This window comes from Cetorhinus maximus, chromosome 1 (assembly GCF_964194155.1).
Source record: "Cetorhinus maximus chromosome 1, sCetMax3.hap1.1, whole genome shotgun sequence".
In the NCBI taxonomy this organism is placed as follows: Eukaryota; Metazoa; Chordata; class Chondrichthyes; order Lamniformes; family Cetorhinidae; genus Cetorhinus; species Cetorhinus maximus.
This window is the reverse complement of record NC_135879.1, coordinates 106,004,186-106,292,543: the sequence shown is the minus strand read 5'-3', so window position 1 is coordinate 106,292,543 and position 288,358 is coordinate 106,004,186. Positions and strand designations below refer to the sequence as shown.

General features: G+C 43.3%; 1 protein-coding gene across 2 annotated transcripts; it reads right to left on the bottom strand.

Annotated features, from left to right (window-relative positions):
- Window positions 1-65,489: 65,489 nt before the first annotated feature.
- On the bottom strand, window positions 65,490-199,046 carry cpeb2 (cytoplasmic polyadenylation element binding protein 2). Of its 2 annotated transcripts, XM_078544984.1 has the most exons (11): window positions 198,033-199,046; window positions 195,886-196,164; window positions 152,792-152,882; window positions 137,679-137,729; window positions 107,552-107,575; window positions 100,192-100,368; window positions 100,006-100,095; window positions 93,988-94,106; window positions 84,099-84,213; window positions 81,244-81,425; window positions 65,490-69,397 (listed from the first exon to the last, which is right to left on the bottom strand). In XM_078544984.1, the coding sequence occupies exons 1-11, from the start codon at window positions 198,996-198,998 to the stop codon at window positions 69,170-69,172; spliced, it is 2,322 nt and encodes a 773-aa protein (XP_078401110.1). In that variant the 5' UTR covers window positions 198,999-199,046; the 3' UTR covers window positions 65,490-69,169. The 2 variants fall into 2 exon arrangements, with proteins under 2 accessions (XP_078401110.1, XP_078401118.1); XM_078544992.1 differs by lacking the exon at window positions 107,552-107,575.
- Window positions 199,047-288,358: the final 89,312 nt, after the last annotated feature.

The window sequence follows — 288,358 nt, the reverse complement described above, 5'->3', positions numbered from 1 at the left end:
CGACCAGAACTGCACACAGTACCCCAGCTGTGGCCTCACTAAGGTTCTATACAACTCCAACATGACCTCCCTACTTTTGTAAAGGCAAGTGTCCCATATGCCTTTTTCACCACCCCACTAACATGCCCCTCTGTCTTCAGAGATCTATGGACACACACGCCAAGGTCCCTTTGTTCCTCAGAACTTCCTAGTGTAATGCCGTTCATTGAATACTTCCTTGACAAATTACTCGTTCCAAAGTGTATCACCTCACACTTTTCAGGGTTAAATTCCATCTGCCACTTATCTGTCCATTTGACCATAGCTTCCTGTGGCCCAAGACACTCCACCTCACTGTTAACCACCTGGCCAATCTTTGTGTCATCCGCAAACTTACTAATCCTACCCCCAACATAGTCATCTATGTCGTTTATATAAATGACAAATAATAGGGGACCGAGCACAGATCCCTGTGGTACGCCACTGGACACTGGCTTCCGGTCACTAACGCATCCTTCTGTCATCACCCTCTGCCTCCTACAACTAAGCCAATTTTGAATCCACCTTATCAAATTACCCTGTATTCCATGTGCCTTTGCCTTCTTTAAAAGTCTCCCATGTGGGACCTTGTCAAAGGCTTTACTGAAATCCATATAAACTACATCAACTGCACTACCCTCATCTACACACCTGGTCACCTCCTCAAAAAATTCAATCAAATTTGTTAGGCATGACCTCCCTCTGACAAAGCCACGTTAACTATCCCTGATAGCACGACTTTTTCTAAATTGAGCAAAATGTAAGGGAGACTGTCCTCTAAAAATGAATACATTTTTTCCCGCAAATATTAGAACAGATCAATCACCAGTAAGATACTTTAAAAACATTTTTTGTATTTATTCATTCATAGCATCTATTACCCATCCCTAGTTCAGAGGGCATTTAAGGGTCAGCCACATTGCTGTGAGTCTGGAGTCACATGTAAGTCAGGCCAGGTAAGGACAGCAGATTTCCTTCCCAAAGGGACATTAGTGAACCAGATGGGTTTTTACAACAATCATTTCACAGTCACCATTAGACTTTTAATTCCATATTTTTATTGAACTCAAATTCCACCATCTGTCATGGTGGGATTTGCACCCAAGTCCTCAGAGCATTACCCTGGGTCACTAGTCCAGCGACAATACCACTATGCCTTCATCTCCACAGTAGAGGAAAGGTAGGAAGAGCCAAATTCATACATTTTGCATTAGCATTCCAATTATGTTATTTTTGCATTTGTGGATAATGACGAATACTCATAGCACTTTGCATTTGACATTTCTGCACAGCTGACAGATGATTTAGTCAACATTCATGCAAGCTGCAGAAAGTAGAAGTAATTTTTATTAAACACAACTATCCATCAGAGCAGCAAATTACAGGTTTTGCAGAGGAAGGAAATTTATCCCAATTTAAGTTCTTCTTTTGCTAGTTGTTAAAAACAGCATGTCAAAGAGCTATAAATGCACCAGTTACTGCATACATTTCTGTAATTCCAGCAAATACTCACTATTTCTGATAAGAATTCCCAAAGCATAGAAAATGCAATGATATGTTATAGAATATTAAGATATTCTAAACCTGGTCTAAATGATGCAAACACCAAAAGTTATTATCACAAAACTGATGTTTTTTCCCATTAAATAATTGATTAAACACTTTGATTGTAGTTAATATGTATCATTTACATGGATATGAGATCAGATTTTATCTGTACCATCCTGGCATAATGTATTGCCTGGGCAGAGCGTATGGGGAAAGATTGTGTGAGCAGGAGCACTGATTTTCTTTCCATTAATTACCCCTGCATTAATTTGGCATACCAACTTGGCACATTCCATCAGATCAAGGACATGGAAACTTCTGACTTGGGAATACCAGCAACACAGCCACTTGTGCCAACATTTTTGTTTGGGATAGATGGAAAGTGCTGCGAAATGTCAATACCTGGCATAATTTTCAATCCTTTAAGCCTTTAATTTCTGCCAAACTTATGGAAAGAGTGTTGCAGGTTGTTGGTCTTTGGTTATCTCTGCAGAATAATTCTAGGCTTTAAGTTGCCTTGAGTTGTTCCTCCAACAGCTCAATTATTGAAGGCTCAGCCCAGTGTGGAACTGAGCCATTCGAGCAATCTCAAGTTATGTTCTTCATGTATTACCTGGTCTCAAACCCAGGTGGTGTTAGAGGCATTATAATCAGCCTCAGCTCTCTAGGGCTTGGGAGAGAAAGAAACATCCAGGGTTCTAGGCCATCATCCATCGATTACTGCTGGAAGGTGCAAACGTCTGGGGCAGGAATTTTGTCCCCACATGGGGGTGAGTACTGAGACAGGCGGGCATGAAAATTGGTGCTGCTAGCTGGCGTGCCTGTTTGCCAGCACCATTCCAACTGCGAGCCATTTTTGAAGAGGCAGGATGGGATTGGAAGGGCTACTCGCTCGCAAGCAACAGGCCGTTAATTGAAGTGGTTTAATGGCCTGTTAAGGCAAACTGTCAGAGGCCAACTGGAATTTCCCAGTTAGCCTGCAGCCCCCTCACTCATCCCCCCCACCCCTCACACTACCTGAGGTGTTAGGGACTAGGTTAGCTGTCTGGAGGTGGCCTACCAATGGCAGATCAGGGACCCCACATTCCAGACAGACTTTGAGGCCCTCTCCTGGCTGCAACAGCTGCCACCACAGGCTGCCTTCTACAATGGTGGCCATGTTGCTGAGGCCCTTTTTAGTTTAATACTTTTAAAATGTGCAGAGAGGGTGTCTCAAAATATAGGGCCTTCTCTCTTTTACCTGAAGTGAAGGCTGCTGCTCCGAGTGAGCTGGAGGGCCTCCCATTGGCCCTCCAGCTTCAAGAGCTCACCCACTGTCCTTAATTGAAAAGTGAGCCCAACCCCTGGCCATTAATTGGCCAATTCAGCACAAATCACTGCCAGGTGACAGTTCCCCATATGGTGCAGAGTTGTGACCTCAATGCCAGGGGCCCCGATTGAAAAGCCAAAGGCCTGGATTTTCCATGCCTTTTGGCGTCGGCGTGTTCGGTGGCGTGAATAGACAATATAACAAGAAGATCAAAAATCTGTTTCACAACATCGTGAAACGAGTTTGCAATCATCCGCTCAACCCATCAATGGCGGGCCCCGTTCCCCACCCTCAGACGTCGGGAACCTCATTGTAATACATCAGCATAAGACCATAAGACCATAAGACCTAGGAGCAGAAATTAGGCCCTTCGGCCCATCGATTCTGCTCTGCCATTCAATCATGGCTGATAAGTTTCTCAACCCCATTCTCCCGCCTTCTCCCCGTAATCTTTGATCCCCTTACCAATCAAGAACCTATCTATCTCGGTCTTAAATACACTCAATGACCTGGCCTCCACAGCCATCTGTGGCAATGAATCCCATAGATTCACCACTCTCTGGCTAAAGAAGTTTCTCCTCATCTCTGTTCTAAAAGGTCTTCCCTTTACTCTGAGGCTGTGCCCTTGGGTCCTAGTCTCTCCTACTAATGGAAACATCTTCCCCACGTCCACTCTATCCAGGCCTTTCAGTATTCTGTAAGTTTCAATCAGATCCCCCCTCATCCTTCTAAACTCCGAGTATAGACCCAGAGTCCTCAAACGTTCCTCATATGTTAAGCCTTTCATTCCTGGGATCATTCTCATGAACCTCCTCTGGACCCTCTCCAGGGCCAGCACATCCTTCCTGAGATATGGGGCCCAAAATTGCTCACAATATTCTAAAGGTGGTCTGACCAGAGCCTTATAAAGCCTCAGCAGCACATCCCTGCTTTTATATTCTAGTCCTCTCAAAATAAATGCCAACATTGCATTTGCCTTCCTAACCACTGACTCAACCTGCAAGTTAACCTTAAGAGAATCCTGGACTAGGACTCCCAAGTCCCTTTGCACTCCAGATTTCTGAATTCTCTCCCCATTTAGAAAATAGTCTATGCCTCTATTCTTCCTATCAAAGTGCATGACCTCACACTTCCCCACGTTGTATTCCATCTGCCACTTCTTTGCCCATTCTCCTAGCCTGTCCAAATCCTTCTGCAGCCTCCCCACCTCCTCAATACTACCTGTCCCTCCACCTATCTTTGTATCATCTGCAAATCTGCATATCATTGTAAGATCAGCCCACTGAACTGTTGCACCCCCCCCCCCCACTCCAATGGATCGTCCACCCACAACAGCAGGAAAACATGCTGACACAGAACGCGTCTTGACAACTGTGATGTGCAAAAGTCAGGACTTACCACCAGGACATTGCTCACACCGCAGACACCCGAGGAACAGAAGATGTTGGAGCCCAACAGCAACGGGATCCAGGAGGAATGTTCATGGTATGATGTGTGGATTCTCATGGACATGGCTCTGCTGCAAAGAAGCACATGGAAGTTCGAAATTCATCGTTGATGCTCGCAACGGATGATGGTCGAGGGGGTGGGACAGGAAGGTCTAGGATCGACTGGGAGAGGAAGAGGTGTCAGTGGGTGAGGTTGGGAGGGGTAATGAAGGTATCAGGGAGGGTGAGGTTGGCAGGGGGGAATGAAGGTGTCAGGATGAGGTTGGGGGGGAAATTAAGGTGTCGGGTGACGTTGAGAGGGGGTGGAGGGTGTACGGGGAGGAAGGGGTAACAGGGGAGAAGTTGGCAACTGGGGAGATGGGGGGGGTAGAAGGTGTAAGGGAAGGAGTTCTGAGAGGGTAAGGAGTGCAGAGAGGGGAAGGAGCCCAGGGGGAGGAAGGAGTGGGGAGAGGGGAGGGAGTAAGGGTGGAGGAAGAAGTGAGGCTGGATGAAGAGGTAAAGCTGGAGGAAGGAGCTGGGAGGCGGGGAAGGACTAAGGGTGGCAGAAGAAGTAAAGGGGGTCAGAGGGAGTCAGGAAGAGGGAGGGACTAAGTGGGGGGGAGTCTTCGGGTGGGGTGCAGGGGGTGGGAGGACTAAGGGGGGGCAGGGGTTCCGTGGGGGAAGGGCTCTGGAGGGGGGAATGTCCAGGTGAACGTGCAAGGGAGGGGTCTGATGGGTCCATGACTACCTCCTGGGGAGCGAACAAAGGGTGGGCTTTGTACAAGGCAATAGTGAGGATGACCAAGGGCAGAGTGAGGCAGTGGAGTGGGAGAGTGAGGCTCGACGGTAGCGGTAGAAAGGACAGTGAGGGTGGTTTGTGGGGACTCAGAGGCAGACACGGATCCTGGGGGTGGGAAGGAGGTGGTCAGGGAGCTGGATGGGGGTGGGATTTTCAGGAAGGAAGGGAACTTGTACGTTTACCTGGACATCCCCGAAGGAAAAGGGTTGTGGTTGGTAGGTCGAGGAGGGGAGGTGGAAGGTGATGCCAGGAAGGTCAACTGTGATGGGGGAAAGCAAATGGATGACTGGGGGAGGGGAAAAGATGGGGGAGCACATGAAAAACTGAATCCAGACCATGCTGTCCAAATCGGAAGTGAAAGTGCGCAAGATCAGGTGCTGCATGGGAGTGTGATCAGTGGGTGGGCGGAGATGCAGGTCAGCTCAGATGGACACTTAAAGCGAACCCCAGCAGGCAGCATTCAAAATGCTCAGGACATTGAGGTGAGTATGATACGTGAAGGATCCATGTGCGTAGGAGAGTGTTTGTACGAGGCTCCGAAAAGCCCTGCCACACACACACTTCTCCCTCCAGAATCACTCGTTGGCCAGTTGCTCACTCTGCGGTGACAGAGGGTAAGGTTGAGGGGGTCACAGGCAAAGGGGACACGGAGGTAGAGGACAGCCTCTGAGATTCCTGAGTGGAAGATCCAGGGGTGTCCAGCTGCCTCTCCTCCTCCCTTCGGGTGCCCGAGGGCCCCAGCCTGACTCCTTGAGGGGAAGGAGCACCTGGAGGGACATTGAGTTGCCCCATTTCCCTCTCGTGTTGCCACTGCAGGAACTCACCCATGGCTCTCATGATGGAGTGCAGGTCTGCACACATCTCCACATTCTGCTGGACCAGGGTCTCCATGGCGTCTGCCACCCTTCCCATGGAGACCTCCATACATGCACATGTGGGCATCACTACATCAGAGAGCAGGTGGACTCACTTCTCCAACAGCTCTGCATGATGTTCCCCCGCCTTCTGCTGGCTCTCCAGGATGAGTTGTAAGGCTGAATCCAGAAGCTCGACTTCTGACTCGGGCATCACCGCCTGATCCCTAGCAGCCTTCCGAGTGCCAGGGAACTCGCATGAACCTGCCTCCTGCTGCTGTGGACATGCGTCCGTGTGGTGACCACCAGATTGTGACCCCGGGTCTGCTCTAGATCTAGGTCCCACCGAGGTGTGTGTCTCTGCGCTGGTGGAGGGTGTGGGTAAGCTCTGTGACGGGTCTTCCAGGCTGCTTATTTCCAGCTCTTCAATGGAGGAGGTGTCCTCTTGGCTGGAGGTGAGGAGGTAGTTGGATCTCAGGGAATGGCTGGCTTAGAGTGTCAGGCATTTGGCAGAGCTCCCTGTGAACCAAAGTATGGATAAGTAGTGCATGACAGCTGAGTCAAAAGCAGGAGAGAGAGCACTCACAGTTGCATTGAGAGAGGGATGATGTGGTGTAGGATCCTTACGAGGGTGTTCACCTCTGGCGTCATCGTTACCACCAGTCAGCACAATAGCTCCTCAGAGTGAATGAGGGGCCTAATATGGGCCACTCTACACCTGACCTGGGACCTCTCCCTCCTGATGTGAGCCAGCTTCTCCTGCATGGAAACAGATGGAGAGAGTTTGAGAAGGACACATGGCACTGCATGGAATGTTTGTGTGATGAGCGGAGACATGGACGGGATGAGGATGCGAGCTCAAGAAGGTATGAGCCTGATGGAGATGAGAGTTAGTGGTGTTGTCCCTTGAGGTGTGAGATCCCTCTGGATGTGTGATGGGTTTGTGAGTGTGTGAGTTGAGAGTGAGGAGAAGAGTGAATTACCTTGGCAGAATGGATGAGACCATTCATCCTGTAGTGGCACTGGGTGGCTGTCCTTTCTTGCAGGGCATTGGCGCTGACCACCACTGTCACCATCTCCCAAGCGAGATTAGTGAGGTTGCTTCCCATCCTGGGGCCAGAGTAGAGGACATCACGACAAGCCTTCACTGCTCCCGAAAGGCAATCGAGGGACGCGTCATTGTACCATGGGGCTGCAGTCTTTTTGCCTTTCAGGGACATGTCTCCTTTGCAGCAGGCGTGGGCTGGAATCATTGAGATGTATGCATGCAGCTGGACTTTAAATATGGCTCCCAGCGTGCTGAAGCAGCTAGATGATGGCATGGTGGGCGAATGACAGCCCGCCCGCCATTGAAATGGTGTGTTTCCTGGGAATGTATAATTAATGTGGCAGGTTTGGGACGATATGACATGAAAAGCTGCCACTGCGGCCGGCAGGTAGAACATCGTTTTACCCACCCGCTACTGCACAGTGCAAATCTGGGACGATTCCGCCCAAAATCCTAACTCTTGTTTTGGATCAGGTTTGGCTCTAAAGCCTAGAAAAATCCAGTAACTCCAAACAGTCGCTCTTATCTATGCTCACACAAGAAGAATGGTTAGCTTGATGAGGTGCCAGAGGACATTCAGTGCCTTAGAAACTAACTGCAGAAGAATAGGGAGAAAAATTGGGAAATGATTGGATTGTGCTGTAACCAATAGCCAATATTCAATAATCCCACGCTCAAGATAAACATACAAATTACTGATAATTTCAAGGGCCAAGTTCACACATGCAACAGAAATGTCTTTACACAAAGAACTTTTAATACTCACTGTTGGTGCCCTTAAACATTTTACTAAAAATAAATTAGGATTGAGAAGAAGCATTGAGTCCAAGCATTCATCTATGCTTTAAGCTTTTGATCCAATAGAGTTGTTTGCCTCAAACCCCTTGTTCTCTACTCCCTGTTGAATCATTTCCCTTTAAATGCTTCATCAAACCTGATGTTTTATTTGCTATGTAACAATCTATTTTATAAGTTACCACTCAAAATATGCACAGTTATTCTTCGGGCCCTAGTTTCCTTAGATTACAATCTTGTCTCTAGTTCTTTTTTTTTAGCCTTACACAAAAATTAATCTCTGCATCATCTTATCAGCCTGCACCACGTTTCAAACATGCACATTTTACAAAGCCAGGTACCTCTTTGTTTTTAAAGAAGAATCGAGGTCTTTTTAAACCCTAAATATTGGAACCTCTTTACTGACTGAAAAATTGGGTGCATCCTTTTATTTGAGAAAGTAACCTAAGGCTTCAAGGATGCTCACTATTCTAATGTGCGATGGATCAGAGGAACTGTTGAATTGCTCTTCAGAATATGGGTATGCATGCATGGATCAGCACAGGAGTTGCCAGTTTGCACAGACATCAGCAGCAGCTTTGTGACATAATACAGCTCTGCGTAAAAGACAGTGTGCGCTCCTGTGAAAGCAATGAGCCCATAGCGACTCCAGTAGAAGAGATCTCAGGTACTGGATTGAGGTCTGTTACAGTCAGTTACAGATATGAATAGCAGGGCATTCTGTATCTCCTGCAGCTCTCACTAGGCTATGCAGTCTTCCCACCAGTGCTATTCCCTCAGTAGAAATTAGATCCACAAGGAACGCGAAGTTCACAGTGCATAAGGAGCAAATGAAGCAGCAACATATTAAACAGATATACCACAAGGAAAACCTCTCTCATGTAACTTTGTAGTGTAATTTTCACCATCTGGTATGGGAAAAAACCCAGATTGTTGGAACTGCTTCCAGCTAATGTGAAGGACCATACATTAATCTTCACTCTTTGTAACAAGCATACATTATATTAATACATAAATGATACTACTTGTCACTCCCAGAAATGATCCACCAACACCTTCTCAAGGGCACTTACGGATAGGCACTAAACTCTAGCCTTGCCAACGATGCCCACATCCCACGAGCAAATATGTGAGCACCATGTGCCGTTGTAAATAGTAATGGATGATTAGCCTGATTTTAACACATCTGTCAAGGGCAGGCCTTGTTCCTGTCCAATTTCCACCGCCCCCCACCTTGAATTCAATGGAGCTGAAAATTGGACAGGGAGTAAATGGGGCATGTGGCCTAAATGTGTCCTGTTCTCCTTAGGTGCATAAACACAAAATCTCCTTTCAAGATCAAAACATTCTTCAAAAATTTGTGGTTTCTGCTCCAATCCCATCACTTTTACTTTTTTGTTAGTGGGATGTGGGTAACACTGGGACAACCAGATTTGTTACCCAACCCTAGTTGCCCAGAGATGGTGGGAATGAAACTTTTCTGATGCCGCCCCCTCAAATTATGGAACTTTCAGCCTTCATTTCACTTTTTGCTTTCTCTGGGAGATCACTGATTTTCTGGAGAACTAAATTAACATTTTTGCATAGCAGAGGAAACATATCAGGGAAGTATGGGTATATTGCCTTTAATTTCTGCTATGCAGTTACAGTGGGTGCGTAAAAGTACAAGTTTACACTCAAAAATCTACTATATAAACTGAAAATGACTGGTAATATTTAATGTGACTTCAATTCTTAAGCTTTTATCGTTATATGGCTAATGTATCACTGCAAGCATAAATTTGACCCATCATAAATTGTAAATGAACTTTCAGTAAATATGTTAAATCATTTGTGGTAAATAAAACAAACTAATTCATCAACAAGGGCTAACATAGACTTCAGATTCTTTTCTGATGAAATGGCGATAAGGGCTTTGCTTCACTGAAAAGCAATTAAGCCTGTGAACTACAGTAATTCAATTAGGCTGGCAGAAATATGCCTGTTATGTTTGATTTATAAAATGCAAAATTATGCAACAGAAAAGCAAAATACTTAAATGTTTTGCCCACCAAATCATCATGAATTTATTTTTCAATATAATGTTGCAAAGCTGTTCGCTGCAGGCAATCTAAATATGTGTTTCACCTCAAGCTCACTTCTGTTTTATTTGTTCATTATAGCACATCCCTAGTTGTGTTTGAAAAGTTGCTGGTGAGCCGCCTTCTTGAATAGCTGCAGTTTATCATTGCAGGTACACCTACAGTACTGTTAGGATGGGAGTTACAGGATTTTGACCTAGTACCAATGAAGGAACAGCGATGTATTTCCAAGGGCAGAATTTTACGCCCCGCGGGCTGGCGCGTGCCCAACCTGATCAAGCGTTAAATAGCGCACAATAACATCGGGGTGAGCACCTCGACGTCATTGCACTCTCGTGTGATATTTCGCTCGGTGGCCGTGAGCGGGTGCTGGAGCCGAGCCCGCCATTAATTAAGAGGCCACTTAAGGCCATTAACAATACAATTGATGGCGATTATTCATTGCCCGTGCGATTTCGTGCTCGTCGCAGGGATAAAACGGGCAGGTGGGCAGCTGATATTTTCAAAAACCTCATCTACAGGGGATAAAAGGGGTGAACAGCATTGTCAGTGTCAGTAGTGGGGAGTTTGGTACATAGTTTGTTGCTGGTTATTTATTGGTACTTGGCAGCTCCATCTCTGTTCGGGGCTTCACTTTTAGCATTTCCAGGCTTCATTTCAGGACCCTTTGGTGTCTCCAAGGACCCCGGAGGATTCACACCGCGTGGACCCTTCCAGGTATCAGACAGCCTTCTGTTACCCTGGTAATGGGGATTGTGGTGTCTACTGGTGACACCTCCTCTGAGGAGGAAGAGAGGGACAGAAGGGAGAGGAGGCCACATGTCCCAATGCAGCTTCCAGGGGAGAGACCTGTGGGAGGAAAAGTGCAGGCACAAGGGGCGCAGGACCAGCAGGAAGTCCAAGGCAGAAGACGCCACTATCCTACTGCTAGGGTTTACAGGCGATGACACAGATACCTCAATATGTCTGAGATGCAATGCTGAAGGAGGCTCTGTCTCTCAAGGGAGAGAGTGGCCTCCATTTGTCAGATGATTGGGCCTAAGATTAGCTCCAACTGTGTGGGTGGACACCTCATGCCAGTAGTTCTGAAGGTCACATTAGCCCTCAACTTCTATGCCTCCGGCTCTTTCTGTGGGTCAGTGGGGGATCTGAGTGGAGTCTCCCAATCAGCTGTCCACAGTTGAGTCAAGTTGGTGACAGGAGCTCTGTTCAGGCGGGTACTGACTTTTTTCTTTATCGTACGGATGAGGCCAGCCAGGCACAGCGAGCCAGAGGCTTTGCAGCGATTGCTGGCTTCCCCTGTGTCCAGGGTGCAATAGACTGTACACATGTGGCCATCAAGGCACCAGCAGGTGAGCCCGGTGCCTTCGTCAACAGGAAGGGCTTCCACTCCATGAACATGCAGATAGTGTGTGATCACAGGATGCTGATTCTACAAGTCTGTGCAAGGTACCCAGGCAGCTCCCATGATGCGTACATCCTCAGACACTCCCAGGTGCCGAGGCTCTTCAGTAAATAATTATTTAAAGAATCTTCTTTGCCCAGAGAGTGATTAGACTGTGGAACTTGCAACCACAAGGAGTCGTCGAGGCAAATAGCATGGGCGCATTTAGAGGAAGTTAGGTAAACAACTCAGTTCCAAGGAAGGGCCATATTGGACTTGAAACATTAACTCTGTTTCCATCTTCACTGGTGCTGCCAGGCCTGCTGCATTCTTCCAGCACTTTCTGTTTTTATACTAGCATGAGCTTGTTGAGCTTGTTTCTGTGCTGTAAACACTCTATAATACTTTGTAATAACACAACTTCCTAATTTCCACAGTCAAACCTTACCATGAAAGGCGCTCCAGTTGTATTTGTTCGAGGTTTGAAATCAAGAAAAGAGCTTCGTTCAAAGTCAGTATGAATGACAGAAAACAAAGGACCTGCAATTTGAATTCTCATTTATCAAAGTTAGACTTCTGTCTGGTTATGAACACTTAAGAAAAAAATCTGATTAACATTTGCTTTTGAGAAAATAAATAGTAGCGTCAAAGGATTGGTGGAGTAATGCATTGGTTTGATATGCAAATTAGAAATGTTTGTTTTTCCAGATGGTCTAGTAAATGTTTGAAAGGCTTATGAACAAGTTGGCAACTTTAGAACCAATAAAAATACCCATGTGAGTTCTGCTTCTGAAAATTCCAATGTATCAGCATGAATGTTGTGTCAGGTTACTTAACATATGCTCTAAGTTTATGTCCTCTAAAGTCATTTGACCCAATTTAAAAATCATTACTTGCAAAAATTTTAATAGATCAATGCATAATCTTGGCTGGTTTGCTTAAAATGGTTTCTCTCAAAATGTCCTGTGTACACCTCTAGATTAAAATATAAAGCTCAAGTTGCTCTTCTAGTCACCTTGAACAGCCACCTGTCTCACAGCAAGGTTTCTCTCAACCAACATACTTGCAATTAATTAAGAGGATAAAGCCAGCTTGTTGGCAGTCAAAGCAGTCACCATAGCAACAGTGTCCTGACATCTGTGGAAAATGCTGGGTGCAGGACAAATCCAACCTGGCCAATTACCACCCCATCAATCTGTTCTCAATCATCAGTATAGCGATGGAAGATGTTGCCGACAATGATATCAAGTAGTACTTACTCAGCAATTCCCTGATCACTGACACTCAGTTTGGGTTCCGCCCGGGGCCACTTAGCTCCTGACCTCATTAGAGCCTTGGTTCAAACATGGACAAAAGAGCTGAACTCCCGAGGTGAGGTGAGAGTGACTGCCCTTGACATCAGAGCATCATTTGACTGAGTTGGCATCAAGGAGCCCTCACAAAACTGGAGTCAATGGAAATCAGGGGGAAAACTCTCCACTATAGCAGCCTTACCTAGCACAAATGGAAATGGTTGTGGTTGTTGGATGTCAGTCATCTCAGCTCCAGGGCATCACTGCAGGAGTTCCTCAGGGTAGTGTCCTCAGCCCAACCATCTTCAGCTGCTTCATCAATGACCTTCCTTCCATCATAAAGTCAGAAGTGGGGATGTTCGCTGATGATTGCACAATGTTCAGCACCATTCGCGACTTCTCAGATACTGAAGCAGTCTATGTCCAAATGCAGCAAGATCTGGACAATAGCCAGGTTTGGACTGACAAGTGGCAAGTAACATTCAAGCCACACAAGTGTCAGGCAATCACCATCTCTAACAGGAGTGAATTTAACCATTGTCCCTTGACATTCAATGGTATTATGAACACTGAATCCTCCACTATCAATACTTTGATGGGTTACCATTGACCAGGAACTGAACTGGACCAGTCATATAAATACTGTGGCTACAAGAGCAGGTCAGAGGCTAGGAATTGTGTGACAGGTAACTCACTTCCTGAGTCCCAAAGTCTGTCCACCATCTACAAGGCACAAGTCAGGAGTGTGATGGAATACTCTTCACTTGCCTGGATGAGTGCAGCTCCCACAACACTCAAGAATCTTGATGCCATCCAGGACAAAGCAGCCCACTTGATTGGCACCACATCCACAAACGTTCACTCCCTCCACCACCAACGCACAGTAGCAGCAGCGTGTACCATCTACAAAGTGCACTGCAGAAGCTCACCAAGGCTCCTTAGGCAGCACATTCCAAACCCGCAACTGATACCACCTAGAAGGACATGAGCAGCAGATAGATGGGAACACCACCACCTGGAACTTCCTCTCCAAGTCACTCACCATCCTGACTTGGAAATATATCGCTGTTCCTTCACTGTTGCTAAGTCAAAATCTTGGAACCCCCTCCCTAAAAGCACTGCGGGTGTATCTACACCACAGGGGCTTCAGTGGTTCAAGAAGGCAGCTCGCCACCACCTTCTCAAGGGCAATTAGGGATGGGCAATAAATGCTGGCCTAGCCAGCGATGCCCACATTCCATAAATGAAAAAAAAACCCAGAGGTCGAGCACATGCCACTGCAATCCGGCCCATTGCCTCTTTATCCATGTATTTTTCAGAGGAAGCTGAGGTGCCTGCCACAGGTAGGTAGAGGCTTCATGAATATATTAGCGAAGACTTTGGTGAAGTGAGGGATCTCAAGGTGTGCCCTGCTAGTTAGGTTTCTTCTTGCACGTTTATGTTTTTATGCATTTTTTGCCCACAAAGTTGCTGAAAGTGCAAGTGCAGTGAGAGCAACAGAGCATCAGAGACCATGGTGAACGATGGGACAAACAGTGGACTTTAACTAAGGAGATTGAAGGATTGAAAAATAAACTGAGGAATGACTGAGAAGGAGAGTGGATTAAAGGGCATGAATTAGAATTCAATACGGTTCAGAAAGAGGAAAAGAAAGATTAGATTAAGAGAGAGAAAAAAGAGATAAAAGTAAGAAAACAAAGTGAAAGATTAAAATATGACATTTTTAAACTTCTCTCAAACAATTCACAGTCAGAAGAAATGAGACTCCATACTTTTAATTGTTCACTTTTTGGGTGAGAAAGGTTGATTGACATTGACGGTTATCACATAGTGAAAAGGATGCTTACACTGTTAATTACAAGGCTTATCTTTCTGTGATGATTTTAATGGGCAATTAATTTTAAAATACAGAAAATCACAGAGCAGTTAAGGGAGAGATGTCATTTCTTTCATAGCTAATGATGGAGCAGCATATATCAGCCAGCACGGTTTGACAATTCATAATATATTGGATATTAATGTCCTGGTAGTGTGAAGTTGGATGTTACAATTTTAACATTTTGGGAATATGGTGATATTCTATAAAGAAGTGTGTGTGTGAATCTGGGGGAAGGTTAGTAAAGACAGCTTGTCTGTGGGAACTGAGAGATGAAAGGTAAATTAGCTAGATGCATGCATTTGTAATGAGAGGCTATGGTAATGTTGAATGTATGAGTGAATAGGTTGGGTATTAAAATTTGCATTTCGTGATAGGTAGGGACATGAATTTTCAGCTTATAAGTGACAACGGACTTTTACAATTTACAAAGGTTTTATAAGTAAACAGGGGAAGGTTATTAAATTTTATTTGACCCGAAAGTATAGGTAATAATAAGACATGAAAGGTTTTTACATTTTGGAAAAGTTAAGTTCAAAGAGGTGCTTAGGACAATGGAATCTAAGGTGAAAGGGGAAAAGGATATTTAAGGAAAGATGTTGAGCTGAGTTGTGTGGCTGTGTTTGGGTGATGTCCTGAGACCAGCTCTGAGAGAAGGTGTGAAAGTTGTGAATTTAAAGCAGCCATCGAGCTTTCAAGCCAGAGAAGTCTTTGTTTTCAGAAAGCAGTCTGTCTCTGAAACTTCTTTTCCACATCAGAGTGGAAGAAAGTGAGAGGTCGAGTGGTATACTTTTACTAAAGTAACAGCAGTTTGCCTTGGGGCAATATATTACTTGGTTTTTATGCTTAAAAACCTTTAAGAGAGCTGTTGCCAAGTAGTTTACCTGTGCATTCTGGCCAAACGGGTTTTTGGGGGGAATGTTTTGAAAGACTGTTAACTGTGTAACTTTAATCTTGTGTGCTTAAACTTTTTTTTCTTCTTGTTAAATAAATCTTTTAATTTTAAAATCCGATAAGTGTCACTGGGATTCTATGCTTCTGGGGTCAGTAGTTCTTCTCTCATTTTCAAAATGCAAAAAAAAGGTTATGATCAGTAAGACAAGTTTCCCTCCAGGATTTGGCTTGCTCAGCAAATAACGTCAGCTGTGGTCATAACAATAGAGTCTGATCATAGAAACAGGTGCAAGTTTGTACGCTGTAACCAGGCAGCTGTTATGATATATTTTATCTGCAATTGTTTACGACCTCCCCAAAACTCTATCCTTCCAGGAATTAGGCAGAATGTGCTGGGTAACAAGCTACATAGGTAGCTCGTGGCATCCTAAGAATTCCCACTATTCCTAAACTGCACAACTAGGGTAGAATTTTTCGTCCCGCAGGTGGGCGCTCACCCGACCCAAACGGGAGTGGAATGCACGATGACATCGGGCAAGCTTCCCGACATCATCACACACTCTTGCGATATTTCACTCGGCGAGCATGCTGCCACCTCTCGCATGCGCCCGCTGACAATTAAGAGGCCTATTAAGGCCCTTAATCAATTAATTAAATTGAACTTTTCACTGCCCATCCAACAATTTGGTTGGCGGGTGGGTGAATAGGCTAGGCGGCCTTTAGATTTTTAACGAAACCTCATCCAATGGTGGGATGAGGTTTCGGACTGTAAATAAACAAAGAATAAAAATTTTTTAAACTCATTTTTAAAATGTCCCTGCTCATGTCACATGAGGAGACATGCTTTCCTTATTTTTGAAATCTTTCTTTTTAATGTTAAAAATCTTCAGCTCTCAGGGGCAGCTCTGTCTCTTCAGGGGGCTTTCACTGAGTGCACCCCTGCACATGCGCATACTTCAGCGCTCACGTTCCTCCCGCCCCCACCCAGGCAGCGCTGAGGCTCTGAGTGTGCCTTTCACGCTGGCTGGCAGTTAATTGGTCAGCCAGTCTGCAATCGCAGTCGGGGCCCAATCGCGGCCATCCCAGGGCCTGCCTGCCGCGCATGCCCAACAAGGTAAAAATCCTGCTAAGAGAATCAAAGCTAGGGGTTATTGGAGGAGAGCTTGAAGGTGGTGATGTTGCCATGATGTTGCTGCTCCTGTCCTGGAGTTTGCAGAGTTGAGAAGCGCTGTGGCAGTAAGATTGGCGATTTGCTGCAGTGTATCCTTTAGATCATATATACTGCGCACAGTGTTCAAGTGGCAGAGAAATTGTATCTTTATTTCAGTGGTAGGAGTGCTAATCAAGCAGACTGCTTTTTCAGGATGGTGCTGAGCTTTTTGAGTGTTGCAGCAACCATTTAAGAAATTGGCAAGTATTTTATTATGTTCCAATTTAAGTGTAATCTTAATATGTATGATGCGACAAAATATACCATAAAGGCTGAGTTAGATAGATTTTTGATAGACAGGGGAGTCAAGGGTAATTGGGGGCAGAGAGGAAAGGGCTGCCACAGCGCTTCTCAACTCTGCAAACTCCAGCACAAGAGCTCTTTATTGATAAAAGTTATGCTGCATCTCCACTCCTACCAATGTTATTGTGGACAAAAGTATCTGCAATTGGTAGATAGATGGGGAGAAAGATCAAGTAAGTTATTCTCTCGTATTGGTTCTGACCTAGTCATAGGAACAGGAGTAGGCCATTCGGCCCTCATGCCTGCTCCGCCATTCAATAAAATCATGGCTGATCTGATTGTGGTCTCAAATCCACTTTCCTCTCTGCCCCCAATTACCCTTGACTCCCCTGTCTATCAAAAATCTATCTAACTCAGCCTTTAATAAATTCAATGACTCAGCCTCCACTGCTTTCTGGGAAAGAGAATTCCACAGAATAACGATCCTCTAAGAGAGAAAAAAAAATCTCCTCATCTCTGTCTTAAAAGGGAGAACTCTTTATCTTAAACATGTCCCCTTAGTTCTAGTCTCCCCCATAAGAGGAAATGTCCTCCCAGTATCTACCCTATTAAGTCCCCTCAGGATCTTATATGTTTCAATAAGATCACCTCTCATTTTTTTAAACTCTAATGGATATAGGCCCAACCTGTCTAAACTTTCTTAGTATAAGCCCTTCATCCCAGGAATGAGTCGTGTGAACCTTCTCTGAACTGCTTCTAATGCAATTATATCAAATAAGAGGACAAATCTGTACACAGTGCTCCAGATGTGGTCTCACCAAGGCCCTGTCCAGCTGCAGTAAAACTTCCCTACTTTTATATTCCATTCCCCTGGCAATAAACACCAATATTCCATTTGTGTTCCTAATCACCTTAAGGCCATAAGACATAGGAGCAGAAATTAGGCCATTCAGCCCATCGAGTCTGCTCCGCCATTCAATCATGGCTGTTAAGTTCCTCAACCCCATTCTCCCGCCTTCTCCCTGTAACCTTTGATCTCCTTACCAATCAAGAACCTATCTATCTCGGTCTTAAATACACTCAATGACCTGGCCTCCACAGCCTTCTATGGCAATGAATCCCATAGATTCACCACCCTCTGGCTAAAGAAGTTTCTCCTCATCTCTGTTCTAAAAGGTCTTCCCTTTACTCTGAGGCTGTGCCCTGGGGTCCTAGTCTCTCCTACTAATGGAAACATCTTCCCCACGTCCACTCTATCCAGGCCTTTCAGTATTCTGTAAGTTTCAATCAGATCCCCCCTCATCCTTCCAAACTCCATCGAGTATAGACCCAGAGTCTTCAAACGTTCCTCATATGTTAAGCCTTTCATTCCTGGGATCGTTCTCATGAACCTCCTCTGGACCCTATCCAGGGCCAGCACATCCTCCCTGAGATACGGGGCCCAAAATTGCTCACAATATTCTAAATGTGGTCTGACCAGAGCCTTATAAAGCCTCAGCAGCACATCCCTGCTTTTATATTCTAGTCCTTTTGAAATAAATGCCAACATTGCATTTGCCTTCCTAACTGCCGACTCAACCTGCAAGTTAACCTTAAGAGAATCCTGGACTAGGGCTTCCAAGTCCCTTTGCACTCCAGATTTCTGAATTCTCTCCCCATTTAGAAAATAGTCTATGCCTCTATTCTTCCTACCAAAGTGCATGACCTCACACTTCCCCACGTTGTATTCCATCTGCCACTTCTTTGCCCATTCTCCTAGCCTGTCCAAATCCTTCTGCAGCCTCCCCGCCTCCTCAATACTACCTGTCTCTCCACCTATCTTTGTATCATCTGCAAACTTAGCCAGAATTCCCTCAGTTCCTTCATCTAGATCATTAATGTATAAAGTGAAAAGTTGTGGTCCCAACATTGACCTCTGCAGAACTCCACTAGTCACCGATCGCCATCTTGAGAAGGACCCCCTTATCCCCACTCACTGCCTCCTGCCAGACAACCAATCTTCTATCCATGCTAGTACCTTGCCTCTAACACCATGGGCTCTTATCTTACTGAGCAGCCTCCTGTGCGGCACCTTGTCAAAGGTCTTCTGGAAGTCCAGGTACATAACATCCATTGGCTCTCCTTTGTCTAACCTACTCGTTACCTCCTCAAAGAATTCTAACAGATTTGTCAGGCATGACCTCCCCTTGATGAAACCATGCTGACTTTGCCCTATTTTATCATGCACTTCCAAGTATTCTGAAATCTCATCCTTAATAACGGACTCTAAAATCTTGCCAACGACCGAGGTCAGGCTAATCGGCCTGCAATTTCCCGTCTTTTGCCTCACTCCCCTCTTAAACAGGAGGATTACATTAGCGATTTTCCAGTCCTCTGGGACCCTCCCTAACTCCAGTGATTCCTGAAAGATCACCACTAATGCCTCCACTATCTCTTCAGCTATCCCCTTCAGAACTCTGGGGTGTAATCCATCTGGTCCAGGTGATTTATCCACCTTCAGACTTTTCAGTTTTCCTAGCACCTTCTCCTTGGTAATGGCCACCATACTCACCTCTGCCCCCCGACTCTCTTGAACTTTGGGGATGTTACTCATGTCTTCCACCGTGAAGACTGACGCAAAGTACCGATTCAGTTCCTCTGCCATTTCAGGCAACATACCATGCGGGACTCTCGATCCTGCTTACAAAGGATGCTATCAATTCTCCTAATTATAGAATCCCCTACAACTACCACTTGTCTTTTTGCTCCCCCCTCTTGAATGGCCTCCTGTGCCACGGTGCCATGGTCAGCTGGCTCATCCTCCCTACAGCCCTGTTCCTCATCCACACAGGGAGCAAGTACCTCGTACCTGTTGGACAAGGTCAAGAGCTGAGGCTCCTCTGTTCCTGAACACAGGATCTCTCTACCTGCCTCACTTGCAGTCACACCCTGCTGACCCTGACCACTGACCGAACTTGAGGTACTTAATCTACCGGGTGTGACCGCCTCCTGAAACAAAGCGTCCAAGTAACTCTCCCCCTCCCGGATGTGCCGCAGCGTCCAGAGCTTGGACTCTAGCTCATCAATTCTGAGCCGGAGTTCCTCCAGCAACCAACACTTGCTGCAGATGATGGCACTGCAGCTCGCAATGGGATCTGTCAGCTTCCACATCATACAGCTACAGCAGATCACCTGCTCAGCCATCTCGACTTAGTTAATTAATTTATTAATTAGCTTTGCAGTGTTTTTTTTTCAAATTTGGTGCAGATTTCCTACCAACCAATCAGGTCACAGCTTTCCTGTGATGTCATTTTTTCAGTTTTGGCTTCAGTTACTCTGTGCCCCGAGGTCACCGCTCCGGTGCTCCTCGCTCCGAGTCTGCTCTCTGGAGACAAGGCCACAAATCCCCGAGGTAAGCTAGATTTATACTCACCGCTCCGGTGCTCCTTCCTCTGAGTCTGCTCCAAAGATTTCCTTGCTGTGCCTGCATTCTAACTTTTCGTGATGCATGTACCAGGACATCCAGATCCCTCTGCAAGTTCTGTAGTCTTTATCCATTTAAAAAGCATACTGCTTTTTGACTCTTCCTGCCAAAGTGGACTAGTTCACACTTTCCCACATTTTACTCCATCTGCCAAATTTTTGTCCACTCACTTAACCTACCTACCTCCCTTGTAGACTGTCTACTTGCTCTTGACAACTTATTTTCATCCCTATCTTGATGTCATTGGCAAATTTAGCTACCACACATTTGGTCCCTTCATCAAAGTAATTGATGTAGATTGTAAATAGTTCAGACCCCTGTAGCACTCCGCTAGTTACAGCTTGCCAACCTGAAAAAGACCTATTTATCCCTACTGTCTGCTTCCTGTTAGTTAACCAATCCTCTGTTCATGCTAATATATTACCCTCTATACCATGAGCTCTTATCTTGTGAAGTAGCCTTTGATGTGGTACCTTTCAATTACCTTTTGGAAATCCAAGTACATCTACAGGTTCCCCTTTATCACCATGCTTGTTACTTCCTCAAAAACTCTAACAACTTAGTCAAACATGGTTTCCCTTTCACAAAATCAGGTTGACTCTGCCTAATCACATTATGATTTTCTAAGTATCCTGCTATAATCTCCTTGAAAATGGATTCTAGTAATTTCCCTACGACAGATGTGAGACTAACTGGCCTGTAGCTTCCTGCTTTCTGTCACCCTCCTTCCTTGAATAAAGGTGTTATATTTCCTATTTTCCAATCTGCTGGAATCCTTCCAGGATCTAAGGAATTTGGGAAAATTATAACCAATGCATTTATAATCTCTGTAACTGCTTCCTTTAAAACCTAAGGTGCAGGCCATCTGGTCCTGGGGACTTGTCAGCCTTTCAATCTAATAGTTTTCCCAGAACCTTTTCCCTAATGATGGTGATTGTTTGAAGGTCCTTCCTCCCTTTCACCTTTTGATTTTCAAGTATCATTGGGAAGTTTCCTAAATCTTCTACAGTGAAGACAGACAGAAAATACCCGTCAAACGCCTCTGCCATTTCCTTGTTTTCCATTATCAATTCCCCAGACTCATCCTCTAGAGGGCCAATATTAACTTTAGTTACTCTTCTCCTATTTAAATACTTGTAGAAACTCTTACTATTGGCGGAAATTTCCAGTCCCAAGAACAGTGGGTTTTATGGTGGCTGGTGGTGGGGGTAGGGGCAACAATTCAGCGGGAGCTGAAAAATCAGTTTCCGTTGGCATCAAATGATGGCGGGAATGCGCACTCCCACCCATCATGGTGGGTCACCACGCCTGGCAGAGACCAGCGTAAAACCACTTTGCATCTCCTTAATGGATGCAGATGAATCCTGACTGGAATTGTCCCCCCCAACGTCCAATCATCCGCACTGCCAGCAGGATACCACACTGGTCCGGAACACATCTGGATCAATGTGGCATGGACATGTCAGAACTCACCTGGAAGAAGGCCTGGAGCAGCTTGTGGAAGGTGGAAGATGGATGCCTCCACTGACCGTGGACCCTGGAACACCACGTGCAGTGGGTGGGTGGTGCATTCACCAAGTGAATCTTCTATCAGTAGCAGCTTCCAGGAGGTGGATCTCTTAGTTGCAGGTGGATGGTTGCATAAGGTACTGTTGGGCGGTGATGGTCTGTGCTGGGTGGATTAGATGGGGAGGACAGGAATGAAGAGGTTGGGAGGGTGTGAGGCTTAGAGGGGAGCGGGGGATGTATGGGGGTGGTAGGGGAAAGAGAGAGATGCTGCGGGAGTTGTGGAATGGGTGAAGTGGTTTATGGAGCGAGAGGGTGAGAAGGGTCATGGTGGAGTTAGGGCGGGGGGGGTGGTGTGTGCAGGTTTCAACGGGCACAGGGGGGATAAGGGATAGGGGTTTAGAGGGCGGGGTCCATGGTGTCAACTGATGTATCTTGGGAGGGCATACTGATGGAATTAGGAAGGTATGTTGAGTGTTAAAGGGGGCCGTGGGAGCTGGTAGAGTGGAAGGGCGAGGGTTCGGCAATGACGGATGAAGGGGCGCTGAGGGCTGTCAGAGGGGATACGGAAGTAAATGTAGGTTCTGGGGGTCGGCAGGATGAGGAGGGGCATGTCTATTGTAACAGGAGTGGGCTCCTCAGAATGTAGAGGACGTGGACATTCACCTGCATGGAACAGGGGGTGATGGGGTGGGCTGAAGGGTAATTGTTGGAAGGTCAAATGTTACACCTAGGGGGTCAATGATTACTGGGTCGGGGGGAGGGTGTGGGTCACCGAGGGAGGGATAAAGTTATTGGCCTGTAAGTGAAGGTAACATGAACCATGGCTGCTCACAACAATCCAGAACTTCGTGGTGGAGATCTCGAGATGCTGCATGGGAGTTGGGTCATCAGGGTTGGGCGAAGGTGTAGTTCATCTCAACTGGACAACTGAAGGGGAGCCCCAGCATGTAGTACTTACAATGCTGGGGCCTTGGGACAGATGAGAGTGCGAAAGGCAAAGGCTCAGTGTGCACGGGAAACTCCTTGCACACGGCTCGCAAGGACCCTGGCAAAGACCTTTGCTTCCCTGCACATGCCTGATTCTGGTTCTGGGGGACATAGGCCCAGCCTGGGGTGTCCCCTGAAGATGGTGGTGGTGGGAGGGTAGGCGGGGTTGGGGGGGGAAGCGGGGGGGTGCAGGGGTGCATGAAACACAAATAAACCACATCTGATCTCATTAAAGTGTAAGTATACTCTATTTACAAAAGTGTCATAACATTAACAATCATAGAGCATAGGTGCAATCACATGTGAAATCAAAACTTCTTAATCTTGCATTCCCTACCACCTCTCCTAAGTGCTCCCCCGATTCCGCAGTAGTGGCAGAGGCAGCCTGCTGACCAGTTTGCCCTGTTGTCCTGGGTGACTTTGGTGGCCGTCCTCTGGAAACCCGTGACCCGGAGGGCCCTGGCTTACTTTGGCTCTCCTGATATGGGGCAGTTTCTCCCTCTGCAGTCACAGAGGACAAAGGGGTCACAGGCAAGGGGGGTTACAAAGGGCCAGGCACCCTCAGAGAGTTCTGAGTGGAAGTCCCAGTAGTGTGCAACAGCTGCTCCTCCTCCCTTTGGATGCCCGAGGGCCCCTGCCTGACTTCTTGAGGGGAAGCGGCACCTGGAGGGAGGTCAAGGTGCCTTGTTCCCCTCTTGCATAGCCATTGCAAAGGCTCACCCATGGCTGCAGCGATGGAGTGCAGGCATGTGTGCATCTCTGGCAGAAACTGGGCGTTCTGCTGGATCAGGTTCTCCATGGCGTCCGCCACCCTCCCCATGGAGACCTCAATGCTCGCACATGTTGGCACCACTTCGTCATCCAGCAGGCGGACAGACGGGCTTCTCTGCCTCACGTGCCACTCCATTGAGGGCCTTCGCCACCTCTGCCTGATGTTCTCCTGCCTTTCACTTCATCTCCAGCATCTCATGCATGCCTGATCCCAGAGGCTCATCATTGACTTGGACATCGCAGATGCCTCTTCCCCAGCAGCCCTCCGAGTGCCGGTGTGCTTGGCTGACCCTGCCTCCTCCTGCTGCGGACATGTGTCCATGCAGTGACCACCAGAGTGTGAGACCCTGCCTGAACTAGATCTAGCATCCACTGAGGTGTGTGTCTCTGGGCTGGTGGAGGGTGCAGGTAACTGCTGTGACACCTCTACGGGTGCAGTTTCTTCCTCTGCCCAAATGCCTTCGGTCCCCTGTGGGTTGGAGGTACTGCTGGATAGGGTCTCCTCTTTTTCCCTTGCCCTCTTCCTGCTGGCACCTGTAAGTGAGAGAGGAGACAGCGAGTGGCTGCATGAGCTGCTGGGTTTCTACGTGACTACACTATGCATGGATCCTTACTGGATGGAGGCCGTCTGCTGACCTCTCCATTTGCACAGGCTGTCTGGTTCCTCCCCTGTCAGCTGGGCTGCCCGCTTCTCAAGCTCAATGAGGTTCTTGAGGTCAGGCCGGCCCCCCAGCCCCTGTCTTCTCTCTCTCTCTCCTGTTGTGCCTCAGCTTCTCCTGCGCGGAGAGAGAAGGTGGGGTTGAGAGCTATTGGGTTTCAGGTATCTTTCTCAGTCTTAAAAATAATCAATTGCATGGCATGTGATTGATGCGCCAAAGGTTGTCCACAAGGGTTCTGGGGCAGCGGTCTCCAGAGCAGTGAGCCCATGCAGATAGAAGGATAAGGCTGACATTGGCATGTCATTAGCGGTGCCCTCAATGCCTGACCCCCTTTCTCCATATCCTCCCCCTACCCCCACAGACAGGATCTGAGCTCTCCGTGTGGAAGGGTCAGGGACACACAGTGACCTCTCCACCTGCAGACTAGATAGAATGCAGTGGGGCTATAAGACATCACCTTATCACATTGAGTAGCTCTTTTATGCATGGGCCGCCCGGATGGTGACCTTGCCACTGAAGCCCATGGCCCCTCCACCATTCAGTGTGGTGAGTGTGAGCTGTTGAGGGTTCACTTACCCTGGCAGCATGGATGAGGTCATTCATCCATATGCTGCATTGCAGCATAACCCTTTGGTGGACGCCCTGGGCACTGACTGTCCTGGCGACTTACTCCCATTCAGGATAAAAGCAAAAAACTGTGGATGCTAGAAATCCAAAACAAAAACAAAAATAAAAATACCTGCAAAAACTCAGCAGGTCTGGCAGCATCTGTGGAGAGGAACACAGTTAACGTTTCGAGTCCATATGACTCTTCAACAGAGCTAAGTAAAAATAGAAGAGAGGTGAAATATAAGCTGGTTTAAGGGGGGGGTGGGACAAGCAGGGTTGGTCTGATGGCTCGGCCACCTCCTTCCTTCCTCGGGGTAAAGGACGCCTCTCCTGGCCTCCACTACATTGAGCAGCACTTTGAGGGATGCATCATTAATCTGGGGGCCGGAGTTCCCTGTGATCAGCAGGCCATCTCTTCCTTCAAAGGTGGGTAAGTGTCTATCCAGGCATCTTAAATATGGTGCCCAGATATGACGGCGGGGCGTGCAAAACATCAGGAACCCCCCCGACAGCATAATTGATTAGGCCAGCATTGTGCAATTCGGCACAAATTTCCATCAGCCACCGTGGCGGGAAACATTCCCGGTTCCCACCCCCGCAAGTGACTTAGGCCCAGGATGGAAAATTCCGCCCTATCTGTTTTTATATTACCAGCTAGATTTTTCTCATATTCCACTTTCTTCCTCTTTATTATTTTTAGTATTCTTTGCTGGTTCTTAAAATCTGTCCAACCTTCTAGCCGACCACTTACCTTTGCAGATCTTTACAGTATTTCTTTCAATATGATATTATCCTTAACATCCTTATTTAGCCACAGATATTGCATCCTTCTCAAAGAGTCTTTCTTTCACACTAGGATAAATCTTTGCTGAGAGTTATTAAATATCTCCTTAAAGGTCTTCCATTGTATCCCTACTGTCTTACCTTTTAATCTATTTTCCCAGTTCGCTTTAGCCAACTCTGCCTTCATAATCTTGTGGTTACCTTTATTTATGTTTAAAACAATAGTCTTAGACCTACACTTCTCCCCTTCAAACTGAGCACAAAATTTTATCGTGGTATGACTGTTGTCGCCCAGGGGCTCCTTCATCATGAGGTTATTGATTAATCTTATCTCATTACACATTACCAGGTCCAGAATAGTCTGCTCCCTGGTTGGCTGTAGAACATACTACTCTAAGAAATTGTCCCACATACACTCTATGAATTCATTTTCCAGACTGCCATTGCCAATCTAACTTGTCCAATCTGCATGTGGATGAAAGTCACCCATGATAATTGTAGTACCATTCTTACATGCCCCATTTATTTCTTCCTGTATATTGTCCTACAGTGTAACTACTGTTAGGGGGCCTATAAACTACTCCCACAAGTGACCTCTTACCTTTCCTATTGCTTATCTCTGCCCAAACTGATTCTGCATCTTGGTCTTTTGAGCTAAGTTCATCTCTCACTACTGTACTAATATCATCCTTGATTAACCTCACCAACTTTTCCTAGCTCCCTGTCTCTTTGAAATGTCAAATATCTTTCAATATTCAGGTCCCAGCGTTGGTCTCCTTGCATCCATGTCTCTGTATTGGATATCAGGTCACATATATTTATTTCTATCTGTGCCAACAATTCATCTATTTTGTTATGAATGTTGTGTGCATTCAGATACAGAGTTTTTAACGCCTGTCTTTTTATCATTTTTGCAATCTCTGGCCTTTTCTGCTGGTGCACTCTTAAGTTTGTATGCTCTGTCGCTTCATGCCACACTCTGGTTATTATTACCCAAATCCCTACCCTGCTACATTATCTCATTGTTTCCCTTTGACGCGCCACACCTCCTCTCACATGATCCCTTCCCCCCACTGGTTAATTTAAAGCCCTTTCTAACATCCTAGTTATATGACTTGCCAGAACACTGGTCCCAGCACATTTCAGGTGAAGACCATCCCAATGGTACATCTCCCACTTTCCCCAGTACTGGTGCCAGTGCCCTGTGAATTGAAACCCATTTCTCCCACACCAATCTTTGAGCCACACATTTATCTCTCTAAGCTTATTTACACCACGCTAATATGTTTGTGGCTCAGGTAATAATCCAGAAATTATTACCTTTGTGGTTCTGCTTTTTAATTTAGCCCTTAGTTGCTCATACTCCCTATGCAGAATCTCTTTCCAAGTCTATCCTTGGTATTCAAGTGGACCATGATAACTGGATCCACCCTCTCCCACTGCAAGTTCCTCTCCAGCCCAAAGCAGATGTCCTGAACCCTCGTACCGGGCAGGCAACACAACAGTCTGGATTCTCGCTCTTGGCAGCAGAGAACTGTGTCAATCCTCCTGACTATACTATCTCCTACTACCACTACATCCCTATTTACTCCCCCTACTTGAATGGCTTCCAGTACCACGGCGCTATGGTCAGTTCACTCATCCACCGTGCAGCCTCTGCTCTTGTCTACAGAGGCTGCAAGAGCTATGAACTCATCCGACAATTGCAAGAGCTGAGGCACCTTCACTTCTACCTTCAATGCCCATACCTGCTTCACTCGCAGTCACACCTTCCTGTCCATAATCACTGACCAAATCAGATGATTCTCGCCTTAGTGGTGTGACTGTCTTCCGGAACAAAGTGTCCAGGTAACTTTCCTCTTCCCTGATGTGTTGCAGCGTCTGAGCTTGACCTCCAACTCATTGATTCTGAGCTGAAGCTCTTCGAGCTGCAGACTTGTTTACCTTGGCTCACACTGGCATCCATGAGTATCCACATACTGCAATCGCAACCCATCACCTGTCCTGCCATCTTTATTTTGTGTTAACTTATTTATTTTTCTTCATTTATTTTAATTAATAAACCCTATTACTAATAAGCTTTGTAAAACCTTACAATTACTAACAAATCACCTCAGTATTGAAAGATAAACAAGAAAACTTCTCACTAACCAATCACTTACCTGTTTTCCTGTGTTGTGACACTTTAATTTTTCTCAGAATGTGGCTAGTCCATTCTGGAGGCAGACAGGGTCTCGCCGCCCTCCCACTGTTTCACAGTTTCTCTGGCAGTCCTCCCACTGTTTTACAGTTTCTCTGGCCGTCCTCCCACTGTTTTGCAGCTTCTCTGGCCGCCCTCCCACTGTTTTACAGTTTCTCCCACCGCCCTCCCACTGTTTTACAGTTTCTCTCACCGTCCTCCCACTGTTTTACAGTTTCTCCCACCGCCCTCCCACTGTTTTACAGTTTCTCTCACCGTCCTCCCACTGTTTTACAGTTTCTCTCACCGTCCTCCCACTGTTTTACAGTTTCTCTCACCGCGCTCCCACTATTTTAGTCTCTCTCATCACTCTCCCACTGTTTTATAGTCTCTCTCGCCACTCTCCCACTGTTTTACACCTCTCTCACACTTTTGCCGCCCTCGCACTTTTTTACAGTCTCTCTCGCACTCTCTCTGCTCTCTTGCCCTTTTACAGTCTCTCCTGCTGCTTTACTATCTCTCGCCACTGATTTAGTCTGACAGCTAGGACTCATCCAGCTCAGTCAGCGTTGATACTACCAAGCTATTCATGGTGTGGATATTGCTACAGTGCAATTGAACTCATGACCTCTGGGTTACTAGTACCATAACCACTACCTTATGGACAGAGTTCCAGTGTTCCCGTGTTCAGCACAGTAAAATATAGCTTACAAATATTGTCTAGAAGAGAAAATTTTCCATGAACTCTGCAGAATGTGCGCAATAGTTAAACTCACTATGTTATATGTCTCAGAAGAAGTAGGAACAACAGGGGATCATGCCAAAGTGGCCCGAGGCTATGCATAGTAAACTAGGGTATGCTACTTGCTGACGAAAGAAGAGGGGTAGGGATATGACATATACCCACACCTTAGCAAGGAGCAGTGCTAAGGCAACTTAATCTGGAACCAGTAGCAAACCAATGACCACTCTTAGAATGAGATCTTCAGCAAGAAGCAAATATCCAATCTAAGTGAAAGAGAAAATGATCACTGCAGTAACCTTCCAGGAAGCAGCAGGAGACATCAATCAGACCAGAAAGTAAATAGTGTTGTTGCATCATATAGAAAATTAAGACTCTCTTTCACCGCATCAGGTTCAACAGCGCCATGCAGCAATGGTGAGCAATCCAGTTTCAACAACCATGTGGCAGCCCCAAAGTGCACTTCACCATTTCTCAGAGTCATACCATCAGTCGATTACGGGCAGTCATCTCCCTTTCATCAAGAAAGTGTTCTAGCTCTCTGAAAATTCAGGTGGTATGCAATCCCCAGCAGAAAATTATGCAAGTGATTGTCTGTTTTCTGGGGATTGTTGGAAATGCATACATCTCAGAGAGAGTTCCTCAATTGTTCAAAGAAGAAGACGGAATGTTATGTCCCACATGGGTTGCTCATTACAGAACTGGCTGAGGCTTTGTAGAATCATTGAATTTGTAAAAAGTCAAATACAGCTAGAATTTGGCCTCTTAAAATGTTTCAGATGTTTGTGTTCCTCTGATGAACAGTTGAGCCCTAGTGAGCCAACAGAATGAAGTGTTACGTTGTATATTCTTCAGTATGGCCTCTAGGTTAGTTGAAGAGAACTTGCATTGCTGAAGGCCCCAGAAGGAGGAGGGAAAACCTGTATTCTCTGCAGTACATTAACCAATGCCTACAGTCACAGAGATGCAACGGACATTGATCAAACATTTTTCTTTGCATGATCTACACAAAGCTCTTTTAAGGGGTAACTTTACAAAATTGTTCTTCCATCAAAGAGCTTCAACCATGGGGCAGTATATAGCATCAACATTTTCCCAAAATATTTAACAAAGCATCATCTCATCTTAGTCCTCTTTAATTTGAACCATGATGTAACTATTATTTTATTAATGTATTCATAATTCAATACAAGGGTACACATGATTTGGCACTTTACTGCAATATATGTAATGGAGCAGGAGCAGACTGTAAAAACACAAAATTATCACTGATCACCCTCAAACGATTAACCTTTCTTTCTCTTTCATGCACTACTTGTTATGTGCATTTGCACAATTTCCTTCTTTTATTTCAGATTTCCATTTTTTCTTCATTTGGCCTAATGATTTCAGTCAGATTGCCACTGGACCCAAATGCCGTGTTGTTCCAAATTAGACAGAAGTAAGGATGGCAGCATATATAATTGGTTGCAAGAGAAAAAAGCAAGTGAGGCAATAGTTTAGTTAAAAAAAAAGCCAAAAGACCTCTAGCAAAAATAGTGGTCCTTTTATTAATTCCTCCCATCAAGGTCTTTGATCCTCACAGCAGGAAAGAGCAGATGAAAAAAAATGTTTTGGCTTCACAATTTTTCCCTGCATTAACTGGCTAAAGGCCAACAGATTCTAAGCTGTAGCCCCATACTCCAGAAAACAGTATTGTGCAATGCATTTGAAGGATAGTTGCAAATATATCCTTTCAAATGCTGGAGACTGTAGATTGTCTAAGTTTCATGATGTAGTATTTGTGAATTTAGTCATGAACTACTGATGCTTCCTGTTCAGCTGAAAGGAAATGTGATTTTATTTGGAAGGAAAGATAGGACTAAGAGAGGAAAGGATAAAACAGACAAAGAAAAGGTAAGGAAAAGTATAACTTTTATTTAAATCTCCAGCAATTAAAATCTGAAGGAATTCAACTCTATGCTTGTGAAAGTTCATTTTCAGTGCCAGAGATGTTGCTTGGTGGTAATCAAGACTTATCATATCATTAAAAATGTACTTACTTACATTGGCAAGGACAAACTCTAACTTTTTCTGAGAAGTACAGCCACTTTACACCATCCTGTATATTTTAACACCAAATCCCTGGGTGAGTTATCAGTGTAGCAAAGCTTCTGGAGGAGCAGAACAACTTAGACAGGAACTTCCTAAATGCCATGTTTAACTGCCCATGTGTGGTTGCTTTCACATTTCCACTTAATAAAGGTGTGGGTTGTTAGCCTCATCATTAATTCTACTGTAAAATCCATTAACATTTTTTTTCATATTTCTTGTTTATCAATCCATAATCATAAGCATCTTATTCTGGGAAGTTTGTGAAAGGAGGAGTTGGAATACTAGATGCTTTAACCATCTCTATCAAGTTAGTGGTTTTGGTATATGTGCAGGGCCCGGGCGAGGGGAAGCAAGCGGAGTACGGGGGAGAACATTGCAGTGCTGGAGAAAGGGGATGTCTCAAAGAATAGTGGTAGTGTAAAGGGCAGGATGGGGCAAGAGTTCCTAGAATGTGTTCAGGAGAATTTTTTTTAAACAGAAGTATGTATTCAGTCCAACAAGAATGGATGTACTGCTAAACCTGGTTCTTGGAAAAGAAATGGGCGAAATAGCTCAAGCGTCAGTGGGGGGGGGGACATTTTGGAGACAGCGATTATTGTATCGTAAGGCTTAGGATGATAGTAGAAAAGGACAATGGGCAATCTAGAGTAAGAATATTTAACTAGGGAGAGACGACTTCAATGGGTCAAGAACAGAGCTGGGCCGGATAGGCTGGAACCAAAGGTTGGCAGGATAAACTGTAGCCTCATGATGATGTTGTAACATTCAGTACCACATACTGTGGTTTGGAATGGGCATTAGGGCCACCATGAATTCAGGCTGAGCAATGTCTTCAGCAGAGCCCTGGAAGGATCCAGAGGTGAAAAAGCTGAAAGAGAGTGGTGACTTTGACAGCCACAGTTGCCAACAGGACCTGTTCCCAACAGACTGAACATGTCTACCAACAACTGATGTGACACTGAGCCTCCTTAGACACTCAAGTTCAGACATGAGGAAGCTTATCCTCTGCCTGTAGACCCTGCATGCTGGGATTGGCCTCCTGTGAGCTGCACCTTTCTACTGATCCCCTCTCCTGTGGAGCTGCAGGTCTCTGAGCAGCAGGCTGCTGCTAGTACTGCTGGTGGTCATCTTATTCCTGATCTGAAGTCCAAACTAACGGAGTATAAGTGACACGCAGATCTCCAAAGTGCAGATTAGGCCACAGAATACCCAAAGTGTAGATGACACCTCCAAAGTGTGTAAAAGTACCTCTCAACACTAGTACTGTCTCTTTATTCTTTCATAGGATGTAGGCATCGCTGGCAAGGCCAGCATTTGTTGCTTATCCCTAATTCCCCTTGAATTAAGTGACTTGCCAGGCCACTTTAGAGGGCAGTTAAGAGTCAACCACATTGCTGTGGTTCTGGAGCCACATGTAGGCCAGACCAAGTAAGGATGATAGATTTCTATCTCTCAAGGGCATTAGTGAATCAGATGGGGTTTTACAACAATTGATGATAATTTCATGGTCACCATTACTGAGGCTACCTTTATATTCCAGATTAATGTCACCAGATCATTATTCTGGGTTTCTGGAGCTATGACATTGCCACTACACCACCATCTCCCCAAACAAGGATTTGTGAACAAACCCTTTCTCACAAATAGGTAGGAAAGCAGCTGTGGAAAGCTGTAGGGCATTACTGAATATTTCTTGGCCTATTTCCCTGTCATGACTTCAACCCAATCGATGGCCACTGTGTCCTCACTTTGATTTCACTGGTGAACTCCAGGAGGCCCAGGAAACTAGTTGGGCCAAAGTTAATGTTCAAAACCTACATCAAGATTGCTCTAATTGTGCAATTAACATTTTGAAATTGGCAGCCTGCTTCTCCAAATGGGGGCTCAGTTCATAGCACCCTCGCCTTTGAATCAGAGGGTTGTGGGTTCATATCCCACTCCTGGAAAACCAAGAACTGTGATTGTACTCGAAAGAAGTTGCAATCTGTGACTGTTGGTAACTCAAAAGAGTTTCCCACTCCCAGAAACCAAGAACTGTGATTGTACTCGAAAGAGTTGCAATCTGTGACTGTTGATAATTCGAAAGAGTTTCTCCAAATGGGGTTGTAGCCCACACTGTGTAAGGTGCTGGAGAGAATTGTGGAAGTTATCTGATTGGAGCTGACCTCCTATATACTTGCATTTTTCCTGGATTTCATCTCTGCCTGCACCCAAAACCACACGCTCACCCATGTTAAAATCTCCTCGATGACAATGGCTTCCGATACTCCGGGGCACGCATAGCTCTTTAACTTGAGGTTTCAGATTTGAATTTAGATGACTTGAGTTTCAAACCCTTGAAAATCTGAATGATTCTGAATTTTCATCACAAATGAAAATTTGTAGCCCAGTCAAGAGCAGATAACATATCTGGTTTACCACTTCCTAAGATCTCCTGCTGGGTAAAGGGTAGTTTTTCTGGGGTCTGGTCTGGATCTAAGCCATGCAGAATGCCATTAATGAATTGAAATTCCTTGGTGAACATTGCTTGCTGCAATTTCAGTGTGTGAAATTTCTGTGGGCACAATTTTAACAAAGTCATTAAACTTCAGGTTCTCTTGAAGATTTTCCAATTTTCTCTCCTCTTCTCCTGAAGGTGCCAATATTTGCTGTGATGGAGCTTCAGGGAACTCAGCTACACTTTTCACACAAATGGCAACAGGTCATGTCTTAGCCCAAAGGATAAGTGTTGGCATGTGTATTACCATCAAGGTTCCTAGAAATTTGACCCAATCCTCTAACTAAGTGCTAAAAACATGGTACAGATGAATTTCTACTGCTGGGAAGTCCCACACCTTCTTTCTCATCTGTGGCAAATCCTGACAGCTGACTATAATGTGTCCCAATTTTAATTCTTGCCTGTGGTCAATTCCAATCAACATTAATTACATTATTCAACACACTAAGGAATTCTTTTTGCATGTTAGCATGAAACATCAGTGATTACTTGTTTATGGTCTTCTGTACTGAAGTAAAAAACACAAAGCTATTTTTGCTATTAAAACATAAAATTCACAGTTCTGTTGCAAGGCTGTCATTCTGGGAATTCACGAAGCACACACTGTACCATCTGCAGCGCCTCAGCTTGCTTCAAGGCAATTGAAAGTCTAGTATAATAAATCAATGAAAACCCTGAAGAAGGAGATCGCAAGAAGTATGAGGGCATTGGGCCAATCAGAAAATTATTGTGGTGAGAAGATCCTGCTTGACAAACCTGCAGCAATTCTTTTGATACAATGCTAGCAAGGAGATTGCTCTCAACAGTAACAACCTACGTTTATACAGGATATTTAACAGGGAAAATACCCCAAGGCACCCCACAGAGAAATAAGACAAATGGAAATACTGAAATTGGGGAGAGAGTTTGGAAGGGCAGGTTAAAGGCATAGGGTAAAGAGATATATTTTGAAGAAGCTTATTAAGGGAGGAGAGAGAAGAGGAGAGCTGTAGGGAGGGAGTCCTGGACAGTTGGCTCTAAATGGCTGAAAGCTCTATCGTCATAGTGCACTGAAGAGAGGGGAGATGTATATCTGTAGGAAATTTGAGAGGTAGAGTGAGACCATGGATGAGTGTCCTAATTTTAACTACATGCCAGTTTTTAGCAGGGGAGCAGCGAGGTATTGTATCTCCCGCGCTCATTTATCTAATGCCCCTAATTTCACCTCCATTGAGAGATCTGCCCCACTCCTGCACTCCCAACCCTCCTAAATTCCAGGCCCTAAAAGTGTTTACAAATCAATGAGGGTTGAAATATGTATGAATGTGCAATGACTTGACTGGTTTTAACTTTAGAAAGAGTTGAAAGGAGAGTTGGAAGGAACTGGAAAAAACCAGAAAGGTCTAACTGCAGAATAAAGGAAGGAAGGTGAGAAGGGTTAGAGAAGACACTGGAGCCAGAATTTTACATCTCGTGGGCAGGCGCATCCAAACGTATGTGAAATGGCACAAGATGACGCCAGGCAAGCGTCCCAAAGTTATCCCATACGCGAGCAATCTTCAGGTCGGCGGGCGCACGCAGGCATTGGAGCCGTGCCCGCCAACAATTAAAGGGCCACTTAAGGCCATTAAAAAGGTAATTGATCCCAATTTTACATTGCCCGTGTGATTTTGTGCTCGTCGCACGGGCAAAACGGGCAGGCAGGCAGCCCGCTTTTAATGAAACTTCATCCAAGAGCAGGATTAAAAGGGTCTGCAGCATTGCCATTGTGAGTAGTGAGCAGTTTAGGAGATAGTTTGTTGCTGGTTGCTTATTTGAACTTGACAGTGTTAGGAAATAGACAGTTTAAGTAAGTTATATATGCATTTTGTGGTGTTAGAAATGAGTTTTAGCATTAAAGTTTAAGTTTGATTTGTGTTTCTGTGTGTTAAGAAAGGTTGAACAGAGTTTTAGTTTCACTTTAAAAAGGTGCTTGCATTTCTAATGAGAGTTTTACGACTTAAGCTAAGGTAAACAAATAAGGGTAGAAGAATTGGGCTGTTGCCTAGCAACAGGGGCCCAGAGAGGCAAGTCCCTTCCACAGACACACACACACAGAAACGCTAGAAACAGTAATTCGATTTGGAAGCTGTTTGAGTGCAATTTGAAAGTAGCTGCCAGGAGCAAAGGGGACAGATAGCCAGTCGCATGCTAAAGAAAAGACCCCAAAATCCAGGGGTGTGGAACAGAAGGAAGTCCCAAGCAGACCTTCTAGTCAAAGGAAGGACAGGAACCTGGAAAATATCCTGTTAAGTGAAGTTAAGAGTGAGGGGCAGAGAGAAGGGCTCCAAGGTTCAAGTTTAAAGCTTCAAGCTGCAGAAAACAGATTTAAAGTGAGAATTACTTGCAAGAGGCAAGAAGGTCCAAAGAGACAACTGAAGTTCTGTAACTCTTTGCTATTGGGATGTGAAGCAGTGGTACTGTTGATGGCTGAGTTGATGACATAAAGTGCATGGAAGACAGCTTGAATGCATGTGGTGACCCAGAGGAGAGGAACATCAGAAGGAGAGTTCAAAATCCTGGAGGTGAACCCCTGCAGAAGGTGTCTGAGAGAAAGAGTCAGTTTGGGAGAAGATTCCAAGTGAGGTCTTGGAAAGTGGAGATTGGAAACCCTTGTGTAAAAGACGGAGTTCAGTGAGACTGGTTGACTATGGTATGACAAGCGTCTGGGGGGGCAGTTGATGAGAGATCCATAGCATCTGGTTGAGCTGGAACCTCTCACTTGGCTTCAGAGTGTGGTGTGTCTGACACAGATGCCTAATGGTACATGGACCATATTTACTGTGGACATTAGAGTATAAGATAGCTTTTGCAACTTGTGTTATCCTTATAAATCTGTATATATCTGTAAAGTTATAGTTGTGGGTAATATAGTTCATATTTTCTTGTTGAATACATTTTTTATTCATTTGTTAAAAGTTCATCAGCTGACCCCTGTGCCTCTGTTCAGTAGCTACTCTCCATGTATCTAAACAGACAATTAAAAGTTAGGATCTATCAAGCTGGGTTCTACTCTGGGATCAGGCTTGTCCAGTGGTAACCTCAGCTGGGATCGTAACATCAGCTCCATCTCTGTTCTGAGCTTCAGTCTTAGCATATCTAGGCTCCATTTCAGGACTCATTGGTGTCTGCAAGGCCTCTGGAGGATTCTGACTGTGTGGACCCTTCCAGGTAACAGACAGCCTTCCCTTACCCTGGTAATGGGGATTGTGATCTCGACTGGAGGCACCTCCTTTGAGGAAGAAGAGAGGGGCAGAAGGAAGAGGAGGCCAGGTGTCCCAGGGGAGGGACCTGTGAGAGGAGAGGCGCAGGGACAAGGGCTGCAGGGCCAGCAGGAAGTCCAAGGCAGAAGGGGCTGCAGAAGACGCCACTATCCTGCTGCCAGGGTTTACAGGCAGTGATGCAGCTACCTCAATATGTCCGAGGTACAATGCTGAAGGAGGCTCCGCCTCACCAGGGAGGCCATGACCTCCATTTGTCAGATGATTGGGCCTGAGATCGCCTCCAACTGTGTGGGTGGACACCCCATCCCAGTGGTTCTGAAGGTCACAGTGACCCTCAACTTCTATGCCTCCGGCTCTTTCCAGGGGGATCTATGTGGAGTGTCCCAATCAGCTGTCTACAGTCGCGTAAAGCTGGTGACTGATGCTCTGTTCAAGGGGGCAATGAGATTTATTCATTTCCGTACGGACGAGGCCAGCCAGGCTGAGTGAGCCAGAGGCTTCACAGCGATTGCTGACTTCCCCCGGACCCAGCAATAGGCTGCTCACATGCAGCCATCAAGGTGCCAGCGGGTCAGCCGGGTGCCTTCGTCAACAGGAAGGGCTTCCACTCGATGAGCATCCAGATAGTTTGTGACCACAAGATGCAGATTTTGCAGGTCTGTGCACGGTACCCTGGCAGCTCCCATGGCGATGATATCCTTTAACACTCCCAGGTGCCAAGGCTGTTCACTGCTCCAGCTCGACTGGACGGGTGGCTGCTGGGTGGCAAGGGCTATCTGTTGAAGAGGTGACTCATGACGTCTCTCTGCCACCCAAGAGCAGAGGCAGAGCAGTGTTATAATAGGAATCATGCCTCCACAAGGGTGGTGATAGAGAGGAACCATAGGTCTTTTGAAGATGTGCTTCTGATGCCTGGACCATTTGGGGGAGCACTACAATACCCCCCAGAATGGGTGTCACTGACAGTGGTTACATGCTGCACTCTCCACAATCTGGCACTGGCAAGGGCGGGACCCAGTGGAGGAAGAGGATCTTGATGCAGCTTCACAGGCTACAGAGGATGAATCCAGTGGTGGATCAGAAGAGGAGCCCGATGAGGAGCACGGTGAGGACGTGGAGGCAGATCTTTGGATCCTTCAGGGAGGCAGGGACACCAGGGATGCCATGATCCAAAGCTCTTCAGCTAGGCTGCCAAAGATCATCCACATCATGCCAGGGCTGCCGCCTCCATCCCGGATGTTTGAAATGACCCTTTCCTTTGAACTCAAAGTCCACTCAGTGCCTGTGCAATAAAGTTTAGAGTCACTCATATCCAGCCTGAGATATTGGTGTGCCCTGCACCTACAAAACAAATGAAGCATACTCAGGCCATTAAGACAAAAGCAAAATGTATATCATGTTGGCACTCAAATCAAATGAGCATAATATATGGTGTAAAGATATTAACAAAACATGGCAGAACAGAAGGTCACCCATGAGCAGGCCCTCATGTGCTCATGGTGCCTTAAACTTACACTTTCAAGTGCTACTTCTTGGTTCCCCCCACCCTCGCTGGCACCAGCAGTGGAGGCAGCCTGCTGACTCTGTTGTCTTGTTGGCCTTGATGACCTTGGGCGGTCGTCCACTGGCCAGTGGAGCCTGTGCTGGCCCCACCTGGGAGGGAGTGGCCAGTGGCACGGCTGGCATCTTCCCAGTTGCCGCAGCCTCATCAGATGCCAAGGTCACTGGCAGAGGGGCAGAGGAGCTGCTGCCATCATCCAGAGCGCCCTAAGAGGAGCCCGCAGAGACGACAAGCAGCTCGTGCGCCAACGTGAGGTGGCACTGGGCCTCCCTGCTCGCCATTGATGGATGGACACCTAGCTGGGATACTGGGTGCCTCATCCATCTCCCACACTGGCACTGACCAGCTGAGGTCATTGCCTGTGCGAGGGATTGCAGGTCCGAGCGCAATCCCAGGAACCCCTGATTCAGCTCCTGGAGCAGCCTCTCCATGAGAGTCGCCACTGTCACCATGGATGATGAGGGACCATGCAGTGCTCATGCTCGGCATGGACTCCTGCACAACAGAGACCATGGCATGCAGAACCTCATGGATCTCCGCCCAATCCTCCTGCACACCACGCTGGACAGCCAGCATCTGCTGCCTAATGGACGACTCCAGAGGCTCATCATCTGCCTTCAGATCAGCATCGTCATGGTCCCCAGCAGTCCTCCGACTGCCGGCGCCCTGGGCACTCTCTGCCTCCACCTGCACCTCAACTGAGTGTGAAGTGTCCTCACCGCTGTGCACCGACATTCTAGCCGATGATCTAATGCCCACTGAGGTTCTGGTATCTGTGCTGGTGCTTGGTTCAGAGAGGGGGTGTGATACAGGTGCATCTAAAGCCCAGTGGGCCTCTGGTGTCAAGGGTGGGTCTTTGGGGTCTGGTGTTCATGGGTGAGCTGGCGATTCTAGGGGAGAACAATGACATGTCATTAGTTTAAGTCATCACACTATCACTGTGCATGCGAGGTGCCCTGGTGAGACAATGGATTCTGCATCATGGTGCCACCATCTTTCAATGGTCAATGGGGACTCTAGGTTTGAAGCTACCATTAATGACGAGACTACACAAGAATGTTTGCACAATCCGACACTCTCATCTCTGAGCAATGCACTCTTACCTTCATCAGAGACCCCTGCCTCTCTGCGATTGACTGACTGAGGTGGGTGGTGGCACTCCAACTCCAAGGCATCCATTTCGTACCTTGTCAGAATGAAGAGGTTTAGGGAGCCTCCACCTGTCTTAGTTCTTTCATTGGTGTTATGGCTTCTCTTCTGAAATGACAGAGGAGCATTGATTTGTCCGCTCTCTACCTGCAGCGCCATTGCAGCCTAGAAAACCCCATCCCCCTACCCTCTGGGACACCCTGCAGGGCACATCCGAGTTGTGGCCCTCAACCTGCAAGGCACTCAGGCCAAGCAGTCAGGGCTCACCCCGTTGGCCACGTCCGGTGTCAGTGAAAGTTGGTTCTCAAACTCTAACACCCCCGAGCTTCAAGGGGGATGGCCAGCCCTTAACACTTCTCCACACTGAACCATGCCAACTCGGTACTCACCCTTGCCGAGCGCAGCAGATCGTTGAACAGTTTGTGACACTGCACCCATGTTCACCGCACAACATCATGGCCACTGACCTGGGCTGTCACCTCCTCTCAGGCTTCTTTTGGTTAGGTGCTGGGGCCTCCTCCTGCCATCCCTAGGTACTCGAGGGTCCCACCTGACACCGTACTCCTCCACAAGGACCGCGAGGCACTCGTGCATGAAACGGGGGGTCCGAGTGCCCACCTGATTTGCCCTCCTGCCTGATGTCACCAGTCGCTGGTGGGGCCATAGTTCCAATGAAATGGCTTCCTTTAAAGACTCCAAAGATTCTCCTCTGGCAGCCTTCAGGGAGTTGCCTCTGCCAGTTTTAAAGTGCCCACCAGGTGACCCGGCGCCCATCAGGCTCCTGCCCGGCCCTTCCCGATCATTGAGAAAACGCGTTTCACACTGGGCAGACCTTAATTGACTATTCAGCGTGAAACCACGTTTGCAACGTGACCGTGGCCGGTAGCAGATTCCACATCCGCTTCTGCTCCCACCGACTTGGCACGCTCAGTTTGATATACTATGAAGTTGGTGGGAAATGTTTAAGTAAATAGAATTTGCCTTGTATATCGCATGATCTTGTATTATTTCTACAGCTTTTGAAACTCTGTCAAATGATGAGGTAAAAGTGCCAGTCCTGTGAAATGGTTTGCATCGTTTGATGAGTTTCTATATTTCTCTGTGGGCCTCTGAATGATGCTTTCCCTCTCCAACTCTTCAATGTGCTTTCATTTTGTTGAAAGTAGTGGCGATTGGAGGGAATAATCAAAGAACTAGAGGAAATTGGACAGAGTCGTGATTCTGGGAGGAATAAAGGACCACTGGTTCTGAATAGCTGGAAGGTGGCATAAATATAGAAATGCTGGAAATATATTGGGGGTCAGCCAGCAGCTACAGGAGGAAGACAGGTTAACATTTTGAACATAAACATAAGAAATAGGAACAGGGGTAGACCATTCGGCCCTTCGAACCTGCTCCACCATTCAATAAGATCATGGCTGATCTTATTGTGTTTCGATTTCCACATTTGATTCCCTTGCCTAATAAGAATCTATCTACCTCTGCCTTAAAAATATTCAATGACCCCGCCTCCACCACCTTCTGAGGCAGAGAATTCTAAAATTGTACAGCCGTCAGAGAAACAAATTCTCCTCATCTCTGTCCTAAAAGGGCGACCCCTAATTTTAAAACAGTGCCCCCTGGTTTTGGACTCACCCACAAGAGGAAACATCCTTTCAACATCCACCTTGTCAAGGCCGTTCAGGGTCTTGTATACTTCAATCAAATCACCCCTCACTTTTCTAAACTCCAGTGGAAACAAGCCCAGTCTGTCCAGCCTTTCCTCATAAGACAACCCACTCATTCTAGGTATCAATCTGGTAAACCTCCTTTGAACCGCCTCCAATGCATTTACATCCTTCCTTAAATAAGGAGACCAAAACTGTACACAGTATTCGAGGTGCAGTCTCACCAATGCCCTGCATAACTGAAGCATAACATCCTTACTTTTATGTTCAATCCCTCTTGTAATAAAGGAGAGCACCATTAGCCTTCTTAATTGCTTGTTATCCTTTTCAGTTCTAAAGAAATGACTCACCTGAAACATGAACATGTCTTTCTCCATCTGTGATATTTGGACTTTTTCTTTATTCATTCATGGGATGTGGGCTTCACTGGCTGGGCCAGCATTTATTGCCCATCCCTGATTGCCCTTGAGAAGGTGGTGGTGAGCTGCTTTCTTGAACTGCTGCAGTCCCTGTGGTGTAGGTACACCCAGAGTGCTACTAGGGAGGGAGTTCTAGTATCTTGACCTAGCAACAGTGAAGGAACGGCGATATATTTCCAAGTCAGGATGGTGAGTGGCTTAGAGGGGAACTTCCAGGTGGTGGTGTTCCCATCTATTTGCTGCACTTGTCCTTCTAGATGGCAGTGGTTGTGGATTTGGAAGGTGCTGCCTAAGGAGCCTTGGTGAGTTTCTGCTGTGCATCTTGTAGATGGTACACACTGCTGCTACTGTTCGTCAGTGGTAGATGGAGTGAATGTTTGTGAATGTGGTGCCAATCAAGTGGGCTGCTTTGTCCTGGACAGTGTCAAGCTTCTTGAGTGTTGTGGGAGCTGCGCTCATCCAGGCAAGTGGGGAATATTCCATCACACTCCTGACTTGCGCCTTGTAGTCTGTGGACAGGCTTTGGGGATTCAGGAGGTGAGTTACTCGCAGCAGGATTCCTAGCATCTGACCTGCTCTGGTAGTCACAGAATTTATATGGATATTCCAGTTCAGTTTCTGGTTAATTGTAAACCTCAGGATGTTGATAGCGAGGGATTCAGCAACGGTAATGCCATTGAATGTCAAGGGGCGGTGGTTAGATTCTATCTTGTCAGGGATGGTCATTTCCTGGCACGAATGTTACTTGCCACTTGTCAGCCCAAGCCTGGATATTGTTCAGGTCTTGCTGCATTTGGACATGGACTGCTTCAGTATCTGAGGAATTGCGAATGGTGCTGAACATTGTGCAACCATCAGCGAACATCCCCACTTCTGACCTTATGATGGAAGGAAGGTCATTGATGAAACATTTGAAGATGGTTGGACCTAGAACACTACCCTGATGAACTCCTGCAGTGATGTCCTGGAGCTGAGATGACTGACCTCCAACAACCACAACCATCTTCCTTTTTTCTAGGTATGACTCAACCAGTGGAGTTTTCCCCCTGATTCCCATTGACTCCAGCTTTGCTAGGGCTCCTTGATACCACACTCAGTCAAATGCTGCCTTGATGTCAAGGGCAGTCACTCTCATCTTACCTCTGGACTTCAGCTCTTTATTCCGTGTTTGAACCAAGGCTGGAATGAGGTCATGAGCTGAGTGGTCTGGTGGAACCCAAGCTGAGCATCAGGGAGCAGGTCATTGCTCAGCAAGTACTGCTTGATAGCAGTGTTGATGACCCCATCTATCACTTCACTGATGATGGAAGGTAGACTGATGGGCCAGTAATGGACCAGGTTGGATTTGTCCTACTTTTTATGTACAGGACACACCTTTTCCACATTCCAGGAAGATGCCAATGTTGTAGTTGCACTGGAACAGCTTGGCTAGGGGCGTGGTTAATTCTGGAGCGCAAGCCTTCAGTATTATTGGCAGAATATTGTCAGGGCCCATAGCTTTGCAGTGTCCAGTGCCTTCAGCTGTTTCTTGATATGACGTGGAGTGAATCAAATTGGCTGAAGACTGGCATCTGTGATGCTGGTGACCTCCGGAGGAGGCCGAGATGGATCATCCACTCGGCACTTCTGGCTGAAGATTGTTGCAAATGCTTCAGCCTTATCTTTTGCACTGCTGTGCTGGGCTCCTCCATCATTGATGATGTGGATATTTGTGGAGCCTCCTCCTCCAGTGAGTTGTTTATCTGTTCACCACCATGCACGAATTGATGTGGCAGGGCTTCAGAGCTTAGATCTGATCCGTTGGTGGTGCTTAGCTCTACATATCACTTGCTGCTTATGCTGTTTGGCACGCAAGTAGTCCTGTGTTGTAGCTTCACCAGGTTGACATCTCATTTTTAGGTATGCCTGGTGCCTCCTAGCAGGATGTTTCCTTGTGTATGTTTGACCTGATGCCATGAGACTTCATGGGGTCCGGAGAACTAATGCATATTTTCAGCATTTGTGGTTTTCTTTTCATTTGATTAACTTCTATTCCGTGTTCTGAGACAGAGCCTGAATGACCAGATCAGTTAGATGAGTCAAGTGACTTTTACAAGTGATTATTTTCTTCAAATTCAATTTTTCCCATCCCTTCTAAAGACACTGATTGGATTTTTATGGGCCCTGGCAACCCTGCAATACTTAATTCAAATAGCCATTCCTCACATGGAAATCTAGGCAGTGAGTGTTATCAGCATCTTTTATTCCAGAAGGAACCAGAGCCAAGCCCAAATCTTATCCTTGTCAACCACTGTCTACATGCGGCCGTCACCCAAGTGGGGAGCCCAGCTGAATTCTACCTTCCATAATTTGGCGGGTTGGGTGGAGGGGTTACCACTGCCGGTTTTATTACAGCTAGCTGCAGTCACACTCAAGCAGCCTTTTTCAAATAGTTCTGTACAGATGCAATCAGGAAGAACACCAATGTCATAATGTAACATTATTGCATACCATGTGAACCAGGCCTCTGCTGCTGTGTGTACTGAATAGGGTCGAGAGTACAAATTGACCTCATGTTGTATGATTTCACTTCATTCTTGTAAACACTATTTTTGGATGTATTATTACTTTAGAATCTACTGTGAAAAATGGGTTTGGGACATGAATCCATTCTTTCATTCATTATGCGCGATGTGACTTCAGCTGCAAATCTGATGCAGGCGGATCAATCCCCACCCCGATTACTGAACTTCTTTTGCGGCTAACAACTTTTCAGTGTATTGTCTGTCACAAAATATTCTTAGTTGTAGCTCACTAAGTTCTACTACTGTATTTACAATGTTTTGAGAGATAATGTAATGTGTAGGAAAAAGTAACCAGGATTGTTATCATTTGGAACTGTTGAAGAATTCTGATGCTAATAGGTTATTTTAATATTATGTACAGATGTTATTATAGGTCTGTACATGTTGACACTGTTGAAGCCCCATCAACTTTGTTGCAATCATATAGAGAAAAATCTCTGGAAACATTTAAAGGGTTTTGAATTGAGTTGCTTTTGTGTAACATTCAAATGTGCAGCAAAGCTTAAACCTAAAAAAAAAGCCTAATTTACCTGTTTTATGCTTTCTTAATGGGACACCTACAAATATACTATATTTATGTCTAGATAACAAGTGTTACGATCCGGGGATCTGTAAATCAAAATAACCAAATTTACTAAATGGCACCTAAATAAAGAGATTAGCAACGAGAGTCCACTTTTTGTAACTTTTATTTCAACATGAATTAGAACCAATGCAAATTCACATGAATTAATAGGAAAATGATCTTCAAATAAGAAGGATACAACCAAGATGTATCTTATGTAACCACAAGCACTCACATTATTCTCCACACAATTGTGGCATTACGTAGCAACACATTTCCACAGTATGCTGTTCTCTATTCATGCAGGCTGGGTCAGGAGTCTGTCGGACACAGCTTTCAGCTTTGTGTTTCTTAGGTAGGACTATCATCAGCAACTGCCTTAACCCTCCAGCCCTCTGTTTGTAGCTCTCCTTTGTGCCTGCAGCTCTCCTTTCTGTCTGCCAGGTACACAGCTTCTTTTTTTAACTTCCATCCTGTTGGCACTGCTTCCAGGTCAAAGGTCACCAGATCACATGGAGTAGTATTTTTATTATCCAAGAAAATGATAATTGATCCCTTTACAACTGACAGAAATTCTTAAAGTCCTTTTGAAACATTCTTAAAAACAATTACAGATTCCACAGACATTTCAAAGAAATTACAAAGTTTCCTGATTGTATTGCCTCTGGGCCAAAGGTCGTCACACAATGAACAATAAGTGTAGGACTGATTGCATGAAATGTATGTTACAGGAAATGTCAATTCTTGTCAGGTGGTAATGCATTCTGAGATGGAGCCGTAAAGCAGAATTTAATTTGCATTATGATAGCCACAGAGCACGATAGTGTGATTGAAGGTTCAGTTGGGTGGCAGGTTTTCTTTAAGGGAGCAAGAGGAGAAGGTCATATTTGATGACTGTAATCTTTGACACCACTTTAAAAATATCTAGTCGTCGTGCATAAATGATTCATGAATCCATTCGCTTTATCTCTTATTGTTTATTGTGGTATGTTTCTAACATGCCACGTAGGCGTAAATCTGGCAGTGTGAATCAGCCACTTATTATAGAAACCAACGGACTTTCATTTCAATTGAGTTACTCCCAGGAGGCAAATTGAATCTCTAGCTCATTGTTTATTTTCCTGTCCCAAATTGATGCAGCCTTATCTGAAAATAAAAAGGCCAAGTTTTGCATAAAATTACATAAAATATATAACACAGAAACAGGCCATTTGTCCCAACCCATTTATGCCGGTGCTTAAGCTCAAATCGAGCCTCCTCTCAGCGAGCCTCATTTAATTCTATCACCTTAACCCTCTATTCCCCTCTCCATTAGATGCTATCCAGCCTCCTCTTAAATTTATCTGTGCTATTCACCTCAACTACTACCTGTGGTAGCAAGTTCCACATTCTCACCACTCTCCAAAGAAGTTTCTTCTGAATTCCTGATTGGATACCTCGGTGACTATTTATGGCCTCTAGTTATGCTCTTCCCCACGAGTGGAAACAGACTATCTGGACTGCATTTTACAGGGTGGGGGGGGGGGGTGGACAGCTGTCCCCCTAATACCCCCTACCCTCTCCCTGCGGAAGGAAAGTCAGCCAGAAGCTGATTCGCTCCATGCTAGCCCGCCCTGCAGCCATAACAAGCTGCAAGTGGGCTAAACTGACAAAGTGGAGCTTTCTTCCCTCACTGCAGAAGACGTCCTGCCCTCGGGAGCTGCTGGTCATTCTGATTGGCCAGAAGCTCTAGCATTCCCAGCAGTGCCAAGAGCTCATTAGTGGGCGCTACTGGGAGTGCAACCAATCCGAAGAAGAAGGCCCAGTGGATCCCAGAGTGAGATAGGTCCAGGGTGTTTGGTGGGGAAGGTTTGGCCAGTTTAAGGAGGGGGCTAGGGGGTTTTGGGGTGGTGGGTTTTGGAGAGCTGGCGGGTAGAAAGAAAGGGTGGGGTACTATCAAAGGGAGACTGCCCCCCCCAATGTGCAAAGGGCACCCCCTAAAGATAATACCCTCCTTCCTTCCTGCCCTTTAAAAACTTTATAAAAAACAGCCTGCCCACTCCCACGTGACTGCCCATGCCAACAGTATTATGGCATTGGAAGCACATTATTGGGGTCAATTCGCTTGTTAACAAGCTCACTTGACCCTTAATTATTTATCTATATATGGCAGATAGGCTGTCGATTTCGGCGTCCGCCCACTTACCACGTTATGCGGATGAGCTCGAGGGTGGGTGGGAAGGTGGTGAGCTGGGTACCCGCCCTATTTCAATTGCCCCCTCCCTCACAACCCACTGAAAACACGCCTGGTGGGGCACATAAAAGCCATCCCTCTGTCTCTACTCTATCAAAACAGTTCATAATTTTAAAGACCTCCATTAGGTCACACCACAGTCTTCTTTTCTAAAGAAAAGATACTCTGCCTATTTATCCTTTCCTGTTATGTATAGCCTCATAATTCTAGTATAATTCTTGTAAATCTTCTCTGCACCCACTCCAGTGCCTCAATTCCTTTTTATGATATGGTGATCAGAACCGCACAGTATTTCAAGTGTAGTCTAACCAATGTTTGACATAAGTTTGCATAACTTCTGTACTTTTCAATTTTATCCCTCTAGAAATAAACCCTCATGCTTAGTTTGCTATTTATAAAAATGACTTTGTTAACCTACATCACTACTTTCGATGATTTGTTGTACTGCTACTCACAGATCACTTTGCTCCTTTCCCCCATTTAGATTCTTATTTTCTAAGTCATATATGATCTCCTTATTTTTCTTACCGTAATGTCAAAATTCCATTTGCCATAGTCTGTAACAAAGAAAGGGACCACAACACATAATTGATGCCAGACTAGAGGACAACCCATCCTTTAAACCACAAGCAGCATTAACAGATGATTCAACGTACACCCAGTTATATTGTAAGCTACTGTTCTGTATGGAATTCTGCAATACCGCAAACAGCAGAGTAATCAGCATGAAGGGCAAACTGATTACTCAAGGGCATTATAAACCACAGAAGATGTAAATTATCAGCAAATACCACATTTATGTCCTGCACAGTTGCTTTAAATAGAAGCAGTTGTGTTTGGCTCAGCTGCTGGTGTTGGAATCAAACCTGTTTACATTGCCAAGCACTGATGGCAATACAAAAACAGCTATGCATGATCAGTCATTTAAAAGTCACAAACACTACTTATGTTTTCTCGCCATGGACCTCCCCAGTGGCCAAGAAGATTTATCCAGACCAGCAGTGTGAAAACGACATTGCTCAGCATGCCTATGGACAGAGAACAAAATGCTGGCCTGTGAAATTCAGTACAATCAGCCACATTCTGCATTTACCATCAACGTCACAGAGAAACCATTTGCTGAGGTGATTCTTTGTACTGCCTCATTTAGCTTAACAATATTTAGCTGTAATCATGGCTGGCTATAGTGACAATGCTGTATGACAGAGTAAATGGTACAATGTCAAATTACAGAAACAACTTTCATTATAAAATCACTTCCGATTCAAAAAACAAAATCATAAAATAAAGTAAAAGACAAGGAGATGCTACCCATCTAAATATAAGTCTTGCATCTAGTGTCACTCTTCAGCCATCATATTTCAAAGTGTTGCATGTTGTTACAGATCCTAACAATCTTTTAAAAATGTATAGAAAAGAGATAGTAAGCCAGTCATTTCCTTGTTTTCTTCCTCAAGAGAAACCAGGGATTTTCAAGCAGCTGCCAATAACCTGCAAATTGACCTATAGATGTACCCAACAGGAATTAGCCTCTAACTGGCCACAGGATCAGCCTAAAACAGTGATTAATCTTAAAGGGGCAGACAGGTTATGCACAATTCTTCTTTAGCAGCTAAATAGCAACGTTATTCATTGTAGCACACCTGTTGTTATATTGCGTTTTATCAAAATAAATGCAATGGGAAATCTACTGGTTACTTGCATCTGCCACCACTGCACTAAAGACTGGCAGAGCATGTCTATGCAAAAAGGACGTGACCCAGAACACAGAGCAGATTTCTAGGTAGGTGGTGAAAGTAGTGGAGGCAAAAAACCCTGGAATCATTTAGAATCAGCTGGATGCTGTGGTGGGGAAACTGTAGATTTTTGCTGGGCGAATGAGCTTGTTCTTGGGCCATGAGTGATACTGGAAAGGCAGCATCTATTGCCATTATCCTGAGGACATTAAGAGTCAATTACTTAGTATGGGATTGTAACAGCATGGGAGGCTCCCTTCCTCAAAAGGTATTAGCAAACCATTTGGAATTTTAACAATAATCCAGTAGCTTTCATTGTTATCTTTGTAAGTGGCAGTCCACAAATGATCAGATTTATTGAATTCACAATCACAATTTTCCACGGTGGAATTTCAATTTGTGACCTCTGGATTAATAGTTGTCTTTCATGCTCACTCTTCCACTTGATACTTACACATGGATCTTCCTTCACAATCCCCACATGGATACTGTCCTTCAAGCTCCCATCTCACAAGGCTTAGTAACCTTTCAGCTCTTAGCTCCATGAATTAGTCCCAGTCTATTGATGCAGGGATGCATTGAATATCTTGAACAGCACAGCCCACATCTAATATCTGTACCCTCCCAGCAGAAGGAAATACCACACAATGCTGTGTGAGTCAGGATAATGGGTGGGGACTGGAAGAGTCCCCTGACATCAGGCAGCTGACTCTTTATGAGGGGCTGCTGCAGAGGCATTTTGTGCTGGACTGTTGTATGGCACTACCATGGTGCTAAATGGGATAGATTTCAAACAGATCTAGCAACTCAAGATTGGGCAACCACGAGGCTCTGTGGGCCATCAGCAGCAACAGAATTGTACTTGCATACAATCTGTAACCTCATGGCCATGCATATCCCCCACTCTACCATTACCACCAAGCCAGGGGAACAACCCTGGTTCAATGGAGAGTGCTGGAGGGCATGCCAGGAGCAGCACCAGACATACCTAAAAATGAGATATCAACCTGGTGAAGCTATAACACGACTATTTGCGTGCCAAACAGCATAAGCAGCAAGTGATAGACAGGGCTAAGTGATTCTACAACCAACAGATCATATCTAAGCTCTGTAGTCCTGCCACATCCAGTCGTGAATGGTGTGAACAATCAAACAACTCACTGGGGGAGGAGGCTCCACAAATATCCCCATCCTCAATGAGGGAGGAGCCCAGCACATCAGTGCAAAAGATAAGGCTGAAGCTTTTACAACAACTTTCAGCCAGAAATGACAAGTGGATGATCCATCTCCGCCTCCTCTGGATGTCCCCAGCATCATAGATGCCAGTCTTCAGCCAATTTGATTCACTCCACAAGATACCAACAAAAGGCTGAAGGCACTGGACACTGCAAAGCCTTTGAGCCCTGACATTATCGTGGCAATATGAAGATGTGCTTCAGAACTTACCGTGTCCCTAGCCAAACTGTTCCAGTACAGCTACAACACTGGCATCTACCTGGCTATGTGGAAAATTGCCCAGGTGTGTCTTGTAATCAAAAAGCAGGACAAATCCAACTGGTCAATTATCACCCCATCAGTCTACTCTCCATCATCAGTAAAGTGATGGAAGGGGTCATCAACAATGCTATCAAGCAGCACTTGCTTATCAATAACCTGCTCCCTGACGCTCAGCTTGGGTTCTGCCAGGGCCACTCAGTTCCTGACCTCATTACAGCCTTGGTTCTAACATGAACAAAAGAGCTGAACTCCAGAAGTGAGGTAAGAGTGGCTGCCCTGGACATCAATGCAGCAATTGACTGAGTGTGGCATCAAGGAGCCCTAATAAAACTGCAGTCAATGGAAATCAGGCAGAAAACTGTCTGCTGGTTGGACTCATACCTAGCACAAAGGAAGATGGTTGTGGTTGTTGGAGGTCAATCATCTCAGTTCCAGGACAGCACTGCAGGAGCTCCTCAGGGTAGTGTCCTAGGCCCAAACATCTTCAGCTGCTTCATCAATGACCTTCCTTCCATCATAAGGTCAGAAGTGGGGATGTTTGCTGATGATTGCACAATGTTCAGCACCATTTGCGACTCCTCAGACACTGAAGCAGTCCATGTCCAAATGCAACAAGAACTGGACAATATCCAGGCTTGGGCTGACAAGTGGCAAGAGAAATTCGTGCCGTACAAGTGCCAGGCAGTGACATACCTCCAATAGGAGAGAATCTAACCATCACCCCTTGACATTTAATGGCATTACCATCACTGAATCCCCCCATATCAACATCCTGGGGTTACCATTGTCCAGAAACTGAACTGGACTAGCCATATAAATACTGTGGCTACAAGAGCAGGTCAGAGGCTAGGAATCCTGCAGCGAGTAACTCACCTCCTGAATTCCCAAAGCCTGTCCACCATCTACAAGGCACAAGTCAGGAATGTGGTGGAATACTCTTCACTTGCCTGGATGAGTGCAGCTCCAACAACACTCAAGTAGTTTGACACTATCCAGGACAAAGCAGCCCGCTTGATTGGCACCACACCCACAAACATTCACTCCCTCCACCACCAATGCACAGTAGCAGCAGTGTGTAACATCTACAAGATGCATTGCAGGAATTCACCAAGGCTCTTTCAACAGCACCTTCCAAACCCATGACCACTACTATCTAGAACAGGGTTGGGGAACCTTTTTCCCATCAAGCACCTCTCACACATAGACAAAATCAGTCGTGGGCCACACACACATAAAAACCAACTTAATTTACTTTTTTAGAGAGAATACAGCAATGTTCACTGCTTTAACGCGATGCCTGAGTTTGCTTTTCGTTAATGAGTCTTGTTATGTCTGCTGGCACTGATGATGTTGCTACTCGCAACTGGCTCCCCAGAAGGAAAAACCAATAAAAACTGGGAAATAAGAAAACTGGTCTGAACTGGACTTGTATACCTTAAAATGGAACATCAGTAAAAGCTGGGAATTAAGACTATCGGTCCGAACTGTTTTTTCCTTCCAGGTTTTGTCTCTCTCTGTCTCTCTCTCTTCTTTCCCAATTTGTCTGTGTTTCTCTCTCTCTCTTTCTCTCCTTTTCCAATCTGTCTGTCTGTCCGTCTCTCTCCTTTCTCACTCTGTCTCTCTCTCACTCTGTCTCTATCTCCCTCTTCTTTCCCACTTTGTCTCACCTCAAACCAGCCCAGAGCAGTGACCCAACAACCCAAGGCTCTGGCCAACTCCCAGTCTGAGGCTGCACCTGGGCCTGGAGCTTGGTCCTCTTCCTCAGTCTGCAGGGGCTGAGCTCCTGTCCTGGGACACCAACAGTACTGGGAGGGGGAAGAGGGTGTTTAGCTGTCCCTTTCTCCCCCACTCACACTTCACCGCTCCACTGGCAGTTTCCCATCGCTGCCCTGAGCTCCTGCTCCTGGATCTTGAGCCTCACTCTCTCCCCACAGCCTGGGCCTCTGGTGACTGCAGCCCAGGCTCAGGCATCAGAACATGGTGGCGGCTGGCCCAGAGTGCAGCACAGGAGTGGGGGTGGGGGTTGGTGGGGGGGTGGCGTTGGGGCTGGGGCAGGGCCAGATTTTGAAATCTCACCACGGGCCGGATGAAAAACTGCAGGGGGCCGGATCCAGCCTCCGGACCAGGGGTTCCCCACCCCTAATCTAAAAGGACAAGGGCAGCAGACTCATGTGAACACCATCACCTGAATGTTCCCCTCCAAGTCACTCACCATCCTGACTTGGAAATATATCGCCATTCCTTCACTGTCGCTGGGTCAAAATCCTGGAACCCTCTTTCTAACAGCATTGTGGGTGCTACACCCCATGGACTGCAGCAGTTCAAGAAGGCCACCTTCTCAAGGGCAACTAGGGATGGGCAACAAATGCTGGTCTAGCCAGCGAAGCTCACATGCCGTGAATGAATTTTTAAAAATTTGGAGACAGCGAAGTCAGTGGGCCTGATCAGCATAAGGTGCGACTTCTCGGTGTTTCTCTTTTTCAAATCCAGCTGCAAAAACAGCTGCAGCTCCCTTGCACAACTAATCTTGTTATTCTTCTCCCACCCCACCTTTCCCTGGTTGGTCACCAACCACTCTTCTGCAGGTGAATTGCAGCAAAGGCTGGCTGAAGAGGATGCAATGGAGCAGGACGAAGGAGATGGGCTTGGCCCCACTGCTCCAGGGCATGGGCCAACCTTGTCACCATACAGTTGTGATTTTTATTGCATGCATCAGCTCAGAGACATTCAGGTGAGAGCAGAAGGATCATGGGCATGAACTCTTCATACTGGATGTGTCACAGAGCATGAGGAAAACAGAAACTTGAGGAATAGAAAAGGCCTGCTGGTCTTGATCAGACTGCTTAGCAGACAGCAGCACTTGGCTGAAACACCTGGATATTACTTGGAAAGAAGGATGGTTCATGCAAATTATACCTGTGTTCAAGTCTATCACAAGGGATGCAGCAGATGGCAGGGAAAACCGTGGAGTCTATTAGCCAACATTGGGGAAGTATTTTTATTGTTTCAGATTTCCCTCGAGAGCATGGGAGCTTCGATCACTTCTGCAGCTATCCAGATGTTCCATAGCTCCCTTCAGACACCTTCTATGAACATGGTGCACATAGTGATTCCCTTAGGAAAACCCGTAGTGGCGGCTGTTTAACTGTATTGTGGTGATTCCCTTTCTGAGGCATATTGGAGTCAACATGAACAGCACTCCAGCATAACAAAAAGCCTGTACAGAAATTATGAAGATATGAGCCAAAGTATTTGAAACCATCAATCCTTTTCAAACAGAAACTTTTGCCAGTGTTGATGAATATTTTTCACTGTGCAAAGGAAGCAGAAATGACGAGAATTCAAACGTATTACCTCATCTTGTTTGTACCTTGTGGTTCATTTATACCTGCTAAAAAAGTGTGTGCTCATAATGGAAATTTATGTGACTAAAGAAATGGGATGGAAAATCCAGCTCAAACAGTTCCATCCCAAATTCCACTCCAGGGTGCAGCTGTCTGTTCCTGTAATGCTCCGATTCACTGAAAACCCCAAGGAAGAGCTGATGAAGAAGAGACATTGGCTATGTGGAGTAGGTCACTGTGATTACTAATTTGCTGAGCAGTGATCAGATTAGGAGTAATTTTCCAACGTCACACTCCTGCAGGATAGCCTTTTCTGCTGGGAGCTCAGGTGCACATTGCCTATTATTTTCTAACCATTTTAATGAAAATTGTGTGCAATGGGCCCCAAATCTCTATTATGCACTCTCAATTGACAAGGCTCCCCCTTGGGAGTGCAGAGTCTGAAAACTACTCTTGCAGCATAAGCTGACAACCTAGTGCAGAGTTTTCAGAGAGTGCTGCATTTTCAGTTGTCCCATGCTTCGGCTGAGATGTTGAACTAAGGCCCTGCTGCCTGCTCTTGTGGTTCAGATGGAAATTAAAGAACATGTGGCACTTAAAGAAGATCATGTGACTCTGATCTCTTGAACAACATTCCTCCCTCAACCAACACCACCAAAATCCATTCATCTCATTGCTGTTTGGGGATCTTGCTGTGCCTTTTCCTACAATCACAACATTTCAAAGTAATTAATTGAATGTGAAGTACTTCTAAGCATTTTTGAGAGACCTAGTAAGGCCTTTTTCAACTGGTTGGACTCATTTTCTGGTTGTCTGCTGGAAGCAGGAGTCTTGCCTTTTGGGTATGCTGCCCATGAATGGAGAAGGAAAGAGTTAAAAGAGGAGAACATAAGAAAAGGTTTCTAAAGGTGAAAAAAGGAGGCAAAAAAATGGGCGAAGAACAGGCAGAATATAGAATTTTATGAAAAAGACACACATCAGCAAGTGATAGTGTGAACAGTAGGCACTGGTTAAATATAGAGATCCTACTGTACCAGGTTTTTTGTGTTGCATTTTGCTGTTTGAAACGCAAGAGTCTAAATTATTTTTACAAAGGAAATAGCCCAATGGCTAGTGCAAAGTTGAGGAAAATATACAAACACCTGGATACTGGAGTGCAGAGTAAAATTTCAAAATTTGCCAATGATACTGAACTTGGAAGAGTGGCAGTTGACTGCAATAGGAAATAGGCTAGCAAAATGGGCAGGCAAGTGGCAGATGGAATTTGATTCAAAGAAGTATGAGGTGTTGCCTTTTGGCAGAAGAGATAGGGAGGGACAATAGAAAACTTGATAGCATAGTACTAAAGAGTGTGGAGGCACAGAGGGACCTTGGGGTGCAGGTGCATAGATTTTGAAGATGGCAGGACAAATTCAGAGAGTAATTTAGAAAAGCATCTTGGGCTTCATAAATAGAGATATTAAGTTATGCTGAATATTTATAAAGCTCTGGTTAGGCCACAACTAAAGCATTGCATCAAGTTCTGGCCATCACTTTTTAGGAAGGATGTGAAGGGACTTGAGAGGGTCTTCTTCTTATCATGTCCACGGACAGTCTATACATGGCCCAGCCAGAACTGGACACATTTTTGCGCCTTATTGTTGAATTTGGCAAGATCTGCAACAATGCAGGGTTCCTCTAGCGATAGACATTGCAGGAGATGTTGCATAGTCTGTGGCTCAGTTCCACATTCACAAGTTGTCAGGCAGGTTGTATATCCCCATTTGCTTAGTGACTTGAGAGGATGCAGAGGAGATTTACCAGAATGGTTCCAGGGGTGAGAGAGTTTAGCTACAAGGTTAGGCTGGAGAATCTGGGATTGTTCTCGTTGGAGCAAAGGATTGAGAAGGAGATTTGATAGAAGTCTACAAGATTCTGACAGGTTTAGATAAGGTAGACAAAGAAAAGCTGTTCCCATTGACTGATGATACAAGGACTAGGGCATACAATTTAAGGATTTGGCAAGAGATGCACTGGAGGATGACGAAGAACTTTTTTACATGGTGAGTGGTAATGGCCTGGAACTTGCTGCCTACAAGGATGGTGCAAGTGTAGACAAGCAATAATTTCCAAAGGAAATTGGATGAACACTTGAGAGAAATAAACTTGCGGGAATACAAGGGTAGAGCAGGGGAATGGGACTGACAGGATTGCTCTACAGAGAGTTGGCATGGACGCGATAGGATAAATGGTCTCATTCTGTTCTGTAATTACTCTATGAAATTGTGAGCTACTTTTGGCTTAACTTGTGGTGTAATGCCAGATTTGCTTCCATTTATAGGTTTGCTCCCTGCCTCAGATTCCAAGGACTCCTCAATGGCTTCTATGTAGATAGAATAGAGCAATTGGGCAGAATTTGTCACCACTATTAAAACTATTTTTGCTCCAGAAATGACTGATCCTCAGAATATTGTACAGGATATTGAGGAAAGTTCTGATTCCATTGAATCATGCATTTTGGACATGAAACATATTTAGACATCTTTGAAATTTTGCCTACCTCAGCAATGACTGCTCGTACCAGTATCAAATTGCTGATCTGTCTTTTCAACATCTCGAGGATCAACTTCAATGCTCTGTTCACTGGCATTTCAGGCTTCACCCTCCACAAACACCAACATATTCAGACCCCTGAGCTGGCCTCCTGTCCTGGAAAAATCCTTCCACATCCATTACCTTCACTTCGACAAGGCCCATTGACTCACCATGCAACAACAAATTGACTTCAAGTCCTCATCATTGCTTTTAAATTGCTTCATGGTCTTGCAGCAGCTTATCTTAACACACCCCAACTGCACAACTTGTGTTGCTCTGATTCATCCCCTGCTTCCTCCAGTCTACTATTTGTGGCTATTGTTTCATCTGTTCCATACTGCTTTGAAATTCCCCCAAGATTTCTTTCTCCCTTTAAGCTTTTAAGAGCCTCCCATAAAGTCTTGTTTTTGAATATCTTTTTCAGATTGCAGCCTCTTTTTAATGTTTCTTTTTCACCTGCTGTGTGCTAAAATACTCTCAAGCGTTCTGAGGAGAAGTAGATAAATGTAAGCTGTTGGTTTTGATTAGGCCATACGCCAGATAGACCGCAGCTTTGCATTTGAATGATGACTGCTCCTTTTGTTAATTTATTCAGCAGTGAGTCACAGGTTCTATTATCATCCTGAACATTCAAGGACTCAAATCTTCAATTAAACAATGGAAGATATTTACTTTCCTGGCTAGGAGGGTACAGAATCCATACCTCCAGGAGATATATTTGTCTGTAGTTGAGGATGAAAAGCTTTGTTGCGAATCAGTGAGTACCTCTGCTTCAAATGGCTATCTCGAAAAGAGGAAGAACACCATTGCCAGGATTTCATGGCCCCTCCCTCCTGACGGGATATTACAGTCCTGCTGAACTGAATGGAGATTTAAATGGCTCACCAAATCCGCCAGGGGGAGACGCCGCGGCAGGGCCATAAAATCCTGGCCCATCCTAATTTGTGCGAGTCTCACATTTTCAACTAAACATTTCTTAATAAATGAATAGGGTCATACATTTCAGTTTCGAGACGTATTGCTTTATTATTTGACCAGAAACTGAACTCAACTAGCCATATAAACACTGTGGCTACCAGACCAGGTCAGAGGCTAGGAATCCTGCGACGAGTAACCCAATTCCTGACTCCCCAAAGCCTGTCCACCAATCTACAAGGCACAAGTCAGGAGTGTGATGGAATACTCTTCACTTGCCTGGATGAGTGCAGTTCCAACAACACTCAAGAAGCTTGACACCATCCAGGACAAAGCAGCCCACTTGATTGGGACCCCACCCACAAACATTCACTCCCTCCGCCACCGATGCACAGTAGCAACAGTGTGTACCATCTACAGGATGCGCTGCAGGAATTCACCAAGGCTCCTTAGGCAGCACCTTCCAAACCCACGACCACTGCCATCTAGAAGGACAAGGGCAGCAGATAGATGGGAACACCACCACCTGGAAGTTCCCCTCCAAGACACTCACTATCCTGGCTTGGAAATATATCACCGTTCCTTCATTGTTGCTGGGTCAAAATCCTGGAACTCCCTCCCTAACAGCACTGTGGGTGTACCTACACCACATGTTCTGCAGCAGTTCAAGAAGGCCGCTCACCACCACCTTTTCAAGGGCAACTAGGGATGGGCAATAAATACTGGCCCAGCCAGCGAAGCCCACATCCCTTGAATGAAGCAAAAAAAAAAAATGCTTAATGGCAGTGTGGCTGCCTTGCAATATTTATATTTAGCGATTTTCGTTGTTCTGGCCACATCATGTGGGTCTCTATAATAAAGCATTTCAATTATTTTTATTAGTTTTCAGGTAAATGGTGCTGCCTAGCAATTTGGGTTCTTCCCTTCATAAAACTCTGGGCTTGTGCCATTGAGATGATGTGATTACTTGCTGTTAATGGGTGTGTGCCAAAAGCATAACCCAACAATTTTGGATAGTACATTTTATTCCAAATTCCTCCTAAAGGATCAATTCCCATTTAATTATTAAAGTTTGAGATTAAAAAGTATATATTTGGATTGGCTGGGTTCTCAGATCGTCTTCCACTGATTCAAATCCTGAAGTGCCAGGGCTCCTGAGGAGGCTGATCAGATGGTCCCTCAATGGTTTCCCTCAATTGCTCCTTCAGCGCCAGAAACATTTGGATTTGTTTTAAAACACAATATGGCCAAGGGCATTACAGACTCAGCTTTGAAATATACCCATGGCAGTACTCTGGCTTTATTATCTCTCATGTCTTGAATTTCAAAAAAACTTTCCAGTTTCAACGAGATAAATATCTGAAACAGAGAAGGCGTGGAGCCATGAGGAGTACTGGATCAGCAGAAACTGCCTCCAGCTAAATATTGGTAAAACCGAAGCCATTTGGTGGGATTGTCCTAGGTTTGCACTAAGTACGGTAGTGGGCATGAAAAAAGATGTTTTATGTGTCGGCCGTAGTGGTGGGTTTTCACACCTTATCGTCCCGCCTCATTAATAATGCATTCACGGGAAACACGCCGGATCATTGGCGGGCAGGCTTGGATTTGCCTGCCATGCTGTGATGTCAGCGCATCCTCGCTCTGGGCGCCACATTTAAAACACAGCAGAATGCATCCTACTTCACGCCTATAGACCAGGACTACTCCAGGAAACAGATGGCCCCGAAAGTAAGGAAGAAGGCAGCCCCCAAATTTAGTGACGCCTCTCTGGGGCACCTGTTGGACACAGTGGAAGGCCGCTGCAATGTCCCCTGGCCACAGGAGGTCCACCAGAATCACTGATTCGGCCTGGAAGGCAGCGGCAACAGCGGTCAGGGCCACCGGAGCACAGGGAGGTCAGCCATCCAGTGCAGGAAGAGGATGAATGCTCTCATCCATTCCGCTAGGGTAAGTCACTCTTCTCATCACTCTCAACTCACACACTCACAAACTTTTCACACATCCTCAGGGATCTCACACCTCAAGGGATAACACCACTAACTGTCACACACACCCTCACATCTCCATCAGGTTCATATCCTCTGGAGCTTGTGCCCTCATCCTGTCCATGTCTCCGCTCACCGCACAAACATTCCATGCAGTGCCATGTGTCCTGCTCACTCTCTCCATCTGTTTTCATGCAGGAGAAGCTGGCTCACAACAGCAGGGAGAGGTCCCAGGCTGGGGTGGAGTGGTCCACCTTAGGCCCCTCACTCACTTTGAGGAGCGTGCCATCGCGCTGCCTAGTGAGGATGTGGACCCTGCCTGCGGCAACGGTGAGGTCAGCGGTGAGCACCCACATGAGGATCTTACACATCATCCCTCTCTCAACGCAACTGTGAGTGCTCTCTCTCCTGCTTTTGACTCTGCTGCCATGCACTAATTATCTCAACTTCAGTTCACAGGGAGCTCTGCCAAGCGACCGACACCCTCAGCCAGCCAGTCCCTCAGCTCCATCCACGTCCTCACCTCCAACCAAGTGGATACCTCCTCCATTGAAGAGCTAGAAATAAGTAGCCTGGAAGACCCGTCACAGCGTTTACCCACACCCTGCACCAATGCAGAGACACACACCTCGGTGGGACCTAGATCTAGAGCAGGCTCAGGTTCACAATCTGGTGGTCACCGCACGGACACTTGTCAGCAGGAGGAAGTGGCAGGTTTCATCGAGCTCCCGGCACTCAGAGGACTGCTGGGGAAGAGGCATCTGTGAGGCCTGAGTCAGATGACAAGCGTCTGGATTCGGCCTTCCAACTCATCCTGGAGAGTCAGCAGAAGGCAGAGAAACATCACACAGAACTGTTGAAAGCCCTCACAGATGGGCACGCAAATCGAAGGAGTGTGTCTGCCTGATCTCTGATGAAGTGGTGCCCACATGTGCATCTATGGAGGTCCCAATGGGAAGGATGGCAGACACCATGGAGGCCCTGGCCCAGCAGAATGTGGGGATGCGTGCAGAACTGTACTGCATCGTGGTAGCCATAGGTGAGTTCCTGCAGTGGCACCTCGACGTCCCTCCGGGTGCTCCTTCAACTCAAGAAGTCAGGCTGGAGTATCGAGGACCCGAAGACAGGAGGAGCGGCAGCTGGACAGTCCTGGGTCATCCACTCAGGAATCACAGAGGCCGTCTGCTCCCTCTGAGTCACCTTTGCCTGTAACCCCCTCAACTTCATTCTCTGTCACCGCAGAGTGAGCAGCTGGCCCACAGGAGGACAGCCAAAACAAGCCTTAAGGCCTTGGCTCTCCAGAGGATGCACGCCGATGTCATCAGAGGCAACAGGGCCAACCATTGCACAGGCTGCCTCCACCCCTCCTGTGGATGTCAGGGCAGCACCAAGAAGTGGTAGGCCTAGAAAAATTGAGAAATTCTGATCACAAGTGGTTGCACAGGTGAACATGGTTTGTTGCTTTATAATCTGAAAATATATTCACTTTCACTGAATAATGTGTAATGGTGTCTTTCAGCTTCGTTGACAGGCTTCATGGGTCCTTCCCCTGCACCCCATCCCCCACTAGCAGTTCAGCTGCACACAGCCAGACCATGAGTGATTCTGGAGGGAGATGTATGTGTGTGTGGCAGGGCCTTTATTCTCCCATGCCTGCAAAGCCCTTCTCCACGGCGCTCATCTTGCTGTCCTGAATATTTTCAATGCTGCCTGCTGGGGTTCTCTTTCAGTTGTCAATCTGAGCTGACCTGCATCTCCGCCCACCCACTGATCATACTCCCATGCAGCGCCAGTTCCTGCCCAACATGAGGCTCCGCTCACTTTTAATTTGACAAACATGGTTGTGGCAAGGTTCTTGATTAGCTCCCCAGTCCTTTCCCCTCCCCCAGTCACCCATGTCCTTTCCCCCATCACTATTGAACCCTCCCCCCGCATCACCTTCCACCTCCCACCATCACCTACCAACCCGAACCCTGTCATTCCAGGAGGTCCAGGTGAACGTGCACATTCCCTACCTCCGGGAGAACCCCACCCTCATCTGCATTGACCACCCTAATCTCCTCCTTCCCACCCCCCCAAATATCCGTTTCTGCCTCTGTGTCCTCACCAACCACCCTTGCAGCCCTTTCTACTATTACCAATGCACCCTCACCCAACCAGCTCCCTCTGCCCCCTCTCACATTCACCATTTTCTCCTACCATGCCCACCCTCAGTTCGTTCCCTAGAAGGCAGTCATTAACACCACCGACCCCTCCCTTGCATGTTCATCCGGACAACCCCACCCCCACCCTTACTCCCTCCTCCTCCAGATACCTTCCCCTCTCTGAACTTCCTCAGCCCCGCCCCGGACACTTTCCCCTGTCTCAACTTCTTCCTCTCCCCAGACACCTTCCCCTCTCTGAACTCCCTCCTCCCCCTCAGACCACCTTCTCCTCTCTGAACCCCCTCCTCCCCTCAGATGCCTTACCCTCTCCGAACTCCCTTCTCCCCCCTGACACCTCCATCCCATCCTCCCAACCTCACCCCCGACACCTTTGTTCCCTTACCCCATCAACCTCACCCCCAACAACTTCATTCCCCCCCAACCTCACCCAACACTTTCGTTTCCCCCATCTCACCCCCAACACCTTCATTCTCCACTCCACCTAGCCCCCGACACCTTGATTCTCCCCCCTATGAACCTCACTCCCCGACACCTTGGTTCTCCCCCAATCTCGCCCCCCCAACCTTCATTCCCCTGACCCCTTGGTTCGCCCCTACAACCACGCCCCCCCCGACACCTTCGTTCCCCCCAATCTCACCCGCCGACACCTTCATTCCCCCCCACAACCTCGCCTGCCGACACCTTCGTTCCCTCCACAACCTTGCCCCCCCGACGCCTTCGTTCCCCCCCAAACCTCGCCCGACACCTTCATTCCCCCCGTTTGTTCTGACATCTTCATTCCCCTCCAACCTCGCTGCCCCGACACCTTCGTTCCCCCCCCTAACCTTCATTCCCCCGACACCTTCGTCCACCCCCAACACCTTCATTTCCCACCCTCTCCCAGTGGTACACCTTCCTCTCCCCAGCTTTGCCGATCAGCCGTTGCAGCCCATGGCCAAGACTGCGGTGTTCCAAAGCAAGCCTGAAGCACCAACGGGGACCTCACAGCTTCCGTGAGCTGCTTTGCAGCACTGCTATGTCCATGAGAATCCACCCAACATGTCATGCTCGTGTTCCTCCAGGGTCCAGAAGCTGTCGGGCTGCAGCATCATCTTCTTCTTGGATGTTCGCAATCTGAGCAAGGCCCTAAAGGTAAGTCCTGACTTCTGCGCATCATACCAGTGTAATGATAAATCGGGCGTAGGGGGATGGTTATGGTCAGACTTACTTTGCATCTGATTAGCAGGGTGCAAATCGTGTCCGCACCAGCCTCCAGCGGGATTCGTGCTCTGCCATGGCAGACACCCTTGGATGATCCCGCTGTAATTTTACGCCAGCATGAAACCGGTTTCTGCCATTCATGGCAAATTCACCTCCCCCTCCGCCCGCTGCCAATGGGATCAGACAATTCCGCCCATTGTCTTCAGTCTCTGCCGAAAACTCTGCTCTCCAGCCGCTGCTCCATGCGCATCACTGGCAACTGTCTGAGGCTGAACCAGACTGTTTGTAGTCTTGGTGTCATATCGATGACCTTCCAACTACATATCTGCATCATTTCTATGACCGCCTATTTTCACCTTCATAACTTTGACTGTCCCTGCTCCAGCTCATCTGCTGCTTAAACCCTCATCCATGCCTTTGTTACCTCTATCCTGAATTCCAACACACTCCTTGCTAGCCTCCCACAATCTTCCCTAAATTTATCATCCAAAACCCCTCCCTACCTCATTTAAGGCACTCCTTAAAACCTACCCTTTTCACCAAGTTTTTGGTTATCTGTCCTAATGTGTCACATTTTGTTTTGTAATGCTCCTGTGAAGCACCTTAGAACATTTTATGTTGAGGTATCATTTAAATATAAATTGTTGTTGTAAAGCTTTTTCTCTAGTGGCTTGACATTGCTTGCTTTATTTTGTTGGACAACTTTAGGTTTTTCGTGCAAATTATTCCTGGTGTGAGCGATCAGTGCCACTTATTCTATGCTAACTGTCCTTCTACACCCAGGATGCACAAACATAGAACAAATGTGACAAGGTATTTATTTCAAATGACTCCTAACCATCAGCTAAACTTTTAGGAAATAACTCAGAAGAATCTATTGTTCAGACAAAACGATTGGTACCCACAGATCAGATTTTGCAATGCTGATTGAGCAGGGCAAGATATCCCTCCCAAATCTCTCATATTTTGTAGTGATTCACTGCCTCACTTCTCAACTGGGCTTTTAAAATGAACACCCAGAAGCAGAAACAGAACAGGCAGGTTAACCTCTGTTCTCTGCTAAATCTCTTACCATTTTGAGTGAAGTCATGCAGAAAAATGAGGCACAATCTATCGTTTTCATCGCCATCAAGGTCCAGTCACCTTCTCGAGACATGGTATTTTCCCTCCCCAGTGGATCTTTGTAAAGTAGCACAATTTGTGTCTTTCTTGGTTCCCTTTATGAAGGTTTCACAGTATCTTTACCGTGCAGGAGACCATTTGGCCCATCAAGTCTGCACTGGCTGTGAAAGACCATTCCACCTAGTCCCACTCCCCTGCCTTATCCCTATATCTTTACACATTCTCTCTTTTACATTACTATCAGATCAGCCATGATCTTATTAAATGGCAGAGCAGGCTCAAGGGCTGAATGGCCTACTCCTGCTCCTTGTTTGTATGTTTGTATGCAAGTATGTTTTCAGGTAGCAATTCCTTTTTGAATACCTCGATCAAACCTGCCTCTACTGCCCTTTCAGGAAGTTTGTTCCACACTAACTCTGATCCTTTGCTTTCCTGTATAGAAGGTATTTCAATTAAGGATAGTGACTCTAAGATATTCAGAGACCCACTATTTACTTTCCATACTAGAACTTATGCTTTGGAATTCCAGGCAAATATTGAGGCAAGGAGACACATCCATTTCACAACTCTATTCCATGACAATTCCTAGTTGCATAGTATATTGTTGGGGAGAAGGACTTGCCCCAGTGATCATTTGCCCCTTCCTCCATTATCACATGGACATTTTACTTCAACTTCTGTTCTCCCAGAGATGTGAGGTCCATCTGTTTCATCCCTATGCTCATCAATTTTTTATACTGGTCTGAAAATCATGCCACAGATAGACTAGAAGAATGGGCAGTCAAGTGGCAGACTGAATTTAATATAGAGGTGAGATGATGCATTTTGACAGAGGGAAAGGCAATAGATTTACTGGCACTGTTCTAAGCAGTTTGCAGGGTCAGAGGGTTGTGGTGGTTCACGTGCATAGATTTTTTTCTTTAATTCATTCAAGGGATGTGGGCTTCGCTGGCTAGGCCAGCATTTATTGCTCATCCCTAAATGCCCTTGAGATTGTGGTGGTGAGCTGCCTTCTTGAACTACTGCAGATCATGTGGCATAAGTACACCCACAGGGATGTTAGGGAGGGCAGTCCAGGATTTTGATCCAGAATTTTGAAGGTGGCAGCACATGTTGAGATAGTAATCAGCAAAGCATTTGCGATCTTGGGCTTCATAAATAGAAAAATTGAGTACAAAAGCAGGAAAGTTATGCTAAACTTTTGTAAAGCTCTGGTTAGGCCACAACTAGAGTTGTGTGTCCATTTCTGGTTACCACATTTTAGGGTGTAATGGTGCTCAAGAAAGTGCAGAAGAGATTTACCAGAATGGTTCCAGGGATGAGCGATTTTACCTACAAGGTTAGGTTGGAGAAACTGAGGTTGTCCTCCTTGAAGCAAAGGAGATTGAGTGAAACTTTGAAAGAGATGTACAAGATTATGCCAGGTTTAGACTAGGTAGACAAAGAAACATTAGCTGATGGTACAAGGACTCGGCGCATACATTTAAGGTTTTAGGCAAGAGATCAAGGGATATGTGAGGTACAACTTTTTTTATACAGCAAGTGGTAATGACCTGGAGTTCATTGCCTACAAGGGTGATGAATGCGGAGATGATCAATGATTTCAAAAGGAAATTAGATGGGCGCTTAGGATGGAGTGGAATAGGACTGATGGGATTGCTCTACTGAGAACTGGCATGGATTTGAGGAGCTGAATGGCCTCCCTCTGTGCCATAATGACTATGTCCTGCTCCCAAACACACCTACCAATAGTGAACCTCATAATTTTCCATGGCATAGTCCTTGTTGAGATTCTCACTAAATTATCTTCTATTTAGTTCCTATGAGTGATGTTACTGTTGGCTTGCTTAATCTTGTTTTAGGTATTGACATCACAAACCCATTATTACTATTGCTATATTGCTATCCTGCATGGAGTGTAACATTCATGCTCAAGTGAAAATAAGTTTTTTTTTCCACCAGCATAACTTAAATTGGAACAGGAGGTCAATCAGCCCTTTGAGCTTGTTCTGTCATTCTATTATTGTATATCAGTTAATATTCTACTCTAGAAGAATGTATTCAGAAATACTGGAATTATTGTGCAACTAAACCTAACTCTACGAATGTTCCTGTTGCTTGGTTAGAGCTGGAATTTATTTTGTTTATCAGAGGCAGTTACAAAATTCCAGATAAACAGTTGTATAAGCTACTTTTAAGTCTGATGAATTGTCTATTAAAATACTGGAGTTATTAGAAACGACAGGCAACTATCCACACAGTATGACAGCCTCAGTCTAAATACTGCTACAGCAGGGAAGGAATTGCAATAATATTGGTTAAAAAGAACGCGAAGCTTAGGATAACAGAAACACAAGTTTCAGAAGAACTGAGGCCTATAACACTCCTCACTCAAAGTCAGACACTGGAAAGTTTAGTTAATTTTCTAATTCCAAATAGGACAGCTGACAGGTACATTTTTAGCATAGAGCAAACATGCAAATAGTTTAATGGTTTATTAATTCAGTCAACAGTTAATATTACAAATATTTAAAAATTACTTAATATAAATAGTTGGCAGCAAACCATTCCAGTACAGAATTATCACCAGTACAGACAGACAGACTGGAGGATTAGACATCAACAGAAATATGCAAAAGAAAGAAATATAAAAGTTGAAAATGAAACTAAATCAAGCTTGAGGTGATCTTGTGTCCATAAAAGCATGGGTTCTCCTTTATTTAAAAATCAAACAAAATTACTAATCAACTCTCCCTATAAAGTACAAAAAAGAACAGAATTGGCAGAAATTGATGGCTGTCTAATTTGCATATCAAAGAACCATTAGTTGCTAATTACAACCGAAACACTCCTGTAAACCACTGCTCTGAATCTATACACAAGCATTTAATTAGAATCTAGAGACTTTAACAATATTACAAAGATTTTAGCTCCAAAAATAAATCAACATAAAATAAACTTTAGGAATTAGCATCATAAAATTATATTTTCCACATAAAAATACAAAATAATATTAATGACACTGGCTGAATAAGAAAATTATTCCAAGTATCATGCTACTGTTGAAAAAGTAGTCATATTTAAAGAAAAATAAAATAAAAACAAAATAGGCAAATATGCATGAAAAGTATCTCCTTTTTTTCTTTTTTTTAGCAAAACACTATCCAAAATAACTACAATCATTTACATCAGTACAAAGATCTCTGGATTTAAAAATATTAGCATGACAAAGGGGTAAAATTTCTGACAGTAAAAAAATGACATTGTGGATAACTAGTCTGCAAATATGCAATGAAAAAAATAAATCTGCATTAAAAGGTTTACACTGTTATTCTTTTTCTTTTCTTACAAACATTAGAAACAGTATTGCACATCACAACACAGAGTCGAGGTTAGTCAGCCTTCCAAAATGTGTTATATTCAAGTCTTTCAGCATCTTTGAGGAAAGGCCTCACATGGCCAGATGCAACAGGGGTTAAAATGTCAAGTGTTTCCCATAAAATATATTTGCTTATGTTTTCTTTGCAAAAACACAGCATGGTTTTAAAAAAATTAATTTCTCTGCAGAGCCCTGCACCTGGGCAGAAATACATACATTCGGGGAGCACAGTATGTGAACAAGCTTATTAGAATATAAAAATAATACAATCAAAACAAAATAATTACATTTCTACAAAAATAGTGAAAATAAATATGATTTCTTTAAAAAAGATGCATTACAGTGTTTGCCATTTATTCCATGGCAATATTGAATAATTCAGGTGCTACAGTAATAAAGTTGTCTCGGGAAAGAAATGACAGCAGATGAAACAAAAATCATTCTACCACCACCCCACCCCTAAAAATGGTTCATTTAAGATTTATATAAATCAAATTAATTTAACCAAATACCTTGGTGATTATGCCTTTATTTTTACTTAAGGAGTTGGGATATTTTAAATTACCGCACTTACTTTCTGCACAGTTTTATGTAGAAGAGCCCTCCTAAGGTTACCACGTTAGTTTACAAATGTTTAGACCCTTCCAAATTTAGGAAGCAGAATGTATGGAAAAATAAAATTATCAATTTGTTAAATCATTTATTTGCTGAGTTAAATTATATATGCAGATCTTTCAATAATAAACATAGCAAAACTATCAATTTCTCTTCTAAATTCAGAAAATTGAGGTATTGCAAAGGAGATGCCATCAGTCAAAAAGTGTGCCTTAAAACAGCTGACTGTTGGAAAAAACTCTCACCAAGATACAAAAGTAGTGCATAACAAATGCCAATATGGGTGTCTGAAAATGGAACAAATTTGGCAGAGAACAAATGCTCCAAATAGCCTGGAGAACCATGGTAAGTAACAAATGGGGGCATTAGCCAATAAATAAATTAGTAAAAAAGCTATTCTTCAAAACAGCATTGACTTCAAACATTTTAAAAGTTGCATCACAATCACTATAAACAGCAGAGTTAGACATGGACTACATACACAAAAGCACACCAGGAGACCACCAATGTTCAAGACCAACATCTTGCTTACATAAAAAGATTGTCCCTAAGGATTATATACGGTTGTTCTATACAGTAAATGCTTGTAATGGCATGATCACCTTTTTTGAATAAATAATTGACACCCGCATAACTTTCAGCAGCTTACTAATACATTTTTCATTCTAGTGTGATTAAACTGCAGAGAAATTCAATGCTTTAATGTCAAACCAGGTTAATTTAACACCATAGTCATCTCCATTTTGACTTTAAAATGGCTAATTTAGTAAATCATGTATCTTATATGATGAAATCAGTACCATTTTATAACTTTTTTGGAGGGGCTTGGAGTTTGGTGATTGTTTAGCAGTGTGCTGGCCATCTTTGGTTTGTAGAGGAAGTCTGAGCCATTATACCAAAGAGTTTTATGAAAGGGGCAATGAAATCAAAAGTTTTTTATTCTTTTCCATTTACTAATTTGCTTTAAAACCCTAGCTACTTTTAAATTTCTATTTAGGACAACAACTCACAACACTAAACAAAACGCACATATTAACAAGATTGCACAGGGAATACGAAATTACATCCAGTCTGCAGAAATCAAACTCCACAACCCACCAGGTCACGATAGTGGCTGCACTTCTACTCTAAAAGCTATTTTGCATAATGTACACAAAGTGTAGCAGTAGGACATTCTCGTTACAGGAGTCACATTAATACATGCAAGTTAGGTTTTTTTTCCTGTTTTTGTTTTAAACTATTATTGTACCTTTCATTCATGCTAACTAATTTTTCTGAATGTTTGCCAAAACTGACATCACATCCATTGCTGTGAAGGAACATGTATGAATATACTTTTAGTGCATGCATAAGGTGTACAAGTAAACATGCAATTGTTTAAATTCACATTCTAACCTGTGGCAGTCTAGGCCATTGCCACCTGCATCTAATTCTTCCATAATGCAGCTGCTATAATTATGTTTCTGATCCCATTTTGTTACTGTGTGTTCTGGCATTAAATACGATACCTATATAGCAGCAAAGCTTCTAATGCAGCTCAAGAATAATAAAAATGCTAAAATAGTTAAACCAGATCAGTCTCTTGAGGTATTATTTCTTGCAAGTCAAAATGGAGAGCAAAAACGTAACCCTATTTTTTTTTAAAGTTTGTGTATACATTGCAAATAGCAACATTAAAAAATAAAATTTTGTGTGGCAGAAATCACTCACCTATAGCTAAACTTGCCTCCTACTATTTGCTACCTTTGGTAAAATTACTAGGGACAGGTCTTGGAGATGAAACTGAGCTTCCTGAAATAAGTGCATGCTCCACCCATTAAAGATAGCAGCAAACTGTGCGCCCCTAAGTGGCAACATTCTCACTTCTAATTTTAAGTTTTTTTATATAAAAAAATAACTTGAAAAAACTACAAAAAATTGATTTTTTTCCAAAAACATGAAAGTACCTCAAAAAAGTTAGTAAAGCCTGAGATGCAGGGTTTTGGTGACAAACAGAGGCCTGTAGTGTATTAGCTGCTACATATGATGTATGCATCGAGAGCTGGGGTAGGAGGCAGAAGAATGCACTTATTTCTCCTAACTATTCATGGTTTCTTCAGCCTTTTAAGCCTCATGCACTCTCCTCTCTTCATCCGTCATGATCCTTCAGGCGCCTGAATGTTACGTTCAGCTCCAGCGGAAGTGAACCTGTCGAGGGCGGTCGGCCCCCTCCTTCACCAGTGGCTTGTGGAACTCCCGCCCGGCACGAGAGTGGATGTTTGCCCAACAAAATTCACAGTAATACTGCAGACAAGTGACATTGGCACAGAAAAATGGAGCAAACTTTCCACCACATCGAGCCCCCTGGCATTCATCACACATTTGATCATCTAGCACGTATGGCTTAACTTCCACCTGTTGGAATAAAGTGCGATTTATGGTTAATACATTTTTTCCCATGCAGTCATTGCAAGAAATCCAAGGATCTACAAGACTGATGGGGCACAAAAAACTAGGTTTAGTAAAGTTTTCAGGTTGTTAAAACTACATTCATCACGTTGCAATTACTTTCGTACGTTCAGTCACCGTGCTCCATAATCTGTTTTCAAGGGATTAGACAAAATGAATAAATTTACTCTGAATTCCTGACTCACTATACAAAATGATTGCTTACATGTCTTATTGGCTTTGTTGCAGGAAATTGTTGATTATACCAAAAGGCATGCAGTCAGAAGGACAAAAGTAGTGTAGAATTGATAGCTTTCTTTATTTAAATTAAAAAATCAGATTTTAGCTACTGTCAGTGAAATTTTTAACCAACTAGCAAAGCCTAGGTAACTGAGCAAAAGTTTTAGTTTTTCTAAGAATAATTTTATCATTATTGCGCGAATGAAGGAGAGAGATGTCAGTGCCTGGGAGAGGGACTACTTTTCCCAATTTAGCCATCCAATGTCAGGATGAAACACTGCCAGATAATGTGCACATCCTCATCAGCCAATCTTAATGCCAGAGCAAAATGTCAGAGAAAAATTCCAATTTAGTCACAGATTGTAGGTAATTTTCCCCAACTGCTGTGTGCTTGACCGAGCCATTCCAAGCTCATTTCATAACACAGAACTGTTACAGTGCAAAAGGAGGCCATTCCTCCTATCATGTCTGCACCAGCTCTCCAAATGAGCAATTCACTTAGTGCTATTCTCTCGCTTTCACCACGTAACTCTGCACATTCTTCTTTTTCAGATAACAATCTAATTCCTTTTGAATGTCTTGATTGAACCTGCCTCCAGCACACTCTCAGTCAGACCCCAATCATTTGCTGTGTGAAAAAGTTTTTCCTGATGTCGCTTTTGCTTATTATTTCAACTACTTTAAATCTGTGCCCTCTTGTTCTTGATCCTTTCATGAGTGGGAACAGTTTCTCCCTAACTACTGCCTAGACCCCTCATGATTTTGAATACCTCTATCAAATCTCCTCTCAGCCTTGTCTTCCTCAAGGAAAACAATCCCAACTTCTCTAATCCATCTTCATAACTGAAGTTCCTCTTCCCTGGAACCATTCTCATGAATCTTTTCTGCACTCGCTCAAATGCCTTCACATCCTTCCTTAAGTGTTGCGCCCACAACTGGATATAACACTCCAGCTAAGGTGGAACTAGTATCTCATACAAGTTCAACATAACCTCCTTGCTCTTGTACTCTATGCCCCTATTAATAGGATCTAGGATACTGTATATGCTTTATTAATCATGCTCTTAACCTGTCCTGCCACCCTTAATGACTTATGCACATATACATCCAGGTCTCTCTGCTCCTGCACCCCCTTAGAGTTGTATCCTTTATATTGTCTTGCCAAGTTCTTCCTACCAAAATGAATCACTTCTCATTTCTCTGCATTGAACTTCATCCACCAAATATCCACGTATTCCACCAATTTGTCTATGTCCTTTTGAAGTTCTAACTATCATCTTAACAGTTCACAATGCTTCGAGGTTTTGTATCATCCACAAATTTTGAAATTGTGTCTTCTGCACCAAGTTATTAATATATATCAGGAAGAGCAAGGGTCCCAACACTGGGCCCTGGGGAACTCCACTACAAACGTTCCTCCAACATTCATTAACCACTACACTGTTTCCTGTCACTCAGCCCATTTTGTATTCATGTTGTTATTTCCCCTTTTATGCCATGACCTATAACTTTGCTCACAAGTCTATTGTGCAGGACTGTATCAAATGCCTTTTGGAAGTCCATGATTACCCTCATAAACCCTCTCTATTAGCTCTTCCAAAAAACTCCAGCAAATTAGTTAAATATGATTTTTCCCTTAATAAATCTGTGCAGGATTCTCTTAATTAACCCACTATTCATTTTGTCCTGAATTATTTCTAGAAGTTTCCCCTCCATCAAATTGTCACCCAAGGTTTTGTTAAAACAAAAACACAGAGCAGTATTAAGCTCTTGCAGGATCAGTGAACTTTCCCCACTAAAACAGCAGTATGTCAGAGTAACAGAGCTCCTGCGCTGGTTAGATCAGAATTTCCCGACTCATTACATCTGTTAGTTCAAAATTAAAAGAATGAAAACTAACTCGATTCCACCAAAACAAGTAGTACAACGTAATTTACCCCTACATTAAATTTCATGGCAGGAGAAGGGGAAAGCAGAGAAGGAAGTCTGAATATACTCCATTCCCTATTGAAAAAAATATTTTGCAAACACTAGTTTTATTTCTGTTTTTGAGACCCTCAAATCAAACCTTGATTCTGTCTCTGCTAGGCTATTCTGGTGACATCACTCATAGACAGTGTACTAACTTTAACTAGGGACAAGATGTTATGCCGGCCTGAGTTGATCAGGGGCTACTAGATGCTGGAAAACAATGCCACTGGCTGAGAAAATGCATCCTATTGACCAAACTGATTTAATTGATGATCTCGTCCTCAGGCCAGGCTAACAATAAACACATTGTCTTATATATAAATGGTATAACAGAATGACACATGCTTATGTCAGGTTCAAAAGAGTACCCTGTGCTGTATAAGGACATCAGTGAGTTCTGTGCAGGTACAAGTTAGTCAGCAAGTCAATTTATTTCTATTCATTCTCCAGTTGTGGATGTATTCCCATTAAAGGTGTGAACAGCAAAAAAATGAGCAAAATTAGAAAGGTGTGGTTTTTCAATGTTTTCCGCAATTTAATTCAATAATAGAATTTGAATAAAAATGTTTTTTTCCCCCTTGGGTAAGGCTTTTGTGTGTCAATAAGAGAAATGTGTTTCCACTGGAGGTTGTCTTTTTGATGCCTTTATGCTCAGGCACTGAAGTCAGCATCAGTCAGGTTCAGAGCATGGCAAATTATCACGAGCAAGGTCTCTATATCCTGGACTACCTGTGAGTGTTACCATGGGAGACTGACCATCAATACATTAATAGTTATCCAGAGATTAGGAATAGATTAGTGTAAAATACCACTAAAATAAACAGTTTTAAGTAAAAGTAAAGATCATCAATGTGTCACTTATGTTCACCAAATTTTTCCATTCTCCTGTATTCATCGATAAAAGCCAATGGCGTGTCAGCCAACTCACATTAACGGAAAGGAGGATACTAACAATCCAATCATGTCCCACTGAGATAACCCATACAGTGTAAACAAGCTAAAAAAGTGATTGGCACAAACTAATGTATCTATAGATTCATCTCCCTTGAATGGTGAAGCATTCAAAACACAAATGTTGGTTTCCACTTATATTTGCAAAAGTATTCAAAATTCAACTTAATATTTATTTTGCCCAATTCCACATTTTTGACTAATTGAGCCATCCAATATTAACAATTTAGACTTCAAAGTCAGTATTTAAACTTATTAAAATAATCAAATTAAAATAATTTCTAAATTAGCCAGATTTTGTTACACTGCTCCTTCCACTAAAGAACTGCATATTACCCAGATTTTCTTTGTTGCTCTTACCTTGTCAACTTTAAGTTTTTGATCTAGATTGAACAACAGCTTATACTTAAATAGCCCCTTTGACATAAAAAAAAGTCCCAAGAAGCATTAAAAAACAAGTATGACACCAAGCCACAAAGAGAAGAGAGCTTAGTCAAAGAGGTAGATTTTAAAGAGTGCCTTAAAGGAGGAAAGCGAGGTGGAGGAGTGTAGGGAGTATTCCAGAGCTTGGGGCCTAGGCAACACAAGATCCGACCACCAATTATAGAGCAATTAAAATCAGGGATGCACAAGAGGCCAGAATTAGAGGAGCGCAGATATCGCAAAAGGGTTGTGGTGCTGGAGTAGATTAGAGATAGAGAGAGGCGAGGCCATGAAGGGATTTGAAAACAAGGATGAGAATTTTAAAATCAAGATGTTGCTTGACTGGGAGCCAATGTAGCTCAAAAGCAGAGGAGCAATAGGAGAATGAGACTTGGAGAGAGTTAAAAAAAGGGCAGCAGAGTTTAGGGTTAGCTCAACTTAACGGACGGTAGAATGTGGGAGACCAGGAGTGTGCTGGAATAGTCAAGTCTAGAGGTAATGAAGACATGAATGGGGGTTTCAGAAGCAGGCAAGCTGAGACAGGGACAAAGTCAGACAATGTTAGAGAGGTGGAAATAGGCAGTCTTAGTGATGGCATGAACAAGATTGGAAGTTCACCTTGGGATCGAATGTGACATCAAGGTTGCAAACAGAATAGCTTAAACTCAGACTGTTGCCAGGGAGAGGGATGGAGTTAGTAGCTAGTGAATGGAGCTTGGAATGGGGACCAAAAACGATGGTTTCATTGTTCCCAATACTTAAACAAATATGTTTGCGTTAAGTCATTGTACTGGTACTGAACTCTACCATTTATGTATCCTCTGTCAATATCTTTCACCTATACAAGACACTGAGAAATACGGCAGTTTATATAACATTGTCCAGTTTAAGACAATTCTCCACTTGTAAAAAGACATGAGCTTGAATTTGGCAGTGTAAGATGATCTTAGTCAAAGCTCATTTAGGCTTGATAATGCAGCAGCTAAGTACACAACTATCGTGAAGCAAAATTAATATGCCAGCATGAAGTATGTTGAGGTTAATTTGAACAGTTGAAGAATTTAATGTTAATTTATAGCCTCAGCCTCTTCAGAAGAACAATGACACCATAAATATATGCTTCATTTAATCACATCTGCTGAAATTGCATATTAATAAATTATGCATACACTGTGCTGCTGTTAATTAAGGTTATGTGATGTGCATGTGAGAGCTTAGCTAACAAATTAATAAAAGGAACAAAAATAAGTACGGCAATGAAGCCAAGTCTTGGAAAATGTGTTCATTTTAAAATCAACAAAAATGGCAACTGCAATAAATCATAGGAAGTCATGCTCTTTGGTTAGCTAGGTGCCTGATACACATACAAACCCACCCCCATATTAAAATGTTCAAATCATATAGTTTCTGTTTGCCAGATATGTAGTGCAAACACTCTCCTGGATAGGTCACAACTGCAAGCTCAAAGAATTTAACAAATCTGTAAGAACCAAAGTATAAGGAGTCTCTCAAGTGTGTGCAAGGGCACTGCTTAATTTTAACTAGCTAATATGCAGCTTACTAGTACATGATACATGCCAGTTTCCCACTTACTGTCTAGCTAGAACCACATTAGTTGTTAGAATATTAGTTTGCAGGGGTATTTGGAAGGGAGTCCAGCCCTCAGAGACAGATCTACCCTTCAAGTTGCCCCCTCACTAAGCCCAAACATCAATAGAACCTTTGGGCACTGCAGACCGACCTGGCTCAGACATTAGGGGCTGAATTTTGCCGTCGGCGAGCAGGGGGCAGGGCCCACTCGCCGGCACGCACAATGACGCGGGATGAGGTTGGGGGGGACTCCCGACGTCATCCCGCCCCATTTAAATTTTCAGGAAGGCGGGGACACAGCAAAATCAGCTGCAGGCCTGCCAACCTGCCAATGGCCAATTGAGGCCATTAACAGGATCATTCAAACAATTAAAGGACTTGCCCATCCAACCTTAAAGTTGGTGGGCAGGCCAGGAGCCCCGGCGGGGAATAGAAAAAGCATGAAACCTCATCCACCGGTGGGATGAGGTTTCATGTAGGGATTTAAAAAGTTGAATAAAGTTTTAATTAAATTTATTAACATGTCCCATCTCGTGTGACATTGTCACATGAGGGGGACATGTTAAGGATTTTTTTTTCTTTCTATTTTTCATGTTTATACAACTGTCAGCGATCTCCCTGAGGCAGCACTTAGCCTCAGGGAGATGTGCGCTCTTTTATGCGCATGCGCGAAAGAGCGCATTCTCGCATTTGGGGAATCCCCTCTCCCCTCCCGCCCGCACAGGAAGCGCATAGTGCTTCCCGCCGGGCTTCACGCTGGGCGGGCCTTAATTGGCCCGCCCACTTAAAATGGCAGCGGGGCCCACTTCTCCTGCGGGGATTGGCTCCCCGCCCGCCGGAGATTGGGTTAGGTCGGGCCCGCCCGTTTGGTAGGCAGAAAATTCTGCCCTAGGTTACACAGTATGCCAGAGGATTGATTCAATTTGAAACTTTCAGCACTAGGTGGGCTGTCTTGGTGCCACTTTGTTCCAGAGTCATTAGTCATTGCTTACCTTTTCCATAATCAACTTAAACAAGAATTTCAATGTTATTCAAATCTTCCAGAATTTATAACATATTAATGAATATCGATATTTAAGACAGAACAGTAGATAGGTGAAGCTATTGCTTTAAGTCTTGTGCTGCTGCATAGCAACTTCAGTATGTAATGAAGCTAAAGATAGGGTTCTGAACTGTAGATACTGGAAAAAAATCCGTGTGTTCAAATAAATTTGAACATTACTATTACACATTTTTGAATGACGACTATTGGTAAATGGCTACATTACACACACACACACACACACACACACACACACACACACAGTAAGTTAGTTCTGAATTGCTAAGAAAGCCTCATCAAATATCACAGAAGGTCATAGCTCTCAGGTCCATCGAGACATTTATCATGGGGACGGCAGCTAATTACTGCAGCTGTTCTTAACCACTGAGCTGAAATGACTAATGTTCAGTTCTAATCTCCTCAGACACAGGCATTTTACCTGATCCATCTGTCAATATATCTCTACTCTGATACCAAATATCCTAGAATTAGAAGGAAACTGCTACATTTTCAAAGCTTGTGACAATTTACTATTAAATACAATAGCCCTGTCACTAGTCTTGTTTTCACCACTATCTTTGACAGTGTACATAATATATAATTCATCCTGCTTACAGGGAATCATTATAACATACAATCTCTGCTAAAACTAATTCCATTCCATAATACATTTTTTAAAAGGATCATGGAACAGCATCCCAGAGCACAATGTAGTTCTGAAGCACTGAAGTTGGAATGTGAAGAAGTCAGAACGAATCCCATTGGCACCATTTTTTGGTGGAAAGGAGGATGAAAGAGAAGAAAGACAAGTAATGATTACATAGGCTTTGATAGTGGACAGTAATCTATTCCATATCAATACACAAATATACAAAGATTTCCTTTACGTCGCGCATGTCATAATGAGGAGCAACAATATGATAGGTGTTGGTTTACTCTAAATAAAGTCACTGAAAAACAAAAGCTTTTCAATGAATATTATAAAATGTTGAGGCAGCTGTCAAAAAAATTACAATAGCCTAGATCTCCTAATAACAAAGGTTCATATTTGCTTTTTAAGCCATTTTACTTATTCATTAAAAAAATTAAAACATGGTTAATGGGAAACTAGTAAAACAGCTGAAGGTCTTTTTGCAGCAGTTAATGGAAAAAGTAGTGGGCAATAAACTGATATCACAAAGCTCTATGTGACAATCTGTCATTACTCACTGCACTGTAGGACTATTCTCCAGCTTTGTTCTTCTGAAGGAGAAGCTCGCCTGCTCCAATTACAAATCAAATTCTGCTGTGCGGTGCACATGATTTTCCAACCATTAAGTTGGATGGTTTAAAAAAAAATATATGCAGTAGGTGCCCAACAGTGTGTTTATGGTAGGACACGCAGCCAGTAGTTCAAAATTACACAATTAACACAAATTTAACCCTTAAGGTATGGCCTGTTCAAACTGTATTCATAAAGCCAAGTACAAATGAGAAAATCATTTGACCTATCTAGCTCAGTTTTTTTTTATTCCTTTCATGGAATGCAAATGCCACTGGCAAAGCCAGCATTTGTTGTTCTTCACTAATTGCCCTCAAGAAGATGGTGGTGAGTTGCCTTCATTAACTGCAGTCCATCGGGTACAGGTACACCTACAGTGCTGTTAGGATGGGAGTTCCAGAGTTTTGAGTAAACAACTGTACAGGAACAGTGTTGTGAATATCTAGTTTGTGATTCATATGTTTTGGAACATAACTTTTGGCTTTAGGAATTAAAGTTTTGACTAGAAATTGGAAAGGGAGGCATCTAATTGAGAAATCGATAAGCAACCCTGAAGTAAACATAATTCAAACAAGCTCGGAGTTAATTACAGTTAAAAGCTCACCTATGTTTATTTTACAAGCTAAGAGTTGAAGTGTAAACACTGAACAATAGATTACCCATTTTAAAACCTCTGAGTAGAATCAGGATGTCTATTGTAATACACATAAAAAGCTAAAAGCTAGCAATTCTGGCAAAGAGGGTCATAAAACTTAGAGGTAGAAATTAGTCTTTTGGGTTACAGAATCAAAGAGTTATATTGAAGGTAAAATAGTTTGCATTTCTGTTTGAATTATCCCAAAGCATGCCATGCCATCATGCTGAGATGGGATGAGGGGCAGGAAGATTCCTTTGTTTAACTTATCTGCATGTATTTGTTGACAGAAGCAGGTAGTTTAGTTTGGGAATGGACAAAGGCAGTTGTAGTTTTGCTTCGGTGAAGACGGCATCTCACCAGATTAAGTGAGCCACCAGGAAGCGATGGTTAGTAAGTCCTGCATTTCAAACAAAAGAAAATACTAACTACATCATTCACCATGTGGAATGCAGGTGAGGCTCTATCTCAGCTTGGATTTTGAGGGAAGGGCAGTTGGAAGATTTGTTCAAGCTTGCATCTAGTGGAGGAAATCTGCAGTGGTCCTCACAGAGATGTGTGGCAGAAAGCAGTCAGCAGAGTTAGTTTGGAAAGCTGTGGGAAGTTGAATATCTACCGGAAACTCGAACAAAGAGCTGAGACATCTACAGTTGTGAGGTCAGTAAAGAAAAGATGGAGAGTTGTATAGCCAAAAGCTAATAAAGGACCCCCATAGAATGGTACCTCTGAGGAATAGCTGGAATACTAAGGAGAAGTAAATTCTAGAGAAATGTGGCATATCTTTTGGGTTGGTAACAGAAAAAGTGAATGAACATTCAAGGTTTGGTAAATAAGGCAATTCTTGACAGGGCGTGGCGGCAGGAGCAAAAAGCAGAACTCAGTTTTTGCATGAGTCGTTATAAGCTAGTTACTAGTGCTTACTTTGTTTATTGTAGATCAAAAAGAATTAAACAAAAACAGAATTACCTGGAAAAACTCAGCAGGTCTGGCAGCATCGACGGAGAAGAAATCAGTTAACGTTTCGAGCCTTCATGGCCCTTCGGCAGAACTGAAGCATAGTTAGGAGAAGGGAGAAATATAAACTGGTTTAAGGTGGGGGGGGGGGGGTGGGGGGAAGAGAGATGTTGAGGGTGTGGTGATTGTGGAGATAAGCAGTGATAGGAGCAGATAATCAAAAGATGTCACAGACAAAAGGGTCAAAGAGGTGTTGAAGGTGGTGATATTTGTCTAAGAAAAGTGCTAATTAAGAATGGAAGACAGGATACTCAAAGTACAGCTCTAGTGGGGGTGGGGTGGACAGACTAACAAGGTTTTAGTTTTAGATTTAAAAATAATGGAAATAGGTGGGGAAAGAAGAATCTATATAAATTATTGAAAAAAAAAGGGGGGGGGGAGAAACGGGGTGGGGATGGGGGGAGGGGGGGTTTAAGATCTAAAGTTGTTGAATTCAATATTCAGCCCGGAAGGCTGTAAAGTGCCTAGTCGGAAGATGAGGTGCTGTTCCTCCAGTTTGCGTTGGGCTTCACTGGAACAATGCAGCAAGCCAAGGACAGACATGTGGGCAAGAGAACAGGGTGGAGTGTTAAAATGGCAAGCGACAGGGAGGTTTGGGTCTTTCTTGCGAATTAAAGTTAGTTCTTGTTTAATAATGCAAAATCTTGTGGTGTAGTTCTGTCGGTTAATTGCTGGGTGTTCAGATTTCTACTTTAAATATCAACAGACCCTAACAGGATCATAACAGTGATATAGCTCCAAGTCAGGGTGGTGTACATCTTAAGAGGGAAAATTGCAGGTGGTCATGTTTGCATGCATCTGCTGCCCTTATCCTTCTAGGTGGTAGAGATTGCAGTTTTGGAAAGTGCTGTCAAACAAGCCTTGACTTTTTGCTGCAGTGCCTCTTGTATACAGTACACAGTGCTGCCACTGTGTTCTGGTGGTGGAGGGAGTGAATGTTTATTGTGGCTGATAGAGTATCAATCAAGCAGGCTGCTTTGTCCTGGATGGTGTCAAGCTTCCCGATTGTAGCTGGAAGTTGCAAGTGGAGAATATTCCATCATACTCCTGATTTGTGCCTTGTAGATGGTGGACAGGCTTTGAGGAGTAAGGAGATGAAATACTCACTGCAGAATTTGTAGCCTCTGACCTGCTTTTGTAGATATAGTATTTATACGGCTGGTTCAGTTCAGCTTCTGGTCATTTACGCTCCCAGGATGTTGATGGTGAGGAATTTGGTGATAGCAATGCCGTTGAATGTCAAAGGGTGGGTGGTTACTGATTCTCTCTGGTTAGAGATGGTCATTTGTGTGGTGCAAATGTTACTTGCTATTTATTAGTCCAAGCCTGAATGGTGTCCAGGTCTTGCTGCATAAGAACACAGACTGCTTCGGTTTCTGTAAGTCACGAATGGTATTGAACACAGCGCAATCATCAGCAAACATCCCCACTTCTGACCTTATGATGGAAGAAAGGTCATTGATGAAGCAGCTGAAGATGGTTAGGCCTAGGGCACTACCCTGAGAAACTTCAGCAGTGATGTCCTGGGACTGAGATGATTGGCCTCCGACAACCACAACCATCCTGACTTGGAAGTGCATCACCATTCCTTTAACATTGCTAGGTGAAAACCCTGGAACTCCCTCTCTAACAGCCGTGGGGGTGCATCTACATTAAATGGACTGTAGCGGTTCAAGAAGGCACTCAACACTACCTTTGCCAAGGCAATTTGGGATGACCAATAAATGCTGGCCTTGCCAGTGATACCCATATGCTGTGAACAAGTAAAAAAATCTCAGCTGACAACAGGATTCAGCCTCACTGGCTTTCTCTGCACTGTTTCTAGGGTTTGGACGTTTTCCCATTCTTCTGGTGAACAGATCTGAACAAAACACATAAAATGTAGCCTTACAACAATAACTTATTCTTACATAGTGTTTTTAACATAATAAAACATCCCAGGGCGCGTCACAAGAGCATTATTAAACAAAATATGGCCCTGAGTGACATAGGGTCAGGTGACTAAAACCTTGGTCAAAGAGGTAAATTTTGAGGATTGCCTTAAAGGAGGAAAGTGTAGTGGAGGGGCAGAGAAGTGTGTGTGGTATGTGGTTTTTGGGAGGGGGATGGTGGTGGTGGTGGTTCGAGAGCTTAGAATTTAGGCAACTGAAGCTGAGTCACCAATGGTGGACAAATTAAAATCAGGGATGCTTAAGAGGCTAGAATTAGAGGTGCGCAGATATCTGAGAGTTGTGGGGCTAGAGATTACAGAGATGGGGAGGGGTGAGGCCATGGAGTAATTTTGAAAACATGTCTTACTGGAGCATGATAATCTTAAACAAAGCTTCTAAAATGAAATCATTGTACATAGGATTTCTTGACTTTATATTCACAAAAAATATATTACAGCACTTCAAAAAGCATTTCAACAATGTTGCTTCAAGGATTATTGCTTTCAACTTGGTTCCACTCATATCAAGTGATGAATGTTGCAATAGCTGGAACAAAGAAAACAATCTATTCATGCATGAACTTCTGCATGCATAACCATTTCAACAGTTTCATTAGCCAGGTCATACAATTTAACAGGGTGCGTTTTTGAGCAGGCTCCTGATCTTCTGCCGTTACAGTTTACAGCACATATAGGTCTTCCAAAATCTAAATTAAACAAGTCATCAGTTCTGCTAACTTCACAGAATGCCACTTACCCGTTTATCAATATCTCCATGCTGTAGCTGAACAAATCGAGCACTGATGGCAGCTATATAGCTCTGCTGATTCGAGAAGGCAACACGCCCTGCACCTTTAGGGTACTTTAGCTCTGGGTCAGTGTCAATCCCTGCGTAACATACCCCACCATAAAGCCGATCCATTATCATAGCCAGCTCCACTGTAGAAGAAATACAAAGGCTTTTAAACTCAATGATACAGCATCGTCATCCAACTAATCGTCAGAAATCCACAAAACTGGTGTGAAGCACAATCAAAAGTTAACGTTTATTTGCTCTATGAACAAAATGGGTACTGGCAATGGATTTGTAACATTAGCAGTTCTTATTTCAGTTATAAAAAAGCAATTACATAAGTACTATGGATATAAAAATATTAAATGGCTTCATTTTATGCTCCTTAATTCTGGTTTATAACATGTAGCATTAAAATTCAGACCATCAATTAATCCCAGATTACGTGACAGATTCATCACTTCAATTCAGCATCCAAACGGAAACAAACTAATTTTAGAAATTTACGATTTCACTGATTTACATTGGCAACTAGGCAGATGTTGTCCAATTTCATGCCAAATCTTGCCAATGATGGCAGAAACTTGCATTTAGAAAGCATCTTTAATGCTAAAGTACCCTTCACAGAGCCCTGAGGACAAAATGGATGCAAGCCAAAGGAGGTGTTGTTAGTAGAAATGCCCAAAAAGCTTGGTCAAAGATAGATCCTCCCTTAAAACCCTCCTAAATTCCTAAGTGGAGAGGGGGAGACATTTGGGAGGGAATTCCAGAACATCAGGTTTAGGCAGCTGAAGTCATGGTGGTCAAGTGGGGGGAGGGAGGGTTGTGTGAAAGGGCAGAGTCAGAAGATAGCTCAGTCTGGTTCAGCCTGAGATAACAGCCAGGGAAGAACGAGGAGAATGGAGTCTGTGGTCGGGGCTGAAGACAATGCTAACAGTGGAGAATGTTGAGGTGTCCACCGCTGTTGCGCTTTAGGGCCATTCTGAAGTCTTGACGCACGCACAGGCACTGTAACTGTCCCGGAAGTTTAAACTTCCGATGGGCTGATTTGAGCTGTCTGGGACCTCTGAGAATATCTCTTACACTGATCTCAGTGTCGGGAGACTTGAACTAGATGTGCACTACTTAGCCGGATACTTATCCTAGAATTGTTACACAGTTAAATCTCTGCTGTAACTCAGTGATTGATCACTCACTCACCCACCCCTTACAGGGACAGGAAGGCCCAGCTGAAAGGATGCAAAAAAGGTCAGGGCGCAGCAATCTTCACAGTCGGTAGCAATCACTCCAGCATCGGCACTGACCGGAAGATCTGGACCAATGACTGTGGTCTTCCCAATTAGCCATTTCAACCTGACTGTAAGGTAAACAGTCTAATAACACTGAGGGAGTGGAAGAGTCAAAGGAGTTTGTGAACAGGTGGTACTGGCTGTTATCAGCAGAGACATGAAAGCTAAACCCATGTCAGCAGATTATGTTGTCTACCAAAGCATTTAGATACGGAATTAGAGGGGGCCAAGGATGCATCCTGAGGATAAAAGCAGAAAATGCTGGAAAAACTCAGCAGGTCTGGCCGCATCTGTGGAGAGAGAAATAGAGTTAACGTTTCAAGTCCATATAACTTCTTCAGAGCGCTGCAGTATTTTGTATTTATTTATGCATCCTGAAGAATTCATAAGGTGATCATGTGATGAGCGATAAGTGAAGCCATCACTACAGATGCCCTGATTTATAAGTATGAAACCGTAAGAAGGCAACAGCACCGTGCTGGACAACTAAGGAGAAACATCGAAAGAGGACAGTATGATCAATCATGTTAAAGGTTCCAGACATCAAGGAGGACAAGGAGAGATAATGTACCGTAGTCATGGTGACAGCATAAGTTGTTTATGACTTTGGTTAGAGCTGTTCTGGTAGTGTGGGAGCTGCACAAAACTACAGAACAATTGAAACAAAAATACCTGGAAAAACTCAGCAGGTCTGGCAGCATCTACAGAGAGGAGCATAGTTAACGTTTCGAGTCCGAATGACCCTTCAACAGAACTAAGTAAAAATAGAAGAGAGGTGAAATATAAGCTGGTTTAAGGGGGGGTGGGGGGGACAAGAAGAGCTGGATAGAGGGCCAGTGATAGGTCCCCTCCTTAAACCAGCTTATATTTCACCTCTCTTCTATTTTTACTTAGTTCTGTTGAAGGGTCATTCGGACTCGAAACGTTAACTGTGCTCCTCTCCGTAGATGCTGCCAGACCTGCTGAGTTTTTCCAGGTATTTTTGTTTTTGTTTTGGATTTCCAGCATCTGCAGTTTTTTGCTTTTATTTACAGAACAATTGAGATGGAGTTACAGAAATAACAATTCTGGGAAGCAATAAGACGTTCAAAGACTTGGGAAAGGAAAAGGGTTAGAGATGAGGTTTCAGTTCAGAAGGATAGAGCGGTCAAAAGTGAGTTTTTTTGAAGGCAGGTGATCTGAAAGTGAGGGATCAATGCTTGAAAATAGTAACCATTTACAATGCCATAACCAGAATGGGGGTGCAGGAGGGAAGTCGGGAAGTCAAGAGTTTATTAGGAAATGGGGCAAGTGAACAGAAATCAGGCCTCATGACGGAGATCAAATCAGGCTCTGAAAGCCTCTAGCTGCCTGTTGCACACTCTGTATTGTGTATGGCATTGCTTAGTCAGATTATGAAACATTGAAGGTTAAGGCAAATCTAAGATACTAGAGCATTTAATTGGTACGAGGTAATTAACATTTTTCAACAACACATTCTAAGCCCAAAAGACATTTTTCAATTAGTTTAATGGAATATTTTTCTTTTACCAGCTCTCAGAGGGCGAGGAACCCCTCCTACGAAAATGGTTTTGCGTGGATCAAGTGGCTGTGAACCATCCATTACAAAGTCACTGTCACTTAGATTCCATGGCCGGATCTGGACCTAGTTAAAAATAGTAGACATTTTCATGTTTCCTAGCTATTGTTGAACAAACAAGAAATGTGACAAACATAACACATAAGCAGAATCGTTCTTCAATGCCAATGATTAAATGCTGATCAAATAACATCAAGGCACTTTCTGCAAACCCTGTCTGTCCTTGCAGGTGGACATGAAAGATCTCATGGCACTACTTCAAAGAAGAGCAGAGAAGTTACTCCCAATTTCCTGTCAATGCCCCCATCGAAATCACAAAAATAAATCTGATCATTAGCATATTGGTGCTTCTGCGAGCTTTTTAAGGTGCAAATTGGCTACCGTGTTTCCTATATTACAACAGTGACTGCACTTCAAAAGTACTTCATTGGGTATCCCAAAGCGCTCTGCAACCTATAGTCATGAAAGGCACAAAATAAATGCAAATTTTTCTTTTGACCAAAGTTGCTACCCATATGACTGGACGTATAAGGGAGGTTTGAGGATGGTTATTTCGCTTGTGAGAGAGTTGGGCAAGGTGGAAAAGTTATGCATCCCTACAGAGCATTACAGGGGTCAGGAACATAGGGCTGAATTTTCTGGTTGGAGGTGGGGGGGGGCGCGGAGCGGGAGCGGATGCGATCAGGTCCGTGCTGCCATTTTATGCGGGCAGGCCAATTAAGGCCCGCCAAGTGTAATGCGCGACTCCCGAGGATAGCGAGAATGGGCGGGCGGCGGTGTCTGCCGGATCCAATGGCAAACCGGCAGCCTGTTGATACAAAGCGCTGGCAGCCTTTGCAAGGCTGCTCACAATGGCAAATGGAAGGGCTCACCAGAGGACGTCTGGTGAGCAGGCCAGGCAGGAGGGTAGGGCAGCGGTACAGGCCAGGCTGGAGGGTAGGGCAGCGGGACAGGCCAGGCCGGAGGTTAGGGCAATGGGACAGGCCAGGCTGGAGGGTAGGGCAGGGGGCCAGTGTGCCCCTCGTTTCTTGGATGATTGCCTTGCTCCCCTCCTCGAGGATGTGGCAGCACAGCGGGAGGTGCTGGCTCCCCAGGATGGGAGGAGGTGGTCCCCCAACATACGAAATGTGCCTGGGAGGATGTGGTGGAGGTGGTGAGCTCCCGCAACGTGGTGCGGCGCACCTGGATCCAGTGTCGCAAGCGCTTCAACGACTTGCTGCACTCTGGTAGGATGAGTACCATGTTGGCATTGGTCATTTAACCCAGCAGGTTGGCTTACCCCCCCCTGCCCCCCAAGTCTGAGTGCAGTGACTGTATTGTATCATTGACGGCATCTGTCCTTTGCTGGGTGGGCCAGCAGATGTTTCCTATGCTGAGGTCAGCCTGAGGGGCTGATGAAGAGATGTGTTTTGCCCCCGCAGCATGTGTTATATTGAGTCCCACATGACTGGTTTGGGGGCAACCTGGAGGAGCTGCACCTGGGCGCTGTGCTTGAACTCCAGGGCATGTCCAAGTCAGGGTGATGAGATGCTGGGAGGGAAGCTTCAAGGTGGTGTGGCAACAAACCATCTGCTGCCCTCTGCACTCCATGTGCTTGTGCCTCCTTGCTGTGGAAGGATATACACCGTGTGGTGCCTAATATGATGAAGGCAGCATGTGTCCAAGGAGGGTGGGGAGCAGGCCTAGCATCTTTGAGTGTCCGGCAGCAGCAGGGTGAGGAGGCACTGGAGCCCTGCAATGTCCCACTCTGGCTGGGGTGGGCCATGCTCGAGGAGAGTCCATGTGCAATTTTCACTAATCAATGCTCGTCTCTCAATTTCAAGAGAAGAATGCTCATAACGCAGCAGAGCGTGAGGACTGGCGACGGTCAGGCGCAGATCACCATTCTTAGCCGGTTCGAGCAGGAGGCCCTGGATCTGGAGAGGCACCATGTGCCCAGGTCCACTGGTGTTGGTGAGGCTGGGGTGCCACGGCCAGGTATTTATGGCCAACAGTGAAGTAAGCATTGTTCTCCCAACAGCCATAGCACTGCTGAATATTAATTGATTTAATTTTGCAACATGACTTGACCATTGGCTATGGAAGGATGAGCGCATAATGATCCGGGGGGCAGGGATGCACTTGTCATTGTCTCCGCGTTAACTGATTCACTGTCCTTGTTCTTCCTTTCAGCATCATCGGAGCAGGGCCGGGAGGAGCAGCAGCAGAGAACCCCTCTCACACCTGAGGGGCCTGAAGTCTCAGAAGTCTCACCAGCCTCACACCATTTCTACGAGGAAGGCACCAGCACAGATACTAGCACCTCGGTGGGAATTCGAACATCGGCTAGTGTCCTGGGGCACAGTGGTGAGGCACTTCACAGTCACTGGAGGAGCTGGCAGAGGCAGAGATTGCCCATGGCGCCAGCAGTCGGAGGACTGCAGAGGACCAGGGACATGCACAGTCAGTGCCTGATGAGGAGCCTCTGGAGTCGTCCGCACCGAAGCAGGTGCAAGAAATGTGGCCGGGTGTGCGGAAGCATCTGGGGGAGGTACATGAGGCTATGCTTGGCTTGGTCTCCATGCTGGAGGAGTCTACACGGAGGATCCCCAAAGCAATGAGTCACATGTCTGAGTGTCCTGCGTCCTCCATGGAGAGAGTGGCGAATCTTGTGGAGAGACTACTCCAGGGGACCCAACATGGCTTCCTGGGGATGCGCTCTGACCAGCAAGCCTTCACATCAGTGTTGACCTCAGCTGGTCAGAGCCAGTGTGGGAGATGGTCTGGGCATCAACTTTCCCAGCTTGGTGCCCATCCATCCACAGTGAGCTCTCCACAATCTTGCTCTGGAAAGGGAGGAAGCAGTGGATAATGAAGACGTCAATGCAGTGGCTGCGGCTGCACACAATGAGTCCAGCAGTGAGTCTGAGGATGAGCATGCACAAGAAAATGCTGAGGGGGCAGACGCTGACCTGGGCATACTCCAGGGAGGCAGGGACACCGGGGAGGTTTTATTCCAACGAACCTTCAGCTAGCACACCGCAGATGGATCACCAGGACAAGCCTGAGCTGTAGGCTCAATACTTGACACCTAAGGTCCGAAGCGACCTCACATTGGCGCAGCAGCTGCCTGGCGTCTCTGCGGACACCTCTCAGAGCGCTCCGGATGAGGGCGGCAGCTCCTCCACCCCTCTCCCAATGACCGTAGCATCCGGTGAGGCTGTGACAACTGGGGAGATGCCAGCTGTGGAACTGGCAGCTCCTTCCCATGCACAGCCAGCACAGGCTCCATGGGCCAGAGGATGACTGACACGGTCATTGAGGCCAACAGGACAGCAGAGTCAGCAGGCTGTCTCAATTGTCACTCAGAGCGATGGGGCAGCATCAAGACGTAGCACCCGGAAACGGAAACATAAGGCACCTTAGGCACACCACCGGTTTTTCACTGGTGCTTTTGTGTTGGCCCGAGAGGAGGTCCTTATGACTTGTTTTGATTTGTAACACTATTGTCTTTATTTTGGAATAAGTTGATTTGCTTGACATATTAAAATTCAGATATGTCACCATGGCTGAGGGTGCCTCTTTTCTTTAGCAGGTGTTTGGTTTCCAAAACTGTAATGAGTGCTTTGTTGGACATTCAGCTTTATTAACAAGGCCCTTAGTGACTGTTCCTAACCTGGCAGATTTTGCACTTAGGTGTCGAGTATCGAGCCTACAGCCCAGGCTTGTCCTGGTGATCCATCTGTGGTGTGCTAGCTGAAGGTTCGCTGGAATAAAGTCTCCCCGGTGTCCCTCCTCCCTGGAGTATGCCCAGGCCAGCGTCTACCCCCTCAGCATTTCCTTGTGCATGCTCATCCTCGGACTCACTGCTGGACTCATCGTGTGCAGCCGCAGCCACTGCATCAACTTGTTCGTCGTCCACTATGTCCTCCCTTTCCAGCGCAAGATTGTGGAAAGCGCAGCATGCAACCACTCCGAGACACGATCTGGGGGCTACTGGAGTGCGCCCAGTGAGTGGTCCAGGCACCGGAAGCACATCTTGAGAAGACCGATGGTTCTCTCCACCACAGCCCTTGTGGAGACGTGGCTCCTATTGTACTGCTGCTCAGCTTCTGTTCTTGGATGGCGGAGAGGCGTCATGAGCCACCTTCTGAGGGGTTAGCCCTTGTCACCCAGCAGCCATCCATCAAGCCAGGCGGGAGTGCTGAAGAGCCCCAGAACCTGGGAGTGTCTGAGGATGTAGGCGTCAGGGGGGCTGCCTGGGTACCTTGCACAGACTTGTAAAATCAGCATCCTGTGATCACACACTATCTGCACGTTCATGGAGTGGAAGCCCTTCCTGTTGACGAAGGCACCAGGCTCACCTGCTGGCGCCTTGATGGCCACGTATGTACAGTCTATAGCACCCTGGACGTGGGGGAAGCCAGCAATGGCCGCTAAGCCTCTGGCTCGCTGTGCCTGACTTGCCTGGTCGAAGCGGAAGTGGATGAAGGTCAATGCTAGCCTAAACAGAGCGTCTGTAACCTGCTTGACACAAGTGTGGACAGCTGATCGGGAGACACCGCAAAGATCTCCCACCGACCCCTGGAAGGAACCAGCGGCATAGAAGTTGAGGGCAGCTGTGACCTTCAGAGCCACTGGCACTGGGTTTCCACCCACACAGTTAGCGGAGATCTCTGACAGATATAGTTGACTGTCTCCCTTGAGAGAGGGAGCCTCCTTTGGCACTGTACCTCAGACATATTGAGGTAGCTGCTTTGCCACCTGTATACCCTGGCAGCAGGATAGTGGTGTCTTCTGCAGCCCCTTCCACCTTGGACTACCTCTTGGCCCTACGCCCCTTGTGCCTGTACTCCCAAAGGTGGCTCCCCTGGAGGCTGAATGTGCACTCCTGGCCCCCTCCCTTCCTCTTCAGAGGAGCTGTCTCCAGTGGACAGTCCAGCTCCCATTCCCAGGCTAAGGGAACGCTTCCTGAAACCTGCAGGCCCAGAAAAGATAACTCACAGCAGAGTGCTGACCTGAAGGTTAAGAGTCCAGAAAAAGCAACTGGTATGCGTTTTGAAGTACTGCAGGTCACACAGGCAAGTTTCAAAAACCTTCAAAAATAAATACTTGACTGTGTACACTCGCGTCCCCAGTGAGCCCTCTTATCCCGTGGATGAGGTTAATACAAATGTGTCCTACCTGCCTGCCTGTGCACCAACCCGAAGTTTGCACGGACGCCGAAAAATCGGCTCAATTGGTGAGTCAAGAGCCTTAAGTGGCCCGTTAATTAATGGTGGGCGTGTGTCGGACATCATTGTGCGCCCATCCAGCGAAACATTGCGATGGCGTGCAGTGACGTACAGACGTTCGCCCGACGTCACCGCATGTTATTTTACACGCGGACGTGCGGTACCCACCCCCACACGCCAATGGGAAACTTCTGCCCTTAGTGTGTGTGGTTTGTGGGTAAACATCAGTCTTAACCAATGTACTCTTTTAAGCTGTGTGGCCACACAGCAATCTATCATGCACAAGTTGGCCCCATCAAGTTACTGCATGTGTGAGCGATGAAAAAAAAATTTAAAGGGGTTGCACACGTGAACAAATCACCCGTGCCCAAAAAGGTATGAGAGAATATATTGGTCTTAACCCTGTGTGACAACATCATGTTGGTATTTATACTGCAAACCTCTATGATTATAATATATATTATATTATATAATATATAATATATAAAATTATATTATAATATATAAAATTATAAATTAGATTTTATTCAGAGAGCACTTTGACACTTGATAATAGAAACAATTGGAGGTAAATAATTGTGGGTAGTGCATTATTGCAAACTGATCAAGAAACAAGTGGAGAGGGCACTCAGTAGAGTGCGTACCTCTGCCACACTGTGTTAATTCAATGTTGTGGCAATTATGCAGCTCTTCCTTGAGGCTTTCCCTGCTTGGCTGATGCTCTGTAACTACAAAGCTGAAAAAATAAATCATTTTATTAAGAGTTTCCATCTCAGTGAGGATGCTTCAGGCTAATCAACATTCAACAACCCGTTCTGAAAATTCTGCTCACGCTTTGATGGCTGTGATAAATTCCACCACACTAGCTGAGACATTCCACAACATTCTAAAACTAACAACAATATTCAAAAAACAACCCACAGCATTCTAAAAAGAAAAGTCAATTCTCCCAAGGTTAACGGATCCTTGTAAAAATTCAAGGATTCGAATTCGCATCTTTGTCAAAAACTAATTAGCTCTTCCTTGTGCCAATCCCTGCGTACCAAGTTTCACTGTATCTAAAAAACTAATGGACAGATTTCATTGTTTACAGGCAAACAGACCAACAAATAGAGGCAAAAACATGATCTCCGCCCACTTTCAGTGGCAGAGGTAATAAGCTGCTTTTAGTTGCCAGCAAGTATTGGCCCAAATCTTCCGCTCAGGGTTGGAACACCTGTTTCTGATCCTGATCAGACAAAAAAATACATTTACTTTCATCCGATTTTTCTGCTCAATCTGGAGGATCTTGTAGAATTCAGTTTATGCAGGAAACCTCAGAGATATCAGTGAAGGGAATCTGCGCAGAAGAGTCTTGCACTCTTCAGGACACCGCAGGAATACCAATATAAGGGGAAAACAACAATTTATACATTATGAGAACAGAGTGCTGATTGATTGACAAGTGGACTCTGATTGGTCGAGGCATTGCCATGGATTATGTACCAGTGATTGTGACTGACAGTTAACTGCCAAGCATTATTTGAAATTTAAACCAGGCAGCTTAACCCTGATTGGTCAAGGCATTGTCCTAAGGAATGAGTCAGCAAATAGCTGTCACTTATCTTCTTTAGCTGAAACAGGCGCAATGTGTGTACATGTTCTTTCTGTCTACAAAGAGCAGGGCCCTGTGTGTTAATATATGTAGCTTCCAGTACATGCATACATGCCACACTGTGAGCCTGACTGACAATTTTAAATTGGTTGTCAGCGTAATTCTTAGTATAAGAGAGGATTATTTAGCAAATATTGTCCAACTGTGGAATCACATCTAATGTTGGACACTGTTTTGAGTTTTGCAAGCACGGGCTCGTTGGGTACGGTCTGTACCTTGCCTGTTGCGAACAGCAACTGAGACATGTTGCTTGACACGATCCACCAGTCTTTGGGACGTACGTCCTACATTCCTAGAATCACACTTGCATTGAAATTCATATACCACATTACTCATTTGTGAGATAGGTAGACCGTCCTTTTGGCTTGATGGCAGCATCCTGTTAGTGGCGAATATCACTCATGTTGCTACTGCATAGTAGTGACGTGAAACAGCTAGCTTCATCTGTTGCTCAAATTTTTCAGATACCTTGTCCTTCCATGGTAATCTGAGGTAGACTGGACATTTTCAGGGCCGAAAGTGACGGTCTTATGTCTGTTCATGAGTGTCCAACATTAAATGTGATTCCACAATTGGACATTTGCTAAATAATCCTCAGTGTGCTAAAAGTTATGCTGACAACCGATTGTCAGTCGAGCTCGCAGTGTGGCGAATTTGCATGTACTGGAAGCTACATATATTAATACATAGGGCTCTGTTCTTTGCAGACAGAAAGAACATGTACAAACATTTTGCCTATTTCAGCTAAACAAAATAAGTAACAGCCATTTTCTGGCTCATTCCTCAGGGCAATGCCTTCAAGTTGCCTGGTTTAAATTTCAAACAATGTTTGGCAGTTAACTGTCAGTCACCATCACTGGTACATTCTCCATGGCTACGCCTCTACCAGGGTCCACTTGCCAATCAATTAGCACTCTTTTCCCATACAGTATAAATTGCTGTGTTCCCCTTATATTGGAATTCTGGCAAAGTGCCCTGACGAGTGCAAGGCACGAAGCTTCGACAAATCTTTGTTCAACAATTGTTACTATACATGGCTGCTCAGAATTTTGACATTTCACCATACTAAATTGTACTGGTAGAACCTTCATACTTTCATCCAGTTAATAGTCAGAGTAGTCAAAGGTAGATGGTGGCATAGTGGTAATGTCACTGGACTAGTAATCCAGAGGCCCAGGCTAATGCTCTGAGGGGTTCAAATCCAGCTGCTGGAATTTGAATTCAGTTAATAAACCTGGAATTGAAGATTAGTCTCAGTGATGGTGCCATGAAACTACCTTCAATTGTTGTAAAAACCCAAAGAACCATGGAAAAGTTAAGGCACAGAGGAGGCCATTCAGCCCATTGTATCTGCACAGGCCGAAAAATAATAAAAAACTAGTTGCCCATTCTAATCCCACCTTCCAACACCTGGTCCGTAGTTTTGCAAGTTACAGCACTTTAGGTGCAGATCCAGGTAACTTTTAAATGAGTTGAGGAACCCATCTGGTTCACAAATGCCGTTCAGGGAAGGAAATCTGCCATCCTTACCTGGTCTGGCCTCCATGTGACTCCAGACCTGCAGCAATGTAGTTGACTCTTAACTGCCCTCTGAAATGGCTTTGCAAGCTATCAGGTCAAGAGTAATTAGGGTTGGGCAACAAATGCTAGCTTTGCCAGCGATGCCTAAATCCCACGAAAAAATTTTTAAAAATTGAAAATACAACCACTTTTGGCGAAGTTGTTTGGTCATTGCAGCAAGTGACCAAGCCATGCCTCACGTTTTTTACATTTACCAATCTAAGCAGATTTAAGTTAGCCAGGGGCTTGATCCTGAAATGCATTTGTAACCAAATTTTCCACTGTAATTGTTCATTCCTGTGACCTTGTTCTAAAGAAAGAAACTTTTCAGGATTAATCATTTTTTTGTACAGCACTGCTGACAAACAATGAAGATATCAAATTATCCCTAATCATTAATGTATAAATAATTCAAATCCGAAAGATTTATACGTAAAATAGATTGCAAGTTAACGGCACAAGATAACAGTGGCCATTTCTAGAGGGGTTTGAGAGACAGTCACCCGCTGTGCATCTCTATCAAGTAACCATTTATCATACTTCGAATTAAAGCCAAACCTGCACTGACGGATTGCATTTGTCATGTTAATTCTACATTGTTTATCTTCTTCCTTTCCCTAGTTCATGCAAATTAAAATGAAGTAACACAAACTGATGGCTATCTACTGGAACTTTATTTACAGCTAACTAACAGTTTGCTCACACAAATCATGTGTTCAGGGTAATTGAACCAATACAACCCACTGACAGGGGTATTAATGTTAAAAAGTAAAAATCTATAACTACTGGTGATAATTAGTTTTGGTACAAATAAAGTACAACAGAATTACTTTAAGAGAATTAACTTTCTAAATGCTTCTAACATTAGAACAATTGCCACGGAGTTATTTCCTTCAGAAAAAGATACATGTATAGCCTCCAATCATGCTTGCCAGGTTCTCAGCATTTCTGAGAATAAATGCTAAAATATGTCCTCTTATGCTGAGCCTCTGTTATTAACACTCCCCACTGCTAAATGCTTTCAATCAGTCAACATAGGGTGGTGGAACCTGAGGCTAGTGAGTGTAAATTCTAAACCCTGTCTCAAATATGCGAAGGCGGCAATTCTAATTCAAAGGGAACATTCGCCTTGTTTTTTTTAAAATTTAAGAATAAGGATCTTATTCAGGAATATTCCTTTCATTGGTAACATAAATTTGTCTATTGTCATCCAGATTTCAGAAATAAATGCCTAGATCACCCTATAAAAATATGCAGTAGCCAGTGTGATGATAGTGTTCCAACTGCTTAATCTTGAGCACACACATCTTTTTAATTATACCCCTCTTTTTCATGTGCTTCAAGAACTACAGCTGGCATGATGAATAATTGTTATTGCCTACAAGCATTTTGAGATGCATTCTATAAACTTACCGGCTTGTCCTTGATAGTGGGGCTTGAAACACAAAGGTAGAGTTTACCATCCTCTTCAATACATGCATCAATCAGAGCCTGGACAGAGCTCTCCTCCTGAAATAGAAGAAATGCATAACCTGCAATAAAAAAAGAAAGCATTAATCAGTGAAAAGAGCTTCACTTATTTAAGCTTCAACTGCATCTTAAAACTCATAGCAATATTTAAAAGAAAATAAATATTTGCTTGCAATTGGTCTAACATACTATTTTTATTTGAAACTTGTAATGTACAACTGTGAACAAGGTGTAAAAAAGCATATTTTAAGAAAGTCACCCCTAAGCTGCCAATGTGCACCTGTTAGGGGCTGCTGCAGAAAGGAAGAGTAGGCCAATACCTGCTCTCAATCATTTGGCATTAGGAAGACCAGGGGGGATTCTTGGTATGTGTGTTTAAGTACGAGGGAAGAAAGAACATATTCAACATATCTTGATTAGAAAATACATAGCTGATTAGACAAGTAATAACTCTATGGAGTCATTTTTCATAATTGTTAGGTATGATAGCAAAAATATATCAGCAATTAAGAAAACTACCAGGTACTGTTATTAAAATACATAAATGCAGATGTGCAGGCAAGCATGAAAAACACTGATCTTACCTATTTTATAAACTTCATTGAAATTTTTTTTTGTAATTAAGCTGAATTTTGCATTACTTTAATAAAATGTTACTAAGTTATGATGTATGGTTGCTATATGGGACCCAGCAGTAGCTACACCCAAACATTAGCATAAGCATTTCTCAAATGAGGCAAGCAGCTCTCATGAGCTTTTATTCTCTTTTGTACCATGCAGCACTGGGGATGCAGGGAACCAAGTATAACTGAGCTGTGCAGCTGAGCTCATCCCAAGAGCAAAACAGACCATGATGAAACAGATAATAATCTTCCAATTACATTCTGGATTCTGAAATTTACAGTCACCACTGCCAGAGTGAACTTAGTCAAGAAGGCATTCAAAATGATTTAGAAGAATGCAGTAACTATGATTGCAATTTATTTCCTCTCTGTTAAAATTTATATTAATTTGCCTTGAAAGGGTAAATAATAAAAAATTGAGCTGTTCCTCGTGTTTCACATGTGCAGCAAGTGGCCATATCTTCCCTGGCCTGCCCTAGAGCAGTTAAGGACTGTCCAGATTTTCCATGGAAGGTTGAAACCTAGAACTTAACCACTTGGGTCAGTTATGAGGTTATGGTTTGTGATGTTTTCAGTTAACCAGGAGGTGCACCATCAAGAGGTGGGCCTGTTGCCAGTTTTTAGGGTGTGGAGTGTATGTCAGTAGGAACTATGGGATTTCAGATGAGTGTGTGGCCTTTTTTTTGAATTGCTGTGTCAATGCTTCATTAGCTGTCAGCCGTGGTGTTCTTTGAGGAAGATGTTTTCCCTGCAGATATCAGGAGGGTTAATGTGTGCTAGCATTGGGAAGGAGACAACAACCATCATTTATTCCTCCTGTTAAAATGAGCTTTCCAACTTGAAACTAATGCCGTTAAGAGGACAACTGAACACTGGCCACTGGGCTCCCAGTCCAAGCAGTAATGCTTGCATGTGAGCTGTAACTTTCCAGCCTTGTTTCTTCATCAATTATATTTAGAAGTGGTTTAACAAAATCATATCCAATGGGGATTAGAGCAAATCTCACGATGGCACACAGTTTTACTTTGGAACCTTGAAGAATTTAGTTTTAGCATTGTACAATTAGCACATATCTATATTAGGTTTAAATCTACATCAAGTTCTATTCAACTTACTGAAATTGAACCTGTGGAACCATTTTCAGTCAGAGATCAACTCTTTTAATGTGGGTCCTATGTTCCAAATTGATGGATGTAAAATTGGGCGAAGTGTTTTAGGTCAAAATAAATAGAATAGTTTAAATAGAGCATATTAATTAATTAGACAAAAACAAACAAGTGCAAGATAATAAGCAAAATTTGAAAACTGGAGACACTACTTCTTGATTTACTTTCATAGTTTAGGGCTAATATTAAGTAAAAGTGCTTGCACCATCCATAACAGCAATATTAATGTAAAAATATTTGTTTTCACTATTCTTTTATTCATTCACCCACAGGATGTGGGCTTCACTGCCAAGGCCATATTCTTAATTCCCAATAACACTCCAGAAGGTGGTGGTGATCTGCTGTCTTGAATCACAGCAATCTGTATGACGGCAATCCCATGTTAGGTCGGGACTTACAGGATTTTGACCCAGGGACAATGAAAAGAGTGATGATATATTTCCAAGTCAGGGTGGTGTGACGCTCTTGTCCCTTTTAGAAGTAGAGGTCTTGGGTTTGGGAGGCGCTGTCAAAGAAGCCTTTGAGAGTTGCTGGGGTGCATCTTGTTGATGGTACACTCTGCAACTGTTTTGTGAAGGTTATGGAGATAGTGTATCTTTAGGGTGGTGGACGGGTGCCCATCAAATGGGCTGCACTGTTCTGGATGGTGTGTTGAGCTTTCTGAGTGTTGTAGTTGCAGGCAAGGGTAGAGTATGGCACCACAGTCTTGACCTGTGCTTTGTAGGTGTTGGAAAGACTTGGGAGTCAGGAGAAGAGTCGCTCGCCACAGAACTTTGGTCCAAATTAAGTTTCTGGTCAACGGTCACCCAGAGGATATTTGTGGAGGGAGACTTGATGGTAATGCTGTTGAATGTCAAGGGGAGTTGTTTAGGCTCTCTCTGTTGGAGATGGTCATTGTCTTGCACTTGTGTGAATGTTACTTGTCACTTATTAGCCCAAGTGTGAATGCTGTCCATGTCTTGTTTGCATGTGGGTATGAGTTGCTTGGGTATGAAATGCTTCATTATCTGAGGAGTTCCAAACAGAGCTGTACACTTCATAATCATCAGTAAAAACTCCCACTTCTAAATTTATGATGGAGGGAAGGGCATTGAAAAAGCAGCTAAATATGATTGCAACTAGGGCCTTTAGTAAAATTATGTGGGTCCTGGATAGTGTCGATTGGAAGGACCTATTTTCCCTGGCAATAATTCAGAGACATAGTCAAAGTAATTGGTAGATGAGTTAGAATCATAGAACAGTTTCAGCATAGAAGGCAGCCATTCGGCCCTCCGTGTCTAACCTGGCTCTATGAAGTAGACACTCACCTGCAAATGTTTCCTTTTCAGATAGTGATACCATTCTCTTTTGAAAGCCTATATTGACCTTGTCTTCACCAAACTCGCAGGCAGTGCATTCAAGATCCTAATCACTCGCTGCAGTTTTTCACGACCCAATTTTTCCTTTTGCCAATTACCTTAAATCTTGGTTCTCGATCCTTCCACCAATAGGAACAATTTCACCTCATCTATTCTGCCCAGACCGCTCAGATTTTGAATACCTCTATCAAATCTCCTCTCAACCTTCTCTTCAAGGAGAATTCATCGAGGCTCCTTAGACAGCACCTTCCAAACCCATGACCACTACCATCCAGATGGATGAGGGCAGCAGATAGATGGGAACACCACCCCTGGACGTTCCCCTCCAAGTCACTCACTCTGTTCCTCCACTTCGCTGGGTCAAAATCCTGGAACTCCCTTCCAAACAGCACTGTGGGTGTATCTACACCACATGGACTGCAGCAGTTCAAAAAGGCAGCTCACCACCACCTTCTCAAGGGCAACTAGGAATGGGCAATTAATGCTGGCCTAGCCAGCGATGTCCCCATCCCATTAATGAATACAAAAAATAAGTACAGATAGCCTACCCAATACCTCGTTTATTAATTTTAAACCCTTTTAGTGTCTGAATTACCTCCTCTTTCACCATGGCCCAGGTGGCATTTTCATCCTTAGTAAAGACAGATGCAAAGTATTCATTTAATACTTCAGTCATGCCCCCTGCCTCCATGCATAAATCCCCTTTTAGGTCCATGATTGGCCCCACTCTTCCTCTTATGCCTATGGAAGACTTTTTGATTCCCTTTTAAAGGTGCTGCCAGTCTTTTTTCATACTCTCTCTTTGCTTCTCTTATTTACTTATTCAATTCCCCTCTTTATTTAGTCTGGTTCTCAACTGCTTTTTACTTAACTCGACATCTGTCATCAGCGCACTTTTCTGCTTCATCTTAATTTCTATCTCTTTCATCACCTAGGATTTATTTTCCCCATCTTTCCCATTCATGGGAATATATCTTGACTGTACTTGACCTCAATCTTTACAGACAGCCCATTGTTCTGTTATAGCTTTGTCTGCTAATCTTGAATTTCAATTTATCTGGGCCATGTCTGTTCTTAACTCATTGAAGTTATTTCTTCCCCCCAGTTAATTATTCTTACTCTAGATTACTCCTTTTCCGCTGTCAACCTAATTCTTATGATACAATGATTACTGTCCCATAATTCTTCTCCTACTGACACTTGATCCACTAGGCCCATCTCAGTCCAAAGAAACAGGTAAAGCAATGACTCTTTTCTTGTTGGGCTAGAAGTACACTGCTGTAGAAAATTCTCCTGAATGTACTTCAGGAATTTTTACCCCCCCTCTATCCTTTACAAAATTACTAACCCAGTCTATATTTGGATAATTAAAGTTCTCCATTATAACTACTTTATAATTCTTGCACCTGTCTGCAATTTCCTTGCAAATTTGTTCCTCTACATCTCTCCCACTAGTTGGCAGTCTATGGATTACACAGAGCCATGTAATTGCACCTGTTTTGTTCCTTAGCTCTAGCCAAATAGATTTTGTCCTTGACCTCTCTGGGGGAGAAACTCTCATTGTATTTAAAAATACTTGGACATGTACTTGAAGAGCCATAACCTACAGGGTTACAGACCAAGAGCTGGATGGTTCTTTTTCAGCCAGTTTATATATGATGGGCCAAATGCCCTCCTCGTGTGTCATAAATCTTCTATGTTTCTAAATTTCTATGATTTTGGGGCTAAGATGACTGGCCTCACAACAACCCTCCTTTGTGCTTGGTACGACTCCAGCCAGTGGAGAGTCCTCTCCCCACTCAAGCTGCCATTGACTTCAATTTTACTTGGGCTCCTTGATGCTACAATTTGAAAAATGCTGCTTCATCTCAAATCTGGAATTCAGCTCTTTTATCCATATTTGGCAAAGGCCGTAACGAGGTCTTAGAGCCGAGTGGTCCTGGCGGATAACAAAATGAGCACCGATGAGCAGGTTATTGGTGAGTATGTGCTGTCTGACTACCATGGTATATGAACTTAAAGGTATTCCATAAATTTCTTTAGACCTGCAAGCTTTCTTAAGGTTGACTTCAAATTGAAATCCTTAGTGGCAAGTCACATCTGTCCATGTATTCTAATTCTACATACCTTTCCCAGATAAGATGGCATGGATGTATACTTGTTCCAGAACAAGTCCAATATGATCAACATTAGCTGTTAAAACATGCACAAAGTGGTCCAGGGTAAATTTATACCAAGTTTTCCTTCTTTTCCACTTGCCAACTCACCAACACAGCAACGCTAAGATCTCAACTCGTATGCCGCGGTGTCTTTTGCACAGGTATCAAAACTATGCTATTTTACAATTAAATAGCACAAAGCACAATCAGACAGTCTTAGCTATGAACTTAGGAATAGGAGTAGGCCATTTAGCCCCTCGAGTCTGCTTCACCATTCAGTAAGATCATGGCTGATCTATGACCTAATTCCATTATCATTTTCATCTAAAGCAAAGCATGGAGTCTGTAAATTAAATGTGTGTTACAGTTGTATAAACCTTGTCCCAGTCCTAAAAATGAATCCCTCTACCTCTCCCCCAAAAACAAATGCCTTGTGAATTATTTGCAAAATGCTGGTAGTTTATTTTGCAAATATTATATTGATTGAGAATTCAGAAAACACTCATGACAAAATTTCAGACAAGTTAGTCAGCTGTGCATCTACATACTGAAGGCTTAATAATTTTAATGCACAGATAGAACAAATTCAAACTGTGTCTAGTTGGCTACGAACAGAATATACCAGAGAGGCACATTATTAGATGAATTGCCTTACCTTTTGGTGGAAAGTAGGATTTGCTTTCAGCCTTATGAGGCCAGTCAACAACCAAAGGTCCAAAACGACGAAAGCTGGCAGTAATTTCATCTATAAAAGAAATGCTTAATAATGCATACAATCTTGACAAATAAATACTGTATAGGAAGGAAAAACAACTCTGAGCTATTTCACAACTGACATTACCTTCATCGATATCTGGGGGAAGGCCACCAACAAATACTTTACGTGAGTATCGTTCAATTCGTTCCCCATTCTGGTGAGATGAGCAGCAATTAACAGAATTCAGAACCCCAGGGACAGTCTGATCACCATGTCCATCATCAAGAAAACCATCTTCTATGGGGAACAATGAGGAGCGGCCTGCAAAAGTGATCATAAATCAAAATTTCAAGAAGGGCTCAGCTGCATCACACAAGAATTAAGGCCTTGAAATTATTCAATTAGCATAATGTATTTGTATGAAACTTTTTATAAATGCAAAATTAAGTCAAATTTAAAGTTTGATTAGCAGAACAAAAGATGGCAATGGGTTTACAACAAATTGTTGTATTTATATATCACTAGAGGTTACAAAAATCATCCCTAGGCACTTCACAGATAGGTGTATGGAAAACTGATGCTAAAACTTTGCTACAAGCTTCAATGATGGAGGATTATTATCAGGAATGAAATATGTGCATATGGTTTACAATATCCAACTTTATTAAACCTCAGTATTGCTGAAAAAAAAAGAAACATGCACTTATCAGGACAGATTCGCAAGAATACCAAATCTCAAAGGGAACAATAATTTATACTGCATGAGAAAAGGGTGATGATTTGTTGGCAAGTGGCCTCTGAAGGATGAGATTGAAAAGACTGGTAGTAGGGTGACTAAATTACACCGTGCCCTACAGCATGCTTGGTAGTTTATTTTGTTTATGTAATTTCTTTCATTTTTTGATTTGATCTGTTTGTGCCGCCTCAATAGTTGACCCTACCATAAACAATACCTGTTTGAAACATGCCCGCACTATAAACTCACTTAAGCAGAAGCGGTTTGGCAATGCGATTAATGATGCTGCCAAACGCGTAGCGAGGAGTTTGTTCTCGTGCATGGCTTCAGTTTTGTTGTGCCTTCAACCCACATGAAACAGGAAGAGGTATTTACTGAGTTTGAATTCCTCTATTCCCAGCTATCGCGCCACAAACCATCATTCAATAAGATGCAAAGTCCTTGAAAACACGCCTAGTTGATCTAGTGCACGCATATTATGCGAATGTCTGGTATTGTTGTGAAGCTCAAGGTCAACCCAGGCATACTTATCTGTAAGCCTGACAAAGGGACTGGAGTAGGAGTGGCTATCCTTAACAAGTATGACTATATCAATAAAATGCACACCGTTCTTAATGACGGGTCCAAACTCATATCCAGTGGACCTGCCGCTAAGCATGAACGCTCAGCCCTGTTCGAAAGAAGTTACAAAAACACTTGTTGGACTTGTATAAGAGTAAAGAGCTGCCTGGTGGTATATATGATAGGATTCGTCCCCATGGCTCACTGCATCCACGTATGTATGGGCTGTCCAAGACACACAAAAGTGAAGTCCCTTTACGCCCTGTCTGGTTCTGCACAACATGAATTGGCCAAATGGTTCAGCGAGGCACTACAACCAGTTCTGAGCAAGCTTTCCACATACACGGTGAAGGATTCCTTCACCTTTGCCAAGACCGTACAGGACTTGTATATCAATATAAATGCTGTGTCCATGTGCTCGTTCGACATTGCTAACCTATTCACTAATGCATTGCTCAAGGGAGTCATAGACATTTGCACCATGTCACTACATCATGACGATCTAGACGTGCTGCCATTGTCTGAATCTGTATTCACTGAACTTATGAACTCAACAATTTGCACGTTTGAGTTCCATTTTAACACCATATATGCCCAAGTAGATGATGTTGCCATGGATTCCCCACTAGGCCCACCTTTTGCCAACATCTTTGTTGGTTTCCAAGAGAAACATCTTTTGTGGAATGACTCCTAACCTCCTACCCCTTTATATTTCCGATATGTAGATAATACATTTGCTATATTTGAAACTGCAGCTGCATGTAGGAATTTCCTTACACACCATAAATGGGCTCCATCCTGCACTCAAATTCACCTTTGAAATGGAACAGTCAAATGAGCTCCCTTTCCTCAACGTGCTAGTTGAGAAATTTGCGAATGGGTTTTCTATTACTGTCTACTGCAAGCCCACTTTCATCGGTCAATATACGCGTTGGGATTCCTACAGTTCCACACACTATAACATTGGCCTCATTGGCAACCTTGCAAATAGGGCCCAAGCCATTTGCTCACCATGCAAGTTTGATGCCAAAATATGATGCATCAAAGCCATCCTGCGGAATAACGGCTATCCTGATCAGATCATTGGGCTTTGTATATTGCGCAAATTCATGAATGGGCCTAAGGCCATCACTTTTGGTCCAGTTTACCTCGGATTACCTGGAAGGGTAAGGTGTCTCAAAAATTTGAGCAACAAGTGAAGTTAACAGTTTCAGGCTGCTAATATGCAAAGCAACACACGTGGATATTCTCCACAACAGGATGCTGCTGTCAAGTCATAAAAACGCTCTGCCTAGCACACAAATGAGTAATGTGATGTACGAATTTCAATGCCAGTGTGAAGCCAAGTCCCAATGACTGGGGGATCATATAAATCTGCATGTCCCTTTGGCTGCTTGCAACAGGCAAAGTACTGACCGTACCCAACCAGCCCATGCTTGCAAAACTCAGAACTTAGTGTCCAAAATTCAAATGTGATTCTGTGACTGGACAACATTTGCTAAACAATCCTGATTCTGCTAAGAATTGCACTGACAACCAAGTTAAGATACCAGTCGGGCTTACAGTGTAGCTCACTTACGCGTACTAGAAGCTATGTATATTCAATAGGGCCCTATCCTTTGCAAATAGCAAAAACATATCCATGCATTCCGCCTTTGTCAACTAAACAAAAGTTTGGGGGGGGGGTAGCCATTCTCTGGCTCACTCCCCATGGCAGTGCCTTGACTAGAGTTGTCCTGCCTGGTTTGAATTTAAACAGAAGATTGGCAGTCAACTGTTCCCTGGTGCATTCTCCATGACAATGCCTCTACCAATCAGAGCTCACTTGCCAACAAATCAGCACCCTCTTCTCATGCAGTATAAATTGTTGTTCCCTTTGAAATTTGGTATTCTTGCGAATCTATCCTGGTGAGTGCAAGACAAAAAGCTTTGACAGCATGTCTCTTTTTTTTTAAGCAATATTCAAGTTCTGTACTCCCAAGTGACTACTTATTAAACCTTTTAATTTCAACCCTGCGTTTGAAACCTTTGCAGAGATTTGAAAACAATATGTAATCTCATATATAAAAATTGCTGGGTGCCATTTGTTTGATAGGCCAGAGAATAAGATGCGCATGGCCATTTTGCATTTAATAATGGACATTTCAACACAAATGATTCAACATAAAGATCTATGTTTCTCCCACTGTGTACACCACGAGACACAGGCCAATTCAATTTATATTTGCAACATTATAAATCTACTTTTCATTGGGTTGTTATATAAACTAGTCATTGATTAACAACACCTTAAAAGGCACAGGACCTGAAGCATATTGTACTATCATGGACCAAATTTACTTTTGGTCAAATATTTGGGATGGAGATTGCAGTTTTCATCGTCACCAAAGTAATCCATGGCTATCTGAACATTTTACATCTATACAAAAGAAAGCTCCAAATATTCTGCAAACACTATAAAGAGCCGTTCTTTAAGATAACAAACTCAGTAACAGGCAAATAAATCCAAATAGTCTGCTTATGTTAAATAGGTGCCAGTATAGTTCATTCATCTGTTTCAGATCACAGCTAAGAGTTCATTATTGTAGACACATGGGATGATTAGTAATGAAATTAATAGCATAATACCATTGGCATCTAGTTGCCTGAAAGTAAGAAGGCATATATGAAAGATGGCCTCATGTTTACAACATGTTGGCTCAAGTCACAATGCTGTCAAACCTAGAGACAAAGTGCTGCTTTTCTAATAATGAAGTGGCACCAGCTGAGTTTAAACTACAAGTTGGTTAAATCACTGCCCTATTTCCCTGGAATGTAATTTGTACTATTTACAGGACTTATCACATCAGTGATAAAAGAACATCAGAGGAGAACTATAATTAAACCTCTTTCACAGCTATAAAAGTCTGAGCATAAAATATTTTCAAAAGAGATGATGGAATGACTAAACACAGAAGCAAAAGGAGAAGAGGGGACAAATCCATACATGCCTGTAGTCATCACAATGGCACACCAGAATCTGAAATTTACTGTACATCTCCACCACATATTCTCATCATCTGACATACATATACACATTTAACCTGTAGCATATACATGTAACATCACCAGCAGGTAATAGATCATTCACTTTACTGCATGAATGAAACTGCAGAATATTGTATCCAAATGTTTAAGCTGAGTTATATTTTAGATCAATGATCTTTCATCAGAGTTGGAAAAAGTTACAGATATAACAGATTTTAAACAAGTCGGTGTTGTCGTCAGTCCCTCGAAACAAGGATGACGTGTGTCAGGCTTCATGATTTGCCTCCCCTCAGGTAACTCGGCAGGTCAATCCTGGAGCCACAGGTCTTTGGATAGAGAAGACAAGGGTTGCCCCAAGGAAGGATAGGTGGGTTCCTGAGCCAGGGTTCAGCTCTCTCTCCTTCCGCTTTTGTCACTTCTCACCAGCACAGTTTATGTGGTCAGTTTCCGACCGTGTTACACCTTGCTTGATGAGGTGTGCTCACATGACACAGATTTTTTTATACTGCGAGACTGAGAAAAGGGCAAGGGGAGGACAGGACAAAAGGGAAGGTCTATGATAGGATGGAGGGCATGAGAGGTTAAACGTAAAAGGGGAGGATGGTAATAAAACAAGGAAGGAAACAAAAGAGGAGCAGTGGTTTATGAACTGAAATTTTTGAACTCAATGTTGAATCAGGAAAGCTTTAAAAGTTTAACTCCGAGTTCAACACTTTCAACCGGAAATGCTAACTCTTTCTCTCTCCACAGACGTCGTCTGTTCTGCTGAGTATTTCCAGCATTTTCTGTGTTTAATTCTGCTTCATTTAACTTGTGTTTGCAAAGTAAATATCAATTTATGAGTATTGAGAATGCTTTATACAGAATCTTGCTCAGTTTTCATAGCCTTGTAAATTTAAGGTCACACAACTGTACTAAATTCTGCAAAGTTATACCACACCATGCACCACCTTAAACATCCACTTCCTCTACTAACGCATAGTGGCAGCAGTGTGAACCATGTACAAGTGCATTGCAGCAACTCACCAAGCCTCCTTCGACATCACCTTCCAAACCTGCGACCATTGCCACTTAGAAGGACAAGAGCAGCAGATCCATGAGAACACCACCACCTGCAAGTTCCCCATCCAAGTCACTCACCATCCTGACTTGGAACTATATTGTAGTGAGTTCACTGTGGCTTGGTCAAAATCCTGGAACTCCCTCCCCTAAAACAGCAGTGGGTATAACTGCACCAGATTCAAGGCAGTGGCTCACCACCACCTTCTCAAGGGCAATTAGGGATGGGCAACAAACCCACGTCACATGAATGAATAAAAAAAAAACAAAATCTGGACTTGACAGTAAAACCGTGGAGATAAGTAAAACTGGACAGAAAGCCTGCATTAATCATTACACTGGCTAAAGCAGGAAAGCAAAGGGAGTTCTAAACAATGAAAATACATCCAAAACTATACCTGCCCTGCTTCTATCATTATTTTCCATTAAAAACATGTTACACTCCTTTTGAGGATCTGAAGAAGAGTCATGCAGGCTCGAAACATTCATTAACTCTTTCTCTCTCCACAGATGCTGCCAGACCTGCTGAGTTTTTCCAGCATTTTCTGTTTTGATTCCAGATTTCCAGCATCCACAGTATTTTGCTTTTACACTCCTTTTGAAGTGGCTTATTCACTTTGAGAGAAGCTAAAAACACTTACCTCTGCTAATAACCAACTCAAAATAATGCACATGTAGACTGATGGGGTGATAATTGGCTGGGTTAGATTTGTCCCGATTTTGTGGACAGGACAAACCTGGGCAATTTTCCACATTGCGAGGTAGACGCCAGTGTTATAGCTGTACTGGAACAGCTTGGCTAGGAGTGCAGCTAGTTCTGGAACACGAGTCTTCAGTACTATTGCCAGAATATTGTCAGGACCCGTAGCCTTTGCAGAATCCAGTGCCTTCTGCAGTTTCTTGATATCATGTGGAGTGAATTCAATTGCTGACGTCTAGTATCTATGATGCTCATGACCTCAGGTGGAGGCCGAGATGGATCATCCACTCAGCACTTCTGACTGAAGTCTTGTCTTTTGCACTGATGAGCTGGGCTCTCCCATTATTGAGGATGAGGGTATTTGTGGAACCCCCTCCTCCGGTTAGCTTTTCTTAATTGTCCACCATCATTCGTGACTAAATGTGGCAGGGCTGCAGAGTTTAGATCTGATCCGTTGATTGTGGGATCGCTTAGCTTAGCTCTGTCTATTACATGCTGCTTCAGCTGTTTGACTATGTGGCAGATTACTAGGTCACATGGAGGCCAGACCAGTTAATACCAGCAGATTTCCTTCTCTAAATGGAATTTTTACAACAATCAACGATGGTTTCATGGTCACTATTACTGAGGTTAGCTTTTAATTCTAGATTTATTCATTGAATTTAAGTTCCACCAGCTTCCATGGTGGAGTTTGAACCCGTGTCCCCAGACTATAAACTTGGACCTCGAGATTACTAGTCCAGTGACGTTACCACTATGCTACCGCCTCCCCCTGTTACGAGATAGTTTTAGCTGCTGTTTCAAATTCTAAGATCTTCACTAGTTTTCAACCAGATCAGCAACTCCATTTGTATGACATTCAATCTTGGAGGCATGAGAAACAGGGCACAGTCTTGCTCTGAACAACAACTCTTGTTGACAGTAGCCATGCAGATGACTGTGGCCTAAGCTGTCCCATATTTTCTAGAGCAGGAGCTATAGCAGTATAGCCAAAAGGGGCCTTCAAAGAAATTGAATTTTAAAAAGAAACACTGGAAAGAATATCCCATGTAGAAAAATTCAATTGCTTTACTTAACCAAAAGGTTTGCAAATTCAACTGGACAACTGGATAGATTGGAATGCTGTTTTCACCATGTTCAGGTGATCGTGTAACCTTTAGTATAATATGCAGAATTCCAACATTTTTGGAGAACTGCATAAAGTTAGCATTTCATAATCCACAAGTATTAACTACTTTTTTGAAGCATCAAGTCCAGCTTTATGATCATGCAGTTATTTTCTACACATGCAGATCTAATGAGAAATCAGTAACCAATCCATGATTCAATCATTAATCGACAAAAACAAGTAACTACTGATCAGTCATCAAATCACATTGATTTATTTAGATACAAGCCAGCACTAAAAGCCAAATGTTTACCTCGTCTTCTCCCATAACTTCTTGCTGCATGCAAACAAAGAAGGATAAACAGGATTTGTCAGTGTGCACTTAAAAGTTTACAAAATGTAAGGTAAGCAGGTTAAAATCAAAATATTTTCAACAGAACTACTGAAACGGCTTTATGAGTCTGCATCCTTTTGTGTACACAAAAACTGAATTTCATTCAGCTATATAACTACGAGTCTCTGAATTTTTAAGAGCAGCAGTCACAAGCTCAAAAATAGCCTTCATACAAATGCCAAAAGAAATTGCGGTGAGTTATCAAAATTCATTTACATGAACCAAATCTTTAGATCAAACTCTCTACATTATTTAAGAATTATTATTTTTCAATTAAAGATTTCAGTATGCACCACTATAGAACAAGTATTAAACATATACACATGTACATGTAACTGTCACAGGCACTGCGCGTTTCAGAGTTACTTGGCAAATACGACTTTTATAGGGCGCAAATTTCTCCGATAAGTAGAATGGCTTATAGGCATCCAGAATCAGCATAATTATCACAGGAGCACAAAGAGTAGCCTTGAGAACAGAAAGATGATCAATTCTCCACATATGGAATGCTTCTGGAAGAAGGAAGGCAAGAAGAATACTTCATATAATTATGAAGATGACAATTCTGACTGGTTCCTTACCTACTTGAATTTGGTAGACTGCCAAACATTTAAAGGTTCAGTTGTACTGTACTATTTTAACAAGCCTATTAATTTTTTTCCTAGTTGCTCTTAAAACCACTAATGATCTCCATCTGTTTTTTTTTAATATAAGAAACACCAAGGTATAAAAAGGTTGGAACAATCATTTTTTACCAAACAAATATTTAACATGTTGAAATGTAAGTATCTGAGGTCACTGGGTCACCATGAAGTTGACTACTATTATCAGATGATTACCAAATTCTGGTTAAAAAGCAATGAGAAATGACATTCATAACTTTTTGAATAAAAGATGGGTAGAATTTGAGCGGATAAGTAAATTGGAGTTATGCCCACAAAATGACTCTATTGGAGAAAACGGAATTCATTTCATTGTATTCATTCTACTGTATGACACATTCTTGAAAATTTGATCAGGCTCTTTGGGCTAGGGCAGTTTACTAGCTTTTGACATCTGCTCAGACTACACAAATAACCTGGAAGGGTCACTGTTCAAACTGGGATTCCAAAATTTACTCAACATGTTGCATAATAAACAATGGTACTTTATCCAATGGCATTTTCAAAAAAGTACATTTGTGCAAATAGATTATGAAGTATACAAAAATACACGTGAAACATGCAGTAGAGTGTACAGAGATGAAGAATGACTTAACATTTGTAAATTGACTAGAAAAGATTGTAGCAATGTATAACTGATGCCTAAAACATGACCAATGTATAAAATACATCTTTCAGTGAATCAGGTACAGCAACGGGAAATAAAATTGACTGAATTAAATCAACAATTGTCAAGGAAAACAGAATTAACATATACGCGGGCATTTTATAAACCACTGATAAGACTACTAGGGGGTTTTGTAGAGCAGTGACAGCGTCCCTACCTCTAGACCAGAAGCTCCGGGTTCAAGTTCCACTTCAGGACATGATGGCCACAGAACATTCATTCATAATGTAGCCAAACAGGTAGATTATCAGCCTGTAAATCCTTCCAAGACACCTGATGGCAAGCAGCAGGGGTAGGAGACTTTCCTCGTCAGTCATATTGCAGAAGGCAATGGTAAATTCCTGCAGTACTTTGCCAAGCATAATCATAAGGTCTGAAGAGTCATACGGACTCGAAACGTTAACTCTGTCTTTTCCCACAGATAGTGCCAGGTCTGCTGAATTTTTCCAGCATTTTCCGTCTTTATATGAGAGATAGTGAGGCAGAAGGCCTCAAGAAGAGAGAAAAAAGTCACAGGCTTGGGGTGCAATGTCTGAACACCACTCTCATTTTGGAGTTTCTAATTGGCGTCATGATGAGGATCTATACAAATTTAACTTTGCTATTTCTTCTAAGTATTTTATGTTATTGCAGAACATTTTCAAACTTTATTTTAGAAGCTGTATCAGAAACTTTTTACAATATGGTTTGCTTTGAAGTTGTTGTTTCCTACAGGTCTCAAATGCCTTCTGTTCAGCATCTCAAACACAAGATATACCACAATGGTAGGTGATGAAACTTTACCAGTTGCAAGGCAGATTAGTCTTCATTGGTCATCACTGAATGGGTTGATCAAACTGATGTTACAACTTTCTGTAAGAGCTTTGACATGAACTTCATCCCCTGCCTCCTCCAATCTACCTGTTAACCCACGGAAATGACATCCACAGCTTGCACGTGTAAGCAAATGACAGCCAGTTCTACCTCTCCATCATCTCTTTTGATCCTTCCAATGTCTGTTTGCCAGGCTACTTATCTGAGAGCCAATCTGGGATGGGCTGCAATTTACTTTGGAAAGGCCAATCTCCCCACCACAAGGGGCTTTCCCCTCTGTGGCCACTACTTCTGTGTGAACAAGGTGGTTAGCAACTTGAACATCTGATTTAAACCAAGATGTATTTTCAACCCCTCTTCGTGACAAAGACTGCCAACTTCCATGTCTAACACTGTCCTCCTCTGCCCTGATTCAGCTCATCTAATGCCACTATCATGAGCCCCATTTTCCTTCTGGGGTCAGGAAACTGACATTGAGGTTGTTTGGCCAAGTCCCCCCACCACCCCCACCACCCCCTGTGTGTAGTTCACACTCTTCTTTATAAATGTATACTTTCATGACTCAAATGTTTTATTTCAGTTTTGGAAATTGAATCTTTAAAAGATCAGGGAAAGCACCTGGTTTGGGAAGTGATTGAAATTCAAAGGGTGGTCTTTGTTGATTCAGTTAGGTCAGAGTAAGAAGTGTGAAAACACTGAACAATGGGTAGCCCCTTTGAGTTTGACAGAGATAAGATGTCTACAGTTGCCTTCATAAGGGTATGGATTATTCATGTAATTCCCCAGATCAAAGAAAGGTTGAAAGGCAACTAATAAACAAGGGATGTTCTTAAAGTATCCATATACTTTTCAGATCAAAGAACAGGTTTGGAGAACGGTAGATAATTAATTTAAACCACCACCTGGGACATCCCAGGTGTGCCACATTGCCAAAGGGATAGGTTGCAAAGAACAACGGGGTTTATCGCTGTATTTTTCTCTCAGAAATAGTTTGTCAGCTTGGAAGACTGAGGAGCTAGAGTATTGCATGCAGTTCTGGAATCCGTATTATAGGAAGGAGTGATTGCACTAGAGAGAGTGCAGAGGAGATTTGCCAGGATGTTGTCTGGGCTGGAGAGTTTTAGTTATGAGGAGAGATTGGATAGACTGGGGTTATTTTCCCTGGAGCAGATGAGATTCAGGGGGAACATTATTGAGATGTATGAGGGGCATAGATAGGGTAGACAGGAAGGAACTTTTTGCCTTAGTGGAGGGATCAATAACCAGGGGGCATAGATTTAAGGTTAGGGGCAGGAGGTTTAGAGGGGATGTGAGGAAGAATTTTTTCACCCGGTGGGTGGCGGGAATCTGGAACTCATTGCCTGAAAGGGTGGTAGAGGCAGAAACCCTCATAACATTTAAGAAGTATTTGGATGTGCACTTGCGATGCCATGGCATACAAGGCAATGGGCCTAGTGCTGGAAAATGGGATTAAAATAGCTAGGTACTTGTTTGACCGGCACAGACTCAATGGGCCAAAGGACCTTTTTCTGTGCTGTAGACCTCTATGACTCTACGGCAAGAGTTTCCTGTAGGCGAGCGGGGCCCACTTGCCGACGGGTAAAATGACGCAGAATGATGTCAGGAGGAACACCCAACGTCATCCTGCATCATTTGCATTTTCAGGTCAGCGGGGGTGCAGCCGAGTCAGCTGTGCGCCTGCCAGCCTGTCAACGGCCTATTGAGGCCATTCAAAAAGCAATTAAAGCAATTAGTGGACGTGCCCATCCAACCTTAAGGTTGGCGGGCAAGTCGGGAGCGCTGGCGGCCGCCTGAAAAAGCATGAAACCTCATCCACGGGCAGGACGAGGTTTCATGACTGAATTAAAAAATTAACATCAACTTTTACTTTAAGTTATGTCCATGTCCCAACTCATGCGACATTGTCACATGAGGGGACATGGATGGTTACTGAAACTTTCCAAAGAATAACCTTTTCCACTTTGGGAACCGATCTCCCTGAGGCAGCACTTAGTCTCAGGAGATCGAAGCGCTCCTTCGCGCACTTCCACACTTATCATCCTGCCCGCCCACCCAGGGAGTGCACAGCGCTTCCGTGCGGACATCACGGTAGGCGGGCCTTAATTAGCCCGCCCATGAAAAATGGCGGCGTGCCCCCAATTGGAGGCACCAATCGGAGGGCCGCCCACCCACGCCCGCGCTCCCCCCTCGACGGGGAGGGGGGGGGGGGGAATTTTGCCCTGTGACTCTAAGACTATATCTATCAGCAGCCAGGACAAGGAGCAGAGAGGCAGTTAGGAAACAGTGGCATTCCTGATCTGGAGTCACTAAGCAGGAATTGCGAGTGAGGCCCATGCTCAGAATAAGAAATCCAAATTCCTGAGGAATTAAAATGGTCAGATCTTCCTGGTAAAGATAGTGGATGGGATCAGTGGTGGAAGCCTTGCAGAGAGCAGAGGGCTCTGGAAGTCTAAATGCCAGACTGGGAAACTGAGGAGAGTCAAAGTGAATTCCTAAGATGTGTGGCACACCTTGGTTTGAACTCGGGAAGAGAGTGAAGGAACCCTCAAGATCCTGTAATGTATAGGGGAACTCATCGATGGGATTAACAACAAATTGGGGGGTGATCTATTGAGATTCCAGGTTTAAATAACAAGGGTTTACGAATTATTGTTAAGTAAATGGTACTTGCTTTGTTTAATTCTTGTTCAGTAAAAGTTTTTGATTAAAGCGTGAAATCTTGTGGCCTGATTCTTTCAGTTAATAACTGGGCGTTCAAATTTATTTTTCTTTTTAGAAGTTATGGTATCCCTTGAGATCATAACACTCCCCACAACCTGTGCCTACCCAATAGCACTGTGTGTCAATGGCCGAGTGCCCCTCTCAGCCCTTCTCCCTTCCATGCAGCCCACCTAATTTGTTGGTTTGGCCATGACTCCCTGTGGTTGCTACTTCATGTATCAGCCTGCCCCTGACCCAGTGTGCAGTCCCACCAAAGTCTCAAGCTGATCTGCTATAAGATCTCAATGAGCTCTTTAACTAACTTAATTGGATTAATTTGTGAATTGGATAGGCTCTTGGGGCTAGCCTTCATCGACCCTGATGAAACTCACCAGTGTTGGGAACAGCGGCAGGAAACCGACACGCCAGAAGCACCACAATTTTCAATGCCCGCCTACATTAATTTCTACCCTGGGGGGATTTAAGAATCAGGCCCCTTCATTCATGCCTTTTATCATACCCAGATTCAAATATTTCACTGCTCTCTCAACTGACTTCCCATCCTCCACCTTCTGTAAATTTCAGCTTATTGAAACCTCCGTTATCCATATTCCTTCCCACGCAAAGCCTGGAAATTTTATTAACAGCCCTGTTGAAATGGTGGGACCATTAATGTGTCAGGAACTTTTTGGATTCTTCAGCAGGTTTTCCAATGGCTCTTTAACTGAGGCAACATCCTTAGCAAGTCAGGGAGGATAGGACAACGTACTCATTCTATCAAAGGAAGGGTTTCTAATTAAAGGGACCCAGAGTGGGTTACAATGCTCACCCGCACATGGATTTGAGAGGCTGCAGCAAAGACAGGAATTGGAAAGCTGCTCCCTGGGTCTCACTCTTACCTGGCAATCATGCTGCAGGACTTGAAGGGCTGCAGTAAGGCAATCTTTCTCACGTGTTGCAACCAGGGGAGGGGCAAAATGACTCTCCTATTCTCCCATTCCTCACTTGGCTGTAACAGAGTTTGTTTTTCTTTTGTTAGAATTTAGAGAGATGTGCTTTGCCAATTCTGTAACTGTCCCTATTTAAGTGTCGAGGTTGTGGAGAAATACTCAGACAGGTTTTCACAGATTAAATAAGAATGAGATAAGTTTATCAAACTATTCCTGAGCTAAAAAAATAAGAAAAACACAACACCATTCATACGGTCACACACATTTGTCTGGACCCATGCACGCACAGTACAGATGGCAGACTAAGAGGATAGACCTAAGGATTTTACAGCCCATGAAAGAAAAACAATGGAGTATAGAGTTAGCTGTTCTTTGACTGGTCTCAATGCAGTGTTTCAATGTTGCGGCCGTTTTTCTTAGCTGTTCTCCTGGAGGCAGTCGTATGGAGCAGATTTCCCCGTTTTAAAAGATCTCAGTTCACGGCCATTTTCTTCTCAGTGTGGTCACTTTACCAACTGGGCGCAGTATTTCCAGAGAGAGGGAAGGTACATGGCTCCAACAACCTGTTTCAGTACAGCATTGTCCTTTCACTTTGTCCCCTCTCCTGCTTGACAGGGTACCCTTGCAATACCTGCTTGTTGTATATTCCAGAGGGGCTTGATTAGTTCATGTCTGCTGCAGTTATTGTTTCAGAATAGGTAATTGAATTTTGATGTCTCATCTCAAAAACATTTGCAAAGTCTGGTGTGAATAGTCAGGAGATGGGGTCTTTCACGGTCCCCAGGGTGTTGATCGTCTTTCTTCATTCCAACTTTGGGGAATGCATAATTGTATTTTGTAGCAGCTTGGCCTGTCTGGGCTGTTTCTTTAAAAAAAAAGACAATTGTCTCTATAGGGTTCCAGTTCAAAATCCAGCCATTGGAGAGATCAGAAATCATGTCTTCAAAAAGCAGATTCTCATGACACAAGGTTAAAGGAAAACGGCAACCTCTCCAGCCAAGCAGGCTTGATGAAAATGGCTCAGGAAGTCAGCAGCACAAGTGTGGTCCCCCCAACTTGGAGGCAGTGCACCAAGAGAATCCAGGACCTCAGGAAAGCAGGAAAAGTGAGTGGCATAACACTTTCAGGTGCCATACTCCATACTCTGACTTTCTCAGCATTCTCCTGCATAGCACTCCTCAGAACAACACTCCTTGCAGCTGCACTCATTCATATCTCTCAGAGCCTCACATCCCTGTCTGAATAGTAAACACTGGATTGTGGAGTGGCATATGGCTGGGGAGAAAGCAAGTGGTGGTGTTACTGGTGTTGCTTCTGCTGCTGCTGTTCCTCTTGCTCTCCCTCAGAGGTGCAAGGCAAAGCTGCATTAGCTGTGCCCAGGCTGTAGTAATGCTGGCTGCACGGAAGTGCAGCTGAAGGCGAGGGATTTCCAAAAAGTTCGAATCAAGCACTGAAACTACTCTCAAAGGGTTTTCTGTGAGCAGTAGCCTTTCATTTGGCAGTGGCTGGAGCTCTTCAGTTTCACTGATCAAAGCTTCCCAGCCTGTCAGTTTCACTGAAGCACTTCTTGCTGTGCACTCGCCTCGGTGACACTATTGAGTCTCATTCAGCTCAGGAAATAGGTCCCTTGCCTGTTGAATCCAGAATTCATGGTTATAACAGAACTTAATTGCTTATTAAAATATTTAAGTGCCTTAGTCAACAGCTGCACAAGGGTTTCCTGCTCACCTTTGATCCTACCCAGATGAAACCCAGAAGAGGGTGGAGGATGTTGGGATCCCAATCCATAATCACTGAGGGGGTTTAACTCCCTGTTATCAAGTAGACCCACCTCCCTTTGCCTGTAAAAACTCCACACAAAATTGCCTTGCCCATCACTTCTGACTTTGGTCATCTCATTGGCTACCAGTCTAAATGTAAAACCCGTCCTTAAATGCATGCACCCCCCCACCCCCATGGCCTCACCTCTCCTCATCTCTTAGCTTCTCCCATCAAATGCTACATTATCTGACTGACTTCTTGTGCATCCCCATTTACCTTGTACCTACCTTGGTGGCTGTATTTCAGATGCTAAGCTCAATGCTCTGGAAGTCCCTCCCAAAATCTTTTAGCCTCAACAATTTCTTCTTTTAAGACCCTCAAAACATATCTCCTTGATCAAGTTTCTGGTCATGCCCTCCTACATCTCCACTGGCTCAGTATCCATTTTTTGTTTTTTGTTAACCTTAATGATGCTATGTAAATTTCAATTTTTGTTGATACACTTGTAACTTCTGGAAAGGAATCAATAAAATACAGATGAAAATGTCAGGCAATGAAATTGGTTATTCCAGGCTTAGTGTCAATGAAGATATGAGCTCACTTGTAGAATGATCCCAAACATCTTGGTACAGAACATCTGGAATGCAGAATGAATTGCATGTCTGCAATGCTTACAAAACTACAATGCAAAATCGAGGGGTTTTGCTTTGTGATTATGTTCTTGCAATGTCTGGAGTGGGAATTTCATTCTATATCTGGCCAGCTTTTAATGAAGTGTTCTAGGATTCAGTATTTTGTTGAGAAAGCGAAGTGGAAGTACAGTGGATGCTGCTTGGCTCACTTTGCCATTTTACCAAAGAATTAACATATTATCAGCAGAAAGTAAGCAGAAAGAAAGAATCCTTATTCAGAAAAGTCATAAAAATTAATAATTCTTGTTTCATAAAAAGGAAAACTCTAGCATGAATTCCATTTTGTTCTCTGTATTAAAAAATATAGCAAGGCATTTTCAAGTCACCTTCATTAGAACTACAAAAAAAACACCCACTGCCACAATTATAGATTATTTCCAAAGTTGGGCCGAGTCTGAACAGAGTGCTTTAAGTGATACAAGACATGGGGCAGGGTTTTGAGTTCAGTGTACGGGTGTGGTCGGCAGGCCAGGAAGCAGCCAGGAAACAGGCCACTGCCCACGATCGGCCCCCGACCACGATTTCATGCTGGCTGGCCAATTAATGGCCAGCCAGTGTGAAAGGCACGCTGAAATGCTCAACGCTGCTGGGGTGGGGGCAGGAGGAACACGAGCCCGATGTCATCACATGCTATTTCATGCTCAAGCAGGTCAGGTACATGAGCAAAAAATTCTGCCCATGAAGTCCTGATGAGCTGGTTACCAATACTGGATTAGGGGCAGCAACTTGAGATGATGAATTCAGGAGGTGCACAAGACTGCATAAAAGGCTTAAATGTTTTTTTTCCATCCATGAGGTATTGGTACCAAATGTTAAATACACCTAGTGACAACATAAAAGGGGAAAAGAACTAGGCAAAAAGTTTTCTGTATTATAGATGGGGGACTGTGTGAAATAAGATTCTGTTCAGCCACCCCACACACAAACACTTGAACATTCAAGAATTCAGTCACGGGATGAATTACCAGGATAGTAATTGGGCCTGCTCTTGACAAAATCAACTACTGCAATTTATTACACACTAAAGTGGACAAGACAGCAACTGTTTTGTTTACCTATGCTGAATCTGATAAACTACAAAACCATCATATGGTATTAACATAATAATGGTATATATGGTGTAGGTTAATAAGTCTTCAATTGGATACTGGATTATGATTCTAATTTTTTTAAAGGAGATGTAATAACTAGAAGTTTGATAGCACTTTCAGCGTAGGTGCTTCATGATCGAAAAAAAGGATATTGAGTCAAAGGAGGAGATATTTAGTCGGGGTGACCAAACACTTGGTTGATGAACTGAGTTTTAAAGGAGGTTTTAAATAAGTGGGCTTGTAAAGAAGTAAAGCATTTGAGGGAGAGAATTCCAATGTGTGGCGCCTAAGCAGCTGAGAACATGGCTCCCATTGGTGGAAGAAAGGCATGTTCAAGGAGGGATGTTCAAGAGGCCAGAATCACAGGAATAAGGTGCAGGGACAAGGGGGTTGGAGACTTGTATCGAGCAATGAAACCATTTCAGGCAATGGAAAAACTGAATCACCCATTTGTTTTCGAATGCACTAAATTTCTATCTTTGTCAAAACTTCACTAAGGAATGAATTTAGAGTCCTGAATCTTTAAAGATAGTTTAAGAAATGTTTTATAAGTTACAAGTTTCTAACCTGTTAGCTTATTCACTTGTGACAAATTACAATGCGTACATTTATTTCCTCTGTAAAAATAGCACATTTAGAAGGACATGTTTTGATCATTTTTAATATGAAATGCTGGAATAAAAGTGCAGAGCTTTCAGAAGGGAACACACAAACGCGTATGCCATAGTTAGTGCCAATGAATACAGAATCACATGATAAACTAATAAAGGTGAACACAGTCCTTTAGCTTATTTTTAGGTCAACGGTTAAGAGTAACTAGCAGAATATCAATAATACATACTATTCCTTAAAACAGGGTGCAAGGTTGGTCAGTATTGTTCACAATTTATATTATGATTTGACTTGAGAATCAAATACAGAAATCATAAATTTGAAACTGACAAAATTGGGGTGGGTGAGCGAGGGTAGTCAATACTGTACTGAGGAGGACTGCAACAAATTACAATGTGACAATATACTTGCAATATACAGGACAAATAATTGGCAAATGAATTTCAACACATTACTCTCTTAGCAGAAAGCCAGAAGGAGGTGAATGGGTTGAAAGTCGTCCTCCTGTACCTTGATTCCATGGTGAGAAAAATAAAGCCACATATTACTTGGAAAACAAGAATCTATGTTGGGTAGAGGAACGAGGGGATTGGGGGGTTATAAATGCTCAAAAATCACTTAAAATAGTGATGCAGGTTAATAAAGGCATAAAAAAAAGCACTAGGGTTGGATAGAATTCAAAAGTAGATAAGTTATGCTAAACTTGTATCAAAGCTTGGTTAGACCATACTTGGAATACTGTATACAGTTCAGGTCACCATACTATTAAAGAATGATACAGAGGTGCTGGAGAGGGTGCAAAAAGGATTTACAAAGATAATATCAGAAATCAAGGTCATACCTATCAGGAACGGATGAACACAATGGGTCCCTTTTCACTTGAAGAAAAGGGCAAGAGATGACCTAATAGAGACCTTCAAAATTATGAAAGGTTTTGCTACAGTAGTCAGGGAAAATATTTCTACTTATGGAGAAGGGCAAAACCAGAGGCCATAAATGTATGATAGTCACCAAGAAATCAAAAAGGAAATTCAAACCCAGAGAATGGTGAGAATGTGGAACCCACTATCACAGGTAGTGACTGAGGCAAATAGCATAGATACATTTAACAGGAGGCTAGCTAAGCACAAGGGGGAACGAAATGGACGTTTTTTTAAAGAATTAAATGAGGAAGAATGAGAGGAAGCTGGAGATGAACTGCTTGGGCCAAATGGGCTGTTTCTGCACGGTACATTCTTTTCAAAATGAAAATAGTCTTTTAGTCAAATGAAAGTTTTGCTCCGCTGGGAGTGGGCATGGAGTCAATAGGCCAAATGGCCTCCTTCTGTGTCATAAATAACTCTACGGAGCTTCATATCATTTAATGACACATGATAGTTGGCATAAAAATATGCTGCTTTTTTTCCCTTTTGACTATCAGATAGCAACACACTGCTAGCATGATACAAACAAACTGAAATTTTGACCAGAAACTGTGATTTTAAGAACTTAAAATTAAGTTTTTCACCTATTTAATCAATATATTATTTTTTTAAATAATAGATCCTCTCTATAAATATGTACCGGCTGCTGATTTTTCTCTTCCCAAAAATATCATGCTGTCTCAATGCGTTTAGGCAACAGTGCCTATGCAATGACAAGCAGGTTGTGGATCACAGGTGGGAAACTGTTGAGCAGTTACTGGCAAAATCCAACACAATCAGGAAGGTCAAAAAAAGATGAGCAGGTATAACGTGACATGGCTGCAGTCATAAAGGAGGTCGAGAATGACTTTTGTGTAGAGATCAGTGAAATGGGCATTGAACAGTGTGGCGATTAGGACATGAGCAACAGGAGGGGTAAGCCATTCTGCCCTTCGAGCCCACTCCTCCATTCAATGAGATCAAGACTGACCTTCCACTTCAACACCATGTCCCTGCACTATCCCCCGTGTCCCTTGATATTTTTAATGTGTAGAAATCTATCGATCTCAGTCTTGAACACACTCAACAACTGAGCCTCCACAGCCCTCTGGGGCAGAAAATTCCAAAGATTCATCACCCTCTGACTGAAGAAATTCCTCCTCCTCAGTCACCTGTGTGCCAAAACCAAACTGACCACCATAGACATACACGATCCTCAGTTTGCAGGTGACTGCAGTGCCATTGCCTACTCTGCACGAGATGCAAGCCACTCTTGGTCTCTCCAATTCTGCAAACAAGAAACTTGGCTGTCCTTGAATGTTGCCAAAATGAAAACTCATATCAACCTACACCTGCTCATCCAAATATACCACTTCCAATGTATGTTGAAGGAGGCACTCTGGAGTATGTTGAGCACTTCCCATAAGTTGGCAGTCACTTCTCTCAAAAGGCCACCATTGATGAGGAGATCCAACAACGGATCAGCTGCACCAGTTCAGCCTTCTACAAACTGCGGCAGCAAATATTTGACAACAAAGACTTCTGCAAGGCAACAGAAGTCCTAGTGCACAGAGCAGTTGTTATCACTGCCGTAAAGTACTGAGGAACCTGCAACCAATCTTTCAAAATGGTGACAACTTGTCCATCAAGTCACATGTCTTACCGATAAGAGAGTAGTGGCAGAGGAGGAAAGAAAAGGAAGCAAATCCTGCACTCCGGATTCTACTACCTTGTGGGACATTCTGCTCCATGTACCCAAAGATCTGTGGGTCAAGAATCCACCTGTTCAATCCCGTGAAGACCCAAGGCTCACGTCCCTGACTAGATGTCATTCTCGATTTGAGGGGCAGCCGATAACTACTGCAATTTTCCACAAATTTAAGCTTTCTAAAAACATGCACTGTTGGTACATCTTATGGCACTGAGGTAGGTTTACCCAACAATATTTCAGATATACAGCTCAAAACCAGTATTTACAAAATTACACACATTGATGCGGGATCAGGAAGGGATATCGTACGACCTACCATAATACGTGCAGTATCATGGATCAGTAATGTATGTTAAAACCCTCACTCAACAGGAGAAAGCTGTTGGAGCTGCCTCCTTCAGTTTATAACTTTAATGCTGTTACTTCTCTGCCCATTCCATTTGGTGACCTCTCATTTCAATCACTGAATCCTTGTTCTGATGTCCAAATAAAAAGTAGCTTATATATACACATACACTCACAGCAAGGGCAATGAACATGGCTTGAGGCAGGCCTTCCCGTCTAATGAAAACGGGTGTACTGATGACTTACTCAGAAGAGGAACCATGCCATTGAGAATAATTGTACATAATAATGTCATCTTTGCACAGAGCAACCATCAATATTTTATAATGTTTATGATAGCATCATGGTTATGTCACTGGACTAGTAACATAGAGGCCTGGACTAAGAATTTTGAGAAGAGTTCAAATACCACCATCCCCAACCACCCCCACGGTGCAATTTGTGATTTTGACTTCAATTAATTAAATACATCTGAAAACAATTTGGTATTAGTAATAGTAACAAGAGGAAAAACTTTTTCACACAGCAAGTGGTAAGGATCTGGAATGCACTGACTCAGATGTAGTGAAGGCAGGGTCAATTGAGGCTTTCAAAAGGGAATTGGATCCTTATTTGAAAAGGAAATATTTGCAGACTATGGAGAAAATGCAGAGGAGTGGCATTAGGTGAATTGATCCTTCAGAGGGTCAGCACAGGCATAGCAGGTTGAATGGCCTCTTTCAGTGCTGCAACAATTCTATGATTCTATTATTTCATGAGTGCTCAGCATTGACTCTGGATCCCATGAATTCCAGAAATGGCTGAAGGCACTGGATACAGGGTATTGGCTAAGGAGAACATTGCAGTGCTGGAGAAAAGGGATGTCCCAAAGGATAGTGGTAGTGTAAAGGGCAGGGTGGGGCAAGAGTTCCTAGAATGTGTTCAGGAGAATTTTTTTTAAACAGATGTATGTATTCAGTCCAACAAGAATGGAGGCACTGCTAAACTTGGTTCTTGGAAATGAAGTGGGCCAAATAGATCAAGCGTCAGTGGGGGAACATTTTGGAGACATAAGGTTTAGTATGATAGTAGAAAAGGACAATGGGCAATCTAGAGTAAGAATATTTAACTAGGGAGAGCCGACTTCAATGGGTCAAGAACAGAGCTGGGCCGGATAGACTGGAACCAAAGGTTGGCAGGAAAAACTGTAGCTGAACAATGGGCTACCCTCAAAGAAGAAATGGTTCTGGCACAGTCAAGGTATATTCCCTTAAAAGGGAAAGATAGGGCAAATAAATCCAGAGCTCCCTGGATGAAAAAGGAAATAGAAATTAAGATAAAGAAAAAAGTGTGCTTATGACAGGTGTCAGATAGAAAATACAATTGAGAACCAAGCTGAATATTGAAGGTTCAGAGGAGAGATGAAGAAGCAAATAAGTAAAGAGGGATTATGAGAAAAGACTGGCAGCCAACATAAAGGGGAATCCCAAAGTCTTCGATCAGCACATAAATAGTAAAAGGGTGGTAAAAGGAGGAGTAGGGCCAATTAGGGACCAAAAAGGGGGTTTACAAACGGAGATAGGGGGAGCAGCTGAGGTGTTAATTGAATACTTTGCATCTGTCTTTACCAAGAAAGCAGACACTACCCAGGTCATGGTGAGGAGGAAACTCTGTTGCTAGAAGGTTCAAAATTGATGAGGAGATGGCATTGGATAAACTGTCACTACTTTAAGGTTGACAAGGCACTGGGACCAAATGAGATGCACCTAAGGATATTGAAGGGAGTGAGAGAGGAAATTGCAGGGCACTGGCCATAATCTTTTAGTCTTCCCTAGACTCAGGGGAGGTGCCAGAGGACTGGAGGATTGCAAACATTACACCCTTGTTCAAAAAGGTTGTAAGGATAAGCCCAGCAATCACAGACCAGTCAGTTTAACTTTGGTGATGGGGACGCTCCGAGAAACAATTATTCGGGATAGTTACATGGAAAAACGTGAGTTGATTAGGAAGAGTCAGCATGGATTTCTTAAGGGAAAATAATGTTTAACTAACTTGAGTTTTTTGATGAGGTAACAGAGAGGGTTGATGAGGGTAATGCTGTTGAAGTGGTGTACGTGGACTTCCAAAAGGTATTCGGTATAGTGCTGCACAACAGACTTGTGAGAAAAGTTATAGCTCATGGAATAAAAGGGACTGTAGCAATGTGGGTACAAAATTGGCTGAGTAATAGGAAACAGCGAGAAATAGCTGATGGATATTTTTCATGGCTGGAGGAAGGTTTGGAGTGGAGTTCTCCAGGGTCGGTATTGGGATCTTTGCTTTTCCTGATGTACATTAATAATTTAGATCTTGGTGTGCATAAAGCATACAGTATCCTAGGCTTTATTAATAGGGGCATAGAGTACAAGAGCAAGGAGGTTATGCTGAACTCGTATAAGCACAAGACTGACTTCAGTTGGAGTGTACAGTTCTGGGCGCCACACTTTAGGAAGGATGTGAATACATTGGACAGAATGCAGAAGAGGTTTACAAGAATGGTTCCAGGGATGTGAAACTTCAGTTATGAAGGTAGATTGGAGAAGTTGGGACTGTTCTCCTTGGAGAGGAGATGGCTAAGAGGAGATTTGATAGAGGTGTTCAAAATCATGAGGGGGCTGGACAGAGTAGACAGGGAGAAACTGTTTCCCTTCCTTAAAGGATCGAGAACGAGAGGGCATAGATTTAAGGTGATTTGCGAAGGAAGCAAATGCGATGTGAGAAAAAACTTATTCACACAGTGAGAGGTTCAGGTCTAGAATGCACTGCCTGGAAGTGTGGTGAAGGCAGGTTCAATCGAGGCATTCAAGAGGGCATTAGATGATTATTTAAATAGAAACAATGCACAGGGTTACAGGGAAAAGACAGGAAAATGGCACTGAGTCATAATGCTCATTTGGAGAGCTGGTGCAGACACAATGGGCCTAATGGCCGCCTTCTTCACTGTAACAATTGTGTGATTACTGTTGACATCAAAGGAACCCCAATAACACTGAAGTCAATGGAGGTCAGGGGAAAAACTCTCCCTCTGATGGAATCATACCAAGCACAAAGGATTTGGCTTGTGATTATTGGAGGCCGATCATCTAGGTCCCAGGACATCAATGCAGGGGTTCTTTAGTGCAGCGTCCAGGCCCAACCATCTTCAACTGCCTAATCAATGACCTTGCCTCCATTGTAAGGTCAGAAGTAAGAATGTTCGCTGATGATTGCACAGTATTGAAATCTATTCACCATTGCTCAGGCAATGAAACAGTCCGTGTCCCCATTCAGGTTTGGGCTGATAATTGCTAAGAAATATTCACAGCATGGAAATACTGGTTAATGATTATCTCTAATAAGAGTCTAACCAACACTCCATGTATTTAATGGAATTATTGTTGAATCCCCCACTATCATCTTCCTGGGGTAGGTTGGGTGGGGTGAGGGGGGTGTTTGTGGTTGGAGGAGGGCAGGGGTCACCACTGACCAGAAATGTAATTGGACAGACACATAAGTACTCTGGTTAACAGAGCAGTGAGTGTCATACCTCCTGACACCCCGAAGCTTTTCCACCATCTACAAAGGAACAAGCAGGAGCGTGATGGAATACTCTCCTCTTATCTGGACGAGTGCAGCCTGAACAATACTCAAGAAGCTTAACATGATCCAGGACAAAGCAGCCCACTTGACCGACACTGTATCCACAACTTAAACATTCATTCCCTCCACTACCGGTGCAACCTGGAGGAACTGCACCTCATCTTCCGATTAAGCACTTTACAACCTTCTGGACTTAACATTGACTTCAACAACTTCTGACCATGAACTCTCTCCTCCATCCTTACTCCTTTTTTATCCCCTTTTTTCAATATTCATTTTTATTTTTTAATTTTTATTTTCATTTTTAATCATTGTTTTATCCCCACCTTTTATACTATTTTTGATCTTTTTTCCCACCACCGCCCCCTCCCCCCACCCCATCCCCACGAGGGCTATCTGTCTCTTGTTCATGTTGTTCTTTCCATAGTACCTCCCCTTATCCTGTTATTACCACATTCTGCTTTCTGGCCTTAATGCCATATCAGCACCTCCTTTAGCCAGTGCCACTACCATTAATACCACTTTGTCCTTCTGTTAATGGCATCTTTATCAATCTTTCCGTTGCCTCCACTTATCACTGGCTTTCTATCCTGCTCCATCCCCCTTAAACAGTATAAATTTCATCACATTTTTACTTCTCTCTAGCTCTGAAGAAGAGTCATATGGACTCGAAACGTTAACTCTGTCTTTCTCTCCACAGATGCTGTTAGGCCTGCTGAGTTTTTCCAGCATTTTCTGTTTTGTTTCAGATTTCTAGCATCCGCAGTATTTTGCTTTTATCTGGGTGCAGTGTGTACCATTTACAAGGTGCAATCCAGAAACTCACCAAGTTTGTTCAACAACGCCTCTCAAGCCTGTACTTCTACTAGCTAGAAGAACAAGATTTTCAAGCACAGTGTAATATTACCACTTCCGAATCACACACCAGCCTGACCTGGGGATAAATAGAACTTCCTTTATTGTCATTGCGCCAAAAATCATGGAACTCCCTACTTAACAGAACTGGGGGAGTATCTTCACCACCTGGACTACAAGGTGACTCACCACAGCCTTCTCAAGGAAAATGAGGGATGGGCAATAAATGCTGGCCTTGTCGGGGTACCTATACCCCATGAATTAATTAATTTTAAAAATGCTTGTGGCACAATGGTGTTTGCTGCTTATAATATACAGATACACAGAATAAGTTGCAGAAAACAGAAATGAGAAGGAGGAAAACAAATCTAGTAAACCCAGTTAGTGGATTAAAATCAATCTATGTGAGAGACTGAACTTTTAAAAAAACGCATTTAACCATAGCTCAGGACTTAATCCAAAACCAAAATAAACCACACAGAAATTAAGATGATGTGAGGACTCAGCTGAGCCTCAAAACAAAATGCTGAAAGATTAGATGGCTGCAAGGCAATTGCTCATTTTTGTTCAAATAGAATTTCTGATACTATCAAAGGCTAAGAGAGGCAGTAAAATGTCACCTGCAACTCCTATTGGGTAGAAACGTCTTCGCTGAACAGTCCCAACTATGTCAGCAAAAAATCTTATATTTTCAGATTTAAGATTGGCAGTTTTGTTTTAAAAAGGCTTATACTTTACTTAAACCCAAACTACAGTTATTATGTTGGAGAATATAGAAGTTAACAACATTGTTTACTGAGACACAGGATAAATGCACTGCCAGTGTTACACAACAATAATTTCAACAGATGAGCTAAACCACAAATGCATTCCTTGTAGAGAACAGTTACAAAGAAGTTTATTACTGCACTTCTTTCTTTGATCTAAGTAGTGACATTCATTTAGAGTTAAAAAAAAATCCTGGCCTGAATTTTGTGGTCGATGGACAATGCTGGCCTACAAGAAAGCTGTTAACAAAGATCTAGTGGTCCATGTGGTGTGGATTTCCCCTTTCCCGACATTAATTTCATCCCAACATCAGCGCAAGGGAAATCTCCAGCATCTAGCATCAAGCAGGTTAAGCAGCCAATCACATTTAAGAATTCTCAGATAGCAAATTAGGGAGTAAAGACCACTGCTTATCTTTCACTTTACAATCATTTTACAGAAAGCAAAATAAAGATTGGGACATACACATCGGATTAAGAAAATAAACTTTAAAAAAAAGGCATTATATTAAAAATCTATGGAATTTATCATAATGGAGACAATTGAATTTTCACAAATATAAAATTAGCTTTTCAGGGACAAAGTGGTTGTTCAATAGTAATTATGAACTTGGTATGATATTAGGTTCCCAGTTACACCTCATTCAACTAGGTTAACTTTATCACAGGTCTTTGCAGCGACACTAATCACATAAAAGTGGTCGTTCACGTCAATTTAAACAATTTCTAAACATTTCCATATGTCAGTTTAAACTACCTCTAAACATGTCCATATGCAGGACCTCAACGCAAGCCCTCTGCAGGACTGGGGAATCACTAACAGCAACTTCTGAATTTCAACTGCCCATGTGTGGATACCAGCAATAGCTGTTAGCGTAACAGTTGTAATGACAGCAAATGCTGAGAAGCTCACCACATTACAGCTACAAAATCTGTCCTCTTACGTTCATGTTATAAATTAATTTTAATTTTTAATTTAACATAGACTTTATTCATTGAACAAATCCTCACCTTTACAAAAACAGTGACTATACTTTAAAAAATAATTAATTAGCTGTGAAAGGCATTATATAAAAGGCAGTCTTTATTTTCTCTAGTCTACATTGCTCTGTGCCACTACATGCTGCCACTATGGGAGTGCCATATAATTTGTAGTGGCCTAAATATTATAAAATCTTGAATTTCTTTACTTGCTTAATATGTACTGAATCCATGCTATAGAATGAATTAGGCACATTTACAAATTATACATAAAGCAAACTGCATTAGGAAAAGAATAGTGACAAGAATTGTTTTGGTCAAGCCAGGTGTCTAGTGTACATGGAAATCAATCAGCATGTTTAAGAGTATTCAAACAAGTTAATGAGAAACTGTCAAGTTGAATTTCTGCTTGCCCTTTTTGGAATGCACATTTTCTTCCAATACGGACATACTCCATTTATCTAAATCCAGAGAATTTCCTGCAGGTTGGCAACAGTTAAAGCTTAGGAATTTCTTTGTGCACTGGTAAACTGACTAGATAGAAATGCTACCAGCTGGGAACTTATTAAAAGCCAGAAGGGAAGAATCCCCGATCTAGCGACAATTTACACCTCTAGATCCCATTACCTGAGCTATGTTGGCTGGTCAATCAACAATAATGCCTTGAGTATTCAATGAGTATTTAATGTTTTTGACCTGCCTGACTCTGGTATTAGATTTTCCAGTCTACCATCTGGGTTCCAAACTTCTATTACCAGGCTCACTAACTCACTGTCTTCTTCACCCCAAAGACCCTCCATTTATCTCCCCCAAGCTGAAGAAGATAGTTACTGTTGGACATACAAATGGGATGTAAGCTTTATTCCCCTGTTGCTAAATTGACATTACTGTTAATGAAAATACGTTCCTTAAAGTCCAGAACTAATCATCATTATGCTATCACAGTCAAATGCAACTTGCAATTTAAGCTCAGCAGCTGTGAAAGTAAAAGGGTTTTAAAAACTGATTTTCAAATAATTTTATAACTTATTTATACACATGATATTTGTGAGTACCCAGCCTACAAACTATTATCTTCAAATCTTCATATCTTCAAATATTTATTTCCAGCTAGATTAAGTTGTCAGGTTCTGTTGAAGGGTCATGAGGACTCGAAACGTCAACTTTATTCTTCTCCGCCGATGCTGCCAGACCTGCTGCGTTTTTCCAGGTAATTCTGTTTTTGTTTTAAGTTGTCAGGTGGCTAACTGAAACCACAATGGCAAAATAGAGATTTGAGTTTGAATAGATGAGTAAAAGGAATTTGTGGGTGGCATTATGGGGTAGCTGACCATATATCTAAGAGAACTTCATTATATTGTAACAAGATGTATAGTATAAATATATCTTTCTAATGAGAAAAACACAAATATCTGTGTCCGTAAAGAACATTTGTGTAATTGCTTTCTCACACAAATCTAAGAGGGACTACACAAGAAGAAAAAAATCAATGTACAGACCTGGTATTTACTTGCAGTGAAATAGCAAAAGATTTTCACTGTTGCCCAAGAATAACACTTAATATAAAGAGATATAGCAACTTTAATCTAGCCTGTCTTGGCTCAATGGTAGCACTCACTGAGTCAGGGTGCTGAGAGTTCAAGATTGATGCCCAAGACTTGAGCACAAAATCCAAGCTGCTTCAGTGCAGTATTGAGGGATTGCTGTACTGTTGGAGGTGTCAGCATTCAGACAAGACATTAAACTGAGGGCCTGTCTATCCTGTTAGGTGGGCATAAAATGTCCCAAGGCACTATTTGAAGGAAAGTCCTAGCTAACAGTTAACCCCCAAACCAACATTAAAAATCTCAGCATTACCTTACAGCTGTTTATGGGATGATGTGATGGCGGCACAAATTGGCTGCCATGTTTCCTTATATTAAGACAGTGACTTGGATGTGAAAGCTTTGTTATTCCAGCACAAGTTAACAAGTCAATATTTTCTAAAGCATGGCAGACAGGATTGCTTTAGCTCCTAAATGCAGTCATATTTTGTTTGATGGTGCAAGGCAAAGAACCAGAGGTTTGGAGGAGGGGGGTGGAGGAGGGATGAGGATAAATATTCTTTCTTCCAGTGAAACGAGCTTTTCGAATCAGCCTTCGAGGGTAAAGGGGAAGTGCCACACAGTTTGATTCTTAATTGATTCTGGAGTTCAATTAAGGAGCAGGAAGAACCTGGTTTAGGAAGTCTGGATGCCAGTAGAGGAAAGAATTTAAGTGCATTATTCCCTGGGTTAAGGCTCAGATTCTTGCACGCTAACAGCTGTAGGATTGTTCAATAAGAATTTTTGTTTTTATTTCAGATTACCAGCACCTGCAGTGTTTTTCTCAAATATTTATCCAACATCAGGTATAAAAGGAGCTACCAATTATTACAATCATATAATTACTCAAATATTAAAGAAGGAAATTACATTGATACACTGCATTTCATGACCTCAGAACATGGGAACTGAAGTGGGTCTTTCTTTCCTCAAGCCTGTTTTGCCATTCAATTAGATCATGGCTGATCTGTTATCTCAACTCCATTTTCCAGTCCTGCTTCCATAACCTTTAAGCTCGCCTATGTTTCTTTTTAATCAATTTTAGGTTTCAAAAAGTTCAATTGATCCAGCATTCACAGATTTTTTTGGGGAGAGTGTTCCAGATTTCCATTTTGTGTGAACGGATGCTTCTTGACATCATTCCCGAATGGGCTAATTCTAAAGTTATGCCCCCTTGTTCTGGACCCCTGCCTCCTTCACCAGAGGAAACAGTTTTTATTTTTCTACCCCGTCAACTCCTTTAATCACCTTAAACGCCTCAGTTAGATCGTCCCTTAATCTTCAATACCCAAAGGAATTTTTTTACCCCAAAATATTATTTATTCATAAAATTTATACAAGGTAATTGCATAACAATGTAAATTTGACATTGCATAAAGTGCACAAATCAGTTTCTATCAATACAGCACATGAGATGCCTCACACTTGTCATTACAGGTTATAGCAAGCCTCATCTATGCAATCTGTCTTCATAAAGTTAATATTTTTAGCCCTGGTATCATTCTGGTGAATTTCAGCTCTACACCTTCCAAGGTCATTATCCTTCCTGACGTACCCAGAACTGAACACAGCATACTCAACGGGGTCTAACCCGAGCTTTACGTAATTATGATGCTCCAAGGTGCATTAGAGCCAATTAAGTACTTTTGAAGCATAGACACTATTAACAGCAGTGTGATGTAATAAAAGACACTATTGACAGCAGTGTGAGGTAATAAAAGGCAATATTCAGGAATAGCTAAGACTGGGTGAACTTACTGAAAAACAAAGTAAAGACCTGTGTCCGATTAGCATATTTTTTTCTCCTTTAATCATTTTAACAATTTTTGAAAAAAAAAGTTCAAAAACCACACCAGCAGCTTGGCAAAAACAGTTTGTAATTGCAAACTGAGCAGGAATTATACTTGACATGCAGTCTTCTCACTCATGTAATTATGTGGAACTTATCTGCATTTTCAGAGGGCATGTAAAACAGCTTTATTCTGCTGGTTCTCTTACTTTCCCTTTTTGCAAAAAGCAGAGTGAAGGAAATGTTTAATTGGACCATGTGTGCTCGCAGCTTGGTTTCCTTGCAGGAGGAACTGGGCAGGCAGGTTGGAGGCACTGGTGGCAAGGTGCACTAAACCAGCTGGCAGGCTGAAGGCCCTGAAAGCTCCAAGTAGGAAGTATCACTAGTCTAAGCTCAACTATTACTGTTCAAGATGACTGCAGTGGAAGTAGCGTTGTTGGTTTGCAGACTGATGACTATCTGTGACAAGTTCAAACAGGTCTCAGGAGCCGAAGTAATTTGCGACAAGAATGAGTCCATGCTCAGAGTTGGGTCGCCAGATCCTTTGACCCCTTCACAGTCAGGTCAGACTACCTGAACATGCTGCGAATGTGCTTCGGAGGAGTTGGGGCATGCACCAAAAACTGGAAGGTGTATAGCGATGGTGAAACAGAAACCGGGCATGTGGGATCGATGTTTCCTCGCCATTGCTTACAAGAACCTGGTCATTTGATGCAAGGTGCTTTACGTAGCACAAGTCTGGCCCATAACCCATTCCTATGCTGTGACAGTCACCTGAGCCATCTTCCGCTTTATCCAGAGATTGAAAATAGATCGTGCTCTCAGGGACACAATGTACAAACCTCTAGATAAAGGGGGAAAACTGCACCCATCATCCTGATGTCCACCGTTGTGTGTATCAAGCTGCGCACAGATCTTTGGCATGCAAATACCAAGTGTCACTATGTGAAGTTCTATCTGTCCCCACTCTCGCAGAAGATGGGTCTGGTCACACTGCCATGGAATGCTCCATTCAGTTGGCTGTACGATCCGTCCATCATGGAAAAAGTTGAGGTGGGCATCTTTGACCACAAGTTCATCAGGCAATGGCCCACATGTAATGTCCTCAAGGCCCTGCATGAAAAGATGGTGTCGGATCCTGTCAGATGTTTCACTGAGCAGACTGTCAAAGACGTCTAGCAGAATGCGTCATTGCCATAACTTTCAAACAAGCACCAAGGTGTAGCTTGACTGATGGTGCGAAGAGCCCTCCCTATTAGGTCCTTCCTACACCCTCTGAATCTCACCACCTCCACACAATGCCCTCGAGGCAGCAGCGGTGGGGAACTAGCTGTCACCCAACTCCTTCTGGTATGTGCCTTTGCAAAGCAGGTCTGGAAAGAGATGCAATGGTTTTTGTCAAGGTTCATACTGTTTAGCTCCATAATGCAGGATTCAATGTTCTACAGGCTATTGCCAAGGACGGGCACCAGGGTAAACATCAATTGTTACTGGAGGATCATCAACTCAGTGAAATATGCTCTTTGGTCTGCCTGAAAACTCGTTGGTCTTACAGTGCAAACAACCGAGAACTGTCAAGTAACAAATGTTACAGACTGGCACATTCCAAGGTTCAGGACTACGTGCTAAGGAACGCATTAAAGCTTGGGGCAGCTGCCCCAAAGGCTCAATGGAGAAAGGCCACTCACTGTCCAAAGCCCTTCCACCATAGTATATCGATGGGCTGGAAACTTTGTAAAACCCCTCAGGCTGTATGCACCAGAGAATGTTTGACATGACTTGCAAATGTACACTGTAAATACAACCTGTAATGATAATGAAGTGAGGCACCTCATGTATTGCATTTAAAGAAAGTGCCGAATAAAGTTCATTTTGCAAAAAGGAAAATGTGGTTATTGTTGCAGCAGGCATTTTGGCAGCAGAGGTAACAGCCACAGATACGGAAATCTCAGGACTAGCAATTAGTTACAGTTAATTCTGTACATGGGAAGTGCTACAGTCACTGGGGCGGGGGGGGAGAAAAATGAGAGGGAACACTGTAATTGGCCTGAGCTGCTAGATGGAGAAGACAATCCAGAGTAATTGCACAGTTCAGCAGCATCAGGAGTCCACATAAAGGACTTTACACGGGTGCTGAGCAGGGCAGACCACATTAGACACTAAGTGGGGATAGAGCCCAGAAGGGAATGGTGAATTCTGGACCATAGAGCAGGCTTTAGAAGCTGTGCACATGTGAAAAGAATAAATATATATATATATAGGCCTGAATTTTATGCTCATCCCTGGGTGGGTTTTTAGGCGTGTTGGGGAGGGGGGGTTTAAAATTGCAGGGACAGGATTCCCTCCAGGTTCACGCCTGCACTGACAATACGCTGGGGCAAGCAAGGCCTCAGATGCGAAGTCTGCCCTTGCCCAAGTTGAGGCCCTTAAATGGCCAATTATTGGCCACTTAAGGGCCGCTTCCCACCTAGCCTCAATTTTTAGGCTGGCGGCAGGATTGAACGCCTGTGGGTGATGACCAGAAATAAACCAAGTTAGATCTGGGGCGGGAAGGGGGTGTTGGGTGGCCTCCATCAGAAGACCCCCCCCACCTCAGTTAAGGTCCAGTGACCTCCAGACCTACCTCCCCTCCACTACCCCATCCTGGTCTCTCCTCTGGGACCCCGGTCACCCTCTCATGAACCCCCAGGCCTTCCCTATCCTCCCACCCTGGGACCCCTGACAACATTTTCCCTGCTTCCTGGACTTGGTGTCAGGCCTCCTGCAGCGGTTCTTCTTCGGTCCACTGTAGCGCTGTTGCTGCAGGGACTGGAGAGCTGCTGGTCAATCAGATTGGTCAGCAGCTCTCTAAGGCAGGAATTCCTCCTGAGTGAGGGGCAGAAATACCTCCTAATGCCAATCAATGCTCGTTGGAGTGTAAATTGGCAGCAGGGCAGTTGGAGTTGACGTGGATGTGTTCCCCGCCAACTCTTCAGACAACAGGAGGCAAGCCCCCACCGTTGGAAAAATTCTGGCCATTAATATTTTAAAGCAATTCGGTTGTTTAGCACTTTATATTTTATTAAATGATTAGTGTCTAAGAGTTATAAAGTAATAAGGATGGCGATAAGGTTTCAACTTTTCAGTCTGATTACAATTACAGCTTTTACCCATTATGTGAGGCACAAATTATGGCCCATTTCTTTTGTGCTCAGTCCCCATTTTTTTTCTGGATTGAGGTTAAGTAAAAGGTAAGGAATTTTCTAAGATTTGTCTAACCAACCATTTTGCTACAGTTGGAGCCAGACATTATGGACCAAAATGTTGTAATCCATTCAGCATTTTTAATATATTATCAGCGTGGCACAGATTAGTCCACTAAAGGGTAACACTATTTCTCAGACCCCAAAGCTAAAAAGGTGAAAGGACATCCAGACATCATTTCCAAGTACACAAGAGACTGAGACATGTATTTGCATCCAGTGTGCAGTAATTGCACCTTAGAAAAAAAATCAGTTTACCACATTTTAAAAAAGGAGAAATTATGTGAATATTGTGGGCAACTTTCTTTTCCTCCTGCTTGTAACATATCCCTTTCTTCACCCACTTGGCCACCTGCCAAGAATGTGATCACACAGCCAACTCTAGCGCTTTACAATGTCTCCAATCTTCAGACTAGGTGACACTAGGCAACTCTCAGACTTTCTTTTCCCTGATTTTTCTGATTAATGCTATTTATTGCCTCTACTTGATGCTCCCTGTTCAACATGGCAGAAATTGAGATATTCAGAAACCATGCCTATTTTGGCTCGGAGATCAGGATATCACCCTTTGGACACTTACCACTATCAAACTACCAGCCGATCACATTGTACATTTTGACAATCCTTGTAGCATATTTTTAATAAACTGAGTCCAATCACAGATTCAATATTCCATGTGCATCATTCCAATACTGTATCAATTCGATAGTGCTGTGTGTAGTTACAGCACTAAGTTTTAAAATTGACATATTTCAGCTAAAAACCATATTTGATTTTCAAAACAAAATCTCAGTTTGAAAACCCTAATTATCAATTATAAAAGCATTCAAAATGAAATTTTCAATTCTGTCACATCCTGTGAATTAAGATAACTGCTCTAAGCTTGCCTTTCCTTCCTCTTTTCCTGAACTATGAGCTTGAGCACAACATTTAAAATGTCACTTGCTATCCTTCTAAATTACAAAATAGCAGTTCAATTTATTACAGTCATTAGGCTGCCAATACAGTACAGGTAACATATATTACATATGGCAATTTAACTTATAAAACTGAGCACGATAACTCAGTTGTGCCTATAATGAGGATAAGCACTTCAGGATTCCTCATTTACAAGCGGATCATCTCTTTTCCCTCCTACGTAAAAAACAATGTGTTAAAATAAGATCCATTTACGTAGAAAGTCAGAACAGTACAACAACATTTTGTATCTCCATTTGTTACATAGAGGTGGGAGGCTGGGGGACATTATGCATATATTTTAGGAAGTTAATTTAATTAATGACAGAGCAGGAAATTTTAAAACAACTGTGAAGGTCAGACCAAAAATAGCATACTCCCTGATGCATAACGAGCGAACTCCACATGTGACATTTTGATGTGAATTTTTCTTCCTTGTGTGGCACGTTCTTTTCACATCTATACCATTGACCTTTCTTGAGAACGATGTGATGCAGTGAGTCATATTTTCTGCAGTACATTATGCAGGAGTTTTGAGAACCAGCCAGTTGCTGGCTTCAGCAAATTGTCATACTCTAGAATTACCCACCATACAAAATAGATGTACAGACACAACAGTCAGTAGCATAAGGCCATGTTTACAATGGGCTTCAAACATTTTCTCGAGAATCATCTTACTGGATGTCAATGAACATAATACATACCAAATGCGGCATCTAGGAGAGCCTCACGCAAACCTGGAGACACGTTTATTGTGGTCAGTTAATAAGACCAACAGCTTATATCCAAGCTAAGTTAGAATTACTAACTAGATGACATTTCACCTATTAACACCACAACATTCAGAAGTCTGTGCCAGATTGTACTTCTCTACCGTGCTTTCTTCCCCTGCTACACCATGAATAGCAATCTCATTTAATAAGACCTAACATTTTCCTTGTTTTTACTCCCTGTGAAGAACTTTTTTGAAGTTGGGTTATCCCATACCTTTTGCAGAAGCGACAGCCACTTTAAAGGGACAGTAATTTCTACATTTCTATTCTGTTAGCAGAGACATCAATAACCAGGAGCATAGATTTACAGTATTTGGATGGAAGGATTAGAGGGGCACTAAGGGAGAAACTTTACATCCAGAGGATGGTGGGCAACATAACCTCTAACTTTTTTTTGTAGCGTGCAGGCCCTTTAAACTTTTTTGAATGACCAGGCCACACATGGGCAGTAACTTAAACAAACTGATTTGCACCTGGCCTGCGCAAGAACTTATAGGTTGCTGTGTGACCACACAACTTGAGGAAACATTGGTTGTGTAGGTCTAGAACTCACTGCACAAAGTGTGGTAGATACCCTCCTTGCATTTAAAAATACTTGGATATGCACTTGAAGGACTGAAATCTACAGGACTAAAAACCAAGTGCTGGAAAGTGGGATGAGGCTGGATAGCATCTGTAGAGAGAGAAACAGAGCTCAAATTCCAATGAAAGGTCACAGAGCTGTTAACACTGCTTCTCTCTCCATGAATGCTGCCAGACCTGCTGGGTGTTTTCAGCATTTTCTGTTTTTATTTATAATAGAAACAGTTGCTGGGCATGTGATCTCAATACTTCTATTCACACAATGGGTGCATTCTTCAATCTTTTTGTACATTTGTTATTAAAATGGTTAAGATGAAAAGCAGATCGGGTAGATGTTTTTTGATCACTGTGTGCTTTATACTTCCTTGGATAATGCTTATTGGTCATCTACCAGAATGGTGTTTAACAATGCCAGACTTCAGTAGCAGCAACACCACATAGAGAGAGAGGAATTCCCAGTGTTCAGCTCAGCCGATCAGAATAGCCACTCCAGGCCAGTGGAAGAAAGCAAGTCCAATAAATAATAAGCATCTCCAACAAGGTACATCACAGCAAAGGGCAAACAGCAACCAACCATTTTCCGGATGGAGAACAGGGGTGGATCTGGTATGGCCTATTGTCCGAGTCAGCATTGTTAACAATCACTGGTGAAGTTAAAGTACCACTCAGCTGCTGGAGAAGCAGAAATTCAAACACTGATGAAAGACTATAAAGTTTCACACTCAATGGTGGGAGATACTTCTGAAGTAAATTTACACATTTAAGTATTTACCTGCATTTTGTGTAAGGCATTTTTGACTTAAGTGTATGCGGTTCGAAATATTTTCAAGGGCAGGAAATTGAATATCCAGAAAGGAAGTGTTTTGAAAGTTTAAATTATAATATGAAAGCATTATGTATACATGGATAATCAGATCAATAAAGGATTTTTCAGATAAAAGTCCAGTACCTTAAGCTGGGTTTTACAATGAACGGCTTTAATCCCATTGCTAAATGTAATTTATATTTTGCATTAATGCTGTAAATTCACCTTATAACATGTGAAAGTCACTGCTTTTTCCCCAAACACAATGAATGTCAAGGTTTCTGGGCCCAAAATACAGATAATGTTTAAGAATAAGACCAGAGTAAAGGGATTTCTTTGAAACACTATTACATTAAGCATAAGTAAACATCTGTGCAAAACTATCACCAGGTCTAACGGGGGATAAAGTCACCAACTTCATTTCTTTGCTGAACTACCAATTGGAAAAATAAAACTTTGCATTTAAAGCATCATAGTTATATGTTTCTATTTGCATGAAAAAGCACTAAAATAAACCATATTCTGAGTTTCAACAAATTGTACTTCAGGAATTAAACAGAACAATGTGTTCTAATCTTAAAGTTGCGTCCAGATGAAATCATGTTTTATTCCCAAATGCATCTGCAAACAACTTAAAGAAGACCTGTTTCAAAATGCATTGGAACATGACATGGTCACAATGAGTTAGACCATATAAATTGCTGCACTGACTGTTTTTACACAAAGCTAACTAAACAGTAAGCAGGCTTAAAATTACTTCTAGGATCATATGAAATGAAAGAATGCAATTGTTTCCATATAATAAGATTGCTGCCATGTAATCTGACCTGTTGAGACCCCTATTCATTTTGGAAAATCCACAATGGCTAAGCTGGTTAATGATGCAATATTAAACATGGCTAAATGTATTCAATACCTAACACATTATTTGGCATTATTCCTACAGCATAGCATGATGCTAGATGAAGGTGTAAAGGGAGATATAGATAATAGCAACTAAAATAAACAATTCAACAGGAAATCAATTTTTGATATTAAATTTAGGCCATTGTGTAGTACAATTTTTTACCAACTGATCATTCCACCTCTTGAGTCATGAGCCCGAAATTCTGCCCATTGGCATAACTGCACTAAAGCTTTTTGATAATAGCAGTAGAAGGAGTAAAGTATCATTAACGAAAGACTTACCATTTATCATTAGAAAATTGTCAGTCCCTGGATGTGGATATCCTAAACGACCTGAAATGAGCAGGATGGAATAAAAATTAGAAAAGATTTCTAAATGAAAGAGCATTATCAAAGCAGCAAACATGTGAGGGCTTCTCAACGTTAACTCTTAAAAGAATGCAAAGAAAAAATCTTGCTTTCATATAGTCCCTTCCATGACCTCAGAACAGCCCAAAGAGATTCTCAATGAATTAAGCCCTTCTGCACTGTCATTTAAAAACAAATTTAAAAAACTGAAAGGAACTCCATTGCTATGGCCTGACTTCCTAATTAATAATGCCACTTTTTAAGTAAAATATTTGTCTCTGGCTCATTTCCGCTTCCCAGCGACTACTATTGTTTATTGCTTTCAATGAATTTTGGGGGACCAGAAAATATATCTTTCTAATTCTACAACTATGTCATGCAACAAAAAGGATGTTTGGTTTAATATTTCCGTTTACAATTGGCTTTTTCTCACTTGCTTAGTCCCACCCCATTCCCTCTGATACTGGTGCACAAATTGGTTCTGCGTTTTCTACATCACAACAATGACAACACTTCACAAGTAATTAATTGACAATAAAGCACTTTGTGTCATAAACGACACTACATAAACGCATTTCTTTCTTTCATGTCCCATTGGTGCTCATGGTTAAGGCAGGGTGACTATGTTTTCTAACTTTCCCTCCTCTGCTTTTGCGTACATCCTGCCACTCTATAGCAGAGTGGCATTACAGCAAACAAATGATACTACTGAGTAGTTCACCTTCTTTTCCTTAGCTTCTGGATATGAGAGGTTGTGAAACTAGTTTATTGATGCAATGGCACACAAACAAAGTAATATTCCCAAATTACATACAACTGATTTCTCACTTTTGGAACATCTGTAAAACTGGCTGCTGCTGTACAAATGGAAGTTTTTATCTTCCTGGCAGCAGTAACCCCTTGATAGCTGATGTGTGCAGTATGTCAGGAAGAAAGGATTCTCTTTCTATTGATCTTACCATATTTTCCAAAGCAAATCTGTAAGATTGGTCTACTGCAAACAATCGAAAATTAATATAACACAGCAAGGGTCGAGAAAAATTATGGGAAAAATTAATATTTTAAATTACAACAAGCAAAGCATCATCATTTCCCACCCCTACTTGTCAATTCTGTTTTTCTTCCTAAAAGTATTACAGTATCAATAGATAATCCAACACTTACATTTTGCTCTATGGAAGTGCCAAGTTCACTTCAAAAGGATTTCTAGCTTTCATCTTATAAGGATATAGGAGGAATAACAATTAAATAGCCTGTTGGTGGGCAGGGATGGGCCAGAAGATGAGAGAGAAAGTCAAGTTCTGCCCAATAAGTTGTAAAACATCACAGTTTCATGGACGTTTTGGGCCAGGCCGAGTTCCCGAATATCCTGTGCTGGAAATCCAACACAATGCTAGACTACTGGGGACGTTTGAACTGTACCACATTCTACAAGTAGTGCAGCACAGCTTTCATAATGAACTTCCGTATTTAAAATTTGGCAGCTCATTTTTGTCACTTTCTTTCCCATTGTACGCACACTCCATTCAGCTTTCCATGATGAGTAGACTTGCTCCAAGTCTCTGCTACAGCAGCCTGTAGCTTGCACAATTTTAATGCAGAAAATGTTCCAAAGCACTTTACAGAGGTGCACTTTTTAAAAAAAAAATGGATACCAAGATAAAGGAGAGATTACAAGAGGTGGCCAGACAATTGAGAGGGGTCTTAAAATGAGGGAGTGTCAAAGCATGGATTCTAGGAGGCTGAAGGTTGGACAATTGGTGGGACAAAGGAGGAGATGGGGTGGAGGGGGAAGGGGATGGGGAGAAATGCACAAGAGGCTAGAGTAGGATGGAAAAAGATTACAGAGACAGAGGAGAGCAAAGGTGTGGATTTAAACATGAGGATAAGAATTTTACATTGTGGTGTTGGGGAACCTGATGGCAATCAATATTGTAACTATCCCAGATGAGACCAGTAACTCTTAAGAAGAAATCCAAAATTCCAGTTATTTACTGAATGAAGCCACAAGGTTTCACGGTTTAAAACAGAAGAATTTTTACTATACGAGAGTCAAACAAACACTGAATGTCTTAGGTACCCTCCTGTACTCTAAAATACAGAATCAACATAAGGTCAACATGAATTAACAGGCAAATTGTGGTTGATTATAAGCTACTCATGAAGTGGCAGATATAACTAAGACAGATCTTATGAATTGGCTTAGCAATCTACTCTATGTATAGATCAGAAATTTCAGTCACAAAGTCCTTCAAAACTCTGTCTTCCTCTCAGAATTTCAGCTCCTCTCCTTCTAGGAGTTAGCCTGGACCCCAGTTGACAGCAGCTCACAACCAACCCAAGTTCCACAGGCAAAGTCAACTTTTTATAATTTATATAAATGACTTGGATGAAGGGACAGATGGTATGGTTGCTAATTTGCTGACACAAGGATAGGTGGGAAAGTAAGTTGTGAAGAGGACGTAAGGAAGCTACAAAGTGACACAGGAGGTAAGTGAGTGGGCAAAGACTTGGCAAATGGAGTATAATGTAGGCAAATGTGAAATCGCCCATTTTGGCAAGAAGAATAAAAAAAGCATACTGTCTAAATGGTGAGAGATTGCAGAGCTCCAAGATTCAGAGGGATCTGGGTGTCCCAGTGCAGGAATCATAAAAGGCTAGTATGCAGGTACAGCAAGTAATTCGGAAAGCTAACAGAATGTTATCGTTTATGTGAGGAGAATTGAATACAAAAGTAGGGAGGTTATGTTTCAGCTGTACATGGCACTCGTGGGACCACATCTGGGGTAGTCTATGCAGTATTGGTCTCTTTAGTTAAGGCAAGATGTAAAGCGTTAGAAGCTGCTCAGGGAAGAGGTTTGAAACTCTCTTCCTCAAAAGGCAGTGGAAGCAGGGTCTATGAATGTTTTTAAGGCAGAGCTAGATAGATTCTTGATTAACTAGGGGGTAAAAGGTTATCAGAGGTAGGTAGGAGGTTACAATCAGATCAGCCATGATCTTACTGAATGGCGGAGCAGGCTTGAAGAGCCGAGTGACCAACTCCTGCTCCTAGTTTGTATGTACATATGTATGTCCATGTGCACTCTGCTCAACCTGATCAGGTTGCCGTAGATCCACCAATGTTATCTTCAAGTAACAAAAACAGCTGCAGCAACTGCGTATTTGCTTATTCTCAGTTTCTGGGTCTAGAGATCTTCTTCAGCCTGCCTGTACTATACCACTGAATTAAACTTCCATTGAGCGAATGATGCTGAACATTGTGCAATCATCAGCGAACATTCCCACTTCTGACCTTATGACGAAAGGAAGGTCATTGATGAAGCAGCTGAAGATGGTTAGGCCGAGGACACTACCCTGAGGAATGCCTGCAGTGATGTCCTGGAGTTGAGATGACTGACCTCCAACCACCACAACCATCTTCCTTTGTGCTAGCTATGACCAGTGGAGAGTATTCCCGGATTCCCATTGGTTCCAGTTTTGCTAGGGCTCCTTGATGCCACACACAGTCAAATGTGGCCTTGATGTCAAGGGCAGTCACTCTCACCTCACCAAAAGAGTTCAGCTCTTTTGTCCATGTTTGAACCAAGGCTGTAATGAGGTCAGGAGCTGAATGGCTCTAACGCAGGTTAGGATAGGAGCAGCTGGGTTTTGAGGTTAGAAGGCCGGTCAGGAGATCATTGGAATAATTGAGCCTAGTTGTGACAAATGCATGTGGGAAATATCACGGAGATGGATGTAAGAACTCTTCATAATAGAGAGAATTCAGGAGAGAGGCCCTTTCTATGGGGAAGAGTCACTTTTCACTCAAGCCTCATTCACCTCAAATTTATAATTATAAAACACTGGTGATGGGCATGGTCAGATGATCTAAATGTTCATTTAATATTCCTCAACATTAAAAACATAGTGACACATCCTGCAAAGCACATTACTTATAGCAATAATGTGTTTTCATTCAAGTATTCAACCAAGCAATCTGTGCAACTCTATTCTTGCATAAATTAAAAAATATCTTAAATTAAATTGTGTTCATCAGCTAAATGCTGAACAAATAAATGCAGTTCCTTAAAAAAAAACATATGTTCAAAATGTAGTTCTACTGGTAAATGCAGTGTTAAAATGAAGCTGAGAATTCATTAAAATAGTAGCCAACAATCATGAATACCATGCCCTTGGCCTAAGTAATAAAGGAACATGGATCAGCTTCTTAATCTTAATTCCTTGGTCACAAGTTCTGTTGTACAAAGCTCTTGAAACCTGCTACAATAAAGCCGTTTTGTTGCATTTGCCCACATTTTCATCCTCTTTCATCACTGGTAGTAATTTGGATTTAGTACATTTGCAGAACAACAAGCACAAAATGTTCCCACTGGCCTTTTTAACATACACTAAATAACAACCCTGACCTCATTTAGAATTAGTATTTCAAATTTAAATAAATTTTTATTTTAAAAAATAACATTAAAAGACAACTGAAACAGCTTCCAATTAATTGTGGTCTGCTTCATTGATACTAGGGCCAACTAAAAACGGCCAATAAACGCAGTCATGCATGTGTCAGTTGCATCCCAAGACCAAAAATAATGCACCAAGTTAAGGTCACTGAAAACATGAGCTAGTTCAAAGATTCATGGAAAGTCTATTTATCACAAATTACTGATACCAAACTTCCAAACATACAAGCTTCTCGGTCTAAAAAAATTGAAACTTGCTCCTGAGGCAGCAAATTTGCACTCAAAATTAAGGCTCATCGTGCTCCTTTTTAAAATTTCTGCTAGCTCTTCAAGTTGCTGGATATCAAAAAAAGTTCTTTAATGTGACAAATGGTAAAAATATGCCCATCGTTATTTAAGGTAACATTCGGTGGCTGTGACAAATTTCCAATAATTTATCAAATTTCTTTTATTTACATTTTATTTGTCCACCTTCCAAATTACCCACCTGAATTTTAATAAGGCAAAGCCTTGTTTGAGGTGGTGTCTCATTGGTGTTAGCAGCATATGCAATCTCAAAATAACCTCACAGTCAAAAGGAAAAAAGTATATTTAACATCAATAGTTATTTTATTATTCCAAATATATGTCTTCATTCCTTTGCCATAATATTTCTGTATTACATGTAAGATTTGGGAACCATCAATTTCTATTAAGTTTAATGCAGCTTCCAAAAAAAAGCACATATTCCTGTGAAAACTTGCAATAATCTGTCAGTAAATTAAACTTCACATTTCACAATGTATAATCAGCTGAATAATTCCACATTGCAATATACAGTTGCTGACAATTGCACATCCAATATATTATTGCCACCAATTGCTAGAAGAAACACAATATATTATTAGGGAGCAATTAACATTAGAAAATTTAAAGGACCCTCAGCGCCAGATACACGATATCTATAGAATTTACAAGCAACATGTGGTTGGCTCCATTTAACCTGATACTTAACCTCTGTCCTTTACTCAAAGGATTTCCACAACTGCTTTCATTTGAATCGTTTTGTGCATTAAATGTTTTGGTTGTTCATAAACAGCATCAAATCAGGGCGACGAGTCCAAATTGCTTAGTCACTCTGAAACACTAAGCAGCCAAATGAAGGACACAGGCTCAACATTCCGAAGGCTTTCGTTCTCAACCACATGTACAGAACATAAAAGATGCACTGTTTCCATTTGCTTCAATTTTCTACTTGAAGATTAGCTTGTAAACAAATTCTTAGTGGAAGAATGAGAGCTTTGTGCTTTGTAGGTGACTTTCAACGAGTAAAAAGAGAGCAACCTTCCCGAAACTACTCTTACTGCAAGTCATGTCACCAGAGCTTTGGAAAGTTAATCTTGTTTAATTTTTATTTATTCTTTCATGGGATGTGGGCGGCACTGGCAAGGCAAGTATTTATTTTCCACCCCTAATTGCCCTTGAGCAGGTGGTGGTGAGCGACATTCTCGAACCACTGCAGTCCATCTGGTGCAGGTACACAGACACAGTGCAACAGGGCTGGGTGTGCTGTTTTATTCCTTTTTAACTTTCTGCAGATGTATCATGCATGTGAATAGCTAGCTAGGTTGTTAGGGTGGATCTAGAGTCACATGTAAGCCAGAACAGGTTGTTCTGATCTGTGGCCAGGCGCCCAAGTTGTTGGTGAGATCAGGTTAGGGACCAACAATGTTTTGCTTAAAGTAGACAAAGTTTGAGATTGAAGACACTTACTAAGTCAATAAAGCCACAAGATACCATGGGTTTGGAACAAACAAAAATAAACTTTACTATGCAAGTTCTGAAAAACAAAACAATTTACAATATCTATCTTATACGCTAACATTCAGGGTTAACTATGGGGAACATGTGAATTAACAGGTAAAGTGTGGTCAGACACACCTTAATGCACAGTAAATGACAGATGCGGTCAAAACAGATTCCATGGACTTCTAAACAACCCACCCCGACGTTAATCACACAGTCAACCAATCTCACTGAGGGTGTCTCTCACAAGGGTTTCCAATCTTCACCTTCGAAGATCTCGACTTAGAATTCTCTCCAAAAGTCGCTCCAAGTCGTACGGCTTCAACAACTGCCCACCTTACAGCGTTTCAATTTTGCCTTAGGAGATTCCGTTTCCCTGGATTCACGAGTACACTCAAGTATCAACTTACAACCACAATTTAAGATCTTCGGCCGTGCCAAGCAGAACACCACCAGTCCAAAGGGGTATCTTTGCCCCAATGGTCCGCAGCACAGTCACTAACCTTCAGCTGCCTTCTCGGATCTTCAGGCCTTATCTTGAACCCTCTCTGGCTGTCAGGGCTTCTCCTGAGCCCACTTCACTTAAAGTCTGCTCCTTGCAGTTCGCTCTTTAATTGGAGACTGTTTCTCTTTTGCTTAATTCAAATGGGACCTGTTCCTGTCCCGTCTCTTGTCCCTGCCCCGGGGACTTATCTCGAGACCTTCTTCCTGTCCCCCTCCCTGCTTTGGGACCTCTCCCTGTCCCCCTCCCTGGGACATTTATTTGTCAACGGCATCCTGCACCTGGTCACCTGACTTGGGTTTTCACACCATTCTTGTTTTTCTATGCATGGGTGCACAGAGCCAGTCCTCGGCCTAAAGAACAGAAATTATCTGAACCTCGCACGTGCAGCCAGTTCCTGGCCGGCGCACGCTTTGCAGGACTGAAGACCATTGGGACTTGGAGTTTCTGACCTCTGCATTCAACAAGGTAAGTTGGATTTCACAAAGAAAGAACAGCAGATTCCCTCCCCTAAAGGCCATTAGTGAACCAGATGGGCTTTTATGGCAATCGATGATAATTTCATGGCATCATTACTGAGGCTAGCTTTCAATTCCAGATTTTTTTCTTTAATTAATCAACTGAATTATCAATTCAGTTACATTTGCTTTTACGGAATCACTGCTGCTATCGTGACAAGAACCTTATTAGTTTTAAAAAGGTTAAAACACCTGGGTCTTTTCAAAGCATCCCTGAAGAGGTCAAACATACCTGCTGATTCATGGAAGACTCTGGCTTGTGACCAAACAAAATGAAAAAACTTACTCAGAAAGGAACCAAACACATCGAGGGACTTTGTCAGGAATGTGCAGAGACACAATTGGAGGGTGGGTCAGAGGGAGCATACAAAGCTTCAAACAACCGATCTACCCAATCATTCAATCACCACCTGCCCCACATGTGGCAAAGTCTGCAGATTGCGCACTGGACTTATCAGCCATCTCAGAACCCACTGAACTGGAGTGGATGCAAGTCATCCTCAATCTGCTTAAGAGAAGCAGAAAACACCAGAGAGAACTGCCAAAATAAAACGGGCAGGCTTTCGTTATTTAGAGAATGAAGCCAATATACAAGTTATTTAACATTTCCAGCACAGTGATAAACATGCTGACAGGAGCACATCAGCAGCTAACTCTTCCAGTTTTTCAAAAAATTACTTTAGTAAAAAAAAAGTACTTTTACTGTTTGCATCTTTTTATTTATAAGTTTTTTTTGCCCATTTTCTTAGTATCTACTCCTGAAAGTTCAACACCATCCTGTTCAGGTCCTGCCAACAACTCCACACCCTAAATATTCTTTCAACAAAATTGCTAAACAATCATCCATAGTATTGCTGGTCTCCACATCTACTTTATGTGTACTGAAACCCTCAATCCAATCTTTGATTTTTGCAATGTTTTCCTCACTGACATCCTAAGCTGCACCCTATACAAACTTCCATGTGCTATTCACCTATCACCCATGGTCTCACTGAACTACTTTATTTCCTGTCCCCAAAATCTGTTTCCAAAATCCTCATTTTCAAATTCCTTCTTGAGCTCTCTGCACCTATCTCTGAAACGTCTTCTAGCTGCAAGTCCCAATTGCTCATACTTTCAAACTGATTACTGTGCACCCTGCCCCCACCTCTCATTCCCTTCATCCACAAGGCTTCAATCTTAATTTATCTTCCTTAAACTTAGTCTTTATACACCCCTCATCTTCAAAAGCCTCCTTAAAATCTATTTCTTTAACAAAACCTTTATTCACCACCTTAAATCCTGACTTATTTGTCCTCCTTCACCCTCCCCTACTTAGGCAAACGCTGAGACAATCCGTCACATAAAAGGCACATTATGGGCAGGCTTTTATCAGTCCCCAGCAGGCAGGCTGGGAGGCAGAGGGACCAGTAACTTTATGTCCATAGTGTACCTTGGATGTCACAGGTTATCTCAGCCAGGATGGCGTCCTGGTGTAGTCGCGCTGCTGGACTGGCCTGCACCAAGGAGGCAGAGAGCCAATTTGCATATTTAAAGACCCTTGAAGTGCCATTTTACACAGCCACTGGCATTTTGCTGAGGACATGGCTAACCCCACGATGTTAGCAGGCCACCAGCTTAATGATCTCCCTTTGGCAATCTGAGCTTGGGGGTGTTGTGGGGGCAGCAGAGCTGGAGGTTCCTTAGCCCAAAGAGGTGGCCGTGTACAGGGAAGGCAGTAACATGGTCCCAACCAGCTCCCCAGAAGGGTTTCTCTGCCCTCCTTTAGCCCCCTGAATTTGGTGTGGTTTGAGATTTCCTGCCTGCCTTATTAGCAACCACCTCTCCCTGTAGCACTGCTGAGGCTTCAGAGCTTCAAGCTCTCCGATTGGGCCGGCGGCATCAGGGGCTGGTCCACCATTCTTAATTGAACAGCAGGTGGCTAATTAGGAGACTGCCTGCGGTAAAATCATGAGCCGGTCCTGCTGCTTGAAAGTGTGAGCTTGGGACCTGCTTTTCACCCTGATGTCATGATCCCAAATCGGGAGGTAAAATTTGAGGCCTATAAGTGTAACTTAAAAAAAACAAAAGCACTAATCGACTTGTGTAAAAAAAAAAATCAAATGAGCCCATTTGCTGTCCTTACCCAGTATTTACAGAGACTACTGGAAACAGGAACTCTAGTTGATGCAGACTTAAGGTCAATGACATCAGTAAAACAAGCTCTAACGAGGTTTACAGAACTTCAAACAAATTCTGAGAAGCAAAAGTCTTGCATGAACTAGGTCACTTAGATGGCATGATAGAAGGTTATAGTTTTTAATAAATTCTAGAAGGTAAACTACGATGAAGCCAACAGCCCCCTCATCTGTACCTACTTAAGTAATTTTCCCTTCCCTGCCCAATGGAGCTGAGACAATTTACTACTAACTCAGTATAGATTGTGAATTGAAATTGAGATTGTCTCTATGGGTCAGCTGTATGGCTCCTTTACCAATTGCACCAGAGGGGATATGAGTTTGTGGATTTCCAGTAACTGAAAAAGTCCAATTTTGCTTTGTCAAAGATCATTATTAATGTTTTGGGGATGTATTCCATCTATTTGATCTTGAAAACTGCAAATAAGCAAATCCATTACCAATGACAACCTTAATTGAAAATATTTCATCTTGTCAGAAATGTTTAGTTTTCAAATGCCAACCAAGTATTCCATCAAAGGACAAAATTACAGCCAATGATTTTACGTTAATGGCTAAACTCCTGAATGGATTACATTCTCCAGTAATATTGTGTCAATTATCTTTCAATAAATAATATGTAGGCTGTATAGAGCTTTGCTCAATGCAATCTTCATTAATAGAGTGTCACCTTTGAACATAAAAGAACTCTACAATTGCCCATAAAGTCATCTTGTAGTGTACATTTAATTTATTTTGGAAAAAGACAACAAAAATGCAATCTATACCAGGAAGTGAAGAGCTATACAAAAACATCTTAGGTAGCACTCTGAAAGTGCCCTCTGAACACGAAAAGTGAAAACACAAGAAATTAAATTTGTCAATCTTTTCCTGGGGCAGAATTTATCAAGTAACAGGGTTTCCCTTTCTGCCACATAAACAGTCGATGGAGAATGCATCCCCACCAATCCTGGTTGACCCACAGACATTTAACGCTCCACAGGGCGTTAATTGCCTAAGGTCAAGACTTCTGCCCCCATCTGGAATCTGATTGGCCAGCAGCTCTGTAGACCCAGCAGCGCCAGGTTCGAGCAGTGGCCACTGCTGGGACTACAGGTACTCCCCGAAGAAGAAAAGTTAATGGGTGCCACAGTTCAAGTAAGTCCAGGGAGAAACATAGAAAATAGGAGCAGAAGTAGGCCATTCGGCACTTCGAGCCTACTCCGCCATTCATTATGATCATGGCTGATCATCCAACTCAATAGCCTGCTCCCACTTTCTCCCCATATCCTATAGAAAGGGCCTGGCTGGCGGATCTCAGTGAGGTGGGGTGGGGGTGGGGGAAGGGGTAGAGGGGGGTGCCTCTGATGGGCATAGGGAAGCCAAAAAGGACAGCCACCTCCTGCACCTCCGCCCCCTGTTGCCCAACGTCAATTCACAGTAAAAGTTGCCAGGCTACTCACCTGGCATGTCTTATCCTGTCACAGGGAATATAGCAGTGGGGGCAGGATAAGGTACTTAAGTGACCATTAATAAATGCTGGCCTAGCCAACAACGCCCACATCCCACGAACGAATATAAAAAAAAACATTTTCTCCACTCCTTACATTCGACTAAGTGATTTACAGTTACCCAATTCTCACTTCTCCCCCTTTTTTGCCTATTGTTATCACATTAAACTATTCTATATTTATAAAGTTTCCATTACTGACCAGTAAGTACCTTATAATATAATTAGTTTATAATTTATTAAAATATGGATTCCATATTAAATTTGGCCTGATCTTAAATTTATTTTTAGTGCTGCATAATGGACAAAAGGTAGGCAGGGCTTAGGGCCATCAGCTTACTGGAACTTGTTTGATTGTGTTTGAAGGCGAGAAATTGATAATTTTACATTCCTCTTATTGGCTTAGGAGGTTTTCACTGTTATTTTGTCTCCCCCAGGAGATTACGGGGTGACAAGGAAGGCCATGATGTTAAGTTGATGGTATGGGACAGGCTTCATAGATCAGGTCTTTTCCTGTTCATCATTGTCACATGGATGTATACAAGGTGAATGAATTCATTTGGGATCAGCAAATAGCAGATCCTAATGATATTACTAATCTACTTTATCCCTTTAGGAACCTTTCTGGTTTTCAGTATTCCACCTATTTTATTTACAGAACCAAGAGGGAGCAAAACATTGTTTAAACTAGTGATAACCTGTCATTCTATTCTCAACACCTCTTCCAACCCTAACTTTAGTTACTCTTCAGTGGTTTTCGTACAACTCTTAATTCATATTGCAACATAGAGTGGTTGAGGCTAATAGCACAGATGCATGAAAGAAACATAAGAAATAGGAGCAGCAGACCATATGGCCATTCGAGACTGTTCCACTACTATTCAATATAACCATGACTGATCATCAGCCTTAGCACCACTTTCCCGCCCACTCCCCATATCCCTTGATTACTGAGACACCAGAAATCTACATAGAGTGTATGGCACAGAAACAGGCCATTGGGTCCAACCAGTCCGTGCTGGTGCTTTTGGTCCACTTGACCCTCCTCCCAGCTTTTCTCATTTAAATCTAGTCTCGTAACCGCCTAGTCCCATCTCTTTCATATGCTTGTCTGGTTTCCCCTTAAATATATCTATAGTATTCGCTTCAACACTCCTTGTGGTAGCGAGTTACAACTTCTTACTACTCTTTACGTGAATCGGTTCCTCCTGAATTTCCTATTGGATTCCTTGGTGAATATCTTGTGTTGAAAGCCTCTAGTTATGTTCCTCCCCACAAGAGAAACCATTCTCTCTGCATCAGCTCCATCAAATAAACCCAAAAGATGGAGCATTCACAACAGAATTCCAAAGGTTCACAACAGATGATGTTTCTCCTCATCTCAATCCTAAATGATTGGCCCCATATCCTGTGACTGCTCCTCCATGTTTTAGACTTCTCCAGCCAGGGGACACACAACCTCTCTATCCTGTCAAGCTTCTTCAGAAGCTTGTATGTTTCAATGAGATCTCTGCTCCTAATTCTCCTAAACTCCAGAGAGCATAAGCCCAATTTACACAGCCTTTCATCACAGGGCAACCCCCTCATCCCAGGAACCACTCCAGTGCACCTTTGCGGTACTGCGTCTACTGTAATCCTTAAATGTAGAAAACAAAACTGCACACACTACTCGAGATGTGGTCTCACTAAAGCCCTAAAGAATTGTAGCAAGACTTCTTTATTCTTATACTCTAACCCTCTTGCAATAAAAAACAACATTCCATTTGGCTTTCTAATTGCTTGCTGTACCTGTAGGCTAATTTTCTGTGTTCCTTGTAAGACTGCGCCCAAGTCCCTCCGAACATGTACAAATTTCATGCCTTTTAAAAAAATATTCTGCTTTTCTATTCTCACTGCCAAGTGAATAATGTCACACTTATACTCCATCTGCCATCTTGTTAAAGCTTACACACCTACCTAGTTTTGTATCATAAGCAAATTTAGATACATTACTCTGTCTCTTCATCAAAGCCATTAAAATAGATTGCAAATAGCGGAGGCCTCAGCACTGATCCTTGTGGCACTCCATTAGTCACAGCCTGCCAACTTGAAAAGGCCCAATTTATCTATACTTTTGCTTCCTGTCCATTAGCCAATTCTCTACCCATTGTAATATATTGCCCTCAACTCCCATGAGCCCTTATCTTGTGGCACCTTGCCGAATCCAAGTATACTACACCTACTGGTTCCCCTTTATCTATGCTACCAGTTACATCATCAATAAACTAAAGTTTATTAAATACAGTTTCCCTTACATAAAATCGTGTTGGCTTTGTCTGATTATACTACGATTTTTTAAGTGCTCCAGCAGTTTCCTGACGACTGATGTCAGGCTAACTGGCTTGTAGTTCCCCGATTTCTGCCTCCCTCCTTTCCTGAATAGCGGTGTTACATTTGCAAACTTCCAATCCACTGGGACAGTTCTAGAAACCAGGGAATTTGTAAATCATAACCAGTGCATCCATTATCACTGCAGCTATCTTTTAAAACCCTAGGACATAGGCCATCAGGTCCTGGGGATTTGCTGGATTTAGAACCCTTAAATTTCTCCAATACTTTTTTTCTCTGCTGATATTAATGACCTTAAGTTCCTAACTCATGTTAGCCCCTTGGTTACCCTCTATCTCTGGTATGTAATTTGTGTCTTCTACTGTGAAGACAGACACAAATTATTTCTCAATATTTCTGCCATTTCTTCATTCCCAATGATAATTTCTCCTGTCTTTGCCTCTAAGGGATCAACATTTACTTTAGCTATTCTCCTCCTTATATATACCTGTAAAACCTCTTACAATCTGTTATTGTATTCCTGGCCAGTTTACACTCACATCCTATTTTTTCCCCTTTGTATCAACTTTTTAGCAGCCCTTTGTTGGTTTCTGAAACAGTCCCTATCTCCAAGCTTACTACTATCCCTTGCAACCATTTTAAGCCTCTTTTTTAAAAATCTAATACTATTCTTAACTTCCTTACTAAGTCTTGGATGCATCTTGTGGAGTTTTTTTTAAATGAAATGAATTTTGGTTGAACATGTTGGATTGTTTCTTTAAATGTTTGCCACTGTCTATTTACCCAATTAATCTTAGCAAGCTCTCCCCTCATATCTATGTAATTGCCTTTGTTTAACCTTAAGATCGTTTGAGACTGGAGCACATCGCTTTCAAACTTAACACGGAGTTCAATTCTGCCATGATCACTTTTTCCCAGCGTATCTTTTACAATGAGTTTACTAATTAACTCTGCCTCATTGCACAATGCTAGATCTAAAATAGCTTTATCCCTAGCTGGTGCCACAATGTGTTATTCCAGGAAACTGCCACGAAAATATTCTACAATCTCATCTTCTAGACCAGCTTTGCCAACTCCAGTCAACAAGAAGATGAAACTATCCAGCAATTATTACATTGCCTTTGTTACAAGCTCCAATTATTTCTTGCTTAATGCCCTGTCCAACAGTATAATTACTTTTAGGGGGCCTATAACCAACTCTCACCAGTGTTTTCTAATCCTTGTTATTCCTAATCCCCACCAATACTGATTCTATTTCCTGGTTTTCTGAGCTACGATCCTATCGAGGGGATGCTAGATAAATATATGAGGAGAGTGGGATGAATTAACATGGGAGGAATGAGTGGGAGGAAGCTCACATGAAACAAACACTGGCTTTGACTTGTTGGGCCAGATAGCCTCATCCCATACCACAAGATTCCATGTAATTCTACTTGTAATCATTATGTGATCTTTCACCCCCTTGTTCACCCCATGATCTTGCTATTTGCTCTTTGTACCAAAGAATAAAAATCTTTTCCACATTCATTAATTTATGTGCATTCTTTTAAAACTTAATTTGTCCTGTCAAATTTTTCTTCTAGTCATTGAATCATACTTAAGCTGCTTCTGATTGCCCAAGGTTGCCTTTCTGCATTTTCGTACATGTGCATCTTTTTAGTTTTAGTCTTCCTAATATCAGATCTAAATTAGTAAATGGCTGCTAAAATAAACTGCTAAATCATTTGTTACAAGAGTAAATGAATATCTCATAAAAACATTGTCTATTTTATTACTTGCAAAAGTAATACCAACCTTTCAGTGGATCATGTTCAGCTCTCATTATGTCAATAAGTGAGTTTTCAAGTGAATGCATGTTCAGAGAGTCATATAGACGAGTACGATCCTATAAAGAGAAAAATACACTCAGTAATGTAAACTAATCAGACATTGTTTTGAATCCTGATTAACAATGCAAGGTTACAATATAAAAGGCACTTTTGTTACCACGCTAACAAACATTTCATAAAAAGCATGGTGATTGCAATCTTGTCAAACTCTCCTCAGTTTCCAATTCATCCTAAACAAAAAATACAGCCTTTTAACTCACACATATATGGGAATTAAATTATTTAATTGACTTATATTTGATAACCATTCTTTAAAAAAGTGATATAAATCTTTGCGACAAATACAGAGTGCATCATGGCTGCCAACGAAATACAAGTGCAGGCTTAGAAATCCAGTGATAAAAACAAAAATAAAAACAAAAAACTGCGGATGCTGGAAATCCAAAACAAAAACAGAAACAGAAATACCTGGAAAAACTCAGCAGGTCCGACAGCATCGGCGGAGAAGAGCACAGTTGACATTTCGAGTCCTCATGACCCTTCAACAGAAGTTAGTTCTGTTGAAGGGTCATGAGGACTCGAAACGTCAACTGTGCTCTTCTCCGCCGATGCTGCCGGACCTGCTGAGTTTTTCTTAGTTCTGTTGAAGGGTCATGAGGACTCGAAACATCAGCTGTGCTCTTCTCCGCTGATGCTGCCGGACCTGCTGAGTTTTTCCAGGTATTTCTGTTTCTGTTTTTGTCTTAGAAATCCAGTGTCTGACTTCAGAGTATACAAATTTGATGAATTGGATCATTTGAATGGCCCAATTAAATTCTACAAATTGGTAGCCCTGGCAAGGCCTAATGCCTGGAAGTGGAGAAGAAAATGTGCCCACTATAGCAGTTCTGATGGGGTCTATAGCTGGAGCTACCATAGTCAACGCTTTCTGCATGCTGTCAGGAAACAGAAAATCACTGACTTGATGTCCCAAAAAAGGGACTTAACTGCAGGGCACAGTCTGCCCCTCTCCACTGCAATGATTAGAGAGGGGGCTCACGAGAGACTCGAAAGCTTTATTAATCTGGCACCATTCCAAATATCATTGAGCAGGTGGGAGTCAGGAATGCATCCTCCCACCGCATTTGGATTACTGCCCTGGCCTGTGCCTACAAAAAACACAGGAAGTCCACTACACCTTAGGGAATAATGCCTATAGCAACAAGGCAATGGAGACCTAGTGTCACCGGTCTCTACAACTATCTCTTCTGCTTAGTACCCAGTGAAGCAGCATTTCCCTGGGCATCGATCACAGGCAAAATTGGCTCATAACATTCATCGGTACTAATGCACATGAATCAATTGAAATATCAGCCATGAGTTACCTACTTGGTCTTTCAATTATATGGAGATACTTATGAAATTCCCTTATGCCATATATGTTCAATTGGCGCAATGGGCCTTCAATTTCAGCACATATTCTCCAGATATTTGATGGTGTCTCCATATTTAACTTTCAGATAACAAAATATATAGATTAAAATCCACTTTCATCTGAAGAATGGTCAAAATGTCATAACAAACAAAAAGAATTTGTGAATGATAGAACACTAAATTGTATAAAAGATGTCCTAATTTTTGATCAATTTTGGTATAAACATTGCACGCCAGAATTAGTTACTTTTTTCAATTCTTTCAGCTGTTGTTCAACAAAAATTTTACAGGATCCTAAAAATATGTTCAGCTGAACTTTAACTACAAAATTGCACATTTCTCTTAGATATGCCATGGACAGTTTGACTGGATGGAACAATATATGTAAGTAAACTCTTTCAAATACTTCGTAAACGTGCTTACTTGAGCATATCACCAGTTATAATGAAAATATAAAAAATTGTTTTGAACAATGTACAGCTATTCATATTGTAAATAACTTAGATCAGTTTCCACTGATTATTAAAGGTTCTTTTTCAGTTTTGTTACTTAATACATAGAATTCTGTCACAAAGAATTTTCCAAACAATGCATTAACAAGGTCAAAGTAAATTCAGGAAAATAAGGCTGTACATGCAAACTCTACCTACCCTTCAGCTGTTTTAAACAAGAACTCCGTTACCAGCCAACATATCGTTGTAGTCAGTAAAAATGTAATTTCAAGTTTTATAATGTCAACTGAAAGTAGCTCTCCTGCCTTTCACATTTTCAACTGCATTTGCACACAGAAAACAAGGCTAAAATAAGCAGGGGTCAAGAGAGATAGGGGAATCAGTTATAACATTGTAAACATGTTCTTTTTGAATGCATTCACAATGCTGCTACACAATGACCAGAACAATTCTTCCCATTGATCTCAAACCTGAAAGAATTCAACCTATGTGATAATTTAGTTATAAACCAAGATCAATATTTTAGAAAATATTCTGTTCTGGCCTTCAAACTGCATTTTAAATATGTTTAAGTCAACCAGTTCATAGAGGAAAAATATTAAAATGTTCAATTTCCCAGGGTGAAAGTGGTATAACTTGAATGATGGAGAGGCGAAAACAGGGATGTACAAGAGACCAGAATTAGAGGAGTGCAGTGATGTTGAGGGCAAGGGTTGGGAAGCTGGAGGAGTTTACAGAGATAGGGAGGTGCAAGACCATGGAGGGATTTAAAAACATGGACATAAATTTTAAAAACTAAGACAGTGCTGGACCTGACTCCAATGTAGGTCATTGAGCACAGGGTTGATGGGTCACAGAATTTGGCAGGAGTTAGGATGTGGATAGCAGCGTTTTGGATGAGCTCAAATTTACAGAGTGTGGAAGACAGGGAACTGGTCAGGAGAGTACTGGCATATTTCTTGAGGTTACAGAGGCCGATAAGCATCAATTTTTCTCATTCAACAGTTTTATCCTGTTTGAATTTGTTAACCTATTCTTTTGCTTAGGTGCTTGTCCCTCAGTGGATAAGTCCAATTAAGACATCAGTTTCTATGAGTACCAGCAAATAGTAACATAAATTAATAGAAACATGAATTTAACTTTACACCACTGTAAAGAGCTATGTGACCATGACAATGCTTGGATAGCCCTGGACTAAAAAGTTCAGCAGAATTTCATAGTAGTTCACGGCAATATGTTTTTTTTTAATGAACTTGCTGTAACACTGATGGACTTCACCCTAGGGTCTATAAAGAAGTGGCTAGTGAGGTAGTTGATGAATTGATTTCAATTTTCCAAAACTCCCTAGATTCGGGGAAGGTTGCATTAAACTGGAAAATAGCAAATTGTTCTATAAGGGAGGGAGACAGAAAGCAGGAAACTACAGGCCAGTTAACTTAACATCTGTCATAGGAAATGTATTAGAAGCTATTATAAAAGATGTTATAGCAGGATACTTGGATAAAGTCAAGGTGATCAGGTAGAGTCAACATGGTTTTGTGAAAGGGAATCATGTTTAACCAATTTATTTGAGTTCTTTGAAGAAGTAACATGGACTGTGGATAACAGGAACTGGTGGATGTGCTGTACTTGGATTTCCAGATGGCATCTGCTAAGGTGCCACATCAAAGGTTATTGTAGAAAATAAAAGCTCATGGTGTGGGGGTAACATTGGCATGGATAGAAAATTAGCTAGCTAACAGGAAACAAGGAGTAGGCGTAAATGGGTCATTTTACGGTTGGCAAGATGTAGTGAATGATGTGCCACAGTGATCAGTGCTGGGGCCTTAACTTTTCACACGCTATATAAATGACTTGGATGAAGGGACTGAAGGTATGGCTGCTAAATTTGCTGATGACACAAACATAGGTAGGAAACTAAGCTGTGAAGAGGATATAAGGAGGCTACAAACAGATATAGATAGGTTAAGTGAGTGGGCAAAGATCTGGCAAATGGAGTATAATGTGGGAAAATGTGAAATTGTCCATTTTAGCAGGAAGAATAAAAAAGAAGCATATTATCTAAATGGTGAGAGATTGCAGAGCTCTGAGATGCAGAGGGGTCTGGGTGTCCTAATGCATGAATCACAAAAGGTTAGTGTAATGACTCAGAGTGGACAGGTTTCAACAAGAAACAGATAAACTTTATTACAGAGCTTTTCAGGTGCTACATGATTGTCTGCACTTAGGGCTCATTGGTCAGAACATCATGTGACCCCTGATAGATAGGAGAGGCTATACCCTCAGTTACTACATTTCCTTCCCCTTCAGTTCTTTACAATTTCTATTTACAGGGAAACATCTGAACATCCAGCAACATATACATATATACAACTTCAGGTGATTAAAGATCAAGTCTCTGAGGTGATGATCTTACACGGCTAGAGCGGCATAGTTCCTCAACAGGATCAGGAACTGCAGCATAAGACGTATCATCAGAAAATGGCAGTTCAGGGTTTGGCAACTCTACGGAGACATCGGGCCCGTCTCTTCTAGGTCGATTGGTCACCTCAGGAATTGACGGTTCGACATTAATCACAGGTGGAATAGCTGGTTGTTGGAACGCATCTCTAGCACGAATATTATCTATGTGGTTACGGATGATTCTATCTTACACTTGCACTTGAAAAGATAATAGACCAGATTCTAAGACAATGGTTCCAGAAGCCAACAAGGTCCACTTCCGAAATTTCACACGAATACCGTGCCACCTACACTGAATGTGAGAGCTTTGCTGTGTATGTCATGATTAAATTTTTGATTACTCGGATTCCGCTCTACCTTCACCTCTAAATTTGGAAACACCAGGCTTAACTGTGTACATAGGCGGCCTTTCATCAATAATTCAGATGGTGTTGAACGCATAGTCGAATATGGTGTTGTACAATAACTAAGAAGAAAGCAGAAAGTCGAGATTCTAGAGTACCTTCTGTTCATCTTTTCAAACCAGACGAAGTTTGTACAATTCTCTCGGCTAAACCATTCGATGAGGGATGGTAAGGGCTGTTTTAATATGTCTGATTCCATTCAGATTCATGAATTTCTGAAACTCTGCTAGTAACGGCCAAACCATTATCAGAAACAACAATTTCAGGTAAGCCACGTATGCTAAAACAGTGATGCAGCTTTTCAATAGTTGCGCTCAATGTTGGCGATTTGACTTTGTATACATCCATCCATTCAGAACGTGCATCTACAATCAACAAAAACCTCTCATACGCAGATAATGTTAGAGCCCAACATTGTATCTTGCTGATGCTATTGGCAGAATGGCCTTATCCTCACAGAATAAACCCAGTGGTTTATGGTCTGACACAATGGTAAAATGTCATCCGTGTAGGTACTTAGGGGATTTTTTCACTCCGAGTACCACCGATAAACCATCCTTTTCTAGTAGGGAATAACCCTTATAGGCTGTGGAGGAGGGTCTCAAGGCATAGAATGGAAAATGGATCAGAAAGGCCCATTGGCTGTGATAACACAGCCCTTTCACCATAAGGAAAGGCGTCACATGTTAATACCAGCTCTTTCGATGGGTCGTAGTGTATCGATAAACACGAAGAATGTAACCGTTTCTTTACTTTCACAATGGCTTCTTCCTGTTGCGAATTCCACGACCAACAGTGAAACAAGTGTAATGGTGCCAACATAGTTGATAAGTTTGGCAAGAAGAGGCTATAGTAGTTGATCATACCCAGGAAGGACTTAAGTTCAGTTACGTTGGATGGTGAGGGTGCATCTTTTATTGCCTGAAATTTCTCTTCTACTGGATGCAAACCCATGTGTCCACCGTGTGACCCAGGTAAGTAACTTCTGGCACCCGAAATGTGCATTTTTCCTTCTTTAACCGTACGTCAGCTTCCATGAACTTTTTTAACATCTCCTCCACAGTAGGCCCATTGAGTTTGCACTGGCTCTGAAAGAGCATTCCACTTAGTCCCATTCTCCTGCCTTATCCCCCTAACCTTGCACATTCTCTTTTCAGGTAGCAACCTTTTTGAATACCTTGATCGAACCAGCCTCCACCACCCTTTCAGAAAGTTTGTTCCAGACTCCAACCACCCTCTGAGTGAAAAAATTTTTCCTCATCACATTTACTCCTTTTGCCAAGTATTTTCAATCCGTGGCCTCTATTCCTTGATGTTCTCAAGTGGGAACAGTTTCCCACAATTTACCCTGTCTATACCCCTCAGGGTCTTGAATACCTCTATGAAGTCTCCTCTCGGCCTTCTTTTCTCCCATCTCCAATTTATCCTCATAGCTACAGCTCTTCTTCCCGGGAATCGTTCTTGTGAATCTCCTCTGTACTCGCTCTAATGCCTTTACATCCTTCCTCAAGTATGGCACCCAGAACTGGATGTAGAACTCCAGATGAGGCCTAATTAGTGTCTTATACAAGTTCAACATGACCTCCTTACTCTTAGGCTTTATTAGTAGGGCATTGAGCACAAGATACTATATGCTTTATTAACTGCTCTCTTAACATGCCCTGACATATTCAACGGCCTATGTACGTATACACTGAGGTCCCTCTGTTCCTGCACCTCCTTTAGAGGCTCTCCTTTTATCTTATACTGTCTCACCATATCTTTCCTGCCAAGAGAATCACCTCACACTTCTCTGCACTGAACTTCATCTGCTACTCTGGACTCGAAATGTTAACTGTCTTCCTCTCCGCAGATGCTGTCAGACCTGCTGAGTTTTTCCAGCTATTTTTGTTTTTGTTTCATCTGCTACTTGCCTGTCCCAATGTGTCTATGTATTTTTGAAGTTCAAGACTATCCCCATCACAGTTGACAACATTTGCAATCTTTGTATCATCTGTAAATTTTGAAAGCATGCCCCGCACACCACAATCTGCGTCATTAATACACATCAGGAAGAGCAAGGGTCTCAACACTGACCCCTGGGAAACTCCACTACTACCCTCCTCCAATCTGAAAAACAACCATTTATCGCTATTGTGTTTCCTGTCACTAAGCCAATTTCTGATCCAAGTGCCTACTTTCCCTTTTATTTCATGACCTAGAATTTTGCTCACAAGTCTGTTGTTTGGCACTGCATCAAATGCCTTTTTGAAAATCCAGAGATACATCAACAGCATTTCCTTTATCAACCATCTCTGTTAGCTCCTCAAAATACTCCAGCAAGCTAGTAAAACATGATTTTCCCTGGATAAATCCATGCTGGTTTTCCTTATTTATCTTGCACTTGCCTAAGTGATTATTGATTTTATCGCATACTATAGTTTCCAGAAGTTTCCCTACCAGTGAGGTCAAAATGGCTAGCCTGTAGTTGCCAGCTTTATCCTTGCACCTCTTTTTGAACAAGGGTATAACATTTCACAGTTCTCCAGTCCTCTGGCATCTCCCTGCCTCTAAGGAAGACTGGAAGATTATCACTAGTGCCTCTGCAATTTCCACTCTCACTTCCCTCAGTACCCTTGGATGCATCTCATCCGCTCGTGGTACCTTATCTATTTTAAGCAAAGATGGCCTTTCCAACACCACTTCCCCTCTGGTCCTTCTATATTCAGCCTGATTCTCCATTATATTTTCTACCTGATGATATCTGTCGGATGTGCACTTCCTTTTCACCTTTATCTCTATCTCTCTCGTCATCCAGAATGCTCTGAATTTATTTGTCCTACCTTTCCCTTCAAGGGAATATACCTCGACATTACCTACAATACTTTTTCTTTGAAGGTGGCCCATTGTTCAGCCACTGTCTTTTCTGCCAACATTTGATTCCAACTCACTCCACTCAGATGGATTCTCATCACACTGAAGTTGGCTTTCCCCCCAATTAATTATCTCTGTTCTGGATTGTTCTCTATGTCCTTTTCCATGATTAACCTAAACCTTATGATACAATGGTCGCTATTCCCTAGATGCTCTCCCACTAATATTTGATGCACTTGGTCCAACTCATTCCCCAGAACCAGGTCCAAAAGTGCAAGTCCTCTTGTTGGACTGGAAACATACTTCTGTAGATTATCTTGACACATACCAGGAACTCTCGCCCCCCTTGTACTATTCCTATCCCAATCTATATTTGGATAATTGAAGTCCCCCATTATGATTAATCTATAACTCTTGCACCTCTCTGTAATTTCTTTGCAAACATGTTTCTCCGCATGCCTTCCACAAGTTAGTGGTCTATATACTACACCAATCAATATCATTGGACCTTTCCCATTCCTTACCTCTAGCCAAAGAGATTCTGTCCTTGTCCCCTCTGGAACATCCTCTCTCCCCATCCAGTACTGTAATGCCATCTTTAACCAATATTGCCAGACAACACTCCACACTTTTCTTCCTTTCCTCTCTCCTAAACACCTTGCACCCAGGAATACTTAACGCTCAGCCTTGCCCTTCTTTGAGTCAGGTCTCTGTTCTCGCAATATTATAATTCCATTTGTCAACTTGTGCCTGCAGTTTGCCAATCTTATTAGTCACGCTCTGTGCGTTCACATACATGCACATTAGCCCTAATTTAGGCTTTTTTACTTTCCCACTTATTCTGACCCTATCTAATGGCATACTCTAATTCTATCAAACTCTCCAAGTATTCTATCTACCTTGATGCAACTCTCTGATATATCCTCGTTATCAGTTGATACTTCACTACTTCCCACTGCCAGTTTTTCTCCTCTGCACTCTGAATTTCCCCCCAGGTTCCCATGCCCCTGCCAATCTAGTTAAACCTTCCCCAATAGCACTAGCAAACCTCCCCTCAAGGACACTAGCCCCAGTCTAGCTAAGGTGTAACCCATTCTTCTTGTACTGGTCCTACATGCCCCAGAATCGATCCCAATGCCTCATCGAGGGTACTTGTGCCTGCACGATTTCCCACATCCCGCAAGATGCACATTCTACATGGCTGAGTTGCACTGACATACCTCATACTTTATATAAAGCATTTACTACAGTATTTACTAATTTATTTTAATTATCTTAATTTAGAATCGTACAACATACCTTGTTTATCTCAGTCTCGCCCCTTCTCATGCTCTTTTAACTCTCTGGCTGCGCTCCAGGTTGGTCAAGTGTTCAGTCTCAGTTGACCCTGTGATTAGATCATCTAGGTATACTGCCACTTGGTGAAACCCTTGCAAAAGACTCTCCATTGTTCTCTGGAAGATAGCGCATGCAGGCGATACTCCAAAGGGTAGGCAAGTGTACTAATAAAGACCCTTGTGTGTGTTAATAGTCACATCTTCTCTCAACATGCTATCCAGTTCTAATTGTTGGTAGGCATGGCTCATATCCAATTTTGTAATGGATTTGCCTCCAGCCAGCTTTGCATACAAGTCATCTATCCTGGAATGGGGTACTTGTCTAGTTTTGGCGCCTTATTTACGGTCAATTTATAGTCCCACGACTGTGTATAGTTTGGTCAGGCTTAACCACTGGAACTATGGGTGCTGCCCATTCCGAGAATTGGACAAGTTGGATGATTCCCAGCTTTTCTAACCTGCACAGTTCTGCATCCACCTTCTCCTTCAACATATAAAGCACAGGTCTGGTCTTAAAGAAATGTGGTGTCGCTTGAGAGTCCACACATATCTTGGCCTGCACGTCTTTTAACTTCTCTAATCATCCTCAAAAACCACATTATATTTCCTTAACAGTTCAGGGACTCCTGTTTTCAGGTGAAATATCTCAGACCAGTCAAGCTTGATCTTCCGTAGCCAGTCTCGGCCTGAAAAACTGGGTCTTCCTTTCACTGTTATCACAGGCAGCTGAGCTGTCTGCTCTTTTAAGGCACTAGTATTGTGGCGTTGCCGTTTACCAGAATAGATTTTCCAGCGTATGTCTTTAATTTAGCAGTTGTCCACTCCAGATTTATTAGCTGTCTACCTTCATTAAGGTATTTGAAAGTGTGCTCTCCCACCACTGTAGTTGAGGCACCAGTATCCACCTCCATTATTGGTTTCTCATCAGCTTGGATTATGGCAGTGATAGATTTGGTTTTTGCAGTGATTATGTTATAAAGGGGATAAAAGCTGGTGTCGGCAGCTTCAGGTTCTGCTATATTCTTTAACTCAATCATGTTGGTTTGCTGCTTCACAGGCTGTTTCACCTTTGCCCTGCATTGCCTTACTACATGACCTTTCTTATGGCAGTAGTGACATTCTGCCTCCTTTAATTTACAGGTGTCTGGTCTGTGGTCACCTCCACATCTATAACAACTTAATCTTAAAGTCACTGCTGAAGTGTTTCTACTAGGCCTTTTCATGTTTCTAACAGCGGACATTGCATCTCGCTTCGATGCTGTGGGTCTGGTGTTTGCGGCACGCTTGACGGTAGGTTCCCGCCCCACATGAAGAACAGTGCCACATTGTATGTGTTGCAAAGCCTGTGAGTCTCTTGCATCACTTTCCTGGCCAGGGAAATTCCTAGGATGCACTTAAAGTCTATGTCAATTTCGACGAGTAAACAGCGCTCCATGGCATTGTCAAGAACTCCACAAACTAATCGATCACACAGCACATCATTTAATGTGTCCCCGAAGTTGCAGTGTTGTGTTAACTGCTTAAGGTTCACCACATAGGTTGCGATGGACTCTCCTGGAGCCCTAACTCTGGAATTAAATTTAAAACGCTGTATTATTATGGATGGCTTTTGCTTGAAGTGTGTTTTCACGAAGTCCAACAATTTGTTATAGGACTTAAAATTGGGTGCGCTCAGGGCAGTCAGATCGCAAATGAGATTGTATGTCTTACTGCTACATACACTCAAAAGGATGGCTTTCTGCTTTTCGTCTGCTGTAATTTTGTTCACTACAAAATAAAATCCGAGGCGCTTTACATACTGCTCCAGTGTTCCATAGTTGCATCATAAGGATTGATTCTGCCGAAGAATGACATGACTGGTGAGCAGTCCTTTCTTTTTCTTAAGATTCAAAGTACTCACAGTAACAAGGCAAGGTAAAGCGTCGGAGCTATTTTAGCCTCGTCACCAAATGTAAATGACTCGACAGAGCGGACAGGTTTCAACAAGAAACTAATAAGCTTTATTACAGAGTTTTTTTCAGGTGCGGCATGTTCATGACACTCGTCAGGAAGCCCCATTCCCCAGACTGCCCACACTTTGGGCTCATTGGTCAGAGCTACCCAGGACATCACGTGACCCTTGATAGGCCCGAGGCTATACACTCAGTTACTACAGTCAGTATGCAGGTACAGCAAGTAATTAGGAAAGCCATCATTTATTGCGAGAGGAATGAAATACAAAAGTAGAGGCGCCATGCTTCAGTTATACAGGGCATTGGTGAGACCGCATCTGGAGTACTGTGTACATTATTAGTCTTCGTATTTAAGGAAGGATATAAATGCATTGGAAGCAGTTCAGAGAAGGTTTACTAGATAATACCTGGAATGGGAGGGTTATCTTATGAGGAAAGGTTGGACAGGCTGGGCTTGTATCTATTGGAGTTTAGAAGAGTAACAGGCAACTTGATTGAAACAAATAAGATCCTAAGGGGTGTTGACAGGGTGGATGTGGAAAGGATGTTTCCTCTTGTGGGAGAATCTATAAGTGGGATCACTGTTTAAAAATAAGGGGTCACGCCCTTTTAAGACAGAGATGAGGAAAAAAAATTTCTTCGAGGGTCTGAGTCTTTGGAACTCTCTCCCTCAAAAGGTGGTGGAAGCAGTGTCTTTGAATATTTTTAAGGCAGAGCTAGGTAGATTCTTGATAAGCAAGGTTATCGGGGGTAAGTGGAAATATGGAGTTCAAGTTACAATCAGATCAGCCATGATCTTACTGAATGGTGGAGCAGGCTCGAGAGACCGAGTGGCCTACTCCTGCTCCTAATTCATATGTTCGTATGTACAATCCTTAAATATTTCAATGCAAAAATCATGTACACAAGCTATTAAAAGCATGCAAATGCACAAATATAGAAACAAAACTAGGATAACGCTAAGATAAAAGCAAAAAACTGCGGATGCTGGAAATCCAAAACAAAAACAAAAATACCTGGAAAAACTCAACAGGTCTGACAGCATCTGCGGAGAGGAACACAGTTAATGTTTCAAGTCCGTATGACTCTTCGAAACGTTAACTGTGTTCTTCTCCGCAGATGCTGTCAAACCTGCTGAGTTTTTCCAGGTATTTTTGTTTTTGTCCAGGATAACGCTTCTCAGTAAAATTTAAATTTAAAGCAAAATAATTCATAATGGGATTCGTGTGACGTAAAGTCATACTTTTTATTCTTGCAACTCATACTGCCAGCTGAATGTGAATTATATTGATGTCCAGAATTGCTCCTTGGTAATCAGCGTAAAAGAGAAATGAATCTCAGTCAATACTCTCATCTTGAGTTCAGATAATGTAATCATTGGCAAGTTATGTTAATTTTATTGTAGCTAGTAGCTTACCGGGCATTTGTGTTCTCACAGTGAAGGAAGGAACTAATCTGTTAAAATAAATTGAAATTTATAATCTAATCCAACAGACAGATATAGTAGGAGCAGCAACAATATATGGCAACTGCTTCTACTCACTTAAATTGGACTGTGACCTCATTTCTCCATTCTGTAAAGCAGAGATGATCTCAGTATGTATATTCCAAAGGATTTCTTTTTGGTCTTTTGGCTGCAGTAACATTATATTTTTAGCTTTTACACTACATGTGTTTTCCAACAAACCTTTTGAAAGGTCTCACTCTACTATGTGCATTTTGAGTAAGAAGGGCTCAAAAGCAAACGCCTTGTACTAGGGCAGACGAATACTAGGGGATTCCAACATAACATGCAGGAGCATTTATTGAATCAATTCTCCATAGTTATTTTATGCTATCAACTGAATAACATCTGCTCTCAAGTGCATACAGCTATTTAAAAAAAATCAAAACATTGGAAGTTCATACTTAGCACCTGATAGCACCTGTAAACAACCTCCAACTGTGTCTCATCAGTGTAGTGGGGACAGAAGTACTAAATAATTCAAACCATACACATGAACAGCTGATGTGTTCAACTCATATTAAGCAGACATGAAGGACAAGTCAAGGTGACCAGTGAAGGCAAAAACAATCCTGTTAGTGCTTTAAAATATTGGATGGAAACACATACTACATAGCAGATTTCAATCAGGTTTATTTGACGGTTTAGTTTTCTAACCCATAAGATGCTTAACAGACAAGCAACAAACCTGGACATCTCTGCATAATTTGAATCACTTACTACAAAAATATCAGTATAACAAACTTCGGTCAAGTTGATGTTCAAAACTGAGATAGATTGTATTGTTATATCTATTTCTTTCATTATTTAAATATAGCAAACACAATATGCCAATAACCCTAATGACATGCAATTCAAGATATCTGAAATGTAGCAAAGAAACACAATTGTGCCCTGGTTTTGGCAAAAAGTTTATTCCCTTTACACAACCAAATTCATAGCACAATAAACCCGCTCTGGATTTCAAGTTGCAACAAGCTTGATAGAATGCAGGCTTCACTTAATCTCTAAAATAATAATACAGGTACAACAGCACTATGTCTACATCTTGCCCTAGTGCAGTTTACAATATATTTACCCTTCATGTTCAACATCTGTGGAAAATGATTTGGGACAAAGACAACTGAAATCTTAAGTAGTGCCTTACATCACACAGCGCTGGGAGTATGGATGCTTCCTGCCTGGCTAAGCAACGAAGAGCAATTGCAGCATTCCCACTGCCACCCTGGCTAGAATCAGCTCCTGATGGCATCGGTCAAAGAATCAAACATAGTATTTTCAACATCTGTATGACTCAATATTGCACTACATGAAGTCATCAAAACTTGAATGTTACAGCTGGAACGCAAGAATAAAATAACAAACTAACCTGAAGTAAAGTATGCACAGCAGTCTGCATATTTCAGCAATGTGAGTTGTCATAGAGCAGTAGATATAAATGTTAGTTTACAACTTGCCACTGTAGAGAAATACCAAGCTATGGCCAATTCAAACTGACAGGAATGAGGAAGGAAATAAGATACAGGATGAATTGGCCTAGACAGCAGTCATACACCTTCTATCAACCAAGGTATAAGATAATTTTGCCTCATAATTTTTTGAAGTCTATCTGCAATACCAAGACTCAAGCATGGTATGTTCCAGTTGTTCTTTTCAAATAAAAAGGGAGTACGAGAAATTAAATAGATGCATTTTTGTTGTGGTTCATCTTGCAATCAGACAACACCCATCGTAATGCTCTACTGAAAGTCTGATGTCAACCACACCCTTTCATGCAGTTATACTAAAGAACTGAATAAAAACAAGGAAGGGGAACTATACCAAGATGATCAGGCACAGACCCTAGCAATTAGTTCAAGCAATTTCAGTATTGTGGTGGAAGTGGGTCACCAACAAGTACTTACAACTGAGGAAGTACATGGCATGTGCAGAAAATTTTGAAATAAAACCAAAAGTAATGCAACATTTCTTCAGGCTTCAGAAAATCCTACTTTTCCTCTTCTACACTGCACTGCGAATGGGATATTGACCAGCTTGAACATGACAGAAGTGCAGGCGTGGATCCATAGCTCAAATTAAGATATACATAGTTAAAAAGTTAATGTTAAAATTTATTAATACAAGACTTAGTTCAACTTTTATTGAATAATTAATTATAGGTACTGAATACAGCTTTTAATGTTGATTGGGCTGTTGTGTTGTTCCCTTAACTTTCCTATTTATCTTAAATCAATAGCAATCAGTCTGTAAAATGTGTGTATTCTGATTAATAAAACTATGAATTGACATTGCATTGAGTTGCATATGAAAGTCCACCTATAATAAATGATCAAGATTATATATTCATCTACTTATCAGGGTGTACAGTCTTGCACATTACTCAATACTTTATTTTGGCTGTATGTATTTTAAAACTATCCCAAGCATGCTTTTGGAATGAAACATTGGCCTAGAAAAGGATATACTATAACAGGAACTTGCATTTATATAGCACCACTAACAATAAAACATCCCAAGGTGCTTTAAACTAAAACCTGTTCACAAATAAATCCACTACTCTTTTCCACACATGTGAGGAAGAGATCACCTGTGCTAATCACAAAGTATCTTAACTGCACTACTCCAAACAGGGAAATGTGGAAGTGCTCACAAGTAAACTACTTAAGAACATAAGAAATAGGAGTAGGCCATTCGGCCCCTCAAACCTGACCCCCATTCAATAAAAGGTCATGACTGATCTGCCCCAGGCCTCAACTCCTCTTTCGTGCCAGCTCCTCATAGATTTTTGAAATATTGGGGAGTTGAAGGCTATCTACCTCCTCTTTAAATACTTCTAGCTTCCATAACTCTGAGGTAGAGAATTCCAGTCATTCTCCACCCTCAGTGAAGAAATTCCTTCGCATCTCAGTTTTAAATGAGTGTCCCCTTATTCTGTAACTATGACCCCTTAGTTCAAGATTCCTCCACTAGTGGAAACAACTTCTCAACATCTACCCTGTCAAAACCCTTCAGAATCTTGTACGTTTGAGGTCAGGAGCTGGAAGAACTGTCCATTATTACTGCATATACTTTAGAAACCCATATTTTATAAAATGATCTAGTTGGTATAGGAACTGCTTACAGTACAAGTGATTGATGATCATCTGTGACATTCAATTTGAACAGGTCCAACTCTGAAAATTACAATTCCAGCCCAGAAGTTGTATTTGAACCATAATAGGTTACACTGCCTTTAATAATGTCAGGTTCAATATTCTTTAAGCAGTTACAGAGTAGCAACACTTAATGGAAATGCTTAAGGAAACAAAAACTAATCTCCAACAGCTCTAAAAACTTACTCAAACCATTTTTTAAAAAAAATTAAACTAATTTTAAGGTACTTGTTCGGTTAATCTTAATCTTTCTTACCCATATTAGCTGAAACCATATACTGTGCAATTCTTCTACGGTGAGAATTCAAATTCACCGTCACTGGGTCAAAATCCTGGAACTCCCTCCCTAACAGCACTGTGGGTGTACCTAGACCACATGGACTGCAGCGGTTCAAGGCGGCAGCTCACCACCACCTTCTCAAGGGCAACTAGAGATGGGCAATAAAAATGCTGGCCCAGCCAGCGAAGCCCACATTCCGTGAATGAATTTTTAAAAATTGTGATTTTAAATATATCTATAAATTTTGGTATATATTAGCATGTTACAACTGCATAAGATATTTCACCAGTCAGGATATAACGATTAACAAAATCCAACATACCAGAGAAGTGCCAACTCACAGTGGGGTCCTGTGCTAAATCACAAAGCCAAATGAAACAAGCCAATGCATTAATGCTGTGCAACACTTTGCTCCCCTCGCTCCATCCCAAGTAAATGGATCACTTTGAACTGGCAACTTAACTTAAAGTTTTAACAAAAAAAACTAAACTGTACAAAAAAGCTTTGTCCCATTCCACTGAAACATGCCACTTCTCAAGTTTAGCAACCACTCAATTTAAATTTAGGGAGTATTTACTCAAATATCCAATGTGTAACAAGTTTGTTGTATCAACATATTCCCCATGTTTCAAGTTACAGGCAAACATGGTCATTATAAGTGTTGATGATTTGGCTTCCTTTTGCCCCAGCTTTTGATTTCTCTTTACCCATGTTTTAAATACAAACTTTAAAAACATGAAACTCCAGCAGTCGATTATTTCAACGAACATCAAGTATTCAAAGTGGCCCTATGTCCCAAAAGCTTTAGTTAGGAGCTGCTTCACCATAACAGACATCTATTGCACTGTATTCCATAGCTGAGCCAAAAATACTGCTGTGTTTCAAAACAAGTCATGAAAATTCCTGCATAATTTTATAAAAGTCTGGCATTTCTGAAGTTCTAGCTGACAAAGCACTCGGCAGCTAAACATATGAGTACTGTATAAGGGAAACTGTGGAAAAGAGACTAAAGTTTTTGTATATTAGCAAAAAGAAATTGAGATTTTCATTGAAAGCTGCAGGAGATAGGGTGTAACAAGTATGATCCAACAGATTTACCAAGCAAAATCAAAAGAGGATATAAGTGCTCTTATCTTTAGCCCAATGCACTAAAGATGCATTTGGAATGCTTACCCGTAGCATTTCAAGTAGCGGGATCCAGTTTAAAATGTCTTTAAATACATAAGGGAAAAAGGAAAATGTTACAGGGTTAGCGGAGAAAGGGCAGGGGAGTGGGACTGATCAAATAGCTCTTTCAAAGAGTCAGCATAGGCATGATGGTCCAAAATGGCATCCTTCTGTGCTGGATGATTCTATAAAAAGTTACTGTGACAGTTAAGCTAAAAATATAAAAATTTGAAGGGTCAGCCTCCTTATTCAAGTAAGTATTGAAAATACAATGCAAGAGAGAAAGAACAAGTCAATGACAATGTTGACAATAAGGAGGTTCAGGTAACCAAAGTTTTAACTGAGGAATATAAATTCCAACAACTAAAGGAGAATGCTTGGGGGTGGAATTCCTCATTAATAAACTTGGACTCATGCTAACTTATTTTTGTTACAATTTGATCAACAGAAGTGAACCCGAATCCTTTTATTAGAAATTCAAACAAAAAACTGCTAGATTGGTACTGATGGTTAAAATCAAGAGATGAATTTAATCCTTATATCATCCTTCTATCCTTGCATCAATTTATTTTTAATTTTTAAGCATTCCACAAAAAATGAGTTATGGCATTTTACTGTTCCTGGGGCTAATGTATATAGTAAACATATTAGAAACTAATGAACAGAAACTCTTATATACTAAAGAGAGTATCTTATGTGGATTTTACAGACACCACCCTTGAATGGCTGCTTGTCAAGAAGATACATTGCAACTTGTAACAGGCATTTAAGAAAAAAATATTTTATACCAACAGGGAAAAGCTGGACATTTTTAACACTATCATGGAAATAAAGCATAACTTAAGCTTTTACAAAGAAGCAACTATGTAAATGGTTTCAGCTGTTATATGCAAATTGTAGATCTTAAAGGATCAGAAAAGTCTAGATATAGAATAGGTCTTATTTTTCCTTTTAGGATATGTTAACTACAGGTCAACTAAGTTGAACACATTGGCTTAGTATGTGGCACCTTCTTACAGAAATCAGGTTAAAACATTACCATCTAGTGCCAAAAATTGCAAATTATACAATTGTTTTTTTACAAACATTTTGTAAAAGCATACACATAATGGGGATTAAAGTACAACTGAAGCTTGTTAAACTGGACACTTGTGTAAACTAAAGTCTTGTTCTGATCATGCCAAGCAATGCTTCAAGTAGTGATTTTTTTCTTTCTCCGGACAAACTGCACTCCCTATTTATCCCAATTTCCTCATCAACCAATATCACGTGCTGCCCAAAATGAAAGAAAAATGTTTGCTACCTGGCCTCAACTAACATTGTTTACAATCTATAAAAACAAAAAGCTAAAAGCTACTACAGATGCTGGAAATCCAAAACAAAAACAGAATTACCTGGAAAAACTCAGCAGGTCTGGCAGCATCGGTGGAGAAGAAATCAGTTGATGTTTCGAGTCCTCACGACCCTTCAGCAGAACTGAGTATAGTCCCTAACTATACTCAGTCCTGCCGAAGGGTCGTGAGGACTCGAAACGTCAACTGATTTCTTCTCCACCGATGCTGCCAGACCTGCTGAGTTTTTCCAGGTAATTCTGTTTTTGTATTGTTTACAATCTAATGGCCATGAGAGCAAACAGTCTGGGGATAACTTTCCCTCAGGTTTTCTCCTTGTGGGATGTTTGACTTTTTCTCAGTATCTTTGTATGCTGCGATGGTAAAAAACAAGGAGCAAAAATAAAAATATAGAATATTTGAAAAATACAGGTTAGGCATCTGTGAAGAGAATATAGAGAAATAAAATCTGAGACACTGCACATTGATACTTTAGCATGCTCTAGAACTGCATTGCAGAGCTTTGCCACAAAAATTGCCGTTTCAGAGGCATTTTCTGTAAATAGTTTAGTGAAATTAAAAAATACAATTAAAATTTGAAATTTTATGCATTTTCTAAGATGTTTAGTAGTGCAGTCTAGCACACTTAAAGGAATAAAACATTCAAGAGAATAAAATCTCCATGTATATATCTTTTGAAATGATAGGTGTCCCTGTTAAATACATAACTTAAATTCAAAAAACATTTAAATGATTCACAAATTGTACTGCCTTGCTAACACAATGCATTAAAGTCTTTATATCGATCCATTTGTCAAGCACTTTTTACAAGCATTTCTGGCTAGGTTTGAAAATTTCCACGCAATCAGTCTAGTGATGTTTCAGTGTCCACCCCCCGCCCCGCCTTCCCCCCCCCCACCCCCAATCAGGTGCTAGGGCTCAAACACTTTTGGCAATCAATGTAACAAGAACTTTTGTTTCGATGTGAAAACCACTTCATCAGGTGTGCCATCAGTAATGTTAAAGCTGTGTAATGCTTACAATTTACCAATGTTTTAGCCACAAACAAATCCTTTGGCAAACTGAGGCAGAAATTTTGTTTCTGTGGATAATGACAACCGCCCCTCTAAAAAAGGTGGTTCTTTCCCCTGCTGAAAAGTGAAAGTTATTACAATATTGAATGGCCAGATGTTCGCCGGAATACCAGTAAAATCACTTAATAGTTTGGTGGACCATAACCTCTTTTTCTAAAAGATTATTCAGCTGCACAATAATATATCTATTGTAATAAAGCAAATGACAAATACACTTGATTATCCATAACAATTGCGTGACCATTTTACAGTACTGTAACTGCAATTCATTTTGCATTCCATTATTAGCTCTCGCCAAACTTCAGTGGCAGAATCATTATCCATTTAACTGTTTTCCTCTGAATGTAGTAATGCTGTGCAAGAATTAAGCAAAGGAACAACTAACAGATGAAGCCTAACAGGGATATTTTAGCCTTACACTTACAGCTCCATAAAATTTTGTAAAAACAAATGTGTGCAATATCGTGCGCTACATTGCAAACGGGAAGTTTTGAAATTCTAAACTTGAAAACTGACTGCTGTGAATGAATGAAATAAAATGGAAATCAACAACTTACTAATATAGCACCTTAAATTAGAAAAACATCCAAAGTCCCTTCAGGGGCATAATCAAAAAAACTGAGTCAAAGGAGGAGATATTAGGAGGGGTAACTGGTTAAAGAAGTGGGCTTTAAGGAGGGTCTTATTGGAGGGAGGGAGGGAAAAGAGGCAGAAAGGGAGGGAATTCCAGATCGTGGGCACAGCTGAAGGTACGGACGTATTGATGCATAGGTTACAGCACAATACTGGTGCCAATCACCCATCTGACTGACACTAAAGACAAAGGAGCCCATCTAACACTACCTGAGCTTGGCAGGCAAGAATGCAATTAACATACTGCAATATAACTCAGATTTTGTGAGCAACTCAGTCATAGAGTTATACAGCACAGAAACAGGCCCTTTGCCCCACTGTATCTGTGCTGGCCATCAAGCACCTATTATCTATTCTAATCCAATTTTCCAGCACTTGAAATGCCATAGTATACAGGGCTACAGGTCAAGTGCTCATCTAATACTTCTTAAATGTTATGAGAGCTCCTGCCTCTGCCATCCCCTCAGGCAGTGTGTTCCAGATTCCAAACACCCTCTGGGGGGAAAAAATGTTTCCTCAAATCCCCTCTAAACCTCCTGCCCCATACCTTAAATCTATGTCCCCTGGTTATTGACACCTTCGCTAAGGGGAAAAGTTTCTTCCTATCTACCCTATCTATGCCCCTCATAATTTTGTACAACTCTATCAGGTCACCCGCCGCCTCAGCCTTCTCTGCTTTAAGGAAAACAACCCTAGTCTATCCAGTCTCTCTTCATAGCTGAAACACTCCAGCCCAGGCAACACCCTGGTGAATTTCCTCTGCACCCTCTCCAGTGCAATCACAACTTTCCTATAGTGTGGCAACCAGAACTGCACACAGTACTCCAGCTGTGGCCTAACTAGTGCTTTACACAGCTCCAACATAACCTCCCTAGCTCTTATATTCTATGCCACGGCTAATAAAGGCAAGTATCCCATATGCCTTCTTAACCACCTTATCTACCTGTGCTGCTGCCTTCAGGAATCTATGGACATGTTCATAGATCCCTGAAGTCAGCTGCAGACTTTATAACACTTTATCACACTTTATAACAATTCTCAGTTCTATATTACAGTATGACCGCAACCGTAGGTCACTCACTGCACCTAATGTTTGAGATGTCAGCTAAAAACTCTCATCCAATAGTTACTAGCCCTTGGGACACTCGATGACATTTCATACACAGCTTAGAGCATTCATTATATATACATGTCTCTTAGAAGTTTATAAATTGAAGCAAATCACTCAATAAAATGAACAATATGATTTAAAGACTTGTTAAATCTATCCATATCTATTTGATAGTAAAATCACCAAGGGGGACATTCCATTCTAATTAGTATTGAAAATATCAGACTCTCAACAGTAAAACTATCACCATTTACTCATAGTACCACAGAATCATAGAAATTTACACAACAGGAGACGGCCATTTGGCCTATCATGTTTCTTCTTCTGGAGTTCTCGGCCCGAAGGTAAGTCCAAAGCGCGGTGACCTCTAACATGGGTAGGGCAAGGAGACCGGTCCCTGAATCCAGCCCAGCTGGAATGAGGGTCAAACCCCATGTTGTTGGCACCAATCTGATCCACACCAGCTGTCCAGCCAATTGAGCCATCTGGACCCCCAAGGAGTCCAAGTTGCTGTGACGACATACACCTTTACATGCATTTGGATAATGATGGTAAAGGCTCCACTTTCTTTCCATCATATATGGCTGACCAGGAATCTCTACCGCTCATACCACCTGTCATTGGGGTAATTTGGAAGGATTTACAACCTGTTTGGCCGTGTTATGAACCCACCTTCCTTGGCCATCAGCTAATTTGCACACATAAAGCTCCCAGAAACAGCAATCTGATAATGACCAGGTAATCTGTTTTTGTGATGTTGACTGAGGGATAAATATCAGCTAGGACACTGGGGATAACTCCTCTGTGCTTCTTCAAAATGGTGCCGTGGGATCTTTTTTGTCCACCTGAGACAGCAGTTGAAGCCTCAGTTTTGCATCTTATTTGCGCAGCGCTTCCAATAAGAGCAGCATTCACTCAGTACTAAACTAATGCATCAATCTAGATATTTTTGTGTTCAAATTTTTGAAATGGGACCTGAACCCACATCTTTCTGACTCAGAGCTAAGAGTGTTATCAACTGAGCCATAGCCGCCACTTTACTGTCCACCTGACCAGTCCATTAATACCTTCCTGCAGTAGAGTTTTCTTCCTCACTATAAACCCGCACAGCCAGTTTTTGTGTCATCTGTAAACTTTGAAATAATGCCTCTACATTCTTGTTTAAATCATTGAGATATACCACGAAAAGCAAGAGGCCTAGTACTGAGCCCTGTGGAACCCCAATGGAACCTTCCAGTCACAAAAACACGTGTTGACCATTATTCTTTGCTTCCTACCACACAGCCGATTTTTGATCCAACTTTCAGCTTGCCAAACTGTCCAGTCTTTAGCCTCCATTCGCCACAACATTTCTGCAGTTATCAACCTGCTCAGCCAAACCTCTACCTTCAATGTCCTTGTCCCCATTAAAACTTTTACATTTTCTCACCACAGTTATTCCCCCTGTTAGAGCCCTCATCTCCGCTCCCTTAAGTCCAAGGGATGCAGACTTGAAAGAATATGGTGGATAACTGATTTAGCTGTACAGTCTAGATCTGTTTGGACCACATAAAGCACTGTCGGGTCCTGTTCTCATCTACCAAAACTGCTCACTATTCCAGGATCATCTTGAAATGTATAGATAACCTCTAGCTTCTTTTTTCTACTGCAAGCCGTCTTCTTAAGCCTTTCTCCAGTCTCCTCACCATTACCTGCAACAATAAGTGCGAGGAGCTCATGATCTTAGTAATTACGAAGTCCAAAACCAGGTGCTTCTGCCATTTCCCTCCCTTCCACTAGCCCAACTGACCAAGCTTCCTCTAAAGTTCCACACTGCTTTAGCTCTGAACTAGCATCTTACTCTAGTTTTCCTATTTCCCCTCATCCTTTCTCCGAGCTCATCTTGTCCATGAGGCCTACCTCTTGCTCCCTCAACCCAGTGACTAAACGGTGACCAAACTGTTGACCACCCAGCTTTTCCTCCATGTTAGCCAAATAGTTAACAGTTCTCTCTTCCTCTCCTTCAAGTCTGCCATCATCAACCCTCTGCGCGAAAAAATACGTTTAATCCCGCCATCCTTGCAAACTACTGCCCCATTTCTCCTACCAAAGTCATAAATGGCATCCTGTGTGACTGTAACAAAGGCAAACTATCCCTGCTCATCCTTCTCAGCATGCCAGCAGCCTTCAAGATGGCTGATCAAACCATCCTCCTCCAAAGCCTCTGCACTGTCACCTCGTTCAGGTGGGTGAGGCGCACTCACTCGGGTTCATTCTTATCTACATAATTGTAGCCATAGAATTGCCAGCAACAGCTTCTTCTCCCACTCCAGAACTGATTTTTTATTCATTCATGGGGTGTAGGCTTTGCTGGCTGAGCCAGCATTTATTGCCCATCCCTAGTTGCCCTTGAGAAGGTGGTGGTGAGCTGCCTTCTTGAACCGCTGCAGTCCATGTGGTGCAGGTACACCCACAGCGCTGTTAGGAAGAGTGTTCCAGCATTTTGACCCAGCAACAGTGAATGAACAGTGATATATTCCCAAGTCAGGATTGTTACCTCTAGCATCTCCTAAGGATCTATCCTTGGCACCCATTTCTCATCCAAAGCTGCCCCTCAGCTGAAAGCACGTCAGTTTCCAGAAGCGCACTGAGGATATCCAGCTTTACCTATCAGCCTCTCGATCACTCCATTGTCTCTGAATTGCAGACTGCTTGTCCGACATCCATTATTGGATGAAAAGATATTTTCTCCAATTAAATATCAGTAAGACCAACGCCATTTCCTTCAGCCCCCATTGCAAACTCCCCTCCTTAGCAACCTGACAGAGTCCTTCCACTTGGCAATTGTCTGAGGCTGAACCACACTGCTCATATTTGACCGAGATACGAATTTTCAACTACATATCCACTCCCTTCCTAAGACTACTCATTTCCACCTCCATAGTATTGCCCAACTCCCCTTTGCTACAGTTCTTCTGCTATTGAGACCCTCATCCATGCCTCTGTTATTCCAGACTTGACTATTCTAATGCATACCTGGCCTCCCTCCCATAATCTACCCTCTGCTAACTTGAGGTTATCCAAAACTCTGCTGCCCAAGTCCTAACTTGCACCAAATCCCATTCACCCACCACCCTGTCCCTGCTGGCCTACGTTGGTTAAACAATGTCTCGATTTTAAAATTCTCATCCTTGGTTTTCAAATCCACCATTGCCTGGTCCCTCATCTTTATAATCTCCTCCAGCCCTACAGCCCTCAGGTCTCTGCACTCTTCTAATTCTGACCTCTTGAGCATCCCTGAATTTAATTGTTCCAACATTGGTGGCTGTGCTTTGAACTGCTTAGGCCCCAAGCTCTGGAAGCCCTTCCCTAAACCTTTCCACTTCAGAATCACATAATCAGAGTGCAGAAGAGGCCCTTCGGCCCATCAAGTTTGTACTGACACATGAGAAACACCTGACCTACCTACCTAATCCCATTTACTTCTCCTTCTTCCTTTAAGACGCTCCTTAAAACCTCCGTCTTTGATGAAGCTTGACATTATATTTAGTTTTATATCTCTGTGAAGCACCATTTTATAACATTTATCTAGTATCTTGAAAACAGGTTGTTTTTGTTGTTCTTTTGGATCCACAACTTGTATGTGGAACCTGTCAAAAGCCTTGCTAAACTCCACGTAAACTGCAAAGGCATTACCCTCAACTACCCTCCTTGTTAACTCCTCAAAAAATTTAATCAAGTTAGTCAGATGTAACATCCCTTAACAATCTGATAAAAGATCATTAACCTGAAACATTAACTCTTTTTCCCTTGCTACAGGCACTGCCTGACCTGCTGAGCATTTTCAGCATTTTCTTTGCTTTTACTTCCCTAAATAAATCCATTTCAACTCTCCTTGATTAATCTGTGCCTTTCTAAATAATGATTGATACAGCACTCAAAACTTTTTTCAATAATTTACCTACAAATTAAGTTAAGGTGACTAGTCTGTAATTACTTGGTCCATCTCTTCTTTCCTTTTTAAACAATAGTACAATGTTAGCAGTCCGCCAGTGCCATGTCTGTAGCCAGAGTGTTGGAAAATGATGGTCAAAGCCTGTGCTATTTCCTCCCATGCTCCCCTTTACGGCCTGTGATCACTTCATCTAGGCCTGGCAATTTATCTATTTTCAAAGATCCTAAACCACTTAATGTTTTAAATATATTCGTAGGATGTGGGCATCGCTGGCTAGGCCAGCATTTATTGCCCATCCCTCATTGTCATTGGGATGGTGGTGGTGAGCTGCCTTTTTGAACCTCTGCAGTCCATGTGGGTAGATATATCCACAGTGCTGTTAGGGAGGGTGTTCCAAGGTTTTGACCCAGCGATAGTGAAGGAACGACGATATATTTCCAAGTCAGGATGGTGTGTGGCTTGGAGAGGAGCTTCCAGGTGGTGGCGCTCCCATGCATTTGCTGCCCTTGACCTTCTAGATGGTAGTGGTTATTGGGTTTGGAAGGTGTTCTCTAAGGAATCATTAATATTTCGTCTCTCACTATATCCCATCTAACATTGCATACCCCTCTCCTCCTCAAATATAATGTCCACTTCCTCCCCTTCTTTGGTAAAGACTGATGCAAATTATTCATCAAGAACCATGCCCACACACAGATTTTACCTTTCAGGTTTCGACTTGGCCCTACTCTTTCCTTGGTTATTGTCCTGCTCTAAAAACATTTTGGGCTTGTCTTGATTTTACTTACCAATATTTTTTTCATGCCCTCATTGTTTTCCTAATTTCCATTTAAATTTCATCCCCGCACTTTCTATACTCCTCCAGGCTTTTTGTAGAATTGAATAATGTTCCTTCTAAGCTGCACAGCAATCAGGAATGAGCTGCGCAGGGAGCAAACAGGCTGCATTCAAAGCAATGTCCCCTTTATGATGTCTTCATGTGCAGTAACACAAGAATCTTAAAAGAACCATGCAGTGCTGGACAAGTAATCCAGAGACCCAGGGTTCGAATCCTGCCACACCAGATGGTGGAATTTGAATTCAATAAAAATCTGGAATTAAAAGTCGAATGATGACCATGAAACCATTGTGGATTGTTGTCCCAACTGGTTCACTAATGTCCTTACCTGGTCTGGCCTACACCCACAGAAATGTGGTTGACTCTGAAATGGCCTAGCAAGCCAGTTATAATAAACCGCTACAAAGTCACAAAACAGGAATGAAACCAGACGGCTTCGACCTAGGCACCGGAAATGACAACAGGTTAATGCCCTGGGAGTCCTCAACATTGACTCCGGATCCCATGAAGTCTCATGGCCCTCCCTCAGCTGATGAATCAGTGCTCCTCCATGTTGAACACCACTTGGAGGAAGCACTGAGGTGGCAAAGGCACAGAATATACTCTGGGTGGGGGAGTTAGTAGTCCTAAATGACATAGCTGCCAGGCTGGGTCTGCGGCAGGTGGTGAGGGAACCAAGAGGGAAAAATATACTTGACCTCATCCTCACCAACCTGTCCATGACAGTATCACCTTCACATTGAGGATATCCTCCATCATGTTGCTATCACCGTGCTAAATGCGAAAGGTCCAACCATCTTCAGCTGCTCATCAATGACCTTCCTTCCATCGTAAGGTTAGAAGTGGGGACGTTTGCTGATGACTGCACAATATTCAGCACCATTCGCGACTCCTCAGATACCGAAGCAGTCTATGTCCAAATGAAGCAAGACCTGGGCTGACAACCGGCAAGTAACATTCGCGCCATGCAAGTATCAGGCAATGACCATCTCCAACAAGAGGGAATCCAACCATCGCCCCATGATGTTCAATAGCATTACCATCACTGAATCCCCCACTATCATCATCCTGGAGGTTACCATTGACCAGAAACTGAACTGGACTAGCCTTATAAATACTGTGGCTACAAGAGCAGGTCAGAGGCTAGGAATCGTGTGACGAATAACTCACCTCCTGATTCCCCAAAGCCTGTCCCACCACCTGCAAGGCAGGAGTGTGATGGAATACTCCCCACTTGCCTGGATGAGTACAGCTCCCACAACACTCAAGAAGCTGGACACCGTTCAGGACAAAGCAGCCCGCTTGATTAGCACCACATCCACAAACATTCACTCCCTCCACCACCGATGCACAGTAGCAGCAATATGTACCATCTACAAGATGCACAGCAGGAATTCACCAAGGCTCCTTGGACAGCACCTTCCAAACCCACAACCGCTGCCATCTAGAAGGACAAGGGCAGCAGGTAGATGGGAACACCACCACCTGGAAGTTCCCCTCCAAGTCACTCACCATCCTGACTTGGAAACATATCGCCATTCCTTCACTGTCACTGGGTCAAGATCCTGGAACTCCCTTCCTAACTGCACTGTGGGTGTATCTACACCACATGGACTGCAGCAGTTCAAGAAGGCAGCTCACCACCACCTTCTCAAGGGCAGCTAGGGGTGGGCAATAAATGCTGGCCCAGCCAGCGAAGCCCACAACCCGTGAATGAATAAAAATAAGCAGGTCGCACAGAGCAAACAGAAGTTAGAGGGAACATTGGCATTGAACTCTCGGTATGATATAAGTTTCCCTCTTCTGCCTTATCCTACCTTGTAATCTCCTTGAAATACATGGGGCTCGAGGTTTGGGAATCGCACTCTCTTTCTTCAGGAACCTTCACTGCTTTCTGACCTGACACTGATTTATCTTCAAGTAGTTGTTTCCAGTCCAATCTTAACTTAGTAAAATTGACCAATTGAGAACTTGTTTTCCTGGTCTATCTTTGTAATTTTCCATAACCAGGATACCAGTTAGAACTTTACTATTATAAATGATAAATATCTGTCACATAACATTGGTGCCAAACTCAAAGTGCAAAAAATAATTTGAGTAGAATCTGCATGTCTGTAAGCATGTAGCTTTACTACCTATCCATTTGGTGGCATTACACAGTTGCAGGTCTGTATGAAAAAGTCGCTCATTGCATCAAAAATTAATCTTTTTACCCCCTCTATCCTGAGGCCCCCAAATATGTTTCTTTTCCAAAGATGGTCTGGAATCCCAAACATGAAGAAACAACTACTGTGACCTTCCCCGCAAGAAGCTGAATCCATTTTGATGCACCCAAGGCTCGAGCATTCGAGAGACAGCTCCCCACAAACCCCTTCACTGCCCCCACTATTAAACAGACCTGCACATCGTATTCATTCGAGCCTCTAAACAAAGTTGTTTTATTGTACTACAAATTGAGAAATAATAAAACCCTGCAGAGATCTCCTGCTAGTTCTCACTGTGATTTCTGCACCCCAATGTAATAAAGGTGTAAAAACTCAGCATTCCCTATTCATCCAGTCAATAAGCCACCTTTACTTCATGAAACAGAACTTGAGCAATAGCTTCTATTTTTTCAGAGCAAGATGGATTCGCCTTCCTGAGCTCCCCACTTCATCACCCAGTGGAACAACAACCTGACCACCACTCCACTGGTGCAATATAGTTCTCCCAAAACAGATTAGCATTCCAAACGCTCCACCATTCAGTGAATGCAGCCCTGGGGACCACACGCCCCCCCCCCCCCCCACCCACTCTGAATAGAACCCCAATTTCCACTCACTCCTACACCCAATAATTGAGGCACTTTCTCTCCCCCACTGAAGTATAACTTCTACCCTCCGAGTAGAATTTCAGCATACTTCCCAACCAGCAAGCAACATTATGATTCCCAAGCAGAATTTCCCCACCAACTGTTATTCATCCTGGCCAGCTCACAGAAAACAGCCCTTTCAACCATACATGCAGGCACCATTTCCCTTCCACAAGAACCCTCATTAAGATTTGTCTTCTTCCCCTCACCCAGGAGCATTTGGGCCACCATTCCCAACCATCAAGAGCAGCACTTTAGCTTTGCACCCACCCCATCTATGGCCACCGTTTCCTTCTCTTATGATCTCTCTTTTCGTTTCCCTCACTTTGCACCCTCTTTTCACTGAGAGATGGCCCTGGTCACCCATCTTCATCTGGATTCCATTATTCATCTCTACTTGACTAAATACTGCATTTAGACTTGACTCCCTGTGTGCAATGCTACAGGAGATTGCAAGTGTCATACTTAATTCCTGTAACACTTTCCCCAGAATAATTAGCTGGCAATGCCTCTGTTGCTCTTCTTCACTATTGAGTAACATCAGAAGATATACAAAACTACATCCATACAGGCAGAAGCACTATAAAATTTTGCTCTCTGATTCTTGTTATCAAGTGTGCATATGTTTTCACATGCAAATCAAACCAGGTTTCATTGTAAACAACCATCGCTATGCAATCAAATTATTTTGAAAATGATGATTCTACTGGCTTAGTATTTCACAGCCCAGTGACAGCTTTCACTAAGCATCTTGACCCTTTAAATTCAATTCCCTCAAGCTGGCAGATGATCAGTCATGACTCTCAGCAACAGTCCAAGCATACCTTATCAGGGTATTCAGTACAGCTGCATCAATTTCATCATCTTACTCCCACTCTTCATCTCTTTAAGGAAGGAAACTCTAGTGGGGTATGCCTCCACATCACGATGCTCCAGTATCTCATCTAAATAACTTTACTTCATGTGCAGGTCTAGACAGTTAGGTGCTGGCTGGTTAGTTAACCATGTCAGGATACAACAAACTCAATCCTGTACTTACACTACCAGAATGTATTGCTGAACACTAAATAGCACTTACAATGGGGATCATTTTTCCCCCTTCACACCTCAAGATAGCCAAGATGATTTGCAGCTCCCCTACAGCTGGGCTGATTAACTCAGTATAGACCAATGACTGAACTTTGTAATACAATACATTTAAATATTAAGTCAGCAAGGGATGTCATTTCACAGGAATTTCTAACCACATACTGGTATTGTGCACAGCAAGCTGAAAGTTTTTATCAACAGGGTTATTACACCAAATAGCATTGTCAGAGACAGTTACCTATTGGCAATGAAGCAATCTGGGATCTGAAGCAAATCAGCGAAGCAACTAAAGATAGCCGGATCAGAATGCTGCCCTGAGGAACTCCAGTAGCAATGCTTTGGAGCAGAGGTAATTGGCCTCCAACTATCACCACCATCTTCCTTTGCTAGGTATGGCTCCAACCACTAAAGACTTTCCCCCCAATCCCCAATGACTTCACTTTTGTTCAGTTTTGCAAGGTGTCACACTCAGTCAAAAGTTGCCTTGATGTCAAGGGCAGTCACTCTCATCTCACCTCTGGAATTCAGATCTTTTATCCACGTTTGGACCAAGGTTTTAATGAGGTCTGGAGCTGAACGGTCCTTCCAGAACCCACTGAGCATCAATGTAATGGTTATTGGTGAGTAAGTGCTGCTTTATAGCACTGTTGTTGACTCTTTCCATTGCTATGCTGATGATTGAGAGTAGGTTTGTAAAAGGGTAATTGGCTAGATTGGATTAATCCTGCTTTGTGAACAGGATATATTTGGGCAGATGCCAGAAATGTAGCTGCACTGGAACAACTTAGTTAGAGATGTGGCTAATTCTGGAGCCCAAATGTTCAGCACCACAGCCAGGATGTTGTCAAGACCTGTAGCCTTTGCTGTGTTCAGTGAGCTCGGCAATTTTATGATAACATTTACAATGAATTGAATTGGTTGAAAACTGGTACTTAGTGGGGACCTCAGGAGGCAGCCAAGGAGGATCATTCACTCTGTACAATTAGCTGAAGATGGTTGTGGACACTTCGACATTGTCATTTGCACTCAGGCTCTGCCATAATTAAAGATGGGGATATTCATGGAGCCACCTCTTCACGGTAAACAACCAATGGTCCACTATCAATCATGACTGGGTGTGGCAGGACTGCAGAGCTTTGATCGGAGCTTAGGTTGAGAGATCATTTAGCCCTGTCTATAAGATGCATTCTTTTGCTGTTTAGTATGCTTGTAGCAGTGTTGCAGCTTCAACAGGTTGGAATCTCATTTTCAGGTATGCCTGGTGCTACTTCCACTTTATTATTTTCAGTTTCTTTAAGAACACAACTATGATATTGCTAGAAATACTGAACAAAGAAACCTGCTCACTAAATTTATGTGAAATAGTCGTTTGGTAGTACAGAACTTGAGTATTGCTGAAAAAATACTTATCTGTCAAAGCTTTTCATCTTGCACTTATCAGGACAATTCACAAAAGTACCAATGTAAAGGGAACTACAGTTTATACTGTATGAGTAGAGTGTTGATTGGCAAGTGGACTCTGACTAGTAGAGGCACTGCCATGGAGAATACATTAGTTAATGGTGACTGACAGTTAACTGCCAAGCATTGTTTGAAATTTAACCCAGGCAGCTTGACTCTGATTGGTCAAGGTATTGCCCTGAGGAATGAACCAGCGAATGGCTGTCACTTATTTTGTTAGCTGAAACAGGAGCAATGTGTGTACATGTTCTTTCTGTCTGCAAAGAATAGGGCCCTGTGGATTAATATATGTAGCTTCCAGTAAAGTTTGATGACAAGTTTCAACAAAAAAGTCTCTTTTTCAACAATTCTCAAATTTATGGCACTAAAAAGCAACCAAAAATAACTTCCCATCCCAGTCAGTAATCTGCCTTAAGTGCTGTCCTACTGTACACCAGTGCAAACATTTTGAAAGTCCTAAAGCAGTATTCTTTATATCAACATTTTGCCAAATTGCCAGTAACATTGTGCTTCAGACACACAACTACTGGGCTTGCAGTTAAATCCAAGCTCACTTCACATCTCACTATGTATGTTAACATGTAAACCACCAGAGAGACAGAGAGAAGGCCATCAATTTGGTTGGATTCAAACCCAAACTACAAAGCCCCTTCCTCGTACACTGTCACAAATCTGAATTGTTGCTGCAAACTGAGTAGAACTATATGCAGAAATCAAAAATGATACACATGGTTGATAGATCTGAGTTATGAACTGAATAGAATTTTCATCTGGAAATTCACTTAACCAGACCAGCCATAGAAATACTGTGGCTACAAGAGGTCAGAGGCTGGGAATTCTGCGGCGAGTAATTCATCTCCGACTCCCTAAAGCCTGTCCACCATCTACAATGCATAAGTCAGGACTGTGATGGAATGCACTACACTTGCCTGGAGGAGAGCAGCTCCAACAACATTCAAGTTGACACCATTTAAGACAAAGCAGCCAGCTTGATCGGCACCCCATCCACCACCTTAAAAATTGAAGCCCTCCACCACTGAAGAACAGTGGCAGCAGTGTGCACCATTTAAAAGATTCATGTACCAACTTGCCAAGCCTCCTTCTACAGTACCTTCCAAACGCAGTCTCTACCACCTAGAATAACAAGGGCAGCAGGAACACATGAACACCACCAGCAAATTCCTCTCCAAGCCACACACCGTCCTGACTTGGAACTGCATCTCCATTCCTTCACTGCTGCTGAGTCAAAACCCTGAGAATATGGACTCCAATGTTTCAAGGCGGCAGCTCACCATCACCACCTGCTCAAGGAAAATTAGAGTTGAGCAATAAAGGCTCAGCAATGCTCACAACTCAAGAATGAATAACAAAAAATTACACCCACTCTGCCTTAATTGCTCTATTCACATGTTCCAAGAGCAACTTCCATTTGATACTAGTTCTTTAACAAGCGACAATGTAAATCCATAGACTATAGAATTGAATACTTAGTAGCAAATCACATGGTTGACATTTTGTTCAATCTGAATAATTAAAAAATAGCCTAATATGTACTCACATAAGCATTTGTTTCCAACTTTAGGAACTGTGTCCAAAGACCAAAATGAATGAGGTGTCTTTTAAAGGGTCTAACATAAAAAATAAAGTTCAATATTCTCAAGTCAGTTCCCAATGGACCATGGTTCACAACACCAACAGCCCATTGTTTAAAGCCCAATTGCAACGTCAGCAAAAAAAGGCCACAAAAATGTTGGTAATGAAAAATATTACATTAAGGCAATAGGAGTACTCAGAAGCTATAGCAGAAAAATGCTATATTTTACATCTAGTTTCTTATTTCAGTAGAAGGTCCTATCTAGCAAACGTCCTTGACAATTTTGAGGATGTTACAAAGTAGGTAGTGACATGATTTACATGAAGTATCTGAAAACTTTTGTCAAGCTCTGTATCAAAGAAGACTGATAAACTAAAAGGCATTTCACAAGACTTTATCCACCAATAGGGAGCAGAGCACTCAAGAGTACTATTAAGTTGGAATGTGTTGAGTGTATTTCTGCAGGAGTCAATGCTCAGACTTTAATTTCTAATCTATTTTACAAATATAGCATTGAATTATGGACAGTTTTTACTGTGGAGTCAGGTCGACTGGGAGTTAAGGTGCAAATGTTAACCCTTATTTTTATGTAGCCCTCGATGTTTAAACCAACTGTAAGCTTGTCAAATTTGCTGACATTAAGGAAGAGTAAGAGACAGAGGAAGCAGCTAAAAGCTTGTACAGATATAAAGATCATTTACACAATTAGGTAGACAAATAAAATTTTATGTTGAGAGATGTAAAGTATTACACAGTGGGAATACATGTGACGTGTTACACTATAAATGGGATAAAAAATTATCACAGATTTGGAAAGAGACTCAGCAGTAATAGAGCGCTCATTGCCAGATGATGTGGAAAAGCAATTTTAAAACAAATAAAATATATTGAAATATTTAACCAGAACATAATAGAACCCTAAGAGTTTACAGCCAATGTTTGTGCTAGTTCTTTGTTAACCCAATTTTTAAAAAATGCCACTGATCCAAATGATGTTAGCAGTGAAGTGATGGTGCTTGCTAGTGACCTCAAAGAAAGCTGCCCACAAAGATCAAGCAATCTTGCAGAGTGGATTTCACCTTTCCCAAACCAAATTTAAATCTGGCACCAAGCCGAGGGGATCTCCAGTCATCCAGTGACAGTGACGTCATTATGCAGGCTAAGCACCCAAATCCACTGGAGAATTCACACAGACAGAAAAGCAGGAAGTTATCCTTTACTTTTGAATATTATTTCATAGAGGGAAAAATAAAGATTGGGCTAAGATTAAAGCTGAAATATCAAACAAACTTTAAAAAATAAGTGGGATTTTATAATGGAGAAATTTGACATCCCACAAATAAAAGATTAATTTTTCAGAACCCAAGAGGTTATTCAAAAGAAATTCTGAACTTAGTATGTCATTAAAAACCCTATTACACCACATTTAACAAGGTGTGACTTTTAAAAGGGTTTTCACAATCAGACTAATAGCATAAAAGGCAAAGTTCCAGTCAAGTCAGTGATTTCTGATTAATTGCAGCCTGTGGGAACTTCAACAGCACAACCTATGGAGAAGCATTGACAGTAACCTCTGGAATTCTGCATTATTCTGCATTGTGCAGACTTAGGACATTGCTGTCAATTTCAGAGAAGTAGTAACAACGAACACTGACAGTGTCACTGTCATTACTGCAACAGAAGTCTGGCCAATGTTCTGCTCATTTCCAAAGCACTGTATATTTTCCACTGCTTTAATTTTTTTTTTCATTTTAACCTTAAAAATGATGTAATGGTCTTTTCCACAACCACATACTATAGTAGAGCAACTCTCTGTATAAAGACATTTCTCCTAACCTCTCCCCACACACAGTCTATTTTAATGGACGGGCTCCTCAGCACTGCCTCTCCAGAGAAAGGTCTTTCCCTATTAATCCTTACAAAACCATTCAGAATTGCAAAACCTCTATTAAGTCTACACTGCTTGACTGGAAATAGTTTTAGTATCTTGTCACTCCTCATAACCATGGATAGAATTTTACCGCCCAACCCCCACACCTGGAAGTGGGCTGCCAGATGGAAGGGGGGATGGGGGAGTAAAATCGGGTGGGACAGAGGTGGGTGTAGGTGGGGCAATGGAATGACCACCCACAATTGTCCCCCCAAACCTGGTCTCCCAATTGCAGTCCCACCCACCCCCTCTCACTCCTTACCAGGGTTTGCCTGGGTGACTCCAGTAACATCATTTCACTTACCCCACCATCTGCCTCCTCCAACACCCCTTGGTGGGGAGGCAGGTAAAAGAAATGCCTGCAGTCCCAGCAATGGCGCTGCTGCAACTGAACAGCTGCCGGCCATCTGACTGGCCAGAAAGTCCTGGAGGCTGGACATCCTCCCACATGTGAGTGGGAACCATGAGCTCAAGCAGTTAACTGTCTGACAATAGTAAAGTCCAGTTGTGACGGGCTCAGCCCCGACTTTTCAGGCACTGGGCCACAGTCACTACCTGCACAAAAAATCCAGTTATAATTCCGCCCCCACTGCATGCTCTCCAAAACATTAATGTTCCCTTTATAATCCAAACACCCAAAACATTGCACACAACACTATGCAAAATTTTGGCTAAGCCACAGTAATTATGCCTTTAATCTTGTAAAATTTAACATTCCTTTGCCCTTTCTATGACTTTAGCTTCCTGCTCTCACTTTCAGGGAGCTACATATTTGAACCCCTAGATTTCTGTTCCCCCTCAACCTTCAGCTTCTTTCATGAGTGGATTCATCTTGTTTTCTTCCCAAAATGCATCACCTCACGCCTCCCCATGTGTAACGCTCTCTTATTTCTCTCATCCTTTTGCTCTCACTTTTTGTCAGCTTCTTTCTGTTCATCATAAAAATATTTCTATGCTCCACGTCAAAAAACTACGAACATGAACTTAAAAACTTCTTGCTCCCCAATGCATAACGGAAGTATTTCTTAGATAGACATCTCATTCAGGTTTTAGCATGTTGCTCATATTTTCCCACCAATACAACTGCAATTCTTGACCATCATCATTGGCTTCAAAGGAAGAATATGAATGTTTTGATTGAAATGCTCTTCATATTTATTTTTTAAATAGTACGTATGGATATAATTACAGTTTTCAACTAAACATTTATATCACTAATTGGGATTTGAAAGATGTGGTGTTGTTTCATGTACAGGTTATTTGCGGTGGATGGTGCCATAGCTTACTTTGGGTAGTGCACTAATCACTAGTTGCTGTCAATTCTCAACTTTCCAATGTCATTTGCCTCATTCTGGCTTCCAATCCAGTAATGGAAGAAGACAGAACAGACAGAATGCATTAAAATCAAACTTCCCCACTCTGACTATCAGCAGTGACATATAGAGGGTGTAACGTATGGGTCAATTACTTTTCAGCAAATTTTGGCTAGAAATTAGAGATTCAGCTGATGGCATGTCACCAAATGGGTGTGTAGGCAGCAACTTTCCAATAAATTGCATAATGTGCTTACTCAGCATAGGCTATGCAATTTGTTTTTGGCAATTACATCATTATTGATGGCAGCTAATTCTGATTACTGAACAGCTATTAAATCAATAAATTGAAAATCAAATCTCAATTCCACATCTACAAAATAATCAGTAGATTGATAGCAAAACTTCAACTATAAATAATTACTCCATAAAACTACATTGGAGACACCATAAAGTGAAAGCTTTTTCATAATCAGTACAAAATCATAAAAGCACCACATTGCAGATTTCAAGAATATGAAAACATAGCACAGAATTGTAAAACGCACAGCCAAATTGTGAAAAAGACATTTCTCATTGCTAAAGAGTAATGTCTTTTTTCTCAACATTTCTCTCTTTTACTACTTCTCCCTGCAACATTTTTACTCAACAGACTAAACACACAAATCATATGCCACAACCTGGACAGTTCCCAGAGTCTCCACTTTAAAACTGTTGGAAGACAAAGGGACTTATCCTGTCCTTCTGAATTTCCTTGTTGGCTTTCTGCTTGGAGGTAGCAGCCTAATATCACTGAGCCATTCCTAGACAGGAAATGTATCCTCCCTCTGTGAGAAAACAGAAGGCCTGCAGCTAGTGCTGAGTCTGGAACATCAGCAGGCCTTAACCCCCAAGATAGGGAAAGTGGGTCGAAGTTGAGGCTGTTATGAATCAGGGAAGGTGGCGAGCAAGTCCTATGGCTCGGTGTCATATTTTGTTATATAATCCTGTAAACACCTTGCAATTTTTTTTTACACTAAAGGCACTACATAAAAGTTGTTTTTGTGATTCATACCCACCCTCACCTGCTCTCTTCCAGACAAACTCTGGATTTGCTGTTGGCTAGGCACGGGACTTGCTTTTCATCTTCCCAGATTCGTAATGGCTGCAACTTAACCAGGAGCCAGTGTAAGTCAGCAAGCACAAGGGTGATGGATGAATACGATTTTGTGCAAGTTAGGGGGCAGGCAGAGTTTTGGAGGAGCTCAACTTTATGTCAGGTAAAATGTTGGAGGTCAACCAGTAGTGCCTTGGAATAATCAAGTCGTGAGACAACAAAAACATGGATGAGGGTGGCAGAAGAGCTGAGGCACGGGAAGAGCCAGGCAATGTTAGAGAGATGGAAATACAGCTTGTTGTCTCAATGATGGCAGGGATCAGTGGTCAGAGGTTTATAATATGGTCAAATATAATACCAAATTCGTGAATGTTTGGTTCAGTCTCAAACAGATGCCAAGGAGATAGATTGAGTCAATGACTAGGGAGTGGAATTTGGAGCAGGTACCCAAAGGTAGCGGCTTCAGTCTTTCAAATATTTAGTTGAAGGAGATTTCTGCTCATAATGAACTGAACATTGGACAAGCATTTTGGCAATTTAAAGACATTAGAGGGGTCGAGAGAGGTAATGGTAGTTCTGGATATTGTAAGCATACAGAAGGAAGCTATGTATTTGGGGATGATGCTGCTGAAGGGAAAACATGTGGATGAGAAATAGGAGGGTGCCAAGGATGGATCTTTGACTAAAAAGATCACATCACTGTAGGCATGGGTTTCCAAAAGATCACATCACTAGAAGGTTGCATGGATTAAATAGACAATCAAATAGCATAAACTGAACACATGTAATAAGAAAAGAAAAGCATTTGTGACATGCAACCTAACATTGTACTATACATCTAAACCAAAGAAAATTACTTTAACTGATCACATAAGCCCAAAACATTTTTCAGACAAAATTGCATTTCTGCGCTTGTCATTGATCAAGTGTACAATCAGGATTAGGTAATGATATCTAACTTATACTTAAGTAGCTAAACCCAAACCAAAATGTTCTGCCTGGCTGAAGTCATTTCTAACCATACATATTTTCCCCCCTATATTTTGTTATGTTTCTAGGGGAAAGAAGAGTAACAAATTACCATCAAATATTATGCGGTGCCCATTTTCACCAAACTGCCTTAGACAACTGGCTTCAACTGGTTCTACAGCAATATAATTAACTTGACTGTATTGCGATGAGGAATGAATTAACAGACATGAAGTCAGCTACCTGTACAAAACTGAAGTCCATGGAAACCACAACTAGGAAAAGCTTTCATCAAGACTAGTAACAAAATCTGTTTTGTTTGTTCACGCCACTCAAAATTCAGTTAGGTCACTTTTATATTGAACCAAATGCTGTACTACTACCATGGCTCCTGGCAGCAACTCTAAAGAAAACTTTTAGATTTGTCGAGGCTAGTTGCCAAGAAGATTCAAGAACAAAAAAAATGTTTTCTTAAATTAGGTACTTCCAGTGCAGCAAGTTAATTTTATGCTGTCACCAGTTACACCATTATGAGGACATAGTGGCATAATGGTAATGTCACTGGACTAGTAATCCAGAGGCCCAGGCTAAAGCCCTAAGGACACTGGTTCAAATCCCACCATGGCAGCTGCTAGAATTTAAATTTGACTCATAAAATCTGTAATTGAAAGCTAGTCTCAGCAATGTTGTAAGAACCCATCTGGTTCATTAATATCCTTTAGGGAAGGAAATCTGCCGTCCTTACCTGATCTGGCCTACATGTGACTCCAGACCCACACAACGTGGCTGACTCTTAAATGCCCACTGAAATGGCCCAGCAAGTCACTCAGTTCAAAGGCAATTAGGGATGGGCAACAAATGATGGCCTTGCCAGCGACGCCCATGTCCCATGAAAGAATAAAGTAAGCTGGCAGCACTAAGGTGGATTTTGTTTATTTTAAAAGCAGTTGTACTGCCGCTTGTAAAGACCAGATTCTAGAAACCGGGATTCATGAGGTGGTACCCATTTTTAATTCCTCATCTTAGCAGCAGAATTGTTGAACTAGACACACGTTGAACAGGGATTGAACTTCATGAAAACAATTGCCTGTCACCACAGGACCAATTCTGTGCTCTAGTTTTCACATATAGCACATCTGAGAAAATTGAAGCTGCCCACCCTGCAATGTTCTGTCCATCAATGGGCAGAACATCAGACTGGTGTAAACTATTTCCCAGATATTGCCAGATCCCCTTTCTGCATATAACCAATCTCTGTTCAGCATTGTAAGTAACAGAGGAAACAATTTCTAATCATCACTCAATAAATTAAGCTCCATTTTTTATGCAAACAAGGCAAAGATTTTACCTGTGCAAAAATGGTCATGAAAGCATAAAAATTACTGCTTTTGAGCACACAGACAAAATGTCAACTTGAGGTAAGTGATACTTAATTCTAATATGGTTGTCATTACAGCTCAATTTATAGCCCACTTACTGCAAAAATCAGGCAATGCTTTATTTCATATCAATATTGCACAATTTTACATAACACAAGGTAGATTATTGACATTAATTAGTTGTAATTGTATTTTCCAGAATTTTATATTCTTGCAATTTTTCTATTATAACTGGAATACTTGTGGCCATGTACTTTGATACAACACAAGAACAAAATACATTTAAGCATCCCTCGGCATTTATTTATATAGGCTTAAATAACAAGATTCATTTTAGTAATTTTAGTATTTTTAAACAATAATCCTAATATATTTCACAATGATCTGGCAATCATTGGTAATAATATTGGACAGCATGCATTTTCTTTCAGGGGTTAGCAATAGGCATTGTCACTGAGGAGGAGGAAGCAATTATGGACAGCTTCACCTACATGCTTTTAAAATGAAAAAATGGCACAAGTTAGGAAGGAATGTATTAACAGATACGGTTCAATATAAAACAGATGCTTTTCTAAACGTGACTCAAAATTTCTGCACCCTACATTTTTTTTTTAAATGGCTATTTTAAATCTAACAGAATGCTGTGATTTAGCTTTTTAATAAATTTAGACTGAGCAAACACAATAATTTGCAAGATTAGTGTTTTAAGTAACATCCCAATTTTATATAAAGTTTGAAATATCCATGAGTAGCTTAGAAAATGAGTATGTTGGCATATTAACAACAGTCCAAAAATTCCAAAAGAGAAAAATTGCAGAAATGCCAAAAATGCTGAAACCCTGAAGCTGTTCAGTCAGTTTTGTGTGTGTACATACTCCCTCATTTGGAGGCTGTCCAACTGCACTGTCTAGTGGAGGTAGCTGCTTCACTGACAGAACCATGGACTGCAGGCTATTCTTGTAGAATATCTTCTATGACATGATCTTTCAAAACTCTCCTGATTCAGGTATTGTCCTCTTGGATTGCAAAGGTGCTAATGTTACTCTATTATTTACAAAGGGTGGGAGAAAACCCAAGAAACTGTAGACCATTAGTCAAAAAATCTGTTGTGGGCAAGTTAACAGAATCTGACATCAGAGACAGAGTGACTGGACAGTTGGACAAACTGGAGAGAATCAGTGGGAACTCAAAGAAGTCATGGCTTACTAACTCAGCTCAATGTTTTGAAGAAGTCACCAATGTGATAGATAAGGGAATGTCTACGGATGCTATTTGTATGAACTTCCAGCAGTCAATAAGGTTCCACATAGGAGACTGTTAATAAAAATGAAAGCAATTTATTAACATGGGTAGGGAATTGTTAAGGAAGTAGGAGGCAAAGAGCAGGGATAATAGATTCTGCATGCTAGTTTGCAGGGTGTGACTAGTTGTGTCCCCAAAGAATTGGTACTGGGGCCTCAGCTTTTCACCATACAGATGTCAGATGTGGCTCAGTGGTTGCACTTTCGCCTCTGTATCAGAGGGTGTGGGTTGAAGGCCCACTCCTGAGACTTCAGCACACAATCTGGGATCACACCCCAGTGCAGTTCTAACAGAGTGCTGCAATGTTGGAGTTGCCATCTTTCAAAGTGATGTTAAACTGAAGACCCATCTGCCTTCCCAGCTGATGTAAACGATCTAATGGCATGATTTTAAGAAAAGCAGGGGAGCTATTCCTCATCAATATTCATTCTTCAACCAACATTATTAAACCAAATTGCTTGCCAAGACTGATTTGGTCAGATCCAGATGAATCTTTGACACAATTTTATGTCAAAGCAAGAAGACTACCACAGAGAGAATCTATTTTAAATATATTCCCCAAAAGTATTTTGCTTTTTCAGGCTAACTGCTTCTATCTGGTATAGTCTGAAACATTAGAAATTTAAAATTATACTGCATTTCCACATAGAAACCCAAGATCTGTATGCACAAAACCATGAACGAATGCAACAAATTATGGATTTTGCACAAAATATCTTCCATACAAACCAAGATTTTCAACATTCAATACTATCATTAAAAACAGCAGAAAACATATGCAAGACCACTTGCCGATCTCCACAGCTATTATACAAAAAGATTTATGTCTTAATTTAACATTGGTGCTTATTTGTTTTAAAATATTTTATTTCTAAAGGCATATACAGGGTTGGAACAATTTGTGATTAAGAGCACCACGCAAGAACTGTACGGTACAATACTCAAGTAATGGCTTTTAATGTGATTTCTCCCCTCCCTCCCAAAGTGTGTTAATTTCAATACATTAAGTATGCTTTGCAATGTACTTTTATGTAATTGTACTGCTAGTTGGTATACACAATTCTGTTGGGCAAAAAAACACCATCCAATGTTACACATTAATTAAATCTTAGTGACAACACCATACTACAGTGACTAGGTATAGTGAACCCATCATGTCTGCCACTGCACCAACTGAATAAGCCATGGGTTAGAAACTGCACTAGCGCAGTTACAGAATCAGTTTCCATTTATGCATTTTAAATTTCTTCTAACAACTACAAATTTAGATACATTAAATATACATCTTTAATAAAATACCTAAAATTCCTCTTTAGAGGAAGTATTACTCCATCAGACGGTATTTTCAAGTACAAGACAATGGGCAGGGCAGAACAGAGAAATTAGTTTTGCATTGCTGTTCAGTCAGTGAAGCACCACAATAGACACAAAGGGCTCTCTTCTTGGTTTTAGACTTGTATTATAAATAATTTACCAAAATGATCACATTGTTTTGTTCAGTTATCTAAGTTCATTTCTTGCCTTCTCTCCTAAAGCCTTGCTGTGATGCAACTACGTACAGCCCATCAAATTCTTGATGTGCAAGTTTAGACGTTGAGTATCAGCAGGATAACTATTCATCCATTGCAGCATCGTAGCTCATTTCATCCTCACAAATTGGGGCCAATTCCTCAACCCAGACTGTCAGAACAAACCTACAGCTTTTTTCATCGGAATGGCTTAGCACCACAATGGCCAGTGCATTTGCCCAGTCTATCATTAGTGGAGCTCTGCTGGTTTTAACCATCAGTAAGTACTAATGGTCTTACAGGGAACAGGAAACCAGCCATAGACATTAGCCCAAAAAGGCAAGAAAAACCAGATACCTGGAATCATAACATCACTAAAATGCTCCAATTTAATGATTATACCTTATTTTAATTCAGTTCCTTCATAACATCTAGCTCAATAAACCTCCTTGAAAATTCTTCAAAAATAATATTGGCATACAGTGTCCAAAAAAATGACGTAGTAGATGGAGGAAGATAGAATGAAAATTATTGTTCATCAAAATTTTTTAATTGTTTCTGGTGAAACTTATTCTTCAAGGGAATACAGTAGGCTGAGTTTTATTTTTGACTATTTGCATGCCAAAAAAATAGCACGTCCTGTTCTTACCTGTAAAGGTAACAGAGTGTTGCTATTGTTGTCCGTCCTGAAAACATTGTCTTCAATCCAAGATTTTGGTGGCAGTGTTGGGGCTGAGCGAGGAAATTTGGGCGGTGCTATAATATTACTGGAGAAAGGTTTCTTCAGTGGAGAGATTTGGTTCATGGTTGTCGGCATTCCTACACCTCCAGTTCTGCGGTGATCCCTTGTCTGCATGCCTCCCCAGGACACTCCTGCACTCCAGCCACTGCTCTGGTGACTGTTCCATGGAGACTGTTTCATTATGGGCTGATAATATTAAAGCATAAATTATAAATATATACATGCACATATGCATCATTTAGCAATAAGACATTTTTAATTTCAGGAGTAGGAGAATCCTAACGCAAGTTGGGTAAAAGCTCAGTCTCCATGGTTAAAACCTTCAATAATTAGTGTACTGACAGAACCTTTGTTCGTTAGTAATTTTATCAAAACCTTGACCTCTATAACAACACAAAACATGTAGTAAATTTTACAATTAAATTAAATTGCTTTCTCAGGTCCCCAGGGCAGTGAACCAATGTCACAGGTCTGATAGTTGCATGAAAAATAATATACCCCAAAATCATTCTTTGGGAGGCTATAAATCTTGTGATTTCCTTATTTAAAAGACTCGAGAAACCACATCAACGGACAATGGGCAATAGGAAGGAGGGCATAAATCATAGTAATATAACTAAGATTAAGCATATATAAAATGTTTCTGGATCTCATACTAACATATTGATTAATTATTACTTCAAATACAGTTCACATATTTAGTTAAGGATTAAAATGCAATTTTCAAGAAATTCAATCTATTCAGGTTAAATTTAAATACTTTGCCATCCCTATAAAGTCTAACATAACCTGTGTCATTCCATGTTTCTCTAGACGATGTTCCACAACACTGTAGCACAGTACTGGAAGCATATTCAGGCATCGTGGAAAAAGTCCGAACCTAATCCAAAAGACTTGCCCACTATGTAAAGTCCTACTTCATTTTCTACTAGCTTACTGAAGAGTTTCTTTGGCTGTTGTGCAATAGGATTTTTCCAATCCCTATTGTCTAGCTATTTCTCTCACTGCATTGCATAAATTGCATTTACTGTAAAAAATATATCCTACCATCTCAACTTCAACACACTATGCTTTTATGCAGCATGAATCTATCAAGCAGAAGATGGTCAAATAATATGATTCATTGCAATAGAGTTAGAATTTTATGCAGTGTTGGCAAATAATCTTGTTCCCTTTTCAAATGGCCAGACAGAACCGAAAACCTTGTGTCTGTACATGCAGTAAACTGCACAGTAATTTTCCACTGCTACCACCTCCCTGCATCATGTCCCTTCTGTTCATGCAACATGCTGCAATATAAGGCTGAATACTGCATCGATATAATTGAAGTAAATTTAACTCATTTGACTCATTGGTTCGGAATTTAACGTAAATTATTCTTCCCAAATTAATCTATTTTGAGGTAAGTACGAAACACCCTCAGTGTGTTAACATCCCCACATCCCCAAGATCTTTCTATAACGTACCGAAAATTGGCGATTGGAAAAATGCGAATTCACTCGCATATAGTTATTAAACTGCAAACAATAATTAGTCTTTCGCGCACATATTTGGATAACAATTGGGAATCAGTTCATCTTAACTTCAACTAAGGTGTGGTTGCAGAACGCCAGAGAGATCTGAGGGATTTTTCTCGTAATCGTCTCTAGGCGTTGACAACTCGCACTCTGCACCATAATTTTTTTTAAAATCAGAGAAAAAAAACGCACCCGGACCTGCTGATTTCCTCACTGCTCCCCAATAGTTTACAGGAGAGGAATCCCGTCCCGATCCTGCATATCGGCAGGAAAGTTCAACCTGACACCGGAGACACCACGGCAACCGGGGACAGGGGGAGATGGGGATTTGGGGTGGGGGCAACATCAGAAGAGATTGTTTTAAATAGAAAATTCAAAATAAAATATGAATCAAATCTCCAGATAAAAACGTGTGGAGACTGCCCTGGACATTGACCAGCACCGGGACACTGGCCGGGCGCTGGCCGGCCGGCCTCACTGGCGGCTAGGGGAGAGGGAGAGGATGAGGGTGGCCGGGGCTGAGCTCTATGCCCTTACCTGATGGTGGCTGTAGGTGTTCCTCTGGTGAGGGAAGGCGGCCTGGTGGTGTTGGGGGTGATGGTGGTGGTGAAGGCCGACAGGAGACCGCCGGCTCTGCTGCTGCTGTTGTTGTTGCTGCTGCTGCTGAGGTAAAGGGGAGAAGGTGCCACCGCCGCCGCCGTAACCCTGGCTCATCCCGGCCGCGTTGGCAGCGAAGCTCTGGAAGAGGACCGTGCCGTTAATGGACGGGATGCCGTGGAAGAAGCTGTCTTCAGCAGGGCTGGGCACTGGGCAGATTCCCGGGCCACCGGCCGACAGTCCGGGGGCATTGGCAGCAGCAGCAGCTCCGGAGCCGGGCGGGGTGCTGACCTGGGCGGCGGGAGCCGGGGACCAGGCGGTACCGAAGCCGGTGAGAGCGGCGACCGGAGACGGAGAGGAGCCGTTACTGCTGCCGCCGCTGCTGCTGCTGCTGCCGCCGCCGGCGGAGCCCCCTCCTCCTCCGCCGCCAGTGTCCTGGTGATGGTGGAGCTGCTGCTGCTGTTGTTGCTGCTGAAAGCCGGCGCCGAGTCCCGGTAACATCCCGATCCCCCCGCCGCCGCCATTAGCGGCCGTCATGTTACCGGGAGACTCCATCAGCTTGTGGCCGCCGCGGTGCTGGCTGCTCTCCGCAAACTTCAGAGCGGCATCAGCGGAGGAGAGTCTGTCCCTGTCCCCGCCTCCCTCCTCCTCCCCGGGGCTGGCAGGCTGGGGGCGGCCTCGGAGCTGAGGAGGAGGAGGATGACTCCGTTTGGTCAGGATGTCCGGACACTGAGTGGTGGCGGTGGCGGCGGCGGCGGTGTCTCCCTCCTCCTCCTGGCTACTGGAGCCGCGGTGTTGTTGTGCCGATACCGGCCGGGTGGCAGAGGCTGGAGCCGGGGCGGTGGCGGCAGTGATGATGCTGATGCCTGTCGCCCTGTCCGGCATCAGAAGGTCATCATCCTGCATAATAGGAGGACTGGCGTGTGGAGCCGGGCAGGGGAAGGAGGGAGGGGAACTGACAGGGAGGGGGGGGGGGGGAACAAAGAGGCGGAGGAGGAGGCGGCGCCGGCAGTCACAGCCTGGGAGGGGGAGGGAGGAGTGTCAGCAGGACAGACCGCCGCCAACACCGGTTTGGTAAACAACACCTCTCCCCCGCTCCCCCCCCCCCCCGGAAACGGGTGGTCGGTGTGATCGCCAATCTTTAATTGCCCATTTAAAGTGTGTGTATTTGTGCGTATGGATGCACCGAGTCCTGTTTAACACCGACAGGGGGTGATCATAGCGGCTTTCGGTTTATTTTTTACCCGGACATCCCATAATATATTAACCGTTTCAGGTGCACAGTCTCACTCCCGCTCTCCCCCCTCATCTCCCCCCCCCCCCCCCCCCCTCTACCAGAACCGCTCGCTCCGTCCCTGCCTCAGCCCCTCCCCCACCACACAACCGGCTGTTTGCAGATTCCCCTGCCCAGTGCGCTTTTTTTTTTGTTGCTCGTCGCGCGCACACATTTATGTTTCCTGCCCTGCGGTTTCTAGACGCCCCTCGTTTAATTTGCATTGACGTCCACATCACGTGTGAGCGCGCACTCACCGCGCGCCGTGGGAAAACAAATCAACGGGAGGTTTAACCGTCTGTGTGCCGGGGGGAGGGGGAAGTGGGTGATGGTAGCAACTATGAGCAACCAATTCTGTGTAGTTTTAGCTGTACCAATGCTAAAGGTACCATTTATTATACTTTTTACAAAATATGCACAAAAAAGTACATATGATGTGTGTGTGTGTATATATATACATGTTGTGGCATTTGGAGTAATGGATATAAATATGATTCTATGAAAATTAGAACATTGCCCAAAAAACTAGGTGAGTTGTTTCTTCATATTTTTTATTCACTTACGGGATGTGGGCATTGCTGGCTGGGCCAGCATTTATTGCCCATCCCTAATCCCCCAAGAGCAGGCTTGTCCAACCTTTTCACTTGAGGGGGGCACATTTCCATTTTTCTCTTTACTCACGGGGCCGAGGAGCGCATTTCAGAAAGATAAGCTTTGGCACAACATTAAACTGAATTTCAAAAAGATGAGGTATTAAGAAAAGAAACGAGTGCTGAGCAAAAATAAAGCAATGTCAAAGCAATAAATTAAGTTAAAAAAGAGTAAGTAATAACAATGACCAGAGTGTGAGAGGGTCAGGCTCACTCTCAGTCTCAGGGTGATCACTCACTCACCCTCACCCACTGTGAGTGGGTGTGTATGTATATGTTGGTGTGTGCCTGGCAGGGGAGAGACCATGATCATGGTTCTGCCAGGGCAAGGTCGTGAAGCAAATGCTATAACCAATCGAACCCCATACCATGGGGTACCTAACACCGTCCGAGTCACGGTGAAGGACAGCGAAGGAGGAGCACCTATGGATCGGGCCTTCTTCACCAGGAGGATCCTGTTAAAGGTGTGTGGTTTCGAAGCTGCGGAGATCTACTGCCTGCAGGATTTCCCCAGCGCTGGATATTTTGATGTGATGTTCAAGCGAGTGGCAGACTGCATCAAGCTCCTGAAGGTGTTCGAGGAGAAGAGAGACCTGCCGGAGATGAAGATCCTGACGGCGGAGCCGGTCTTTGCTCTGCCGTTGCAACGGGACCGGGTGGTGAGTGTGCATCTTTACAACCCCTTCGTCCCTGTCGCCGACGTGCTCACCTTCCCAACCAGGTACTTCGATAAGGTTGGAAGCTGCAGCGGTTAGAGACAATTTGGGGATCTGGACATGCAAACGCCAGGTTAAGGTCATGCTCAAGACCGACGGTAAGGGAGTCACCTTCCACCCTCCTTCCAGATTCGCTATCGGGGGAAGCCATGGCTATCATCTACGCTGGGCAACCCAAACTTTGTCGCTCATGCGGCAAGGCTGGTCATGTGGCGGCCAACTACAACGCCATCCTCTGCAAGAACTGCAAACAGGAAGGGCACCAGACAAAAGACTGCAAACAGGCTAAGTGCTGCAACCTGTGTGGCGAGGCAGGTCACCTCTACAGGACCTGCCCCAAACGCTGCCGTACTTATGCACAGGTAGCCAAAGCCAACGAGGGGGAAGCAGAAGAAATGCTTCGTGTCACTCCAACCACCAAGGCCCCCAGGGAGAACAAGGGGACAAAGGAGGACACAGAGAGAGACAAGGTGGAGGAAAAGATTGAGGCAACAGACAGCCAATCAACAGCACTGCCCCCTGAACCTCCCACTCCTCAGGAGAGTGAATCAATGGAGGAGGAGGAGGAAGCAGTGGAAAAGCAGCAGGGGGAGTGGCAGACGGTGAAGATAGCCAAAAGGAAGAAGGGGCTAAGAAGGAACCAAGCCATTTCCCAGACAAGTGGCAAGAGGCGTCTCCCATCCGACACAGATGACAAGGGCAGCAGCTCTTTGGACGAAGAAGTGCCAGGGCAGCACCAACAGAAGAAGCGGCAAAGCTCCAGGGAGTTGGAGGACGAGACACCCGAGCTCCAGAACATTGGAGACAATGAGGAGACCAGCGCACCCCAACTTTGCCTACAACCCGAAGAGGCCAGTGCACCACAGCCCCAGGAATCTGGGAACAGTGAGACGCTCAGCGCACCCCAGCTCCGGGAAGCCGGGAGCAGCAACGCCCCAGAGGGTGAGAGGATTGGAGAAGCTTCTCCAACAAAGGTCATTTCAAACCCTGCTCTCTGCATGGACCCCCCGATGCCACCCGAGCAGAACACTGCCAATGGGGATTACCTCAGCCCATCCAAAGCAAGGCAATTTGAGCACACTACGGGTATGAAGGAGCAGACTAAAGGTCTGGGACTCTCAGAGACAACAGGTTTGGTAGGAGAATAAATGCTTTAAAATGGGTTTAAAGATTGTATCCATAAATGTGCGTAGCAATAAATCTACTACGCGATGTGTTGTGACCTTGGACTACCTTGCCAAGGTCAAAGCTGACCTGTTGTTTCTGCAGGAGTGTGCAATACCGTACCTCAGCTCCTACAGGCAATGGTCACGATGGTGGTCCCATGGGCCATCGATCTGCTCGGGCGGAAACGGCTCTCGTTCCTCCGGCCTGGGTATTCTGCTGCAGGGAGGCAACTTCACCGTCTCTGAGGTTAAGGAGGTGGTGGGCGGGCACCTCCTCATAGCAGACGTAATGTACAAGAACGCTCCACTCTGGTTAATTAACGTGTACGCCCCGTCACAAGGGGCCGAGCAGCTGGAGGTTTTTCAGCAGCTCCCACTGCTGCTGGCGACCTCCAGGCCGGTCATTCTGGGCAGTGACTTCAACTGCATCATCGATGCGGCTGGACAATCCGGCAGGGCCAACAGCAGATTGAACGCTTCATCCAGATCCCTGATGGAAACAGTTAAGGATGCCAAGCTGCACGACATCTTCAGTAACCCTGCAGACGGAGCGCAACGTAGATACACCTGGTCGCGGCCAGACGGGTCCATCCGTTTCAGGATAGACTTCCTGTTTGTGTCCCGTGCATTCGCAGTCAGATCCACCGACGTCAAGCCGGTGTTTTTCTCTGACCACTGCCTCCTACTGGCTGACTGCCGCTTAGAGAAGGACCAGAGGGTGGGCAGGGGGGCATGGAAGCTAAACGTGCAACTGCTGACCTCAGAGAACATTGAGGAACTCGAGAGGGATTACAAAGGTTGGAGAACCGTGAAACCCCTCTTTGAGTCCCTGACACACTGGTGGGAAGCGATCAAGGGAAACATCAAGAGGTTTTTCATTCTCAAAGGCACCCAGAAAGCTAGAAAGGAACAGAGGGAAATGTCCCGACTCCAGGAAAACATGCAGAATCTGCTCCGGCTGCAGTCGATGGGGGTCAATGTCAAGGAGGAACTCCAAGAGGTGAAGAGCCAGCAAGCCTCGCTCTTTGCCTCTGAGGCCTCCAAGATCATCTTCCGTTCCAGAGTCCGCTCCGTGGAGCAGGATGAGACGTGCTCACGTTTCTTCTTCCAAAAGGTACACAGAGAGAGCTCTGTGATCAGCAGTCTGAAGGAAGAAGACGGCTCAGTAAAGTCATCACAGTCCGACATTTTGAGGATCAGCAAATCCTTTTAAGCCGGATTGTATGACGTGAAGCCCACAGACAGCACGGCCTCCCAGTCCTTCCTGTCCTCTATCACGGAGGTCTTAGACGACAGTACACGGGAGAGCCTGGACAAACTGCTAACTGCTGACGAACTGACTAAGGCCCTTGAGTCCTTCGAGAAGAATAAAGCTCCCGGAAGCGACAGCTTGCCGGCGGAGTTGTATTCAGCTCTGTGGGACTGGATCGGCCCAGACCTGCTAGAAGTGTATGAGAGTATGCTCCTGGCCGGCAGTATGTCAGAATCCATGAGGAAAGGCATTATCACCCTCATCTACAAGCACAAGGGGGGAAGGGAGGAAATTAGAAATTGGCGACCCATTTCACTGTTGAATGTGGACTATAAGATTCTGTCCAAGGTCATCGCCAATCGAGTCAAATCCGCTCTGGAATTGGTGATCCACCCTGACCAGACCTGCACTGTGCCGGGCAGGAAGATTTCTGACAGCATCGCGCTGCTCAGGGATACGATTGCCTATGTACAGGACAAGGGTGTGGATACCTGGCTCATCAGCCTGGATCAGGAGAAGGCCTTTGACAGAATATCGCACACCTACATGGTGGATGTGCTCTCCAAAATGGGGTTTGGGGAGGGAATTCGAAATTGGATCCAACTGCTCAACACTAACATCAGTAGTGCAGTCTCAATCAATGGGTGGGAATCAGATAGCTTTCCGATTAAATCTGGAGTCAGGCAGGGCTGTCCTCTCTCGCCTGTTCTTTTCGTGTTTTGCATAGAACCCTTTGCTGAGTCCATCAGGAAGGATCCGAGCATAAGAGGAGTGACAATCCCAGGCAGTGGAGGCACTCAGGTCAAAGCCTCCCTGTACTTGGATGATGTCGCCGTCTTCTGCTCGGATCCGCTGTCAGTGCGCAGACTGATCCACATCTGCGACCAGTTCGAACTGGCCTCGGGAGCCAAGGTAAATCGTGGGAAGAGCGAGGCCATGTTCTTCGGGAACTGGGCTGACCGATCCTTAGTCCCCTTCACCGTCAGGGCTGACGGCCTGAAGGTGCTGGGCATATGGTTCGGAGGGACCAGGGCATGCGTTAGAAACTGGAAGGAGCGAGTGTCTATGGTGAAAAAGAAACTGGGCACGTGGGAACGACGCTCCCTCTCCATTGCGGGTAAGAACCTGGTCATTAGGTGTGAGGCACTCTCGCTGTTGCTGTATGTGGCGCAGGTCTGGCCCATTCCACACTCCTGCATGGTGGCAATCACCCGAGCCATCTTCCGCTTTTTCTGGAGGTCGAAAATGGATCGTGTCCGCAGGGACGCGATGTATAAGCCTCTAGATAAAAGGGCTCTACAGGCTGTTCCCAGGGACACACACCGAGACAAACATCAACTGCAGCTGGAGGATCATCAACTCGGTGAAAGACGCTCTTTGGTCTGCCTGAAACTTGTTGGTCTTCCAGCGCAAAGAGTTGTCCTCGACCGAGTGTTGCAGACTGCACATTCCAAAGTCCAGGACTACGTGCTGAGGGACGCACTAAAGCTTGGGGCAGCTGCTGCAAAGGCGCAATGGGGAAGGGTCGCTGCCTAAGACCTTTCTGCCACAGTGCACCGAGGGGCTGGGAACTGTGTAGAGCCCCTCGGGCTGTACAGCTCAACATGAATGTCTGCAAATGATTGTAATATTCATTGTTTGTACTGATGCACCTTGTGATACATGTTGTAAAAGTTGAACCTGATTGTACTTTTGTAATGGTGATTTTGAAATGGTTTGGAATATAGTTGAAGATATTTTATGAATAAAGTATATTTTTGCAAAAAAAAAGGTTGGTGTGTGGTGAGGGTGCGTGAGAAAACTGAGACTGGGAATAAGGCAGACACACTCACTCTCTCACTCCCACACACACTCAAACCCACACTCTCCCACTCCCGTGCACACTCACTCAATCTCACACATGCCAGCCACCCTCTTCCCCGGCACTTTGGTCCCCGCCCGAGCCCCAGCACTCTGGTCCTCTGTCACTAATGAGCCTATCAGCAGAAAACATGGGAGAGGACTGGCCTGTGATTGGAGGAACAGCTCCTTGCAAAATCTTACACTTACCTGTCTGACTGGTGACCAGCATTTTGAAAACTGGCTCCAGGGACCACATAGAATGACTTCAAGGCCACAATCTGACCCAATCTCGGCTGCTGATTGGACAAGCCTGATATAGTTGTTAATAGTGTTGCCACCTACCTGGCTTTAGACTGGATAGTTTTTTTTTGTGTGGTGACCCTGGAGTTTCAGATAAACCAGGACTCTGTCTCCTACAATACATGTCCATATTTTCAATTAGTTGTGCATAGTGAAATAATTTTGTGGTTTGAAACATACGACTTTCCTGCAACTTTGTTGTCTTAGATTTGGGTAAAGCACTAAGATTGGATTCAAGCAACAGATCAAAGTCCATCCAATGTAATAAAAATAAAAACAAAAAACTGCGGATGCTGGAAATCCAAAACAAAAACAGAAATACCTGGAAAAACTCAGCAGGTCTGGCAGCATCGGCGGAGAAAAACAAAGTTGACGTTTCAAGTCCTCATGACCCTTCAACAGAACTAAGTAAAAATAGGAGAGGGGTGTAATATAAGCTGGTTCAAGGAGAACTTAAACTAGCTTATATTTCACCCCTCTCCTATTTTTACTTAGTTCTGTTGAAGGGTCATGAGGACTCGAAACGTCAACTTTGTTCTTCTCCTCCGATACTGCCAGATCTGCTGAGTTTTTCCAGGTAGTTCTGTTTTTGTCCATCCAATGTAATCAATGGACATCAGCATGATTTCCAGAATAAAGTGTTACTTAAGGATAGATGCAATAATCTATTTGCTTTTATAACAATATCTGACTGACTGAAGGCTGTCAAGATCAGTTTGAGGGTGTGTTGCCTAAACCCTGGGTAAATTATTTTATAATCAAGCAATACCTATCCAAGGAATGGGAATAATTAGTCATTTAAATCATATTGTGACTGTCCATGAGGGAGGAGTGGGAATTGATGAGAGATTTTACCAGGTTGTAGAAAATAAACATGCGAACAAGGAACAGGAGTAGGCCATTCAGCCCCTCGAGCCTGCCCTACCATTTAATAAGATCATGGCTGATTTGATAGTAACCTCAAATCTGCATCCCAACCCCCAATAACCTATCACCCTCTTGCTTACCAAGAATCTATCCACCTCTGCCTTAAAAATATTCAAAGATGCTGCTTCCACCGCCTTTTCAAGAATAGAGTTCCAAAGACTCAACCATCTGAGAGAAAAAAATTCGCCTCATCTCCATTTTAAATGGGCAACCTCTTATTTTTAAACAGTGAACCCAAGTTCCAGATTTTCCCACAAGAGGAAACACTCTCTCCACATCCACCCTGTCAAGACCCCTCAGGATCTCATATGTTTCAATACAGTCGCTTCTTACTCTTCTAAACTCCCACGGATACAAGCCTAGCCTGTCCAACCTTTCCTCATAAGATAGCCCACCCATTCCAGGTATTAGCCTGGTAAAACTTCTCTGAACTGCTTCCAATGCATTTACATCCTTCCTTAAATAAAGTAACCAACACTGTACACAATACTCCAGGTGTGGTCTCACTAGTGCTCTGTATAACTGAAGCATAATCTCCTTTTATATTCAATTCTCTCGCAAATAAATGATAACATTCTATTAGCTTTCCTAATTACTTGCTGTACCTGCATACTAGCCTTTTGCGATTCATGCACTAAGACACTCAGATCTCGCTGCATTTCAGAGCTCTGCAATCTCTCACCATTTAGATAATATGCTTCTCTGTTATTCTTCCTGCCAAAATGGACAATTTCACATTTTTTCCACATTATACTCCATTTGCCAGATCTTTGTCCACTCACTTAACTGATCTATATCTTTTTGTAGCCTCCTTTTGTCCTTTTCACAACTTACTTTCCTACCTATCTTGGTGTCATCAGCAAATTTGGTAACCATCCCATCCATCCCTTCATCCAGGTCATTTCTATAAATTGTAAACAGTTGAGGTCCCAGCAGTGAGCCCCGTGGCACACCACTCATTACATCTTGCCAACCTGAAAAATACTCATTTATGGATACTCTCTGCTTCCTGTTAGCCAGCCAATCTTCTATCCATACCAATATGTTGCCCCCATACCATGAGCTTTCATTTTCCACAATAACCTTTGATGTGTCACTTTATCAAATGCCTTCTGGAAATTTAAGTACAGTACATCCATCGGTTCCCTTTTATTCACAGCACATGTTATTTCCTCAAAGAACTCCAATAAAATGGTTAAACATGATTTCCCTTTCACTAAACCATGTTGACTCTACCTGATTATTTTGAACTTATCCAAGTGCCCTGCTATTGCTTCTTTAATAATAGCTTCTAACATTTTCCCTATGACAAATGTTAAGCTAACTATCCTGTAGTTTCCTGCTTTCTGTCTCCCTCTCTTTTTGAATAATGGAGTTATATTTTCTACCTTCCAACCTAATGGGACCTTCCCCGAATCTAGGGAGTTTTGGAAAATTAAAACCATTGCATCAACTATCTCACTAGCCACTTCTTTTAAGGTCCTAGAATGAAGTCCATCAGGACCTGGGCACTTATCAGCCCGCAGCTCCATCAATTTACTCAGAACCACTTCTCTGGTGATTATCATTTTCTTGAGTTCCTCCCTCCCTTCCATTTCATGATTTATAGCTGCTTCAGGGATGTTACTTCTATCCTCTATAGTGAAGACTGATGCAAAATTCCTGTTCAATTCATCTGCCATTTCCTTGTTTTCCATTATCAATTCTCCAGGCTCACTTTCTATAGGACTTTGTTAATTTGTTTCTTTTTAAAATATTTATAGAAACTCTTACTATCTGTTTTATGGGAAGAATTTTATGCTCAGCGTGCGGGCAAGCCTGACATGCTTGAGCATAAAATAGCACGTGATGACATCAGGCAAGTGTCCCGACATCATTATGCACTCGCGCGATATTTTGGTCGGCGGGCACATGCTAAACTTGAAAGTGCGCTCACCGACAATTAAGAGGGCTATTAAACCCATTAACGACGCAATTAACTGGGATTTTCCACTGCCCATCCAACATTATGGTTGGTGGGCAGGCGAATCGGCCTGGCAGCCTTTGCATTTTTCAGGCAACCTCATCCAAGGCTGGGATGAGGTTCCATCATTAAATTTAAAAAAAGGTTTGGACAGAATATTCATGTTATATATGTTCAGGTGACTTTCTGATGCATGGGCATATTTTGCCAGTTTTTAAAATCTTTATTTTTTTGTATTTAAATTCTTCAGCTCTCTGAGGCAGCTTTCTGCCTTCAAGGAGCTTTCATTCCGCACTCCCCCGTGCCCACACTGACTTCAGTGCTTGCCATCCTCCTGCCTCCCCCCCCCCCCACCACCCAGGCAGCGCGGATCGTATCAGTGCGTGCCTCACGCCAACTGGCCGCTAATTGGTCAGCCAGCGTGAAATTGCGGTTGGAAGCCAATCGCAGTCGGTGCTCCATTTCCCCACTCTTCCCGGACCCGCCGACCGTGCTCACCAGCTGAGCTGAAAATTCAGGCCTATATTTCTGGCTAGCTTTCTCTTGTACTCCAATTTTTCCCTCCTTATTAATATTTTGCTGGTCCTCATATCCTTCCAATCTTCTGACCTTCCACCTATCTTTGCACAATTATATGCATTTCCTTTAAGTTTGATACTATCTTTAACCTTTCTAGTTAATCACGGATGATGCATCCGTCGCTTGGACTTTTTCTTACTCATTGGAATGTATCTATTCTGTATATTCTGAAATATCCCCTTAAATGTTTGCCACTGCATCTCTGTTGACCTATCCCTTAACCTAATTTGCCAATTCACTTTCATCAGCTCTGCTTTCATGCCATCATGATTGCCCTTATTTAAGTTTAAAGACACAGTTTCGGACCCACTCCTCTCTCCCTCAAACTGAATGTAAAATTCTATCATATTATGGTCCTTGCTACCTAGTGGAGCCTTCACTATGAGATCATTAATTACTCCCATCTTGTTGCACAATACCAGGTCTAGTATAGTCTGCTCTCTGGTTGGCTCCAGAGCATGCTGTTCTAAGAAACTGTCCCAGAAACATTCTATGAACTCCTCATCTAGGCCACCTTTGCCCATCTGAGTCTATATGTAGATCAGATTATCGCCGTGCCTTTCTGACAAGCTCCCATTATTTCCTCCTTTATGCTCCACCCTACCATATAGTTACTATTAGGGGGACTGTACATGACTCCCACAAGTGACTTCTTGCCTTTACCCAAACCATTTCCACATCCTGGTTTCCTGAACTTAGGTTATCCCTCTCTATTGTGCTAACACCATTATTAACTAACAGAACTACCCATCCACCTTTTCCTCACTTTCTGTCCTTCCTAAATGTCCTATGCCTTTTAATATTCAGGTCCCAATCCATGTCCTCCTGCAACCATGTCCCTGTAATGGCTATCAAATCATACTTATTTATTTCTGTGTGCACTCTCAGTTCATCTGTTGTGTTTTGAATACTTCATACAGTGTTTCTCAATAAACATTCTTAAATATGTTTTCTTTTTTCATTCTTCAATTGCAGGTTTCACTATCTGATGTCAGAAATTAAACTCAACTTTACAGGGTGGTTAGACTGTAAAGTAGAATGGTAAGAGGCATGGTATGTACTGGGAAGGCGAAGGTTGGATCCACCATCTTGGCTCAGTACATAATGAGTCTTTGCATCTCTGGCAGGTGAACCTCATGGCCCGTCATATCCCTCACTCTGCCATTACCAACATGGCAGGAGACCAACCATGGTTCAATGAGAAATGTAGGAGAGCATTTCAGGAGCAACACCAAGCATATTAAAAATGAGGTGCCAACCCGGTGAAGCCACAACACAGGACTACATGCATCTTCTTGTTCAACCTTCAAGGCGAAAATGACCATGTTCATCATTTGGGGTGTTTGTAAGGGTTCTGGTGTGTACTGCTAGGTGAGTAGGTGACTGTTAAGGCCGATCTACACTAGGAAGGTTCTGCTGCAAACAGGACAGGATGCAACACACTATTGGGTTTTGGATGAGCTGCTGGCTCGGAATTTCCTCTCCTTGCATTTTCTCTCTGTCTCTGATAAGTGCTTGCTTACGAAGGAGGATGCACTAGGTGCAGAGATCCTGAACGAACTTCTCCTAGGACTTGAAGTCGATATCAAAACTCCTAAGTGAAGCCTTCAGAATGTCCTTGTTATGCTTCCTTTGACTGCCATGAGAGCGCAACCCAGAATCAAGCTCCTAAGACAATTCACATTGGTAAATGTGTGTCAGGCAGTCTTACTACCTGACCAGCCCAACTCAGTTGTGACTGTCTCAATATGGTGTGCGTGCTTGGCATGCCAGCTCAGGAGAGCACCTCTGTGTTTGATATTTTGTCCCGTAATCTGATCTTAAGAAGCTTATGAAGGCAGCTCAAGTGAAAGTGTTTGAGCTTCTTGGCATGATGTTGATGCACAGTCTAAGTCTTGCATGTGTAGAGCAGGGGGGGCAGGACATTGCTTTATAAGCTTTTGGTTTTGTAGGCAGATTTATTCTTCTGCATCCCCAAATTGATGTTTGAAGTCTGCCAAAGGCTACACTTGCTTTGGCAATTATTGCATGTGTGTTGTCATTAATAGATGGCCTGAGAGAGTCACATGCATTGGAGTTCGTCCATGCTACATTACATGTCCAGCTCTGAACCGGCAGGTACTGCAGAGTCATTGGCAAACAGGAAATCACGATATATGTTCTTGGAGACCTTGGTATTTGCCTGGAATCATCTCAGATTGAACAACTTCCTGTGAATGCCATATCTGATTTCAATGATAGGATCACCAGCATGGAAGGCATCAGAGAACACGGTGGCGAAAGACCTGCTGAAGAGTATTCGTACTAGCACGCAGCCCTCTTTAATTCTGTTAGTGACTTGAAATGGGTCAGAAGACTCACCATCAACCAGGACACATGCGAGCATGCCATCATGGAGCTGTCAAACCATTGTGAGAAATTTCTCAGGGCAACTGAATTTCTCCTTTACCTTCCAAAGACCTTCATGGCTGACTGTCTTGGTCAGGTCAACAAACATGGTCCATGTTCTGTTCTTGGCATTTTTAGAGGTCTATGCTCTGTTTTTGGCAGAACTAACCAATCCCACAATCAAATGATCAGGTCAAAGCTATGTAGTCTTGCCACATCCAGTCAAGAATGGACAATTAAACAACTAACTGGAGGAGGAGGCTCCACAAATATCCCCATCCTCAATGATGGGGGAGCCCAGCACATTCATCCAAAAGACAAGCCTGAAGCATTTTCAGCCATCTTCAGCCAGAAGTGCCAAATAGATGATCATCTTGGCCCCACTTGAGGTCCCCAGCATCATAGATGTCAGCCTTCAGCCAATTTGATTCACTCTATGTAATTTCAGAAAACGGTTGAAGGCACCGGATACAATAAAGGCTATGGGCCCTGACAACATCCCAGCTACAGTACTGATGACTTGTGCTTCCAAACTAGCCATGCCCCTAGCCAAGCTGTTCCAGTGCAGCTGCAGCAGAGGCATCTATCAGACAATGTGGAAAATAGCCCAGCTATGTCCTGCCAACAAAAAGCATGACAAATCCAATCCAGCCAATTATCACTCCATCAGTTTACTCTCAATCATTTTCAGGTGTTTGGAAATGCCATCAAGCAACACTTAGCAATGACTTGCTCAACAATGATTAGTTTTGGTTTTGCAGGGGCCACTCAGCTCCAAACCCCAGTTTGGCTTTGGTCCAAACATGGACAAAAGAGCTGAATTCCATAAGTTAGATAAAAGAGACTGCTCTTGACATCAAGGCAGCATTTCACCAAGTGCAGCATTGAGGACTCAGCAAAATTGAAGTCAATGGGAATCAGGAGGAGGGGAAAACTCTCCACTGGTTAGGCATACCTAGCGCAAAGGAAGATTGTTGTGGTTGTTGGGGGCCAGTCAGCTCAATCCTAGGATATCGCTGCAGGAGTTCCTCAGGGTAGTGTCCTAGGCCCAAACATCTTCAGCTGCTTCATTAATGACCTTCCCTCCAACATAAGGTGAGAAGTGGAATATTTGCTGATGTTTGCACAGTGTTCAGAATCATTCCCATCATCTCAGATACTAAGGCAGCCCATGCCCACATGCAGCAAGCAAGACATGGACAACATTCAGGTTTGATAAGTGACAGGTAGCATTCAAGCTACACAGTTGCCCAGAAATGACCATTTTCAACAGGAGAGAGTCTAACCATCTCCCCTTGACATTCAAAGGTGGCCAGGATTTAGTTCTAATGACAGGGATCACTTCCAGCAGCTGGAGAACCAGTCGAGCCCTGTGTCACTTCTGTGAGAGAGGCCTAATGCATAAATGCAAATCATCTACAGTGCTGCTTTTGTCTGCACTGGAAGTGCTACTTTGGGTTGCATTAGAGTGCTTCAGCTGGAGCTTGGTGAGAGAGGGAATTCGCTGAAGAGGGAAGGAGGGATCCTTTCATTTTCTACATTTCCTCATTAAGAAGAGTGACGGCCTTGGTAAGTAGGATCTGATAAATATTTCTTCTGTCCTTAATATTCTCTAAACCAGAGGAAGTAAAAGTAAAGGGAATAATTTAAGGGTAAGTCATGGCAGAGCAGCATGGCCCTCCTCCTGTGCAATGTGGGAAATCAGGGACACTTCCAGTGTCCAGGGTGACCATGTATGCAGGAAAGGTCTCCAGCTGCAACTACTTGAAATCTGCATTTCAGAGCTGGAGCTGCAGCTGGGGTTACTGTGGAGCATCCACAAGGATGAGATCTTCATGGATAGCATGTATGATGAGGTGGTTACGCCACAGGTAAAGAGTGGACAAACAGAAAGGGAATGGGTGACCAACAAACAGAGTAAAAGCACTAGGCAGGTAGAGCAGGAGTCCCCTGGGTCCATCTCCATCTCAAACAGATTTTCTGTTTTGGATACTGTAGGGGGAGATGGCTTCTATGGACAATGCAGCAAGAGGGAAGACTGTGGCAACACGGGTGGCTCAGCAGCACGGGGGGGAGGGGGGCGGGAAATGCACGGGAGAGCAATAGTGATAGGGGATTCTATTGTAAGGAGAACAGATAGACGTTTCTGCGGCTGCAGACGTGACACCAGGATGGTATGTTGCCTTCCTGGTGCCAGAGTCAAGGATGTCACTGAGCAGCTGCAGGACATTCTGAAGGGGGAGGGGGAACAGCCAGAGGTTGTGGTCCATATCGGTTACGACGACATAGCTAAAAAGAGGGATGAGGACCCGAAAACAGAATGTAGGGACCTAGGAAATAAATTAAAAAGCAGGACTTCAAAGGTAGTAATATCAGGTAATCAAAGGTAGTAATTACTCCCAGTGCCACATGCTAGCAACCTCAGGAATAGGAGAATAGACCAGATGGTCAGGTAAGTAATTGCGACTTTTATTGCCTATTGGTTTTAAGGTATTATTTTGTGGTTCATCATTTGTAAGGGCTATATTCTGTAACAACAAGGAGCAGGGAAGAAGGGCCCTAGAGTAATTGATATTATTTGATGTTAAGTATCTTCCAAAAGGTTTAATTTAATTTAAAGGGGTACGTCATGGCAGAAGAGCTCAAAGCTGTGGTGTGCTTCTCCTGCTTTATGTGGGAAGCCAGGAACATTTCCAGTGCCTGGGGCCAGCATGTGTGTGGGAAGTGTCTCCAGCTGCAGCTCTTGGAAGCCCGGGTTTTGGAGCTGGAGTGGTGGCTGGGGACACTGGATCACCCGTGAGGCGGACTATATCGTGGATAGCACATATACAGAGGTGGTCACACCGCAGGCCAAGAGTCCACAGGCAGGAAGGGAATGGGTGACCACCAGGCAGATCAAGAGAACTAGGCAGGCAGTGCAGGAATCTCCTGTGGCTAATCCCCTGCAAAACAGATATACCGCTTTGGATACTGTTGAGGGGATTGGCCTCTCAGGGGAAAGCAGAAACAGCTAAATTCGTTGCATCACGGTTGGCTCTGCTGCACAGGGGAGGAGCAATAAGTGTGGGAATGCAATAGTTATAGGGGATTCAGTTGTAAGAGGAATAGATAGGTGTTTCTGTGGCCGCAAACGAGACTCCAGGGTGGTATGTTGCCTCCCTGGTGCTAGGGTCAAGGATGTCTCAGAGCGGCTACAGGACATTCTGAAGAGGGAGGGTGAACAGCCAATGGTCATGGTACACATTGGTACAAACGACATAGGTAAGAAAAGGAATGAGGTCCTAAAAGCAGAATATAGGGAGTTAGGAAGTAAGTTGAAAAGTAGGACCTCAAAGGTAGTGATCTCAGGATTACTACCAGTGCCACGTTCTAGTCAGAGTAGAAATAGCAGGGTGTATTGGATGAATACGTGGCTGAAGAGATGGTGTGAGGGGGAGAGTTTCAGATTCCTGGGACATTGGGACCGGTTCTGGGGTAGGTGGGACCAGTACAAACTGGACGGGTTACACTTGGGCAGGACGGGGACTGATGTCCTAGGGGGAATATTTGCTAGAGCAGTTGGGGAGGGTTTAAACTAAAATGGCAGGGGGATGGGAACCTATGCAAGGAGTCAGAGGAGGGGGAATCAAGGATAAGGCAGAAAGGGGAATAAGAAAAGTGATAGGCAGAGAAATCATGGGCAAGAATCAAACAGGGCCTCAGTGAAAAATAGTGGGAACGGGACAAGTAATGTTAAAAAGAGAAGCCTTTTGCTCTGTGCCCTAACACAAGGAGCATTTGCAATAAAATGGATGAATTAACTGCGCAAATAGATGTAAACAGGGTATGATATAGCCGGGATTACGGAAACACGGCTGCAGGGTGACCAGGGATGGGAACTGAACATCCAGGGGTATTCAGTATTTAGGAAGGACAGACAAAAAGGAAAAGGCAGTGGAGTTGCATTGCTGGTTAAAGAGGAAATTAACGCAATAGTGAGGAAAGATATTAGCTCCGATGATGTGGAATCTGTATGGGTAAAACTGAGAAACACTAAGGGGCAGAAACGTTAGTGGGGGTTGTATATAGACCCCCAAACTGTAGTGGTGATGTTGGAAATGGCATTAAACAGGAAATCATGCAATAAAGGAACATTTGTAATTATGGGTGACTTTAATCTGCAGATAGATTGGACAAATCAAATTAGTAACAATACCATAGAGGAGGAATTCCTGGAGTGTATACAGGATGGTTTTCTGGACCAATACGTTGAGGAACCAACTAGAGAACAGGTCATCCTAGACTGGGTATTGTGTAATGAGAAAGGAATTATTGGCAATCTAGTTGTGCGAGGCCCCTTGGGGATGAGTGCCCATAATATAATAGAATCCTTCATCAAGGTGGAGAGTGACGTAGTTGATTCTGAGACTAGGCCCCTGAATCTTAAGAAAGGAAACTACGATGGTATGAGGCACGAGTTATCTATGATGGATTGGGAAACGTTGCTTAAAGGGATGACGGTGGATAGGCAATGGCAAACGTTCAAAGAGCGCATGGGTGAACTGCAACAATTGTTTATTCCTGTCTGGCGCAAAAGTAAAACAGGAAAGGTGACCAAACCATGGCTTACAAGGGAAATTATAGATAGTATTAGATCCAAGGAAGGGGCATTAAAAATTGGCAAGAAAAAACAACAGACCTGAGGATTGGGAGCGCTTTAGAATTCAGCAAAGGAGGACCAAGGGATTGATTAAGAAGGGGAAAATAGAGTATGAGAGTAAGCTTGTGGGGAACATAAAAACTGACTGTAAAAGTTTCTATCGGTATGTGAAGAGAAAAAGATTGGCGAAGACAAATGTAGGTCCCTTACAGTCAGAAACAGGGGAATTTATAATAGGGAACAAAGAAATGGCTGACCAACTAAATACATGCTTTGGTTCTGTCTTCACAAAGGAGGACACAAATAACATACCAGAAATATTGGACAACACAGGGTTTAGTGAGAGGGAGGAACTGAAAGTATTCAGTATTAGTAGGGAAATTGTGTTGGGGAAATTGATGGGATTTAAAGACGATAAATCCCCAGGGCCTGATAATCTACATTCCAGAGTACTTAAGGAAATGGCCCTAGAAATAGTGGATGCATTGGTAAACATCCTCCGAGATTCTAAAGCTTCTGGAACAGTTCATACAGATTGGAGGGTAACTACTGTAACACCACTATTTAAAAAGGGAGGTAGGGAGAAAACAGGGAATTATAGACCAGTCAGCCTGACGTCAGTTGTGGGGAAAATTCTAGAGTCCATTATAAAAGATTTAATAGCTGAGCACTTGGAAAACATTGGCGGAATCGGACAGAGTCAGCATGGATTTATGAAAGGGAAACCATGCTTGACAAATCTACTGGAATTTTTCGAGGATGTAACTAGTAGAGTTGATGAGGGGGAACCAGTGGATGTGGTTTATTTGGACTTTCAGAAGGGTTTTGACAAAGTTCCACATAAGAGATTAGCGTGTAAAATTAAAGCGCATGGGATTGGGGTAGTGTATTGAGATGGACAGAAAACTGGTTGGCAGACAGGAAACAAAGTGTCGGAATAAACGGGTCTTTTTCCGAATGGCAGGCAGTGACTAGTGGGGTACCGCAGGGATCGGTTCTGGAACCCCAGCTATTCACAATATATATTAATGATTTAGATGAGGGAACTAAATGTAATATCTCCAAATTTGCAAATGACACAAAGCTGTGTGGGAGGGTGAGCTGTGAGGGGGATGCAGAGATGCTTCAGTGTGACTTGGTTCAAGAAGGCAGCTCACCACCACCTTCCCAGGGGCAACTAGGGAAGGGCAATAAATGCTGGCTCAGCCAGCGAAGCCCTCATTCAGTGAAGGAATAATGACACATTCAAATGATGGTTTATGACACCCATGCGTCGTTCTCAGTGATTGGGCAAATGCATGGCAGATGCAGTATAATGTGGATAAATGTGAGTTTATCCACTTTGGTAGCAAAAACAGGAAGGCAGATTATTATCTGAATGGCTATAAATTGAGAAAGGGGAATGTGCAAAGAGACCTGGGTGTCTTCTTACACCAGTTGCTGAAGGTAAGCATGCAGGTGCAGCGGGCGCTAAAGAAGGCAGATGGTATGTTGGCCTTCATAGTAAGCGGATTCGAGTACAGGAGCAGGGCTGTCTTGCTACAATTATACAGGGCCTTGGTGAGACCACACCTGGAATATTGTGTGCTGTTTTGGTCTCCTTATCTGAGGAAGGATGTTCTTGCTATAGAGGGAGTGCAGCGAAGGTTTGCCAGACTGATTCCTGGGATGGTGGGACTGACATATGAGGAGAGATTGAGTCGGTTAGGATTAGATTTGCTGGAGTTCAGAAGAATGAGGGGGGATCTCATAGAAACCTATAAAATTCTAACAGGACTAGACAGGTTAGATGCAGGAAGGATGTTCCCGATGGTGGGGGAGTCCAGAGCCAGGGGTCACAGTCTGAGCATACGGGGTAGACCATTTAGGACTGAAATGAGGAGAAATTTCTTCACCCAGAGAGTGGTGAACCTGTGGAATTCGCTACCACAGAAAGTAGTTGAGGCCAAAACATTATATGTTTTCAAGAAGGAGTTAGATATTGCACTTGGGCAAAAGGGATCAAAGGATATGAGGAGAAAGCGGGAGCAGGCTATTGAGTTGGATGATCAGCCATGATCATAATGAATGGCGGAGCAGGCTCGAAAGGCTGAATGGCCTACTCCTACTCCTATTTTCTATGTTTCTATGAAAGCGTGGCTGGAGAAATGGTGTAGGAGGGAAGGATTTAGATTCGAGAGGCATTGGGACTGACGCCGGGGAAGATAGGACCTGCACAAGCTGGAATGGTTGCACCCCACCAGAACTGGGACATTAGATCCAAAGAAGACTCATATAAAGTTGGTAGAAAAAGTAGCAAGCCTATGGATTGGGAGCAGTTTAGAATTCAGCAAAGGAGGACCAACAGATTGATTAAGAGGGGAAAATTAGAGTATGAGAATAAACTTGCAAGGAACATAAAAGCGGACCGTAAAAACTTCTATAAGTATGTAAAAAGAAAAAGATTAGTGAAGGCAAATGTAGGTCCCTTACAGTCCGAAACGAGAGAATTTATAATGGAGAACAAGGAAATGGCAGAGCAATTAAACACTACTTTAGTTTGTTTTCATGGAGGAAGACACAAATAACTTCCCAGAAATACTGGGGAACTAAGGGTCTAATGAGAAGGAGGAATTGAAGGAAATTAGTATTACTAAAACAATAGTGCTGGAGAAATTAATAGGACTGAAAGCCCATAAATACCCAAGGCCCGATAATCTATATCACAGGGTACTAATGGAGGTGGCCATGCGAATAGTGGATGCATTGATTGTCATCTTTCAAAATTCTGTGGATTCTGGAACAGTCCCAGCAGATTGGAAGGTGGAAAATGTAACCCCACTATTTAATAAAGGAGGGAGGGAGATATCAGCGAATTACAGACTGGTTAGTCTAACATCAATCGTAGGGAAAATGCTAGAGTCTATTATAAAGGTTGTGTTAACAGGACAGTTAGAAAATTTCAATGGGATCAGACAAAGTCAACATGGATTTATGAAAGGGAAATCACGTTTGACAAACCTACTGGAGTTTTTTGAGGATGTAATTTCAGAATAGATAAGGAAGAACCAGCGGATGTGGTGTATTTTGATTTTAAGAAAGCTTTTGATAAAGTCCCACATAAGAGGCTAGTTTGTAAAATTAAAACACATGGGATTGTGGGTAATATATTGACATGAATTGAGAATTGGTTAGCAGACAGGAAACAGAGAGTAGAAATAAATGGGTCTTTTTCGGAGTGGGAGGCGGTGACAAGTGGGGTACCACAGGAATCGGTGCTTGGGCCCCAGCTATTCACAATATATATCAATGATTTGGATGAGGGAACCAATGTAATATTTCCAAGTTTGTTGATGACATGAAACTTGGTGGAAATGTGAAAGATGAGGAGGGTGTTAAGAGGCTTCAAGTCAATTTAGACAGGTTGAGTGAGTGGGCAAATGCATGGCAGTTGCAGTATGACATGGATAACTCTGAAGTTATCCACTTTGGTATGAAAAACAGAATGGCAGCACCTGGAGTATTGTGCGCAGTTTTAGTCTCTGTACCTAAGAAAGGATATACTTGCCATAGAGGGAGTGCAGCGAAGGTTCACCAGACTTGTGGTAAAGTGAGGTACCCTGTCCCTTTAGGAGAATGCAAGTATACTGATCATGTGGCAATACTGACAAATCACTGTACAGTGCGGGCAACTAGGAACTGTAAGTCTAGTTCTGGAGGTTTTTGAGTGAGCACGTATGATTTGGTGCTCTGCCCTATATCTCAATAAACCATGTTTGTTCTTACATCAATCTCTCCCAGTTATTGATTACAAGCAGTAATTGATGAGAACATAGGAAGGCGTGCAGTTAGAGTTCGGTTGGCTTATCGACTCATTATCCAAGACATAAAAGTGGCGATGAGGATAAAGAACAAAAGAAAATAAATTTCAAGATGGGTGAGCAAAGCATTGGAAGGAACGTACTTACTTTGTAAAATAGGCAACAGCAGGAAATCGGAGCAGAAAGCAGTGCTGCAGTTTAAAGTAAAAAAAACCCTGCAGAATCACGATCACGGAGATCCTGCTAAAGCTCGAAAAGAGTGCAAAACCCAGTAGAGAAAAGCGGACAGCTACAGAGACAGAGTTAAAAAAAAGTATTGCTCTTAAAGCAGCAAAACATTTAAAAGGGTAAATACATGAAAAATGGCTATGGACAGAAAATTATAAGAAACCCCAGAGAGAGGGCGACTCCGCGGTAAGCCAAGCACCTAAATTCGTCATTACCTGGAAAGCCTATTGGAAACGCAGTCCCCTTGCAGTTGTTCACAATGCCGCAGTTTGGGTCTGTCGATCCATTCGACCCTATTTCAGATGACTGGTCTCAGTATGCCAAACGTCTAGCATTCTTTTTTATCACTAATGACATCACAGGGGAGGAGAAGAGAGCAAAATGTATGGGCTGATCCGCAACCTCAGATCACCAAGCATCCCAGATTCGGAGACTTTTGACGAGTTAATAAGAACTGTACAGAGCCACCTGAGACCAAATCCCTCAGTTACTATGTAGTGTTTCAAGTTCAATTCAAGGAACAGGTTTCCAGAGGAGACAATAGCTGACTATATGGGCATTTTAAAGGCATTAACTGAGCATTGAGAATATGGAACTTCCATTGGTGATATGTTGAGAGACTGGCTGATATGCGGGATTGGAGATGATACTATCCAAAGTCGTTTGCTAGCCGAACTTAATCTGGACTTCAGTAAGGCATTAGAATTAGCTACCATGATGGAGACTGCTGTTAGAAACTCTGAAGTTATAGAAGATACACAAAAATGGCACCGTCCATCTAGTTGAGCAGGACAATCTGGCAACAAAAGGTGCAAAAACGTCAGATTCCGTGGAAAGGCGGGAAACGCTTTCTAGCTCCAGGCCATTGAAAAATAATGGTACTGCAGTGAAAACCCACAAAATGAATGAGAGAAATAAATCCAGGCCTCCAGTGAACGAACGACAACTCAAACAAGTTGAGTGATTTTTCTGCCACCACTATGGCCACGTAAGACGGCACTGCAGAGAAAGGCTAAAACAACACTATAAAAGCAGATGGAAAAATTGTGTAATATTCCTCATGGAAGAGCCAGAAAAAATAGAATCAGACATCCATTCATTATATAACCTCAAAGTAGGTAGAGTCGAGCTAATCCAAGTAGTCATTACAGTTAATGGACAACCTATTTAGATGGAAATTGATACGAGAGCGTCACTGTCCGTCATTGGAGAGCATATATTTAGATATCTGAATAAAGGAACCCATCCTTTGAAGTTAGAAGTTTTGGATACAAAGCTGAGAACATACACGGGCGAAGAAATAAGACTGAAAGGGTTATTTCAAGTCTCGGCGACGTGTGGAAATCAATCTGAAAGGTTGCCCTTGTTAGGGGTAGCTGGGGAGGGCCTGAGCTTAATAGGCCACAACTGGCTTGAAAGATTAAATTGAAATGGGCTGAAATTTTTCAAATTACAACGAAAGTCTTACAGGAATTATTGCAAAAGTATGCTTCCGTTTTCAATGACGAGTTAGGAAGGATTCGATGGCTACAGGCCAGAATCCATGTAGTCCCAAATGCAACCCCCAGATTTATAAGAGCCAGACCAGTCCCTTATACTCTATGAGACAAAGTTGAAACGGAACTGGACAGTCTGGTAAAATTGGGCATCCTACAAACAGTGTAATTTTCTGAGTGGGTGGCACCCGTGACACCTGTGTTGAAGCCGGACCAAAGCGTGCATTTATGTGGTGACTATAAGCTAACTGTCAATAAGGTGGCCAAACTTGATCGACACACGATACCTACCCAAGATTGAGCAATTGTATTCAAAGTTGGCAGGGGGCACCACATATTTGAAATTAGACATGAGCCATGCCTACCAGCAGGTAGAGTTGGAAAAGGACTCCAGGGAATTCGTCACCATTAATATGCACCGAGGATTGTATCAATACACCTTGGGGCCTCCACGGCATGTGCTATTTTCCAAAGAACAATTGAAAACTTGCTCCAAGGGTTGCCACATGTTATCGTTTACTTGGATGATGTGTTGGTGACGGGACCAGCTGATGATAAACACTTAGTGAATCTAGAAGTACTCAAACGCTTCACACAAGTGGGAGTACGTTTAAAATGGGACAAGTGTCTCTTCCAAGCTAAGGAGGTAGTTTACTTGGGCCACAAGGTTGATGCGCAGGGCCTGCATCCTGTGGAAAAAAAAATTCAGGCCATTCACTAGGCACCTGCCCCAAGAAATACCACAGAGCCTAAGGCCTTCTTGGGCATGGTAAACTACAATGGCCGATTCCTCCCAAATCTCTCAACTGTGCTGGCCCCATTGTACGGCCTGCTTAAGAATCAGAAATAGAATTGGCAAGCCCTGCACCAGGGTGCCTTCCTGAAAGTGAAGCAATTGTTATGATCGTAGGCCTTGTTGGTCTACTTTGACCCCAAGAAGGAATTAATTTTAACATTTTATGCATCCCCTTATGGAATAGGGTCTGTCCTTTCACACCAGATGGCGGATGGCTCTGAACAGATGGTTATACATCTCCCACATTCAGTGTCGCAGTGCGACGATATTTCCAGATTGAAAAGGAGGGCCTATCTATTGTGATCAGCATCCGGAAGTTTCATCAATATCTCCATGGTCGCCATTTCCATATCATTACCGACCACAAGCCCCGACTGGGATTATTTGGAGCAGATAAAGATATACCACCTATCACATCAGCTTGCATCCAGAGATGGGCACTAATATTAGCTGCCTACAAATACACTTTTGTTCACCGTTCGGGAACTCAAATCGCATGTGCTGATGCACTAAACCACCCTCCCCTGCCAGCTAATAACAGGGAGGCTCCAATTCCCCAGGAACTGGTCTTAGTGCTAAATTTTCTGGATTCCTCCCCTGTTCAGACCAGACAAATTCATGAGTGGACAAGTCGGAATCCACTATTGTCTAACATCCGGGAGCAGGTCTTGAATGGTTGGTCAGGTGGATCTAAATCCAAGGAGATGAAGCCCTATTCTGATCACAAATATGAACTCTCCTGCCAGGACGGCATATTACTCTGGGGAGCAAGGGTTATCATGCCCCCGAGGGGGCGAAGGCCGTTATTAGCCAAGCTACATAGCGCTCACCCGGGCATTAGCAGAATGAAGATGCTCGCACGCAGCTATTTGGTGGCCAGGCATGGATTTGGATATCAAAACCCTGGACAAAAGCTGTCCTCAATGCCAGCAGGTGCAAAACCTCCCCTCCCCTCTTAGCTTCATTGCACCCATGGGAATGACTGGGGCGGCTATGGGTGCGCCTCCATGTCGATTACTGGGACCCTCCTTGGGCACAATGTTCCTTTTACTGATTGACTCCCGCTCCAAATGGATGGACGTCTATGAAGTCCGATTGCTCATGTCGGCTGCCACCATAGACTGTTTGGTACCGTGGCAAAGTTTGTAGTGCATGGGTTGCCGGAGGTCCTCATGTCTGACAATGGAACCGCTTTTACCAGCGGGGAGCTCCACAGGTTCATGATCCTTAACGGCATTACCCACATCAAAACTTCACCCTACCACCCAGCATCAAACAGCATGGCTGAGCGGGCAGTCCAAACCTTTAAATCTGAGATGAAAAAGATGGAAGGGGATTCCATCGGCACAAGATTGTCCCGGTTCTTCTTTGCATACCAGACCACACCACACACAACGACTGGCATTGCCCCTGCAGAACTACTAATGAAGAGACGTCTCTGCACCCGCCTGACCCTTATCCAGCCTAATTTAGAGGGGAGGGTGGAGAAAAGCCAAGAGGCACAGAAGATCAGGCACGGTGGTCATGGTCACGAAAGAACTTTCACGGTGGGAGATGTGGTCCTCGCGAAGAACTTTGGAGATGGGCCCAATTGGCTGGTTAGGCGAGGTGAGTGCAGTAACTGGACCCCTCTCCAGTTACTGTATCAGTAAATGGCCAAATAATTATATGACACATGGATCATCTCCACAAAAGTACACCAGTCTCACAAGAAGAAATGCAGTCTTCATCTACGCATGTATAGGACAGGTCACACAATTTGGAAGCACTGGTGGGGCCTGTGGGACCCGAGGGGGTTGGGGAGACAAACCTGCCAATTTCCACTGAGGAACCAAGTGGACAACTGTCCCCTGAAAAGGAGGTCTCAAAAAAAACCAGCCAAGGTTGTTGAACTGAGATGCTCAACACGTCTGAGAAAGCCTCCTGAGAGACTTGACCTGTAAACAGTTATTGTGTAAATAGTTAATGTGTTTTAAGCTTGTTAGCTGCACTTTTAAGTAAGGGAGGAGGGATGTGGTAAAGTGAGGTACCTTGCCCCTTTAAGAGAGTGTACGTGTACTGATCATGTGACAGCACTGACAAATTACTGTTCAGCGTGGGCAACTGGGAACTGTAAGTCTCATTCTGGAGGTTTCTGAGTGAGCACATATGATCTGGTGCTCTGCCCTATGTCTCAATAAACCATCACTGTTTATCCTTACATCAGTCTCTCTCCAGTATTGATTGCAAGCAGCAATTGATGAGAACATAGGAAGGCATGCAGTTAGAATTCAGTTGACCAACAAACTCATTTACCCAAGACATAAAAAGACTGATTCCTGGGATGACAGGTTTGTTGTATGAGGAGAGGTTGGGCCAACTAGGCCTGTATTCACTAGAGTTTAGAAGAATGAGAGGGAATCTCATTGAAACGTATAGAATTCTGACAGGGATTGACAAACTGGATCCAGGGATGATGTTTCCTCTGGCTGGAGTGTCTAGAACAAGGGGCCACAGTCTCAGAATGCGGGGTAGACCATTAAGGACTGAGATGAGGAGAAACTTCTTCACTCAGAGGGTGGTGAACCAGTGAAATCCTCTACTACAGAAGGCTGTGGAGACCAAGTCACTGAATATATTTAAGAAGGAAATAGATAGTGGAGACCAAGTCACTGAATATATTTAAGAAGGAAATAGATAGATTTCTGGACTCTAAAGGCGTCAAGGGATATGGGGAGAGGGTGGGAGTACAGCGTTGAGGCAGAGGATCAGCCACGATCATATTGAATGGCAGAGCAGGCTCGGACGGCCAAATGACCTATTCCTGCTCCTATTTTCTATGTTTTTATGTTTCTATTTAAGTGCCCTAAGGCATTAACTGGCCAGGGTCAGGTCTTCCACACAATCAAGCCCCCTGTGGGATGGAAATCCAGCCCCAAAGAGCTTCTGGCCAATCTGAGGCCAGCAGCTCTCCATTGCCAGTAGCACCACCAGGAACAATGACTGCTGCCAGTAATGATCCAGCGCCCAGCCCATGGATTACTGCCAGATCCCTGGACACAACTGAGTGGGGCAGGATAGGGATCGCAGGGAGTGGGTCACCAGAGAATTGGGAGGCAGGAGCTTTGGAGGCAAGAGCAGGGGCGTGGCTTTCAGCAGCTCACCCCTTCCTGAAGCAGGGTCCCTCAATTAGGCCTGTCAACAAGGGACGCCCCCGCCCCCACAAGGCCACAGGCAAACCCAACAGGGTTTACTGGATGGCCTTCAGGAGCCACAGGAAACCCGTGTGAGTCTCATTAAATCTCTGTGCTACCTCTGAATTCTGGTGGACTCAGGTATAATTGGTCTCAAATGGATCATTAATGAATCTAATTGACATCCCATCGCCAGTAGGTGGGATTCTCGCATCAGGCCCTTTCCACCCCCAACTTAATTAGGGACAATTTTCCTTCCGCCGGGTATCTGATGTGGGGACTGCAACCCGATTCTCAAAGCTCCCCCGACATCAAGCATGCTCCAGTGGAGTCCATTAAATTCTGACTGGTATTACCATCACTGAATCCCCCACCATCAACATTATGTGGATACAGAGCAGATCAGAGGCTGGAAATTCTGTGTAAGTAACTCATCCCTTGACTCCCCAAAGCCTGTCCACCATCTACAAAGCATAAGTCAGGAATGTGATGGAATACTCTGCACTTGCCTGGATGAGTACAACTCCAACAACACTCAAGAAGCTCAACTCCATCCAGGACAAAGCAGCACTCCACACCTTAAACGTTCACTCCCTGCACCGCCACAACAATGTGCCAGCTTTATGTACCATCTACAAGATGCGATGCAGCAATTCACCAAGGTTCCTTTGGCAGTACCTTCTAAACCTGGGGAATACCCAGGGCATGGGAATACCACCACCTGCAAGTTCCCCTTCAAGCCTTCTGACTTGAAATACATTGTTGTTCCTTCACTGTTGCTACATCAAAATCCTGGAACTTCCCAGCACTGTGGATGTACCTGCACCACATGAACTACAGCGGTTCAAGGTGTCGGCTCACCACCACCTTCTCAAGAGCAATTAGGGATGAGTAATAAATGCTGACCTTAGCAGCAATGCTCAAATGCCATTAAAGAATAAAGAAAGGAATAAATTGAATGGGGTGTCATGTGCCACACTATAGGAGGCCACTGAAAGCATTGGTGGATGTCTGAGCACAAGCCACTCACACTCAGAGATATAGGGCTCGATTAAAACCTTGTAACACTAGTTCAAATTGAAGATGTTTGCCATTCATTTGAGGTTAATGCCTTCAATATAAACAATGTTAGGTTTTAACATTAAAATACTTGTCAAACCGATGACAGTAATTGAATTCTCAACTGTATTGCCTCTCTGGTGCTGAGTTTTTTTTCCTTCTGGTTGAGGAACTGTGCTGTAATCAGGCTCAGTTTGGTGCTGGCTATTGATTTTTCTTATTCCTTTTTACAAACCATAACTAATACTTGATTCTAAAGACTAGTCTTCAAACTGGTAATATGCAGGTAAGAAAGTTACTCACAGGATAAACCTCTCTGCCTGTATTGCAACATGTCACAGAACACTTGGATTAACTCCTTAGGGAAATGAAACCTCTAGATACACTATTCCTAGGTCAGCTTCCAACAGCTGCAATGCAGTCAGTAGCTTCTGATGCCCAAGCACAGATGGATAGGGAACAGATACTTTCAGTGCAGCTGGACTCTTCTCCTTCTGTTGCTCCCCCTCTTCATTCTCAATCATTGCAGGTATTGGCGAACTCCCTAGGGAATGCCATTTTTAGAATGATCAGCTGTGGGTGTTGGTGGTGGTAGAGGAAGAGGATGCAATGTTTTTTTTTCCCCAGCAAATGGCAGTACTCTGAAATTCAAGAGATGTAACTGGAGAATGGGTGATGGCAGAGGAACCTATTTTATACAGTTTCTCCCACTTCAAGCATATGTTGCTCTATATCAGTGGAAGAAATGACACGAGATATGTTGCTGTTTGTCCATAATTTAAATATTCACAAGAACTGCTAAATTCCCTGTGGGTGTCAACTCCAAACATGAGAGGCATGGGTTTCTACACATTGGTTGGTTCCCCCAGGTCTCAAGGTGCCACCAACACGAACCATATTGCCATTCAGGTTTCCTTTATTAATGCATGACTTGCAACAGTTTCTATTTTCTTGACACCCTGCTCATGTGCAACCACCTTAATCAAATAATGCATACCCAGTTTCACAGTGAGGTAGTAGTGCAAGAAAAAAGGCAATGAGCAGCTGAATAGCTATTTCATCTGTGGTGGATGACCTCTGTGCAGTCCCCAAGCTGCCCTCCTGAAGAGTGGTTTATCAAGGTACCTACAACCACAAGGGTTACCATTGAGCATAGCCTAAACACGCTGAAGCTCTGGTTCAAATGTCTTGACAGTAGCTGGTAGAGCCCTGCAGTATATTTTGGTATATGTCTCTCACATTGTGATGGCCCACTGCAAGTGACAGTGAAGGAATGGTGATATATTTTCAAGTCAGGATGATGAGTGACTTGGAGGGGAACTTCCAGGTGGTGTTCCCATCTATCTGCTCCCGTTGTCCTTCTAGATGATAGTGGTTGTGTGTTTGGAAGGTGCTGTCCAGGGATCCTTGGTGAATTCTTGCAGTGCATCTTGTAGATAGTACACACTGCTGCTACTGTGCATCGGTGGTGGAGGGCGTGAATGTTTGTGGGTGTGGTGCCAATCAAGTAGGCTGCTTTGTCCTGGACAGTGTCAAGCTTCTTAAGTGTTGTGGGAGCTGCACTCATCCAGGCAAATGGGGAGTATTCCATCACACTCCTGACTTGTGCCTTGTAGATGGTGGACGGGCTTTGGGGAGTCAGGAGGTGAGTTACTCGTCGCACGATTCCTAGCCTCTGATCTGCTCTTGCAGCCACAGTGTTTATATGGCTAGTCCAGTTCAGTTTCTGGTCAATGGTAACCCCCAAGATGCTGATAGTGGGGAATTCAGTGATGGTAATGCCATTGAACATCAAGGGGCAATGGTTCGATTCTCTTTTGTTGGAGATGGTCATTGCCTGGCACTTGTGTGACGTGCATATTACTTGCCATTTGTCAGCCCAAGCCTAGATATTGTCCAGGTCTTGCTGAATTTGGACATGGACTGCTTCAGTATCTGAGGAGTCACGAATGGTGCTGAACATTGTGCAAACATTAGCGAACATCTCCACTTCTGACCTTATGATGGAAGGAAGGTCTTTGATGAAGCAGCTGAAGATGGTTGGGCCGAGGACACTCCACTACAAACTTTCCTCCAGCTTGAAATATATCCATTGACCATTACCTTCTGTTTCCCATTACTCAGCTAATTTTGTATCCATGTTGCTACTCTCCATTTTATTCCATGAGCTATAACTTTTCTCACAAGTCTGTTGTGTGGCACTGTTTTGAATGCCTTTTGAAAGTCCATGGCGGAATTTTTAGGTTGGCGTGCAGTGTGTGCCCAGCCCAATCAGACACGAAATTGCGCGAGATATTTCGGTTGCGGACACGCGCATGTCGGAAGCACACCCGCTAACAATGAAGAAGACAATTAAAGTTGTTAAAGTTCCAATTGTCCCCAATTTTCCATGGTCCTTACAACTTTATGGTTGCCGGATGGACGAATCTGCCAATTGTAGTTTGTATTTTTGATGTATCCTCATCCAAGGGTGGGATGAGGTTTCTGTTATCAAATTTTTAAAAAATAAAAATGTATGGACAGAATTTTCATCATCTATATGTTCAGGTGACTGATTCTGATGTGTTGACATTTTTCGTGATTTTAAAATCCTTATTTAAGTGTTTTGAAGTCTTCAGCTCCCTGAGGCAGCTGTCTACCTTCAGGGAACTTTCATTTAGTGCTCGCTTATGCCTGCGCTTACATCAGCACCTGCCCTCCTCCCACCCCCATCCAGGATGTTAAATGGCCATCCAGCGTGGAACCGGGGTTGGGAATTGATTGAGGGCGGTGGTCTATTCCCTGGCCGCTCCCGGGCACATCGATCGCGCCCGCACGCCGACCAAAATCCTACCCATATATATCACATCAACAGTATTACCCTCATCAACCCTCCCTGTTACCTCTTTAAAAAACTTCAACAAGTTAGTTAAACACGATTTCCCCTTAATAAATTCATGTTGGCCCTTCCTAATCAACCCACATTTTCCATGTGACTACTAATTCTATCCCGAATAATTTTCTCTAGAAGCTTCCCCACTACTGAAGCTAAACTGACTGCTCTATAATTGCTGGGCATATCCTTACAACCTTTTTTTGGACAATGGCGTAATGTTTGCAATTCTCCAGTCCTCTGGCACCTCCCCTGAGTCTAGGGAACTCTGAAAGATTATGGCCAATGCCCCTGCAATTTCCACTCTTACTTCATTCAATACCCTTGGATGCATCTCATCCAGTCCCGGTGCCTTGTCAACCTTAAGTACTGACAGTTTATCCAACACTTCCTCCTTAACAATTTTGAACCCTTCTAGTGACAGAGTTTCCTCCTCTATCACCATGGCCTCGGTGGCATCTGCTTCCTTGGTAAAGACAGATGTGAAGTATTCATTTAGCATCTCAGCCATGCCCGCTGCCTCCATGTATAATTCCCCTTTTTGGTCCCTAATTGGCCCTACTCCTTTTACCGCCCTCTTACTATTTATGTGCCGATAGATGACTTTGGGATCCCCTTTATGTTGGCTGCCAGTCTTTTTTCATGATCCCTCTTTGCTTTTCTTATTTGCTTTTTCACCTCCCCACTGAACCTTCTGTATTCTGCTTGGTCCTCAGTTGCATTTTCTACCTGACACCTGTCATAAGCACACTTTTTCTTCTTTATCTTAATTTCTATATGTTTTTTCATCCAGGGAGCTCTGGATTTGTTTGTCCTATCTTTCCCTTTTGAGGGAATATACCTTGATTGTGCCCGAACCATTTATTCTTTGAATGTATCCTATTGTTCAACTACAGTTTTTCATGCCAACCTTTGGTTCCAGTCTATCCGGCCCAGCTCTATTCTTGCCCCATTGAAGTCAGCTTTCCCCCAGTTAATTATTCTTACTCTGGATTGCACATTGTCCTTTTCTACCATCATCCTAGATCTTACGATACAATGTTCATTGTCTCCTAAATGTTCCCCACTGACGATCTACTTGGCCCACCTCATTTCCAAGAACCAGGTCCAATAGTGTGTCTTTTCTTGTTGGATTGGACACATATTGCTGTAGAAAATTCTCCTGAACATAATCTAGGAACTCTTGCTCCTCTCTGCCCTTTACACTACCACTGTCCCAGTCTACATTTGGGTAATTAAAGTCCCCCATTTTAACTACTCTATAATGTTTGTATCTCTCTGTAATTTCCCTGCAGATTTGTCCCTCTACACCTTTCCCACTAATTGGCGATCTATAGGCTACAATGAACAATGTAATTGCATCCTTTTTGTTCCTTAGCTCTAATCATTTTGTTTTGGTCCCTCTGGGACCTTTTTCTCCAGTACTGCAATGCTGCTTTACTTTGGGGAGACCAAATACAGAACACTGGGTGACTGCTTTGTGGAAGATCTGTCCACAAGCATAACCCAGACCTTCCTGTCACTTGCCATTTCAACACAACATCCTGCTGTCATGCCCACGTGTCCATCCTTGGCCTGCTGCAATGTTCCAGTGAAGCAAACTGGAGGAACAGCACCTCATCTTTGGATTAGGCACTTTACAGCCTTCTGAACTTAACATTGAGTTCAACAACTTCAGATCATGAACTCTCTCCTCTATCTTCACCCCTTTTTAAATCCCTTTTCTCACATTTATTTTAATTTTTTATTTATTTATTTTTATTTTTATTCATTTATATCTTCTTTCTCATCCCCTTATCCCTTTTCCTATCCTTTTCCCCTAACCACCAGCCCTCACCCCACCCTCAAAAGGGCCACCTGTTACTTGTTGCATGTTGTTCCTACAGAGTGCTGACCCTTGTTCTGTTATTCACACATTCTGCTTTCTTACCTTTATGCCACTATCAGCACCTTCTTTAGCCCTTACCACTACCATTAACACTCCCTTTGTCTTGTGTCCGTGGCATCTTTGTCAATCTCTTCTTAGCCCCCACCTATTGCTGACCTTCTATACAACTTCAGCTGCTCCACCCCCCTTAAACAATATAAATTTCTTCACATTTCTACTTCTCTTTAGCTCTGGGGAAGTCATTCGAACTCAAAACTTTAACTCTGTTTCTCTTTTCACATGTTGTCAGAACTGCTGAGTTTTTCCAGCATTTTCTGTTTTTGTACTGCAATGCTCCCCTTAACCAATACCTCCACCCCTCCTCCTTTTCCACCTTTCCTATCTTTTCTGAACACCTTGTACCCAGGAATATTTAATACCCAGTCCTGCCCTTCCTTGAGCCAGGTCTCTTATCGCCACAACATCATATTTCTGCTTGGTTCTCAGTTGCATTTTGTTACAGTGCCTGTAACTCCCTAATCTTATTTGCTATACTTTATGCATTCACATACATGAACATAACCCTGATTTAGATTTCATGATTTTCTCCCTTACTCCGACTCTAATGTACTATTCTCTATACCTGTGCTATCTGCCTCTCCCAGTATTTTGTGCTGCCTTGTATTCCTCTCTAATACTCTTTCCTGGTTTCCCTGGTATAAAGCCCTCCTAACAGCACGAGCAAAATGCCCTGCAAGGAACTCAGTCAAGGCTCTGTTCAGGTGCACCCCGTCCAGCTTGTGCAGGTGCCATCTTCCCCAGAGTCCCAGTGTCCCAGGAATCTAAAGCCCTCCCTCCTGCACCATCTTTCCAGCCACGCATTCATCTGCCTTATCCTCCTATTTCTGTACTCACTTACACGGGCACTGGGAGTAATCCAAAGATTACTACATTTGAGGTCCTGCTTGCTAATTTTTGGCCTAGCTCCCTAAATTCTGATCATAGGACCACATCCCCTTTCCTACCTCAGTCATTGGTACCAATATAGGCCATGACCTCTGGCTGATCACCCTCCCCCAGAAGAATGTCCAGAAGAACAAGTACTAGGCTGTCCTGTGGGGTAGGGATGGAAAAATCACTGCTTAAAATGATGGTGTTCCTTTGCAACACAGATAAGATGTAACACAGCCAAGAAGACTTAAGGAAATTAATATGAAGTAAAGGGGAGCAATTACTCCTTTTTTAGCTTGCTAAATACAGAGGTAGTATCAGGTGTTTTGAGAAAACCAAATATAATTCAAGGGGCAGAATTTTATGCCTCGTGGGTGGACGCACGCCTGACCCGATTGGGTGTAAAATATCGCAAGAAGACGTGGGTGGGCGTCCTGATGTCATCCTGCATGCTTCAGGTCGGATGGTGCGCGCCAGTGTCAGAGCCACGCCCGCCATCAGCTAAAGGCCTCTTAAGGCCATAAAAAACCCAATTTTACGTCACCCGTGTGATTTCGCACTCATTTCACAGGCAAAATGGGCAGGCAGGCAACCCACATTTTGCAAAACCTCATCCAAGGGCAGGATAAAATAGATCAGCAGAATTGCCAGTGAGGAGTGAGGAGTTTAGGAGATAGTTTGCTGCTGGTTGCTTACTGGAACTTCATCTCTGTTCTAAGCTTTATTCTTAGCACTTCCAGGCTTCATTCCAGGACTCATTGGTGTCTCCAAGACCCCCAGAAGGATTTTGACCATGTTGACCCTTCCAGATATCAGAGAGCCTTCTGTTACCCTGGTAATGGGGATTGTGGTCTCCGCTGGCACCTCCTCCTCTGAGGGAGAGAGGGGCAGAAGGGAGAGGAGGCCAGGTGTCCCAGTGCAGCTTCCTGGGGAGTGGCCTGTGGGAGGAGAGGTGCAGGCACAAGGGGCGCAGAGCCAGCAGGTAGTCTAAGGCAGAAGGGGCCACAGAAGACGCCATTATCCTGCTGCCAGGGTTTACAGGTGGTGATGCAGCCTCCTCAGTATGTCCGAGGTGCAATGCCGAAGGAGGCTCTGCCTCTCCAGGGAGGTCGTGACCTCCATTTGTCAGATGATTGGGCCTGAGATCAGCTCCAACTGTGTAGATGGAAACCCCATGCCAGTGGCTCTGAAGGTCACAGTGGCCCTCAACTTCTATGTCTCTGGCACTTTCCAGGGGTCAGCGGGGGATCTCTGTTGAGTGTCCCAATCAGCTGTCCACAGTTGCGTCAAGCTGATGACAGAAGCTCTGTTCATGCAGGTAATGACATTTATTCATTTCCATACAGACAAAGCCAGCCAGGCTTAGCAAGCCAGATGGTTTGCAGTGATTGCTGGGTTCCCCCGCGTCCAGGGTGCAAATGACTGCACACATTTGGCCATCAAGGCACCAGCAGATCAGTCGGGTGCCTTCGTCAACAGGAAGGGCTTCCACTCGATGAACGTCCAGATATTTTGTGACCACAAGACGCAGATTCTGCAAGCCTGTGCATGGTACCCTGGCAGCTCCCATGACACTAATATCCTCCAACACTCCCAGGTGCCGAGGCTATTCAGTGCTCCAACCCGACTGGATGGATGGCTGCTGGGTGGCAAGTGCTATCCATTGAAAGGGTGGCTTATGACACCTCTCCGCCACCCAAGAACAGAGGCAGAGAAGCGTTATAATAGGAGTCATGCCTCCACAATGATACAAGGCCATAGGTCTTCTGAAGATGTGCTTCCGATGCCTGGATCATTCAGGGGGAGCACTACAATACCCCCTAGAGCGGGTGTCGCTGTTAGTGGTTGCAAACTGCGCTCTCCACAATCTGGCACTACCAGGGGGTCCCACTGGATGTAGAGGATCTTGACGCAGCTCCACAGGTCACAGAGGATGAATCCAGTAATGAGCCAGAAGAGGAACAGGATGAGGAGAACGCTGAGGATGTGAAGGCAGACCTCTGGATCCTTCAGGGAGGCAGGGGCACCAGAGACACCTTGATCCAACGCTCCTTCAGCTAGGCTGCCAAAGATCTGCTTCCCCCTCATGCCAGGGCTGCTGCCTCCATCTCGGATGTCTGAAATTACTCTTTCATTTGAACCCAAAGTCCACTCAGTGCCTGTGCAATAAAGTTTAGAGTCACCCACGTCAGGCATTACATACTGGCGTACCCTGCACCAAAAAAATAAAAAGGTGAATCATACTCAGGCCATTACAGTAAAAACAAAATTGATCTCATTTTGACAATCCAAACAAATTAACATAACCTTCTCTGGTCTTCATTCCCACACTAGTAAACATATACAAAACATTACAGAACAGAAGGATACCCATGAACAGTCCCTCTTGTGCTCATGGTGTCTTAAACTTATGTTTGCGAGTGCTACGTCTTAGTGCCACCACCACCCCCCTCCGCGCCTCCCCCCCCCCCCCCCCCCACACAACACTTGCTGGCAGCGGCATTGGGGACAGCCTGCTGACTCTGCTGTCTTGTTGGCCTCGATGACCTTGGCAGTTGTCCTCTGGCCTGTGGAGTTTGTGCTGGCCTCACCTGGGAGGGAGCGGCCAGTGCCACGGCTGGCATCTCCCCAGTCGCTGCAGCCTCATCAGATGCCACTGTCACTGCCAGAGGGACGGAGGAGCTTCTGCCATCATCCAGAGCGCCCTGAGAGGAGTCCGCAGAGACAATAAGCAGCTCTGCATCAATGTGAGATCGCTTTGGACCCCCCTGCTCCCTATTGATGGATGGGCACCTGGATGGGTTACTGGGTGCCTCATCCATCTCCCACATTGGCACTGACCACTGAGGTCATTGCCTGTATGAGGGCTTGCAGGTCCGAGCGCAACCCCAGGAACTCCTGATTCTGTCCCTGGAGCTGCCTCTCAATGAGAGTCACCACTCTCTCAATGGAGGAGGCAGTGCGCTCGGCCATGAGGGTCAATGCAGTGCTTATATTCTGCATGGACTCCTCTACAACAGAGACCATGGTACGTATAACCCCATGGATCTCTGCCAGATCCTCCTGCACATCACACTGAATATCCAGCATCTGTCACCTAATGGACCACTCCAGAGGCTCATCATCTGCCTTTGATTCAGCATTGTCCTGGTCTCCAGCAGTCCTCCAACTGCCGGGGCCTGGGCACTCTCTGCCTTTGCCTGCTCCTCAAGTGAGTGTGAAGTGGCCTCAACAGTGTGCTCTAGCATTCTAGCCAAAGATCTAATGCCCATTGAGGTGCTGATATCTGTGTTGGTGCCTGGTTCAGAGGGCAGGTGTGACGCAGGTGCACGTGAAGCCTGGGGGTCCTCTGGCGTCGGGGTGACTCTTCAGGGTCCTGATATTGAGTGCGTGTTGGCAAATCTAAGGGAGAACAACAACATGTCATTAGTTTAAGTCATCAAACTGCCTCTGTGCATGTTAAGCACCCTGGTGGGACAATAGAAATCTGCATCATGGTGCCATCGTCTTTCAATGATCAATGGGAAATCCAATTTTGAGGCTCCCATCAATGATGAGACTACATAGGAATGTTTTCAACATCCGAAACTCTCACCTCTGTGCACTGCACTCTTACCTTCATCTGACACCCCAGCCTCTCCGCGACCGGTTGACCAAGGTGCATGGCGCCTCTCAAGTTCTAAGGCGTCTTGCTCAAATCTGGTGAGGATTAGGAGGTTTGCGGGGCCTTTGCCTGTCCGTGATGTACATACCATGATCTCTGTTGTGGAGGAGTCCATGCAGAGTATAAGCACTGCGTTGACACTCACGTTATGGGTCGCCTTCTCCTGAAAGCACAGAGAAGCACGGATTAGTCCACTCTCTACCTGCAGTGCCATTGCAGCCTGGCCAACCCCACCTGAGGAACACCTTGCAGGGCACATCCGAGTGACCCTTGAGCCACAATGTCCAAGCAGCCAGGGCTCATCCCTAGGCAAGCTCTGGCATCATTGACAGCAGGGACACAGACTTTAACACCCCTGAGCTCAACAGGGGGACAGACAGACCTTCAACACATTGATCCATGCCAACACGGTACTCACCCTTCCCAAGTGCAACAGATCGTTAAACTTTTTGAGGCACTGCATCCATGTGTGCTGCACAACGTCGTGGCTGCTGACCTGCGCTGCCACCTCCTCCCAAATTATTTTTGTCAGGTGTGGTAGCCTCCTCCTTCCATCTCTGGGAGCCACCTCCTTCAGGAGGACCAGGAGGCACTCGTCCGAAAAATGAGGGCGGAGGGGTGAGAGCCCACCCGACCTGTCCTCTCACCCGACCTGCTCTCCCACCTGGCATCTCCAGCCACACTTGAGGCCATAGTTTCAGTCTTCAGAATGCTGAAAGTGTGTTCTTCCCTGGCAGCCTTCAAGGAGCTGCCTGTGCCATTTTTAAACATCCTGCTGGGTCGCCATTGGACCCGGCGGCCGACAGGCCCCTGCCCAGCCCTCCCAACCATTGGGGAGACGTGTTTCATGCTGGTCAAGCCTTAATTGGCCAGCCAGCGTGAAATCATGGTCAGGGGCTGATTGCGGGTGGCGGCCCATTTCCCGAGCAGTCGCGGGCCCACCAATCGGTCGCGCCCACCAAGGGTAAAATTCAGGCCAAGAAATTACAGGTTGTTAGCTTGACATCTATGGCTGGAGTCTATATTATAAATATCAACTTGCCAGTAATGAGACTAAATAGGAAACCTTTCTGTTGCTCTTTGCTCAATTTTGCTGGGCAGCAGTAGAAAATGATGTAGAGATCTTAAACCCAGAGTCTCTGACAGCTTTATTGCTTATGTTAATTTTTTTTTGAGAAGCATGAACTTAGGGTGATTTGATTGTGATTTTTAAGTAGACAGTTTGTTCTAACTAAACTAGCTTTGGAAAACCAGCCATCACAATTTTAAGTTTTGTAAGGCCAGAACTAGGTCAGATGTCAGGAAGCGGTTCTTTTTCCAGAAAATAGTAGACCTCCAGAACAGGTTGCTAGCTCGTGGTAGCAGCTGATTTGTTGAATAATCTCTATTTAGAGCTGGACATGTTTCTTGCTGAGGCAAAGATCACCTTGTACAAAAGGTAAATCAAAAATGCCATTATTCAGGGCCAGAGTGATCTCCTAAATTAGTTTTGACAGTCTAAGGGTTTCAGAGAGAAATTTTCCAGATTTTTTCCTGAGATGAGAGTGACTGCCCTTGACATCAAGGCAGCGTTTGACCGAATGTGGCATCAAGGAGCCTCAGCAAAACTGAAATCAATGGGAATAAGGGGGAAAACTCTCCACTGGTTGGAGTCATACTTAGTACAAAGGAAGATGGTTATGGTTGTTGGAGGTCAGTCATCCCAGCTCCAGGACTTCACTACAGGAGTTCCTCGGGGTAGTGTCCTTGGCCCAACCATCTTCAGCTGCTTCATTAATGACCTTCCTTCCATCATAAGGTCAGAAGTGGGAATGTTCGCTGATGATTGCATAACATTCAGCACCATTCACGACTCCGCAGATACTGAAGCAGTCTATGTCCAAATGCAGCAAGACCTGGACAATATCCAGGCTTGGGCTGACGAGTGGCTAGTAACATTCGCACCACACAAATATCAGGCAATGATATTCTCTCTCCAACAAGAGAGAATCCAACCATCGCCACTTGACGTTCAATGGCATTACCATCACTAAATCCCCTACTATCAACATCCTGGGGGTTACCATTCACCAGAAACTGAACTAGACTAGCCACATAAATACTCTGGCTACAAGAGCAGGTCAGAGGCTAGGAACCGTGCAATGAGTAACCTCCTGATTCCCCAAAGCCTATCCACCATTTACAAGGCACAAATCAGGAGTGTGATGGAATACTCCCCACTTGCCTGGATGAGTACAGCTCCCACAACACTCAAAAAGCTTCACACCATCTAGGACAAAGCAGCCTGCTTTCACTCCCATTCATTCCCTCCACCACTGACGCACAGTAGAGGCAGTGTGTACCATCTACAAGATGCACTGCAGGAATTTACCAAGGCTCTTTCGATAGCACCTTCCAAACCCACAACCACTACCATCTCAAAGGACAAGAGCAGCAGATAGATGGGAGCACCACCACCTAGAAGTTCCCCTCCAAGTCACTCACCATCCTGACCTTGAAATATATTGCCGTTATTTCACTGTCACTGTATCAAAACCCTGGAACTCCCTTCCTTACAGCACTGTTGGTGTACCCACACCACATGAAATGCAGCAGTTCAAGAAGGCAGCTCACCACCACCTTCTGAAGGGCAATCAGGAATAGGCAATAAATGCTGGCCCAGCCAGCAAAGCCCACATCCCGTGAATGAATTTTTAAAAAATGACCTTGAGGTTTTGTCTATATATTTGCCTCTCCCAGGGGATCACATTGGATATGGAATCTATATATAGTGATGCACAAGGCAATACATTTGTGTGACAATCTTTGACCTGGAACCAGTATACTGAGGAAAATTTGTACTGTCTTTAAAGTATCTGTAAAATCTGTAATTAATTTTAAGAATATTTGAAAAGGGCTTTTAAGAGTTTGCATTAATTACAGAGGGATCAATTGTAATTTTCTTGAGTAAATGGAAATACTAGTCCATGTGATCCAGTGACCCTTGACCTGGAATCACTACCAACAGGGAGGAAGTTAACATTACAAAAGTCATGTGGCTGGTAGACACAAAAAGAGAAATGCAGACAAAGGAGAACTGCAGCAGGGGAAGAACAGGGAAGGTGCACTTTCATGGAGCTGTGTGTGTAATACAGTTTAAAAAGACAGAAAGCTGAAGACAGAATTAGAACAGAGATTATGAATTGGACAATTATGTGGCTATGTTTCCATTTGGACAGAGCCAATCAGAGTGTTTAACAAGATTTATTAAAGGAATCAGATAAAGAAGTCTCTAGGGAATCTTTGCCATCAAAACTATTGTGAACCCAGCTAAGGATGCTTTGCAGAAGTGTACCAATTTGGTGATGAATGTATCTGGGAAACTCAGATGAAGTAGAGTTACTTGAGGACCAAATCCATTGAGTGGTAAAAGTGAAAGATCTTATGTTTCGCAGGCCAAGTTGGAAAGACTGTGAGATTGCACATGGTTTCAAATTTGTGTGGGGAGTGATATGAATGCTTGTAATCACATGAGATAGTCTTTGTTGTATCTGCTATTCCATGTGTAATTTATAGTTCACACTGACCATAATTTGCTTGTTAATTTATGTTTAATTTACATAGATTCTAACTCATGTTAAAGTGAAAATTGGAATCTTGTTGGTAATTTCTTCACTGAGGGTTATTCAGTAAATTTGGTTATTTTGCTTTACAGTTCTCCCATGGGGTTCATAAGAGTTATCTGAGACTGGCTGGATTGACCAGAAGATCTTTTCCTTTTCATTATTGTTTGTATATTCATTCCAGTTACTAAGCCAAAATAATCAATGGAGGGAAATAATTCAACATTTTTAAATAATTCAAAAAAATACAGAAGTAGGTGAAAAAATTGTATTTTTATACCACTTTCAGTGTAAAACATTCCAAGGCACTTCACAGGAGCACTATCAAACACAATTTGACATTGATCATATAAAAGGATATTAGGACAAATGCAAAAAAGCTTGGTCAAAGATGTAGGTTTTATGGAGTTTTTTTTAAAGGAGAAAAGGGAGTTGTAGAGGTTTAAGGAGGGAATTACAGAACTTAAGGACCTGGTAGCCGAAGGCACGGCTGCCAATGATGTAGTGATTAAAATTGGGGGTGTGCAAGAGGCCAGAATTGGAGGAGTCTAGATATCTCAGAGTATGTAAAGCTAGAGGAAGTTACAGAGATAGGGAGTGAAAATACAATAACGGAATTTGAAAATAAGGATGAGGGTTTTAAAATCAAAGTGTTGCTTAATTGGGGTTCAATGTGAATCAGCAAGCACAAGGGTGATGGGCAAATGGAACTTGGTGTGAGTTAGAAATGAGCTTAACTTTATGTAAAGTGGAAGATAGGAGGCTGGCCAACAGTATATTTGAGTAGTCAAGTCTAGAGGTAGCAAAGGCATTGGTGAAGACAGCAAAAGCATATGAACCGAGAGGGGTGGAGTCAGGCAATGTTACAGAGGTGGGAATAGGCAGGCTTTGTGATAGCTCAGCTTTGGTGGTCAGAAGCTCATCTCGGAGTCAAATGTGACATTGAAGTTGTGAACAAATAATGTCAATACAGTTAAGGTTTTTTATTCTTTCTTGGGATGTGGGTGTTGCTGGCAAGGCCAGAAATGGTTGCCTATCCCTAACTGCCCTTGAATGGCCATTTCAGAGGCAGTTAAGAGTCAACCAGATTGCTGTGGGTCTGGAGTCACATGCAGGCCAGGCCAGACCAGATAAGGATGGCAGATTTCCTTCTCTAAAGGACATGAGTGAACCAGATAGGTTTTTACAACAATCAATGATAGTTTCATGGTCATTATTACTGAGACTAGCTTTATATTCCAGATTTATTAACTGAATTCAAATTCCACCAGCTGCCATGGTGTGTTTTGAACCCATATCCCCAGAACTTTAGCCTGGGCTTCTGGATTACTAGTCCATCAATGTTACCACTACACCACCATCTCCCCAGGAACTGGTACAAAACCACAATATGAGAGCCAGAGATATAGGCCTGGATTTTGTAGTCAGGGGCAAAGTGACAGCACTTGCCATCAACCTTGAAGGAAGCTGACCCTAAAGAGCTAGCAATCTCTGGCATGAATTTCACCTTTCCAAGTGTTAATCTAGTTCTGAGGCCAAGTCAAGGAGATCTCCAGATGGTCAGCAACAATTATGTCATTAAGCAAGGTAAGCAGCCAATCATATTGAAGAATTCCTACAAACGGCAAACTGCATTTGTTATGTTGTCCTCAAGTTTTTTTAAATCATTTTCTAAAAATTGGGAGCTATATATAGGATTAAGGTAGGAGTTGAAATATAAACAAACTTTACATTAGTTTTTGTTTTATTTAAAACCTATGGCACTTTTATTATAATAGAAAAAATTGACATTTCTCAAATATAACATTAGTTTTTCAGAACCGGAAAGGTTGTTATATGGTAATTATGAGCATAATATGCTATTTAAAAACCCAGTTACTCCTTGTTCAATGAGGTGTAACTTTTTCTATGAGACTAAGGCCGGATTTTCCGTGCCTGCCGGTGTCAGGCATGTTTGGTGGCATGAGTGGACAATATGGCGCGATTGGTTTCACGATGGCGTGAAACTTGTTCGCGATTGTCCACTGAGCTCGTCGATGGCGGGTTGTGTTCGCCACCATCAGACGTCAGGAGCCTCATTGTAATATATCAACATATCATTATTAAGCCTGTGGAAAAACACGCTGACGTATTTTAAAACAGCACATAAGCTATGTGCACCTTACAGGCTGCACTTCGCTCAGGACTTCAAGGCTTGTTTGCCTACCTTGCTTTGGTCAGCACTCGCAGCCATCAGCGCCAAGCTTCACAGACAGCACCACATCACTTTTAGGGTGGCTTATGGCAGGTCTACGTACCAGATCAACCAGATGTGGGTTGATTTTCAATGGTTGTGGGGCTAGGGGTTACTTGGCAAAGAGGGAGAAATGGCCTCAGGCAAGGGAAGAGGTTCCAGGACAAGGGTTGTACTGGGGAAGCATGGTAATCCAGGGTGTGTGTGGGGGTACATGTTGATCTGTGCAAGTGACCTCAAGATGGTCAGGGCTGAGGAGGCAGCCCCAAGTGGAGATGAGGCCAGATGGGCATGTGTGTGAGAATGAGTGGTGATGTCCCTTGAGCTGGCAGTGAGTGAGATGCCAGTGAATGTGTTATCGGCTTGAGTGTGTGAGTTTAGAGTGATAAGATGGCTGCCATATCCTGGCTGCATGGATGAGATCATTCATCCTCTATCCGCATTGGATGGCCAACCTTTTCTGAGCAGCATTGGCACTGATGACCACTGCCACCGCCTCCTAAGCCTGGTTAGTAATGCTGTTGCCCGTCCTGCAGCCAGAGTGGGGTGGAAGAGCCACAGGCCTCTACGGTGTCCAAAAGGCGTTCCCATGATGCATCACTAAACATGGGGGCTGCAGCCTTTTGTGAACATCTTCCCTGCAGTACTCATAGGCTGGAAGCACTGAGATGTGTGTGTGAGGCTGGACTTTAAATATGGTGCCTGACATGATGAACCGGCAAGGGGATGACGTGGCGGGCAAATGAGAACCTGCCTGCCATGGAAACGGCATGTTTCCTGGGAATGCATAATTAATGCGGCAGGTTTGGGATGATACGGTGTGAAAATCCACCATTGCGGCCGGTGTCATCCCAACGTCATTGTGCACTCATGCAATATTTCGCTTGGCGGGCGCACACGGCAGTCAGAAGCATGTTTGCTGACAATTAAGTGGGCAATTAAGCCCATTAACGAAGCAATTAACAGTGATCTTATGTGGCCCACCCACATCTACGGTTGGCAGATGGACCATTCTTTGAGGTGGCATTCACATTTTTGCTCGAACCTCGATCCAAGGCGGGATGAAATCTTCATGGTGAAATAAAATAAAGAGAGATACCTGGGTACTGGTTTTTTATGAGGTATTCTTTCAGGTGCTTGATTGTGCTACATGGATATAATTTGCAGTATTTTTGTCGTGTCCTTTTTTCTGTGGAGGTCTGCACATCCCTGGAGCTGCTGACTGCCTTCAAGGAGCTCACTAGAAGTGTTCACCTGCACCGCCTGCCCTCTTCCTGCCCCCACCCCGGCAATGCTGAGCATTTCAGCGCGCGTTTCATGCTGGCTGGCCGTTAATTGGCCTGATTAATTGGCCCGGCCAATGAAAAATTCAGGCCCATATGAAAATAAATTCTTGTATGATTGAATGGCTACCTGCGTGATTTTATTTGACAAATAAACTATATAGTTAACTATATCTCGCATAATAAGCAGACCACAGTGCACAAAAAGCACGAAAATTGGAATTCCAAAATTTCTTGAAGTATACATTCTCTTTATTTATGTTCCCATTAAAAAAAGACAAAATATATAAAGTTATGTCAATGACTAAGATAAAAGGCGATGCAGTCAAGTTTAAGTCGATAATACTGTTCGTACAGCCTGGCCTCTTTTACTTGGAGAGATCTTTTGGAAGATGTTTTTGTGTCAACAAGGGTCCCTCTCAAGGAAAAAGGGAATAATGTTTTGTTTTTCAGAAAATGTTGTACTTTTCTGGAGATTATTGATTTGCACTTTTGAGTTGAACTTTTGGCAATATCCCAAGCTACTTTGATGTGAAAATATTCTAACATCTTCAGATCACATAAGTAACCATTATCAAAGAAACTCCATGAGCGGAATTTAATTGTGGCTATGCTGGTCTTGCCAGTGGACTCAGAAGCGGGTGGCCAAATGCAATCATGTGGCAGCCAGCCAATTAACAGGCAGAAGAGGTGGGGACTATCCAATCATATGGGGAGGGAATCAAGGTGGTAATCCCTGCGGTAGCTGATTGCATTGCAGGCACAGGCACCATTTTTAAACAGCAGCCCGCCCTGCCTGCAGTGTTTTTATACTGTTTTTTCACTGTTTCTCTGACAGTAGTATAGTGAAGGATAGGAAAATTTCACAGCAGTACACCTCAGCCCTGAGAAGGGCATCTCTGACTGTGGATCTGAACACTGCAAATTCAAAACTAACTCCTTACACCCTCAGGACCACAATGAACGTTTTGAGAAACAAGACCCAGAGCGTTAAAGACGAGGGATGTTGCAGAGCGCACACAGGATAGCCTCACAGTTCAGCGATGCCTCCCTGCATGTCCCAGACAGTTTGGGAATGTCGGGAGGTCTTGTTCCCAGCTGATGGAAGGAAGAAACATGCCTGCCTAACCAAAAAAGCCTGTATGGAGATCGCAGCAGAGGTATGCAGCCATGGGGTATAATAAAAAGACTGGGTCCATTGCAGGAAGAGTGTGAATGATCTATACTGCACCACAAGGGTGATATGAGTGAGCGACGTGCACACTGGGGTTCCAGGGTGGGCTAGAAGTGAAGGCCCACTAACTTGGAAGGAATTATAAAGGCAGCGCTGCATATACTTGTCCCCTGCAACAGATGCCTCGGGAGGAATGGCTGCATGTAGGTACAGACATATGCATATTGGCGCCAGCGTCCTCCAAGTTTCATGACAGTGGACGTGTGAGACAGGCATACTGGTGAACCCATTGTGGGCCTGAGGGTAGACCAGCAAAAAATGGGTCCACTTCACCAAGTTCTGGAGACACACCCTTCCTATCTGTCTGCAGGAAGAAAGGAGCCACAACAACCTGGAAAGGGCAAAAATGGGACAAGGAATGCCAGCTATTCAAACCCTGGCCACCACTGAGATGGAGGCACTTGAGTTGACTGGAGAGCAGGGCGGCCATTCCATATCCAATGCAGAGATTGAACTGATGGGCATTGAAAGTGAGGAGGTACACAAATTTGTCTGCATCTCTTGGCAGAAAGGAAGCATGCTGCACACATGGTTGGGAAGTTGTTTGGAGAGCAGAGGAGCTAATTGTTTTTGTCCTCCTTTGTAAGTGCACATGCTAAGGAGAGCTGTGGAGAAGCCGCCACTGAAGCTCTTTAGACCTCCTCTAAGGAAAAGAGTGCCCAAACCTCAGAGGACACAACATCACATCATTCCCCTGCACAATCCCCCAGCAAAGATATCTTGGTGCGTATGCACGCGTGAATCAACTCAAGGTCACAATCTGGTGAGCACTTCACTGAAACGCAGGTGCAGCTGACAGATGCTGTGACAGCCGAGAGCCATGACAGTTGGAAGACTGTTGGAGACCAGGTCCATGTTCGACCCCAGGGTGATTTCAAGCCTCTGATGTCGGCACACTAACTTTGCTGCAATTGCAATGATGAATGTGGGACAATCTGGCAGAGCTGCCTGAGGCTATGAGCAGACTTGCAGGAACAAGAGAGGAGTCCATCTATACCATGATTTCTGTCATGTCTCAGGCGTGTGAGTGGATGGCTTCCCCCATGGGAAGGTTGCAAGCCTCATGGAGAGCCAGATCCAGTGCAAACATGCAGACCATCACTGTGGCCATAAACTCACTGTAGCAGTGGCTAAGCAAGATGTGGATGGTGCACCTGGACACCTCTCTAGATGCACCTCCAAATGGAAAGTATTCTCTTAAGTCTTCCAAGGGTGTGCAGAAGCTTTCCAACCCTTCTAACAGTGGTCTGAATGCCTCCAGTGGAAGAGGTGGCAGGTGTGGCTTTTGGAGTGGTGCAGGAGCCCCTCAGATTGCCACATCCCTCCAGGCCTTAGGCACCCATAGGACAGTCGCCATGGTCATCACAGGCCAGAGGGCATGGAGATCCAGCCTACCCCCACCTCAACTGCAGATGCTGGGGATGCACCTCATCACAGCACAAGAAAATACATTAAAAAGGACAACCAAGGTGGCATGGGTGTTTAAATCTTTGATGTCAGGCATTGTTGCTAGTTTATGATTAATAAGTATTTGACCTTTCACTCATGTCCTTTATTCAGTAAATGATTCTTTATGAATGGCTTCTGGAACCCTTGAATCCCCATATCTATATGTGGGAGGTTACTGCTGGAATATGGTCCTCTCCACATAATGGACCAGGGAGAAAGTCGAGACTGGGTTATAGTATCAGAATAGTTTCATGGCATATGACATTAGTGGGTGGCAAGGCAGGTTGGAGAATGGCTGCCCATCATGAGAGTGATGGATGCTGGGAACTGCTGAGGATCAAGGTCTCCTGTGCCTCCCTCTCATGTATTTCCATGCCTCTACCTTTGCTGCAGGCAGATGATGTAGCACACCGGCCTGCTGAACGTCCTCTTCTCAATCTTCCTTTTCCGATGAGGCTTGTGTCTCCTCCACACCCTCTGGGTGTAAGGTTTCACCCCTTTGCTGTGCCAAGTTGTGCAGAGCGCAGCAGGCAACGATGATCCATGAGACCCTCTCTGGGTCATGCTGCAGAGCTTCCCTGGAATGGCCCAGGTAGTGGAATTTCGTCTTTAGCAGTTCTATTGTCTGCTTGATTGTGGCCCTTGTGGAGCCTTGACTTGCTTTGTACTGTTCCTTTGCTTCACTGCTAGGGTTCCTGACTGGCATCATTGGCTAGGTGTCACCGAGGATCCATCCCTGTGGCTGTGGAAGTGGCTGAAACAAATGTGGCATCTAGGAGTACTGAAACACATATGTATCATGGCTACTGCTTGGAAATCAGGCAGAGACCTACAGGATTCCCTTCCTGTTGTCGCACACTGATGGTGTAGAATCTCTTTCCGTTGATGAATAATGCAGGCTGGCCTGACGGAGCTTTTATTGCCATATGTATGCAATCAATGACACACCACACACATGGAAGCACAGCTACAGCCCCAAATCTCACTGACCTTTCAACCCTGGCTCTCAGATTCTGTACAATATTTGATTACAATAAAGGCACCAGCCCTCTTAAACAATGCATTGATCATCTTCCTTATGGTATGCTGCTGCCTGAGAGATCCCACACATGACCCCAGTGGATCTTTGAATTGATCCGGCAGCTTACAAGTTGAACAGAACAGTAGGTTTGAGCCACTGGCTATGGTGGTCACCCAATCACATTGGATGCAGGTCATCCTGCATTTTGGCTCACAGCTCAGTGACTGTCTCCCTGGAGAGACAGAATCTTCTCTGATGCTTAGTCTCAGACCTCTGTAGGTAGTTCATTAGGATCCCGAAGACTCTGGGTTTCATTGCTACAATTATACCTCTCCCCATCAACTTTTCCACTCCAAGTCAGAAATGTTGCTGAAAATTGCCAGCTTTAATGGATGGGTTTCTGACGGCATGGGATCTCCATGCACCTCCTGTTAAATTTTCAAGGCAGCATAGAGCTCAATTCTGAGGTATTCAAATTTGGCTTAATGACCTTGTCAACAAGCTTAACTGCCTTCCCACCGCTTCCAAGCAGCATTGCTGCCTCACTTCCTTTCCGTCATGTGCCGAATTGCCTTCCGTTTTCCCACCTCTGATCTGAGTCCTCCTTTGCCAACAGCTCCACCTACCTTGTTTTCCACTCTAGCGGGCTTCATTAAATCTTGCTGTACAATTACTTTGGATCATTCATGGTTTATTCTCCTATAGATTGAGGAAATACACTTATGACTCTCCTTGTTTTACTCAAAAAATTGTCTTCCAATACTCCTCAAAAATTTGTTTATGGAAAGCAAGATTTAGTCATTTAAAATGACAATGGCTGAAATTTTCCGGCCCCATTGACGTTGGATGTCACGGTGGGTGGGAGGGAACAATATGGTGAGATGGCCAAAAATTGGTTTCACGCTATCGTGAAATTAGTTTCTGATCATCTGCTCTACCCGTCAATGGCGGGCCAAGTTTCCCACGATGTTCCACGGGAACATAATTTCAATACTTTGACATCTTATTATAAGCCTTGCTCGCCAGAATCAGCACCGCCCCCCCCCTCCACGCTGGATCATCCAAGCACATCAGCGTGATTGCATGCGACATGTTTCACAACTGTATATAAGCGATGTGCACCTGGCAAGCTGCATTTTGCTTGGGATTTCGAGATTTGTTTGCCTCCCTTGCTTCAGGCAGCACTCGTGGTCATTAGCACCAGGCTTCGCAGGCAGCACCACCTCACTTTTATGGGGGCCTCATGGGCAAGCCTCCACCTACCAGGCCAGCTGTAAGACGGGGGTGGCTTTTCAGCAGCTGCTGGGTTAGGGATTGCTTGGGGAAGGGGGAAAAGTGGCCTCAGGCAAGGGAAGAGACTGCAGGGCAAGGGCTGTACTGGGGAAGGGGGATATCCCAGCGTGTATGTTGGGGGCACATGTTGATTTGTGCAAGTGGCCTCAAGATGGCAAGGGCTGAGGAGGCAGTCTCCAGGGTAGATGAGGGTGTGTGTGAGGGAGTGAATGGTGATATCCCTTGAGTTGGCAGTGGGTAAGACGCTAGTGAATGCCTTGTGAGTGTGTGAGTTTAAAGTGAAAAGATGGTTGCTTTAACCTGGCGGCACGAATGAGATCATTCATCCGTTTTCTGCACTGGATGGCTGACCTCTTGTATGCAGTGTTGGCACTGACCCCCTCTGGTACTGCCTCCCAAGCTGGAGTGGTGAGAGTGATGGGCCTCCTGTGGCCAGAGCAGGGGTAGAGGACATCGCGGCAGGTCTCCACGGTGTCCAGAAGGCATCCCAGGGATGCATCACTGAATCAGGAGGCTGTATTCTTCTTGGCTTTTGGGGTCATGCCTTTACTGGAGCAGTCCTGGGCTGCAAACATTGAGAAGTGTGTGCACGGCTGTAGTTTAAATGTGGCGCCCTGCATGAGGAAACAATAAGGTAACAGCGTGGTGGGCAAATCGGAGGCCGCCCACCAGTGAGACGGGGTGTTTCCTATGGCTGCATAATTTAATGAGGCAGGAATGGGATGATATGGCATGAAGACCCATCATTGTGGCTGGCGGGTAAAATGACTTTTTCCCCGCCCGCTACCGCACTTTGTGCAAATCTGGAACGATTCTGCCCAATATTTTTAAGCATTTATTCATTAGTAAGTCTGTTGTTGAACCCATTTTTAGAATTTTTATTTGCTTTTTAAACAAATCTAGTCGGAATATGATTTTCTTATTTATAAAACTGCATGTTTCACAACCATTTCATTTGAATTTCTAGATTGAGTTCTACACTGATAAATTTAACAAGGCTTAAGCCTTTTGTTCTCAACAATAATGATGGAAGAGGAATTTATTATGGGTTTTGTACTTGTTTCTGCTTTTTAGAAATAAAAGAATGCAAGCATTTCCAAATGTTTTGAGGACATTTATTTATTTTTTGGATGTAAGCTCTCAAAATATTCTAAGCATTATAAACATATCTCACTTTAGAATTGGTTTACAATAATGCTTTTTATGGATTATTCTTCAGAATGAACTTGGCATTGCAAATCCCTCTTTGATCTGGCCGAAGTTTCATAGCAGTGTAGTGTTATAATTGGTGCTGGTATGATACCAAAGTTGGCTTTTGTTTGCTCTGTCTATAGCTCCAGGTCATTTGATGCCACCATTGCCAGTTTCCTTTCTGTGGGTGTGGATTTAAAAAAAATTCAGGCATTTATTATCATACTAAGAAATTAGAAAAAAAACCTTTTAATTGACCTTTACGATTGTACAGCTAACAGACTTTAAGTTGCTCTTGCAACTGCTGCTGGGCCATAATTTGCTGTAACAGGGTACCTAATGGCATCTGCCCTTAGACTTCCCCTTGCGTGTTTAGGGTTTTACATTTTATTCATGGCAGGTTTATTGCCCATTCCTAATTGCCCTTGCAAAGGTGGTGGTGAGCTGTCTTCTTGAACCACTGCAGTCCGTGTGGTGTAGGTACATCCACAGTGCTGTTAGAGAGGGAGTTCTAGTTCTGGGAGTTCTGTAACCCAGCAACAGTGAAGGAACGGCAATATATTTCCAAGTCAGAATGGTGAGTGGCTTGGAGGGGAACTTCCAGGTGGTGGCATTCCCATGTATCTGCTGCCCTTGTCCTTGTAGATGGCAGTGGTCATGGGTTTGGAAGGCGCTGTCTAAGGAGCCTTGGTGAGTTCTTGCAGTGCATCTTATAGATGGTCTTATAGATGATACACTGCTACTGGGCATCGGTGGTGGAGGGAGTGAATGTTTGTAGATGTGGTGCCAATCAAGCAGGCTGCTTTGTCCTGGATGGTGTCAAGCTTCTTGAGCTGCACTCATCCAGGCAAGTGGGAAGTATTCCATCACACTCCTAACTTCTGCCTTGTAGATGACGGACAGGCTTTGGGGCATCAGGAGGTGAGTTACTCGCCGCAGGAATCCTAGCCTCTGACCTGCTCTTGTAGCCACAGTATTTATATGCCTGGTCCAGTTTAGTTTCTGGTCAATGGTAAGCTGCAGGATGTTGATAGTGGGAGATTCAGCGATGGCAAAGCCATTGAATGTCAAAGGATGATGGTTAGATTCTCTTTTGTTGGAGGTGGTCATTGCCTGGCATTTGTGTGGCACTAATGTTACTTGCCACTTGCCAGCTCAAGCCTGGATATTGTCCAGATCTTGCTGTATTTGGACATGGACTGCTTCAGTGCCTGAGGAGATGCAAATGATTCCAAATATTGTGCTATCATCAGCGAACATACCCACTTCTGAACTTGTGATGGAAGGAAGGTTATTGATGAAGCAGCTGAAGATGTTGAGCTGAGGACACTACCCTGAGGAGCTCCTGCAGTGATGTTCTGGAGCTGAGATGATTGACCTCCAATAACCACAACCATCCTTCGTTTTACTTATCACATTGTTAAAATGGTGCTTAGACTTGCAATGACTTGACCAAACATTCTGTGGTGAATTTAGTTTGCATTTGCCATGCAAATACAGCAACTTCTTGCCATTCAATGAATTTCAATGTGAGGCATACATCAAGATGTTAAAGTAATTTACAGAAAAATTAGAGGGGAGTTGAAGAGTAGTTTCTTCACCCAGAGGTTGGTGGGGTTTGGAACTCACTGCCTGAAAGGGTGGTGGAAGCAGAAACCCTCATTGTGTTTATAAAACACATGCATGTGCACTTGAAGTGCTGTAAACTACACGGCTATGGAGCAATACCTGGGAGCTGCAACAATGCTGGATAACTCTCAGCTGGCATGGACATGATGGGCCAGCTGGTTTCCTTCTATGGTGTAAATTTTTTTAAATGTTTTCCATGTTTCTACGATGCCGCTTTCACGTAGCTAAGGGCGGAGTGGTGCAAATAGGGTAGCAACCTTTGGACATCCTTATTTAACCCTCACCTGAAGTTGCAGTACTATTATTGGGAACATTAAAACTGAAGTTGGATGTTAAAATAAGGGAGTTAGAAAGCCAAAAACCAAAGAGATGAGCTTCCAGAAGGAGAATAGACATTTGTTTTATTTGTGAGATACAAAATAAACCTTTGCTCAGTAAATCATATAAGGGTCTATTCCATGATCAGTGATTTCTGGTGAGGGATGGAATTCACGGGGAGCACTGATCAGGAAATTTTTAAGTATGCAGCTCCTGATTTTTCATTGTATAGACATATATTAAGAACACAGTATTATTAGTGTCCGTGTTACCTTGTTACTCAGTGTAGTACCATCCAGCTACTGTCAGTTGTCTGGTTTCTAAACACATTCACATCCTATTAAGAGCTATTTGCCTCTCTCTGTGACCCATTGCCAGATCTGTCCCTTGGCCATGTGGCACAGATGGAATAAATATGTCAGGCTGAGGCAGGTGATGCTGCTGTTTAGTGCCGAGTAATCAGTGGCAATAATTAACTAGACAGGACCAGACAAAGATAATGGGCTTTAAGCCAGCTGGGGCTTTTAGAGAAGTTTGAGTGGAGTTTTCTTTTTTAAAAAAATCTATTCGTTTTTTTCCCCCACTGGAAATGTTTTCGTAATAAAATAGATTTGGAAAAGGCTGACAATTCCCAAGATATATTGTTTAAAAAAGGAATTTATTTGAAGAAAATATTATGTGAATAATTCCTAACAATTTTAACATGTTATTGTCATTGACAACTTCTCCAGTGATAAAACAGCACTGGGCTTCTATTAACAGAAAATTAACTAAAAAACAATTTAATAGTAGATTCCTGGTATAATATTCCTGAATGCCATTTTCAATTAATGGAATTTTAAGAAGTTTCACTTTGAGGTTATAAAAGAATGTTAAGTATGAATTTAAACTGTCAGCAAAGCTGTCTAATAGGACTGAGGCCACAGATAGAGGAGCTTTATGGCGCATGCTGCTGTGAGTAATGTTGCTTCAAATCATTGCCAAGTGACAATTTCTAGGGTCCAAATACCTTTAAAGATTGATTCACATGTGAGGAGCATCTCTCAGCTTTTTTAGTTGTAAACCTATACTGAAATTCCCTGCTATTTGTTTAGTTATTCTAAACATTCTGGTTTATCATAATGATTATGGGATTTCTAACCAAAATTTAATTTAAAAAAAATGTATATACATTTAAATATTTTCCAGGTCCATTGTCCCTTTTCCCTCTAACGGTGTGCTTTTATTTTTTTGTAGTTAAAAAGTTACACTCTAATTATTACTAGACCTTGGACTGAAATAGAACTGCAGCTGTTGGTGTTGCCATTGTGAAGTCCTTCCCTTTCTGTAATCTGCACTTTTCATTGTTTGGTTGATTATAATATTTAGGCCTGGGGTGAAGGAGCTAGTGATAATGATAACATTAGGCCTAATTGTGTGCTGTTGTGATCGTCCCTCAGCTGTAGTGCTGGTTGTCGCTGAGCGTCCGATCTGTAGAATCAGGCCTTTCTTTTCCCATCACTGCTGATTCAGCACAATTTGATGACTCTGAATGTGCCACTTTTGGTGACTGTCAGCTGGACTATGCACAGACACACAAGCCTGAGTCAACAGATGGTGCAAGAGTGATTGGGTTTTTACTCTATCACTGTCTGCCTGATTGTGCACATTTTTGTAATTTTGTAATGTAGACTTACAAAGGTCTCTAATTTATTGTATAATGGTTCAGTAAATTATACAGTTTGATATAAGACAAAGAGCTTAAAGATGATATATATGCAAGAGCACTGTAAGATTTCTCTCTCAAATGTTTACTTAACAGCATGAAAGCACCTCAGCATGCTAACACGGCAAAATCCATGCACAAGTTAGCTAGAAAGCACACAAATTTTCAGTATAGCATGCTACTAGAAATTTATGTGAGCATCCATACTTCTGAAGTAAAATGCAAGTTTTAAAAGATATTTATCATTAAAATGCTTGAAAAAACTTTTAAATATGTGAATGTGAAGACTTTATGGATGAAACTTGTTATGAACAAATAGCTCTAATTTTCCCTCTTCTTTAGAAATTGGTCAGTCACTGTTTTAACTTATTTTTTCACTCCGCATGCATTCTGCATTCTGAAACTCATGCCAGCAGGACAATTAAGAATGTGCTTCATGTGCATGTATTTTGCAGCTGTGGATGCTAATTCAAGACAAAGAATTGTATTCAGCCTAAAAAGATTGCTAGTGGTTGTTTGACAAAAACTACCCCTGTATGGTGACTATTTCTTACTATAAATAGAAATGCAACTGACAGCTTAAATTGTGTGGTTTAAGTATTAATTTTGCATTGAGAATATTTGAAAACACAAAATATGCACATTTTGCTAATTTTATTCAAAATCAGTCTTTCAGTGTTTTATATAAATATGCTTATATAATTAGAGTTTATAATGCACATATCTGTTTGTATGTATTAGTAGCTTAGGCTGGACATAATTTATGAGTTGCCCTTTGTCGTCATAGAGCAGCTATGATTCCACATGGTGACTAAGGCCTATATTTTCCATCTTGGGCACAGTTTGAGTCACAATGGTTATTGGCAGTTCTTAGAAAGATGCAAATAGGAGTTTGTTGCCAACATTTAATTTTTCTATGTAATTTCATGCCATGGCATCAGTTTTTTGTATTTGTTACCCAAAGTTATTTAGGGATATGGCAAAGGCAGGTATATGCAGTATATGGAGGTATATATAGTTTGCAGATCAGTCATGACCTCATTGAATGGTGAAACAGGATTGAGGGGCTAATGGTCTACTTCTATTCTGAAGTTCCTTTGTCTTCCTCTGTAGGTTGCAGATACATATGGATATAGGGAATACTTCCCTCTTGGGAGCAAAAACCTACATAAGTGAAATGTAAACAATGGAGACGATGAAAAGTGAGGGTAACATCTTTTATCAAATACCTTTTTTTCCACAGCGCTGCTATGACTTTTAAAGACAGAGAAGTCTTTACCCAGGATGTGGTTCTCAGCCTGACTGTAGGAATATGCGTGGCTCTGTTATGATCTGGTTTGGGAATCCATCATCATGTACTAATGTCCTCAGAGCTGGTGGAGTCTACAAATACTTGTCATTGCCCACTTACCGTGATTTCTCTTAATCTAATTTCCCAATATACCTTAGCCAATTTGCTCCTCATACTTACGTAATTTACTTCATTCAGATTTAGGACCCTGGTTTTGGATTTAACTACATCACTTTCAAACTCAGAATAAAATTCTATTATATTATAATCACTCTTCCCAAGAGATTTCTTTACTGCAAGGTTATGGATTAACCCTGTCTCACTGCACAATACTTAATTTAAAAAAGCATGTTGTCTGGTTGGTTCCTTGACATTTTTTTTATTCATCCACAGGATATGGGTGTCACTGGCAAGGCCAGTATTTATTGCCCACCCCTAATTGCCTTCAAATAGCTGATGGTGAGCCACTTTCTTGAATCCAACTGCTTGCTAATCCAATTCAGAGAGTAATTAAGAGGCAACCACATTGCTTTGGGTCTGGAGTCACAGGCCAGATCAAGTAAGGACAGCAGATTTCTAATGGAAATTAGTTAACCATATTTCTTTTTATAATCCAGTAGTTTCATGGTCACCATTATTGTTACTAGCTTTTTATTCCAGATTTCTTTAATTAATTTAATTTAAATCCCCAGCTGCAGTGGTAGGATTTAAAACCATGGGCAGAATTTACTGTTTTCGATGGGGGTCTCGCCTGTGGGCTGGAGAACTGGTGAGACTCCTGCATCACCTCCATTAGTGAAGGCCTGCTGGTATTAAGTCCCTATTAGGCACTGAAGTGGCCAGTTTCGGACCTTCTCCAGATTAAGAATCCCGGGAGCAGAAATCTGGCCTCCTGATCAGAGGCCTGCAGCTTTCCATTGTTATTAGAGCCATGGGGACTGGTGGCAGCTAAGGCAATGTCCCCAAAAGGAACTCCGTGTCAATGAGCCACTGTAGGCCAAAGGTGAGTGAGGGCAGCATTGAGGTTGCGTGGTGATTGAATACAAGTGGCAGCAGGGATGAGACCCTTAATTGTCCACTTAAGTGTCTTAATTAACATCCAGGCAGGTAGCTTGTCCATGAACTTTCCTGCCCGGACTTACTTGGAAGGAGGTGGGAAGGCAGCGGAGTCTCCACTCCGCACCTTCCCGCCAGATTAAATGACCCCTCACTGCCAAACTCTCTGCTGCAGAGGCAATAAATTCTGCCACATGTCTCTGGATCATTAGCGCAGATTTCTGGATTACTATACCGTAACATTACAACTATATTACCATAGCATATATTACTGATCTGGAAAACTCATTCCATGAGCTCGTCCTCCACACTATTCCTGCAAATTTGGCCTGTCCAGTTTAAATGAAGATTAAAGTCCTCCATGATTACTGTATTACCTTTGTTACATGCACCTCTAATTCCCTTATATATACTCTGCCCTACACTACAACTATTGATGGTAGGTCCATAAACTAAATTCAGCCATGTGTCTCTATAATGACTCATTCATTTCTATTGTGCTGTGAATTCATCTATTTTGTTGAGAATGCTTTGCACATTCAAATATAATGGTCTGAATTTTACCCTCCAGGAGGCAGGCTGGGAAGCATGGAGCATTAAAATCATGGGGAGCTGGGATGGATTAACTCCCTAATGCGGTCCCACTTTGGAGCATTTTACCGACGGCGGAACCAGAAGCAGATAGGCTGCCCCACCCCAAGGATGTGGGCAGCCAATTTACAAAGTTAAATGGCCTACTTGGGGCCATTTTACATTGCCATTGGCATTTTGCTGACAGTGGGTCACTGCAACTGGATCCTCCCCCTCGCATTCCAAGTTCTTCTCCAACCACATGGAGATGTCCTTAACCCTGACATCAGACAGGCAACATAACCTTTGGATCTACTGGCTGCGGCTACAATGAATAGTATCTATCTTCCAAACTATACTGTCCACTGCCTCCACGACATTCATTCTCACTCCCCCACCCACTTGAATGGCCTCTTGCACTATGTCGTTATGTACAGTTACTTCATCCATCCTGAAGATTTTTCCCTATTCCATACAGGTAGCAAGAATCTCATACCTACTGGAGTAGGTCATGGGACAAGGCTCCTGGGTTCTCCTTACCTTTCTGGCTTGCAGTCACACCCTCCTGTCCCTGATCACTAACTTAAGGAGTGTGACTGCCTCTGGGGATCAGTGTGCTGGTAATTCTCCCCCTCTCTGATGCCTCACAATGTCTGCTGCTCAGACTCTCTCCAGCTCAACAACTCTGAGCTGATGTTCCTCAAGATGCAAACACTTACTGCATGTGATAGCCTAGGATCACAATTCTCTCCCAAATTCCCATATGCACCATCCAACCTTGTTGACTTATTTAATTAATTAAAGTTGATGTATTTAATGAACTTAGTTTATTTTTTAGACTAATTACTTGATCTAGTTTAAGTATAGGTAGGCTAACTTAAATGTTTACCTGTAACTTGCATCTGCTGGCCCTCTTTTTGCAGTCACATACTTGTTGATTATTTTTTTCTCCCATACCATGCACTGCTCTGTTACACTTCTGTTTAAATTCATGGGGCTACAATTGACTCTAACCTATACTTTTCATTTACTTCTATATGTCACATCTTATTACAATTTTATGGTTGTGAAAGTGGATGTTTAGCTCAGGAAGTTTTTTTTTAAAAGCATGGACAACAGCTTGACTAAATTGCCAGGAAGGATGATTTTGGAGATAAGCCATTCCAGAAACTGTAATGGGAAGCTGGTAGGATTAGTATTCTGGAAAGATTAAATCAAAGTGCCCTTTTATTATCCAAGCCTAACTGGTGAACAAGATTTCACTGAATTTCTAATTTGCAATTATCCTTTAATAATTAGCTGAATAACTAATCTGTTGACCTCTTTGCTACTTCTGAGTTGTCATGTTGCTTGTACAATATCTAATATTTGAGGAACAGAAATCTCCTCCACTTAAATAATGGGAAGATTGAAGCCATTGCCTTCTGCCTTACTACAAACTTTACCCTTAGTCACCAACTCCATCCCTCTCCCTGCCACTGCCTAAGGATGAACCAGACTGTTTGCATCCTTAGTATCCCATTTGACCCTGGGCTGAGCTTCTGACTCCATCTCTCCATCACCAAGACTGTCTCTGCCCCTGTTTCAGCTCATCTGCTGCTGAAAAACCTTCTCCATGCCTTTTGTTACTTTGGATTTGACAATTCCACTGCTCCCCTGGCTAACCTCCCACCTTGAAAGCTCCATGCACTTGAGTTCATCCAAAATTCTGCTACCCTCGAATCCTAACTTTCACCAAGCCTAATTCTCCCATCACCTCTGTGCTCACTGACCTACAGTAGCTACTGGTCTGACAACAGCTCAATTTTAAAATTCTCATCCTTGTTTTCAAATCCCACCACAGATTCACCCCTCCAAATCTCTGTAACATTCTCTAGCCCTATAGCTTTCTGAGATCCCTGCACTCCTTCAATTCTGGCCTCGTGTCCATCTTTGATTTTCATCACTCCACCATTGGTTCTGCTGCCTTGATCCAAAGTTCTGGAATTTCCTCTCTGAACTTCTCTATCTCTCCTTCCGGAAGACTTGAAACTTATCTATTTTACTAAACTTTTGGTCACCTGTCCTGATATCCCCTTATGTGAGTTGCTGCCAAAATTTGTTTGATAAAGCCTCTGTGAAATGCTTTGGGACATTTTACTATGTTAAAAGTGCTATAGAAGTGCAAATTGTTACACCTAGCTGATGTACAATGTTTGATTTTATAATCCATAATTTCATGAATTAGTACTTTAATATCTGAAGTGAAAATGCGGTGTAAATTTTTTCAAGTGGCAAGCAAGTTTTACTTCATTAAGCTTTCCCTCATGTAATTCATGCTACTGTTTAAAACATTTGCTGCATTGCATTTCTTAAACCAGTCTATAAACGTTGCTGCTTCATAAAGTAATAACACTATTTATCATGCTGTGTAATAAGTGAAATATAGAATGGACTCATTATTACAATGACCAAGTAATGTGAGAAATACATTGTTTCATATTACTTTTTTTCTGTCCCCTACTATTATACTAATATAAGTGTACAAAATTAAGATTTGACACGCTCCAAACGCTATTTTCCATTTGTAAGAATGCAGGAATTTATTGACTACTCAAATGTGTGTGTGTGGCTATGTGTGTGTATTTACCTATTTTAAATTAAAATTATCCACTTATGTATTTTTCACAGTATATACCATGGAGATGAGAGTACCATCCAACATAATGACTTCTGAGTGATTGAGAAGTTTCTTCAAGGGTCAGTTTCACAGCCAATTGAAACCTAGAACTATAATTAGGTTGGCAGCATCGCAGCTCAATATTTGGCAAAATCACACCCAGGTGTTGGATGAGTTATCTTGACCAGCATGCCCAGATGAAATAACTCATCTGCAATGCAGCAAAGATTAAAGCAATAATTATGATAAATAAAACCAGTAAACCTTTAGTTACATTGATTGCTTGATGCTGGTTGAACAATGAAATGAGGCGTATTTTTAAAATTAGAATTAAACTGTAATCTAATAAAGAAAAGCTTCTTTATTGTCCTGATCTCAATTTTGTCAGGTATGGTATTCTGAATTTGTTTGCAAAAAGGTTTGTATTTTATTTGGAATTGAGCATTTAGTATAGTGGCAAAATGCGAATGGCAAACATGTCACTGATATTTTCAAAAAGACTGGGCCAAATTACATAGATTACATAGAAACTAGGAGCAGGAGTAGGCTATTTGGCCCTTTGAGCCTGCTCCGCCATTCCAATATGATCATGGCTGATCCTCTATCTCAATGCCATATTCCCGCTTTCTCTCCATGCCCTTTGATGCCCCTAATATCCAAAAAATGATCAATTTCTTTTTTGAATATACTCAATGACCCAGCCTCCACAGCCTTCTGTGTTGAGAATTCTACAGGTTGACCACCCTCTGAGTGAAGAAATTTTTCCTCATCTCAGTCGTAAATGGCCTGCCCGTATCCTGATATTGTGGCCCCTGGTTCTAGACTCCCCAATCAGGGGAAACATCCTCCCTGCATCTACTCTGTCTAGCCCTGTTAGAATGTTAGAATTAAAGCAGCTCCTTGACTGTAAACAGCGTTTGCCATACGTCGTAGTATCTGTTCTCAGGAATTCTTGTTATTGTCATTGAAATGGGAATCAGCACCATAATAAATACTCAATTAAGTTCAGACCAGCTTTCATGGGTCTCCCTCTCTCTTTCACCTCTTGTCTTCTTGCAATCTCTCTCTTTCAACTCTCTTTGCTCTCCCTCTCTCCTCCATACTCTCCTCCATTCTCTCTCTATGTATCACCCTGTGGCTAGAATTTCTAAACCCCTTATGTAAAATTAGAAAATGGCTACCTAAAAATTATGACAATGATTTTTAACTGTGAATCCCATTTCTCACCTGTAAAAATGGGTGATAGACAAAGGATATGAACATAAGAACATAAGAAGTACGAGGAGCGGTAGGCCATTCAGCCCTTCGACCCTGCTTTGCCATTCAATGAGATCATGGCTAATCTTTACTTGAACACCATTTTCTTGCACTATCCCTGTATCCCTTGATGTTTTTAATATGTAGTAATCTATTTATCTCAGTCTCATACTCAACAACTGTGCCTCTACAACCCTCTGGGGAAGAGAATTCCAAATTCCAGATTGACCACCCTCTGACTGAAGAAATTCCTCCTTATCTCAGTCTTAAATGGCCTTCCCCTTATCCTGAGACTGTGTCCCCTGGCTCCAGACACTCCCCAGCCAAAGAAATCATCCTTCCTGCATCTACCCTGTTGAGCCATGTAAAAATTTTGTAAAATAAAAATACCTGGAAAAACTCAGCAGGTCTGGCAGCATCTGCGGAGAGGAACACAGTTAACGTTTTGAGTCCTTGTGACTCTTCAACAGAACTAAGTAAAGATAGAAAAGAGGTGAAATATAAGCTGATTTAAAGGGGGGAGGGTAGAGCTGGATAGAGGGCCAGTGATATGTGGAGATAGACAAAAGGACAGAGATGTTGAAGGTGGTGATATTATCTAAGGAATGTGTTAATTAAGGGTAGAAAGCAGGACAAGCAAGGTACAGATAGCCTTAGTGGGGGTGGGGTGGGGTGAAGGAATCGAAACAGGCTAAAAAGTAGAGATAAAACAATGGATGGAAATACATTTAAAAATAATGGAAATAGGTGGGAAAAGAAAAATCGATATAAATTATTGGAAAAAAAAGGGGGGGGGTCGGAAAGGGGGTGGGGATGGAGGAGAGAGTTCATGATCTAAAATTGTTGAACTCAATATTCAGTCCGGAAGGCTGTAAAGTGCCTAGTCGGAAGATGAGGTGTTGTTCCTCCAGTTTGCGTTGAGCTTCACTGGAACAATGCAGCAAGCCAAGGACAGACATGGGGGCATGAGATCAGAGTGGAGTGTTGAAATGGCAAGCGATAGGGAGGTCTGGGTCATGCTTGTGGACAGACCGAAGGTGTTCTGCAAAGCGGTCACCCAGTCTGCGTTTGGTCTCTCCAATGTAGAGGAAACTGCATTGGGAGCAACGAATGCAGTAGACTAAATTGAGGGAAGTGCAAGTGAAATGCTGCTTCACTTAAAGGAGTGTTTGGGCCCTTGGATGGTGAGGAGAGGGGAAGTAAAGGGGCAGGTGTTGCACCTTCTGTGGTTGCCTGGGAAGGTGCCGTGGGAGGGGGTTGAGGATCTTCCTTCCACAGCTTCCAACCTGATAGTCTCCCAACCTCGGACGGCCCGCTTCTACCTTCTACCCAAAATCCACAAACAGGACTGTCCCGGCAGACCGATCGTGTCAGCCTGTTCCTGCCCCACGGAACTCATTTCTTGCTATCTTGACTCCATTCTCTCTCCCCTTGTCCAGTCCCTTCCCACCTACATCCGTGATTCCTCTGACACCCTACGTCATATCAACAATTTCCAGTTCCCTGACCCCAACCACCACCTCTTCACCGTGGACGTCCAATCCCTCTACACCTCCATCCCCCACCGGGATGGTCTGATGGCTCTCCGTTTCTTCCTCAAACAGAGGCCCGAACAATCCCCATCCACCACTACTCTCCTCCGTCTGGCTGAACTTGTTCTCACACTGAACAATTTCTCCTTAAACTCCTCTCACTTCCTCCAAATAAAAGGTGTGGCTATGGGTACCCGCATGGGCCCCAGTTATGCCTGTCTCTTTATGGGGTATGTGGAACATTCCTTGTTCCAGTCCTACTCCAGCCCCCTCCCACAACTCTTTCTCTTGTACATCGATGATTGCTTCGGTGCTGCTTCATGCTGTCGTCTGGACCTGGAAAAATTTATTAATTTTGCTTCCAATTTCCACCCCTCCATCATTTTCACATGGTCCATCACTGACACTTCCCTTCCCTTCCTTGACCCCTCTGTCTCAATTTCTGGTGATAGACTGTCCACCAATATCCATTACAAGCCTACCGACTCCCACAGCTACCTTGACTACAGCTCCTCACACCCCGCTTCCTGTAAGGGCTCCATCCCATTCTCTCAGTTCCTTCGCCTCCGTCGCATCTGTTCTGATTATGCCACTTTCAAAAACAGTTCCTCTGACATGTCCTCCTTCTTCCTTAACCGAGGTTTTCCACCCACGGTCGTTGACAGGGCCCTCAACCGTGTCCGGCCCATCTCCCGTGCATCCGCCCTCACACCTTCCTCTCCCTCCCAGAACCATGATAGGGTCCCCCTTGTCCTCACTTATCACCCCACCAGCCTCCGCATTCAAAGGATCATCCTCCACCATTTCTGCGAACTCCAGCATGATGCCACCACCAAACACATCTTCCCTTCACCCACCCTGGCGGCATTCCGCAGGGATTGTTCCCTCCGGGACACCCTGGTCCACTCCTCCATTACCCCCTACACCTCAACCCCCTCCCACGGCACCTTCCCGTGCAACCGCAGAAGGTGCAACACCTGCCCCTTTACTTCCCCTCTCCTCAACGTCCAAGGGCCTAAGCACTCCTTTCAAGAGAAGCAGCATTTCACTTGCACTTACACTTAATTTAGTCTACTGCATTCGTTGCTCCCAACGCGGTTTCCTCTACATTGGAGAGACCAAACGCAGACTGGGTGACCGCTTTGCAGAACACCTTCGGTCTGTCCGCAAGCATGACCCAGACCTCCCAGTCGCTTGCCATTTCAACACTCCACTCTGCTCTCATGCCCACATGTCTGTCCTTGGCCTGCTGCATTGTTCCAGTGAAGCTCAACGCAAACTGGAGGAACAGCACCTCATCTTCCAACTAGGCACTTTACAGCCTTCTGGACTGAATATTGAGTTCAACAATTTTAGATCATGAACTCTCTCCTCCATCCCCACCCCCTTTCCGATCCCCCCCTTTTTTTCCCAATAATTTATATCGATTTTTCTTTTCCCACCTATTTCCATTATTTTTAAATGTATGTCCATCCATTGTTTTATCTCTACCTTTTAGCCTATTTTGATTCCTTCACCCCACCCCACCCCCACTAGGGCTATCTGTACCTTGCTTGTCCTGCTTTCTACCCTTAATTAGCACATTTCTTAGATAATATCACCACCTTCAACATCTCTTTGTCCTTTTGTCTATGACATCTTTTGGCTATCTCCACCTATCACTGGCCCTCTATCCAGCTCTACCCTCCCCTCCCCCCTTAAACCAGCTTATATTTCACCTCTTTTCTATTTTTCCTTAGTTCTGTTGAAGAGTCATACGGACTCGAAACATTAACTGTGTTCCTCTCCGCAGATGCTGCCAGACCTGCTGAGTTTTTCCAGGTATTTTTATTTTTGTTTTGGATTTCCAGCATCCACGGTTTTTTACTTTTAAAAATTTTGTATATTTGAATGAGATCATCTCTTATTCTTCTAAATTCCAAAGAATAAAGGCCCAGTCTATTTAATCTTTCTTTTTCCTAATTGGGTGGGTACCTTGGACATCTCTTTAATGCCAAGGCCCATGGCTCATGACACTTCTACACTATCTGAGCACACCATCTGAGCACAGGTATAATGAGGGGCATGCATCCACCAAAATAAACATTGAACACTCCTTTGAAAAGTTGAAGTGGCTTTTCAAGTACTCTGATAGATGTGGGCTCAGGTGGGCTCAGAGTTCAAGGATCGTTGTGTGTTGCATTGTTCACAACTTTGCCCTGCAAAAAAAAATGTCATCATGCTGAGGGAAGTCCTCAGGTGCAAAGAGGATCATCAAGAAAAATAGGAATAGCTTAAAGAGGCGACAAGTAGAACTCGATACTGATTGTGAAAGTCTTTCAGGTTCTCCATTAATGCTGTTTACAACTTCCCATGCATCACAAAATACTTATTCATCTATAGTGCCTTAAACTTTCCACACATCCTATACTACCCCATTTCTCCCAACTAATGAAACATACTAAAGAACATGGCACAGGCAGCTTCAGCAAATCCAAATTTTTTAATATCAAACCATGTATATATGAATGCTCATTGTTTGCTTCCATGACACTTCCTTTATTTACAGTGTGTGATGAATATGCACATAACTCTAGCCTTTTCCTTGATGTTTCTTGATTGGGTTACTTCAGTTTTATCTACTCCTTTCATGACAGTACTGTACAGTTTGACAACTCCACCTTTAACAGTTTCTGGGTGAATAATGGATTAAAAAGGGATATGTCCTAGCCCCCGTTTTGATTGGTATTTTCTCCTCCATGCTCCTGACCTATGCCTTCCCTGCAGATATGGAATGAGTTTGCCTGCATACTAGGTCAGATGACACGCCCTAGAATCTCTCCCAAGTGAAAGTGAAGACACGCCCGCAGGAGCATGTAAAATCCAGCCCTTACCTTGTTTAGCATGCTGCAAGTGTGTTATGGGTCGGGCTTCTTTCCGGCATGTTGGCTGCTGGCCAACTTTCCTTCCCGGGGGTGGGGTGAGCAGTCTGCTCACCACTCTCCCCTTGACCGTAAAATCGAACCCACAGTTCCCAATAATAGCTTTGGAGAAATTGTACCTTTTTTTGTGTTTCAGCTTCTCCTGTTAGCTTGGCTAAGTTGGCAGAACTCTCATCTCTGAGTCAGAAGATTATTGTGTTCAAGCACCACAATGGACTTCAGCATCTGACAGTTAATGTTGTGCTCAGAAACTGCTGCACTGTACCACCTTTTGAATAAGGCATTAAACTGTGACTTAATTTCCCTATCAAGTAGATGCAAAAGATCTCACTGCACTTTTTGAAGAAGAGCAGAGAGTTCTCCCTCTCTTGATCAACATTCCTTAATCGACAAACACCATCAAAAACAGGTGAATTGGCCATTCATTCATTTGCAATTTGTGGATTTTGCTGTGTGCAAAATGATTGCTATGTTCACCTGGTAAATGCTACTAACAGTGACTATACTTCAAAAGTAATCCATCATTTGTAAAGTGCTTTGGGATGCCTAAGGAATGATAAGGCACAAGTTATCCATTCATAATTAATGCAGACTTCAATAAAAAGTACAGCATGATTATCTGACAGGGCTTATGGGTGAGACAAACTACAGGCGCCATGCTCAAACCTGTCACCAGAACAATATGAGGCAAGCAAGGCAAACCTGCTCAGGAGCATTACATTTTAGACACTAAATGCAACTATACTCCACTGAGCACACTTTGACTAAGAATATAAATTTAGCTAATTTAATTGTTTTTATGGTGTCCCTGGCGTTTAACTCGAGGTGCATTGTGGTGTTTACTAAAAAAGACTAATAGCTAAAAGAATAGTCTTGAATATCTTGGTCTTATGAATGTGAAGCTGAGGTGTTGCAACCGAATGCACAGTGAGAACTTGGCGGGTGATAATTTCAATGTTTGATCAATTTAATTGGAGGGAAAATAACTAAAGTACACAAAAGCAGTAGTGGTGGATTTAGAAATTACTGACAGGGGTTGTAAATGACAGAGGTGTGAGATTTATATCCTATGGGCATGCCCACTAAAAGCACTTTTGACCCTTGCCAGAAATGTGTCATGTTTCTCCAAGTCAGCCACCATAACTTTTGCAGAAGTTAATTTACACATCTGGCCACCCTGGAGAAGCCACGAGGAAATTCTAACATTTTAATTGGTGCATTATCTGGCATTTTGACACCTTATCTTGAAATGCTTTAAACATGAAATATAAAAATAGTTTTGGAACTTCAATGGAACCTTTTATGAGTATGTTAAAATGAATGGGTTAATTCCTGCCTTCAAAATAATGAATAGAAGAATGACTTTTGAATTCCTTAAGCATTCATTGATTATCATCACTGGCTCTACTAAAAAAGCTTATTCTCTAATGCTGGAAAAAAAAAATCACAAAATCAATTTTAAAAATGTGAAACATATTATGGTTTCCAGAAATAGGCATGGGAAACTGAACTTCCTGACAGCCTCCGGTCTAGGGCTTGCGGTATGTTATATCCTTACTAATTATTAACTATTAATATCACTCCTCATGTTTCCCTATGGACCCTAAATGTAATTAATATGGATGACGTGGATTCTGTTCTAAGTTACTACATGGTAACAAAGGGAAATTCACTCATGTGGATGTAAGCTGAGAACGGCTAAGCTATAAAACATAATCAGGTGCTGATATTCATAGACAGACCGAAGACTGCTGTACTTTGTAGTAAATTCCTAAATATGATAATTTCAATGTAGTTTGTTTAAATTAAGAAAAACTCATTATCACTCTTGATTTCTAAACCTTGGCATTTCCACCAGTGCAGTGACAGGTGATGATGTATGTGTTCACATCAAGAAGCATACTCTTTATCCCAAAAAAGCAGCTGTAACAAAATTGATGAAAATGAACCTCCACTTAAGACAACAGTTGGATGTGTGTTCGCAAATCTCTTTGAAGAAATTAAAAAGTTTTAAAAGCTGAATTTTATCAACACTTCTGACAATGCAGAACCACAAAGGTAATAATCTCCGGATTACTACCTAAACCACATGCAAATTGACATTGGGTAAATCAGATTAGAGAGGTAAATGCGTGGCTCAAAGATTGGTGTAGGAGAAATGGGTTCTGATTTATGGGACACTGGCGCCAGTATTGGGGAAGGAGAGAGCTGTTCTGTTGGGACGGGCTTCATTTGAACCATGCTGGGACCAGTGCCCCAGTGAATCGTACAACCAGGGTTATAGATAGGACTTTAAACTAATTAGTGGGGGAGAGGGTTCAATTGAAGGGAAGTTTAAAAAATCAAAAAGAAACGAGAGAACAGAGGTGCAGGGTAGTGAAGAGGCAAACGATAATCAAAGTGTGACAGGAAGGGGCAGAAAATGTAAGCAGAAGAGTGCAGCAGAAAGTAGAACCAGAATGAGTAATAATGATAAAAAGTCAAAGCTTAAGGCTCTTTATCTGAATGCACACAGCATTTGCAACAAGATAGATGAGTTGACAGCACAAATAGAAATAAATGGATATGATTTAATAACTGTTACAGAGATGTGGTTGCAGGGTGACCAAGGGCAGAATTTTGCCCTCGGGTGCCACGCGGGCCCCACCGGCTAGGCGGTGGGCGGACAGCTGACCCCCGCCACCGAAACGGGGCCTGCCGCCATTTTGAGTGGGCGGGCCAATTAAGGCGGCCTGCCTGACAGGAAGAGCTATGTGCTTCCTGTGCGGGGGGTGGGTGGGTGGAGGGAATCCCCATCTGTCAAAGTGTACTCTTTCGCGCATGTGCTGAGGCTAAGTCCTGTCTCAGAGATTCGTGAAAGGTAAGTAAAGTCTAAAAATAGAAAAATATTAAAATTATTAACATGTTCCCCTCACGTGACAAAGTCACATGAAATGGGATATATTAATAATAAACACTTAAAATTTATTACATTTTTTAAAAAATGGATGTGAAACTTCATCCGCCAGTGGATGAAGTTTCATGAATAATCTGGAGCCCGCTGGGGCTCCTGGCCTGCCCACCAGCCTTAAGCTTGGACGGACAGGTCTTTAATTATCTTAACTAGCCTGTCAATGGCCTTAATTGGCCATTGACAGGTCGGCGGGCGGACAGCTGATTTCGCTGTCCACCCACCTTCCTAAAAATTTAAATGGCCCAGGATGACGTTGGGGATTCCTCCCGATGTTATTTTCCCCTTGGCGAGCGGGCCCCACCCCCAACTCGCCAAGGGGGAAATCCTGGCCCAAGACTGGGTATTCAATGTTCTGGAAAAATAGCAAAAAGGAAAAGGAGTTGGGGTAGCTTTGTTAATAAAGGAAGGTATCAGTACGGTGGCGAGTAGTGATATAGGTGCAATAGATCGTGATGTAGAATCAGTTTGGGTGGAAATAAGGAATAGAAAGGGGAAGAAGCTATGGGTGGTAATTGTCTATAGGGCCCCGAAGACTTGCCGCACTGTAGGACAAAGTATAAATCAGGAAATAATGGAGGCGTGGAAGAAGGGTGCTACAATTGTCATGGGTGATTTTAATCTGCATATTGACTGGATAGATCAATTGGCAGGAGTAACATGGAAGATGAATTTGTAGAGTGCATCAGGGATTGTTTCTTAAAGCAACACATTGCAGAACCTACCCAGGAACAGGCTACTTTAGATCCAGTAATGTGTAATGAGGTAAGATTAATAAGAGATCTCATAGTTAAGGATCCTCTAGGGGGTAGCAATAACAACATGGTAGAATTTCAAATTCAGTTTGAGGGTGAACAACTCGGGTCTCAAACTAGTGTGCTCAACTTAAATAAGGGCAATTACGGAGGTATGAAGAAAGGGTTGTCAAAAGTGGGCTGGGAAAATAGTCTAAGGGGAAGATCAGTGGATGAGCAGTGGTAGACATTTAAGCAAATATTTCATAACGCTCATCAAAAATTTATCCCGGTCAAAAAGAAGGAATCAATGAGAAGGATGAACCACCCATGGTTAACAACGGCGGTCAAGGAGAGTATCCATTCGAAAACTAAGGCATATAAAGCGTCAAAAACTAATGGTAGGCCAGAGGATTGGGAAATTTTTAGGAACCAGCAGTGAATGACTAAAAAGCTAATAAAGAGGGAGAAAATTGATTATAAAAGTAAATTAGCAAGAAATATAAAAACAAACAGCAAGAGCTTCTACGGGTATATAAAAAGAGAATAGCTAAAGTGAGTGTGGGGCCCTTGGAGGATGCAACTGGAGAATTGATAACGGGGAACAGGGAAATGGCAGATAATTTAAACCAATATTTTGCATCGGTCTTCACGGTGGAGGAGACTATAAACATTCCAAAGATATCAGATAAGCAAGGTGCTTATGGGAGGAAAGATCTTATAACAGTCTATCACGTGGGACAAAGTATTTGACAAAGCAATGGGACTAAATGCAGACAAGTCGCCAGGACCTGATGGCCTGCATCCAAGGGTTTTAAAGGAAGTGGCTGCCGAGATAGTGGAGGCATTGGTCAAAATATTCCAGAACTCACTGGATTCCGGGAGGGTCCCAGTGGATTGGAAAACCACTAATGTGGTCCTCCTGTTCAAAAAGGGAAGGAGACAAAAAGCAGGAAACTATTGGCCAGTCAGCCTAACATCTGTCGTTGGGAAAATGCTACAGTCCATTATTAAGGAAAAGCTTATTTAGAAAAGCTTAATGCACTCAAACAGAGTCAACATGGTTTTGTGAAAGGGAAATCATGTTTGACAAATTTGCTAGAGTTCTTTGAGAATATAACAAGCAGAGTTGATAAAGGGGAACTAGTAGATGTAGTGTATTTAGATTTCCAGAAGGCATTTGATAAGGTGTCACGTAAAAGGTTATTGCACAAGATAGGAGCTCACGGGATTGGAGGTAATATATTAGCATGGATTGAGGATTGGTTAACATGCAGAAGACAGAGTCAGGATTATTGGGTCTTTTTCAGGTTGGAAAGATTAAACGAGTAGAGTGCCACAAGGATCATTCCTGGGGCCTCAATTATTTATTATCTATATTATTGACTTGGAGGAGGGGGCAGAGTGTAATGTATCCAAATTTGCTGACGATACAAAAATAGGTGGGAGGGCATGTTGTGATGAGGACATAAGGAATTTGCAAGGGGATATAGATGGGTTAAGTGAGTGGGCAAAAACTTGGCAGATGGAGTTTAATGTAGGGAAGTGTGAGGTCATGCACTTTGATAGGAAAAATCAAAAGGCAGACTATTATTTAAATGGGGAGAGACTCCAAAAAAGTGCACCACAGAGGGATCTGAGTGTTCTTGTGCATGAAACACAAAAAGTTAGCATGCAGGTGCAGCAAGTAATTAAGAAGGATAATGGAATTTTGACGTATATTGCTAGGGGGTTGGAGTTTAAAAATAGAGAAGTCTTGTTACAACTGTACAGGGTGTTGGTAAGGCCGTACCTGGAGTTCTGTGTGCAATTTTGGTCCCCATATTTAAGAAAGGATATACTGGTATTGGAGGCAGTTCAAAAGAGATTCACTAGGCTGATTCCTGGGGTGCAGAGATTGACTCATCAAGAAAGGCTAAACAGTTTAAGCCTTTATTCACTGGAATTTAGAAGAATGAGGGGTGATCTTATTGAAAAGTACAAGATTCTGAGGGGGCTTGACAGGGTAGATGTTGAGAAGATGTTTCAACTAGTGGGGGAATCTCGAATTAGGGGACATAGTTAAAGAATAAAGGGACACTCATTTAAAACTGAGATGCGAAGGAACTCCTTCTCTCAGAGGGTAGTGAATGTCTGGAATTCTCTACCCCAGAGAGTTGTGGAAGCTAGATCACTGAAAGGATTTAAAGAGGGGGTGGATAGATATTTGAATTATCGGGGAGTTGACGGTTATGAGGAGCTGGCACAAAAGAGTGGTTAAGGCCTGGGGCAGATCAGCCATGATCCTATTGAATGGCAGGGCAGGCTTGAGATGCTGAAGGTCCTGCTCCTATTTCTTATGTTGTTATGCAGCAAGTGTCTTAGCCTCCAGCAGGACCCAAACACCATGCAAGCTTGGGTTGACAAGTAGCTGATAATTTTATTTTAATTCATTCTCAGGATACAAGGCCAGTATTTATGGCCCATCCCTAATTGCCCTTGCAAAAGTGGTGGTGAGCCACCTGTTATAACCCTGGACCAGACCCCCAAGTTCTTGGTACGATCCATTAGGGACCAGTGACTTTTTGTTCAAAGTAGACAAAGTTCGAGATTCAAGACACTTGCCATGAGGATAAAGGCACAAGATTCCATAGGTTTTGAACAAACAAAAAATAAACTTTACAAGGTCAGAAAGGTAAAACAATTTACAGCATCCACCTTCTATTCTAACATTCAGGGTACAAGGGTTTTTTTAAAATTCATTCGTAAGCTGTGGGCTTCACTGGCTAGGCCAGCATTTATTGCCCATCTCTAGTCGCCCTTGAGAAGGTGGTGGTGAGCTGCCTTCTTGAACTGCTACAGTCCATGTGGTGTAGGTAGACCCACAGTGCTGTTAGGAAGGGAGTTCTAGGATTTTGACCCAGCGACAGTGAAGGCACGGCGATATAGTTCAAGTCAGGATGGAGAGTGATTTGGACGGGGAACTTCCAGGTGGTGGTGTTCCCGTCTACCTGCTGCACTTGTCCTTCTAGATGGTAGTGGTCATGGGTTTGGAAGGTGCTGCCTAAGGAGCCTTGGTGAACTCCTGCAGTGCATCTTGTAGATGGTACACACTGCTGCTACTGTGCGTCGGTGGTGGAGGGAGTGAATGTTTGTGAATGTGGTGCCAATTAAGTGGGCTGCTTTGCCCTGGATGGTGTCAAGCTTCTTGAGTGTTGTGGGAGCTGCACTCATCCAGGCAAGTGGGGAGTATTCCATCACACTCCTGCTTTGTAGATGGTGGACAGGCTTTGGGGAGTCAGGAGGTGCGTTACTTGTTGCACGATTCCTAGCCTCTGACCTGCTTTTGTAGCCACAGTATTTATATGGCTAGTCCTGTTTCTGGTCAATGGTAACCCCCAGGATGTTAATAGTGGGGGATTCAGTGATGGTAATGACATTGAACATCAAGGGGCGATGGTTAGATTCTCTCTTGTTGGAGATGGTCATTACCTGACATTGGTGTGGCGTGAATGTTACTTGTCACTTATCAGCCCAAGCCTGGATATTGTCCAGGTCTTGCTACATTTGGACATGGACTGCTTCAGTATCTGAGGAGTCGCAAATGGTGCTGAACATTGTGCAATCATCAGCAAACATCCCCACTTCTGCCCTTATGATGGAAGGAAGGACGTTGATGAAGCAGCTGAAGATGGTTAGGCCTAGGACACTTGCCTGAGGAACTCCTGCAGTGATGTCCTAGAGCCAAGATGACTGACCTCCAACAACCACAGCCATCTTCCTTTGTGCTAGGTATGACTCCAACCAGTGGAGAGTTTTCCCCCTGATTCCCATTGACTCCAGTTTTGCTGGGGCTCCTTTGTGCCAAACTCGGTCAATTGCGGCCTTGATGTCAAGGGCAGTGACTCTCACCTCACCATGGGTGTTCAGCTCTTTTCTCGATTTTTGAACCAAGCCTGCAATGATGTCAGGAGCCGAGTACCTCTGGCGCAACCCAAATTGGGGGTCAGTTGATAACACTGTTCACAACCCCTTCCATTACTTTATTGATGATTGGGAGTAAACTGACGGGGCGGTAACTGGCCGAGTTGGATTTGTCCTGCTTTTTGTGTACAGGACATACCTGGGCAATTTTCCATTTAGCTAGGTAGATGCTAGTGTTGTAGCTGTACTGGAACAGCTTGGCTAGGGGTGGCAAGTTCTGCAGCGCAAGTATTCAGCACCATTGGTCCCATCCTGGCTAGAGATTGGTGACTTTGTCTAAATACCAGTGCCATTTCATGTATCAGTTCCAATTATAATTATACAATGTGAATTTAACCTGATGTGCTTGGCACAGAGACTGTACATAATAGAGGAAAATAAATACTCAGGCTACAATTTGTAATGATGTTATAAAATACTTTAAAAAGGCTCAGAATTTTGTGGGAAGGATCATACTCATTACATTTAGATTGTGTCCACTGTTGCTGTTTAGCTTCAATCCCACCAAACTCCAGTGAAAGGACACCTAATGTGTATGGGCTAGGCAGACTTAAGCAGTACCACAGACACATTCCTTGTGCCCACCTACCTCATGGGGCAGGAAACTCTAGTGCTCACTTGTTATTGGACTGGGAAATTGACCAGAACCTCCCTTGTCCCCATGTTCTTCTTGGGCTCGGCTCTGTTCAGTACTTTATAGATTTGAAAAAAATTGTTGGCCTAGAAGACTCCACCGAGTCTACATTCTACAATATGGAAACCGGTAAGCCTCAACTCTATCAGTGTCCATAGATATGGTGGTTCTTCAGCAACATCATCTGAAAACAGATGGAGAAAAAACAGGAAAAATAATCAAGAAGTGGTGATTCCCTTCAGACTCCTATATCCAGCAAGACTTCTTCTGATACAATTTGTCCAGGAGCCTTCTGGGTTAACTCACATCTAGATATATATTGATCAGGCAAATGTCCACGATGTGATAGTGGAATCTTTAGGAACAAACAATGAGTACAACTAAATTTGAGAATTCTGCATTTTTCAGCACAATGGTTGGACTAGGCACCATTTGGGTGAGGGCATTAGTAATGGCGCATTGAAAGGCAACTGGAAATATATGTAGTAGGCAGATCGTGACATCAGTCAGTGTGTAATGCTGATTTGAAGCTCAACTGGCTGTTACTGTGATTGTAGGCATGTTTGGTAGTTGCGATGTATTTGAAGTTGCTGGAGTCTATGGGAGTGGTATGCCTGAAGATCTTGGTCCTGACTGTAAGAGTTCTGTACAAACCACCTACTCCCAAACATGGGTGCAGTAGTCCCTTGAATTACAGCATGACAGGGGGAATGAACAGAGGCAGCATTGAGTGAGACAAGCTGCTGGAAGAAATGAGGGGGAGTGGGAGGAGGGTTCATGCAGGACCCCAAAGCAATTCAGGGAGCAATTCTACCTCATCTTCAGTGAGGAATATGTGACAGATGTCTCTGCTTCTCTAAGGAGAAACTCAAAGAAATCTGCCTGGTTGTAGCCATAAATACACTCTCAGAGCAGAGCAAGGACTGCACTGCCAATGGCTGTGAAGGTGACCTTGTTGTTGAACTTTGATGCATCTGCCTCCTTTGAGGTTGAAGTAGGCAATATTTGAAACATTTCCCACTTTGTTGTCCACTGTTGCATAAGTAGGTAACTGAGGCTCTCTATTCTAAAAGTGCTGAATACATTTCATTCCCTCTTGCTAAAAAAAAAAGCAGTCAGAGCTAGCACATGGTTTTGCAAGGATTTCCGGTTTCCCATGTGACTGCACATGTGACTCCCATGTGACTGACTGCACATAAATCACTTTGCAGGTGCCACATTTCAACTCGAAGATGTACTGATATCGAAGTACTCCCTTAACATCCAGCTGGTTGCGTGACCAAAGGCCGAAAATCATGCAATTCAATGTCCGGTATCCTGGCAGCAGCCGTGATGCCTTCATTCTCTGGCTGTATGCTGTGTCATCTGTATTCATGCCACCATAGCAAGGCAGAGGCTGGCTACTGAGCAACATGGTCTATCTGCTGACCAGATTTCTCATGACTCCAGCCCACAACTCATGCACATATGGGCAGCATGCATATAACAAAAGCTATGCCACCACAAGAAAGGTGATTGAACAGATTATCTGGGCGCATAAACAATACGTCTGCTGTCTGGACCACTTAGAAATAGCCCTGCAGCAATCAACAGAATGTATATCAAGATGAACAACCTCGCAATTATGAAAACGCAGCCTTTGCCACCAGGTATACAGTGACCCGTTGAAGAGGAAGAGCAGGAAGGGGAAGATCTGGAGTCTGAAGAGAAGGAGGAGGCAACTAACATTGAACCTTTCTGATTGGTTTGTCCATGTTTGATTCATATGAGTACCAATGAACATAACACCATTCACAAACTTTACCGACTCCCTATTACTGACCAGCACAGCAAAAATAGTGAATCTTTGAGCATGCTCTGTCCCTTTATGTGCCTTTAGTCAGTCTTTTTGCAGGTCAGACTGTCTTTCCCAGCCACTTCCAGCACGTGCTCCAGCTAAAATGCACTTCACCTTTAAGAGATGCGGGCTTTAAACAATACAGGCTAGTTTGAAGTGGTGCTTGCCTTGCATAAGCTTGAGCTCCCTGCTGAGGCATGCACCCACTCAATAGTGCATGTAGCACTGAGCTACAAACTACAATAATTTAAGTAAGCAGGCAGTACAAGTCAGTGTGCTGCCTGCAATGGCAGCAACAGACACAGGTTAATTACTCATCGTGATCCTTGTGCTTGTTTTCAGCGCCTATCCAATTTTGCCCCTATAGATTTATTCCAGCACAGAAGTTGGCCATTTATCCCCTCATGTCTGTGCCAGCTATTTGAAAAATTGTCCAATTTGATGCTGAGGAAATGTTTCTCCAGGCTGGGGAATCTAAAACACTGAGTAACAGTCTCAGAATAAGAGGTTGTCCATTTAGGACTGAGATGAGGAGAATTTTTTTCACTCAAAGAGTTGCAAATCTTTGGAATTTTCTACCCAAGAGAGCTCCAGATGTTCAATCACTGAGTATATTCAAGGCTGAGATTGATTTATTTTTGGGTACTAAGAGAATTAAGGGACATGGGTATAATGCGTGAGGTGGAGTTTGAGGTAGAAGATCAGCCATGATCTTGTTGAATGGTAGAGGAGGCTCAAATGGCCAAATGGCCTACTCCAGCTCCTATTTCTTATGTTCTAGTCTAGTCCCACACTCCAGCAGCAATGGCTGCCTCCATGGCAATACCCCTGTGCCCTCATCAACCATCACCCCTCCTCGTCGAGGCCTGCACGACTGGCCCCAATGACCACAGTCCCACTTACCTTCTTCTGAGGATAGCATCCATACTGCATCTCTTGGTTGGGTGTTGTCTCTGCAGTGGCCACTACTCCTAGGGACGCTGCTGGAATTGAAGGTGTGCCGACCCTCCAAGTGACCAGCAACTTCTTGTAGTTTGGGTTTCTGATGCCTGGAAGATTTTCCCGGAATAGCCGGGAAGGGACCAGAGACATATGAACAAGGCAAGCAGCAAACAACAGTAGATGCATTATCACCCGTTCCTGTTGGGAAGTCAGAACAGGGGGACATAAATCTTGTTGAGAAGGTAGAGTCATACAGCTCACTGACTACAGAATTCTAACCAGCAACCATACAGAGCCAGAACAAAATACAGAAAGCACAGATAACAGATAAAGAATGTACTAAGATTAGATAATACTGCAAAAATGGATGGCCAGAATATGTTCCAAACAATCTCATTCTGAAACGGTACTTTGAGCAACTTAGTCATCTTCAATGAGAGGTTGGTGGTACCATGAATCCTCAGATTCGAGATCCTTCAAAAGATTCCCCAATGACACCTTGGCTTTACAAAATATTGTGCTAGGGCATGGGATTCAGGTTGGTGGCTAGGAATCTCAAAATCAGTAGAGGACACGATTTTGAGCTCCATCAGCTGTGCAACCCATCGCCAAGAGCAAAAGGAACAATTGACGGTATCATCATTTCCATCCAGACCCTGGAAACATCTCAGAATGGCCTTTTTGAACTCAAGGAGAAGGCATTCCCCCAATAGCCATAGTTATTGACTATTTCTGCAGATGGATTGAGGTTAAACATCTTCACGGTACAACTGCCGAAGCAGACATCAATTCACTGAAAGAAATTTTGCCATACATGGCATTCCAGACCTTGTCATTTCAGAAAATGGTCTACAGTTTGTGAATGAAGGGTTCCAGAAATTTACAGAAGACTATGAATTTGTCCACATAACTGGTTTTCCCAAGTACCCACCAGAGAATGGTGAGGCCAAGGGAGGATTAAGCATAAGGCTTTGTTGAAAAAGAATGATGATATCAACTTAGCACCATTGAGCTAGCATTCCACACTGCTTCAGAATGGGTTGGCTCTGTCAGAACTTCTGATGGGAAGAAGACCACAGGCTCAACTTCCTGTTCTTCCACATAAACTCATGCCACGTCTATAAACCTTGGACAGTGAGAAAGTAAGGGAGAGGGAGGATGAGTTGCTTGTAAATCAGACTAATAATTACAATCACCATCATAAAGTGTATGTGTTACCAGAACTCCAACCAGGTGAACCAGTCTGGATTAGAGACCAGAATATAGAAGGTCAAGTACTGGAAAGACACAAAGTCCGAGATATTATCTTGTTGAGAGAGTAAGAAGAAATAGAAACACACTCCTATCAACAAGAAGACCATCAATTGAATAGACTAACTACCCAAATAATCAGGAAAAGAACCAAATCAGAGGGCAAACAGTGTCTGCAGATTCACATGCTACTCTACAGAGTTTGAGAGAGAACATGAAGAACCTGAATCCTTTGCAACCTCTGACAGAGATGTGAAAAACACCGGGAGATTGGCGAAACCATCACAATGCTTATCTCTGTGAACTAGAGATGAAGGTAGGTACTTCAAGGGGAGATGTACAGGGAGGGACCAGAGGACTGGAAAATCGCTAATGTAACCCCCCTGTTTAAGAAGGGAGTGAGGCAAAAGACGGGAAATTACAGGCCGATTAGCCTGACCTCGGTCGTTGATAAGATTTTAGAGTCCATTATTAAGGATGAGATTTCAGAATACTTGGAAGTGCATGGTAAAATAGGACAAAGTCAGCATGGTTTCATCAAGGGGAGGTCATGCCTGACAAATCTGTTAGAATTCTTTGAGGAGGTAACAAGTAGGTTAGACAAAGGAGAGCCAATGGATGTTATGTACTTGGACTTCCAGAAGACCTTTGACAAGGTGCCGCACAAGACAACAGAACTGGGAGAGAGAGAGTTCTATGTAGAGCTTCTTGTTGAGTCTATCGTGTAAATAGTTTTTTAATGCTGAATAAAAGACAGAGTTTGTTAACAGCATCGCCTCCAACATTACCAGTAAGTCCAGACCCACGACTATATCTAAGACCAAAAGGAACAATAACCAAATCCCAACTTGGACATGTGTCACAGTTTTTTCATTGTCACTGGGTCAAGATCCTGGGACTCCTCCCCATTGTGGGAGCACCTTCACCACATAGACTGTAGCAATTCAAAAAGGTACGTTATGAAATCCAGGCTTACCTCATCATTGGGAAGCTGTGAACTGCAGCTCCCGGCATGCCTCAGGAGTTCCTATGCATGCCCGGACTGGGAACAGACTGCACATGCATAGCACAGTGTTTTGGAGTTCTCAGGGCGCCTGTGTAAATTAAAAAAAGAAATGGTGCAAATACCCTAGTCATGTGATCAGGAGTAGAGCATCATAATCAAAAAGAGTCCCAGGCAGGAGACAGAGAGTGGGGACAGGGTGAGGTCACAAAAGGGAGTCCCAGACAGAGGACAGGTAAAGGGGACAGGGAGACTCCCCAGTAAAGAAGAACGAGGAGCAGAAAAAGAGGCTCCAAGCTAAAATAGGGCTGCCGTTGGCAGACCTTAAGTGGAGAGGGCTCAGGAGAAGCCCTAGCGATTGAAGGGGTGAAGGTAACCCTTTGGAGGAATAGTATTTGTTCGACAAGGCTGAAGAGCCGAAGTTGTACTTGTGAGTTGGTGCTGGAATACGGACACGGGAATCCAGGAGAAAGGAGTCTTCGGAAACAAGAATGAAAGACACGGCCATCATTGAGGCAGTCTAAGTTGGAGTGAAATTTGGAGATAATTCCAAGGCAAGATCTTTGAAGGTGAAGACTAGAATCCCTCATGAGAGGGATTCAGTTTGAATGAAATTGATTGACTCACAGTGTTACTGACGTCTAGGTAGGGTGTTGAGAAAACTGTGGAATCTGTCTTGGTCGCATCTGCCATTTATTTTACAGTGTGGTGTGTTCGACCACAGTTTGCCTGCTAATTCACATGGGGAGACAATGGCATAGTGGTATTGTCATTGGACTAGTAATCCAGAGACCCAGAGTAATGCTCTGTGGACCTGGGTTTGAACCCCACCATGGCAGATGGTGGAATTTGAATTCAATAAAAATCTGGAATTAAAAGTCTAATGATAACCATTAAACCATTGTCGATTGTTGTAAAACAATTTGGTTCACTAATGTCCTTCACTGTTGATGCTGAGGATCAGGTCAAACATGGGCAAGGAAACCTGATTACATGTACCGCCCTCCCTCAACTGATGGCACCACTGAGGCAAGAGTGGGGGACTTCAATGTCCATCACTGAGCTAGCCGAGTCCTAAAGGACATAGCTGCTAGACTGGGTCTGTGACAGGTGGTGAGGGATCCAACGAGAGAGAAAAATATACTTGACCTCATCCTCACCAATCTGCCTGCCGCGGATGCGTCTGTCCATGCTGTCCAGTATCGGTAGTAGAGACCAGCGCACAGTCGGTGTGGAGATGAAGTCCTGCCTTCACACTAAGGAAATCCTCCAGCGTGTAGTGTGGCACTACCACCATGCTAAATGGGTTTTGAACAGATCTAGCAACTGAAGACTGGGCATCTATGAGGTGGGCCATCAGCAGCAGCAGACATGCGCTCGAACACAACCTGTGACCTCATGGTCCAGCATATCCCCCATTCTACCATTACCATCAAGCCAGGGGATCAACCCTGGTTCAGTGAAGAGTGCAGGAGGACATGCCAGGAGCAGCACCAGGCATACGTAAAAATGAAGTGAAGCTATAACACAGGACTACTTGCGTGTGAAACAGCATAATCAGCAAGTGATAGACAGAACTAAGTGATACCACAACCAATGGATCAGATCTAAGCTCTGCAGTCCTGCCACATCCAGTTGTGAATAGTGGTGGACAATTAAGCAGCTCACTGGAGAAGGAGGCTCCACAAATATCCCAATGACAGGGGAGCCCAGCACATCAATGCAAAAGATAGCATTTGTTACAATCTTCAGTCGGAAGTGCCGAGTGGATGATCGAACTCTGCCTCCTCCGGAGGTCCCCAGAATCACAATTGCCAGTCTTCAGCCAATTCAATTCACTCCACGTGATATCAAGAAACGGCTGAAGACACTAGATAGTGCAAAATTGGATAGGTGCTGAAAACAAGCATGAGGATCACAATGAACAATTAACCTGTGTCTGTTGCTTCCATTGCAGGCAACACACTGACATGTACTGCCTGCTTACTTAAATGATTGTAGTTTTGTAGCTCAGTGCTACATGCACTATTGAGTGGGTGCATGCCTCCCAGGGAGCTCAAGCTAGGTGAGTACAACTTCAAGCTAGCCTGTATTGTTTAAAGCTTGCATCATGTCCCTCACTGAGGATAAGGTAGAATTGCTCCCTGAATTGCTTTGGGGTCCTGCATGAGCCCTCCTCCCACTCCTCCTCCTGCCTCTTCCAGTAGCTTGTCTCACTCAATGCTGCCTCTGTTCATTCCCCCTGTTATGCTGTAATTCAAGGGACTACTGCACCCATGTTTGGGAGTAGGTGGTTTGTACAGAACTCTTACAGTCAGGACCAAGATCTTCAGGCATACCACTCCCATAGACTCCAGCAACTTCAAATACATCGCAACCACCAAACATGTCTACAATCACAGTAACAGCCAGTTGAGCTTCAAATCAGCATTACACACTGACTGATGTCACGATCTGCCTACTCCATATATTTCCAGTTGCCTTTCAATGCGCCATTACTAATGCCCTCACCCAAATGGTGCCTAGTCCAACCATTGTGCTGAAAAAATGCAGAATTCTCAAATTTAGTTGTACTCATTGTTTGTTCCTAAAGATTCGATTATCACATCATGGACATTTGCCTGATCAATATATATCTAGATGTGAGTTAACCCAGAAGGCTCCTGGACAAATTGTATCAGAAGTCTTGCTGGATATAGGAGTTTGAAGGGAATCACCACTTCTTGACTTTTTTTTCCTGTTTTTTCTCCATCTGTTTTCAGATGATGTTGCTGAAGAACCACCATATCTATGGACACTGATAGAGTTGAGGCTTACCGGTTTCCACATTGTAGAATGTAGACTCGGTGGAGTCTTCTAGGCCAACAATTTTTTTCAAATCTATAAAGTACTGAACAGAGTCGAGCCCAAGAAGAACATGGGGACAAGGGAGGTTCTGGTCAATTTCCCAGTCCAATAACAAGTGAGCACTAGAGTTTCCTGCTCCATGAGGTAGGTGGGCACAAGAAATGTGTCTGTGGTACTGCTTAAGCCTGCCTAGTCGATGCTCATTAGATGTCCTTTCACTGAAATTTGATGGGATTGAAGCTGAAGAGCAACAGTGAACTCAGTCTAAGCTTAATGACTATGATCCATCTCAACAAAGTTCTGAGCCTTTTTTAAAGTATTTAATAACATCATTCCAAATTGTGGCCTGAGTATTTATTTTCCTCCATTACGTACAGCCTCTGTATTAAGCACATCAGGTTAAATTCACATTGTATAATTATGTTAGAACTGGCACATGAAATGGCACTGGTATTTACACAAAGTCACCAATCTCCAGCCAGAATGGGATCATACCCATTGCGTGCATTAAAATTGGTCTTGATTTACAGTGGAAGTTAATGCTAATGTTTTCCCTAGTTGTTTAATTTCATTTTAGCTTTTATGAGACCAATTGGCCAGTACGTTAATTTAGAATTAACTCCTCTCACTGAAATTAACATAGCTCCTAAAGTGCTTATTGAATTGCAATGAAAGTTAAGATGTCAGCAAACCTTGGTTTGAATCATAGAAATAAATCATTGTCCCAGCCACCAATAAATGACAGTACTAGCATGAATTTGTTACTTGACTTGAGTTGAATATTAAATAATATGTCTTTTTTAACTTCTTGAGGTATCACAGCGGTTTATCCGAACAGTGGGGAAATGGTGGATGGCACAAGAGATTCTGAAAGATAGAAGAAATAAAATACTGGGAAGAATTTTCCGCGTCTGCTGGCAGCAGGCGTGATAGATGGCGTGAGCAGAAAATATGATGTGATCAGTTTCACGACAGCGGGAAGGCAGGTTGCGATTATCTGCTCAGCCTGCCAATGGCGCGCTGCATTTCCCGCCATCGGTCGTCGGGAACCTCATTGTAATACATCAGCATATCATTATCACGCCATCCTGCCAGGCTCTTGCACCTCCACTGGATCGTCCGTCCACGTCGGTGGGAAAGCACGCCGACATGTTTCACAACAGCACAGAGGTGACGTGCACTTGTTGTGCACTTGTTGTGAACTGGAGGTGAGTGCACAGCAACATTCTGCAGAGCTCGCCAGGGTCGCCTGTTGCTTTACAGGCTTCAGGGGCACCAAGAGGTCAAGTTAAGCTCCGCCCTGCCTTGGAGCTGACTTTTGAGGGTGATGGGGAAGGCGGGGCGGTGGGGGGGTGATGTGCCATCCTGCCTTGGAGGTGAATTTTGAGGGTGAGGGAGAGTGGGGGCAAGTACCGCCCTACCTCAGAGGCGACCTTTGAGGGTGAGTGGGAGCAGGGGGCAAGTGCAGCCCTGCCTCTGAGGTGACTGGTGGCGGGTGGGGAGGAGTGCAAAGGCAGCCCTGCAGTTGAATATAGCGCACAAGCATTTGGGGTGGGGGGGATGGGTGCAGGTAGGGTGGGCGACGGAAATGGCCACACATTCAGGAAACCTGTAGAAAGTGACCACTCCTCTGCAACTGAGACAGTCAGGTGCAGCCACATTGATATGACTGGGGTCAGGCTCCCAGCTTATCTGCCCACTCAAGCAACGTGGAAGGCACCAAATTTCCACCAAGTTCTCCAAAGCTCCCCCCAACCCCAAGCCACCACCCTCCCACACCCCACCTCCGCCACCCGGCACTATTTCAATGGACTGCAGAGCAGTTGGACTGCACACGTTGTACAACCTCCTCGCTAAAGTTGGCCATATAGGAGTCACTGCTGGAGGCGCTCACAGCTCCTTGCAATGTCAGCATCCCGGTTTGGAACAATCTCCCCCATGCTTCAAGCTAACAGGGCCTTGCAGCATACTAATCTCCGGCCATCCAAGTGGTGGCCAGCACTCTCCGGGAAGCATTAAGGGACCATCATACTTAAACAGGAAAGGTTCTTAGTATACCCATGCTAACCATGTGTTATCCTCCAGGAGGAGTACATCAGGATCATGGAACCTGGTGGACTAGCTGCATGCCTGATGGCCTACAGTGTGAAGAAGATGGAAGAGAGAGCGACTGAGGAGAAGATGGAGGAGCTGCTCTGATGAGGAGGATGCTGATGGAGATGAGGCTGAAGAGGTCCTTGGAGGGGACGATGAGAGTGATGAGGCCCTCGCACTGGCTAGACGAGGCTGGTGCACTTGGGAGGCCCTCATTGCTGCTATATTTGTGGAGAATGATGATGACATGCAGAGAGATGACCCTATAGTTCCTCACATCGCATTTGTGAACGTTTGACTCCAGCCTGGCTTATGGCAGCATGAATACCCTGTGTGAGAATGCTCCTGTCATGGAGGTCCTAATAGTCGTTTGATTGCAGGAGGATGATGACGACATGCAGTAAGGACACTCCATAAATATTCACACAGCCTCTGAGAATGCCTCCCTCATGTCTGGCTGAGGGCAGCTCGCTTCCGACCCGTGATCAGGGTCATATCGTAGAGACCTTCAGGAGCTGGAGCACAGAATCAGCGGTCACAGATGCTGAAGAGATGGGGGCCAGCCCCTCCATAAAGGTGCTGATAGTATACCGAGCGAATTAGAGAACTCTGTGGTGCCTGCCCACTACAATCTGGCAGCAATGACAAGGACCGTCAGGGTGCAGGCATCAGAATGTTTCCATGGAGTATGAGGGAGGACCATCACTTTGGTCAGGGAAGTACAGAGCACAGAGAAGAGGCCCTGGACTGAGACACCTGTCTTTATCTTGTGCAAAAAGGTTTCACATCTGAGTGAAAAGAACTCTGCTCATCAGAACAAGGAGCCATAGGCAGGGAGGCATCCTTGGGAGTTTATTGACAATAGTGAACAGTATGTACAAGTGATTAACACCCATGCCCAGGCTGTGCAACTAACTCTCCGTAACCCTTCCTTGCCCGGTGGGCACCGTGGGGACTGGGGTATTTTATCGACCCTCTTAATCACATTTTGGTTTGATGTTTGTAAATTTCCTTTAAATTTTGTCCTTGTTTTACAGCTACGCTAATTTAGGGGCTGTGGTTACTTTATCCCTCATTTTGTTAATTTAGTTTATTTGGTTGACTCAAAGAGTTAATTCTCCTTAACCCTTCCTAATGCTGTGAATACATCTTGGTGCTCCCCGGACGTCCACAGAGCAGGGAGAGGCAGCCTGCTTACTGCGACACCCTGTTTGTGATGACTTTGGCGGGCATCCTCTGGACGGCCAAGACTTGGAGGGCCCCGGCCTGCTTTCAGTGTTCGGCAGTGGCACCCTACTTGGCCTGTGGAGCTAGAGCTGCTGAGGTCACAGGAAGAGGGGAGTCAGATGGGCTGGACACTCTTGGAGTCACCTGGATGGATGGGCCCGGAGCATGCACCTGCTGATCCTCCTCTCTATAGGCGCCCGGGGACGCCAGGCTGACTCCTTGAGGAGCAGGGGCAGCTGGAGTGAGATCGAGCTGCTGGGCACCCCTCTCACGTACACACTGTTGGAGGCCAACTATGGCATCAGCGATGGAATTGAGCCCGCGCAGCGGTGCAGGAGCAAAGTCCTGGACCAGGCCTCCATGGCGGCCGCCATTCTACCAGTGTTGGCCTCGGTGGGTTCGCATGCTGGTGCTATCACCTCAGACTGAAGGCGGGTGGACTCCCCCATCATGCCTTGCAATCTGAGGAGTGCAGCGGACATCCCTTCCTGATGTTCCTGAGCTTGCCTTTGCAGCTCCAGCAACTGTAACATGATCAAGTCCAGGGCCTCCAGCAGTCTTCCATGTGCCGGAGACCTGGGAAGTCCCTGCCGCCGTCTGCAGTGGATCAGACAGTGCGATGTGCTCACCAGATTGTGATTCTGAGGCTACTCTAAAGCTAGGTCCCAGTGTGGTGTGTGTCTCTGCGCTGGTGGAGGATGTGGCTGAGCGCTGTGACAGGACTTTATGGAGGGTGCCTCCAGATTCCTCTTCAGAGGTTTCTTTGGGGCTTGATTGGAGGCCCTGGGTCATGGACTCTGTCGGCTGATTGGCAGATGTGCCTGTGAAAGCAAGGAGAGATAATTAGTGCATGGCAGTGGCCCGTGAAAGAGGACACATCACTCACAGCATGGTTATCTGATGGATGTTGCACTGCTGGATCCTCACTTAGTAGAGCAATGCCAACCTCACCATCAGCACAGGACCGGTCCAGATCCTCGCCAGCCAGCTGGATAGCTCTGCTTTCCAAGTCGGTGAGGAGCTTGATTTCAGGCATTCCCACCACCGGTCTGTGACCTCTCTCTTTCTTGTTTTGTGCCAGCTTGTCCTGCATTGATAGAGATAGAGAAAGTATAAGCAGGGCGCCTGCCAGGCCAGATGATAAGTAGGCCTGGCATGTGCAGGTGGTCCCATGGATGGGATGAGGGCAATGATGGTGAGTGAGAGAGTGAATGGTGATGTCCCTTGAACTGGCAGTGAGTGAGGGCCCTGTGGATGTGTGATGGGTTTGTGAGTGTGTGAGTTGAGAGTGATGGGAAGAGTGACTTACCCTGGTGGAACGGAGATCATTCATCCTCTTGCGGCACTGGTGACTGTCCTCTTCTGGAGGGCGTTGGCGCTGACCACCGCAGCCACCACCTCCCAAGCTGGATTGGTCCCATTGCTGCCCATCCTGCAGCCAGAGAGGGGGTACAGGACATCCCGGTGGGCCTCCATGGCATACAAAAGTCATTAAACCAGGGGGCTCCAATCTTCTTCAGTTTCAGGACCATGTCTTCCATGCAGCAGTGGTGAGCTGGAAGCATTGAGATGTGTGCTTGCGGCTAGAATTTAAACATGGCGCCCAGCATGATGCAGTGGCAGGGTGATGGCATGCGGACCAGTGAGAGCCCATCCGCCATGGAAACAGCGTGTTTCCCAAGAGTGCATAAATAATGAGGTGGGTTCGGGATGATACGCACTCAGTACAAATCTGGGAAAATTCCGCCCACTGTTTTTGGCTTGTGCTATGTGCAGAGGGTAAGTCTATTCTTTTTGATACATCTAACATTATTGGTAAATATGAATTGAACCGTGTGACCCATTTTCAATTACGATTTATATGAAACTTTTTATTAGTTGTTGTAGGAGCAAAATGTGCATTTGCTGCATTCCAATGACTAATTTAATCCAATGTGAGCAAGATAGTCACCAATTTCTGCATGGAAATGCATATGAACTATTATTTTAGCCCTCCTTTGAAAAATATATTTTGATATTTCTTTTGCTTGTCTTCTCCCCTCAATTATGATGCTAGGATACAATTACACAGGGGCCAGGTGCCATCTGGCATTTCACCCCAGTCAGCATTCACAGGGACTGATGGAGAATGACTTGGATGGAATTTTTCAGAGGCGGTGGCCCCACTTCTGGTGGGAAAGTTGGAGGTGAGCATTCTTCTACAGGGCCAGGAAGACATCCATGTCTTGATCTAATGGCTGACTGGCTGTAAAGTGGTTTATGTCATTGCTTCTGCCTCGACCTGGGAGTATGTGCCACCTCTGAGAGCTCCTGGCCAATCAGGCGGTTGGCAGCTCTCTATCCCCAACATTGGCTACTGGTGAGACTGCAGCCAGTTCCCCACGAGGAGCAGCACGGAGGCCATACAGCAAGATAAGTGGGGTGGTTTCACTAGGGCCATTCAGGCAGGCTCAGGCGAGGGGGTTGGGAGGTTGCAATTGAGAAGTCAGCGGGTGGAACAAGGTGGGGTGGCAATTATCTTTGGGTAAAGCAGCAGTGATGGTGGGATGTGGCCCTTAAGTGGTCATTAACTGGCCACTTAAGGGTCTCAATTGATCCATGGCTGGGAATCCCACTCAACGCTTCCCTTGTCACTGGTAAAATTCTTGTGGAGGTGGGTAGTTGGTAGGCAACCCTTGCCTGCCAGCCTGCTGCTGGGGCACAGAGCATAAAATTCTGCTCTCAGAAACACAGCATTGGTTAATTTACCCTCTCTGTCTAGGGGAGTAATGGCTTTCCTAGTGCCCCGACAAAGTCAGCTGAACCAGCACTAGGATCTGAAGAAGAGTCATATGGACTCGAAACATTAACTTTGTTTCTCTCTCCACAGGTGCTGCTAGAACTGCTGGGTTTTACTAGCATTTTCTGTTTTTATCTAGGATCTTCCTAGTCTGTAAACTTACCTACTCCCTGGATATACTTGCTAAGCTATTAAGGGATCTATCGGATCTTTTTCACTCATGAAATATGCTAATTATTCTCTGTTCCCTATTATTTATCTTGTAGAATAGACCTGGACTTAACCAAATGTATTGTTGAGGAAAATGTTTGTCGACACCTTATAGATGGCAGAGATGTCAAAGGATGAAAAGAATGAAGATAATTCCACTACTGAAAAAGATGTTTCAGCCCAAAAATTAACAATCGTTTAACAGATTTAATTCTGAGCTTTTAGCAATGCTATTTGAATCATTTTTGTCTATTGGTCTTCTCAATCTACAAATACCTTGTTCTACATAATGTTCCTCTTCCTGCATTTTCACTATGTTGGAATCAGGATTTGTTGCATAGTTTCCTAATCTAATTTCTTCTTTCCCACGACCTAAGAATAGGAAATGCCTATTGCTTCAGTCTTCCCATCCTCTGACAGGCTTTTACCATCTAAGCTTGATGTTACCTAGCCACTGCATCTGCAATCATTTTATTGCTCCCCACTTTTTCTAACCCCTTCATTTAATTCTCTCAATGAAAAAAAATCTCAGAGCGTAATATAGCATTTAAGAACATATAATATTTTATAGTAACAAAGGAATTGACTCAGGCTGGAATTTTTCGGTCCCGCCTGTCAAGGGACCTGAAATTCCTGCCCTAAGTCAGTGAGCCTTTGACATGTCCATCAAATTTTCTGTCCCACCTGCAATGATTCCCGCTGCAGGTGGGACTGGAAAATCCCAGCCTCAGTCAAAGTGAGCATCACGCACAGGATATATAGCACAGAAACAGGCCATTTGGCCCAACCAGTCCATGCCAGTGTTTATGCTCCACTCAAACCTCCCCACATCTTTCCTCATTCTTATTCTATTATCGTAACCATCTATATCCTTCTTCTTCATATTGTTGTCTAGTTTCCCCTTAAATGCATCTATACTATTCACTTCAGCCACTCCCTGTGGTAATGAATTCCATAATACCACTCTTTGGGCAAAGAGGTTTCTTCTGAGCTCCCTATTGGATTTCTGAGTGACCATCTTATATTGTTGGTCCCAAGTTATGCTCTTCTCCACAAAAGGAACCATTCTTTTTGCATCCACTCTATCAAAACCTTTCATATATTGAAACTGTGCAATGATGTACATGAAATTTAGATTCTTTGATCCAATTCTAGTCTTCACACTTCTTGTATTCTCAATCAAGTCTTTTAAGTTGAGGGGAGGAGGTACTTCAGTAGTTCTTGTGACAGCAATGAATGATGAGAGGCTTAATCCAAGCATTGAAGTTAGAGAGAGGAATTTATATTCTTTGTTCTGGGTCTGGAACATTAAACTTAAGGTCATAGAAAGGGAGCAAATAAAGAAATTCTGTGTTAGTTCTGAAGAAATGGAAATATAACAATTTCCTGCACAATTCCATTTTTAGAGACAGGGATGTTATATGGCCACCATCCAGTTGTTTGGCATAATTGCTCTTTGAATTTTTTTGAAAAGTTAAAGTTAGTGCCTCTTCCAGATCTTTCCAAAATTGTCAGTATTCTCTCTCAAGTACAAGATAGCTCTATCTCTAAGTGACCACTTCCTTGATTACTTTTTAGTTCTATGTATTTTGAAAAAAACCTTTTTTTTCTTCTATTTTGACTATCCGCCTTCTTTCTTAAATCATCAAATTTTTCTAATCTCTCCTTTTGTTTCCCTTGCATAATTTTGATTACAAACATTTGTGCATAATTATTAAGGCTTTTTTTCTATTTATCCTGAAACCTCTCTAACTTGTCCTGGCTGAAGCCAAATTTCCAGCAAGGCTATAACATTCATTTCCCTCCCTTCTAAGTAGTGCTTCTATTCTCCAACTGTATTTCTAATGCTTTGTGCATTACATATAAACACTGCAAACCTGACCCATATATCTGCCTTAATTTGCTTTTACATTTTTTCTACTTTTCCTCTCCTTCACTATCTCCTTGTTT

Coding starts and splice junctions, on each gene's coding strand:
- cpeb2 (XM_078544984.1), bottom strand. CDS start 198,998: ATGCAGGATGATGACCTTCTGATGCCGGACAGGGCGACAGGCATCAGC. Junction 196,165..198,032: donor ACACCTACAGCCACCATCAG/GTAAGGGCATAG, acceptor TAATATTATCAG/CCCATAATGAAACAGTCTCC. Junction 81,426..84,098: donor TCCTCGCCCTCTGAGAGCTG/GTAAAAGAAAAA, acceptor TTTCTTCTACAG/TGGAGCTGGCTATGATAATG.